The sequence below is a fragment of the Ochotona curzoniae genome, unplaced genomic scaffold, assembly GCF_017591425.1.
Source record: "Ochotona curzoniae isolate NIBS_2020 unplaced genomic scaffold, NIBS_Ocur_1.0 scaffold_2453, whole genome shotgun sequence".
Taxonomy (NCBI): domain Eukaryota; kingdom Metazoa; phylum Chordata; class Mammalia; order Lagomorpha; family Ochotonidae; genus Ochotona; species Ochotona curzoniae.
Window position 1 is genome coordinate 18,044,612 of NW_024467094.1, and position 278,615 is coordinate 18,323,226.

Here is a 278,615-nt window from a genome sequence, read left to right on the forward strand (position 1 = left end):
GCAGGTCCCAGGGCTTTGATCTGTTCTCTACTGCTTTTCCAGGCCATGAGCAGAGAGCTGGAACATACATGGAGCAGTTGGGGCACAAACTGGTTACCACGGGGATGCTGGCATTGGGAGGCAGAAGATTAGCCAGTTGAGTCTTCATGCCAGCTCAATTTTTTTTGAGATTTATTTATTTTCATTGGAAAGACATCTTTAAAGAGAGAAGAAGAGACAGACAAAGACATCTTTCTAAATTTGCTTTGGCTCATAAACCTGATCTGTCTAATCCTTGTAGTGGAAATATTTTACAGATGATAACAATCTTATTTTAGTCCACGATTTTGCAATAGTCTCATGTAACATGAAGACGTCTTATATTTGAATTAACTCCTCTAGCTGCAAGACTATGCTCATGGAATTGACTTCCTGCAGTACGGTTGCACGCACTGATTTGTTGAAGTACCTGGCCCACTTGCTAGTGCAGTCCTGACTACAAATCAACAGTGGCGTTTTCATTCATGCCCTAATCTTTTGTGATCTTGCTTAGCATAAAATCTTCCCCAAGAAACTGGTCTATATTTGGCCCAGAGAAGATACCAAGTTCTGGACTCATCATGTCCAGTTCCAAAGTGCCAGTCAGGATGCTGCCACTGAGACAACAAAGTAAGTAGCCTGAAGGACACCCTACGACCAGCCAAAGAGTGAGTCAATGAGGCATCCAGAAGCAGCAGGAAATGAGGAATGATAGCAGATGTGGTGAGGCACGGGACACCATCGGAAGCCTTGAACGTGGGTGCTGAAGCACTGTGGACTCACCGACAGTATATAAGCAGGAGATTTCAGAAAATCAGTTTTCTTGCAGGTAGGATGAAAGCCGTAGTGGGCTGGGCAGGAATTGGAAGCCAGGTCCAATGTCAGGTGTGTTGCACTGGTATACGGAGGAGATAAAGTACACAAGGAGAAAGGAGGCAGCCCCCACAAATAGAGTCAACCCCAAAGGATGTGTCTGCAGCTCCAGGCATTGTCCTATTAAAAAGCAGGAATTGGTCACTTGTTTGGGAGAAGGGGCTCTGCTCTTCCTGGCCTCCTGGATTACCTACATCAATTCTCTGAAAACTACCCTCTCTCGTAGAGCAGATAGAGGTGCTGAATGGCTCTTGAGGCAAGGCAGAGCTTGTGGAATCCCTCTGACCGGCGTGATTCTGGACTAAGCCCAAACACAATATTCCTGTGCAAGCCTGAAAACTGCTGAACACTGTCTAAAATGATGTTGTCCTGCATACCAGCAGCCCGGCTGAACACCATCTCTGTTGATCCATGGGTCCCAGGGAATTCCATCGCTCTTTGCAGTGCAAGCTCATAGCGTCCTCTGTCTTCATCCCTCGTGCACAGAACTGCTATGTCTTTGGGAAGATAGCCGCTCTGGAGCAAGCTATGGCATCTTTCTGCCACATACCTTGCCATTTGTTCCATGGTCAGGTCAGTCTCCATCTCACACACCCCAGGCAGTGCCTGAGCACACATGGCTTCAGCACAGGCAGCCTCCCTGAACAATGCCAGTGAGTGCAGGGATGTAGCAGAGCAAGAATTTATGATTTGGCTCATTTCATTTTTCATGAACTCTGCTATTTCCCGAGCACAGTGGATCTCGTTGGTGATTGTTTTTCGAGGAAACTGAGCCGATGGTGGGGGTAGGCCATTGACATCTAGATGACGGACTTGGAAAGGGTCCAGAAATAGCCAGAGAATACCATGCTGAAGGTCTTCTCTTGCAGCGCCCTTCACTCTGGGGTGGGTGATCTTCCAGGCCTTTGAGTACCAGTCTCCATATTGACTGCAGAAATTCTCAATCTCATCCATCACTATGTGCTTAACGTTTGGAAAGTCTACTTGCATGAAGGTTTTCCGGGTCACAACTTGGCAGGTGTTTTGGTGTCTGTCAAAATGAAAAAGAGAAGAGGATTGCAGGTGTAAGCACAAGAGGACACCAGCACTGTCTGCATGAGATTCAGGAGCGGATTCTCACAGCTAATTTATCAATTCAGTGGTTTTCGTGCCAAATGCATTGCCCTACTTCTAGGTGATCTTACAGGTGGAATGCATTTTACATCATATTCTTTGAGGTATGCTAGTTAAATTTGCACTTGACAATTTCTACATGAACCTCATAGGAGATTTTATTTTTTCTGTTACTAGTCCATTACAGCTGCTTGACAATCCTTGAAAACAAGGATTTATATATCTGCCATTATCTTTTTTTTTTTAATTTGTGTCCCTCTTATAACCAGAAAGCAATCACCTAGAGGCATATTGCAACTTTTACATCGGAAAGGTGAAAGTGCTAATTTCAAGACCCTCTAAGGCAAATTCTATTTTTCTACATCCTTTGGCAGAAATGAGAAACTTCTTTAGGTTTTGGTAAAGAGAACATCAAATGGTTACTGAATTCCATGACATGGCAAGTAGGGTGACAAATCTGTAGGGCTCTGCCTGTCTTAGTTCAATTTTGCACTATACTGCATGAACGTTCTTTCTCTCTCTCTTTCCTCACACACACCCACACACACACACATTTAAAAAAAAATAAATCTGGTTGTTGCTTGCCTTCTGTAATTTGGATCCAAGCACTGTCACTCATGCCCACAGATCCTCTGCTTTCCTATGCATTATTTCTGGGTCTTCAGTCTATGTCTTGAATTGTAACTATTTATGTTTTTCTCTTTGGGTAGTGTGTTTTCTTGGGGGAAAGCACTGATTCTATCCCTCTCACTCTGGTAGTTCAACAGTTACTTGAGAGTTAGCCTTTGACCCGTGATGCGTACTAAAAAGCACAGATCTGAGCCTGGCTCATAGGATCCTTCAGAACCTGGCACCTGCCTCCTTTTTGATATCACCAGCCCACTCTAGCTGTTCGTCCTCCTTTCTTTAGTCACATCTATAATTCTGATTCTCTCCTGGCTCTGTGCCTTTGAACTTGCTGTGTCCTTTGCCTAAAACAAACCTTCTTTGCATGATGCACTTCTCCTACTGATTTAAAAAGAAAACATTATCTATTGGTTTGGTAGGTAGAATTATAGGCAGAGCGGCAGAGAAATCTTCCATCTGTCGATTCACTCCCCAAATGGGCTGCAATGGCCAGAGCTGGGTTGGTCCAAAGCCAGGAGTCAGGTTCTTCTTCCAGGTTTCCAAATGGATGGCAGGGACACAAGGATTTGGATCATTCTGCTGTTTTCCCAGGTGCATTATCAGGGATCTGGATCAGAAGTGAAGCAGCTGGGACTCATAACAGCACCCATATTAGATGCCAACTCTGCAGACAGTAGCTCCACCTGCTATGCCACTACATTGGCTCCACTCTCCTAGTGACATCTTCAGAGTGTGCCCAACAGGCCCCTTCCCCAGAGAATATGAGCACCATCCAGCTTCATTTGAAATGAATGTGTCTCTGTTACTGTACTACTTACACAGCATTCATGCTTATTTTTAGGCAAGGCCTTCAATATGTTCTCCCCGATACCACACATAGCACAGTGTCTAGAAGATAAATGATGCTGGAAAAGATCTGAATAAGTAAACAGCTGAAACCAAAAGTCAAGATGCATTTGTCCTCATTTGCTGAATTAACAACCTATTAATCTTACTGAATTGACAACTAGAGATTTAAGCCAGAACTATCTTGACATGTTTTCTAAAATCATTGATGCAGAACAAGTTAAACAAATGAAAATACTTTATATATACAAAATTAAATTGTACTTAGATTTAAGTTCCTGCTGAGTACTGTTAAATGAACTGAAACAGCCTCCTACTTTAACACATTAAGTGTCCAGCAAAAAGTACATCTAAAGTACAGTATGTTCATTCATTCCTGATGTTCTTAAATGTAAGATTACAGATTGTGGGGAAAATGTTTCTTGTTTGACAAAGTTCAGGTTTTGTCCACTTGGTTAATTTTTTTTAAAGACTTTCTAATTTATTTTTATTGGAAAGTCAGATATGCGGAGAGGGGTAGAGACAGAGAGGAAGATCTTCTGTCCACTGATTCACTCCTCAAGCAGCCGCAACAGCCAGAGCTGAGCTGATCTGAAGCCAGGAGCCCGGAGCCTCTCCTGGGTCTCCCACACGGGTACAGGGTCCCAAGGCTTTGGGGCATCCTCAACTGCTTTCCCAGGCCACAAGCAGAGAGTTAGAAGGGAAGTGGGGCAGCTGGGATTAGAATCAGCACCCATACGGGATCCCAGCACATGCAAGGAGAGGACTTTGGCTGCTAGGCTACTGCATCAGGCCCTGCTTGGTTGATTTCTAACAAGATGTTTAAGCATGACCATTGTGGAAACCTATTTGGATCTCAATTCCATGATCATTTGGAAACACAGATATAGTTTCGGCTCTGGCATTTATGAAGCTAAAGCATCACAAAATCCTAAGGTGAAAAACACAAATGAGTCTTGCCATAACGAGGAACAAAGTGCATACATTTTGTGTGTGTATGTGTTTAACTGATAAAACTCTTACTTCACGAAGTCTCTGAGGGCGACACTTTCGCAAACATACAGGATTTCTTTTGGTTCACAACAGAACAGACTCTTAATTTCCTCCACGGTCTTTATGGCTAACGCTGTCTTCCTGATTCCCGGAGAGCAGTAGATGAACAATTCCCGGGTCTCCTGAAGGCTCTGGGAAAGCACCTTCCCCTGCTCGGCTATCAGCAGGTTGAAAAACTCAGAGCCCAGCTGGTCACCCAGGAGAGATCTGGAACACAGCGAGACCACCACAAGGGCCTGCAACAGGTCTTCCATGGCCTGCACATCAGCAAGCCTGTAGGCCTGGGGGTAGGGCACAACATCATCACCGGGCGCATCGCAATCACTGGCAGGGTGAATCAGCCTTGGAATGATGCCCACTTTCCCTTGGTAGCTGGCAACGCTTTGCAGTTTCTGCTTTAACTGAAGAGCCACGTTCCGGGCATATTCATGTCCTCCGTCCCAGCTGGGGTCTGCCAGGATTGTGTAGAGAACCAGGGGACTGTTAACTGCTATTAGCAAAGCATCGCACAGGACCTTCTCCTCTTTCCTCAAGCCAACATCACCAGCCCAACTCCTAGAAAACACCACCGTCCCTTGAGAACAAGGATGTATCTGTGTCTTCATTAGGTCTTCCAGCCCTTTGTGATCTGAGAAGAGCTTCTTACAGAAGGATTCTGGTTTAAACTGCAGTGTTTTCTGTGTCACTGGAAATTCAAGGAATACAGTTAAGTTATGGGAAATTCATGTGTAGGATGGAGATTCTTGCAGTACTTCAGGGAGAGCCGATTCCATCCCCCAATTACAGGACTGTGGTCAGAAGCTGCTACAAAGCAGGGAACCCTTGTCAGAGAGGGGCTTCACAGCCCCCTCATTTCACTCCAAAAGGGATTTTTGGTGAACCTGATGCTTCTGTGAAACTAAAAGATTTCCTTTAGACTCATGGTTCTTAACAGTTGTGTTCCCTTCACGTTGTTGGTTGACAATTTAAGAGGTGTCACTGGCATTGTGTGGGTAGAGGCCAGGAATGCTCTTAACTCACAGAGCTCCCTTATTGGAACACAGAGTTGTCTGCCCGAATGTCACCAACAACTAGGTTAAAGACCCCTGCAGGAGGTAACCCCATGGCTCCCACCGCAGTGAAAGCTAGTGTGGAAACCTAAGGAATTCTCAGCACTCTTTAAGAGCCCAAGAACTTTATGTGAGTGGAAGCCCCAAACACATGGAGTCAGGTGGGATTTGGTGATGAGGAAGCAAGAGACAGACATGTATCATTTCAGGGCCACCATGCCTGAGAGGTCCTTCATTTGACCTCTGATTGAAGGAGACAGACTTGGCCCAATTCTTTGCTATCAATTCCTCTCAGTTTAATATTAGAAAACGAAACAGCTTCTGTAGCTGCAATCAAGACGGAATACCTGGAAACACACTTTGCTGTAGAACCCCCTTAAATTGCAGGACTTTGGTAGGACACACTGGCCTTCTGAGTGCAGACAAAGCTGGCCACATCATCGGGTGAGTATTGTTGGAAGGAGCTACAAAATTACAGAGAAAGTAGTTAGAGACAAAGGAAAAGTAGAAAGAACTCTTTCCCTGCTCTTCCTACTGGTTATACGTGATGTAGATGGTGCCTGAGCTGCTGTCACACCTGTTGGAACACAGTTTGGCTGTGTTAAGAAATGGAGCAGAGGGAACTTGTGCAGAAGTCATGTGTATTCTGACTCACTGCATCCTTTCCCCTCCCAATGCAAGGGGGAGGCAGTGCACCCTAGGGTCCCTTCCATCTCAAATATAATCATTTTAGATCATCTCGAAGAAGAAAAGAGCTGAGGGATCAGAAAGATCAAGCACACTATTCTTTTTTTCTTTTTCAAAATACATTTGGGGACCCAACACGATATGGTTCAATTGGCTAAATTCTCACCTTGTAAATGCTAGGATCCCATATGGGTACCAGTTCATGTCCCGGCTCCTCCACTTTCCATTCGACACCCTACTTGTATCCTAGGAAAGCAGTAGAGCATGACCCAAAACCTTGGGACCCTGCAACCACATGGGAGACCTAGAAGAAGCTCTTGGCTCCCGGCTTTGGATTACCGTTGCAGCCACTTGGAAAGTGAACCAGCAAATGAAATATCTTTCTATCTTTCCTTCTCTCTGTAAATCATATCTGTCTTTTCCATAAAAATAAATAAATCTTTAAAAAAAACTTTAAGAAATGTATCTGGGAGGCAAATAAAATATATTTAGGAGTGAAAGGATAATATGATAAAATTCTATAGCTACTAAAGTCTTAATCCAGTCTTCTTGTATCCATTTGGAACATATTGGTCATGAAGGTCCTTTATGGATCGATCAGAAATCCACAAGCTGATTTTAAGCAAAGCTGGGAAGACGGTGAGAACACTAGCTATCCTCCCTTTCCTTGCCCTAGTAACTCTATTCATGTCATCCACCCAACGCCCTGTCACCACCTGGTGTTGTCCCACGCTGTCAGCTTCCTTCCTTTTTTTTTCTTTTTAAGATTTATTCATATTGGGCCTGGCATGGTAGCCTAGTGGTTAAAGTCCTCGCCTTGCAAGTTTCGGAATCCTATATGAGCACCAATTTTTTTTTTTTAAAATTAATTTACTTTTATTGGAAAGGCAGATATACAGAGGAGGAGAGACAGAGAGGAAGATCTTCCATCCAATGACTCTCTCCCAAGTGAGCGCAACAGCTGGAGCTGAGCCAGTCTGAAGCCAGGAGCCCCAAGTTCTTCTGGGTTTCCCATGTGGGTGCAGGGTCCCAGAGCCCTGGGCCGTCCTCAACTGCTTTCCCAGGCCACAAGCAGGGAGCTGGATGGGAAGTGGAGCTGCCGGGATTAGAACCGGTGCCCATATGGGATCCTGGTGTGTTCAAGGCAAGGACTTCAGCTGCTAGGCCACGTGTGCCCCTGGAGGGTTTTCTTAAACCAAGCTTCTTTGAGGTATTTTCTGTAGATAAAAGTATTCCTATGCAGACTGGAAGTATCAGCCTGCACAAGTTTTTGTTTTTTTTTTTTTTTAAAGAAGTTTTCACAATGCATAAAAGGATTTTTTAAAACTATTTCATGGCTAATGCCATGCTGTAACTTTCCAAAAACAGGTTGAAATCTAAGCATTTAGAAGGATTCCATAGTAAAACATAAGCAGAACCAGATTTTCATTTTTATCTAAAATATATGCACATTATTCTGAGAGACGGCAGATGGTGCTCAAGTGCTTGGACCCCTACGACCCACAGGGCTATCTGCATGGAGCTCCCGGCTCCAGGGTTCACCCTGGCCCAGCCTAGCTATTGAGGTCATCTGGGGAGTGAAGGAGATGAAGGAATCTCTCTCTCTCTCCTTTTCCCTCCCTCCCTGTCTTTCCCCAGTCTTCTGCTTTGACATAAAATGGAATTAAACAAACAGAACTTTCAACGATATGTGCAAATACTCACAAACAGCGGAAGGACAGAGAAGAGGTTTCTCCCTGTCCCCCCGGGCACTGGCTGGCTCCCGTGTTACCTGGTGGGATATCCAGCATCAGGAGCACCCAGTGTTCAGCTGTTAGCCTGGTGACTGAGTTGTCCTTCAAGACCCAGGAGTCCGGGGCCTCTGCAAACACTGCACAACAGAAAGGCTCCACGTGAACCACACACACATAGCCATAGAGCTCATCTTTCTCGTGCACATTCAGGATTTTGGTGGTGAAGTTCACCCTTGGCTTCTCATCACAGAAGTGGAAAGTAGGCAGTTTCTCTATGCAGGCTTCTATTTCTTTTTCTAACACCTTGGGGTTCACTTTTTCTTTCTTACACCCAAACACTTCTTTGCTTTTATTATCAACCCCAATAATGAGGTATCCTCCTTGAGTGTTGGCAAATGCAGAAACATAATGAGGCAGCATTTCTTTAATTCGAGGCACAACCTTTTTGGTGGTGAACCTTTTAAACTCAACATGTGTTGACTCAGTAAAGTGGAGCTTCTCCTTATACGTGAGCCTATCCTTTTCAAAAAATTCTGAAGCCAGTATCTTCATGTCTTCCTCTTCCTGGAGGTTCCTGTGGAGAGCCCTTTGACGCAGCCTCCATCTTTCTCTTTGTGCTCCACGCTGCTTCTCTCGCAGAAGTTCCAGGGCACTGCTGGCACTCAAGTTGATAGTACAAGTCACATCTCTCTGATACAAATTGGAGCGCAAACTGCAAATCCTTGGTTGGAGGAGGCTGGAAATCTCTGGGTTCCACGGCTTCACAAAAATCAAGAGCTTGTTCTCCTGCTGCATGTAGTCAAGGTACTTCTGTGATCCTGAAGGAAGGAGCTTTTGGAAAGAGGTTTCCAAGTCATGTCCCAGCCCGTCGCATCTGTAACTGTAGCTTGTGTCAGCAGTCTCGGCTTTGATCACACCCCCACCAGAGTTCAACAGGGCACAGGCAGCCTGGATGATATTCAGATTCTCAGTTCGTTTCAAATGGCCATTGGTCATCTTCTTCCTGTTCTCTTCTCCAAAAGTAACTCTTCCTACTTCCAGTATGTTCTCAGCATACAATGTTGTTTGCTGAGAATCATCAGCCATGGGACCCTCCATCTTAGCAGCCCCTCCTGTTGGTTCCTGTAAGCATCAGGACAGAAAGTGCTATTGGACTTCATAATGTTTTAGTCAAGATACTGGGGATCATAAATATATTTTAACATTGGAAATTGCCAAGGATGCTTCCCCTTTTCAGTAAGGACAGACAAAGATAAAAGTGAACACTGTTATGGAAAAGTGAGATTGCAGAAACTTTTGGCTATTTTCCATTTGAAATCAGAAAACACCGACAGCGAGCCTAGATGTGAAGGGAAGGGGGTGGCACGGTCTTAGTGAATATATAGAGTTAGAAACTGAAGTTGGAAGATGTTCCTGTTTGTAATTCAAGGTAAAGAAATAAAGGAAGGCAGCAGAGAACTGAGAAAGTGCAGTTTGGAGTGTATGTGCTATAAAATATTTTGCTATAGAAAAGAAAAAATGGTATTTTGTGTGCTATTTACTACATTTTGATAGATTGATTCTATTCATGAAGGAAAATCAGTTGGTATCAAATTTAGAAATCTTTATAGCTCTCCACATATTCTACAAAATTCCAAAAGTACATGTCTTCACATACAAGGATATTCCAAAAAGTTTGTGGAAAAACTGGTTTAAAGAATAAGTTAATTTGGGGGAAAACTTGCTTTTAAATGCACTGGTTGTGTTTCCAGAATATGCATTTCCCATGGCCTTTTGGAAGGTCCTGTCAGCATGAGTGTAATGTAGGAGGTTTCCCTGCTCCTGCCCTGGGCTGCAGGAACCTCTAAAACTTAGATGAGGACATGTGTTCTTGGGGCCCGACATGAAACTGTGCTCTATCTTCCTTTTGCTTGGTAGGCCACAGAATAGCCGCCTCACTGATATTAGCGGTCTGAAGCAAGTATTTCCATAAGAACTGGACTAACTGTAAAGCAAGCGAGTTACTCACTTCAACTGCAGTTCTCTGTGGAGAGAGCCCCTCTCCTCTGCAAGGTTGTGCAGCACAGGGCCCTGGGTGCGTTGTTCATATGGTGAGGGAGAGCAGAGGCATCCGGCAGGATGCAGGTTCTCTGCCCTTGGCTGCCTCTGTAGTACCTGCAGGCATGTCAGCATCGATCACAGGAATGGTGTCCCAGTTTGTAAGCCTCCCCGACAGCTACATGTAAATGTGATATTTTATGGTTCCTTAGATAAATGTTTAATTTTTTAAAGTATATACCTATGTATACACACACATATTTACTTGAAAGGTAAAGTTACAGAGAGAAAAGGAGAGACAGAGGAAGATCATTCATCTGCTGGTTCACTCCCCAAATGGCCAGAGCTTGGGCTGGTCTGAAGCTGGAAGTCAGGAGCTTCTTCTGGGGCTCTCACATAGGTACAGGTGACCAAGGACTTGGGTCATCCTTTACCGCCTTTCCAGGTGCATTAGCAAGGAGCTGGATTTAGAAGTGGAGCAATCAGAACTCCAATCGGTGCCCTTATGGGATGCCAACACCACAGGCAGAGGCTTAGCTTACTGTACCAAAGCACCAGCCCCAAGAAGTTTTTCATAACATTTTATTAGTATTATAGAATCACAGACATGTTAAAAGGGACTTAAAGGCTATCCAGTCCGGGACTGGCTTGATACCTGGCTGCTCTGCTTCTAATACAGCTCCCTGCTAATGTGCTTGGGAAAGCAGGGGAACATGGCATAAGTTCTTGCACTTTTGCATTCAGGCGGAAGATACAGAAGCTCCAGACTCCTGATCTCAGCCAGGTCCAGGTGGGCCATTGAAGCCATCTGGGGACCCAACCAGCAGATGGAAGTTTCTCTCTGTGTCTTTCTCTCTCTGTGTATCTTTTTAAAATAAATACATAATTAAAGAAATATTTACTTATTTTATTTGAAAGGCATATATAGAGGAGAGATGGAGAGAAAGGTCTTCCATCTGCTAGTTCACTCCCCAAAAGGCCACAACAGCCAGATCTGAGCCAATACAAAGCCAGGAGTCAGGAGCTTCTTTTGGATCTCTTAAGTGGGTGCAGGAATTGAAGGACTTGGGCCATCCTCTGCTATTTTCCCAGGCCATAAGCAGGCAGCTGGATTGGAAATGGAATAGCCAGGATTAGAACTGGCACCCATATGAGATGCTGGCACTGCAAGGCAGAAGACAGACTGTTCAGCCACCACCCTGGCCCTAATAAGTAAATTTCTTTTAAAAAGATCTTCCAGTCTAACACCTATCTGAATACTAAATTTCTTCCTTAATATTCTCTATTTCCAACACATTCAACAACAGTTTGAGCATCTCTAAATGACAAGACATTTTATCTCCCCTGGGTGCAGCCTCTTTTATTTTCCTCTGGCTCTGCTACAAATGACTTCCTTATTGACTCCCCATAACTTGCACGGAGGGAACCCATGGATCAAACATCACTGATTCGGCCCTAACACATCCTCCAGTCCCTTCCCTCCTGATGCTCCCTGGTGTTGCTAGGATGCCAATAGCTCTGATTTTTTTTTTTAAGTTTTCTTGCAAGTCTAGCTCCATATTACTTTTCCCACATTTTCTAAAACTTCTCACTTTCCTTAAAACATTTTTCTTAGCCCTTTGTGTTCTCAAACACAAGCTGCTCCTAAAATAAAATGAGATTTAAAAAAAATATGCTTTACCTGATGTTCTTGTGTTTCTTCTGGTGCTGCAGGTTGACTTTTGGCTTTGGTCTGAGTGTTTGCCTTCTCTAACAGCCCATGTGGACCTTTGATATCAGCCTGGAAGAAACAGGAACTCTGCCAGACTCCCCCAGTCTTCATAACATTGACCGCCTGGGGAAGGCTGATAAAGACTCAGAAGAGACTGTGGCAGGGCAGATTGGCAGGCCAGGGTCTAACCTCGGGGAGTGAATGAGGGCATTACCACTGGAAAATTCAGGACTTTTCAAGGGAGAAGCTGTAGAGAGAACGAGCATCAGGACAATTCTTGGCGAATTTTATTTGCAGAACTATACTTTCAATTTTTAAAAGAATGTTTTATTTTTATTGGAAAGACACCTACAGAGAGGGAGACAGAAAGATCTTCCATCTGTTGATTCACTCCCAAAATAATCGCAGTGGCTGGAGCTGAGTAAATCTGAAGCCAGGAGCCAGGAGCTTTTTGGGGGTCTCTCACGGGTACAGGATCCCAACGCTTTGGGCCATCCTCGACTGCTTTCCCAGGCCACAAGCAGGGAGCTGGATGAGAAATGGAGCAGCCAGGACATGAACCAGCAGCAGGTTTAGCCAATGAGCCATCATGCTGAGCCCCTCAATAAAATATTTTAAAAGAGTAATTAATAGTAAAAACAGATAAGAATTAGTTATAGCAGTGGCCTCTTTAAGCTGGCTCAAGTTTCTTGTCATGAACTAAACATGGGCTACCTGTTATCAGTATAGTAAACCTAGAAATGTTATTTGATATGGGAGAACAGCCTTTGCAGATGTGATTAAGCAAGGTCTTGAGACGGGGCGATGGAGAATAGCCTAGATTAGTTGGAGTGTCTTAAACACAACCACACGTATTCTACTAAAGGGCAATTACAAACACAGGTCCAGAGGAGCAGTGTGGTCCAGGAGGCAGAGCAGCAGCTGGAAGATAGCAGGAGTGCTGGTAGGGAGCGTGGTCCCACCAAGCCTGCGTTCAGTTTGGTGATACTCATGTTGATCATGTGGTTGTCAGAGAACTGTGAAGAATTAATTGATATTTTGAGTCACCAAGTCTGTGCTGATGTATTCCAGGCTCTCTTACATATCTACCCACCCCCCCAAAATCAAACCAGGCAACAGTTGTGTGCTTGTATTTCCATTTGTTCATGACTTTCATATCTAGATCTCAATGTCATTTCTCTCATTAATGTTTTACAAAGACTAATTTTTTTTTATTTGAAAGGCAGAGTCAGAGAGAGAGAGAGACAAAGATCTTCCATCTGCTGCTTCAGTCCCCAAATGGCTGCAAGGGCTAGAGCTGAGCTGATTTGAAGCCAGGAGTCCAGGAGCTTCTTCGGGTCTCCCATGTAGGTGCAGAGTCCCTAAAGTACAAAGGAGATCCTGAATGGTGGTTCACAAGAGGTTTTGCTTTCCTCCCTTCTTCCCTTGTATTTCTTCACATCCTTCTACTTCTCCCTAATGACACTCAGCACAATTCCCATTTGCCTTGCAGATGCCACCTCCCCATTTCCCCTGCCAGTCTAGTGTACAGGTGGACTTCCTAAGGTGCACCTGGGCCTGCCCAACAGTTTCTCTTGTTTCACTCTCTGAACATTGTTGCAGTTTTCTAAAGAGTGGCTCAGACCACAGAACTCATTCTTGGAAATCTTTCATTCTCCCCCTTTCTCCAGAGTGCCCTGAACCCCCAGCCAGCCAGCTATCATCCTCTGCTGGGTTCTAACTTGTCCTCCTAATCGACCACTCCCTTACTTCAATTACTAGTGGGGCATTCATTTGTATACACATGCCTGGCTCCAACCCTGGAACACCTCATTCAGCCCATCTGGGTTGGGGTCCCAGCCTCAGTGGGTCTTTGATGTTTGCTTTTTATGTCAGAAGATATTTCTCTTGTTAGATTCCTCTGGGTGTTTCCAAGACACAGATTAAAAAAAAAATTTTTTTTTTTAATGGAAAGGCAGATATACAGATAGGAGGAGATACAGAAACACCTTCCGTCCACTAGTTCACTCCTCAAATGGTTGAAATGGCCACAGCTGAGAGGAACGAAAGCCAGGAGCTTCTTTTGGGTCTCCCACGCAGGTGCAGGGTCCCATGGCTTTGGAATAGATTCTCTACTGTTTTCCCAGGTCACAGGCAGGCTGGAAGGAAAGTGGAGCAGCCGGGACACGAACCGGCCTCCATATGCGATGCCAGCCGAGCAAGGCGAAGTTTTAGTCAATTGAGCAACCGTGACGGCCCTGGAAATACTGTGGGACGACAGAAATTATCCATCCCTCGCCAGCACACTGCGATCCGCCCAGATGCCTTTCCCAAACCGTGAAACGACAAGGCACTGGCAAAAATCTTCCGCCTAGAACCGAAGCGGAAGTCCGAGAGAGCAGGCCGTAGTGCCTGGGGAACATGGCGTGGAGCGTGGACCCCGACACGCGAGGTTCAGTGTAGAGTGGGCATCGCCAGCAGGCGTCAGCGGCTGCGACCCCGTCCGCCCACCCTGACGCTAGCTCGGCCTCTGATTGGCTGGTCTGCCGGCCGGTCTGTATACGTCACTCCAAGGGATCCCCCTGCCGCCTTCGGATTGGCTCTCCGGCGAGCGCCGCGCTGGACGCTGGGACGCCGGTGATGCGCGTAGAGAACCGGAACGCGCAGGCGGGGAGCTGCTTATCCTGCACCCTCGCCTCTTGAGGAAGTCGGCCCCGTAGGGATTTTAGAAAGTTGAGGAGCGGGCGGTGGGGCTCTGCTTCCATGTTTAATTTGAGCCCTGGCTCAGTATTACTTTTGTTTCGCCGCTAGCACGCTTCCGTCTTGGAAGTCGGTAGGATCCGGGCTTATTCTTTTATTTAAGGGTCTGCTGCATCTAGGCATTGGTTGTCTTTCGCAGGGATCTGTGCGGAGCCCCGTGAGGTAGAGGTGGCGGGGGCGGTAGGTGAGGGCTTGGAGATGCCCGCGTGAGGCGTTGGAGGTAAGTCGCTGTTTTTGTAGGCTGTGTGGATCCTTCTGTAATGCGGGAGCCTGGGGCGTAGTACGGAGGGTCGCCCTTTACGAACCACTTGCATGTGGCCTGCCCCGTTTGTGTGCGGTGGCTGCCAAAGTTCTGGTGCTTTGGGCACTCCCTTGTGAGGAGGCGGTGGGAGATGGCAGAAGTGGGAACCCGGGAGTCACTGGCGCTTGCGGTGCTTGCAGCAATGGAAGAGGGTGCCCAAGGGGGCTGGTTGGGGACGGTGGGGTCACTGAACAGAGGAGGTGACTTGTGAGCTCAGGTTAAAACTGCAACTGGTCAATCTCGTCATTGGAAGAAGCAGGGGAAGGCGTTCCAGGACTAGTGCAGTGCATGGCTAGGGCCTGTGGCTAGGTTCCTCAGCGGCCGAAGATGAAGTCCCTAAGTACATAGAGGTTTAACTTTGTAAGATCTTAAAGAATTACCGTTAGAGTGTGTACTGTGCACCACAGAATTGATAAGATACATTTCCATCGTCAGGAAAGACAGGTGGTTGGATGGATGCAACAGGGCTTCAGAGCAGAAGGTCCCAGGCTGCAGAGGAGGATTGCAGTACAAGGAAGGGAGGAAGGATCTTCTAGCTGGAGGACTCAGGGTCAGATGGAACAGGGGAGCACTAAAGGTTTAGTCTGGTTTGGTTAGGGCCAGGGCTGGTAGGTCGGTTTTGAAACATTTCGAATGCTAAACAAATCGCTCTGTTTGTATTTTCTGGCCCATGGGAGCCATTGAATGCTGGTAGTGACCCGGCCACATTTCCAAATGGGTTAGTATGTGTATTATTCCAAGAGTCTTGGATTGGGGTGACCCATTGAGACAACGTTACTGTCTGATTGAAGGACTGGTGGGTTTGAACACCACACGTCCATTGGTCCAAGACTTTAGGTAGAGTCGCTCATGTTCACATTAGTCTCAGTGTATGTTTCCTCGATTCTAATGGTGCTTGCCTCACCTGAGGAGGAAGATGGTCAAACGTAGCCCTTAGCTAGCAGGCACTCCCTAAGTTTCCATCTCCTTAGAAAGCTCAGTTGCTGAGTGGTGGATGCAGCCCGGCAGTTGTCGGGGTTATCTGTCCCTTGATCTTCCTAAGAGGTATTCGCAGAGTTGTTATTTATGTATAGATATAGGGTCATGTGGTTGGGCTGCATGGGGTGACTTTGATCTTGGTGCTCATGTCATGACAGCAAACCACTAAAAGATGTCATTTGGAATAAGTCAGCTTTATTTGCCAGGTTCAGAATTTCCTGGGGTTTTCCTTGCTTGCTTTACCTAGCTCATGGCCTCTCTTCTTTCCATTAGTAAGGGTAGGAGTATGGAGAGTATGAATTCAAACCTTGTATTTAACTGGTAGAAAAATGTAAATGTGGTCATCAGACCTCAGTTTTTTTCTAGCTCTGCTGTTAGTTTGTGAAGGACCTGTGGCAAATCGTGGTCTCTCTGAGTCTTGTTATGGCTGTTTTTAATCTTTGATGGCAGCAGAATTAGAAGTTGAAATGTATGTGAAAGGAACTGTCACGGCGTGTGCACATGTTCAAAGGAACAGACCTACCTGGTGCAGGCCTGCAGAGAAATGCTTTGTTCAAAGCCCGGAGGGTCATTCAGGCTGGAATGAATGGCCCAGACAACACAGGGCTAGCTTTTTATGATCTCAAGTACTTGGAACAGCTGTTCCTGCATCCGTGCAGGGAGAGGCTGACAAGGGTTTATTATATGGCTCATTGTTTGTCAGGAATTTTCAGGATGATACACATCCTTAATATCTGCCCGATGTTCCATAGTTTTCTGGGAACTTATCCTGGCTAGTGTTTTTGCAAGCTCAGATGTAAGGCTTTCATGTCCAGACGTGCACTCCACGTCTCAAGAATTCGTCTCACTGGACTTTCGAGGATTTAGAAGAAAATCTCTTCTAAGTTGTTAACATTAGAATCATTACCTTCATAAACATTGCTGGGATTTTACATTGCATGGTGTTCGGGCTCCTAAAATTTTTGGACAATAAATGCTTCTTACTCTCTGGTGCTTCGAAAGTGAAAAACTAAAACTGGTTGAAGTTTGCATTTGTATAGAATGCAGTTGCTTAAAGCAAAGCATAGAAAATAAAATATTGAAAATTTATAATTAGAACTTAAATCAAAAAAAGAACTGCCCACACCCTGCCTTTTTTTTTCCCCTTTAAGTAAGCCTGAATTTTCTTGGATGTAAAAACAGGGAGTTGGGTTGCTGCTAGGTAACAGAGAAGTGAAACGCAATGATGCGATGATGAGTGAAGTATAGTCTGACCTGGTATTGCCAGTGTTCAAAGTTGGCTTTGACCAGGGTATGACCCCTTAATCTTCTCTCTGAGCTGATTCTGATTGTGTGGACACACAGCTGTGTTCCAACCTGTTTGGATACTGATTTTGTTACGCAGTAAGATTGTTTCTTTGACATTCCTTTGAATTACTGACACTGTCATGTTTTCTTCCTCAGGTTGTGGTGAAAAATCTGCCTCTAAAAAAATCTTCGTGGAGAAAACATCATTTCAGTCCTGAATCTGATTCAATTCTCCTGTTGACTTATGACTGTATTAAAAATGTATTGCTAAATTAATTGTGGTATTTGTTTTGGTAAAATCTTTGAGATTTGGGGCTGGTGTTGTAGTCTAGCAAGTTAAGCTGCCACCTGACACCAGCATCCCATGTAGCACTGGTTCCTGCCCCATGCCCCACTTCTGAGCCACAGCGTATCTCATTTCAAAATTTGGCTTTATTGATTTCTGCTATCAGAGAATGACTTCAGAATTGCAAAAATGAATTAGAAAAAAATATCATAGCAAAATCTCAAATTACTTTAATTGTCCTCTTAAGGCTTTCTTTTTTTTTTTTTTTTTTAAGATTACTTTTCTAATTGGAAAGGTAGATCGAAGGAAAAGGAAAGATAGATCTTATGTCCACTGGTTCATTTCCTAAATGACCACAACAGCTGGAGCTGAGCCAATCCAAAATCAGGAGCCTGGAGTTTCCTCTGGGTGTCCCACACAGGTGCAGGGTCCCAAGCCTTTGGGCTATCCTCTACTGCTTTCCCAGGCCACGAGCAGGGAGTTGGATGAGAAGTGGAACAGCCAGGCCATGGACTGGCGCCCATAGGGGATTGCATGCAAGGTGAGGGTTTAGCTAGTAGATTATCATTCCAGACTGTATTAAGGGTTTTCTTGTGTGTTTTTTAAAGATTTATTTGAAAGGCAGAGCTGGGGAGGAGAGACAGAGTAAGACAGAGATCCTTTATTTGCTGGTTTATTCCCAAATGGCCACAACAGCCAGTGCAGAGCCAGACCAAAGCCAAGAGCCAGGAGCCTCTTCTTGGTCTCCCATGTTGGTATAGGGGCCCAAACACCTGGGCCTCCATCTGCTGCTTTCCCAGGCCATTAACCAGAAGTTGGAATTGGAAATAGAGCAGCCAGGAGATGGACTGGGCATCCATATGCAATGTTAGAGCTATTGTGTCTATTATTTTTAACCCATGTTTCCAGCAAATTTTCTTACACAACCAACTTGTTTCTGATGTTATTTCAGACAAGGCTCAATTTTTACCATTGCCTTTTTTTATTTGAAAAACGAAGAGACACAGAATTCTTTGTCCAATGATTCTCACCAGATGTCCACAACAGCATGCACTGGGCCCAGGAGAAGCCAGAAGCCCCAAACTCAACACACAGGGGGCAGAGCCCCAGCTAATGGAGCCATCTTCTGCAGTTTCCTAGGGTGCACATTAGCAGGAAGCTGGGACTCAAACCAGGCACTCTGATGTAGGACCAAGCATCCTAAGTGACGTCTTAGCTGCTGCACACAGCGCTTACCTTCTAGCAGAGGATCCTTGTCTCAGTTATTGGTTTAGCAAAAAAACAAAATTGTGAATCAGTATACAGATACCCCCCAAAACCAAAGGTGGTCTGAGTGAAAATTTAAACATCTCAAGTAAATCTTAAGTTCCTGCATGATTATGCCAACATAAAATTTGTCAGAAACATTCTTAAAAATTGACTTTAAATGTTTCTTTAATAGTAGACAGAATATTCATGCCAGTTTAGCAAACTTAACAGCAAGCAGGAAAAGCTTATTAAAAGGGCCTTTATTTGTATATAGCTGGCTAAATATTCTACTTTTTTTGTTAGCTTTGCTCTCACATTGAGATCTTCCTGTACATTCAACCTCTGTTCTTTTTAACTGGTTTCCCAGAAAAGATATTTATGGCTCATAAAGTAATCTTAAAAAATTTGATAAACTACAGCACTTGTCATGGGTCACAGTGTATAGTAGGAACTGTTCTAAAGTGTTTTGTAAGTATTTCCATGAAGAGTACGTTCACATTTTCATATTTGGAAATTGATAAAGCCAGCACTTTGTTGAATACTTTATTTTCTCACCACCCACTTCATAAAGTCTAGCCTGGCTTTTTTTCCTGAGAACTTGTATAACTGTTCATTTAGAAATGAATGGATAAACCATCCACTACTTCTCTCCACCTCTGCTGCCCTTCAAATCCCCTGCTGATTTCGAGGCTCCACAGCACAGTTTGGTCAGTTGTAAGTAGCGAGTCTAGAGAGCCAATAAAAGGTTAGGATCAAATGGGTCTATAAGCACTTAGTTACTTATAGTTCCCAGAGGAGGCTGAGAGAATGCCACGTCACACTGAGCTCTAGGGTTCAGGACAGCAGGTGCTTACTGCTTTCAGTTCTCAGGGGAGTACAGCTTAATCAGGTGTTGTACTTCTGTGGGATAGCCTGTGATGGGACAAGCTTGGTGACTCCTCACATAGTTAAACACACAGCGGTAACAAAACACATAGCCAGATGTGGCAAGGACGGTATCGTTCACTCGGGTTTTACGACACAGTGGGCACGCAGTCTTCAGTTTGGGTAAGAGAGGAGAATCCGAGTTGTAGTCGAGATGGACAGGTGGTGGGGGGGTAGGCAGCGCAGTCAATGATTTGACGGTTTCTTGATTTTCAGATGAGTACCACCAGTCTAGGAACTGTAGGAAGAATACACCTACGGAAAGGCCGGTGGAGAGGGACAGGGCAACTCCCCCTACTGCTTTCTTCAGAGCTGAAATAATCTGCTCCCTGAAGCTGTTGGGAGAAAAACATGGAGGCAAAGAGACAAACCTTCAGTATAACCACAGAACGACTGACAAGTGCATTTCCTATACTGGCCATTTGTTAGCCTGGTACTAATCCTTAAGGATCTATTCTAAATTCCTTTCTGATTTGAAATGTTTTAGGAGTACAGGGGTTAAGCTTCATTTTAAATATTAGGGTTCTGAGAAAGAAGTGAAGTTTTAATGGAAGATAGTGCTTCTGGAAGAAGGAACTTACAACAAACTTAGCATTGAGCTAAGTATATTTATAAGCGCAGAAAGCAGGCGCTAGCTAGCTGAGGCACGGCAGCAGCAAGCATGGTCTAATCTGACCTCGGCTGAGTGGCTTTGACGAAGCACCCAGCCAGCTGGGCTGAGTTTCCCCGGCTGTCCTGGATTGTGATGAGGACTGAGCTCACTACAGTGTACCTTGAATGCTACAGAAGGTGACTCAGAGCCAACATAGCTTTCCTGGAAATCTCAACGTCTTACCTCCTGGCCGGTTGCGGCATCATGCCAGCTTTGTGCTCCAGAGCCTGAATGTCCTGAGCCGTCAGTCGACCCAGCCGAACCCCAGCCAGCTTCAGCAGGGGCGAGTGGTGCTGAGCTTTCCCTAAGATGTACTGAAGCTGCTGGACGAGAAACCAGCCTTCCCATGCCATGTTGACAAATGGGTAGGCTGCCAGGAAGGCTCTGTAAAAGCGTCTCCAGCGAGAAGAAGGAGGATGGATGGAGTACTCCTCCTCCTCCCGCAGGCTAGAGACCAACTTCTCCAGCTTCACCCTGAGGTAGGGAAGGAGGACCAGGAGCAGGATGGATTTCCAGAGCTGCTGCCGGGGCAGGCCGGCGCTGGCCAGCCGCTGGATGCCGTGTGTGTCACGCATGACGATCCTCTTCAAGCCGTAGAAGTTCTCTGAGAAGGAGGCGCTGGTTTTAGCCAGATAATGCTGCTGAAGCAGAAGGTCCAGCAGCGTGAAGATTTCGTCAAACCATCTCCACAGGAAGCCATAGGAGGCAGGATTGGATTCCGCAAGAACCTGAGTGAAAATAAAGTGAAAAATTGCATTCCACACCTACGAAGTATTTTACTATTATTTCCCCCCTCTAAATTCTACACACTTTCCACTTAAACAAGCATTTCTTGTGGGTTCTCCCCTAACCTTCCTGAAAGTGCTTAGGGGTCCTGTATGGGGGTTTGCCTAGAGCAGTGAGTCAATAACCTCTCAGATGTGGGGCTGGGGATTGCGTGCCGAGGGTTGTCTTTAGAAACCTTTCTGAGAACGCCTTACCTTGACCACATGCCGAAGTGCAGGTCTCACTGCTGTCATTAGACTGTCCTGCGCCACCACCTCAAAAATGGAAGGTTGGTCATCGGCCACTGATGCAGTTGTGATGTGCGCCCCATGCTCGGCCATGGTCTCCCCAGCGACTCTTGAGTTAGCATCAAATCTTTTTTAGGTACCAAAGAAATGCTCGATCTTAAAGGTAATCTTTCTGTGTAATACTCAACTCCAATTTTACAGACGATTAGATTTGAAGAGGTGGAGAGGGGGCAAGAAGGGAGGGGTCTCAAACTGAGGTTAGGAAGGCAATTAACTGGGGCTTGGTTTGTGGAAGGGGGGCATGTCGGGGAGAAGGCGACTTGTCAAATGCTGCACCCCGCAGGGTTGAGCATGAGTTTAGGGGTCAGGTGCTGCGGGGCGAAGGAGCTCTGTCTGCGAGTTGGGTCCTGCAGCCACGCACCAGGGAACCTCGATTGCGAAGGCTCCAAATCTAGCCGGGCTCCGAAGAGTTCGAAGAGACAGGGCAGACCGTGGACAAGACAGCCGGCTGCTGCTGCCGGCTGGGACGCACCCTCGCCCACTGCTGTCCTTGGGCACTGACCCCCGGCGAGGCACAGAGGACCCACGACGCCACGTTTGTACGAGGTCTCCGCTTTATGACAGAAGCCGCACCCGGAAATGGAAAGCTCCGGAGCCTGGCGGACGCCTGGCGGAAGAGGGGCACTCTAGTCCCGGAGGAGGCCTTGGCGCCGGAAGTGGAGCGCTCTATGACCCTCCCGCCTCCGCCGGGCTGACTCGAGAGGCGGGACCGGCAGGGTGTTTGGGGTCGGTAGCTTCTTCGCCGATTTGTTCCCTTTTCCGTTCAGGGTCAGCTTCATAGCTGCAGTGTAAAGCCGCGCCGGACCCCTCTTTGAGGTCCTCTTGCCGAGGTGTTTGGTTGCCCGCGCGGGTGGCGGGGCTCTGGCAGCCGAGGAGGGAAGGCCTCTCAAGGATTTGGGGTGACGCCATGGTCGATACCAACCATAAACGGGGAAGGGCTGGTCCTCCCGGCCCGGCTGCGTGGCTGTCCTCCGGGCGCCTGTTCCAGGCAGGCCCGGCTCTGGCCGCCCGAGCGGAGGCGCCTGACGGATCCTCATCCACCACAGATGCTTTTATTTTTCGCTGTTGTGCACCTCGGCTTGCAGCTTCTTCCCCACCATCCCTTAGTAATTACATACTAATGATGCATGATGTGCCATGAGGTGTTTAGATCTGATTACTTCCTGCAGAACGGAGTTTTAACATGTTCACACTTTTGGATTCTGGTGGGCAAATATATAGGGAAAAAAAATCCAGCCCTCACTCTTTCCCTCTCATCAACCTCAGGGAGTTCCCGTCTCGTTGACAGCCAATCTCACAGGCCCTGGTCTTCCAGTTCTAGGTCTTGGTACCGACAGAAGCTTCCTTTGTGTTATGCTGAGCACATTCCGTTCTTACTTCGTTTTAAGCGCTCCAAGACTATATAACACCAAGGTTATTACTTTCTTAGACACACCAGGCAGGGACTCGAACTCACTGCCATCTCCATCGCTTTTCCTTGTGCCACTGCCTTTGAGTTCTGTGCTGGATGGCTGTTGCCTTTTCTGAACCACCTGCCAGGGTAACTAGCCATTTTTCATTGTTTTTTAATGGAAGGGAACAGGCTATTTTAAAGTTTTTCAGAGAATTCCTTGCGAGGAAACAAATGCAGCGAATATCAGCTTGTTGAAGCCTCAAACTGTCGTTTGAGGCCCAGGGCCCGGCCCAAGGAAAACGGGGTGGGAGAGGAGCGGCTTTTCGTCTCCAAGGCAACGGGTAGCTGCCTTTCTGGTTCTCCCGCGCATCCGGACGACGTCACGCGGCGAGGTTCTCTGACGTCGGGACTTCCGGCCCACCATCTTTGTCGCTGGCAAAGTGGGTTTTGCGCAGTGGCTTAGATCTAGAGAAAGAATCGTGACGGGCAGGAAACCATTACAACACCACCGGGGCTGTGCTGTCCGGCTGCTCCCGCCACCCCCGCCCTTGCCTCTGGTGAGTTCGAGGCGGCGGACTTTGGGGTGTGGCCCTAATTAATGGGGTGGAGGGTAAAAGTGAGGAGAACCTCAGGCTGGGTAGAAGGCGAACGGAGCCGAGGAAATCCTACGAGCGCGACCGTTGAGGGTGGAGGCAGCGGTCGGGTGTGACCGTTGCGAGGAAAAGGTTTCGAGGAGAGGTGTCTGCCGCGGTGGCCGTGGTGGCCTGAGGGAATCCTCGAGTGTAGCAGCAGGTAGTTGGGGTCCTGGGGGACAGTGTGCTTCGAAGTCGGGGTTCAGGGAGGGCCAGCGGCCAGGGGTGTGGCCGGAGGCCGAGGGGCGAGAACCTTCCTTCTTCGCCCTGCTGGGCGACGTTCCGAGGGGAGCCTGGGACGTGTCCAGCAGCCAGAGGGAAAAGGGATTCCCTCCAAGCTGTGTCCGTTAACGGGCAAACCTCCGTACCTCGGGGTTGTGGGGTGCCTCTCCTGGGCACAGAAAACGGGGGCGGGCAAGAGGCTGCAGGGAGGAAGCGCTAAATTTTAGCTCGAGTTTGTGTATTTTTCCTGGGTTTGGTTGGAACAGGCTGGTTTGTGGGGAAGGCTTTAGATTTGAGGCAGAAGTTGAGAAACTGGAACTTCCTGTTATTTCCATACTCTCTGCATCCAGAGTTTAACCCTGCTGGTTGTGTTTAGAGAGGTCTCTTCGCAGGGACGAGGGAGGGTGGCCTTTTATTGCACTATTGCTGGGCTGCTTCATTGGGAAGTGTGAATAGTTCATGAAACTTAACTTTTCAAAAAAAAAAAAGCCACAGATTTTTTTTTTTTACCCGTCAAATGCAATTGCCACATAATATTGTGGTTTAAAAGCAAGAGTAAAGAAATCAGCTTCGAGAGAGACCAGATGACTAAGAAAGAAGGAACTAAGTAATGAGGACCAATTTGTTAGTGGCCTTGCTAGTGTAGTTCTAGTGCTTAGCCTCGGGGTATACCTACGAAGTAATAATAGAAAGTGGCAGCTGGCTGAGCTGCGTGCCAGGGGTGACTAAGCCTGGTGGTGAGGTGAGGAGCCTTTGCAGGTAGCTCGGGGTTGAAAGTCCCAGGGGAGCAGAGAGGCGCCCCTGGTCTGCACACTGCCTTTCCTGTGGTAACAAGCTAACCTGCCATCGGAGTGTCAGGAACCTGCAGCTCTTTGCTGCTTGTTTCATGGGTAAAAGGGCGGTGTTTTAGACGAGTCTGTTGGAGGGCTGCAACATGTTATTTAGCATGTTCTTCTGCTTTCCTTCTTCCGCAGGCTGCTGTTTTCCAGGGTTTATGATATTTTCAGTTATGGATCGGAGCTAGAACTATTTTTTTTTCATTTTATGATGCAGTTTCATAGGTTTTGGGATTTCCCTAAGCCCTCCTCCCATATTGAATTCCTCCATATGGTTACAGTGGTACAGTTCATAACCAGTTGTGATTCCTTCATTGTGGGCATGGATCATGCGGAGAGTCCAGCATCTTATTGCCCAGATAAATTCAAGAGTTTCATTGGGAGACCATCCTTGGTCTGAAAGTAAAGCAGAGCTAGAACTTTTTTAGAGCTTTGTTTCTGTGTATTGCTTGGTATCTTCAGTTTGTTGTATTTAACTAGAAGTCACAGATGATGAAGCTTTCAAGGCTCTGGTTACATCTTACAAACTAAGTGACAGTTTACTATTTTTTGTCTGTTCACTGTAATTGACTAATTAGAAATTGAATTAGCATCTCTTCCTTTTGTTTTTATTAAAAAAAAAAAGCTGGTTGACATGACTGTTGCACTTCATGGTTCTGTTAATTTTGGTCAGGTTTCCACTCTTAACTGTAGTGTAAGGTTTTCCACCTTAACTGTGGTGTAAATTTTCCACCTTAACTGTGTGAGTCTCAAATTTGTGTTTGTAAAGAAAAGGACTTAGTTCATCAATTCTGATTTGGCCACCATTTCCCAGAGAGCCTCTTAAAATTGAGATCCTATTAATTTTTTTCTGTCCTTATTCTACCCAAGGTATTAATCTTACGTCAGTGTTTCTCTTTTGGGGAACTGGAGGGAGGGAGGGTGGAACAGGAGAGGAACTTTGACAACCTATATCTGGCTGGCAGAAACTGGGTTGTGTGAGATGGAGATCTGTAGTGCTGCGCGGGAAGGCCTTCCGCCAGGCAGCGGCGTAATGCTGGGGGCTAGGACCACCCTGAGGAGTAGCAATGTCCCAGGCCATGCCGTCAGTCCTCACAGTGGCCAGGAACTCGCCTGGCTTTGCTCATTTCTGGGGCTCTGCTGAGAAATGAGTATGTCTTTTGTGGGAGGAATTTGAGTTTTAAGACACTTCGGCAAAGATTTTTTTTCTTTTCTTCTGGAACTCCATCTTGTGTACTTTTCTGTGACCTCAGTTTTCACAGTACTGTATTTTCAAGAATTTTGGCTGTGTCCACATCTGGCAAGCCATTAGGTATACCTCATCTAAAAAAATGTAAGTGAAATTTACATGTTATAAAATCAAGCATTTTCTAGTGAACAGTGACATTTTTGTTCTATTCATGGTGCTGTGCAGTCACCACCTCTTCCTGTTTGTTCTTGTTTAGATTTTTAAAAATTTTTCTTGGAGTTTGCTTTGCCTTAAGACAGGGACCATTTGGTACAGCTTATCTACCAGAATGGGTGAGAGAGTCTATCTCTAAGATTGTTTATGTGTCAGTTAAGAGAATGTTTCTCTCTTTAAAGCAGGGAGGGATTCTTAATTTAGGATTTGTGTTACAACCTTCTAAAGACTCTTGAACTTCCTTTCACTGGAATGTTGAGGGTAGATGCAGTGATCTGAAGCTTAGAAATGCTCACAGTGTACAGGAGAGACATACATGACCTCACCTGGAGATTTCTTTCTTTTTTTTTTAAGATTTATTTTATTTTTATTACAAAGTCAGATATGCAGAGAGGAGGTGAGATAGAGAGGAAGATCTTCTGTCCGATGGTTCACTCCCCAAGTGACCGCAACGGTCGGTGCCGTGCTGATCTGAAGCCAGGAGTCAGGAACTTTTTCTAGGTCTCCCACGTGGGTACAGGATCAAAAGGTTTTGGGCCGTCCTTGGCTGCTTTCCCAGGCCACAAGCAGGAAGCTGGATGGGAAGCAGGGCAGCTGGGATATGAACTGGCGATCATATGGGATCCCAGCACATTCAAGGCGAGGACTTTAGTCGCTAAGTTACCACGCCAGGCCCTGTTTTGTTTTTTATTTTTTTAAATTTGTATTATATTGAGAGACAGAAAAAGCGTGAGGATTTAGCTAGTAGGCCATCATGTTGGGCCGAGAAATAGATTAAGTTAATGTTTAGCAGAATGAGGTGAAAATCTCTGTTAAGAATTTAGTTATGTAGATATGTGAGAATTTTAGAAAACAGAACACTTTTGTGTATTTTTTTAAGAAACTGGTTGAAAATTTCCAAGCAAATTGTTTTTAATTCTTAAGCAAGTTTTATGTTTTGATAATCGTATCACTTTGAATAGCATCATAATATCCTAGACAGACCACGGGTGGCCTGCACTGTGAAGAGCCCTCTTGTTGGACTTCTGTGTTTTTCTCTCTATTGATTTCTCTGTCTGTGGATGTGAATTTGTAGATAACACCTTGGGAGGGGTATATTCAAGGGCTGAGGTGAAGGATGCCTTCCTTTGCTCACCTACATCTAGTGTGTGTTGTGAGAACATTAAGTATTCTTTGAATTTTTACTGGAAAGGGATTACAAAAACAAGTTAGGCGAGCCTGTGTAACAGTTTGATCTTTGGTTATTAAAATGAATTTCTGTATTGAGTAATGATATTTGATAGTTCCAGGGCACTAATTACTTTTTTAAAAATTATTTATTTTTATTGGAAAGGCAGATATACAGAGAGAGAGACACACACACATGCAGATCTTCCTTCTATTGATTCACTCTCTAAATGGCCACAGTGGCCGGAGCTGAACTGATCCGGAGCCCGGAGCCAGGAGCCAGGAGCCTCTTCCAGGTCTCCAACACCAGTGCAGAGTCCCAAAGCTTTGGGTAGCCCTCCCCTGCTTTCCCAGGCCACAAGCAGGGAGCAGCTGGGATACAAACTGGCACACATACAGGATTCCAGTGCATACAAGGTGAGGACATAGGCACTAGGGTACCGCCCTGGGCCCTAGGGCACTATTTTTAAACAAGGTAATTAATTCATTGAAATTCTAGTATGATGCCAGGAACTGTTGTCTTAGGATCAGGAGTAAAGACAGTAAGGAATTGGTTGGAAAGATAGCAGTTGAGTCTGATTTCGATGAACACATTTTAGGGATCAGAATTGGGTCAGACTTCTTTCCATTATTTCAGGTTTATTTGACTTTTCCCTCTTCCTTTTTTAAGTATATTGATTTACTTAGTGCTTAGGTCTTTTGTCCGAAATCGGCCCCAGTTTGCCAAATATGTTTTTGCTCATCTTTGTCAAATGCATCATCATGCACATTGTGTTGACTTCATAACAGATACTAGAATATCTTGTCTTGAAATTGATAGTAAGTTTTGTTAGTTTTAGCTGTGTGGAAGAAGATAGCCATTTTTGAGTGCAGAAGGAATATTACTTAACAAGAAACTTTATTAATATATCTAAATAACTCAAATATATTGGAAAAAGTTCTAGAATTTCTCAACTCAGAAAACATTCTCACTATTTTGGGAAAAATGTAAGTGATTTGTGCCATTTTTGTTTTATGAGAGTTCTTTAAAAACTTTGTCTAAAATATAATTTAAAATAAGTTTGTTTCAGTGCATGCAAATGTTGAAAAATTTGTATTAGGAAATTACTTTTTTTTTTCCCATTATTGCTGCAAAGTAAATTGTCCAACTGTTTTCCCACCCTTAGGGAACTGCATTCCTAGAAGTGGTGTCGTATATTGCTGGATTAACTCTCCAGGAATTGGGGCAGAAAAGTTAAGGCTGAGGCTGAAATCCATGCTCTTTGAAGGGTTAGCCCCAGTTCTGATTCCCTTTTATATTAAGTATGACTGAGCAAAGATCTCAGTCTTTTGCCTTATTTTTAAGCTTAAAAATCAATGTGTAGGGCGTGTTTGCCTCTCCTAGAAGTTTGTTGTGAAAAAAGTGTTATCCTGCTAAGTGGAATGTTTTTCGCCTGCAAGACATTCCTTCCTTGGAAAGGAAGTGAGGGCGGTAATGAGATTTCTGAGTGGACAGTAATGGTGAAAGCTTTTCCTTACTTTAAATGTTGGAAAGACTGATTGAAAATGTGTTTACAAAAATGGTCTCATTTTAGCTCTTGAAGGCTCTAAGGAGCTCTTGGTGGATGAAATGATAAGACTATCATAGTAGGTTATCAGTCCATGCCAGGGGGCTTTTAGATTGCCTCTAGTAGCAAGTTGAAGCAAATTCCATTCAGTTTAGTCTGTAGCCCTTGAATCAGCAGTGTTGGTTGGAGGGAAGAAGATGCTTGTTGAGTGTAGAAGCTCTTAAATGCTGAAGTTCTTACTATGTTAGATACGTATAACCTGGGTAAAGGAATATTTTTCTTTTGCAATAGGTGCACATTGAAGATCCAGAATCATGACTGACTCTAAGTACTTTACAACTAATAAAAAAGGTAAGTAGAGAATCTGATGAAATCTTTGACGTTTTCAAAAGTTGCAGCGTAAGACTGGCCGAAGTAGAATGTTCATGACCTCTTCAGGCATACATGTTGTGGACAGTCTCATTGAGAACTTACTTTTACAGATAAATATATGTAGGTAATTTATATTTTATTAAAAGTATGAGGGCTGGGTCCTCAAATACATCTTTAAAAAAATTATTTACTTCAAAGACAGAGATGCAAAATGAGAATCAAAGACAGATCTTCCATCTGCTGGTTCACTCTCCAGATAATCACACAAGCAGGCTGAAGTTAGGGGCCAGGAACTTCACCCAGGTCTCCTGTGTGTGTAGCCAGGGTCCAGACACTTCATTCATCTTCCACTGCCTTTCCCGGGCCATTAGCACATTGGAAGTGAAGCACCTGGGATGTGAACCAGTGTCCATGTGGCATGTGGGCATGGCACTCTGCAACTCGATAGTCTGTGCCACAACACTTGCCTTCAATTTCTTTTCCTTCCTTTTTTTCCTCCTAAGATTTGTCTGTTTTTATTGGAAAAGCAGATTCACAGAGAAACAAAGAGACAGAAAGAAAGATCTATTTGTAGGTTCACTCCCCAAGTGGCTGCAGTAGCTAGAGCTGAGCCAATCCAATGCCAGGATCCAGGAGTTTCTTCCAGGCTTCCTACATGGGTTCAGGGTCCCAAGGCCTTGCGGCATCCTCAACTGCTTTCCCAAGCCACAAGCAGGGAAGTGGAGCAGCTGGGACGTGACCTGGCCCCCATATAGGATCTCAGGTGTGCAAGGTGAGAATTTAGCCACTGAGCCATGGTGCAAGGTCCTCAAATAAATAATCTTTTAAAAAACGTTTTGCAGATAGAGATGTGATGCACATCACTTTGATTTGAAGGTTTTTTTTTTGTTTTTTTTTTAAGATTTATTTATTTTTATTGCAAAGTCAGAGATACAGAGAGGAGGAGAGACAGAGAAAATCTTCATCTGATGATTCACTCCCCAAGTGACTGCAACAGCTGGTGCTGTGCTGATCTTAAGCCAGGAGCCAGGAACTTCTTTCCTGGTCTCTCATGTGGGTGCAGGGTCCCAAATCTTTGGGCCATCCTCGACTGCTTTCCCAGGCCACAAGCAGAGAGCTGAAGGGAAGCTGGATGGGAAGCAGTGCTGTCAGGATTAGAACCGGCACCCATGTGGGATCCTGGCATGTTCAAGGCGAGAATTTTAGCCACTAGGCCACAGCGCCGGGCCTTGAAGGTTCTGTTTTAATGAAATAATTCTTTGTTTTGTAAAGAGTGTTTTCAGTGTTTTCAGCACTGATCCAGAAAACTGACATCTGAGGAGGGCAAAAGAGTCAGATACAAGTTTATTATTTTCATTTTTACTTAGAAATAAGTTATATAGCAGTACAGATAGATATAACTGACAGTTCTCCCTGTCCCTGTCCCTGCTCCTGAGGGGAGCGCATTTTGTATTCCCATTTTTTTCCATGTGTGTAAATGCATCTGCTTTGTTTGATATGTCTGAATTGTTTGATAAAAAAGATAATGTAAAACAGCAATAGAAATAATGCGAATGTTATTGCCCTCTTCTTGCACCTGTAATTTAGCACTGTTTTTACATCAGAGCGTGGGCCTTACACCAACTGCCATTGTTCCTTTCCTCTCTTCTCTGCCAGTTCTCTGGCTTTTTGAATGTGCCGTGTCTCCTCTTGTCTAGTGGCTGAAGTATGACAACCTCCCTGCTCCCAGATTTTTCTTTCTTGTTTCCCTTATAATATTTAGTGACCTAATTATCTTCAGATGAAACTGAATTGGGCCTTTCTACTTTTGTATTTGTGAGACAGAGCAACAGATTGGATGGAGTATTCCCCTGGTGAGATTCCCTCCCAGATGTTCACAGTGGCTGGGGATGAGTTGGTGTCGAAGGTGGCAGCCAGGCATGCAATGCAGGTCTTCCCCGTGGGTGGCAGGAGCTGGAGTTAGAAACTCTGGTTGAGAATTGAGCCCGGGTACTCTGATGTGAACGAACGGTAGACATGTTTACCACAATCCTGACCACCTGCTCTGTTGAGTTTGGTGTTGAAGAGCACTGCGCAGTCTTTGTAATAATTTATTTAGTAAGTATTTACTGATTGCTATGTGCAAGTCATTTTTTTCTGTATATGTTAATAATAGTGGTGGAGTTTCTAATTAAATATCCTCATTTCCTGCAAGTCAGAGTCAGTGCAAAGGATGCCTGTCAGCCAACTTTCAGCTTCTAGTTTTTACTAAAGATACCATAATGATTTGGAGTAACAGCTGATTTCAGGACAGGGTAAGGGAACATACAAAATGAACATGAATATCTTATGCCAGAAGGGAAGTGCTCAAAAAATGATGGGACATGTCAAGGAGTACCAAAGCTTCAAGGGACTTTGGCCAAATTTGGGATAATTTGAGTAACAAAAGTTAAGAATAATAGATTATGACTCATCGAAGAAAGTGTATGTGAATGTGTTTATATAGGCATAAATCATATGGCAAATGCATATTGTGAAAAAAACTGCATGCACTTAAAAAATGATTGCATTCGATTTTACCTTTTAATTCTGTTTTCTGAATGAGACAGAGATAGAGACGTTCTATCTGCTGGCTCACTTCACAAATGCTCACAGCCACTGGTGATGGGTCAGGCTGAAGCCAGGAACTCCATCTGGGCCTCACATGAGTGCCAGAGGCCCAAGTATTTGGGCCATCATTGACTTCACTCCCAGACACATTAGCAGGAAGCTAGATAGGAGTTTGAAGTTAAACCTGTGGTCCAGTATGAGATGTGGGCGATGTAGGCAGTGACAGTACCCATGTATTCAGGACTCAGTAAGTGATGTGTACAGCCTAGTGCTAAACGGCATAGGAAAAGAGGAACATGAGTGTGTAGAGAGAACGGTAAAGTGAATGTGGCAGATGGTGACAAGTTTAAGCTTGTAACTTTTAGTTTGAATTACTTTAAAAAACCAAACCAAAAACTTACGAGACTATACCGTAGTAATCTGAAGTAAACAAGGATGTACCACAATATTTTTTAGCATTTTTCATAAAGCAAAAAGCAGTCTACCTCACTGTGTTGTTTCGAGTTAGATTTTGGTAAATCAATTCTAGTAAAATCCAGAAAACTCCAGAGTGAGTTTCTTAATTGCATCAACTACTAGTCTTTGATTTTCGACCTTGGCTACATGTTGGGATTACCCAGGGAACTTTTTTTATTTTTTATTTTAATGTGTCTCATAGTTATGCCTTACTAAAACAAAGATAGTGTCAGTAAGAACTTTGTTTACCATCTTTAGAAGTTGACCACAGCTCAGATGTGTTACTTCTTAATCCTCAAGTAACTGCAGTCATTCTGTTATAACGGGAAATGGTATAGCAATGATCTAATGTTAGCCATTTCCTCAACTTAAATCTTGATATGTAACAGAATAAAATTTTAGGCATTGGGGTATAATCATACACATATAGGCATTTTACAATGCTCTAATCATACTCTTCAGACAGTTGAAGATGCCAACCATTCCTCTGAATAAATGAACCATTTATTCAACCATTGGCTGGATAAATGAAGTTGCAGGTTGTGGCAGGGACTTTGTTGCTGAACAGTGTGTGAGATGGGCATGAGTCCTTTTATTGATGACATTCTTGAAGTAAATGTCAGTGATACCCTAAAAAGGACTTTCCTTTTCAAACCTGAGATTGGGCTCCCCAGACACAAGGAGGGTACCACACTGTATGCACGTCTTGGTACACATTGGTTACAGGGCATTCACATCCCCAAAACATTTGCTTTCATCAGAAAGCAAATGCCAATCACCAGTCGTCAGTGCTTGAAGGTTGACTTTAACCAAGTGAGACTGCTGTGAACCTTCAGGAAAAAAGTCACAGCAGCAAGAAGGTGAGCTGAAGCTAACTTCAATAGAGTCTTCATGATACTAGATCCTGGATTACCCAGGGAACTTTTAAAAAATGTGTTGATGCCTGGGTCTCCAACCCCAGATAACCTGATTTTAATGGATATGATCTGGGTGTGGGTTTTAGAAGTTCCCCATGTGTGGACATTTGGCTCAGGATTAGGTCACTACTTGGGCTGTCGTACCCCATAGTACCCCATACCATAGTGTAAATCCCAGTTCTTTCACTGCTGATCCAGATTCCTGCTGAGCTTGAATTTCACTTTGCTGGCTTCAGCCTGGACCATTTATGGTAGTTTTGGGCATTTGGAAAATGAGCCAGTGAATGAAGAGCTCTCTTTGTCTCTTTTGCTTTCGCATAAAGTGGGAAAAAAAATCCAAAGACTTAAAAAAAAAAACCAGTAATCCAGCTTCCCAGATTATTAAATGTGTAGGCAAGATTGAAAACCATCACAAGGTGTTAGCAATGCCTGGTGAATTTGGCTTTGGGAAGAAGGAGATTAAAAAAGATAAGAATTTATTAGAAGTTGTAGTGAATAGTTGCATATGTGTAGCTCGGTTTGTTCTGGTATCCTTTTTTGACTTCACCAAACTTTTTGTTTTAATTGAAAGAGTTAAAAAGAGAGGGAGAGACAGAGATCTTGCATCCATTGCTTCACTCTCCAAATGACCTCAACAGCTAGGTTAAAGGGAGGAGCTTTTCTCAGGTCTTCTCTGTGGGTACAGGGTCCCAAACACTTGGGCCATCCTGTGCTCCGTGGTCAGGCTCATGAGCAGGGAGTTGTATTGGAAATGGAGCAGCCAGGACACCAACTGGCACTCACTTGGAATGCCAGTGCTACATATGACAGCTTAACGTGCTGTGCCACAACATGAACCACATCCACCCAGCATCTGCCTCCCTGCCTGTTATTTATGCCTTAGAAAGTCTTAGCCCCTTGTCATTCATTTTCAACTTTTTCTGATTCTCTTGTCTATTAGAAATACATTTATTTTTTTCTTTTGTAACAATCGATGCTTTTTTTTTTTAAAGATTTATTTATTTTTATCACAAAGTCAGATATGCATAGAGGAGGAGAGATAGAGAGGAAGATCTTCCATCCAATAATTCACTCCCCAAGTGACCGCAATGGTTGGTGCTACGCCGATCCAAAGCCAGGAGCCTGGAACCTCCTCCAGGTCTCCCACGCAGGTGCAGGGTCCCAAGGCTTTGGGCCGTCCTCGACTGCTTTCCCAGGCCACAAGCAGGAAGCTGGATGGGAAGCAGAGCTGCCAGAATTAGAACCGGCGCCCATATGAGATCCCGGCACATTCAAGGCGAGGACTTTAGTTGCTAGGCCACGCTGCCAGTTCCAGTTGGTGTGTTTTTATGACCAACAGCTTGTCTAATGACATAAAGGAATATAATTTTAAAACAGTTATTCAAATTTTTCCTTGTAAGGTAGCTTTTTTATTTGGTCACTTATGAAAGTTTGAGAATCAACCTGAGTCACTGTGGGATAAATGCCACATTTTAAAAATAAATGGATAGATTGTGTTCCTTTTGCTTCCTGCACCACCCACAACAGCTGCCTCTGGAGAACATAGCTTTAAATGTATGCTTTGGAAATTGGAAGAACTTGAGTTACATCCTGTTTTGATTCTGTACCTCCTGCTGCTGTTCACAATTCAGACTTTCTGAAACCCTGCTGTTCATGCTTTGCTGCACCAGAAGCGCTGATGAGAAGAACCCTAAGAGCTAGATTTGGCAGTATAGGCTCGTAGCAGAGAACCCCTTTTAAAGGGGTCAGCTTTTCTGGTTATGCTGGTTTTTTTGCAGCTGGAGCTTAAATAAAATAGTGATTTTGTAACAGTTTGTCTTGATCAAACAAAATATTTTTAGTGCCCAACTTCTGTGTCTTCTCAATTTGGTCTTTCTCATATAGGGACTTCAGGTGAATGGGGTATAAGCACTGTATCCACTATTTCCACTTTAGAGAACAAATGAGGTTTGTTTAAAAGGAAAGGTATGAACAGTTTTGAGGTCAGTATTGTGGTGTAATACCGTGATACCTGCATCCCTTTGGTACCAATTTGAGTCCTTGCTTCTCTATTTCTGATTCGGCTCCCTGCTAATGCACCTGGGAAAGCAGCCACAAGGGTGGCCCAAGAACTTGGGTCCCTGAACCACATGGGAGACCCAGCAGATGCTCCTGACTCCTGGCTTTGGGCTGGTTCAGCTCTGGTTGTTGCAACCATTTTTGGGAGTGAATGAGCAGATGGAAGTTGGTTTACTCTCTCTGAAACAGCCAGGACTTGAACCATGCCCATATGGGATGTAGGTGCTGTAGGTGGTGGCTTAACTTGCTGTGCCACAGTGGCAGCCCCATATATTCTTGAAGCTTTAGTGTTCTTGATGGATTAATTTAGCAGAATGAGCCTTAGACCTATTAGCTTATCAGAATTAAGAGTGGAGTAGTAACTTCAAATCCTGTTTGTACATTTAGATCACTTGAGGAAGCTTCTAAAAATATTCATGTGATCATGCTTGGCATTGCATGTATTTGGTCCAAAGTGCAGTTTGAGCATTGTTTTAATAATACCAGGAACATCTGCATTTAAGAGTCAGGTAGCTGACCTTGTCTCTATCTCATGTTGGCCTTTGAACCGCGTTTCTTTATCTGTAAAATTGCAAGTGGGTCTGTGAGATGATAAGTGAGGTTTTATTTCTTTTTTGAAATAACTGATTTTAAAAAATTTATTTATTTTTAAATTTGAAAGGCAGAGTTGTAGAGATAGGGAAAGAGAGGGAGAGACAGAAGAGAAATGTTCCATCTCCTGGTTCACTCCCCAGGTGGCTGCATTGGCCATCACTTAGCCAGGCTGAAGCCAGGAACTTCATCCAGGTCCCTTACGTGGCACAGGGGTGCAAACACTCTTGATCAACCTCTGCTGCTGTTCCTGTGCCATTAAGCGGAGAGCTAGATCAGAAGTGGAGCAGCCGGGTCACAAACTGATGGCCATGTGGGATATTGCAAATGGTGGTTTCACCAGTTACTCCACAATGCTATTTCCTGATATTACTAATTTCCTAGACTGTTCAAAACCTACATTTTTCTTCTCAGCACTTAAAATCCTGATTGGGGATTATCTCTCGTATGTTGTTCTGTACCCCTGAAGTTAGATATTGTGGGATTTGCCTTTCTATTTAGGGTTTGGATTGTACATTTCTCTCTACCATGATTTTAAAGGTTTTAAAATTGGGCCTGGTGCGATAGCTTAGTGGCTAAATCCTTGTCTTGTATCTATCAGAGTCCTTTATGGGTGCCAGTTCATATCCCAGGTATTCTATTTCCCATCCAGCTCCCTGCTTGTGGCCTGGGAAAACAGTGGAGGATGGCCCAAAGCCTTGGGAGCCTGTACCCAAATGGGAGACCTGGAGGAGTCTCCTGGTTCCTGGCTTCAGATCAGCAAAGCAGCTCTGGCCATTGCAGCCACTTGGGGAGTGAATCAGCAGATAATCTTTCTCTTTGTATATATATCTGCCTTTCCAATAAAAAAAAAAAGGTTTTAAAATGTACTGGTATTGTCATTATCAGTAAGTCAGTTGATATTCTGGGGCTTTGACTTTTCCGTATCCTATAAGTTTTAAGTGATTTGGTTTTAATTGCCGTCTTATTTTTCTGTGTTATTCAGTAGTGCAGTCTCCTGCTTTAGTTCTCTGGTTTGTAGACCATACTCATTTGTTCCTATTTTTGTAGGAGAAATCTTCGAATTAAAAGCTGAGCTCAACAATGAGAAGAAAGAAAAGAGGAAAGAGGCTGTGAAAAAAGTGATTGCTGCTATGACCGTGGGGAAGGATGTTAGGTAAGGGTCACTTCATGGCCGTCCCACTTTTTATGACCTTTACTGCTTCTTATGTCACAGAGCCTAAAAGAAATAATTTATTCCACTGAAAAGATACTCCAGAATTTTAAATTATTAAACATATGGAGAGATAATTTGCTTGCCTCTGCTCGTTCACTCTCCCAATGTCCCCAACGATTGGTGTTAGGCCAGAGTGAACCTGGGAGACAGGAACACAGTGCAGGTCTGTCACATGGAGGAAGGGACCCAGGTACTTAGCCAGCCATCACCACTACGTCCCAGGGTGCACGTCAGGAGGAGGCTGGAGTCAGAAGTGGAGCCGGGAATCAAACCGAGGCACTCTGATCTGAGGTGCAGGCAGCTGACTGGTAGATGGTGCATCTGTCCATGAATTGCTCTCTTACTATTTCTCTGACTTAAGTGTTGCTTCTTTGGTTTTTAGAGGAGTAAAACAAGTTTAGTTTTGTTGTATTCATGTTTAGGGCAAAACCTTCTGCAAGCTGGCCAGTTATCAATCTGCTGGTTGAGATAGTGTCAGAAGATGATACCGATGAACTGAGACACCAAAGCTCGCTCTGTAATTGACACAAGCCATTGCCCTGCAGTTTACAACCCTGCTTTCAGCTGCTGAATTCTTGATGGAAATCAATATTAAAATGCATTTGTTCCTGTTTTTTGTTACTTTAATGTAGCAAGACTACTTGAAAGGAGTGAGGGTTGACTTCAGGCTCCGGAGAATTGGCAGGACACTTTTGGAGGTCTGTTAGGTCAAAGCTGTTTTTGTAATGACATTAAGTTACTGTCTTTTTTTCACCGTTTTGATGTTGGCATTGGTGTTGCAAAGTGTAGTAGTAGGTAAAATTCCTGGGAGGTTAACATGAATCAGGGTAGCGAAGCTGGTCTGAACAGTGGAATTGTATTTTATACCCCTACATACAAGAAAAGGAGCATTTTACTTAGGCTATCCTTCGTGAAGAATTCATCTGGTTTTTTAAAAACTTAGACTTTGAGAACAGATCTTTTTGATGTTCTGTGTGCTAAAATAAGAATTGCACATAAAGCTCTTTTGCATTGCAAGATGTGATGGTTGATTTGAGAATCGCAAGCACTATTTTTATAAGAAAGTGATTGACAGACTATATTTAATCAGACTTTGGCATTTGGGGGACTTTGTATCAAAAAGGAACAAAGTGAACCTGCCATTACAAGAAGAAAAAAATTGATTGTAGGTAAAATTTGAGCTTTATAACTTGCCAGTATTTAAAGATTTGTTTTGAGATTGTTGATAAGATAAAATAGTGATCGTGGTTGCTTCTGTTAACGATGCCTAACTCAGCAATAATTTTCAAATGACCAATGCATGTATCACAAAATTACGCATGGGTAAAGTATATGAGACATGGACAAAAGCTTATTCATATGGTTTCAAATACCACATTTCAATTACTTTTGAAGAAACTGTTGTTTGTGGCAGGTGGATATTTCGTACAACAGTTAAGCTGCTACCTGGGTTACCTGCATTGCCTGTTGAAGTGTCTGTTTGAGTTCCTGACTCTGCATCTGTTTCCAGCTTCTTGTAGTGCATATCTTAGGGGCAGCAGATCGTGGCTCAAGTGGTTGGTTTCCTACCACTCCGGTGAGAGGCCTGGAGTGAGTTCTGGGCTCTAGGCTCTTGGCTTAGGCCTGGGCCAGCCCCCACTTTCACTGGCGTTTGGAGAGTGAACTAGCAGATAGATATCAGTCTGTTTCTCTGCCTCCAAATAAAATGAAAAAACAAAAAACAAAACAAGAAAAACCACAACCCTCCAAAAAAACCCACCACGTTTGAACTATTTTTAGTGCAGTATCAAAAAGGTAGTTTTGTTTTATATTTCATCTAAAACGTTTACAGTAGGTTGAATGTAGGAACATGTGAGAATCCACCTGTCTTTGTTTAAACTGGATATTAAGTCATTTGCATTAATTAAAAAAATTGTCTTCTCAGCAATTTAAAAATAGAATTTTTATCTTAAAATATGTTGTAAAATGGATTTATTATTTTAGACAAATCAAGATTTAAAAATTTTAAAGGAGATCTTAAGATCAAAAAAGTAAGAGCAGCTATCATAACTAGGCAAGGAGACCAAAGAGAAATGGCATCATGGAGGGGGGGTGGTGAGTTTTGGGCATAGCACTTTTTTTTAAAATTTTTTTAAAAGATTTATTTTTATTATTTTTTTAATTGGAAAGGCGGGTATACAGAGAGGAGAGACAGAGAGGAAGATACTTCATCCGATGATTCACTCCCCAAGTGACCACAGGGGCCGGTGCTATGACGATCCGAAGCCAGGAGACTCTTCCAGGTCTCCCACACGGGTGCAGGGTCCCAAAGCCCTGGGCCGTCCTCGTCTGCTTTCCTGGGCCACAGGCAGGGAGCTGGAAGGGAAGCGGGGCTGCCGGGATAGAACCGGTGTCCATATGGGATCCCGGGTGTGCAAGGCGAGGACCGCCACCGCACTGGGCCCACTTTTTTTTTTTTTTAAAAAGATAAGATGTGTTTATTTTTGTTGGAAAGGCAGATCAGATTTACAGAGAGAAGGAGAGACAGGGGAAAAGATCTTCCACCTGCTGGTTCACTCCCCAAATGGCTACAGTGGCCAGAGCTAAGTTGATCTGAAGCCATAGCCAGGAGCCTCTTCTGGGTCTCCCATGTGGGTCCAGGGTCCCAAGTCTTTGGACCATCTTCAACTTCCTTCCCATTCCAGGAGCAGGAAGCTGGATCAAAAGTGGAGCAGCTAGACCTGCTAACATGAATGTGGATGGGAGGATAGAGTTGGTTGGGATGAGTTAGGCTTCAAGGCCCAGTTATGTATATGAGTGCTGAATGGGAGGTGGAATAGACCAGACCAGTCCACTGCACATGCTGGCAGATACAGAAACCAGGGCTAGGGGCCAGCCCAGTGGGGGTTATGGGGATCACTCTGACTGCGCTGCAGCTCCCAATGGTGTACATGAGGGCCAACTGTGTGGAGGGCAGGGGAGGCTGGGCCACAGCACCTATTGGTTTGTGTAAAAAATGGGACTGGAGATAGATCTGATCCTAGCAGTTATAACCAATAGTGTGGAAGTAGGCTAATATGGGTGACAGAATGAACTGGACCCTGTCTAATTGGGTGTACTCACAAGGGATAGGTCTGAGATCACTTTGGACGAGGTTTCTTCGAGGGTCCCTCCAACTAAACCTCTGAATTCATAACTCCAACAATGGTGAGAATGGCAGGACCTGTGGTCTGATATTGGACTGCATCTGTTAAAACTGGACCTCCTCAGTGGCTTTGATGGAGCATTGGATGGCATGCCCAGAGGCACATATGTTGACCGTTGGAGCCTGCAGAGGATACCTGGTACCATCGCAGAGGAAGGAGGGCAGAACAAATTGATCAGCTACCCCAGTGAAGTGTGACAGCAAATATCTGAGCAGAGACTCAGAGGCAGAGTATGTCAACCAGTGGACCTCGGGAGGATATCCTCATCCTTGCATCTGCAAGATCAACAGCATTTCAACTATCAAAACCACTTGAGGCATACAACACATCAGGGACTTTAAGATGACATTAGGTGACCATTTCCCATCCCTGGTGCTGAGGTGAGGCAGTTGGGAGGCTGGGCTGGGTATGGCTTCTCCCCTTGTCTCTTCCTTTCACCCAGATACAGGAAAAAGGAAAAGAAAATGTGGACATGGGCCCGGCACGATAGCGTAGCAGTTTAAGTTCTTGCCTTGCACGTGCTGGGTTCCTATATGGGTGCTAGTTCTAATCCCGGCAGCCCTGCTTCCTCTTTGGGATCCTGCACTCACATGGGAGACCCGGAGGAGGCTCCAGGATCCTGGCTTTAGATAGCTCAATTCTGGCTATTGTGGCCGCTTGGGGAGTGAATCAATGGACAGAAGATCTTCCTTTCTGTCTGTCTTCCTCTCTGTATATCTGACTTTCCAATAAAAATAAAATTTAAAAAGTTTTTTTTTAAAGAAAGCTCTATTTGAGTAGAAGTAGTTAAGAATTCTTGGAGGAACTGAGATACAAAGATATTTCGAGGAAACAAGAAGTAAGAGGTTGGTTACTTGTAGATGATCAAGCTTCAGTCTACTTAGTAAGTAACCTCAAGTTCAGTGCTATTCAGTAAATCTACAAAACAAGCAACAGGAGTAATGTATTTTTTTCTCTTTTTTAAATTTTATTTTTGATGATTTTTACATAGTTGATTAAGGTACAAAGGGTCAAGGGCTAGAGGAACAGAGGGTGAGACCATTATTTCCACATTCTCTTTTCTTTCCTATATGTGGAGGAAGGGGGCAGATTAGGAGAGAAGCCACACCCAGCCTCCCAAATGCCACTGTACCCTGGGAGGGAGGACATCCACCTGATGCCATCCCAGGGTCTCCAATGTGGGGCATACTCCAAGGGTGTCCTGCTCGAATGGTTTTGATAGTTCAACAGTTCTGAATTGCTGTCGATCTTGCCACTCGAAGCACGATTAAATTTCTAGAATCCACTGGCTGACATAGTCTCCATTTGCCTGGATATTCACTGCTAGTGCTTGGCTGGGGTAGTTATCAATTTGTTCTGTCCTCCCGCCTCTGTTGTGATACCAGGTGTCCTCTGCAGGCTCCAATGTACTGCAAATCCTCCATGTGTATCTGGATATGCTGTCCACTGCTTCATCTAAGCCACTGAGAAGGCCCAGCTTCGACACATGCACTCCATGGTCAGACCATGGGACCTTTAATTCTCTCCATAGTTGGAGTTCTGACGCCATTGATTCAGTTTGGGGGAATCCCCAAGGAAACCTCATCTGAGGTGATCGCAGGCCTGATTCTTGTGTGTGCTTGCCAATACAGGGTGCAATACAGTCCATCACCCAAATCAGCCTATGCACATGCTAGTAATTGCAATTGCTGAGTCAGTTCTGTCTTTAACCCTGTCTTCTGCACAAACCAGTGGGTGCTGCAGCCCAGCATGATCCTGCCCACCACACACTTGGCCTTCATTTAAACCAGTGAGAGCTGCAGCCTAGTTTGAGTGACCTGAAATAAGCCTCACCTGGCCCACCCCTGCTCTGGTTCCCATGCTTGCCAGTATGTACAGCCAACTGGTCCAGTCTGTCCCATATCCCATTCTGCTCTCATACATGTCAATGGGCATTGAAGCCCCACTATCCACTCTACACTGATACTGGTGGGTGCCACTCTCTGTCTAGCCGTTTTTGCTCCTAGTCCTGAATCTCATGCTCACCAGTTTGCGTGGCAACCCAAAAGGAAGGTACCTACTGTTTCCCTAATGGGACTACTCCCACTACTGGATCTTGCATTCTCCAGGTGATTCTGCAGATTAGCTTGACAGAACCTGCCCCCAGTGCCTGCATCTGTCAGCTGATGCTGTGGCAAGGCCCAGCCAACCCACACCCACTCTGGTGTATGCATGCACCAGTAGATACAGTCAGCCCATCCTGGCTTTCCTCTGATCCAGCTCACATGCAGGCCAACAGATGTTGTAGCCCTGCCTGGCCTGATCTGCCCCAATACCAGCTCTCACGCTCACCAGTGAGTGACCTAGCAGAGGAGCCTCCCATAACCCCTCTGCCAGGTTTGCTTCCTTCTTGGCTGGGTCTCACGTGTATTGGTTGGGCGTTGTGGCCAGTCTGGCATGGCCTGCCTCACTTTGACATTTGCCAGTGGATGCTATAACCTGACCCAGCCTGGCCCACCCAGTTCCAGCTTACACTGTTGGGAGCTACAGCCTAACCCAGCCCAGCCAGCCTCCGTCCTGACCCTCATGTTAACTAGCTTATGTTGTGGCCCAACCCGGCATGATCCACACACCATTCTGGTACTTGGATCTGCCAGTAGGTGATATGAATTAGGTTTGGTTTGCCCCAAACCTGAGCCAAATGTGGAGGACCCAGAATACGAACCAGTACCCATATGGGATCCTGGCCATGCAAGGTGAGGATTTAGCCACTAGGCTGCCATACCGGGACCGAAATACCCCGAAATATTTTCCTAGTGGAAAATATTTTCAAAAACTCTTTAGGGGCACGGCAGCATGGCCTAGCAGCTAAAGTCCTCGCCTTGAACGCCCCGGGATCCTGTATGGGTGTCAGTTCTAATCCCAGCAGCTCCACTTCCCTGCTTGTGGCCTGGGAAAGCAGTCAAGGACGGCCCAAAGCTTTGGGACCCTGCACCCGTGTGGGATACCTGGAAGAAGTTCCTGGATCCTGGCTTAGGATCGTCATAGCACCGGCCCCTGTGGTCACTTGGGGAGTGAATCATCGGACGGGGTATCTTGCTCTCTGTCTTTCCTCATCTCTGTATATCTGACTTTCCAATAAATACATAAATCTTTAAAAAAAAAAACAACTCTTTAAAGAGCTTGGCAACTGTGCTTCAACTTTTGACTAATTCATTTCCATGGTAGTAATGACCAGAATGGGGATGTTTGTTATGGATCTAATAATTCTGTAATATAGAACCATGTCACTGTATTCTCTCCTACAGGTTGGTAGTCACATACACTTACTCTTCCTTTTTGCTTCCCTCTGTTCAGCTCTCTCTTTCCAGATGTAGTGAACTGTATGCAGACTGACAACTTGGAACTAAAGAAGCTTGTGTATCTGTATTTGATGAACTACGCCAAGAGTCAGCCAGACATGGCCATCATGGCTGTCAACAGCTTTGTGAAGGTAACTTCTCCCAGGAACTCAAGAGCATTCATTTGCATCTCTAATAATTTTTTTGAATGTGACTGTAGGTGTAGTTAGGTTCCATGTTGCAAATAAGCAACTGTTGTTCTGAAGGAAGATCTCTAGGGAAGTACTGGCAGTGACTAGAAATGTGCTTGTTTTAAGCAACCTATTTGCCAGAGTGTTGTGTCATTCTGGGAAATTTAAACCATGTGGTAAGCCTTCTCTTAGCGGGGCTTGGTGTATTCCTGCCAGATGGGTAGAGGAGAGCCAGGTGAAACTGCGGTGTTTTATTTTCCTGTGCTGACAAAGACTGGCCATACCACTGTATGTTATTGTAGTCCTAGTAACCTGGGGGTCTCCCTGTTGTGGCTTTGTAGAAATAATGCTTATGAATCGGATAGAGTGGGAGCCATAGGAGGCACTTTCTGTATGCTTTGTTTAATCTTAACAACATTTGAGTCTTTCTTTATATTATAGAAGACTTTAAACACATTCAAGTAGAGGGAATGGTAATAAATACCTAAACCCACCTATGTTGGAGTTTTCACAGTTAATAACACATGGCCACTGTTGTTGGATTTATACTCCCTGGGCTCTCCTGACTTCAATTTTCTGTCGAATTTGTAAAAAATTATTTGAAAGGTAGAGAGTAGGGAAAGAACAGACAGGCAAACAGAGACCTCCCAAAACTTGTTCACTTGCCAAATGTCCACCAGCAATTGAAAATCCAACCTGGGTCTGCCATATGGATGGCAGGTAGCCAATTTCTTGATCCATTACCTGCAGCTCTTGGAGGATGTGTTAGCCAGAAGCTGGAATCTGGAACAGAGCCAGGACTTGGGCTCAGCCTCTCCCAGGTAGGATATAGGCATCCCAAGTGGAGTCTTTACTACAATGCCAAACTCCTGACTCTTGACTCCTGGATAATTTTATTTTAAGTTTCTATATTTTTATTTGGAAGGACTCAATCTGGCACTCTGATATGGGGTGGCAGTATTATGAGTGATGGTTTAGCCCACTGTGCAAAACACTTAACTCCATAGTTCATATTTTTTCTTTCTTTCTTTCATTAAGGTTTACTTATTTTTTATTTGAAAGGCAGAGTTAAAAAGAGAGATCATCCATCCACTGGTTCACTCCCTAAATGGCTGCAGTGGCAGGAACTGGGAGCTTCTTACAGGTCTCCCACATGGGTGCAGGGGCTCAAGGACTTGGGCCATCTTTTACTGCCTTCCCAGGGACATTTGCAGGAAGCTGCGTCAGAAATGGAACAGTGTCCATAAATTGAACCAGTGTCCATAAGGGATGCTGGTACAGCAGGCATAGGCTTAATATACTACACCGCAGTGCTAGTTCCTATAGTATTTCTTATTACTAAGTTAGATGATCATAATCATGGGGTTGTTCCTTTTTTTCCTTCAATCAGCATTTGTTTTTCTTTTTTTTTTTTTTTTTTAAATAAGATTACTTCTTTGAAAGTCAGTCACAGAGAGAAACAAGGAGAGACATACAGGCAATGAGAGAGATCTTTTATCTCTGGGGTCACTCCACAAATGGCCGCAATTGCCAGGGCAGGGCCAACCTGAAAGCAGCAGCCAGGAGCTCCTTTGGAGTTTCCCATTTGGGTGGCATGGATTCAAGCACCTGAGCCATTCTCTGCTTCTTTCCTAGGCCACCAACAGGGAACTGGTAGTGGAATGGCCAGAATTCAAATAGATATCCATGTGGGATGCCAGTGTTACAGGCAGCAGCTTTACTGCTTTGCCAAATGCTGGTTCCCCAAATCAACCTTCTAAAATTAACTGATATTTAAATTGTCCTGGAAGATAACCAGTATGCTTTATTATGTCTTATGTCTTATGGATGTTTTCTTCTTTTCCTATCTCATTATATTGTTCAGAGAGAACAGTTCATTCTCCCTGACTGGTGATTCATAGATGCAATATATCATGTCACAGACTGCCCTGGAGAGCTGTCCTAGCCTGAATAGATGATGAAGTCTGAATAGATGATGAAGACTTATACTTATGGGAGATGAGGTTTTGATGTGGGATATAACTGGATGCTTGGATTAATGAATCCATGTTTTGTGATTCTTATAAGCTGGAATGTTACTTTTAGCCACCAGGTACACTTAGAATTCGTGACTGTTGTTTGTAGGACTGTGAAGATCCCAATCCTCTGATTCGGGCATTGGCAGTGAGAACCATGGGGTGCATCCGAGTAGACAAGATCACAGAGTATCTCTGTGAGCCTCTCCGCAAGTGCTTGAAGGATGAGGATCCCTACGTGCGAAAGACAGCAGCAGTCTGCGTGGCGAAACTCCATGACATCAATGCCCAGATGGTGGAAGATCAAGGATTTCTGGATTCCCTCCGGGATCTCATAGCAGATTCAAATCCAATGGTAAATAGACTTCTGTTTTTACAAAGAGAGCCATATTTATTTTATTATTGTTGTTATTTTTAATAAAAAATTCATTTTAGTTTTAATGATGTTTACATAGTTCAGAAGATGCCCCTGTGGACCACTGATTAGGGTAGGGAGGGTCAAGGAATGGGGGAAAATGGATGAAACAACTACCTCCAATCTCCTTTTTTTTCCTGTATCTGGTAAAAATGGGGAGAGGAGAGGAGAGGGCTACTCCCAGCAGTCCAACCTCATTAGTACCTGGAAATGGGGGATCGCCACATGATCTCATCCCAGGGTACCCGAGATGCTGTTGATATCATTGCTCCAAGATTGAGGAACTCCTTCCAAGGTTTGACTGACATAGTCCACCTTAAGTCTCTGTTTCCCCAAATACTCATTGTTACAGCTTTCCCTGGAGCGCTGTCCAGTTTGTTCTGCCTTGCATGGAACTAGACATCCTCCGCAGGCCTCAATGAACTGGTTGTCATGTCCCCCATTTGCATCTGGGCATGCCATCTGAGTGTGTGGTATTTAACATGGGCCCTTTTCAAGGCTTTTGGATGTTGGAACACAGGGTAGCTGTGGGAAACAGGACTTAATTGTGTCTTATAGATAGTATATCTCATACCTGAGGGGTTTTGAAGTGTCAATCAGGCATTCAAGGGTTTTAAAGGAAACTTTTGTATTGCACCTACTCTTGTATTTGCTCAGAAAAAAAATCTGTCTTTACAACATTTTCTTTAGATATTTACTTTAATTTTTACATGTGTATTTTTACTTTGATGTTTGTGGAAAAATACAATTAAAATGTACTTTTCTTTTAGTATCAAAAGGAAAATTAAATCCATGCATATATGAGCAGATTTTTTTTTTTTTAAGATTTCTTTATTTGCAAGGCAGAGTGACAAAAACGGGGAGCAAGACAGAGAAGGAGATCTCTCTAAATGGCTGCAACAGCCAGGCCAAAGCCAGGAGCCAGGAGCTCTGTCTCATTCTCCCACATGGGTGATGGGTTCCCAAGCACTTGAGTCATCTTCCACTGTCTTCCAAGAGCATTTGCAGGGAGGTGGATCTCAAGTGGAGTAGCCAGGGCTCAAACTGGCACTCCTCTGGGATGCTGGCAGGTGTCAGGATGATAAAGGAATTAGCTGGCCAGCCAGTGTAGCTGTAACCTGGGTGCCAGCATCCCTTAGTCTCTGGTGCTCCACTTTTGATTCAGCTCCTTGCTGATAGACCTGGGGATGCTACAGGAGATGATACAAGTGCTAGAGCCCATGCCACTCACAAGGGGAGGCATGAATGAAATTCCAGGCTCCTGGTTTAGGTCTGGCCCAGCCCCAACGGTTTTGGCTGCTTGAAGAGTGTATCAGCAGATGAAAGATTTTTTTCTCTCTCTTTCCCCCCCACCCCTTTCAAACCAGTAAAGAAATCTTTGAAAAAATTAATCAGTGGATAATCTGTATATATATTTTTGCTGAGATTTTTGAATAATTAACATTTGCCTAGAGCATCTTACTTGAAAGTTACCTGTTCAGATCTCTGCTTTGCCATCTCATTTGGTGCACTTGGTTCTATTTATTTATTTATAATTATTATTTATTTTATTTATTATCCTTCAAGATTAGTATTAAGGTGATAGAATGAAGCAAACCACTTTTTGAAAAAGATTTATTTATTTTTATTTCAAAGGCAAAGTTACAGAAAGAAGGAAAGGCAAATGGCCACAGTGGTCAAAGCTGAGCTGATATGAAGCCAGAAGCTTTACCTGTTACTCCAAAACGCCAGCCCCAAGTCCACTTTTTTTTTTTTAAATTTAAGAATTTTGAAATTCTTAAAGATTTATTTCTTTTTATTGGAAAGTCAAAATAACAGAGAAAGAGAGACAGAGAGAAAAATGTTCTATCCACTGGTTCACTCCCCAAGTGGCCACAGTGGCCAGAGCTGAGCCAATTCAAAGCCAGGAGCCTGGAGCTTCTTCTGGGTTCTCCCTTGTGGGTGCAGCGTTCCAAGTCTTTGGGCCACCCTCTACTGCTTTCCCTGGCTACAAATGGAACTGGACAGGAAGAGGAGCAGCCAGGATACGAACCAGCACCCATATGGGATCTCGGCACATTCTAGGCAAGGACTTAAGCCACTCGGCTGCTCTATTGGGCTCCCAAGTCCATCTTTTAAAGGTGCTTCGATGCTGACTACCATCAGCCGTCTTCCAGTCATCTCGCAGCCTTGGGTGCGGAAGTACTGAAATCATGATTCCTGACAGAAAGTTATCCCCAGTGTTAAAAGAGTTAGCCTTGCTTTTTCTCTGTCAAGCAACATGATGTGGCATGTTCAACAAAAAAAAACTTCATTGAGAAATAAGTTAATAAAGCAGAAGATGTACTTTATAGAATGGTTAACTAGTGCCAATTTAGGTTTCTGGCTTTACTTTTAAATTCTTGTTACTTGGAGCAGCTGTCTTTGAAATTCTCTACTTGAGGACAGTTGAGGAAATGACAAGTATTTGAGCTCCAAGCAGATAAGCAGAATATCATGTACCCTGTGGAAACTTATTAAAATTCAGACATTCCAAGGTTAGATGAAGGTGAGAATTTAATTCCTGTAGACAACTCAGATTTTGAGTTGGGGGAAAAGGTATTTTTTATAATGATATCACTTCTCCCATGTCTGGCCTAGGAAGTTAGATGGTTAGGAATAAAAACGTTCTGAGGTTTTGGTAGTAAAGATGTTTGTTTTTTTCCTGAGCAGCGCTGAGTTCTCAATCCTGCGGATGTGAGAAGAGATTGTGAGACCGGGCTGCAGGAGGAGGGCTGGTCTTCAGCCGTTTCATAGTACTAATCCAAGATATGCATGCATTTAGTTATTTACTCACTCACTTATGCTGTTTTACTGTGTGAATCTTCAAACATATTTGGAGCTGAAGAATGACTAAATAAGTGAGCTAATCTACCCTGATTGAATTCTTGTCAGTTCATACCAATCTTGTTTTATTTCTTTCCATGTCCTCTAACTTTCTGTAATTTAAATAGGTAACATGTGAATGGATTTCTGTTTTAATATATTCTAATGTATTAAGCTGTAACATGCTATTAATAATTCTTAACCCATTTGTTGCTAAAGCATAAGGTGTTTGGGGAGACTTTCAGAGAAAGTTCAAGATTACTTGGTTGGTCTGTGAGACACTGTTTTGCGATTGCCTTTTGTCTCTTCAATGCAGGTTTTCTTAGCACTGGCTGTCAGCGTTAGATCTCTAAAGATCTCTCTCCATTCTTGTTGGTTTCTCACTAGCAGAATGTTTCACTGATATTGTTTGATGAATTGTTGTTGAGCTACTCAGAATGTAAACTTAAGGAGGCCCCCAATTTTCCTGGCTAGGTCTGTGTCTGCACAAGCCTGAAAACAGGGTGTCTCCTTCAGTTTTGAGTCTGGGGTCCCTCTCTTGCCTCATTCTTGTTTTGATTTTGTTACACTTTCAACATAGAGGTCTTTTTTTTTTTTAATGTTCACATGCCCAATTAGAATTTTCATTTTCTCAATAGGTATAATTTCTTTTTAACATAACTGATTAATCCTAATCCTCTCCCTACAAGTGCTGCATCCCGTATGGATGCCAGTTTGTGTTCTGGTTGCCCTACTTCCCATCCAGCTCCCTGCTTGTGGCCTGGGAAAGCAGCAGAGGATGGCCCAAAGCCTTGGAACCCTGCACCTGTGTGGGAAACCCAAATAAGCACCTGGCACCTGGTTTTGGATCAGGTTGGCTCTGGCCATTGTGGCCATTTGGGGAGTGAACTATTGGATGGAAGATCTTTCTCTTTGTGTCTCCTTTGTATCTGCCTTTCCAATAAAAATAAAATAGTCTTAAAAAAAAAAGGAAACAAAGTGAAAACTTTGAGCACTTTTATGTGGAAATCTTTTCAGTCCTGTTTCTGTGCTAATGAATATGAGTTGTCACTGCTCTGGAGCAGTGATTTTGTTCTACTTTTTCAAAGGCTCTCCACACGGTGGCAGCACTACACCAGCAAATGTAGACTTTTATGAAGGATATGAATGTGTCCTGGGTGGTTGCTTGTAGACCAATGTCCTAGGTCCTTAAACACCAGAGTATCTGCAGAGATGTTTTGAAATCTAGTGAAGTAAAATGCTGGTCAGGTGCTGAAAACACTTGGTGTTAAGGTGAGGTACAGTCTGATTCCCAGTTGTAGCGTGCCTTGCATAAAATGGTACAGCTTCATTATATTTTCTTGTCTGTATATCACCCACACCTTATATTTTGTAGTAATTTTATCGTGTAAATTTATTTGTGGTTTATTTATTTATTTTTAAAGATTTATTTTATTTTTATCACAAGGTCAGATATACAGAGAGGAGGAGAGAAAGAGAGGAAGATCTTCTGTCCCATAATTCACTCCCCAAGTGAGCGTAACAGCCGGTGCTATGCCGATCCATAGCCAGGATCCAAGAACTTCCTCCCATGCGGGTGCAGGGTCCCAAAGCTTTGGGCCATCCTTGACTGCTTTCCAAGGCCACAAGCAGGGAGCTGGAAGGGAAGTGGAGCTGCCGGGATTAGAACCGGTGTCCATATGGGATCTTGGCTCATTCAGGGCAAGGACTTTAGCTGCTAGGCCATGCCGCCGGGCCCCATTTGTGGTTTATTAAAGTTGACTTTCCTGAAATACTTGAGAGAAGAGATGGATTTGAATTTATTTTCAAGTTTGTTTATTTTCATTTATTGTATGGTAGAAATATCAGAGTGAGGAACAGAGTGAGGCAAGATCTACTTTCCATCCATGGGATTCAGTTCCCAAATGCCTGCAATAACCAGGCTTGGACCAGCTGAAGCCAAGAGTTGGAACTCCATCTGATCTCCCACATGGGTTGCAGGGACTCAAGTACTTGAGCCATTATCTGCTGCCTTCTCAGGTGTATCAGCAGGAAGCTGTGTTGGAAACTGTGGAGCACTTGAGTCGTCAGCTCTGCTTTACCAGGCACACTAGTGAGGAGACGTATTGGAAATGGGGCCTCAAACTGGTGTCTGTACGGGATGCCAACACAGAGTGCCCCTCATCCACTGGTTGGTTCCACGAATGATCACAGTGAAGAGGATTGGCCAAGGCTGAACCCAGAAGCTTGGAACTCTGTTTAGGTCCCAGAGGAGAAGCAGGGGCCTAAGCATTTAGGCCATCTTCTGGTGCTTTTCCAGGGACATTAGGAGGGAGCCAGAGTGGAAGTGGAGCAACCAGGATTCAAACCAATGCTCATATAGGATTCTTACGTAGCAGGTGGCAGCTTAAACCAGCTGTGCCAGAACGCCAGTGCCAAACTTTATCTTGAAACACTTAAAATAGTGAACTCTGTAAATTGTATATCTTCTTTCCATGTAATCAAGCTTTCTTGGCAGAATGAGATCTGTTGTCTCAACTGGGTAGTTTTAGATGTCATTTCAGTGAGGAAGATGGGCGGCAGAGGGGAGGGGAGAAGCAGGGGATGGAATATTATAGGACGTAATGTGGCAAAATATTATCCAGTTGACACTTGAAGCAGTGTTTTGAATTCAGTTCTAAACTAAGTTTTACTTGTTTGAGAGGGAACAGAAATTTAGTTAGTACTGCATGCCATTCATGATCTCCTCGAGGAGGTGGTGATGACTGAAGTGCTTACAGCAAACACGTACACTCCTGTTCTTTACCTGTCTGTTGAGCTAGCCCAATATCGGAGATGGGAATATTATAGACTATTTGTGACTTTTAGAAGAGGATTAAAAATATGTAAGCTGCCTTCATTTTTCTTCAGAATTGAGTTTTTTGTTTTGTTTTTTATTTATTGTTTTATGACACTATTTTTTAGGCCCTAGAATTTCCCTGGCCCCTCTGCAGTCCCCCCCCCCGCCCCTTGTCTCCCCTCCAGTGTTACAATGGGTATTTTTCGTGAGTTTTTACAAATCCATCATGCTGCCTCTGAGAGATCTCCCAACAGTGTAGGAGATGATTAGCCATATCGCTGTGAGTCCATCCTTGTACTGCATGCATGAGGACACACTGATCTCTGTTTCCACCTATGAACATACTAATTTCTGCTACACTTCCATTATGCATCCCCTTAAGTACAGTCTGCCACAGGGAGAAAAAAGAAAAAAAGAAAAGAAAATTAGTGAGCCTTCATCCACATGAATTTGACAAACGTATAACCAAGGTATCAGTGTGACGCAAGGGTGATGAAAACGAGTCTTCAGCATCTTCTTGTAGGAATAAATGCTAGCTGTGCCTTGTGTGGCACTAATGAGAGTACAGTAAGGACTAGATCATCGTTACTTATGGGCCCGTAGCAGTAACAGTGATAAAAGGGACATTGACGGGCCCGGCCCGGTGGCCTTGCAGCTAAAGTCCTCGCCTTGAATGCGCTGGAATCCCATATGGGAGCCGGTTCTAATCCCCGCAGCCCCACTTCCCATCCAGCTCCCTGCTTGTGGCCTTGGAAAGCGGTTGAGGACTGCCCAAAGTCTTGGGACCCTGCACCCACGTGGGAGACGCAGAAAGAAGTTCCTGGCTCCTGGCTTCAGATCAGCTCAGCTCTGGCTGTTGAGGCCACTTGGGGAGTGAATCATCAAATGGAAGATCTTCTTCTCTGTCTCTCCTCCTCTGTATTTATCTGACTTTCCAATAAAAATAGAGTTTTTTTAAAAGAGGGGGGATATCGACAATCTCAGGTGATCACAAGCAATCTCTTATGGATGATTGATTAATGAATTATATTGCAGGGTCTTATTGAGAAAGGTACAAATAATTAGAAAGTACAACATGGTAGAATTCACAGGTAAAAATCCTTAGATTTGACATTTATATTATGAAGCAAGATTTTTATTTGTTTTGATTTGAAAGGCAGATTTTGCAGAGAAGGAGAGAGAGAGATTTTCATCCCCTTCCTTCTCCAGATGGCTTCAGTGGCCAGAGCTGAGTTGATCCAAAGCAGGAACTTTTTCTGAATCTCCCATGTTGTTGTTGTTCCTAAATACTTGAACCATGTTCTGCTGCCCTCTCAGGCTGTAAGCAGAGAACTGGATTGGAAGTGGAGTAGCCAGGATTCAAACTGGCACCCACATGGGATCCCAACCCCACAGGTTGGAAGATTAGTTTGCTGCACCATTGTGCCATCCCTCTTCATACCTGCTTGGTCTGTTATTCCACAATCTTTAATGTAATCACATCTTCAGGGTCAGGAGCCAAGAAAATTGCAAATTGAACAGAAAAACTGAAGCATAAATTTGCTCACTGTATACGACCTTGAAGGTCATTGCTGGAAATCAAAGGCCTCCAGATAGTAATTTAGTTAATAGGAGGAAGTCAGTGTGCTGGAAAGTGGTAAATTCCTTGGGTTCTGAGGCTGTGTGAGTGAGTAAAATTATAGAGTGCAGGGTGAGAAGCATTTCAAGGGTCAGGAAAATTTAGAGTCTCAGAGAGAAACGCTTCTCTGCGATAGTCCATTCTCGGCCCGTGTCTAGGTTTCCTTCTCGAGTCCTGTCTTATGGGATCGTTTTCATTGTGAACATACCCTACTCCTGCAATTTACTGCTTTTTAAAAGATGGGGTCAAATTCATGTCCTCAGAATTGCTACATACCGGGTAGATATAGCTTATAAATCAGATTTTATAGCTAGACAGTAAATCATAGCTGTAAAGTGCTGCCAGAATATGATTTTCTCTGAAATATATGAAATAGAAATTTGCATTTTCCCCTGTATTAATCTCTGTGTTGGCTCTGCCTGAAGGGAGCGTTGACGTATGTTTCTGTCCCCCGCTCTGCCCTTGCTCTCCCTTGCCCCTGGCTGACATTTTCAGGCCTGGCCAACTTCGCCTTCGGGTTAGCCCCTGTCTCCTTCTGCCCGTGCTATTGCTGAGCAGCCCTGCACTTCTCTAGGTCTGTTTCCTTACCTGGAATTTTAAAAAATACATTTTTTTTTGTAGGGCCTGGCACAATGGTTCAGTGGCTAAATCGTCACCTGGCAAGTGCCAGGATCCCATAGGGTGCCAGTTCTTTTACTGGCTGCTCCAAAGCAAGGAGCCTGGAGCTTCACATGAGTAGCAGGGGCCCAAACATTGGGCAACCCTCCACTGCTTTTTTTTGGGCCATTATTAGACAGGTTACTAGAAATGAAGCAGCCAAGACACAAATGGCACCCATATTGTGTGCCAGTGTTGCAAGTGACATTTTTACCTGCTGTACCACAGAAATGGCCCTTAAACATTCTTTTAAAATTTGTTTTTACTCATTTGAAAGCAGAGAGAGACATACATGATGATGTTCTGTTCTCTGGTCCATCCCCCCAAATATCTGCAACAGCCTAATTTGTGCCAGGCTCAAATCCAGGAAGCTAGAACTCCATTCACGTTTCTCATGTGCATGGCAGAGACCCAAGTCCTTGACTCATACCTGCTGCCTTCTGGAGTGTGCGTTATAAGAAACCTGAATGGGAAGCAGAGAGCCAAGTTGAACCTGACATGCCTATGTGGCAACTTAACTGGCATGCTAAATGCCTGCACCAAGATGCTGATGTTTAAGAGAAAATGTCAATTTTCCAAGGGGAGAAATGCAACACATAGTTGACTGAACAGTTCCAAATCACAATAATATTGCAAGTTGAAAATGCATGCCTTTGCTTAATACAAGAAAGTCAGTTGCTGCAATGGTTGCATTTTTTTTTTTTTTGATGTATTATTTGGGAAAGGCTGTCTTAGAATAAGTGAATTCTAAATTTCCATCTATTGACATTTGTTTTCAAAAGTAAACAGTATATGTAGGTAGTACAAAATCTCAAAGAAATACATTATTGGTAATGACAAGGGAATGATCATGTATACCTTAACAACCAAGTTGCTATCTTGAAGTTAGTCTTCATCTATTTTAAATTCTGTGTTTCTGGCTCATTTTCGTTTTCATTAAAAGAATAAGAGAAACAGGGCTTGCTGACCAGGAGAATTGGAGATACTCCCTAACGCGTCTGCCATTTCTGCAGGTGTAGTAGTCAGAATGTGAAAATTGGGAGATGAAAGTGAAGAGGTAAAATGGAAGGAATTTAGAAGGATTTCAGAGTTTTGATATTTGGAGTGGGAGAGCAACTCCTGGGCAGTGTAACGTGAGGCAGTGACATCTTCTCTGTGCAGGCTTGGCCAAACGTCTTCTGTGGATCTGATCTTTCTGCATGTCTTAATTAGACTTAATCCACTCTATTTCCTTTTCTGTTTTAATGTAATGGTAAGTGGAAATTGCCTATTTTAAAAACCAGAACTTATTAGCTACATTATGCACTTGGTTTAATTTCCAGTTGCTTATGAAGATAGCAGAAGAATTCTTGGAGCTCATCTGTTGAGCATTCTGTTCTCTCTGTCTTCTTCATCGTCCTGTTTAATTTTCCCATATCTCATTTTTTTTTTTTTTTGCATCCTGTTATCAGACCTTACTATAGCTTTTTTTATGTATTAAGAGTTTGACTGATAGAAGTGCAAAATTATGGTTGGAGATTACTGTGGACAACTGGTAACCAAGATTGGTCATGTGTTGGCAATAAATTAGCCAGACATTTGGGTCTTTCTTGTAATCTTGTATACTGTGATTTCATTGAAACATGTTACATGTAGGAAATCTGATTGCCTGCCTCTGATGTGTGTGGAAAGAACTTTTTTCTTCCCTGGGCCTTTGAATTAAATTCCTTGCTTGCTGATAGTAAGGAAACAGGAAGTTAAACATGAAAGATTCTTGTGAAATGTGCAGCATCCGGGTCCTGGCGTAGTGGCCTTGACGCAATGGCCTCATGGCTAAAGTCCTCACCTTGAACATGCCAAGATCCCATATGAACACTGGTCCTAATCCTGGCAGCCCCACTTCCTGTCCAGCTCCCTGCTTGTGGCCTGGGAAAGCAGTCAAGAACAGGCCAAAGCCTTGGGACCCTGCACCACTTGGGAGACTTCGGCGGAAGTTCCTAACTCCTGGCTTTGGATTGGCTCAACTCTGGCTGTTTTGGCCACTTAGGGAATGAATCATTGGATGGAAGATCTTCCTCTCTATATATCTGACTTTCCAATTAAACAAACAAAAACATAATTTTGAATTCATTTTTATGGGGCTGTACTGTAGTGTTTTTTTGTATTCTTCAGTTTTCAAATGAAAGTGTTATTGGTTGTAGATTCGTTATGTTAGAAGTAATCTAATTTGACAGGGTGTCGGCTTTTCCTCTTGCAACTACATGGATTCCTAGATCTGTGAAGCAGGGTACAAGTGTGCTTTATTGTCTGAAATAGTGGTTTTTCATTTATATACTCTCTGAGAAAAGGGTATTTTTAAAATAAATTATTTAGTTGAGTCTACAATGTCAATGATTATAAGATGTGTTATACTATTCTTTATACTGGGGAAAACGCTTCCTGTTAAACTTACAGACCATTTGATTGCAAAAGGCATAGCCAGTTTCAAAAGACGTTAATGTGAACCACTGTGCAACTTACATACTTAATGAATTATGGTAATATAACTTACCTGAAATTTTCATAAGACTTTTTAGAAAGCACTTACACACATGCCACCTCATTTTTTGCCTTCAAACTAAAACTAACCTGTGAGTGAATTGAATAAGCCCATTTCCAGATGAGGAAACTGAATTACATATTCTCTGATTATATGTGCTCTGGACACTGTAGACTAGTAAGCTCAGATCTCAAGCCTACATATTCTTGCTCTAAGACATATAATATAAATGATAGTGTCCAATGTTCCTCCAGCATCTACACACCTATAAAATTATTTAAGTCAGATTTTTTTCTCTGCTGATTAATATATGTCTTTCTTATTTAAACTTAACCATTTGTTAAAAGGTTTGTTTGTTTGTTTGTTTGTTTAGGAGACAGAGTTAAACAGAGAAAAAGAGAGGGAGAAACAAATTTTCAATCCAGTGGTTCACTCCCCAAATGGCTGCAACATTTGAGGCTTGGCTAGTCCAAAGCTAGGAACTTCTGGGTCTTCCATGTAGCTACAGGTGTCCAAGGGCTTAGGCCATCCTTCACTATTTTGTGCCTGGAATCACAAGTGGCGCAAGCCAGGACTCAAACTGTGGTCTTTAGAGGATGCAGGCACTACAGGTAGCAACTTTACCCACTATGGCATAGCATGGACCTACGAATTTAATCATATTTATAGTTTTTGTGTTGACTTGATATTGCTATCAAGTATTATTAAAATGATAATGCATATTTTAACACCAAATTGGCATGACTTTGTAAATATATTACTTGTTATAATTCTTAGTTGCCTGACTGCTAGGATACCGTATATGTCATCATTGAAGTTTTAAAACATGTTTTGAAAACAGTTTTGTTTCTGTTGGACTCAGTAAAATGTTCAGGAATGACTGAGTTGAGATCTGTGAAGTGACCTGCAGAAGGTTGATTCGGTGTTTGTAGTTGTACTGTCGTAGTAAATCCAGTTTTTATACATGTCTTTCCCAGGTGGTGGCTAATGCTGTAGCAGCTTTATCTGAAATCAGTGAGTCTCACCCAAACAGCAACTTACTGGATCTGAACCCTCAGAACATTAATAAACTCCTGACAGCCCTGAATGAGTGCACCGAATGGGGCCAGATCTTCATCTTGGACTGCCTGTCTAATTACAACCCCAAAGATGACCGGGAGGCTCAGAGGTCAGTCTGTTTCCTGTGCGGTGTCTTGTAGTCTTGCCTAATTCAATAATTTCTACTATTCTGCTGTTAAAGTCAGAGTCTGTTAGGTTGAAGAAGGTCAGTGTCTTGTAGGGTAGAAATTGCTATCTCCAGGGTATTTTCTCATTGGATTTAGGAACATTTTAGATGCTAGAGTATATCAGGCCAGAACAACGGTTCCTAAGAAGGATACTTTTAATTTACTATTTGAACAATGTAATTACCTCAGCTGATATATCCCTCATCATTGTCTCATGTCTCCCAGTGTCTGGGTGTGTGACAAACAAAGGCTATTCAATAGTTCTGTATATACAGAGCTTTCATTCTGTTAGATGCATAGTAAGTGACTTCATTCTGGTTGCTGAGTGGAATGCCACCTATAATTCAGTACTAAAAAAAGGTATGAAAAAATCAGAAAAATATTTGTTACCTTTCCCTGTGTGTAGAAATGATATCAATCTGAATTGGAGAAGATTTGGCAGACACATCTACCTTGTTCTGTTCTGCCCTCTACTACCTCAGCCATGCGAACTTTCACTATCAGAAATTGACACTAAATATCATCTACAGCTATACACACTTCAGTTGTAAAATTGGGATTCACCACCAGTTTTTTATTGGGCAAAGTAGTTTGTAAAAATGTTGGATCTTCATTAAAGTTGACATATTTTAATTATGGTAGATAAGAACCTTCCTTCCTGGCTGAAGCTGATTTCCAGGCTCCTGGAATGTAAGTGCTCTTCACTTGTCTGGGAAACGATTCCCTCTGGACTTAGCTAAAGCTCACCCTGAGAGTTTCTTTCCATTTATTCAAAGTGTAAATATACTCTGGAAAGAACTTTGTATAATTTTATTTTGGGTTGGTCATTGACATCACATTCATTCACTCAGCAAATGTTAATTAAGCCCATGCTGTGTGCCAGGCACTGTGTAGGCCCTGAGGGTACAGCAATGAGCAGATAAAAATCATGACCCTCCGGGAGCACGTACTGTGATGGAGGGTGAGGGTAGAAGTATGTGTATTATGTATATCTGATGCAGTATATGAAATGTCAGGTGGTGATCAATGCTAAGAAGAAAGATGAAATAGCAAAGCAATTGAAGCAATGCTAAGCATTTGAGAATGAGGTATTCCTTTTTTGAAAACTTGTATTTTCTTTTTTTTTTTTTTCTGAAATAGTTTCATTTATTTGAAAGGCAGAGTGATGGATCTTTTATCTGTTGATTCAATCCCCAAATGCCCACAGTAGCTACAGATAGGGCAGGCCAATGTTAGGAGCCTAGAAGTCCATCTGGGTTTCCTGTGTGGGTGGCTGGGACCCAAGTGCTTTACCGTTCATCTGCTGCCTCCCAGGATGCGCAGTAGTAGGAGGCCATGCTGGAAATGGAGTAGTCAGGACTCTAACTTGGCTCTGTGAATTGGGCTGCAGGAGTCTCACATGCCTGCTATTAATCTTCATTTTTTATTTGAATGACTGAAAGATCTTCCATCTCTTAGGTCACCCCCCAAATGCCCACATCCAGCCAAGGTTGGGAAAGGCTAAAGCCAGGAGCCTGGAACTCAGTCCAGGTGTCCCGTATGGGTGGCAGGGATCCAATTGAGCTGTTATATGTTCCCAGAGTGCACGTTAGCGGCAAGCTGGATCAAAAGTAGAGGAGCTAGGACTCTGACAAATGTATGGGCATCTCAAGTGGCATGTTAACTACTGTACCAAATGCCTGCCCCAGGGATTTTATTTTTACAGATGAATAATCGGGGAAGGCCTTGCTGAGAAGGTGATGTTTACATAAATATCTGAAGGAAACCAGAAATCAACTGAGTAGATACAGGAAAGGAAACACAGTTATGTTGCCAAAATGCTGTCAAAATGAGCTTAAGTTGTGAAGAACACTTGTAATAATTAACTATTCCAAGATGTTGTGAGGCATCTAAGCATAGGTGGCAGGGGTTAGGAGATTCAGAATAAGTGTGAGATCTTGCATTGGTGTTTAAAAACCAGCCCATTTCTGAGATTGCTATATTATCATGAAAGCAGGAGGTTGGGCAGTTTTCTTTGCCAGTCCACTTTCTTCTGTATCCTACTGTGAAGCCTTCTGTCACTAGTGGGTTGATAATCTCTCACTATGAAATAACTCTCAGAATGCCTACTTTGACTTCCTATAGGTTGAGTAGAAGTGGGCTATAAGGCAGGGAGCCCCAACATATAATGGGGAGACAAAGAGGACTGTAAAACAAGAAGGTAAATGGTGTGAGCTCAAGTGTTTTGGATAGTGCTGGTTTCTTTACAGCTTGAATATTCCTATTGCTGGTTCTCTGAGGTTCTTGCTCTGTCTGGATTTGTTGGGAATGAGGCATCTGCACTGTTAGATCCTAATTTTACCTAAGCATGGAACATTGACTTTTCTCACTAATTCTTTAATTTCTTGATACTTGGGTGATGGAACTCTGACACATTACCTTATGAGTGAATTGAGCAAAGAAATGATAATTAAAGGCACTAATTTTCCTTTTCTGCCTTCAGCATTTGTGAGCGGGTAACTCCTCGGCTGTCCCATGCCAACTCAGCTGTGGTGCTTTCAGCGGTAAAAGTCCTTATGAAATTTCTAGAGTTATTACCCAAGGACTCTGACTACTACAATATGCTGCTGAAGAAATTAGCTCCTCCACTTGTCACTTTACTGTCTGGAGAGCCAGAAGTGCAGTATGTCGCCTTGAGAAACATCAACCTCATTGTCCAGAAAAGGTTGGAAAATAGTAAAGTGCTGATGAGAATGTTTCTAACTTTGAACTAAACTTGGTACTAGTATCATGTGACTCAACCAGTGTTGAATCTCTTTTTAGTGCATGAAGATGCATGTGTCAGATAAACTTTCCTAGGATCTGTAGGTTAGCTGTTGATGTCATTGTGTTCCTACAGTAAATGGTTGCTTCATGTCTCACTCTTAGGCCCAGTTTGTTTTCTGAAGGAGCCAATATACCCCCTTATACGTCTCCTATTGCCTTCATTATACAGTTCAGGCTGCAGTTTATTTACTGGTTTATTTATTTTTAGTTTTAAAATTATTTACAGAGAGAAAGCTATCCTATTTGCTGGTTTACTCCCCAAGTGGCTACCACAGCCAGAATTGGACCAGTCTGAAGTCCTGCCAGGAACTTCTGGGTCTCCAATGTGGGTGCAGGGGCCAAGGACCTAGGCCATCTTGGTCTGCTTTCCTAGACACTTGACAATTTGTTTGTTTGTTTGTTTAATTGGAGAGGCAAATTTACAGAGTGAAGGAGAGACAGAGAGTAAGATCTTCCATCTACTGGTGTGCTCTGCAAGTGGCTCCAACAGCCAGAGCTAAGCTGATCTGAAGCCAGGAGTCAGGAACTTCCTCCGGGTCTCCCATGTGGGTGCAGGGTCCCAAGGCTTTGCTTTTTTTTTAATTTATTTTTTATTGATTACATTGCATTATGTGACACAGTTTTCTAGGCTCTGGGATTCCCCTCTTCCCTCCCCAAAACCCGCCCCCCCCCCCATGGTGGATTCTTGTTGCATTACTACAGTTCAGATTCACTTGAGATTCTTTCCTTGCAAGCATCTACAAAGCATAGAGTCCAGCATCATATTATCCAGATAAGTTCAACAGTTTCTTGGGGAGATTGTCTCTGGTCTGAAGGTAGAGTCGACAGAGTATCATCCCAATCAATTAAAAACTCTGACATTACATCAGTAACAATTTATAACGTAATGGAATAAGTTGACATGGTATTGTGTAACCAGCATTTTAAAAGAGAAAGAGAGAAAAAAAGAGTGCAAGTTCTGAACCACATCCTATGACTTCTACATTGACATATACAATTATATATTATTTATATACAACTGGGTTCTATACACCTTAAAATGGCTATAGATTACTATTCAGCTGTCTCATGTCTATTTTAATTTTAGTATTTAGCAGTTCATAGCATTGAAGCATGATTTTGCAGAACCTGGCTGTTTTTCAGGTAGTCTAATTCTATAACAAGACATATGTCAACAGTTTAGGTGAACAGTTTTAGGAGGGGTATGCAGAGAAATCTTCAATACCCCAGTGAGGAGTAACTAATCTTTGTGTCCCACCCAGTGAGTTATAAGTGCATCCTCACTGCCCGTTTCCTGTTTCTAAGCTTTCCTTGTTATTCTCTATTCTAGAGGTTTTTTTGTGTTTGTTTATTTGTTTATTCGTTAGTTTGTTTTGGGGGTTTCTGGAGCGATCCTGATGGTCATTACGAGAGAGGGTGGGGACCCAAAGTCGGAACCAGGCAAGAACCAGAGAAAGCTCCTCCCCCTAGTTCCGAAGGAAGTTTACTGCTTTGTTTCTGCGGACCACTCAGTGCTTCTGGTTGTCGATCCGATGTGCAGGGTCCCAAGGCTTTGGCCCATCCTCTACTGCTTACCCAGGCCACAAGCAAGGAGCTGAATCTGCAGTAGAGCAGTTGGGGTGTAAACTGGCATTCACATGGAATGCTGATGCTTCTGCAGCAACTTTACCTGCTATGCCACAGTATTGGCCGCATGCTCAAGTTTTAGAACTTGCCTGTGACACAGTCAGACAACGTATTTTCTGATGTCTAATAAGGGAAAAACTGATTTTAAGTAAAACTGATGAGAATTGAAGGATATAGTATTTTCTTCTGGAGTAGGGAGAGGACAGGGCAGCACCAATTAGATAATATAACTCAGAAGAATCTCACCATAAGCCTTCACCTTCCTTTCTGTTTCTGTATACCACAGGCCTGAAATCTTGAAGCAAGAAATCAAAGTCTTTTTTGTGAAATACAATGATCCCATCTATGTTAAACTAGAGAAGCTGGACATCATGATTCGTTTGGCATCCCAAGCCAATATTGCTCAGGTCAGACTTTTAAGTGCGCTTGGTTTTACCATGACTTAGATCTTAAGGTGTAATCTCCAGAAGAAGTGAGGCCACAAGGTTGTTGTCTGAGAATCCATAATGATTTTCTGTTTCCTGGATTTTGCCAGGTTCTGGCAGAACTGAAAGAGTATGCCACCGAGGTGGATGTTGACTTTGTCCGAAAAGCTGTGCGGGCCATCGGGCGGTGTGCCATCAAGGTGGAAGTGAGTGTTAAATAGCGGCTGGGAGCACTTCGTGGCTCTCTGGGTGCTTTCCTGATGCCTTTCTCTAATAAAGTTTCTCAATAATTTTTAGAAAGTTAAGATCTTAAAGAATTTTTAATGAAAAAAATGTTGTGCTTGATCGACTCTTCCCCACCTCTTTCCTTTCCCTTGGAGATATAATTTTCATTCTATTTTTGTGTTATTCTTTAGATTACTTCCATATTTCTTAAGTGATATTATTTATTATTTTACAAATTACAGGCTTTTTCTATTAACTTTGTTGTACAAAAAGGTTAGTTCATATACTATGCCATTCACATTTCTCTCTTGTGTCCCAGGGTAGTTTTATCATGAGATTTGCTGCTGTGTCAGCTATATTGGTATATATTACCTTTGTATAGTCCATATTGTCTTGCAAAGCTTACACATACTATGACTTTGTGGAAACATAGTACCAAGACTATATGAAGTGACTGTATTTTCATGTAGAGTCGTTTGAATGTTTTGGAGCTGCTATAATTGCTTCCTTCCCTTGGATTGTGAGTGTTGTTCTGGCTCTTGAAGTGTAACATTAAAACCTATAAGTCTTTTGCTTTAAATCCTTTTCTACTCTCTGTTTATTGCTGCAGTCTGAATGATTACCTTAGTGGGCTCTGCCCCTTGCCACACACCCCCACACCCCTCATTTCATACGGCCTCACCTGATTGCTACTTTTTGTTACTGGCACTTTTTTCATAACATTCCTTTTGAGGGGAAGTGGGTTGTACTGGCTTCTTTATTCTCTGAAGACACCAATTTGTAGTTTTTTGTTTTATTTCTGCAGTTTGAATTTGACTTTATGATTAGTGCATTCTGTATAAAATCTGTTTGTCAGGCAGAGTTTGAGGAAGAAAGGCATTCCACCCACTGGTTCACTCCCCAAATGGCCTCATCTTCATGGAATGGAGCAGGCTGAAACCTGGAGCCTAGAGCTTCTTCCAGGGTGCAGCAGCCCAAAGCCTTGGAACATACTCTGCTGCTTCCCGAGGCCATCAACAGCAGGCTGAATTGGAAGTGGAGCAGCCGGAACTAGATTAGGCTCCCATATGGGATGCTGGCGCTGCGCTGCAGGAGACATAGACTACTGTCCACAGCGCTGACACCAGTGCGTTTGATTTGTTACTGTATTCTCTCTTATTCTCAGTAATAAAAGATTAATAATTTATATGCCATTGTATGGGTTAGTTGTAAACCATGAAAATTTATAATTTAAAGCTGGAAAAAAATTTAATTTACATAGCTCAGAAGACGGTAAATTGTCTAGAAGTTCTTAGAGGTTTTTATGTTTAATTTTTTCGTTTGCAAGAAGAGAGAGGAAGAGATTTTTAAGGTCATGGATAGCTGTGGAAAACAAAATGAAAGCTCTGGGCCTTCTCCTTAGAAGATATTCCTATATGCTTGTACATGATTTGGCAATTTCATTTTGAGAGGTGTGAAGACATCCTCTGCTGTCTACTCACCCATGAACTCTGGTTAAAGATATCCTGCTTTGGCTTAATTTTGAATTCTTACTCTTTCTTCTTCATCTTGGCTTATTCTTTGTTGTCATTGTTGTTTGAATATCCCAGAAACTTTTTCCCCCAAGAGATTGAATTGATTCATCTCTTGTAATTTTGTAATGACCAAAATTTGAGGTATATTTAAAACTTACGTAGATTTATGCAAAATAACCCAGCATCAAATTAAGGTCCTCTGTTTTCTTTAACTAATGCATGTGTGTGTTTCAGAGGTTCTTTATGTTGAAGTAGTGCTACTGGATAGATTATCTGACTTATTTTTTATGTTCCTCTTCCAGCAATCAGCAGAGCGTTGTGTAAGCACATTGCTTGATTTAATCCAGACCAAGGTAAATTATGTGGTGCAAGAAGCGATTGTTGTCATCAGGGACATCTTCCGCAAATACCCCAACAAGTACGTCCAAATACCAACCCCTTTTCCTCAAACAGGAAGAGGTTAAGTGAAGTTTGCTTTGAAATTGACTAGTTAGGAAGTATCCTTTTGAGCCCAGCACAATAGCCTAGTGACTAAATCCTTGGCTTGCACACGCCAGGATTCCTACATTGGCACTGGTTTGTGTCCCAGCTGTTCCACTTCCCATCCAGCTTCTTGCTTGTGGCCTGGGGAAAGCATCGAGGATGGCCCAAAGCCTTGGTACTTGCACCTGCATGGGAGAACTTCAAGATGCTCCTGGCTTCTGATTGGTTCAGTTCCAGTCATTGTAGCCATTTGGGGAGTGAATCAGCGGGTGGCAAGATTTTTCTGTTTCTTCTCTATGTAGATCTGCCTTTCCAATAAAAATAAATAAGTCTTTTAAAAATATATATATCTTTTTTAGTGTAACTTGTCATAATAGGATATTATATCATAAATCAGGAATATAGTTGTTAGGACAAGAACTAAGACTTGAATTTTTGCTTAATTTTATTACTTCAGAAGAAATGACAGCCTGCCTGAATAGACATGGTTTATTGGCACATATTAAGGTTAACATAGCTAGATTATTTTTTTAACATATACTTTTATTGCATTTTTATTGTAAATTTAGTTGTAAAACCGAGAGAGATCCCAATACCAAGTTCCTAGAACATCTGAGGTTGGAGCAGGGCTGGATCTCAATCCGGGTCTCCCAAATGTGTGGCAGGGACTCAGGCACTGGAGCCATCACTTGCTGCTTCTCAGGTAGATGTGTATTGGCAAGTAGCTAGAATTCAGAACAGAACTGACAATTGGAACTCGCTCATGCCAACTACATCATATCCCTAGAACCTGCCTAACTTGCACTGTACCTCCTCTTTGATAGTGAAGTCCTTTTAATAGAATACCTAGGGGAGGCTGTTACAGCACAGCAGGGTAGTTGCAACTTGGGAAACCTGCATCTGGTGTTAACGTGCCTGAGGTCCAGTCTTGTCTCCCCTAATACTTCCAGCATTCTGCCAGTTTGTACCCTAATAGCTCATATATTTCCCTGTCATCCATAGGAGAGACTGGGTAATATTCCTGGCTCCTGGCTTTGACTTGGCCTAGTCTTGCTTGTTGTCGGCATTTAGAGAATGAATCAGCAGATGCTAGGTCTTTCTCTCTCTCTAGTTCTGCCTTTCAAATCAATAAAAATTAATTAATTAAAAATAGACCAAATCCAGGACCTGGGAATGTAAAACAGGTCTCCCGTGTGGATTTCATGAACTGAACTACTGAAGCCGTCACCTGTTGCCTTGCAGGGTGTGTTAGCAGGAAGCTGGTAGAACTGAATGAAGCTGGGACTCAAACTCAGGTACTCTGCTATGTCATAGTGTCTCAAGTGGCTGAGTCAGATGCCAACTTCTAAATTTGTTTGTGAAAGCAACCGTGAGTCTGCAGCAGTGTAATAAAAGCAGGCCTTAAAGTATCTTTAATGTTATTTTGCCTTATAATTATAGAGATAGCAAACTTTAAAAAAAATAATAAAACACAAAGAAACAATTATAGAGATAGATTTCCTGAAACTGATGATTAATCTTTACAGGTAATTTTTAAAGACTTTTTATTGGAAAGGCAGATTTACAGAGAGAAGGAGAGACAGAAAAGGATCATCCATTCACTAATTCACTCCCTAAATATCTGTAATGGCCAGAATTGAGCTGATCAGAAGCCAGGAAGCAGGAGCTTAATATTCTGACCTAATATTTATATATTCTTTTTGTAGCAAAGCTTTCCCAGTTTGGTTCTTTGGTTTAGGGTCCCCTGTCGGTGGTGTGCTTTTAACCATGTTAACTGTAGTCTGTTAACTTTTGCCCTCCTGCCGGGTCAGGTATGAAAGCATCATTGCCACCCTGTGTGAGAACTTGGACTCCCTGGATGAGCCAGATGCTCGAGCAGCCATGATTTGGATCGTAGGCGAGTATGCTGAAAGGATTGACAATGCAGATGAGTTGCTGGAGAGCTTCCTCGAGGGTTTTCACGATGAGAGCACTCAGGTAAGTTTCCAGCTGCCCCATGCCTTACCTCTTTGGTAAGAGCTCTGAGAAAGTAAAGATTCCTTTTCTTTTTTCTTTTCTTTCCTTATATTTATTTATTTATTTAATATTTATTTATTTTTGTTGGAAAGGCAAATTTACCAGAGAGAAAAAGAGGCAGAAATAGAAAGATCTTTCGTCTATTAGTTCACTCCACAAATGGCTTCAGTGGCCAGAGTTGAGCCAATACGAAGCTAGGAGCTTCTTCTCAGTCTCCCACACAGGTACAGATTCCCAAGGCTTTGGGCCATCTTACACTGCCTTCCCAGGCCATAAACAGAGGCTTGGATGGGAAGCTGAGCAGCCAGGACAAGAACTGGTGTCTTATAGGATCCTGGTGCTAGAAAGGGGAGGATTAGCCAGTTGTCATTGTATCAGCCCTGAAACTAAAGCTTTCTTGTCTGTTTATATTAATTTGTACACCCATGTTGAGTGTCCTTTGTCCCACATCCTTGAAATGATTCAGATTTTGAGTTTTTCAAATTTTGAAATAGTTCTTTGTATATGAGTAGATATTTGTCTTGAAGCTGAATCCCAAAGCTAAGCATGATTCTTATTTATATCTCACACATACCTTATGCGCATAGCTTATTTTATACAGTTTTTTAGTGTATATGCATTCTGACTGCAATCCATTATGTAAGATAGGTGTGGAATTTTCCATTGTCAGATCTTTAAAGGTTTTGGAATTAGAGCATTTCAGATTAGGTATGTTTGTCTGTAGCATGTTAATTTTTGTCCAAAAAGGATGATCCTTTTGAGTTGTATACTGATTTCTTTTTTATAAGGTTTATTTTTATTTCAGAGGCAGAATTAGAGAGAGAGAAATATCCTCCATCTGCTGATTTCACTCCCCAAATGTTTGTCATGGCCAGAGCTGAGCTGATCCAAAGCCAGTAGCCAAGAGCTTCCTTCTGGTCTCCCATGTGTGTACAGGGGCTCAGACTTGGTCTATTCACTGCTTCTTTCCCAAGTCATAAGTAGGTAGCTGGATCAGAGGTGGAGCAGCTAGGACTCCAATTAGCATCCATGTGGGACGCCAGCATCCCTGCCCTCCCACACACGCACGGTTAGAGGCTTAGTGTACTATGCCACAGCACTAGCCCCTGTATATTGATTTCTGATGTAACATTTACATCACTGGTTGTGAAACTTAACCCCCCCTACATGCTGGTTGGAGAGGCTAGTGCAGAGACCTCTGTCATCTACTCATGTGTGGACTCAAGACTGAGATGAGCCCAAGTGTCTACAATGAAAAGGTCTTGGTCAAGCATCACACTTTTAGAATCACTGGTTTATGGGCCTGACGCAGTAACCTAGCAGCCAAAGCTCTTGCCTTGAATGTGCTGGGATCCCATATGGGCACCAGTTCTAATCCCAGCAACCCTACTTTCCATCCAGTTCCCTGCTTGTGGCCTAGGAAAGCAGTTGAGAATGGTCCAAAGCCTTGGGCCCCTCACCTGTGTGGTAGACCCAGAAGAGGCTCCTGGCTCTTGGCTTTGGATCAGCGCAGCTCTGGCCATTTCGGCTGTTTGGGGAGTGAATTGATGGACAGAAGATCTTCCTCTCTCTGTATTTCTATAAATCCTTAAGAAAACAAAAACAAAAACAAACTCTACTCTGTATATCTGACTTTCCAATAAAAATAAAGCAAATCTTTAGGAAAAAAAAGAGTCACTGATTTACAACCTAAGTTACCACTTTTCTTATTTTCTGTCACCTAGAGATGATGTCACGTGTCTGTTAGTAGTGACTGGCTCAGAGCAGCAGGGATTTTTGCCTGGAACTGCAATGAGGTTTGACGAGATTCTCAGTGAGTGGTTAGACTTCTTCCCGCCTTCCATCGCTCACTCCTGCCACAGCAGCAGCCACGAGCCCGGGAGAGCAGACACATTAGTTAGCTGCTGGGCATTTATACTCACAGCAAATAGAAGCTCGTGTATATGATCCACTGTAGTAATTTTAAGAGACCTAAAACAAGAAGTACATATATAAACTAGTAATTTTGTGATTCAGTAGCTGTGATCTGGCATAATTGTGCTGTCTTAGCTGTTGCTCTAGTATGACAGATGATTCTGTAATTGCCTCAAAATTGTAGCTTTCATAAAGTAGCAAGTAAGAGTTAGCCAGGAGTCAGTTTTATGGCCATCAGTTTGTTAGCATGATTTTTGTTTGTTTGTTTTTGTTTTCTTAAGGATTTATTTATTTGTTTTAAAGGCAAAGTCAGAGGGGGTCTTCTGTTCATTGGTTCACTTCCTGAATGTCTGCCAACAGCTGGAGATGGGCAAAGCCAAAGCCAGGTGTCACATGTGGTTGACAGGGACTGAAGTGCTTAGTCATTATGTTTGTCCTCCCAGGCCTGCTAAATAGGGAGCTAGATCAGAAGTGAAATAGTCAGGATTTGAATTGGCTCTCAGAAAATTCTGGTATGAGGGCATCCCAACTGACTGGTTAATCTGCAGTGCCAACCCCCCAGTTAACGTGCTTCTTAGGAAATGCAAGTAATTATCTGGCTCAAAAGTAGACAAGCAGTTTTTGCTGCCCACAGTATGATTTGCAGAGGGGAGGCTAGTGAGTTTGCAGTTGAACGCCCTTGCATTTGAGATGAATATCGTTGACTACTGTTGTTGAATGGGCTGTTTCAACTTTTTGCTTCTTAACCAAAATTAGAAAGACTTCTTGGTGATTTATAGTAGGGAAAATTCTGCTTTGGAGATGATGTCAAGGACTAAAAGCATATTTTAATTTATCAAATTTTCTCTCTTTAGGTACAGCTCACTCTGCTTACTGCGATAGTGAAACTGTTTCTTAAGAAACCATCAGAAACACAAGAGCTGGTCCAGCAGGTTTTGAGTTTGGCAACACAGGTAAGAAATCTGGAAAAAGCATGAGTAAATACAGAATGTTTAAATTCTTGGGTTCATATGAGGAAGTTTATTTGAGAGATGGAGATAAACTTCCCATTCTGGTTTTTTTTTTCCAAATATCTGGGACCTAGAAGCTCAGTTCTGATCTCTCACATGGGTCGTGAAAACTCAACTACTTAAACAGTCAGTTGCAGCTTCCAAGGGTGCACATTAGCAGGAAACTGGATTTGGAATCTGTGCTGCAGTTCTACCTTAGGCACCCAGACATGGTATGCAGGCATCCCCAACCAGTATCTTAATTGCCACACTAAATATCCACCCCCACTTGGGGAAGTTATAATGGAAAGAAATGTAGGTTTTTGTTTGTTTGTTTGTTTGTTTAAGGTATAAGGCATATCAGACAGGAGCTGGATTGGAAGCAGAGCAACCAGGACTCAAAACAGTGCTCATCATATGGGATGCTGACATTGTAGTCAGCAGTTCAATCACAATGCCTGCCCCAAGATGTTTCCTTTAGTTCCTGTTAAAATTCTGAAAATGCTATCCCTTGGGGCAGGCATTGGCACTGCACTGAAGACACCATTTGATGTTGAGAATCTCTGCCTTTTATTTTGTGTGTATCTTGAAAGGGAGAGTTAAAGAGAGAAGACAGATTTTTCATCTGCTAGTTCACTCCCCTAATGGACACAATGGCTGGAGTTGGACTGGTTCCAAAGCCTGTATCCAGGAGGTTCTTCTGAGTCTTCCACATGGGTGCAAGGACCCAAGTGCTTTGTCCATCTTCCACTGCTTTCCCAGACCATAGGCAGGGAGCTGGATTGGAATGAAGCAGTGAGAAACTGACATCCATGTATAAAGTCCACGCCACAGGCAATGGCTTATTCAGTCCTGTGTATCTGCCTTTGAAGTAAAGAAACAAATATTTTTAAAATTGCCACAGATTTGTAGTTGGTTGTATGGCTTTCAAATGGATTGGCTGGTGGTTCAACCTGATTGCTATCTTGGCTCCTGAGTCCAACTTCCTACTGATGTATATCTTGGGAGGCAGTCTTGATGGCTCAAGTATTCAGGTTTCTTCCACTTACCTGGATTCCTCTTGAGGTCCTGACTCTGAGCTTTGGCCATGGGGGCATTTGGGGAAGCTCTGCATCCCAAACGAAATAAATAAGTGAAACTATTTGAATGGCTCCAGCTTTTATAATAATTCATGAAAACTGAACTTAGATTCTTTACAGTTTTTCAGGGATGTACTTATATGAAAATGACATTGAGTTTGATAGCACATTATCCTGGGTGACTTTGCTTTACCTTTCAAATGGAAGTATCCTGTGGAGATGGTAGATGCCTCAACAAGGTTTCAAATGGTGCTACCTTATGTAGTGGTTGCCTTTTTCTTGGGAGATCATTTTTAAAGCACTCAAGCTGCTCCCTGGAATTATTTGATATTTTTGGCCTTTCTTGGAACTACATGTTATTTTTAGTTAGAAGAAAAGAGGTTCAGATAGATTCTGATTTTAGGAATGTGACGCCTGGCCTTAAAGAGCAGGTCACTATTTTAGATCTACAAGAAAGCAAAATTCTTGTAGTGTAACTAGTGTAATGATTGTTGGTTCATCATGACTTAATAATATTCTTAATTAAATTCTGGAACATGCTGACTTTACCATACTCACAGAGTTAAGATGTGTATCTGCACATGAAATCTAGTTCAGATACTCATGTATCATTTATATTTTTTTCATCCCTTTATATGCTATCAAAATTCAAAACCTTATCACAGGACTGTGCCTAGTTCTGAATTTTCATATTTGCTATTATTGATTTTACATGTTTTTGTAAGAGTTCTTTGAGACTCTTACAAGGAAAGATGCCTGGTACTTAGCAATGTCCATAACTGGCAAGGCAGTTGTTATTTCATATTCTCTGCTGAATTTAGCAGACCCTCTATTAGCAACCCTTGGAGAATTTGTATCTCTTTGAAGATAAACTGAAAACAGTGCAAAATGCTTTTAAACTCTTACGTGATCATACAACATTCCAGCAGCTCATGTCCCGTCTACATTTCTGGTGAGGATTTTGGCTTTGTTTTCTCTCACTCACCTCTAAATACTCAAGCAAGTTTTTTGAACATGTCCTCTATTTCCACAAGTTGTCAACATTGTCTCCATCTCCATTGTTTATTATTTTTTCAATTTATTTTTAACTTATGAATATTCTTCATATTTATAGAAGTTAAAGAGAAACATTTTTATATCCCAAGGCCATCTTAGTTAACTTTTACTAGATTAAACTAACTCATCTCAATTTAAATTCTTTTGGGGTTGGTGTGATGGTTAATTCTCCACCTATGAGTGTCAGTATCCCTGTATGGATGCTCGCTCATGTCCCACCTACTGCACTTCTGATCCAGCTCCTTCTTTATGGCCTGGCAAAGCAACAGAGGATGGTCAACATCTTTGGAACGCTGTACCCATTTGGAGGCCTAGAAGAAGCTCCTGGTTCCTGGCTTTGGATCATCTCAGCTCCAGACATTTGAGGGGTGAAGCAGCAAATGGAAAATCTTTGTCTTTCTGTAAATCTGCCTTTCCAGTAAAAACAAGTCTCTTTAAAAAATTTAGATTCTTTGAAATGTTAGGGATTACAGGATAATAACTATTGAAACCATATTGAATCTAAATGAGATACCTTAGTATGCCAGTTTTCATAAATCACTACAGTATTGCCTTGATAATGAGTTTGGTAGTTTAAATTTCTGCATGGAGGGCCCGGCGCGGTGGCGCAAGTGGTTAAAGGTCCTCACCTTGCCGCCCGGGATCCCATATGGGCGCCGGTTCTAATCCCGGCAGCCCCGCTTCCCTTCCAGCTCCCTGCCTGTGGCCTGGGAAAGCAGCAGAGGACGGCCCAAAGCTTTGGGAACCTGCACCCGCGTGGGAGACCCGGAAGAGGCTCCTGGCTTCGGATCGGCATAGTATCGGCCCGTTGCGCTCACTTGGGGAGTGAATCATCGGACGGAAGATCTTCCTCTCTGTCTCTCCTCTCTGTATATCTGCCTTTCCAATGAAAAAATAATAAAAATAAATCTTTAAATTTCTGCATGGAGAACAGATCCATCCAAATCTTCTTGCTTTTGTCTTTTTGTTAGGATTCTGATAATCCTGACCTTCGAGACCGGGGCTATATTTATTGGCGTCTTCTTTCAACTGACCCTGTTACAGCCAAAGAAGTGGTCTTGTCTGAAAAACCATTGATCTCTGAGGAGACAGACCTTATTGAGCCAACTCTGCTGGATGAGCTAATCTGCCACATTGGTTCTTTGGCCTCTGTGTACCATAAGCCTCCCAATGCTTTTGTGGAAGGAAGTCATGGTATCCATCGTAAACACTTGCCAATTCACCATGGGAGGTAAGCAGGTGAACTGAGTTTAAATGAGAAATGACTGTTTACATAGAGTGGGTCTATTTTCTTATGTAGCCTTTGACAGAACTTGATACGCATTTTGTGGACCTGTTCCTTTACCTCCCCTGGGAGTGCCATGTGGACACTAGTGACCACCTGTTTGTCCTAATCTAAGAGTATGCAAATGTGAATTTAGAAGTTTGTGTGCTGATAAAGTCTGAAAGTTGTTTACATTTCTGGTAAAACAAAGCTAGAAATATTTCCAGAGTGGAAAACTTGAAGATTCTATATGGTTGTAGGTTTTCAATTACTGTTTGTGTGTGTGTGTGTGTGTGTGTGTGTGTGTGTGTTTTTAGTAAGTTAAACTGATGCTATCAGTGAATAGATTTTGTTATGAACATGCTTTCTAAAAATATGTGACCTAAATTTTTAGTTAGGGAGGAGACGTACTCTGATAACTGTTTATAATGGTACCTCAGAATCTTTTCAAAATTTTATTCCTTCAGCAGTCATAATAAACCTTAAGTCTCGATAAAGTTTGGTCCCAGAGTAGTTAGAATAGTTAGGTATCACCAAGAAGTTTCTCCTGTCGTTGTTTAATGTATATTGCTATTTAAATAGTTTCTGAGTGGCCAGAGCATAGTATTTATTGCTTTGTAAAATAGTGTAGGCAAGCATTTTGAGTATTTAAACTGTTAGGTAAGCTGAAAGAAAATTATTCTAAGAAAATCACTGTTAGCCTTTTATGACTTTTGGTTGAGTTGAATCTTTAGTTTTAGGATAGGAGGATAGGGTCTGGAGTCTAACCCAAAAGGAAATGTGTAGCTTTATAAGGATTAGGTCTTGAACTGAGTTGGGGTGTTTTCCTTACAGGCAAGCATTGTTAGCATTCTCCAGCAGATTATTTAACTTTTAAATCTGTGCTCCAAGTTTTGGTAGTTACAGTGTTTTGTTACTTGCCCACATAACCCTGTTTATATGTCATTTGATCTACCCTGCTCCTGATAGTCACATTGGAAGTGGAAAACCAAGCTCAGCCAACAGAAGCAATCCCTTTTGGAATGCAAGGAAAGAACTAGTATTTCAACTAAACAGAAACACAGCCTCCTACATAAACGCTTTATCTGACCAACAGTCTTTTCTGTTTCCGTCACAATACCTTATATGGTTTCTCCTTTTATAACCTTTTTGTTGGTTTCTGTGACTTTTATTTTTAAGTAACATACAGATACAGGAACAAAATATCTTTTAATATAAATAAGGATGATATACTGTTGCAAGTGATGTGTCTATAATAATAGTGAAATTACCTTTATTCTCTAGCTAAATGATACATTAAAGCCTTCTGGGGCTAGCATTGTGGCACAGCAGGTTAAACCACTTGAAACCTTGGCACCACATGTGAGTGTTTGTCTCTTGTAGCGATTAGAAAGTATTTTTTACTTATTATTTACTCTGCTGTCAGCTGTTGTATAAGGGTGAAGTGGTAGTTTATCTTTTAGAAAAACTTCACCTTTTAAAAATATACTTGGCAGTTACTTCAGTGACTTATGGGGTATTTGCCATAAGTTTATAATGGGAAACATTTTCAGATTAATTTTGAAGATAACATATACATTTAGAAAGGATATATTCTTTGAAGATTTATTTATATTTATTGGAAAAGCAAATGTACAGGGAGAAGGAGAGACAGAAAGATCTCCTGTCCACTGTTCACTCCCCAAGCAGCTGCAGCAGCTGGAGCTAAGCCTATCCAAAGCCAGGAGCTTCTTGCAGTTCTCCCATATGGGTGCAGGGTCCCAAGTTTTTTGGCCATCTTCTACTGCTTTCCCAGGCCACAAACAGGGCTGGGAAACAGAGCAGCTGGGACATGAGCCAGCACCCACATGGGATCCCAGTGCTTGGAGGTGCAGAAGTAACTGATTGAGCTATTGCATCAGCCCCAACAATGTATTCTTTAGAATCTACAGGATCACCTACTTTTCATGTGGCTCATTTTATTCTCTTGTGTTACTCTGAGCTTTACATTATGATAAAGAAAATTATATGCATTGATACCTATTCGAGCTTTCATTTAAGAATATTCATAAATCCATGTGTTCTCAAGTACTTCCTGGATGGCACAGATCGTGATAGAATTTCTTGGTGGAGAAATCTTTCAGATATATGTTTCTTGCTAAGTGTATATGAAATTACTTCTCCTTTTGATTTATTTCTTAGTATTTGGACCTTCTCATCTTTCTTGACATTTTTCTCCTAAGTAGATGGTTTTTGTCTCTAATTTTGCAGTTGCATATATACTTGTTTCCTCATTAGTCTTGGTTGTGTCAAGGGCTCAGGCTGAATCCTCTGTTTCTGTGTCTCTCGTTTATTTCCTTAGGACACTTCCTTTCTAACCTTTTCTTTCTTTTAAAGTTTACTAATTTATGGGAAAAGCAGAGTGCTGGGGAATGATGGGAGATGAGATAGGTGGGGGGCTGGAGGGAGAGGGAGAGGAAGAGAAAGAGAGAAGAATTTTCCATTTGTTGGTTGACTACCAAAATGGATGGAAAATGGCTGGGCCAAAACCAGCAGTCTGAAACTCCATCCAAATCTCCCGTGTAAACTCTGGGCCCCTAGTATTTGGCCATCTGCTGCTGTCCCAGGTACGTTAGCAGAGAGCTGTAGCAGAAGTGGAATAACTGGCAGCCATACTGGCACTGGTGTGGGATGCCAGTGTCACAGGAGGCAGCTTAACCTGTGGTGCTATAAAACTGGCTCCTGCTAGCCTTTTTTTCCACTGATACTATAATATTTAATCATTTGGCTTTGTTTTCATTTTGCTCTTTTTATAATAAGAGCCCAGTGCTTGAATGATATTTTAAGGAGATAGAACAGTTAACAGGCAGTTAGGAGGGAACCTGTGGAAATAAGAAACAAGGTGTTCCTTATATTGCTATCTGCAAAAGATATTACTCCAGAAAATGAAAAGATTGATAGGAAATACAGTAAGTCCAATGCCATAGGTAACTATATCATAAATTAGGCTGTAACACCATACTAAAATACCCACAAAGCAGCATCTCTTAAATGCATAGCAATTGGAGCCAACATGGTGGTATAGCAAGTTAAGTCTCTGCCTGTAGCCCCGGCATTCCGTATGGGCCCTGGTTTATGTCCTGGCTGCTCCACTTCTGGTTCTTATTCCTATTATGTTCTGGGAAAGCAATGTAGGATAGCTCAAGTCCTTGGACCCTGCACCGATGTGCTCAGAAGAAGCTCCTGGCTCATATCTTCAGACTGGCCCAGGTCTGACCATTGTGACCCTTTGGGGAGTGAACCAGCTGATGGACTTTCTTTCTCTGTTTTTCTCTAATAATTCTGACTTCCAAGTGAAAAATAAGTAAGTCCTTTTTTTTTCTCCCAACAGCAATCAGGGTTTATTGTTGGTCAGATTAAAGAGCACAGAACAGCACAGGTCTCATGAATGGAGGGCTTGACCCTTGTCCAAGGGACCTCGGTTAGGATGTATTTGACCCCACAGCCATCAGGGATGAACCGCTTCTCAGCCACCATGTCTTCAAATTCATCCACATTGAATTTAGTAAAACCCCACTTCTTTGATTTGTGGATCTTCTGGTGACCGGGGAAGTTGAATTTGGCGCTGTGTAGGGCCTCTGTCACTTGTTCCTTGTTCTGCAGCCTGGTGCAGTTGGACATGATGACTTGGCCAATGTGAGCCCTGGCAATTGTGCCTTGGGGCTTTCCAAAAGCACCCCGCATGCCTGTCTGCAGCCTAGTTGAGGAACAGCACAAGGTCAGAGGCAGGAATGGCCACTTTAAAGGACTATCTCCGAAGTTCCTGAGGGCAACCCATACAAGCAACAGGTTGCATACACTACCAGGGAGGCTGCTGTTTGCAGCCATTGCATACCAGGCACCCATGAAATAAGGGAGCTAGTCAGCTTAATTAGAGTAAATCCTTTAAAAAAATGAATAATCGCTTCTCGGCCTTTTGGCTAAGATCAAGTGTAAAAAAATGAATAGTAACTGATCAGTTAGGTGTTAACCTGCTTCACTTAGGTCAGCATGATTTCTCAACTGTCGTATTTCATATCTCCAAGTGGTGGACATGGTACTGTCTGTTAACCAGATAAGAGATACAGGAAAAACACAAGCAGAACCTGCAATCCCTGTGTCATAATTGTAAGAATTAAGCAGTTGATATGCACTCCCTGTACGAGCTGACCCTCCTTTGAGAATCCCTCTTGGCAAGCAGGAATTTGTGTTTCTCAATAAAATCTACTTTCGGGCCTGGCGCCGTGGCCTAGTGGCTAAGGTCGTCGCCTTGAATGTGCCGGGATCCCATATGGTCACCTCCACTTCTTCTCTATCTCTTCTCCTCTCTGTGTACCTGACTTTGTAATAAAAATAAAATCTGACAAAAAAATCTGCTTTCACTTGCTTTGCCCACTTGCCCCTGTTTTTTGTCCATGCTGTAATTCAGTTTATTACTATGAGATGAAGAACCGAAAGAACCTGCTCAACTCTTGTAGCAATGTGGCCATTTTATGAATGAGAAAACTTTGTCGTAGAGAAGTTGTCACTTGCTCATAATCATACTTGCAGTGATTAGTGGAGCCAGCACTTGATCCTAGGCTTCTGATTGTAGTTCCTCTGCCCAGCACATCTGTCCTTTCTCTTCCCTTGATGATGTCACCTGCTATATTTGAGTATATGAATTGCTTCCCAAGTTTATTTCTTTAGTTTTCCTTGCCAGTTCCTTTAATTGCCTGTTGAACATTCCTGTTTCTCTTATTTGAGACTTTAGAGAGGCATAAGGATCTTATTATTCTTGTCATCCCTCTCCATAGATTCCACAGTGATTGTTTTAAAAAAGATTTACATATATATTTTTTTAAATTTGGAAAGTCAGATATACAGAAAGAAGGAAATACAGAAAGATCTCTGTCTACTGGTTCACTCCCCAAGGGGCTGAAATGGCTGTAGTTGAGCTGAGCCGAAGCCAGGAGCTTCTTCCAGGTCCCCCATGTGGGTGCAGGGTCTCAGGGAGTTGGGCCATCTTCCACTGCTTTTCCAAGCCACAGGCAGGGAGCTAGATGGAAAGTGCAGCAGCTAGGATACAAACCAGTACACATATGGGATCCCGGTGCCTGCAAGGCAAGGACTCTAACCACTAGGCTACTACACCAGGCCCCCCAGTGATTTTTTTTCTTTATTTTAAGATTTGGTTATGTTTATTGTACAGTCAGATTTACAGAGAGGAGAGACAGAAAGAGGGATCTTCTGTCTGCTAGTTCACTCCCCAACTAGCTGCAGTGGCCATAACTGAGTTGATCCAAAGCCGGGAACCAGGAGTTTATTCTTAGTCTCCCACATGCTGCAGGGTCCCAAAGCTTTGGCCCTTCATCTACTGCTTTCCCAGGTCACAAGCAGGGAGCTGGATGGGAAGTAAAGCAGCTGGGATATGAATTGGTGCCCATATAGGATCCCGGCACATGTAAGGCAAGGAATTTCAGCCACTAAGCTAATGCGCCACTCTCTGCAGCGCCCCAATGATTTTTTTAAACAATTAATTGATTTATTTAAAAGGTAAAGTTACAGGGAGTGACTGACAGGAAAAGATCTTCCATCTGCTGGTTCCTGCCTGAAATAGTTCCCATGGCCAGGGCTGGACCAGGGCTGGGCCAAGTCAAAGTCTGGTGCTGGGAGCTCTGTCTGGATCTCCCAGGTGCGTTACCTGGAAGCTGGATCAGATGCTGAGCTGGGTCTTGAACTGGCTTGAAGGTGACATCAGCATCACCACAGGTGGCAGCTTACCCACTGCACCACAGCAACACCATGACAGTCCCTCCACCAGCAATTTTTGTAATCTAAATTTAATTTTTACTTAGAGAGAGATACACATACCAAGATAGACAGAAATCTTCCATTTGTTGGTTAATGCCTGCAGCTGCCAAGGCTGGACCAGCGTGAAGCTTGACCCTCAGTCCCGGTCTCCCACGTGGGTGGCAGAGATGCAGTTATTTGATCTAGCGCTTGCTGCCTCCCACAGTGCACATTAGCAGGAAGCTGGAATAAGAAGCAGAGCTGGGACTTGAACCCAGACACTCTACTGTGGAATGCCGGTGTCCCAAGCAGTTTCCTCTATATTCATGTCTTGTCAAACCTATGTAATTTTAAGAACACATTTGTTGTTAATTGAATTTTTATAGTATCTTATTGTTATATTTCTGATTTTTATCTGTTGTCATATTGGTGTGTCTTACGTGAAATTGGCTTTTTTTTTTCTCCTGTTTGTGTGTGACTGCAGCACTGATGCAGGTGACAGCCCTGTTGGCACCACCACTGCGACCAACCTGGAACAGCCTCAGGTTATCCCCTCCCAGGGTGACCTTCTGGGAGATCTTTTAAACCTTGACCTTGGTCCCCCGGTCAATGTGCCCCAAGTGTCCTCCATGCAGATGGGAGCTGTGGACCTCTTGGGAGGAGGACTAGATAGTCTGGTAAGCATCATTCTTCCCCATTTCTATTGGTTATTTTTAGTACTTCATATGCCAGAGAATTTTAAATTATTCAGCTTTTTAGAACTAGATCTTTCCTTGATGAGCAGTAATGTCCTTTGAGAAAGGACAGGATTCTTTGTCTTTAGAGAGTTGATATAATACTGATCATCATACAGGGTATGTCTGCAAGTATATCAGATTATTTTGTCGTCTTGCCTCTAAATAGAACTTTTGATATTTAACCAAGCTATTGTTCAGCAATGTTAATATTTAATATTCTTTCCAAATTTTATTATTGCTCCTGCTTAGCTCTGGATACCCCACTGTAAGTTGTCCTTTTGACCTAAACCGCATTAAAGTGACTTAATATATATCATCCCTATTTCAAGACTTTTCAATCTCTGCCTTTGTTATGTTTTATTGGTTTTATACCTAGTGTACTTCTAATAGGTTTTGAGGCAGGCATTTGAGCCATTTTGCATTTAAAAAGTACCATTATTGCAGTTGGAAAGGATTCTACCATCTCTACGCTGTTATACTTCCAATTTAATTAGCTTCCAGGATTCTAATACTAAAAGGCTCCAATGACCAGAAATATCTGTGATTATATGTTACCAGTGAGAACCAAAATTATTTTTGATTTCTGTATAGATAAATGAGAAATACTTTAATCTGTAGAGGGAAGGCCAGAAAAATGACAGATCTCCTCACATGGCTCTACACAGTTAATACTTAGCTCCGGTGGAATTAGAGAGCCTGTTTTAGCCAGACACTTCCAAATGAGCTGCTTGTCAACCTGATGATTGTAAAGATGCACAACAAATTGATTTTATTCCCAGCATCTTTGGGAGGCAGATAACCATTAAAACAAAGATATGTGTTCTCAGAGATTACATAAACAAAGCAGCCTCCGTCTCTGCTGCCTCCACTGGCATCTTTCCTTTTACTTTATGAGTAGTATTTGTCTGGGATTTATGGCAGACAGTACAGAGATGTTTGTTTTTCATCTGACAAAGAGTCTAAGGAAATAATAGCCTTACAGTCATAGCTCTGTAGGTTTTGCATTTTGCTGATGGAAAGTCACTGCTTCCAGAATCTCCTCACTGACCAGGCTGTGGACTTTTGCTTATATTGATATAAATGAGCACTCCTGTTGTCTTCCTTGAGAATATGACTGCTTGCTTTTTATATTCATATGTTTAATAGGCAGGATTGGTTGCTGACATAAGCCAGTGCTTTCCTAGTGTGATCATTCTATGTTGCTGTATAGCCTCCTCACAAAAAACAGGGAACTGACAAATGAAGATTTATTTTGAGAGGCGCCTGAGAATCTCTTATAAAAGTAAAATATAAAATAGCTCTTTGTGTTCTGTTGATACATCAGCCACAACTCAAGTATTGCTTCCCCATGATGTTTATACCTTTCGCCTCTGGGAGCTTTCCAGAGGGTAGACTCTGACAAATAGGTATTTGATGACAAAGAAGTTTGCAGGACAGGAGGATTTTGATGTTGCCAGACTTACTCTTTTTTTTTTTTTTGGACCCACTTTAACTTAGAAAGAGGTACATACTATTTCTGTTTGACTTTGTATTAGCCCTTGTGAACTCCCCAAACCAGTGAGTTTTCTAGCAGTTTACGTAGCTTTCTAATCATCTGTAGACATTCCCACAAGTATTGCTTCAGATAAAAAGAAGCTGTTAGACTTGCTTGGGTGTAGAGGTAGCCATTGTCACATAGGGATCTTTTTCTTTTTTGTCTTTTAGCCAAAAAAATATCCTTAAAGATTGTGCTATTTCTCGAATGCATCATTGTCTTAACAGCCATGCCTCTCAAAACATTCTTTAGGGGCTAAGCATTTTTTTGGAGAGATTGGGATATCTGCATCGCACCCAGGAATGCTCTCGTTGAGAAATGGCTCCACTTCCACATCCAGCTGATGTGAACTTTGAGAGGCAGTAGATAATGGCTCAAGTAGTTGAATCCAAGCCACTAATGTGTGAGACCTGGATTAAGTTCTTAGCATTCATCTCCACCTTGCCTGTTGTAAGCTGTTGCAGAGGCATTTGGGGGAAGATCCAGCAGATGGGAGCTCTGTTTTATCTGTTTATCTACATCTTAAGTAAATAATTAAAAACCACAAAAGCTATCTGTGCTTGAGTTCAAGAGAAATTTAAACTTGTGGGACCTAGACATTGCTGTTCTTCTTCTTTTTTAAAGATTATTTTTATTGGAAAGGCAGATTTACAGAGAGGAGAGACACAGGAAAATTTTCTGTTTGCTGGTTGACTCCCCACGTGACTGTAATAGCCAGAGCTAAGCCTGTCTGAAGCCAGGAACCTCTTCTAGGCTCCCCACATGAATGCAGGGTCCCAAGGCCGTGGGCCATCCTCTATCACTTTCCCAGATCATAAGCAGGGACTGGATGGGAAGTGCACATATTCTTATGATGAGAGAATTAGCCAGTTGAACCATTTTGCTAGGCCTAACATTGCTATTCTTAAGTTATCCAGATTATTTTAGTTTTGCAGCCAGAATTGTGAATATGAGTTGAAAAAAATAACAAATGGAAAGTTAGAAAAGTTCAAAGTTGATCTCTCTGAGCTGGTGTTGTGGTGTAGTGAATTAAGCTGCCACTTGCAATGCCAGTATCCCATATGGTGCCAGTTTGTGTATTGATGGCTGTTCTTTCAATCCAGCTCCCTGTTTGGGAAAGCAGCAAAGGATGACCCAAGTGGTTGGTCCCATGCCCCCAACATCAGAGACCAGGAAAACGGACTTGGCCCTGGCCCAGCCCAGATCTGGTCTGTGTAACCATTTGGGGAGTATCTCTCCCTCTCTCTGTAAACTCTGCCTTTCAAATCAATATTTTTGAAAAAAGAAAAGTTGATCTCTTAAGTGAAGACACTAACGTCCACAAAATGTTATATTATTGAGTTATTTTTCCATTCTTATTTCCTACTAGGGGAATCCAGGCTTTCAGAAATCAGTAGTAAGTTGAATTTAACCAGTTTCAATAGAGTTCCTCAGTTCCAGTGTCCTTTTACCCTTGTTTACTTGACATAATGGAGATAGAAAATTGAGAATTTTGTATTGTCTACCAATTTTTATTCTTCTGTCTTCACACTTTATATTCATTAGAAGATAATCTTTGTGTATTTAAGTGATCTTCCCATTACATCTTGTACTTCTCACCTTCTTTCATTGTCACACTTGTGACCTTTTCCCAGAACTGTCATAATAAGAAATACGACACTAAATAATCATCAATTAAATACTGCTTGACACAAGAAACCTGTATGCCTAGCCATCAATAACACTAAGAGACAACATCTGTGATTCTTAAACCAAAGGAGAGTAGAATGACATATGGCTGTAATGTAGACAAAACCCACTTTCCATGACTCCCAGATGGTTGGTTCTTGTATGCTGTTTTTAAAGGTGGCTATCACCTTCAAAAATCACTGCTTTAGACAGAGTCTTTTTGGAAAGCCTTTTCAGCTCATAACTTGAATCAAAATGGATTTCCTCCATGTTCTCATCACCTCCTTATTGGAACGTGCCCATCCTTATTTTGCACTTGCCCTTCAGCATGTTTTTCTTGTGCTCTACAGATAGCTTCTGCCCTTTCTCTTAGCATAAGCATAACTGCACCTGGATGTGGAGTGAACTTAAGTAGTGCAACTTAAGTGCTTTATCTGTCCTACACAAAAAGCATGATAATGTGGTAATACTTTTAAAAACTGTAGATATGGGTGGTTTCATTTTGTTTGTTCTGAGTGGCTATCCTATGTAATGTATTAAACAGCCAATACCGAGTGGTATGATATTTCTCACAGTTAAAATCCTGGTTTGCTCTGCTTTTGGAGGTTATGTAGCTTTAGCATTATGTCTTGAGTCTGGCATCTGTGAGGATCGCTGAAGTAATCGAGACTCAGTTATTTGTTGCCTTTACTTTCAATATTTATTTTCAGATTTAGCTCTAGCTAAATTTCATCCTTTTTCTACCTCAGCTGTTCTGCATTACTGTATTGAGATAAATGGTGCTGTTAGGCATCTGCAGTTGGAAAGAACCATGATACAGAGCATCCATTCCGTGCTTACAGAGGAGTTCATTCTAAGAAAATGTGCTTTCTGGGCCTAGTGCAGTGGTTCAATGGTTGAATATCCACCTTGCAAGCACCGGAACCGCATATGAGCAGCTGCTCCACTTCCCATCCAGCTCCCTGCTTGTGGCCTGGGAAAGCAGTCTAGGATGGGCCAAAGCCTTGAAACCCTGCACCCATGTGGGAGACCCGGAAGAAGCTCCTGGCTTTGGATCGGCTCAGCTCCAGCCATTGTGGCCGTCTGGGGAGTGAACCAGTTGGTGGAAGTTCTTTCTGTGTCCCTCCTTCACTCCATAAAATCTCATCTGCTTTTCCAATAAAAATAAATAAATCTTTCTAAAAAAAAGAGAGGAAGAAAGAGAAAGAAGAAATTAATGTGCTCTCTGTGTCCCCCACTGAAGTGGAGTGGAACAAAAGAAAGTCATTTCTTCACATTTCTCTCCCCACTCCCTTTATTACAGGTCTTTACCTTTCAGATTTTTGAGCTATTTTATTGTTTGAAATTGCTGAAGGAATCTATTACGCCTGGTAGTTTTGCATGCAGTGACATAACAGCTTGGTTTTTATGTTTGTGTTGTATGGAGAGATCTTTTAAGTTATTGCCAAAATTATCAGCAAATTTTCCTGTGTGGCTTCTATAACCTACCTTTTTTTCTTGTATATTGTTTAGTCAAGTTTGGCACTGAACACTTTACAGATCATTACCAACTACTGAAAGTTGGATGCCATGCTAGACAGATTTCTAACCCCAAGACGAACCCAACAAGGTACTTGATCATGGGAGCCATTTTACAGGAAACTGAGTATCACATAGTAAGTCTCAGAGTTAGGATTTGAACTCAAAATTTCTTCAGAGCTTCAACATTTATACTCATCCCACTCTCCTGTGATTTCTTCATTACATTTGTTATTGCCTCCTTCTAGAATAGAGTCCTGTTTCACCTCCCTTTGGTCCTTCTCAGACTGGGGTGAGTGCACAGCAGACTATAGGCTGCCTTGATGGTGAAGGGTAAACGTGGGTAATGTTACTGCTCTGTTTTTTTTTTTTTTTTCTTAAGATTTAATTGTTTTTATTGGAAAGGTGGATATACAGAGAGGAGGAGAGACAGAGAGGAAGATCTTCCATCCAATGGTTCACTCCCCAAGCGGCCGCAACGGCTGGAGCTGAGCCATTCCGAAGCCAGGAGCCAGGAGCTTCTTCCATTTCTCCCACACGGGTGCAGGGTCCCAACGCTTTGGGCCATCCTTGACTGCCTTTCCAGGCCACAAGCAGGGAGCTGAATGGGAAGCAGGGCCGCCTGGATAAGAACCTGTGCCCATATGGAATCCCAGGTCGTTCAAGGCGAGGGCTTTAAACCATAGCGCTATTGCTCTGGGCCTACTCTGTCAGTCTTACTTGATGGTAAGTAATCAGAATGAACATGAATGTGCTGCAGCTTAGAAGACTAAGATAAAATGTAAGACATACTTACCTTGTGATTTGTCATGTTTTATCTCACTGGGCATATTGTACTAGGATTAGTAAGTTATTAGGAGATATATGAAAGTTTGAGAAGGACTGTAGAAATATATTTCTTTGGGAAAGTAGAGAGATACCTTTCTCGAAGCAAAAGTAGGACAGTTTTTCATATTAACCTCTTTTAAGTAGAACCATGAAAATTCATCTTCCTGTTTGACAGTAAACTGTGGTAAAGTACTAGTGTTTCCAGTGCAGTTAAATGACATACATCCCTGTGCTAATGCCACACTTCCTCTTGAAACAGCTTTGGCCTGTGGAAGGTTCTTTTTTCCTGCCCCATTCATTCTTTTTGTATATTTTGGCAGTGTTAGTGCAGATCCTGTGCTCTAGATCAGTTGGTTAACAGTTCTTGCAGATTTCTTTCCTTTTTGTGATAGTTTTCTAAAGTCACTTCAAAATTGTCTCCCAAGAAATACTGCCAGTAGCCCTATTTAACTGGTTACTAAAACATTCATTGGTTTGCTAAGTAATTATTTAATTATTCAGTATACATCAAGCTCTGTTCCGTATACTAGAAATATGGTTGTTACCAAAATACATTCTGTTACATTCTGTTGAGCCAAGATAACTGGTATACATGTTTGTTTAGTGAGTAGTAAGTACCGTTAAGAGTGCCTGGAGTCACTCTAGGGAGATTCTGTCTCTTATCGGGAAGTTAACTGTTCTGTCTCCCTACTGTTCTGATGGAAGACTTTTTACTTATTTTTGTGTGATCCTAACTCTTGTATGCTTTCATATTGTTTCTACTTTAAGAGCTTTTACGGCTACAGGATCTTTTCAGCAATTCCTTTAGTTATTTTAATGATGCTTTTCTGAACAGCTCTTTGTAGATGAAATTTAAGTTTGCTCCCAGTAATTAAAAATCATGCCTTCATGTAATAGATGCCCTGTACCTTCTAAAATCCAAACCATGATTAACAAAAAACAAAGATACCTTCAGGAAAATTCTGTTCAATTTTCATCATTCAAAATACTTTTCCTGAAGTTTGCACTCTGCCACCTTCTTTTTTAAACCTTAATTGTACTGGCTTATTTAGATAGCCCTGGGAACAATAGTAAGTGGATAACTGTAAGAAATTTAAGACATAGTGTTTAGGGCCCAGCACAATAACCTAGTGGCTAAATTATTGCCTTGTATGCACCAGAATCTTATATGGATGCCAGTTCATGTCCTAGCTGCTCCACTTCCCTCCCTGCTTATGACCTGGGAAAGTAGTAGAAGATGGCCCCCAAAGCCTTGGGACCCTGAACCTACGTGGGAGACCCAGAAGAAGCTCTTGGCTCCTAACTTTGGATGAACTCCACTCCAGCCTTTGTGGCCACCTGGGCAGTAAACCAGTGGACAGAAGATCTTTCTCTCTTTCTCCATCTCTCTGTAAATCTGCCTTTCCAAGGAAAACAAATAAATCTTAAATAATAATAATAATAATTAGGCATCTAGGATTGAAATTAAACTTATGCCCTGCATAATTATTCCTTTTCATTACTGGCTCCTATTAGCTCACCAGATAACAAAAATTGCTCCGAATTTTACAAGTTTTGAAATGTTTGGTTGATTCTGTATTCTACCTGCTAAGTGTAGGCTTGGAATATTGCCAAACTGATGAAACAAACTTTAAATAATACCAGCATCTGAACTGTAATGGTCGAGGCTAGTTCAGCCTTATATACAACAACTTTCCCAGTTATTTGTTCAGTTTTCGTTTTGTTCTTACTTAATGAGTGCTTCATCCTGCTTATCATAATTGAGAGGCGAGGCCACTCAGTGGGAAGTTGACTTCCATCCTCAATGACCTCTGTTTATTGTCAGTCCCTCCCAACAGTGTGCTGTCACTATGCCACAAACTCAGAGAAAGTTCCCTTGGTAGCTTTACAGTGAAGAGAGAAGATACAGAATGGTCTGAATAAGTTATTGTCTTGCTAGTTCGAAAGCATTGAAATTGGTGCCACTGCTGTGGCATAGTAGGTTAAGCTACTGACTACAGTGCCAGAATCCCATATGGGCCCCAGTTCAAGTCCTGGCTGCTCCACATCCAATCCAGCATTCATACTAATGTACAAAGTGCTTTGGCCCCTGCATCCTTGTGGAAACCTGGAAGAAGTTCCTAACTTCGTACTGGCCCAACTCTGGCTATTTTGGTCGTTTGGGACGGAACCAGCAGATGGAAGACCTTTCCCTGTCTCTCTTTGCAACTCTACTTTTTGGATAAATAAAGTAAATTAAAAACAAAAAACACCAAGCATTGACTGCAAATATCTGGGCAAATGCAGACTCTTAAGGTGGACTATGTCAGCCAATGGATTTTGGAAAGATTTCCTTATCCTTAGAGTGACGAGATTGACAGCATTTCAGAACTATTGAAACTACTTGAGCAGAGTCTTAGAGCATGCTCTGTATCAGGGACCCTGGCATGACAGCGGGTGGCCGTTCCTGTCCCTAGATAGTAAGGCGGTTGGGAGGCTGGCTGCAGCTTCTCCTCTTATCTCCCTGTTTTGCCAGTGTACAGGAAGGAGGAAAAGAAAATTTGGAAAACCCACTTTTCCCTAATCCTTGACCCTTCCCACCCTAATCAACTATATATGCATCATCAAAGCAATTTTTTTTTAATCAGCACAATTAGATGAAGTTTTTATTGTGGGCTACATGAGTCTATTACACCTTATCTGTGTCAGACCAGAGTTCTTGATTCTAGCCGAGTTGTACCTGATACACTTAATGGAAAAGGGGATATCAGGATTACTTTTGAGTTTCTCTGTAGTTTTGAATAAATCAGTAAGCATCATAAAGGGAGACAGTAGGCAGTTCTTGTCCAACTAAGATAATAATCAAAATAAAAACAATGAAATGCCAAGAAGTGAAAGCAATAAAGGGGTTTTATTTCCTTTGGTTTAAACATCATCAGTGGATACCTTTATTCTGTGCTTTTTATTATTCTTAGACTGTTTTGTGAAACTATGATTTCCTTTCGTGGTTTGAGAGAGAGAGTGAGTAAGTATGTGTTTTGTCTTCCCATTGAGGGCTAACCAGTTCCATAAAGAATTTTGTCTGTCTCTTTCTCTTTTGGGAGGGGAGGGATATTTAATTATTTTATTTAGAAAAGCAAATTTAAAGAGAGAAGCATGAAGAGAGAGAGAGATCTCCCAAATGCTTGTGCACTACCCAAATGACTTCAATGGCTGGAGTTGAGCCTTTCTGAAGCTAGAAGCCAGGAACTTCTTCCAGGTTCCTATGTGGGTACAGGGTCCCAAGGACATAGGCCATCCTCCATTATTTTTGCAGGCCACAAGCAGGAAGCTGGATTGGAAGCGTAGCAGCTGAGCCTAGAACTGGCACCCATATGGGTGTCAGCATTTGTAGGTGGGGGATTTGCTTGCTGAGCCATTATGCTGGCACCAGAAACCTCAAAGGTTTTATGAAAGGGAAATTAAAGGCTGCCATATCACACTGCGTTTGCAAATTTCTTTGGCACAGCTTAAAACAGACACATATACCCACCCTTTGTTCCTTTCTTGACTGCTTTTTCCTGATCATGCATTTGTTGACATTTTCAGTCTGTTCAGACTGTGTGAAAAATGCCTCCCATTGTAACCCCACACTATTTCCCCCGGAAGCTTCTCTGTATTAACCCTCAACTGAAGGAGGTTCTTTGCTTCAGAATCTCATACCTTGTGAAATTTCACGTTATGTTGTGTTTCTCCTGCCAGGTTGCAAAAGTCTGGTTCTTGGTTATCTGTGTCATCCTCTCATTGCTTTTCTTTACCTCTTCCTAATACCTTTCATCCATTAAATGTCATATGAATGTTTGTTTGAATAAAAGGAATTTCATGCTTCTCCAATGTAACGCTGCAGATGTGCTGTTCTAGAATTAGAGAGGAAACAGTTGTGTGATATCTTTTCTGCTTTCTGTTTGCTTTCACACTTTTCCAGGTTTTCAGATTCTTGCTTAGGATGACCTTTTTATTTATTTTGAGCATATCAAACATTGGGTAATCTTCAGGAGCCATATTCTGGAATGTTGGTTTGCAGTGCTCTGTAGTTTAGTGCAGAGAATGCTTGCCAACACCAGTTACGAAACACCTGCCACCTGCTAGGATTATTTTTCTGTCATGTTTGAAATGAAAGTTTGTTGTAAGCTTCACTATTTTTGAATGTAGATTGAATTTCAGATTTTGCCAATGCTGTTTTACATACTACTGTCTATTCATAGAGACGATAGATAATCCTGTTCCCTAAATCCTGAAATGTAATACGGTTTTGTTATTTTGGCATAGCCACAGCACAGTGATTTCCAAATTCCCTCAGACAGTAAAGGAAAATATTTAAACTTTTTTCCCAACAAGTCCTTAAGTCATTTGATGATCCAGAGAGATGTTTTAAGATGCACGGTGAAAACTTGGGATGAAGCTAATGTGCAACTATAGGAAAAATAAGGCAGTTTGTGCTTTTTAACAGTGTCATTGGTTGTATATATGTGTGTTTTACATTTCTTGCATGCCATCTGTTTTCAGCTGTAGTTCTTTAATGTTTTTGTCATGGGAAACTGACTTCAGGGTAAAATATATTTATCAGAGTCCAAAGAAAATAGAGAGAAGACGACCATGGGGGATTATTTTCCTGGCAGCTAGCTAATTCTGTTAGTCTAGTTCTGTGTGATGCTTAGCATCCTTGAAAATTATTGACCCAAATAAATCCAAGCGCTTTTCCTTAGTAACATTGACTGTGGATGAAATTTGAAACATTGCATGCCTCTTCCCACCTTCCCCACCCCCAACCCCTGGTAGGATGTCTTCCTATCCCAGCTATTTTCTTTGCTAAGAACATTCTCAATTTTAAAACCATTTTTGCTCCACCTGTAATTTTTGAAGCTTGAAATACTGGATTGGTTACCACCTTCTCAGTGGGGCAGCAAGTTTTAGAGATCAAAGCACATTTTAGTTTTTCTTTGCTTTTCCTTTTTTCCCCTCCTTAAATTTCCTTTTAAAAATTTTTTCAAAACTTTGTTGCTTGGGGACAGAGCTTCTTGGAATATATAAACTCTTTAAATCCTGTTTGAGTTTGTGTCTATGTTACCCTGGTGGAAAGTTTGGATCTGAAACATCCCTGAGATGTCCCAGCTCCATCTCCTTTCCAAGTGTTCTCAGAACTCCCCCACACAATTGCTACCACCACTTAGTTCCCCAAAGACATTTTTCTTTATAGTCTGAAATTTCTTTAGGCTTGGGGAGACAAGTTGAGTGGCATGTATACCCAGCAACTTGGTAGAGCAATTTGTAGATTCTATATGGGCATCTAGTACTTAGCTAAATGAACTCTACCTTTCTCTCCTCTCTCTCCTTTCTCTCTTTCAGCTTGGCAGTGACCTTGGCGGGGGCATTGGAGGAAGTCCGGCAGTAAGTGCCATCTGTTTGTTTCACCATGGGAAGCACTGCCCCTTGTTTGATGCCTTTCCTATGCCCACATTATCAGACCAGCCATTGCTGCTCTCTAGCTCTGCACACCAGAACCTCTGGCAGGTTGTGAGGAGTAGCAAGCAGGGTAGGGCTACTTGGACTCTGCTGGGGTCAGGAACTGCACATGGTGTAGGAACATCGTAAGGGACTGGTGCTCTGCTACCTAAAGAGATCTTTCTTTCTGACATTAAGGATCTAAAGGCAAGGGAACCTTCCATCTTGAGCATGCTTTCACACCCTGGTATCTTCAAGGAAGAGCTTGAGTCAATTGATTCAAAGTGGAAGTCTCCTCGTTGTGAGTTAGTTTGGGGGTGTGTGGATATCATCTCCCCAAGAAAAGCCTCCCACTAAATATTTTTACCTAAATGGGAACTTGCCTGAAACCCCTTGGAAATGGAGCTGCTTAAGGTGGAAGCTTCTCCCTCCTAGAGAAACAAACTTCCCATTTGCCAAGGTATCTCTACGCCTTTTTGCACAGAATCATGGAAGCTAAAATTGGAAACAAATAGGCAAAGTCTTGATTCATTGTGTTCCTGTGTCCTCCTAAGTAGTCTCCTGAGAAGGCCTCTGAGGTGTATGTATATCTTATCATTGATGAAGAAATAATTATGCTGATTAAAAGAGAAGATTCTAATTCAGCTCCTCTGACTATTCTAATTATGGTGTTTTCATGTTGCCTTATTGCTAGTTAAACCGTATCACATGATTTTGAGGACTATTTAATCTATTCTTCCTGATGTTCCCCTCCCCTTTCTCCTGTAGGTGGGACAATCCTTCATCCCCTCCTCAGTGCCTGCAACCTTTGCTCCTTCACCCACTCCTGCCGTGGTCAGCAGTGGTCTGAATGACCTGTTTGAACTCTCCACAGGGATAGGCATGGCGCCTGGTGGATATGTGGCTCCCAAAGCTGTAAGTAGAGTAACGTGGCAAAACTGTGTTAGTGGATGCTGTGCAGATTTCTTCATTTCAAACATTTATGTGGGAAAAAAATGATTGTTTATTATTCCAGCGATAATAGGTCTAGGTTTTAGGCCCTTGTTCTGAAGGATTTAAGAGGAAGATGAAAACTGTGGCTCCAAACTCAGCAATAAGAAGCACTGTTAACATCCTTGTTAAATATTTTTACAATTAAACTTTAAGAAAACTAGGAGAATTTGACTTTCACTCTCACGTTTAGAAACATTGTTTAGATTGTCAACCTTGCAGTCGGTCTGGTGGGGCCTGCTGTCCGTCCTCCCTCGGGGAGACTGCAGGGCAGGTCAGGCTGCATCTTGAGTTTCTCCCTTCTGCTCCTCTTTGCCGTTACATCACATGTGCATTCTTGAGTGCCACTGCTACAGTTTGGTTTTCATGATTTTAGTGTATCTTTTCAGAGTTCTGATTTAGGTTTGTGTTGCTGGGATTCTTCCAGTCTCAACCTCGCTTAAAATACAAAAGGAGAACCTCACAGTTAGTGAATCTGACCTAAAACCTTGGGAATAGTGTCATGCCAGCTAGGCTGGGTTTCACTTCATATACTGTTGGCCTTTCTGAGGAGCACCTGAATTCTGTACCTATTCATCTGACTTCTTGTATGCAATTCCTGCTGTAAAGCAGTTGTACACTTTAAGAGTCATAACTTAATGTATAGGGTAATCAGAAATGTGATTCAAAACTAAGCCATGGAGTTTTGGTGCAACTCCGTAGTTTCGTCATAGGCTTTACTATGTTGGATATTATCCCTGCAGCCATTACATTATTAACTATCAGGTTATCTGATGTACTCATTTGCTAACATAAAACTAACACATACAGGTGGCCAATTTAAATATATAGAAATACAACATGGGAAATTAAATTGTCCCCGCTCCTTCTTCTCCATATATAGTCATTGTTAACTTTCTCATATGCTCTTTAAAAAGTATATTAAAAAAATTGTTTATGTGAAAGAAGAGGGAGATTTCAGTCTAGTGTCTCACTCCCCAATGGCAGCAATAGGCAAGGCTGGGCGAGCCTGGTGCTATGAGCTTCAAACAGGTTTCCCATGTGGGTGACCCAAGCACTCGGGCCATCTTTTGCCACTTTTGCTCCATGCATTAGCAGGAAGCTGGGCTGGAAGACAAATAGCCAGGACTCTCATTGGCACCATGGAGGATACTGGTACTGCAGGCAGTGCCTTTACACAACACTGGACCCAAAAAAGTATTTTGTGATTGTTTGATTTATTTTGTTTGTTTGCTTAGCGTGGCTGAGTATGATTACTCAACACCCACAAGTTTCTTTGGTATCTTCTGTTATATGGTGAGAATCATGCATAATTTTCCTGATTTTAAAAAACTATATTTTGGGCCCAGCGGCGTGGTCTGGCGGCTGAAGTCCTTACCTTGAATGTGCCGGGATCCCATATGAGCGCTGGTTCTGATCCCGGCAGCTCCAATTCCCAACCAGCTCCTTGCTTGTGGCCTGGGGAGGCAGTCGAGGATGGCCCAAAGCTTTGGGACCTTGCACCCGCATGGGAGACCTGGAAGAGGTTCCTGGCTCCTGGCTTCGGATCGGCACATCATCGGCTGTTGCACTCACTTGGGTAGTGAATCATCGGACGGAGGATCTTCCTCTCTGTCTCTCCTCCTCTCTGTATGTCTGACTTTCCAATAAATAAATCTTAAAAAAAAAAAACCAACTATATTTTGCAATTGTGTGAACTGGGACAGGCTAACATGGTCATGGATCTGATGTCAGGGGTAGGAAATGATTCAGTTACAGTGAATGTTAAGCAGCACCTAAATATTTACCAGGAATTGTAGCAAGAGTTAGAGACATGGGCCTTGCCCTAAAAGAAATTACTGATAATGGATTTAATTAAGATGAAAATCTTTAAAAACTATAAGAATACCATTTTTATTGTTTCTTCCCTGTAAAACTCCTTTGGAGAGAGGAGGCAGCTGGCATGATAGCTCAGTCCCCTGCAAGTGCAGGGATACCAAATGGACACCAGTTCATGTCCCAGCTGCTCCACTTCCCACTCAGCTCCCTGCTTGTGACTGGGAAGGCAGTAAAGGATGGACCAGAGCCTTGCGACCCAGCACCCTTGTGGGAGACCCAGAAGAGGCCTCTGGGTCCTAGCTTTGGATTGGCTCAGCTCTGGCCATTTTGGCTCCTTGGGGAGTGAACCAGTAGATCTTGCTCTGTAAATCTGCCTTTCCAATACGAATAAATAAATATTTTACAAAAAACATTGGAGAGTGGGGGATGGCACTATGGTTGTGACTAATCCTCTGCCTACAGCACCAGCGTCCCATAGGCGTCCAGTTCATGTCTTCATTGCTCCACTTCTGATCCAGTTCCCTGCTAATGTGCCTGGGAGGGCAGCAGAGGATGACTCAAATACTTGGGCTCTTGCACCCACATAAGAGACCCAGAAGAAGCTCCTGGCCCCCCAGCTTTGTACTGGCCCAGCTGTGACTGCTGTGGCTGTTGGGAGAATGAACTAGCAAGTGAAAGATTTGTCTTTTCCTCTCACTCTGTAACCCTTTCAAATAAAATTTATCTAAGAGAGTTACATGGTGGGGGGAATGTAGCAGATCTCTTTACTGGTTCATTCTCCAGGTATCCACAGTGGCTGGGGCTGGGCCAACCTGAAGCCATTAGCTTCTTCTGGGTCTCCCGCATGGGTGCAGGGGCATAAGTACTTGAGCCATATTTCATTGCTTTTCCAGGTATATTAGCAGGCAGCTGGATTGGAAGTGGAACAGCCAGAACTCTTAACAGCGCTCAAATGGGGTGGTGTGTATCTCAGTAAAAAGCTTTACTCACTGTATCATATTACTGCCCGGCCCCCAACAAACCTTCTGTAAAGCTAATAAAGACATTGTATTTACTGAGATTTATTTCCTTATATATATATTCTTGGTGGCAGTACTCAAAAGCAATAAAATGACAGAATTGAATCAAAGCCAGAGATTTTTTTCATAAATTATGTAAATAATTGAAAATGACCTCAAAATTTGTTAAAATGCAACTTTATCCTTAGCCTTGGCATAGAATTTATACATCTATAAAAATCACCATGGGACCCAGCACAGAGGCCTAGGGCTAAAGTTCTTGCCTTGCATGCACTAGGATCCCATATGGGCACCAATTTGTATCCTAGCTGCTCAATTTCCCTTCTAGCTCCCTGTTTGTGGCCTAGGAAAGCAGTAGAAGATAGCACAAAGACTTGAGATCCTGCAGCTACATGGGAGGCCCAGAAGAAGCTCTGGGCTTCTGACTTCAGATCAGCTTAGCTCTGGCCATTGCAGTAGATGGAAAATCTTTCTCTATGTCTCTGCTTTTCTCTGTAAACCTGACTTTCCAGTAAAAAAAAAAATTGAATGGGCCATTTGGTGAGTGAACCAGCAGATAGAAGATGTGTCTTTCACTCTCTGGCTCTCCTTCTCTCTGCCTTTCAACTAACAATAAAATAAATCTTTTTTTAAAAAATAGTTTTATTAGGAGAATCAAGATGGCGGAATAGGGTAAGGACACATTTAAACAGATGGAGCATCATAAGCCAGGGTAAAGCAGAGAGGACACATTCCAGGAGCTAGAAGACAGCTGAAGGCTGAGGGGCTCCTGGAATCTGAAGCATATGGGAAAGTAGCGGTGACAAAGGTGAAGTGTTGCAATGATCAGATACTCCAGCGGCAGTCAGCAAGAAATGATCTGAGCTCGACTGGTGGCTGGAGCCCCACCACCAGCCAGATGGGAAGGGGAGTTTACCAGGAGTTCAAGGAGGTTAGCTCGGGCAAATACTTGCCTGTCCTGGGCCCAGAGTGGTAGCCTAGCAGCTAAAATCCTCACCTTAACATGTGCCAGGATCCCATATTGGTGCTGGTTCTAACCCTGGCAGCCCTGCTTCCCATCCAGCTCCCTGCTTGTGGCTTAGGAAAGTAGATGAGGACAGCCCAAAGCCTTGGGACCCTGCACCGGCACAGGAGACCCTGAAGAGGTTCCTGGTTCCTTGCTTTGGATTGGTGCAGCTCTGGCTGCTTTGGCAGCAAAGCTTTCCTTAGTCTTTGAAAATGAAATAAAATTCTTCCACAGTAAAGAAAATCTCCAAGAATACTCCTCTTCCAAACCTGCCTTACAAATGATACTTTTTAAAGCACCCTTCAAAACCAAAGGCAGATGTAAGCAACATCCCAGTAAAATAACAACAGATGTCTAAAATGACATGACTAAATTAACACCTATTCATAATAACCCTGAGTATAAATGGCTTAAACCCATCGATCGAACATCATAAATTAATAGACTGAATCAAAAAACAAAACATATCAAACAAAGATCCATGGAAACTATATTGTGGATGTTGATGGTTTTGCTCTTTTCATTTCTTCAAAACATTTTTTTTCATATTAAATTGCTGACTGACTCATAGGTCATACAGTAACATCATTTGCTTCAAGAAGGTTCTTGACTTTCTTTTTCATTTCTTCAGCAACACATCAGTCATTCAGTAGCATGTTATTTAACTTAATGATGTTGTAAATTTCTGTTTTTCCTCCTTTTGCTGATTTTGTTTTGTAGCTTTTGATTTCAATACATAATAAGTATGTATTGAAGACCATCATATCCAGAGGTTAGGATGCAATGCATTCTGTATCTCTGCCTCGAGATCACAGATCGACTCCCAATGAAACTAAAAATTAAAAGCAAAAAGCCTAAGAGGAAAAAAACTTTTATTAAAATTTATTCTAAAAATAAGTAAATAAAATGTGTTTTATAAAATATAACTGGTAAAGAAGTAAGATATTAATTTTATCTTTAGGTCTTACTTGGTTTTACTGTCTTTCAGGTCTGGCTACCTGCAGTAAAGGCTAAAGGACTGGAAATTTCAGGAACATTCACTCACCGTCAAGGGCACATCTATATGGAAATGAACTTCACCAATAAAGCTCTACAGCATATGACAGACTTTGCAATCCAGTTTAACAAGAATAGGTAAGTAATCTGAGTCACTAGCTTGATACACAGAGCACAGCACACCTTGTGTCCATTAAAGAATGTTCAATTTAGTAGTGCACAAAAACTCAGATGTTGGGACATGCTGAGTATGTGGGGATCCCTGGTTCTTCCAAGTCTGCTCAGTTGTGCTCAACTCTGGAAGCCCTTGAGATTTGCGAGGAAGGGAACTTTTCCACATGGAAGGAGGCAAAACATTACTGTTGTCTTTTTTTTTTCTTTTTAAGATTCATTTATTTAATTAGCCACATTTACAGAGAGAAAAACTCACTATCCACTGCAGTAGCCAGAGCTGAGCTGATCTGAAGCTGGAAATCAGGAGCCTCCCCTGAGTCTTCCACATGGTACAGGGTCCCAAGACTTTGGGCTGTTTTCCACCACCTTCCCAGGCCACAAGCAGGTAGCTGGGTGAGAAATAGAGCAGCCAGGACACAAACTGGTACCCGTATGGCATCCTAGCACTTGTGAGGCGAGGATCAAGCCACTGAGCCATGATGCTAGGCCCTACTATTGTCTTCTTATAAATCTTGACTAGAATTCTACTTGAGAATCAAAGACAGAGTTGCTCCTGTGCACTGGCACCCCTATGGAGTGCCAGCTTATAGGCAGCACCTTACTCACACCACTGTTTCGGCCCCTCAAATAAATTATTTTATTTTTTTAAGAATTAATTTTTTTTTTATTGGAAAGGCAGGTTTACAGAAAGGAGAGACAGAGGGAAATATCTTCTCTCTACTGATTCAGTCCCAAATGGCTGCAGTGGCTGGAGCTGAGCCAATCTGAAGCCTAGAGCCAGGAGCTTCTTTCTTGTCCTTCATGCTGGTGCAGAGTCCCAAGGCTTTGGGCCGTCCTTGACTGCTTTCCCTGGCCACAAGCAGAAAGCTGGATGGGAAGAGGAACATTTGGAACATAAACCAGTACCCAGAGGGGATTCCGGCAGCTGCATGGCAAAGGCTTGGCCACTAGGCCATCATGCCAGACCCCTAAACTTTAAAAATAAAATACACTTAAGGGGCCAGCTCCGTGGCATTGTAGGCTAAATCTCTGCCTATTTTACCAGAAGCATCCCATATGCACACCAGTTCATGTCCCAGCTGCTACATTTCCAGTCTAGCTCCCTGCATATGGTCTGGGAAAGCAGTGGAGGACGGCCCAAAGCCTTGGGTCCCTGCACCCGCATGGGAGACCCAGGGGACACTCTGAGCTCCTGGCTTTGGATTAGCTTAGCTCAGGTCATTGTGGCTCACTTGGGGAGTGAATCATCGGATGGAAGATCTTCCTCTCTGTCTCTCTTCCTCTCTGTATATTGGACTTTCCAATAGAAATAAATAAATCTTTAAAAAATGAAAAACAGCCAATATTTATACATTAATTAAACAATCACATATAGGCTAGCATTCTGCTTTTAGCTGTGAATTTTCAGCCTTAACAAGAAAGAGAGCACTAAGTTGTAAACTGTTTATATCTTTTGTAAACATCAATGGTTTTTATTAAATTTTATTGGTCAGGAAACTGGCTGCTAGACTATTTAATGGAAGGTCCATTCATTTGTACATAGAAGATAGTTAGTCTTGCTTGTGACAAAGTAGTAATTGGACCTTTAAAGCAGATTCAATAAGATTGGTCAGTGACAGTTTGCATCAATCACTAATTTATTTTTAGTCATTTGGCAAAGCTTTTATACCCTGAATTTGAGTTTGGCACATTAGAAATCATTTAAATAATTAGAAAATCTATGTTTATTTTAATAACTAGTTATATTTCTAGCCATTTAGGGAGATCTAGCTCTATTAATGGCTAAAGCTGTTGAGAAAAAAGTACAAAAAAAAAATCCAGGGCCTGACGCAATAGCCTAGTGGCTGAAGTGCTTGCCTTACATCTGTCAGGATCTCATATGACAGCTCCACTTCCCATCCAGCTCCCTGCTTGTGGCCTGGGAAAGCAGTAGAAGCTGACCCAAAACCTCGGGACCCTGAACCCACGTGGGAGACCCAGAAGAGGTTCCTGGCTCCTGATTTCAAATTTCCTTAGCTCTTGCTTCTGTGACTACTTAAGGAGTGAACCAGTGGATAAAAGATCTTTCTCTCTGTGTATCTGCCTTTCCAGTTATAATAAATAAATCTTTAAAACAAAAAGGCCAAGTTATTAGGGAAAATTGTTGTAATAAAGGAAAGCTGCATAGTTACATTCATCTCTATCCGCCTTTGTTTTTTTTTCTAAGACAAGTTTATATATTCTTTCAATAATTGTATTACTTTTTTTATAAAATAAGATTAATCTTTGCTTTCTATCAATAGTCTATTGTTTGTGGGGTTTTTTTTTTTTTTTTAATATTTATATATTTGTTTGAAAGGCAGACTTACAGAGAAAAAGGGAGAGAGAGGTTTGCCATCTGTTGGGTCACTGTCCAAATGGTAGCAATGTACAGCCTGTGTCAAGCCAAAGCCGGAATCCAGGACTTCTTCCAGGGTCCCACATGGGTGGCAGAAGCCCAGGTAACTGGGCCACCTTCTGCTGTTTTCCCGGTAAATTAGCTGAGAGATGGATCAGAAATGGAGCAGCTGGGCCTCATACTGGTTTTCATATGGGATGGCACCACAGGGAATACCGCTCTAATATTCTGTAGTTTTCTACTCTAACTCACATCATCTTTCTCTCTGCCATTACGTAACTCAGTATTATAACTGTTCCTTGGGTTCTGTGTAGAAATGGTTCCAACATAGGTTATGGATAGCAATCCCTTGACTGTGCTGAAGACGCGTATGTAAAATAGCACGTATGAGCTGTGCACATCTTCTTAGATACATTACATCTTTTGTAGATTACTTAAAGTGCAGGAAGAAGATGTGAGGTGAGCAGTGTTCAAGCAGGAATGCTGTGGAGGGATGAGGGCTTTGGAAATCGTTGGAGGTGACAGAGTGTGCTTACACATATTACGTCAGTTATGTGGCTTCAGGGCTCTGTGTGATAAATTCAAATTTTTTAAAAATTATCAGTTATTAAACATCAAAAGTTTGCAGCAGTGGTTGCTGTATACAAAATACAGTTATCTATATAGTTTCCTGTTTTGAGCTTACAGTCTAAAAAGAAATGTAAGAATGCTCAAAGCCTGCCTCAAAATATCCTTAGCTTAGAAATTGCTATTTTGGAAAATAGGTGAGCCAAAATGACCTATTATTTTAGGTACAGTGTTAATAGGCTTTGAACATGATCCAAAGAATATTTTACCTGTCCCATTTTTTTTTCCCAGTTACATGAGGCTGACTAAGAAAAAGAGCACTTAGAAATTTAGAAATTTGATAAGAACAAGCTTGTCTTCTAATTCCACTTAAAGCTGAAAAACAGATTTTTTTTTAATTTATTTGAAAGACAGAAGGATGAGGCAGAGATTTCCTGTCCTGATTCACTACCCCAATGTCTACAGTAGCTAGATCTGAGCCAGGAGCCATGAACTCAGTCCAGGTCTTCCACTGGTGGCAGGTTCCCAGGTATATATTAGGAGGGGCCAGAGTCAGAAGTGGTGCCAGGACTTGATCCCCAGGAACTCCAGTGTGGGTCTGCTGTGTTACTGTCAGTACCCAAGCTGTCATCTCCCTCCTCTTGGTGCTCACCAGCAAAAAGCAGAATTGGGGGAGGTTGGACTCAAACCTGGACACTCAGATAAATGAGTTGCAGACATCCCAAGTGGTGATCTAATCCACTGCCCCACAGCGCTTGCCCCGTTAACTCGAAAAGGATACCAAAAATAACTGATTATGAATTACCTGAAGAGTGAGCATGGCGTGATGACTCAGTGACTAAATCCTTGCCTTGCAAGCACCGAGATTCCATGTGGGAGCCCATTTGTGTCCTGGCTGCTCCACTTCCCATCCAGCCCCATGGTTGTGGCCTGGGAAAGCAGTCGAGGATAGCCCAAAGCCGTGGGACTCTGTACCCATGTGGGAGACCCAAAAGAAGCTCCAGGCTCCTGGCTTCGGATCAGCTCAGCTCTGGCTGTTGGCAGCCACTTGGGGAGTGAACCAACAGATGTAAGGTATTTCCCTCTGTAGCTCCTTCTCTCTGTAAATCTGCCTTTCCAATAAAAATAAAATGAAATCCTTAAAACAAACATGAAATTATCTGAAAAATAAGAGTTGACTCCATAAAGTGTTGTACAAAATGTTCTGTTCTTTTTTTAAGATTTTTAATGTTATTGGAAAGTCAGATTTATACAGAGAAGGAGAGACATCTTTCTGCTCCAGCCATGTCTTTCTCTTGACCCTTTTCTTTCTATTTTTTGTAATTGTTCCATTTCTACATTTCATTTCACCTTTGCCTCATCTTGTTTTGTGTGGGATTTATACTAACTACCTGTCCTTGAATTAAGCTTTCGCTGTCATGTTTTTTTTTCCTGTTTTTAACAAGAAATATTCCCTTGAAAGATTTATTTGTTTTTATTTGAATGACAGATTTTACAGAGATCTCCCATCTACTGGTTCACTCTTCAAATGGTTGCAAAGGCCAGAGCTGAGCTGACCCGAAGCCAGAAGCCTGGAGCTTCTTTTGGGTCTCCCACATGGATGCAGGCTCCCAAGGCTTAGGCCATCCTACACTTCTTTCCCAAGCCATAAGCAGGGAACTGGATCCAAATAGAGCAACCAGGACAAGAGCCAACCCCCATATAGGATGTAGGCACCCACAGGGTTGAAGATTACTGCCACCGCACCAATTCTATTTATCATTTCTTTCTTAGGTGTCCTCTGACAGTCTCTTAAAAGGGACTCAGGTAAACAATATTCCTTGAGTCTTCTTACATTGTCAAAACTCTGACCTTTATATTTGAAAATTCACAAATTCTTGAAGTATTTTTTCCCAATGTCTTTTATCATTTGATATTACTTCGGAAAAGTCAGTTGTTAGCCCAATTTTCCCTCTTGTAAGTTTTTTGTCTGGCTGCCCACAGTTGTAACGTCCAGTAATTTTGCCAGGATATTCTTAGTGTTGGCCAGTTAAGATCAGCTTTTCCTTGAGTAAGATGCGTCCTTCAATATGTGCTTTGGAATCTTAACTAAAGAAAATTTTCAGGGGCCTGGTACAATAGCCTAGTAGTTGAAATCCTCACCTCGCATGCATCGTCGGGATCCCATATGGGTGCCAGTTTGTATCCCAGCTGCTCCACTTCCCATCCAGCTCCCTGCCTGTGGCCTGGGAAAGCAGTCGAGGATGGCCCAAGGACTTGGGACCCTGCTCCTGCATGAGAGACCTGGAAGAAGTTCCTGGCTCTTGGCTTTGAATCAGCTCAACTCCAACTGTTTCGGCCAAGTGGGGAGTGAACCAGTGGATAGAAGATCTTTCTGTCTCTCCTTCTCTCTATAAATCTGAATTTCCAATGAAAATAAATAAATCTAAAATATATATATGACAAGAAAAATTTCAAAGTTAAATGTATTTAAACTTACAATTTATTCTGTTGATTTTCTTTTTTGTTATTTCTGATTATGAATTTATCTGATTTTTATAAAAGCTACTTTTCTCTGTTTCTTTTTGGATATAGTCAGATTCTTTTCTAGCAGTAAATATCATCAGTTTTCAGATTTTTGCATAAGGTTTCTGTTCAGTATAGTTGGTTAAGTGTCTTAAGTGTATTTAACCTGTTAGTCTCTTTCCTTTCTCTCTTTTAAGGGAAATTGTGGATTTGTGAGGATTTTTTCCCCCTTTCTCTGTTTCCTATACATTATTTCTAAGAAAATCAGCAACAAGAGAGCAAGCTATGCTATTTCCATGGTTCTAACGCAACACTGACCTGTGATGGAGATTTGCTGACCATGAGAAAAAGATCAAAAGAGCAAAATGAGGTTTTGACCTATCAGTGGTACTCTGGAATGGGAGATATGAATTCTCAGAATCTTGCTACTCTAAGAAAGCTGGGTGGTTTTTTGTGGGTTTTTTTTTTTCTATTCTGATTCTTCAAAAAGAGATACTTTTTATTTAAACTCTTTATAAGAATCATAGTTCCATCTTCTATTTAGAACATACATTTTTAATGTTAATTTGTACCATGTATTTGTTTTTGCTCCTCAGCTCATTTTTCCTTATTTCTATTCTTTTTTCTTTTAAGATTTTCTTTATTATTTTTATTAGAAAGATATATTTACAGGGAGAAGGGGAGAGAGAGAAAGATCTTCCATCCACTGATTCATTCCCCAAATGGTCACAATGGCTGGAGCTGACCAAATCTGAAGCCAGAAGTTAGGAGCCTCCTCTGTGTCTCCCATGTGGGTGAAGGGTCCTGAGGGCCTGAGCCGTCCTCAGCTACCTTGCCAGATAACAAGCAAGGAGCTGGATTGGAAGTAGAGCAGCTGGGACTTGAACCGGTACCCATATGGGATGCCAGCACTGGAAAGTGGAGAATTACTTTGAGACACGATGATCCCCCAGTTTTACTGTAATTCTCAGATTGTTAACCCTCCCACATGCTTTTTATTTTTCTGTCGTTAACTTCAAACTCGGGCTGAGTTTCTCATTTTTCATCATTCTCATACAGTCTTTCATTGAGAAGTTAAACTGGTGCATATTCCCTGCCTGCCTTAGGTTTAGAAAGTGGCTATATTTGGGTCTGCAAATTACCCTAATCATTTGGAATGCATAAACCAATCAATTCTTGTTTGCCAGGACTAGCTTTTTTCTTTCCAGGGATTGTGACACATGTAAATGAACTGAACAGAAAGAAAACGGAAGTTATGAATTAATAATCCTCTGGATGGATTAGACAGGTTATCAAGTTAATGAAATAAATATCAGTTTATTGTACTTTTTTTGTGAAGTGAAACTTCCTAAGTCTTTTTTTTTCCAAGGATTATCTAAAGATTTATTTGTAAGATACTCAATAAACATGTTCCTCTAGTAACAAAATAAATAAATAAATAAAAGAAGCTTTCAGAATGATAGCATTAGCAAAAGCAGTCCGTGCTTAGGAATGTTTCCTGCCTCTTCAAATCCATTCAGTAGAAAACAGAGGTCATTGTATAACTTAGAGTTTATGACCTTTTCTTTTAAATACAAAGTCTGAGCTGTTCCAGTGTCCAGAGTCATCTTTCTCACTAATCATATAGCTTACATTATTGTTGGAATGGAACACCTTGATTGCTGATAATCTTTCAGGTTAACTGTGTTTATGCTTCGTATAAAGAAAGGGAAGAGCCTGTGGCTCAGTCCTGTCTCTGACTTCGGTGTTTCCTCCTCTGTCGCAGCTTTGGCGTCATCCCCAGCACTCCCCTGGCCATTCATACACCACTGATGCCAAACCAGAGCATTGATGTCTCCCTGCCTCTCAACACTTTGGGCCCTGTCATGAAGATGGAGCCGCTGAATAACCTGCAGGTCGGAGTTACATTTCAGTTGGGTGGTATTTGTTGATACTGGGCCAGTTTTTTATTTTCCATTGCTGTGACACAGTATTTGAGACATGTTCTTCAAGCTCATAGTTTTGGAAGTTCAGCAGCATTGTGATATGTTCCCCTGTACGGAGGGCTCTCTTGGCTGCATCACATGACAGGTAGTATTGTGGAAGGAGCATTTGTCAGAAGAGAGATCACATGGCAAGACAGAAAGAGTGAGGAGGGACCAGTCCTAAGCAATGAACAAAGGCTCATGCGACCTACCTTAATCTCTTATGAAGGTAATACCCTCAATCATCTAACTGCTGCCACACTAAGTATCAAGAATGAAACACATGAAACCTTGGGAGACAAATCACGTTCATATCATGGCCTCTATTCTCCTGCTGAACTTTACAGTTGGTCATGGGAAGGGGACCATGAGTATAGTGCCTTGCAGAGGAGCTAAGGACCACTTTGTCAGGTCTTCAAGAGCCTCTTGATCTTAAAAATACTGATTTTTTTTTTCTAATTTTGTATACTAATTGGGAATTTTGTTCAATTTTTATCTATTTTGAATTTCTTTTTGAATGTAAATTGTCTGGGGTTCAAGCAACGTGAAAGCAGACTGGAAAGCTCATAACCTGAACCTGTAGCAAACCCAATGGATTATTAGTTCAGATGGAGTCCTAGAGGATGTAGTTTAATGCTCACAAAGACAGAATTGACAGCCTTGGGCCAGCCGAAGATACGGAGATCTAACTGATCCCTGCAATTTCTTCAGTGATAAAGGAACTAGGGAACTATCCCTGCTATCCCAGAAAAGTGACAAGAAAGTTTCTTAATACTGTATGACCTCTCGTGGAAACCCAAGGCCCGATCTGTGCCTTGCCTGAAGATGTAGTCCCAGCTATCTCTACAGATGCAGTAACTGCAATCTCTTAACTCAGGAAATTGAGGACTGGTGAAGCCTAGGGTACCCCTGACCAACAAAGGCAGAGCAGCTCTTTAGCATCCACTGTAAACTTTAAGGACTCTATAAACAATAGAAACTCTTTAGTGAAAATGAGCCTACAATTTACCCAGACCTAAAAAAGAAGGAAAAATTGTACCACAAAGGGCCATCAGAAGACAGCAGAGAGGACAATGGTGCGCCTCGGTTCCCCACAAAACTTGGATGACAACCCGGTTCAGATGTGACTGTGAAAAAGGTGTAACATCACAACAGGAAAATAACAGTTTTCTGCTTTCCAGTCAAGACAGGTGGTATCCTATTATTCTTCTAGAAATATCAGTAAGGGGTACTAGTGCTGATGAGTGAAACATCAACAGTAAAGTAACTTAGAGATAAAAAAAAACTAAACAATTTTCAGTTCTTTAAATACCAAGCCTGTTTGCCAGTTTGCTTAACTGCCCTGTTGCCACGACATTTGACTACTTCTCTTCTCTTTTCAGCATAGGGAGTAAGGATTTAGAGTGTAAATGAGTGAGTCACAATGTAACTTGGCTCAGACTTAAAGAATAAAACAAGAATCACTATGCAGATGGAATTGGCTCTTACTATGATGAAAGTAATATACTAAGGGGCTTTTCCAGCACAGACTTCTAAACTAGCCAGATCTACATCTGTTTCCTTTTCATTGAAGTTTAACCTCCCATTGGTCCATTGAGCCTGAAGCCCAATATTTGAGGACAGTCAGCATGCATGAAGGAATGCTTGGCTGCAGAAGTAGCAAAAGGAATTTGGGTCACAGAAACCAGGACACATTTTCTGCTCTTAAAGAGAAACAGCAAGCAATTGAATGTCCATTTGTTTTCCTGTTCATACTGCCATTTTGCTAGATCCCAAATAGGAACTGTCATAAGCAAAGTTGTTCTGAGCTCATTCCTGTCTCTGAAAATTGTTGGTAGGATATTAGGACCAGCAAGTTTTAATTTTCACAAGCCCGATGTTAAAAATTTTACATCTGTAGTCGATTACTAGTTCTCCCAAGTTTTTCCCCATGTATTCTTGTCTTTCAGGTATGTCATAATTATGGCTATTTTCTCATTAAGTCCCAATGGAAAAGATAAGCAAAAACTTACAAAGAGAAAAGCTTTTTCCCTCTGAGCAGCACTATCTCATGTCTGCCTGTGGAAATTGAAATCAATGGCTAGTTTAAAATGGATGTGTGTGTGTGTTTTTTTTTCCTTTATGCATTTCTATGCTGAGGCCAGCTGCAGGTGGCAGGCCTGCAAATGGATAGGTTATTTTAGATCTTAGTTTTTGACTGCCTTTGTCTCCATATGAAAAAGAAGAAGAATCAAAAGTCCAGTAAACTTGGGCAGTGTAGATTCAGATAAATCTGGGCAAAGATTGATCTAGCATTTAAACGTTACCTTTGTAAGGGGCATATATTCAGCTTAGCTGTTGAGACACCACACAGGATGCCCACATTCCATATTTGAATCCCTGGGTCCTAGTCCCAGCTTCACTTCAGACTTCCGCTTCCTCCTCATACACACATTGGGGGCAGCAGGTGGTGACTCAGTATTTGGGTCCCTTACCGCCCATGTGAGGGACATGGATTGGGTTGTCAGTTCCTGACTTCAGCTGACCTGGTGCTGGCTATTGGAGGGAATACAGTATTTGAATAATGTTTAGGTTGAAGACCCTGAATATGAAAATTAGTGCTTTTCCAGTACTCTAGACTATAAAGCAGATTTTTACAAATTATTAGTAGAGAAAATGACATTGTAAATGTTCTGTGAGGTTTTTATTATATTGGCTAATTTGAAATCAGTGTGTAGAACAGATATATCAAGCCGAGCTGCCAAAATTATAAACTTACTTGAAAAAACTGTAAGATACTCACTTAAACTACTTACTGTCTTCTACTCTGTGTGAAGACTATAAAGGTTATATCTGTTTAGAAATTTTTAAGATACCATTCCATCTTAAAATGTAAAATCATGAAAATAAAAATAAAAAATGTGTGCATCAGAGAAACATATTAAATAGTTAGCAGAATTTTGAGCCTAAGGAAATTCTTCTGTTCTGATGTTGGTTGTAAAAGCTTTTGTGAATCCAGCTTGTAAATATTATATAAAGTTAAATTTGCCTCCATTGGGAACCTCCCCTGAGTTTACTTAAAGCATATAACTGTTTTCCTAAAAAAGAGATTTCCCCCAGAACAAAGTTTTTAGCAAATGTCTGTAAGTTTTTTTTTTTCTACATAAGTTTAAATGACTCTAATTAGTTGCTTAGAAACATTTTCCCAGGCCTAGCGCAGTAGCCTAGCACCTGAAGTCCTCTCCTTGCGTGTGCCAGGATCCCATATTGGCATCAGTTCGAATCCCGGCAGCCCCACTTCCCATTCAGCTCCTTGCCTGTGGCCTGGGAAAGCAGTCACGGACGGCCCAAAGCCTTGGGACCTTGCACTCGAGTTAGAGACCAGGAAGAGGCTCCAGGTTTTGGATTGGCTCAGCTCTGGCTGTTATGACTGCTTGGGGAGTGAACCTTTGGACAGAAGATCTTCCTCTCTGTCTCTCCTCCTCTCTGTATATCTGACTTCGCAATAAAAATAAAATAAATCTTAAAAAATATATTTTTTTCCTGATATACTTCCTCCAACTTGGCGTCTGGCAAGAGAGTGTTTCTTTCAGTCAGTGTCTGCAGTGGAGTTGGGACCTTGCGTGTGTTCATCTGGATGAACTAGATGAAGCTCCTAATATTTGCATTGGAGCTGTAGAATTTGCACAGCTGCTTTTTCACAGAGATGTATGTGCTTTAGGAAATCATATTATCTCAAAATAGATTCTCATATATTCATTCTTTCATGTTTTAATTTTTTTCAGGGTTATAAAGGCATGATTTAAAGAGTCACCTAGTGTTGCACTTTAGAAAACCCAGTCCCCAGCCTTTACACTCCCAACACAGAGGCTGACCCCAATTTCTTATTCCACAGAGGCAATCTCTTTTGCCTCATTTAGATCAGTGTTTTGATATGAACTTCCCTTAGCTCTAGGTTCTCTGAATTTTTAATACTATTTTATCCTCACTCTGCCATTCACCTGTGTGCATATAACCCATGCTCCCATTTTGTTGACACATAGCTGTCTTGAGATTTGCGTCAGTTGCTATCAGCATTTACAGTATAACTGTATGTTTTTCAAAGCTGAGCCATATAGTAATATGTGATTTTATTTTTTTGTTTTTTTTTTTTTTACAAAGATTTATATTTATTGGAAAGGCAAATATACAGAGAGAAGGAGATACAGAAAGATCTTCTGTCTACTGGTTCACTCCCCAGTTGGCTGCAAACAGCCAGAGCGGAGCCAATCCAAAGTCAAGAGCTAGGTTACGGGTCTCCCATGCGGGTGCAGAGTCCCAAAGCTTTGGGCCGTCCTTGACTGCTTTCCCAGGCCACAAGCAGGGAGCTGGATGGGAAGTGGAGCAGCTAGGGTATGAACTGGTGCCCATATGGGATCCTGACATATGCAAGGAAAGAATTTATCCATTATGCTAAATTTTTTTTCTTTTCTTCTTCTTCTTCTTTTTTTTTTTTTTTTTTTTTTTTGTAACTAATTGAGAGTTAATACAGGTTGGTCATCCCTAGTCTGGATGTCTAAAATACTCCAAAATCTGAAAATTCTTTGTTTTGTTTTGTTTTGGTTTGGTTTTTTTTTGAGAGACTGAGTGTGTGCATGTTTGTGCTCATTGGTTCATTCCTCATATACTTCCACATCCAAGGCCGGAACGAGGCTGAAACCAGGAGGTAGGGACACAATCTAGGTGTCGCAGGTGGGTTACAAGACTCCTCCAATTGAGTCATCATTACTGTCTCTTAAATTCTGGATTGGCAGGAAGCTGCACTCAGGAGCCAGATCTGAGGACTCCAACCCAAGCCCTCCTGTGTGGGACAATGGCTTCCCAGTTGCTAGACTAAGCACTTGCTCCTAACTTTGTTCCCGTTTAATGACACTGCAAGTTGGAAATCGCATCCGTGTGCTCATTGCCAGATCACAGTCAGAACATGAGTTTACTAAAATTATCGCATAGAATTACTTTCAGGCTCTGTGTTTAAGATACCTGTGAAAGAAATTAACTTTATATTTGGGCTTGAGTTCCATCTGTAAGATATTTCGTTATATATATCTAAATATTCCAATATCTGAAATCTGAAATTCTTCTGGTCTCAGGCATTTCATGTGAGGAGTATTTGGCCTGTATCTGTTTCTTTAATTTGTCCTTGTTTTTACCTATAACTCAATTTCAAAATCTGTTGTGAACAGGCGCTTCAAAGTATTGTCCAAGAGAGTCTTTGTGTTTGTAAGACTGAATTGTGTTTTTGAACATGCTGGTATTTTCCGCTCATCACCCTGCTAGGGATCCGTTCCCTGCATTTCACTGCTATGTTAAGTTTCTTTTTTTTTTTTTCCCCCTTACTTCTAAGGCATCTTTTTCTTTTAAAGATTCATTTTATTTTTATTGGAAAGTCAGATATACAGAGGCAAGGAAAGACAGAGAGGAAGATATTCTGTCTTCTGATTCACTTCCCAAGTGACCTCAACAGCTGAAGTTGAGTCAGTTTAAAACCAGCAGCCCAGAGCCTCTTCCGGGTCTCCCATGTCGGTGCAGGGTCCCAAGGCTTTGGGCCATCCTTGACTGCTTTCCCAGGCCACAAGCAGGGAGCTGGATGGGAAGTGGAGCAGCTGGGATTAGAACTGGCGCCCATATGGGATCCTGACGGGTACAAGGCAATGACTTTAGCCACTAGGCTACTGCACCGGGCCCCTCTCTTACGTTTCTTATTGTACTTTTCCTGGTTTACTCTCTCTCATTTTGATGTGACACATCCTCTAGTAGCTTCCTGAGCCTAGATATGTAGAAAGTAGTTTTTGAGGCTTCACCTGTTTTTAAGTATCTCCTTTATTTTGTCTCCACACTTGTTTGATGGTTTCTATAGGAAATTCTAAGTTGGAAACCATTTTTGTCCAATCTAAAGGCATTCTGGTTCTTTATCCGTTTCTGTATGCCCTGCCCTGTGTCAGTGAAAGCTTTTTACAGTCCGTACTTTATCCCCAGTGTCAGGCAGGTGCAGCGTTTTGTGCTTTGCCTTCAGTCTCCTTTCATCCATTGTACTAGATACAGACTCGGCTTTTTCAAATTGGGAGCTTGTGTCCTCTTATTCTGAGATTTTTTTAATACTTGACACTTCACTTTCTCTGTATCTCTTGTTGGAAGTCTGGTTATTATTTGAGTGTTGATTTTTCCAAAATAATTCCTTTTCGCTTTGATTTTTCCCTTTCTCCTCTTGTTACTTCCAAAAAACCTTTTGTGGAAAATTTTTAACTTAACACACCTAGCAAAAGATTATCCAGTGTACCGAATCACTCAGCTTCGATAGTTACTGATCCGCAGTTACTGTCATTTCATCGATGTCCCTACTCCACGTTATTCTGGAGTGAATCCTGGGCATAGCTTTTATCTATAAATATTATGTGTTTAAAACATAGAGTCTGTAAAACAGCAACTTACTCTGATAGTGAAAATTACCATGTATTCCTTAGCATCAGATATCCAGTCTGTCTTGATATTTCTCAGTTTCGAAGTCTCATGTTTTTTGTTTTATTATTACTATTTATTTGAGTCACTGAAGTTCATATGCCGTGAAGATTTATACCTTTTAAACGTCTTCAGCCACATTGTTTAATATGGTAGCTGTTCGCTCTGCTACTGTATAAATTGACATTATTTTAAATTAAATTAAGAATCTGTTCCCTCTGTTGCATTAGCTACATTTCACATGCCAGTGTATCTCTAATTGTTTCTAGTTTGGATGGTAAGAACGGTGAGAACGTAAAACATTGGCATTTTTGTGTCAGCTCTGTGATGCCAATCTTCATCAATTTCTTCTATCTTTGATTTTCAACAGTTTGACTATTATATACCTAGGCGCTTTTTTTTCTATCTACCTTGAATCTTATTTAGCTATTATGTGTAAGTTGTTTTTCAGATATTTAGGAAGTTTTACCATTCTTTAAATTGTTTTGTTTCGTGGTAGACCCTCTCTGCTCCTAGAATCTGAATCACATGTGTGTTAGGTCACACAATGCCATTCTTCATGTAAGGGAAGCTGTTTTGTTTTATTGTGGTTTGAGCCATTTTTCCTCTGCTCTTCCGGTTGGTGTTGTCCATTCTTCTAACTGCAGGTGCATTGACTCCTGCAGAGGCAACAATCCTCATGTTTGACCTGTGGTTTTTTTCAGGGGGTAGAGAATAAGGGAGCTGTCCAGCTGTGCAGAGCAGGGGATGGAACCACGAGTCTTGAGGGCATTTGGGGGTGACCCTCTTTATTTTAACATCACTTTTTCTCCTCTCCATTCAGTTCCAGGGTTGCTAATGGTCCTACACCTTTGAGAATTCAAAGTGGTGTTATTGCTAGTCCATCTTGTTTTCTAGCTACCAAGATTTTAAATGCTTTGTCTTTTTCCTTCCTGTCTTTTTGAATTTATGCCTTTTAAGTTTCTTATTTTCCTTTAATTGTGGCAGAATTTTTTTTCTAGAAGAAAGGTAATTTAAATAGTGATTTTCCATCTCTTTTCCTGGAAGTCTGATGACGCCATGTTAAACATTCCCTGGGGTGTGTATCACAGTAGTTATGTGATATTTGGAATACCTGCCTATCACAGTGCCTACTTTTAATCCAGTTTCTTAATATCCTAGCAGGCAACAAATGATGGCTCAAGTACCTGGATCTCTGCCGCCTATGTGGGAGACCCAGATTGGCCTAGCTGAACCCATGTAACGTGTGGAGTGAACCTTTGGATAGACAGTCTCCTCCCATGTCTCTCTGTTTCTTTCAAATAAAAATTAAAATTAAAAAATGTAAATCCTCTCCTTCTAAGGTACTTATTAATTAGCACCCTTAAAAGTAACTGGTGGATGAGAAGTTGGCCCTTTCCTAAATACAATTTTTGTTTATGTATTAATGATCTTTAAACCTCAGAAGCATTTTTAAACATGAGACTGAATATTATTCAAGGGAAAACAAATAGACATAATGTCACTACTTTTCCTTTGAGTTATCTCTTCTGAAATACAGCAGAGTTCATCAGTTCTGCTCATTTAGCCTTTGAATAATTAGGGCAGAAAGTACTAGAGACAATAACTTGAAAGGGCTCTAGCTTCCTGTTCTGTGTTTATTGATGGCATTAAGATCTTTGTCAGCCCAAAGGGGTTTTTGCTATTGTGCGGCCCTGAGGAAATTCTGCCCTTCATTCCTCCTACATTGCAGTCTCAGTCTGTGAGACGGTCTGTTGCAGATGGTGCCTGTTCCTGATTATTTCATGTCTTGCATATGTCCGTTCACACTTAGAAAGCCCACAGCTGTAGCAATTGTACCAGAAAAGCTGGTAAACACTTCCAACAGGAAGACCTTTTCACCAGCTTCCATCGAGTGAAGCAAACTCGCCTGGCATTTGCTGGCTTCTCTTGACTACTGTGCAAGCCAAGCAGGTTCAGTGTTAAAGCCTTCCTTTGGTCGGCCAGCATCCACACTTGAACACCGCAACATTCTGATTGCTTTTTGGAGACCATGATGTTACTTGTATATGTACTGAGTGAGTCCTTGAAGGCAGTGATTGTTGTGAGCTAAGCAGGGATTTCCAAGTCAAATAGAGACACAATGTTGCAAATTTATATATCTGTCTATCTATCTATAACATTAGGAAATAGAGCCATAATTATGAAAGATAAAAATATTTTTCTGCCAAATAAAAGGAAGTATGAAATTATTTTCTGTGATTGCTACTTTAGATTTAGTGTATTTCTTGTGTCCTGTCCAGCCTGCAAACATATCCTTTAACCTCTTGAGAAATTCAGTTTCTGCTGTATTGAATATTCCTTTTAGGAGATTATCCTTATCCTTTTTGTGAAGATAACCAAAGTTTTACCAACTTTTTTTATTTTTTGTTTGTTTGATTGATGAATTTAAGCTTTTTATATTCAGGGTTAATACAAATAAAACAGTAACAGGCACTTCTGTTAGGATGCTGAACAAAGGGTAATGAATTCACAGAGTAACTCCAGAGCATTACAGGCAGTAATTTGTGGGCTTTTTTTTTTTTTTAAAGATTTATTTTATTTTTATTGGAAAGGCGGATATACAGAGAGGAGAGACAGAGAGGAAGATCTTCCGTCTGATGATTCATTCCCCAAGTGAGCGTAACAGCCAGTGCTACGCCGATCCAAAGCCAGAAGACTCTTCCGGGTCTCCCACATGGATGCAGGGTCCCAAGGCTTTGGGCTGTCCTTGACTGCTTTCCCAGGACACAAGCAGGGATCTGGATGGGAAGCGGAGCTGCTGGGATTAGAACTGGCGCCCATATGGGATCCTGGCATGTTCAAGGCGAGGACTTTAGATGCTAGGCCACGGTGCTGGGCCCTGTGTAATCATTCTTAGAAGTGTGTAAATGAAGAATAGTCCTAGGCTTGTTTGCAAGTATTCATTTCCAAAAACCATTGAAAGATTTGTAAGACAAGTACTCAGTCTGAAAGCACAAAACCTCAATTCCCTTATGATGCTGTGCTCCTGACAACAATCTCTGTCCTTTTCTACATATGACCTGAATTCCTAATGCAACTACCCACGGTCAGCACCTGTGCTCAGTGACCTGCCCATCTGTCCAGGCATCTTGACAACTCCATGTCCTGCTTTTATCCATGTAAGATTGGCTATTACCCTGAACACGACAGACACAGCCATCTGATGTCCACCTTGCAGCTAACTAATCCTAGGCTGTATCTTCACACCCAGAACTCAGGGGAGGCTTTGTATCAGCTTTGCCTCAGGATTTAAGAATGAACAATATTGGGCCTGGCGCGATGGCGCAGTGGTTAAGGACCTAGCCTTGCACGCCCGGGATCCCATATGGGCTCCAATTCTAATCCCGGCAGCCCCGCTTCGCATCCAGCTCCCAGCCTGTGGCCCGGGAAAGCAGTCGAGGACGGCCCAAAGCTTTGGGACCCTTCACCCTCATGGGAGACCCGGAAGAGGCTCCTCGCTTCAGATTGGCATAGCATCGGCCGTTGCGCTAACTTGGGGAGTGAATCATCGGACGGAAGATCTTCCTCTCTGTCTCTCCTCTCTGTATATCCGCCTTTCCAATAAAAATAAAATAAATCTTTAAAAAAAAAAGAATAAACAATATTGAAGTAAATGGCTGGCATGTTGGTTTTACAACACCTGGGTTCCAGTCCCTCCTCCACTCTGGATTCCTGTTGACCCTGAAGGTGGCTGGAATGGCAAAAGTACCTGGGGTCCCTGCCATCCACATGGGAGACCACTGGCATGGCCCCAGCTGTTTCGGGTTTCTGCAAAGTGAACCAGCAGGTTTTTCTCTTGTGTCTGTCTCTCTGCCTTTCAGATAAATAATAACGGATAAATAGAATTTTTTAAAGAAGTAAATGCTCATTCATTCCTGTTAATATGCTCTGTTCTCCTAAGTTTCCATAGATCTTTAGCCTGCAACATATTAGACTGGAGTATAGAACATCTATAGTCACTTGAACTGATTAATATTTTCCTGGTCCTGCCTTCACTGTGTTGTGATTACATATAGTATGTATTAAGTGTGTTTTGTAAGTTTGATAATAAGCTGTACACAATAAACAACAGTTTGTGAGTTCTCCCTGGCCCACCCCAAAACACACATACTGTTAACATAAAGAGTGGCCTGAAGTGATAGAGCTGCAGTCAAAGGTCTTTCAGCCAGTCTCAGCAAGATATACATGGCTGTCATTAGGGAAGAGAGATTAGTACCTTTAGGTGCACAGTTTTGTTTTGCTGCTTTGTTTCCTGAGGTTTTGTTCTTCAGTTCTTAAATTCATCTTGCAGATTCTGTTATGGCAAGATGTTAGAATCTTGGAACTCATTAGGCAAGCTGAAAAGGCTTAATGCTGGATTTTTTTTCTGGCATCTGAAACTATGAAGAATAATTCTGTTGCATACTACCAAAGGAAGAGACTAGCTTGTAGTAAAGGTTTCTGGATAGTAACACGATTGGCCAGTATATAAACTGATATGTTGTATACTCAAACTAGCAGTAAGAGGTCAGATACACATTTGCTGTATATTGCTGATATATTTTGCTTAACATATAAAACTTCAAAGACTGAGAAGCAACCCGCAGCAAGACCAGGGACCACTTATCTTAGCATTGTTTACCTTAACCAGTGGTTCTTGTGAGCCACACAGCTGACAGTGACATAGGTGCGGTTATGACAAGTTTATTCTGTTGTTCTGTTATGTCCCTCACCCTTATGTCATTGCCTGGGTGCTCTGCTTCTTCCTTATGGTGCTATAGCCAGGCTGGCTGCCTCCACAAGGGCTTGGAACTGCCTGTTTTCATTTTCCATGTCTACATGGCTTCCTTACCTCTTTCCTTAGGTCTTTACTAAAGTAATACTTTTTTTTTTTTTTTTTAAGATTTATTTATTGGGAAGTCAGATATACAGAGAGGAGGAGAGACAGAGAGGAAGATCTTCCGTCCGATGATTCACTCCCCAAGTGAGCGCAATGGCCAGTGCTGGGCCGATCCAAAGCCAGGAGCCAGGAATTTCTTTCCGGGTCTCCCACGCGGGTGCAGAGTCCCAAGGCTTTGGGCCGTCCTTGACTGCTTTCGCAGGCCACAAGCAGGGAGCTGGATGGGAAGTGGAGCAGCCGGGATTAGAACCGGTGCCCATATGGGATCCCGGCGCATTCAAGGTGAGACCTTTAGCCACTAGGCCACGCCGCCGGGCCCTAAAGTAATACTTTTAAAATAGTGCCTTCTCACTCCATTCCTTAATTTCCCTTACCTTTGCTTTTTTCACATATCACTTTGATATTTTAAATCCTATTCAGGGGGTTACATTGTGGCATAATTGGTTAAGTTGCCACTTAGCACTGTCTAATAATGGGGTGCTGGTTGGAATCTCAGCTGCTTCACTTCTGTTGCAGAACTAACGGTCCTGCGGGGCAGCAGGTGGTGGCCCAGCAGTGGAGACCAGGATGAAGCTCCTGGCTTTTGCCTTTGGTTTGGCCCATCCCTAACATTGTAGTGATCTGGGGAGTAAGCCAGCTGGTTGAAGATCTCACTGTTTCTCACTATTTCTCTCTCTGTTGTTCTGGTTTTCAAATAAGTAATCTTTTTTGAAATAAAAATAACTATACATTTAATCACCTATCAGCCTCTGTTGTCTCCTCCAGCTAAAGGGCAAATTCTAAAAGGGCAGTGGGTTTTGTGTGTTTTTCCCCCTAATTACATGTCTCCAAATGCTTTGAACAATGCCAGGCAGACAACAATAGGATCTTTTTTTTTTTTTAAGATTATTATTTTTATTGCAAAGTCAGATATACAGAGAGGAGAGACAGAGAGGAAGATCTGTCCGATGATTCACTCCCCAAGTGACCACAGTGACCGGAGCCAAAAGCCAAGAACCTGGAGCTTTTTCTGGGTCTCCCACATGGGTGCAGGGTCCCAAGGCTTTCTGGAATCTTCCAGTGCTTTCTCAGGCCACAAGCAGAGAGCTGGATGGGAATTGAAGTAGCCAAGATACGAACCAGCTCCAATATTTGATCCTAGGCACACAAGGCAAGGACGTTAGCCAGTAGGCAACAGCCAGGCCCTCCCCTGAGTCATATCCATACTACATAGACGAATATGGTCCTAGTCCCAATTTCAATGTTAGGACTACAGTCACAAACACTTTCTCTCAAGTATGTTGAACAAACATTAGAAATCATTTCTATCTTTGCTCAGTTCAATATTAACAAAGATGAGCTCACAGTACTGTAATAGATGTTGTTTCCAAGAATGGTGGTAAGAAGGAAAATGGACTTCCTGCTTTTCTAACATTTCAGCAACTTTTTCTTTTGCTAACCTATACTGATGTTGATGGTGTTTGTTTTGTATTGCTTTGTTTTGCTTTAAATAAGAGCAAATGCCACCGCAAAACTATTAAGCTGCTATCCTAAACCCTATTTTGGATAATATTCTTAGAGTAAACTTGGAAGGTCTAAGTTCAATGTAAGAGTTCAAAGATATAAATGAGTGGGCCTGTTCTGTAGCCTAGTGATTGAAGTCCTCGCCTTACATGCATACAGATGCCAGTTTCTATCCCAGCTGCTCCACTTCCCATCCAGCTCCCTGCTTGTGGTCTGGGAAAGCAGTCGAGGATGGCCCAAAGCTTTGGGACCCTGTACCTGCGTGAGAGACCTGGAAGAGGTTCCTGGCTCTTGGCTTTGAATCAGTTCAATTCCAGCTCTTTCAGCCACTTGGGGAGTGAACCAGTGGGTGGAAGAGCTTTCTCTCAATCTCTCCTGTCTGTAAATCTGACTTTTCAATAAAAGTAAAAAAATCTTCCAAAAAAAAGTCATTTGCTGCCTTACAGGAAATGGAGCCGAGCAAGCTCTTTTTGCTTTGAGACTAGAAGAAGGCTTCTTGATCATAATCCTGATAGACACAGAGATGCAAGAGGATGAACTTTAAAAAGAAAAACCTAAGGAATGGCTTTTGCCAATAGATATTCATTGTATTTGTTTTATAGCTTAAATTTTTTGCTTTGGGAGAAGTTTTTAACTATTCGAATGTATCCCTTTAAAATGAAAAGAAAAATAATAATCAATTCTGTTTTTCTTTCCTTGCTATAAAAGAAAGGTCACTGCTGGAGAAATAAATGTGATTGCTTAGTAAGAGTCAAGGAATGAGAAAGTTGAGGGGCCGATACAGTGCAATAGCAGGCTGATCTGTGATTGTGGCATCAGCATCTCACATGGGAACTGGTTTGTGTCCAAGAGGCTTCTCCCATGCAGCTCCCTGCGTGTGGCCTGGGAAGTCAACAGAGAATGGCCCAAGTTCTTGAGCCCCTGTACCCTCATGGGAGGCCTGGAAAAACTCCTGGCTCTGGCTTCAGGTCATCTCCACTCTGGCTGTTGAGGCCATTTAGGGAGTGAGTGAGCAGAGAATGGAAGCTATCTCTGTGTCCCTTTCCTCTGCCTCTCCTTTTCTTCTATCTGTAATTGTTTCAAGTACAAAAATAAATTAAAAAAAACAAAAACCTTGAGACCACCCCCTAAGCTTGTGCGTGCCTTGGGACTGAGCTGTGGCCTAGCCGACTGTCGACACATTGGGGATGTTGCTGAGACTTTGAAGATGTGAGTTAACTTGACCATCACAGCTCAGATGGCTTCAGGGATGGCTGCTTGGACTTCCCACCATGGGGATAGTCTAAGATTTATTTATTTTTATTGGAAATTCAGAGTATAGAGAGCAGCAGAGACAGAAATCTTTTGTCTGTTGATTCACTGCCCATTTGGTCGCATGACCAGAGCTGAGCTGATCCGAAGCCAGGAGCCTCTTCCACGTCTCCCGTGTTGGTGCAGGGTCCCAATGCTTTTTGCCATCCTAGACTGCTTCCTTAGCCCATAAGCAGGGAGCTGGATGGGAGGCAGGGCCATCAGAATGAGAACTGGCACCCATATGGGATCCTGGTGCATACAAGGCAAGGATTTTAGCCACTAGGCTACTGTACCAGGCCCCAAAGTCAGGGTTTTGACTGTTTCATCCAAGAATCCATTAAACGAAGCTCTGTCCAAATCATTTACAATCTTACTATTATCTTTTTGTCTACCTGTATTCTAATTTATAGTTGACAATTATTGAGAATTTTTTTGAGAACAAGATTAAGTAGATGATACAACAGAGAATACAAGAAAAATTAGTGTATTTCAGTTTAATATCTCTTGGTTACTGTTCATCTCCTTTCAAGCAAGGCCTGCTAAAAGGGATTTGCTCTCAGGATGTCATTGCCTTTATAAAGCTCAGTAATTCTGGTGCTGGTGTGATGGCTGAACTGGCTAATCCTCCACCTGAAAGCGCCAACATCCCATGTGGGTGCCAGTTTGAGTCCCAGCTGCTTCACTTCCCACCCAGCTCCCTACATATGTGAAAGCAGAGGAGCATGACCCAAGGTCTTTGGCCCCTGCATCATGTGAGAGACCTGGAAAAAGCTCCTGGCTTTGGGTCAGCTCAGTTCCTGCCATTGTAGCCATTTAGGGAGTGAATCAATGGATGGAAGATCTTTCTGTGTTCTCCTCTCTGTAAATCTGCCTTTCCAATCAAAAGAAATACATCTTTTAAAAAAAGTTCAATAATTCTTTGTGTTAGAGGATTTACAGTTTTAGTGATCATCTAGGGGTCTGTTCAAAACTTGTTATTTCTTTTCTTTGAAAGGTGGAGAGAAAAACCCATCCTTCCATTCACCTGTCACATTTCAGCAATAGCAGGGCTGACCCAGGCTAAGACCAGGAACCTAGAATTCAATCCACGTCTCCCACACATATGCCAGGGACACACAGAGCCAGGTTTGAAACCAAGTACCCTGATATGAGACACAGATGTCTGAACTACACCAGATGCTTGCTCCTACACACTGATAACAGTGAATAATATCCTAACATCTAAGAATGAATACATATGATTTTTAGCTAGAATGAACAGCAGGTGGATCTTTTGGGGCCTCCTCAGCTCCTATGTAATCTGTCCGAACAGTAGGGGTATAGGAGTAAGGTTCTTAGCCTTGGGATGTAATAAAGATACACTGTTCAGATTAAGTTCTTTTCTTTCTTTTTTTTTTTTTTTTTTATTGGACAGTTAGATATGCAGAGAGGAAGATCTTCCGTCCAGTGATTACTCCCCAAGCAGCTACAGTGGCCAGAGTCGAGCCAGTCTGAAGCCAGGAGCCTGGAATCTGTTCCAGGTCTCCCACACGGGTGCAGGGTCCCAAGGTTTTGGACCATCCTCAACTGCTTTCCCAGGCCACAAGCAGGGAGCTGGATGGGAAGTGGGGCTGCCAGGATTAGAACCTGTGCCTGTATTAGATCCCTGTATGAGTAAGGTGAGGACTTTAACTGCTACACTAGGTTACCGTGCCAGACCCCAGGTTAAGATTTCATTGACAACGGGAAGAAAGTAAATGGACATTTTCAGTAGGAGGTTTTATGACTATTTCTGCTGTATTTTTCACTGTACTCAGATATTTTCAAATAACGCACATAAACTCCTCTGTTTTGTCAGGATACTACTAAGAATTCCCAGATAATGTGTTGGTCAGTGTAGTTTTGCATGGAAGGTAATATTTAAACTTAAAGTGGTAGATACTTTCTGATATTGACTGGGAAGGCAAAGCCACAGGATGATTTAACACCAGCCACTAGCAGAAAGGGCCACTTCTGCCTGAGTCTCGTATGCTATAAATCACGCAGTTGGAGTCAGTGCCATTAAAAACCTGTCACTCCAAGCTGGTCCCCTGGGATCTGCTGGCTAGATTGTGTGGTGCTTAAAAAACATGTCTGAATCATCATTCCTCAGAGAACTAGAGATGCTTGGCGTCACTGCCTGGTCCTAACTTGGACCAGCCTGCAAATAATCTTTCCAAAAGCTAAGTGGAGAGGAGAAATAAAAGAAAGAATTTTCTTCAGAGATTTAAAGGTCACCAGTGACGTCATGAAAGAGCAGACGATAGGGCTCAGAGGTGTACCCAGTACTACTCGGTTGGTTTTTCCTCTGGCCATACTTTCACTGGCTACCTGTGGTGAGAGGTGTGGTACGGAGCCTCATTTGCTAGAGTTCAGGCTGAGTTCATCTCGTACCTTTTTATAGTATTTTTGAGTACCCAGGAACAAGGTTAGAATATTAATTTAGCCTGCTCTCCAGCTGTGCTAGCAAACCAGAAGCTATAGCTGCAGCAGCAGGCTTCCTATACTATAGAAGGAAGCTAATTGCTGGTTACGAGCTCAGTCTGACAGGCTGTTCTTTCCCCGGCAGCCACTGCAAGGAGCTCTTAAAAATCATTATTATTATTAAGTATTTAGAGCCCACTTCAGTGTTTTAAAAGTGTGTTTTAATCATTTCTGTCTGTTTTTCCCGTGATGTCCCTGAGAGGTGAGTTGCTATTGTTAGGGCCTCATGTTGCACATGACATACTCCAGGCCAGAGATGCAGCCAGTCAGTCCTGGGTGCCATCTCTGATCAGCGTTGGGCCTCTTTAGAGCAGAAGCTAAGGTACTTGTCTTTCTCCTTTGCTCCTTTGCTCCTTTGCTCAGCACTACTTGCTTTAGGTTTGGTGTGTGTACATTGTGGCTTTTTGCTTTCTTGGCTGCCACTTACAGAAGGAAGCCTATTTTACATAGTGTGCACATACACCCAGTGCATACATAAAACTGAAACAGTTTCAGGAAACATTACTGACACTGCTTCCTATTCTCTATTATTTTATGCCAATTTCAACCCACTCAGTTATTTTTATGAACCACCAGTTAGTCATGACCACCATGCTAGGGGAATCTTACAGCTAGAGAATCCACAATGGAGCATCAGTTTTACTCAGAGGAGCAGAAAGAAACGCATTTTCACGATATAACATATATGGATGCACTATCGAATTTAACGTGGACCTGGGAAAGCATTTTGTTCTTAGGATAGGCTACTTCATATTAATCCCTAATCCAGGCCTTCCCTCTACCTGGTCCCCAGAGTGCATTCATCCTTTTCTGTTAATGGAAGTATGCTAGGAAGAATTGAGAAGTAGTATCTGGAACGTTTAAAATCAGTGTACATATTATCTCAACTCAAATAGTATGTAGTCTATTTTATTGTCATTACTCCTGTTAAGCAGTTAATCTGTGACAACCCTACTGTTCTAGAAACTGCGAATATTATTGCTAACAAAGGACAAAAAGTCCTTCCTTCATGCACTTCGCCTCTGACCAAAGGTGGAGTCTGTGGCGTGGTGATAGAAAATAAACCAACTACTAATGTCAGAACAAGAGTTTGACACAATATTAAGACGATACTTGATCATGCTTGTCCCATGTTAGTGTCTGGGTGTAAGTGCCTAGGTGTAAGTCCCAGCTCCACTTCAGTCCTGGCCTCCTGCTAATGTACCCTAGAAGGCAGCAGGTGGTGCTTTAAGTACTGCAGTTCCTGCCATCCACATAGGAGATCAGATTAAGTTCTGGACTCCCAGCTTCTCTGGCCTGGTCCAGCCCTTGTTGTTGCATGCATTTGGGAAGTAAAGCAGTAGGTAGATAATATAGGTCTGTCTCTGTTTATCTCAAATGAGTGAATAAATAAATAATAAAGTAATTTATTGGGTGACAGTAAGCGAAGTAGAAAAAGACAGAATTAAGTTATAGAGTCCTGGGGTTGGAGGCTCGGTAGTAGTGCAGTTTTATATACTGCTTATGGTAGACTTACCTAATTTAAAACAAAAACCTATTAAGAGGCAGAAAATGAGCTTTGTGAATTTCTGGAGGAAGAAATTTTCAGGTAGAAGAAAAAACATCACATGAACAAAAGCATGAAGTTTGTGTGCCACAAACTAGAGCAGCCTCCAGTGTATATAGAAGAGCTAGCAAGAAGAATAGTAGATATGACTTCAGAGAGGTGATAGGGGTCGGATTATGGATGATTATAACTTTGGATTTTATTCTGTATGAGATAAGTGTTTATTAGGTGAACTACATTTTAAAATCACTCTGGAAGATTATTATAAGATGACTCTGGTTGCTGTGTTGAGAACAGACTGGGCAAGATAGTTGTGGGAAGGAAGAGGCATGGGGTTTGAGTGGGAGCATAGAAGGGACACCTGGAAAAGGCTCCGTCATATTCTACTTACTGAGATTGGAAGGTTCTATTGTGGATAAGTAGTGGAGATGCAGAGTTTGGGTTTAGAAGCAGGTGTTGGGTACACCTTGGGACACCAGTGTCCCGTACCAGAGTACCTGGTTCAAGTCCTGACTCCACTTCAAATTCAAGCTTCTTGGTAAAGCATATGATGGAGGCAACAGCTGATGACTCATGTATGTAAGCTCCTGCTGCCCATGTAGGAGATCAGCTTGACTTTGGCCTGGCTCAGTCCTGGCTGTTAAACACATATGGCATGTAATTCACCAAGTGGAAGACATCTAAAGTCTCTCTGCAATTCAAATAACAATAAGTAAATAATTTTAAGAGTTTGGTTTTAAACAGGTTCATTTGTAATTAGGCAGCTAGATGGGTGATTACTGATTTCCCATAGACAAAATAGGCATGAGTTAAAGCTCTTGGAAATAGTTTTCACTTCTGGATAGTGTCTTCCTGTTCTGGCATTGATGTGATAGTAAATTTTAAAAAGAAGAAAAGAAGTTCCTTTCCTTTTTCCCCCTTCACCTTCCCTCCCAGAGCAATCAGTGTCATGTTCATTCAGGCTTACTCAGTTCTAAGAGTAGTCAGCAGAACTGGCATTACGCTCTTTCCCCACACCCTTGGTGATTTTTTGCCTGCAATTCTTTGGATTGCACTCCACCACCTGTGTTATTCTTCCTTATTGTACAGGTACTATTTTAGCTCCATGATTTTAAAATTCTTATTGGAGAGGTAGTTGTATAAACAGAAGGAAAAGACAGAGAAAGATCTTCTGACGACTGGTTCATTCCCTAATGGGCCGCAATGGCTGGAGCTGAGCTGATCTGAAGCCAGGAGCTCATGCGGGTGCAGGGTCCCAAGGCTTTAGGCTGTCCTCGACTGCTTTCTGAAGCCACAAGTAGGGAGCTGGAAGGAAAGGAGTGTCCATGTGGGAGCCCATCAATTGCAAGGCAAGGATTTAGTCATTAGGCTTACCATACTTTGCCGTTAGCTCCATGATTTGAAATAAACAAAATCTGCACATCATCCACCCATTCCTGCTTCAGTGAGAGTAAATTAGCCTGTTGAGAATGCCTGACAAGAGGCTGATGGGACTATGTGTGCTTTGAGGTGTTGTGAAGATGAAAAATCAAAAAAGGTATTTTGTTCTGTTTATTCAGCATCTGCCCCTTGGCTTCATGTCATGATATTCTTGAGACAATGAGCACCAGCTGATGTAGTCCAGGAACACATTGTGTGTGTTGGGAGCGAACCAAATAGTAATTTTATGCTGTAAGAGAAGTGTGTACAGTCAGTGTAGTGGGGAAAAATGGTTAGAGTTCTCAGTGGAGTTTCAACCTTGAACTGAATTATAAGATTAAATCCCTATTTGTGAGAAGTCAAGGCCTAAGGAGAAGAGTTTACTAAGAACAGCATGTAAAAAGGCACAAAGCTGTGAGTTTTAGTTTGGGGAACAAGAATCAATTTTGATGTGGTTGAAGTTAAGGAAGTCAACTGGAGAGACAAGTGCCAGACCCAAAAGAGTCCTATTTTTTTTTTTTATTAACTCAGTTATAAACAAAACAGAAAGTCTGAGAGCTGCAAAATACCCTTTTTTAAAGAAGGGGTTGTATTTTTTAAAGAGTGACAAAGAGGGAGAGGCACAGTGAGAAAGAGAGATCGAGAGATCAATCTTTGTTATTTAGCTAGTAGCCAGGAACTTGATCTGGATCTCCCATGAGTGGCAGGAGCCCAGGTACTTGGGGCAACTTCCCCTGCCTTCTCCCAGTACATTGTCAGGAAGCTGGACCAGAAGCAGAGTAGCCAGAATTTGAACCCACATGCCAGTATAGGATTCACCTTCTGTACCACAGGGCTGGCTCTCAAAATAGAGATTTTTGAAAGCTGAATTAAAGAAATATTTTAATAAGGTACAGTAGCAGTAAGAACCATTGAGATATAATATTTTGTTAATAAATCTCTTTTAAATTGTCTGCAGGTCTCTTTTTACCTTAATTATAGAAACTTTGGTAGAAAATTTCAAATAAACATAAAGTCATTATCTTTACTTATGAAAAACATTGAATGAAAAGGTTAGGCAGGAGCTGGTAAAAGCAGAGAGTTAGTAGCCTGTGGGCGCTGCTTTGTGTACCGGCAGCCCCGCTTCCCATCCAGCTCCCTGCCTGTGGCCTGGGAAAGCAGTCGAGGACAGCCCAAAGCCTTGGGACCCTGTACCCGTGTGGGAGACCTGGAAGAGGTTCAAGGCTCCTGACTTTGGATCGGCGCTCCTCCAGCTGTTGCAGCTGCTTGGGGAGTGAACCAGTGGAAGGTCTTCCTCTCTGTATATATGACTTTCCGATAAAAATAAACAAATCTGTATTTTAAAAAAAAAACGGGATGCACGTCCACTTTGCAATGGCAGGGTCCACAGCTTCCATCTGTCAGAATGTTCGTACCAGGCAGAATGGTTGAGCGGCACTGCCGTAGAAGGGTGTGTCATGTATATACTGGTAAAGGGCTACGGTAGGAACAGTGGTCTCCCCAGAAGACAAGATGTTTACAAGCTCGTTCAGATAACATTGCTCTGAATGAATTACCTATACCTCATTGATGTTCCCAAGTATTTTAAAGATTCCTACTTACACTAGGAGCCAGATTTATGGGCTACTCTTTACTATAGGGAGTAGCCCTGATATCTGTCTGGGAAACTTCTCCAGATGATTTTTGGTAAATGTCTTTGGTTAAAAACCACTGGCATTATTCCCTGGGGATAAGGATTTTTTGTATCTTATATCGCAAATGCTTTTATCAAATAGTTGATTCTATACCAAATAGTGGGATAGGACTAGTTTATTTAAAAGGTGATGGTATTGAATGATCATTTATATTTTGAGACTTTTATGTGACTCACCAGTAATGTACCCTCATCATTCCAGTTTTCACTTCTTTTTTGTTTGCTTTGGTTTTTCAGGTTCACTTACTGATTTGGAAGGTAGCATTATAGAGAGAAGGAGAGGTGAAGATACACAGGTGCTCTGTCACGCGCGCGCACGCACACACACACACACACACACACACACACACACACACACTATTTTGATGCCTTTGTTTGAAATCATAGTTCTTCATTTTTAAAATTTTTTTAAGGATTTTATTTATTTTTATTGGGAAGTCAGATTTGCAGAGAGGAAACTCTTTCATCCAGCTATTCATTCCCCAACGGCCGGAGCTGAACCGATCTGAAGCCAGGAGCCTGGAGCTTCTTCTGGATCTCCCACACAGGTGCAGGGTCGCAAGCCCTTGCACCATCCTCTATTGCCTTCCCAGGCCACAAGCAGGGAGCTGGGTGGGAAGTGGGACAGCCAGGACTGAACTGGTACCCACATAGGATCTGGCATGTGCAAGGCAAGGACTTCATCCACTAGGCTACCACCTCGGGCCCCAGAAGAGTTCTTTCTGATTTTCTGCTTCATGTCAAATGAATTCAGTAAATACCTTTTCCCCAGATGCCCATAGCTGGAATAAATCTTTAAGTAGTGTTTTTAATTAACATATATTAAAGAATGCCTTATGCCCCTTCTTGCTGGCATCAGTTGCTCCAATTGAATCAGCAGACTCAGTCTTTTCAAGAATCCTGCCTGCTCAGCATTTTGGATTTTGAGAACCCTGTTGGCTCAGAATTTTTCATGTCCTGCTTTGTGATGGGTTAGAGACTTAGGCTTGGGGGTTGGAGGTTAAAACACAGGATACAAGGAAAGTAACTGGGATAGCGTGAACAGACAAAGCAAGTGTAGAGGAGGAAATAAGAACGCAGTTTAAAATCAGTATGATGGGGCTGACACTGAGATTAACAGGTTAAGACTGCCTGCGATGCCAGCTCAAGTCCTGGCTGAACTACTTCTAATCCAGTTCCCTGCTTATGTACCTGGAAAAGAGTCAGAAGATGGCCTAGTCCATGGGCATCTACACCCACGAGGGAGATTGAGATGAAGCTCCTGGCTTCAGCTTGGCCCAGAGCTGGCTGTTGTGACCATTTGAGGAGTGTACCAAGGATATTTGGATCTCGTAGTTGAAGTTTTGAAGAACAAGTGGCTATATTTTTGATATGTAGGCGTTTGCAGTAAAGAGAGGGTGAGGGAGAGAATGGTGGTAGCAGACTATCACTGTTTTTCCTTTTTCTTTTCAGAGCAAAATGAGAGGGATACAGGCATGGTGACTGATCACAGAATTTGCCCAGAGAAATGTTCTCCTGCAGTGCCAAGAGCATAGATGGGAAAGGCACTAGTGACAGAAACCAGTGGGAGGTGGTGGTTTAGAGCAGTTCTCTTCCTACTCTGATTTCACTGTATATTAGTCTTATAATCTGCTGCAGTAGATTTTGCTTATTCCTGACTGTAGGCACCAGTGTTGCCCCAAATAAAGCATTTATTGTAGCTTCCCAAAAAACAGCATGCTCTGAGTTGAGCAGATCTGATAGAAAAATCACAGCCTACGAGTTTACAGTATGAGAAAACTCAGTTCTTGCTTCAGGGCTGTTCCTTCTCTAATGGTCAGGCTCACCAGGGTTTGACCCAATGAGCTTGTCACAGTCATAGGCCCCAGGAGAGAGTATCTGAAAAAGATAAAGAGGTGGTAGGTACTAGATATGGAGGAGGAAAGAATCAAGTTTAGAGGGAGGCATAGCTGAGCTTCAATACTGGTTCTTTTTGTACTAGTGATGTGGTGAGTGTTACCTGATCTTTCTGAGTGCCAGTTTCCTCATCTGTTATACAAGAAGAGACTGATGTCCATCGTGTTTGAGATGGCTCTAATGAGAATTAGGAATATTCTGAACTGGCACTTAGTGAGCAGTATCTGCTATTGTAAATAATCACAGAGGTGGGAAGTAACTGAACAGATTATTCTATGTGTAGAAGTTGTGCCATGAAGACAGCCCTGCTGGAGAGGCTGAGGCAGTGACAGTGGAGTAAGCAGGGCAGAGAGACTAGTGTGTCTTGATTTTGGGGGACCTGCTCTAACTGAGAGGAGCACAGCAGGGAGGTGTGTTGCTAGACACCTAACTGCTCTTCCTCCCACCTGGTTTCCTTTGTCGCCCTCATTTTTCCCTTGTTGCTTTCCTGGTAGGTGGCTGTGAAAAACAATATTGATGTTTTCTACTTCAGCTGCCTCATCCCACTCAATGTGCTTTTTGTAGAAGATGGCAAAATGGGTAAGTCTGTTCATACAACCCTCTGCCCTTCTTCTCGATGTCGGGCAGGGTGTAGCCCCAGAAGTACAAGCTATTTTGAAGTCTTAAGAAACAAACAAAGAAAAAAAGGTAAGGATAGTCTAAAGCTCTGATAATGGTCCAGTATTTATCCATCTGGCAGTTATTCCTTCTCTGCCACTGGTCTCTAAAAGCACAGTGCCCGTTATTCTGAATGGTCACCTGCTCTACATACAGGCTGCAGATTCTTAGGGTTTGGAGACAGATGAATGTGGGTTAGAATTTTAACCTTGCCATTTCTTGAAAATATTTGTTTATTTGAAAGGCCAAGTTACAGAGTTTGGGGGCATGGGGTTGCACAGTGAGGGAAGATAATGATAGAGACATGTTCCATCTGCCAGTTTACTTCCTAAAAGGGCCAAAACCAGGGGCCAGAAATTCCACCTGAGCATCTGACACGGGTGACGGGGCTCAAACACTCCAGTTAACTCCCACTGCTTTCGCAAGTGCATTAGTAGGAAACCAGATCAAAAGTGGAGCAACTGGGCCTTGAGCTAGTGGTTCTGTGGCTAGTCACAGGCAGCAGCTTAATGTGCTGTGCTGTAGCACCCAGACACATAATGGCGAGAACCCAACTGCTTAAGCTGTCATTTGCTTCCTCCTAGGGTCTGTTAGCACAAGATGGGAACTCAACTTTGGCACCCCAGCTTGGGACTTGAGTGTGTTAACTGCCAAGTTAAATGCCTGCCCTAGAATTCAGTAATTTGAATAAATCATTAGTACTCCCTGGGAGATTATTGACATTGCTCTCTTCGCTTTCTTGTGAAACCACCATCTGAGAAAACTAGCTTATATTGGTACATATTAAATTATATTAACACTTAATTGATTTGATTCTCACAGTGGCTGTTTGGATAGGCAGGACAGATACTCAGAGGCACCCAAATAGGAAAGCAGAAGAGCTACAGCCACGCTTTAGAATAAGCTCTTTTCTAACTTATCAGTGCTTTTGATGAATGATTAGTTGGCTGGGTGTATAGGACTTCTGTATCACTAAGAATAGCTGCAGGCCCAATTTGCAGCCAGCTGTATTACTAGAGCCAGCATGATGAAGAAGAAATGATAAGGGCATGAGAAACAAGAATACTAACACTCTATATACATCTGTTCTTCCCCTCTGCTTCCCCGTACAGAACGCCAGGTCTTCCTTGCAACATGGAAGGATATTCCCAATGAAAATGAACTTCAGTTTCAGATTAAGGAATGTCATTTAAATGCTGGTAAGTAATATCTCCAAATTCCACTTCATTTTAGCCAAAATAAATACTTGAAATGCAAGTTTTTAAAACCTCATCTTTCCACATCTCACCAGTGTGTTTTTAATGAGTATATGTGAATACTTGGAATATACTGATGTATATGATACTAGATTACTTATGAGCTAACACATTTAGGAAAAATAACTAGAATGCAACTGTCTGCCCAGTTCCTGAGTAGGTGAAAGATGTGTTGATCATATTATTGTTCATCCTAAACGTTAAGTAATTGAAGTGGCATTTGAAATATGCAGTTTTATAAGAGTTGAAAGGGCCTTCTCTTCTTCTCTGTCAGTCTTTGCTATTGGAGGAAAGGTGACCAAGTCTGTATATAGAATCTTATATTTATAATTAGACAGTGTGTCATGTTGATTAAAGCCTGATGTCTTGTGTCAATTTCCATATGATGATTCTAACTTTAAATCATTGTTTAAAAGTCCCAGATTGTTTTGTCATGATTTTATCACTGTGTTAGTAATACCAAAGGAGTAACTCCAAAGAACAGCTGCTCTCAGCCTCTGGAGCTTTGTAACCTGCAGCGTTCTGAGGAGTGCCAGGGGACCTAAGCTGTTCTGTCCTACTGACTGAGTTTCGTGTGTGTGTGTGTGTTCATCTGTCCATCCATCCATCCGTCCCCTAGGCAATTAGGACAGGGCTTTGGGAGTTGGGTGAAAGTGAGCTGTGGTGCTTGGGCAGTACCTCTTCTTTCCTTCTCCATCATTTCCTCCTCCCTGTAAGTACGTTAGTGGTTCTCAGCAGGATTTTCAGTACACTGCCATCCTCTCATTGCAGCTGGAGTCGGCCACTAGGGGAGGGCAGCAGTAAGGCAGTAGAGAAGGTAGAAGAAATCTACCTTATCTCGATTTTTCCATTTTAAATTGGGGGCGGGGAGGAGGGCCTCTGTGTTCTATCTGTCTTCTGTATCCAGGAGGATTTCTCCATATACAGCCTTTGATGAACCCCAGCTGGAAATAGTGATCAGACTCTTTGTAAGTGGGATGAATCCTGTAGAAGCTCTCAGACTTCCAGGAACCTGATGTGCTGCCTAAATCCCTCAGAAATCAGAGACAGATCAGCATCTTTGACTGTAGAAACTTCCAGCCAAAATTAGTTTCTGATAATGGTTAATATCTTTTGAGCCCTTAGTTGCTTCTATGATTTACCTAGAAACAAGTAATTTGTTGATTTTCTTCATGTTGTTCCACGCTTATAAGTGGAAGGCAGTGTCACTGGTTCCTATCTTTGAGGCTCACTACTCAGTTACCATGAACTCACATTTTTTTGAGTTCATGATGTTGGGCAACTTTCCACAGTAGCTGTTTTTCTTCAAGAAGCCCTTGGATGCAGAATCCACAGTGGCTAAAGGCGAGAACCAAAGTGAATCCTATTAAAGCAGCCTCTATACACAGCCTGGAAGAGACCACCCCCTGGGTATAGTTGCCCTCACTGTTGTGAGATGGCAGCATTTCAAATGATGCATTCCAGAGAATACTTGGCCTTCAAGAAAAAGGGTGTGGGGGCTCTGGTCTCTTGAAGTTGAAAAATGTACCTCTCTTGGAAGTTGTCTTTACAGGTTAACACACTAAAACTGTAAGAAACCTGTTTAGTTCAGTATTAATGGAATTTGATTTTAAAAACACAAAGCACTTATTTTTAAATTTTTGGGTATTAAAAAATATTTACTTATTTATTTATTTAAGAGAACCCTCATCTTCTGATTCATTCCCAAATGCCTGCAACTGTTTGGGCTAGGCCTTGGACCAGGAGCTGGAAGTTTAATCCAGATCTCCCACATGGATGACCAGAGCTCATTTACTTGAGTTATCACTGCTGCATTAACCAGAAGCAAAATTGGGAGCTGGAACCAGGAATTGAACCCAGATACTTAGATATGGACCAAAGGAGTTTTAATCAGCATCTTAAGGTGCTTGGCCAAACCACTATGTACTAGTTTATAACATCTTTTGGAGCACCAGCGTTCCTTGAACATCGTCTGGGAAACTGGCCAATAGAGAAAGGCCAGAGTTACTAGAAAGTAGGATTGGTTTCTCTGGTTTTGTATGAAAACTTTATGCTTTCCCGTAAAAGAAAATGGAAGTTTGAGTAACAGGTCTCTAGTCTGGCCTGCCAGAATAATACTAAGGAAAGATCCCTCTGCCAGGCTGAAGTTCTGAACCTTTGCTGTATCTTGGTGTATGTGTTTGTGATCTTGCCAAGGAAGAAATGCCTGGCCTTTATCCCAGTGGGGTGTGTTTGATCAGTGTAATCATGGCCTGGTGCCAGTCCCTTCTGCCCTAAGTATTCCAGATACCAACGAATCTATCTTCTACTGATACACTGCTCTGCAACAGTGTAGCACAGGAGCCCAAGGCCACCATCTTCCCGCGCTGAATCACTGCTAATCTTGCTAAGACCACTTCCTGTAATTAATCCTTTCTAGTTTTTCCTTTGACCCCAGTCCCAAGTCTGTAGTGGCCTGGCCTTTGCATTTCCTTCCAGCCTGAGGACTCTATTAACATGAGCATTTTCCGGTTTAGTGCCTTCTGATTCAACACCCTGGGTCTAGCTGAGAGCTAAAAATACCATCCTTTCCAGCTGATCTGCTCTAATCACAATAGCACCAGCACTTTAAATAGCTTTTCTGTGCTAGCATAGACATTCGACAGATGGAACGAATGCTCAGGGCTACAAGAAGTCACGGGCTTAAGGACTTAGCAACCACAGATAGAGCTTTTACTTCTGCTCTTTCATCTCTTTGTAGAGAAGAAAAAAAATCTTCCAAAGTCTTAATAATTGATTAGCTCTTAATAGAAAGGTGCATGTGTTGGGATGTTTGTGATCCCATTAGTTGTTTAACTGCTAGGAAATGCTGGGTCAGAAAGTACAAATCAATAGGACCTCCTGCTTCCTACCGTGGTTATTTCTGTCTATGTCAGAGGACCTATGTGAATTTGGTTTGCATCTGTCCGTTAAAGGTGCATGTGTGTTAGTTTGTATCTGGGATCACTACCTTAAGTACACAAGAAGTAGGTACATCTTTAGCCATGACCAGAAATAAATCTTTGTGACAAAAGCATTTGTACAAACCTGATGGACTTTCAAAACTTTTTATTTACTTGTTTAATTTAATTTGAATGGCTTAAAGAGATTTCCTATCCTCTGGTTCACTGTCCAAATGATCACAGTAGCTGGGACTGGTCCAACCTAAAGCTTGAAGCCAGGAACTCAATCCGGATCTCCCAGGTGGGTGGCAAGGACCCAACTACTGAGCATCACCTGCTGTCAGTCTCCCAGAGTGCACATTAGGAGGAACCTGATGAAGTCAGGAATAGAACAGGCATTCAAACCCAGACACTCTAATACGGGATGCAGGTGCCACAAGCAAAACCTTATTCACTAGGCCAGATGCCTGCCCACAAACCTGTTTTCAGTTATTATTTTGATGTTGGTTTTTACTCTAAAAAGCAGAGACGTCTTTACAAATAGGCACTCAAGTAAGATGTAGCTATGTCTTCTAGCATAGTGACTAGCTAAGAATGAGGTCTGTTTCTTTGCTTGTGGTTGCCCATCCTTTGGGCCATCCCAAAATGTAAAGGCTGGATCTGGCATGTGGTACGGGAAGTTAAGCCACCACCTGCAATACTGGCATCCTATGTGAGTGTCAACTGTAGTCCTGGCTGTTGTGCTTCTTATACAGCTTCCCTCTAATGCATCTAGAAAAGCAGTAGAAAATAGTCCAAATACTTGAGCCCCTGCCACCCGTGGAGGAACCTGGTTAAAACTCCTGGTTTCATCTTGGCCCAGCACTGGCCATTGTGATCTTTAAATAAAAGTAAACTCTTTGTTTTTCAACAGGAATAGTCATTTTGGACTTGCTAATACATACCACAGCAAAGCCCCCAAATACAGATTCCCCCCATTGCCAATCTGTAGTCCCAGTGCCCTCTTCCCCCTCAGTGCTGCTGGAAGAGGTATGGCCTAAGCTAAGGGAGAAAGATACAAGGAAGACCACATCCATAGCCCTTAAGAGTTCAGGCTCCAGATTGCAAGAACCAAATGGGCAGAAGGAGACAAATGAACCAGACAGAAGTCACATCTTGAAGCAAATGTAACCATATTTAGTCATCTTTTTTTGATCTGTGCTTTGTGGGAAGATCTCAGTGTCTTCTAACTCAGATGATATCATCAGCACACACTGAAACAATTAGCATCACATTCTCCTCTCAGAGTCTCATAACCAAGCTTCCATGGAGGGGAAAAACAGCCAAATGAAAAATGTGTTACCTTCTGAGTGAGTCCAGCCCAGTCTCTCTGGAATGACTTGTTACATCTGGCTCTCATGCCACTCTTTATCTCTTGTTTTGTTTTGTTTTGTTTTGTTTTAATCTGCTGCCTCCCCAGATCCCAGAAGCAACTCCCTAACTTGGCCCAAACTGAGAACTCAATCCAGGTCTCACACATGGGTGGTAGAGACCTCACTGCTTGAGCCATCACCTGTTGCCTTTCAGGAAGCTCTGCTCCCAGATGTGGGCATCCCAAATGAAGTCTTTTTTTTTTTTTTAAGATTTGTTTATTTTTATTACAAAGTCAGATATACAGAAGGGAGGAGGGACAGAGAGGAAGATCTTCCATCCACCGATTCACCCCACAAGCTGCCACAACAGCTGGAGCTGAGCCAGTCTGAAGCCAGAAGCCAGGAGCTCCTCCAGGTCTCCCACACAGGTGCAGAGTCCCAGAGCCCTGGGCCGTCCTTGACTGCTTTCCCAAGCCACAAGCAGGGAACTCGAAGAGGGGAAGCAGGGCTGCCGGGATTAGAACTGGCACGCATATGGGATCCCAGGCGTGCAAGACGAGGACCTCAACCACTGCACTATCACTCTGGGCCCCCAGATGAAGTCTTAACCATTATGCAAAATATCTGTCCCCACACCATTCCCAATCAGTACACTTAACAGAACCTGATTGTCCCATAGTCTCTAAATCCTCAAACTCAAACCTGCCTTGTAAAATGTATAGAAATTGGCTCATACTTGCACATGTTATAGAGTCTTTCCTCCAATTAGTCTTCTAGTAGAAATTATTTGACAGGAGCAGTTTCTGGTCAAAATGTTTCCAAATAAAATTGTAGCCATTTCATTTGTATGCTGCCTGGCTGGTTTTTGTTCTTGTTGTTTTGGTTTAATTAGATTTAGCTTTTGTTGCTGTTGTTGTTGTTTCTCTAATTCGTCGAGGACAGAGATAGTTCTTTTCTTAGTTTGTCTTCTCTTACAGAAGTGGTCATCCTCTGAGTGTTGGAATGTGGGCCTGTTTGTCTAGTCTACAATATGTTTGTGCTACAGGGTTGCTGTTCAACAGAGGCTCCTACTCCATGTGGGTGCTGTTGTGTGTAGTTGTAGGATATGGACAAGAGCCATGAAAGCTAGCAGTGACTTTTACAACCAAAAGCAAGCCCCTACATGATAAAGACGACGCTTTCAAAAGTCATCCAGCTCCAGCTGGTGACGTTACCTAGCAACCTAACAGCTGGAAGAGCCTTCCACTGTGGAAACCAGATAGGAACCAGAACCACCTGACCACCCCAGGCACATTGAGGCCCGTCCCTCCTGTAGTGCTGCATGTAATGACCTTAAGAAAGTGTCTTTGGTTCTTCAAATAAAGCCAATTCTCAAGCAGTAACTACTCTACATTTTGAGTTGGTGACTGTGATGACTTCATTACTGCCAGCAGCAACATTTGCCATTTCATAATAGTGATCACCTTTGCATAACTTCAGTCTTTTGTGGATACTGTTTACTAATTTGGAGTTGCAGTATTCCCTAAAGGATTAAGAAATCATTTCCTGGCTTTTGAAAACAAAAATCGTTGTTGCCTACAGATAGATGAATTTGGGCCAGCAGGATTTCTGTGCCTCTGTGCGGGTGCCTGACCCTGCTGGCTGAGGCTCAGGGGCTCAGGAGGTAGTGGGTGGCTCAGAGCTCATTAGACCCACCTGTTTCGGGGTCTCTCACGGTAACCCCTGCAACTGGCATGGTTGCACCTTTTTCTGTTTTCTACCTGGAAACCGATCAGGTACTTCATGAGCCTGTTCTTTACCTTTGCTGGTGTGTGGGAGAAGTACTTTGTGAAATATGTGAGTGTGCACATTCCTTAGAGCGACTCAAGCACACTTGACTGAATAGGATGTCAGCAGAGAGGTGGTGTGATTTCTTTGAAATGTTAACTGAAGGCATTGGGCTTTGACTCTGTCCTTCTAGACACTGTCTCCAGCAAGTTGCAGAACAACAATGTTTATACGATTGCCAAGAGGAATGTGGAAGGGCAGGACATGCTGTACCAATCCCTGAAGCTCACCAATGGCATTTGGATTTTGGCTGAACTCCGTATCCAACCAGGAAACCCCAATTACACGGTAAGGCCTTTCTTGGCATGAGTGACTGGATTAGAGCAGGGGAGGAAGAACTTTTTTTTTCTTTTCTTCTTAGCACCTTGGAAGAACTTCTAGAAGAGCTCAGTCCTGAAATGCCTGAAACAAGCCATCACTAGAGAAGCCCCACATTGCTCCAGCAGAAGATCTTTCTGCAGTGTCTGCCCCATCCAGCAGTCACCATGCCCCTGGCAGCAGAGCTCTTACTGCTCATGGTGTTTAAGAGTTGCCCATAAAAACTTGGCATCTTCGCCTTCAGTATCGTTAGTACTTAGCTGTGCATGTGATACTATAATCAACAACTAGAGAAAGTGTTCATGTAGCTAAGTACAAAACATCCCTGCTCTTGTAGCTGGTGACATAAGAATATCAGTCATGAAGAGGAGTCTTTTTGTGGCCTGAAATACTTGTCAGGAAAGCTGAGGCAGAATGAAACAAGCCTTTAGCTTCCTGGAAGAGGCCTTTGGTTTTGGTAACTTTCTTTAGTACTGCGCTGAACTGGAATAAAAAAGTCTGTCAGTACTCACAGGGCGGTGGCAGTTACTTTGTTATACAGCAGACTGATACTGCAAGCACTGTTTGTTTGCTGTTGTACAGTGTGGTCTTATAATAGGATGCTGCTTGGAATGTGCATTTTGAAAAGAAAAGGAAAACTCTTTGGCCTGGAGGAAAATAGGTTTGCTAAAAATTACCTAACTTGCAAAGTAGAGAGACAGACAGAGAGGAAGCTGTCAATCTTGCATCTGCTAGTTTACTCTCCCAACTGCCTGAACTGGTGAGGCTGGACCAGGCTGAAGCCAGGAGCCTGAAACTAAACCCAGGTCTCCATTGTGAATGTCGGACTCCAGTACTTACTGTCTCCCAGGGTACCTTGGCAGGAAGCTGGATTGCCCTAAATATTGTCCCAGACACCTTCCCTTAAGGGAGAAATGCCTGATTCCTCTGTTGTGTTTGAGACTTTTTTTGGAGCAGAGAGGAAAGTGACAAAGAAGTAAGTTTCAATATTGGAAAATTTTGTGTGCAGGCATTAAATTAAGGTGCAGGCATTTGGCAAGCAGTGAAGACACTGCTTGATACACCCATATCCTATATCAGTGTGCCTGGGTATGGGCCAGGCTTCACTTCCTTTTTTACGTATATACATTTTTTATTTTTATTTTTCATGCTATTCACATTGTTGATCAGGGTGGGAAGGATTGAGAGTTAGGGAAAAGTGGGTGTGATCTTTGCTTCCAAATTTTCTGTTTCTTCTTCATTTGTCTGGGAGAAGGGGTGAGATAAGAGAAGCCGTATCCAGCCTCCAAACTGCCCCAGTCCCCGGAGGTCCCGACGTGGTGCACCCTCCAAGAGTTCCACTCAGGTAGTTTCCGTAGTTCTGAAATGCTGTTGATCTCGCTGATTGAAGGATGAGGGAACTCTTCCAATGTCCATTGACTGACACAGTCAACCATAGAGTTTCCATTTGCCCCGATTTTTGCTGTCACTATTTGGCTGGGGTAATTGTCCACTTTACTCTCTTCTCCTTCCTCTGCTATGGTACCAGATGCCTTCTGCAGGTTCAAATAGACTGCCTTATCCTCCATGTGTATCCAGGCCCACCGTCCACTACTCCACCTTTTCCACTGGGGAGGACGAGTTTTGCAGGCAGGCCCAAGGACCTGGCCAGGCAACCCAGCCCCCCAAACTTAAAATTTAAGTTTGCTACTAACAGACACCCAAGGAAGAAGTAGTGATGTCTCAAGTACTAAAATCTATAATTACTTGGAAAACCTGAGCTGAATTCCATGCTTTAGCCAGGCCCAGCTCCAAACCCAGCTTATTGGGGACGTTGGGGGAGTGAACTAATGAATAGAAGATAAATATTATCTGTTGTAAATAGATAAATAGATGAATTGTTATTAAATTGAATTTATTTTTTAAAAGGGAGGAAGATGGATTTAAAAGATTTTTTTAGAAGATTTATTTATTTTTGGGCCCGGTGGCGTGGTCTAGCGGCTAAAGTCCTCACCTTGAATGCACTGGGATCCCATATGGGCACTGGATCTAATCCCAGCAGCTCCACTTCCCGTCCAGCTCCCTGCTTGTGGCCTGGGAAAGCAGTCGAGAAAGGCCCAAAACCTTGGGATCCTGTACCCCCATGGGAGACCTGGAAGAGGTTCCTGGTTCCCTGCTTCAGGTCAGCGCAGCACTGGTCATTGTACTCACTTGGGGAGAGAATCATCAGACAGAAGATCTTCCTCTCTGTCTCTCCTCCTCTCTGTATATCTGATTTTGCAAATAAAATAACTTTCCAATAAAATAAATAAAAAATTTTTAAGATTTTTTTTTAAAGACTTATTTATTTTTATTACAAAGTCAGATATACAGAGAGGACAGAGAGAGGAAGATCTTCTGTCCAATGATTCATTCCCCAAATGACCTCAATGGCCAGAGATGAGCCGATATGAAGCCAAGAGCCAGGAACTTCCTCCTGGTCTCCCACATGGGTGCAGGGTCCCAAGACTTTGAGCCATCCTCCACTGCTTTCCCAGACCACTAGCAGGAAGCTGGATGGGAAGTGGAGCTGCCGGATTAGAACCAGCGCCTATATGGGATCCCGGAGCGCACAAGGCGAGGACTTTAGCCACTAGGCCACGCCGCTGGGCCCACTTTAAAAGATTAACTCAATATGAGAAATTTTGAAGTTCATACACATGAGTAAGGTCTTCAAAAAAATTCATGAAGAGAGTCTCCCATATGGGTGTAGAGGCCCAAAAAATTGAGCCCTTTTCTGCTGTTTTCCCTGGCACAATACTAGGGAACTGAATGGAAAGTTGAGCAGCCAGGACTCAAATAAGTACCTATATGAGATGCCATTATTGCAGGTGTCAGCTTAGCCTGTTTTGTCACAATGCCAGCCTCTGGCCTAGGTCTTTAATTCTTTGCCTGTAACACCTACATCCCATATTAGAATGCCTGGTCTGAGCCCTGGCTACTCTGTGTCTGATCTATCGTCCCACTGACGTGTACTCTGGGAGGCAGACACTAGGTGATCGAGTCCCTGCCATGCATGCCAGAGACCAGGAATGAATTTCAAGCTGCTGGCGTTGGGCTGTGACAGGCACTTGGAAGATCTTTGTTTGACTTTGTTTCTTTTTTCTCTCTGCCTTAAAAAAATCAGAAACTGAGTATTATGAGGCATTGTGCAGCAGTGGGTTAACCTGTTGCTTATAATACAGAGCACCAGTTTGTGCTATTTCCAGTCAGGCTCCCTTCTAGTGCACCTGGGCAGGCAATGAAAGGTGGTCCACTGTACTTACAGCCCTTCTACTTGTCTGGGAGGCCAGCATGGAGTTCCTGGCTTTGGCCTGGCCCATACATGGTTGTTGTGGCCAGTGGAGGAATAAATCATTAAATGGAAGATGTCTTTATATCTCTGTCTTGTTGCTCTTTCAAATAAACAATCTTAAAAATAAATGAAGATTGTGGACAAAGCTATGCATTAGCCAAAATATTTATCTTTTAGTTCTGTTGTTTCACAGACTTTCTGAAGTAGTCTCATGTATCAAGGGACTAGTACCCAGGACTGAAGAGTTGTAGTGTTTTCTCCGGCAGCCCCCTGTTGTGAACTCAGCTGGCAGAGTGTGCGTGTGTGTGAGCTGCTGAATCCTGTCTCCTGAGAAATTCCCAAGTGCTTGTGAGGTGGGAAACTCTGGGCCTCTACCTTTATCTGCAGGTCCTTTATCTTGTTTGAAGACTCGTCTCCGTCATTGACCCAGAAGTCCCTGAGAACAGAAAGCTCTTCTTTGCTGTTTGCAGGGGACCGGGTCTATTGCTGCAAAATCAAGGCCTTGTGAAGTCTTTACATTGACCTTGACTTTTGTCTAAGTTATTCACTTTCTACCTTTTCTATGACAGAATGGTAGTCTGCCTCAGGCGTGCCATTTACTGAAGGACATTTCCTCCCTTGTTTGTTAAAAACATTAAAAAAATTTTTTTCAGATCATTGTAGATGCGCATGCAGTAGGATGAAATAATGCAGTGACTTGTTCCCTTCAGCATCCCAAGGTATTCTCCGAAAATGATCTCTATCCATGTGACTTAGGAAAGTATACAAAATCATGTAGGTCAAGAAGTTCTTACCTCTGCTTTAGGACACCTGCGGAGCTGCCTGGCTAGTCTTCAAGGAGTTGCCACCCGAAAGGCTGCCGTGCCCCTGCATTGTCACTCTACAGAAGCCTGGGTGCCAATCTGCATACCATGATGGAGTTGGGAGGTGTGCCAGGCAAAACAGAGAGCTGGAAATAGGGTTAGAGCCTAAAAAGAAGGCTGAATTTTTGATGTACCTAAAAATGCAGATAGTGATGCTGACCTTGGAGTTGAAATGCTGTCCTGGAGGACTTGCAGAGTTCATAGTCAGATGGGCCTTTCCACAAGCCGCCCTGCCATGCTGTGCAGGGAAGTGAGTGTACAGCAGGGCAGGAGAAAAAGCCTCCAGAGAGGAATGGAAGACTCTGTAACACGTCTTCCAGAGAAGGGAGTCAGACTTTGTTAAGGAAGCAGTGTTGTCTTAAGGGTCATGAACAACAAAAGGAATCTCCAAATGGTAGAACTTCAAGCATTGTTAAAAAAAGAAGTGACAACTGCAGAGCCATTTCAAAAGAGAGAAGCTCCTGAAGCGAGCAGAAGACTGAAGAGACTGCTCTGTCATCTGGAGTTAGTGCCCGTGACCTTGCCTTCCCCTCCCGCTTTGCTGAGCCCACATGTTCCCCAGTAGAATTTTCTACCACCTTGGCAAAGCAGAAGCTGAAGAGGAGGAAAATGAACAGGAGTTGCCTAAATAGGGAGGTTGAGAGTCCAGGAAATGCCCAAAGCTGCAACTTGGATCAAAGTAGAGAGCTATTTTCTATATATATATTTATATTCTTTCTTAAAAAGATTTTATTTCAAATGTAAAGAGATTGAAAAATCTTCCATTGCTAGTTCACTCCTCAAACACCTGTATTAGTGGGGGATGGGCCAACCAAAGCCAAGAACCAAGAATTCCTTCAAGGTTTCCCACATGGTGGCAGGGGCTCATTTTCTTCAAGTATCATCTGCTACCTCCCAACACAGTCTAGGGAGCTGGATTGCAGAGTCAGTACTGCATCCCAGAGCTCTGAGATTTTCCCAACACCCACTCCTGTATTTTCTTAAATTGAATGTTGTTTAATGTTGTTTGTGATATTTTTTGTTTATCCAAATTGTACCTCTGACAAGCAAATAAGTTTTGAAAATGGTTTGGAGATAATATTACAACTATAACTGAACAACATCTTAGGACTTTTTTGGGGGGGTTAACCACTGTCTTTCTGACTTTTCTTCCAAAGATATTGTCACTTTCTATAGTATTTAAAATTGTACAGAGTCTCTGTAGAGAGAATACAGAGGTAAAAATATTTTAAAATGTCATAGTGTAGCTGGCATTATAGCATATTATATTAAGCTGCTGCCTTTGATGCCAACATCCCACATGGGTGCTAGTTCACGTCCCAGTTGTTCCACTTCTGATTGCCTCCTCATGGCCTGGGAAAATGGCCCAATTGCTTGGACCACTACCACCAACATGGGGGCCTAGATGAAGCTCCTGGCTTTGTCCTGGCTCAAACATGGCTATTGGCAGGCACACGGGCAATGAGCCAAAGAATGGAAGATCTCTGTGACTGTCCCTCTCACTCTGTAACTCTGCCTTTTAAAATAAGAAAATTAAATGAGTTGAATGCAAATCATATATATATATATATGATTAAAGACAACTTTTGCTGATATCCACCAATACATTAGCAATGATTTCGGTAATAGGAAAAAAAAGTGATTAAGTTTCTGTTTCTAGAATATATTTTGTGTAACTCTCTGTTATATTTTATAATTTTAACCTAATATAATTAAGGGATCCAAATCTGGAAGTTAAATTTTGTCTTTATTGATATAAAAAGTGAAATTCTCAATATTGAACATTGAAATCTAATGTTGATGTTTAATTTGGCAGTCATTGAGACTGAAAGCTCAGTCTTGTCTTTTTTTATTTAAGATTAATTTATTTTATTGGAAAGGTAGATTTACAGAGGGAAAGAGCTGAGCCGATCCAAAACAGGAGTCAAGAGCTTCTTCTGGATCTCCTACATGGATGCAGGGTCCCAAAGCTTTGGGCCATCCTCGACTGCTTTCCCAGGCCACAAGCAGGGAGCTGGATGGGAAGTGGAATAGCTGAGACATGAACCTGCGCTCACATGGGATCTGAGTGCTTGGAGGTGGAAGATTAGCCAATTGAGCCATCGCACCTGGCCCTTGTTTTCTTAGAGTACTGTCCAGTACAGTATGGAATATAGTAAGCACGATGAGATGGCTTGCTCCTTGCCTCACACATGCGGGGATCCCATATGGGTACCAGGTCATGTCCCATCTGTTCTACTTCCCATTCAGCTCCCTGCCTGCTGTGGCCTGGGAAAACAGTTGAGTATGGCCCAAAGCCTTGAGACCCTACACCCATGTGGGAGACAGAAAGAAGCTCTTAACTCTTAGCTCCTAGCTTCAGATTGGCTCAGCTCTGGCCTTTGGCAGCCACTTGGGGAGTGACCAGCTGATGGAAGATCTTTATCTCTGTTAACTCCTCTCTGTATATCTGCATTTCAATAAAAATAAGTATATCTTAAATATGTTTATATTTTTATTGTATATACATATATATGATATATGAAGTGTGTATATATACATATATATATTACATATATATGTATATCAAGACTAGCGCTTTGGAAGTATGTAACTCATGCCTTTGGTTTGCTTTGCGCATCCTCCTGAAATTGGCATTGAGATGGCTGTCCTCTAGAGAAACAGACGGCTGACCCAGCCACCCATCACTTGAGGGTTTGGTCATCTTTTAGATAACTCTTTATATAGCATTAGAACAATTGTCTGCCTAACAGTAGACTTTAATGCTGTGAGTATAGATAGTTTTCTAATCTCATAGAACCACACAGAATGTAGAGGTACAGTCCCTGGAAACACCGTGTCTTCAGCCACTCTGCTGATTAAGGACTTTGTGGGTGAAGTTTTCTTGACCAGAGTGCTCGGATACCTTGGGAGTTAACCATCCTGTGTTTCTCCTCACAGCTGTCACTGAAGTGCAGAGCTCCTGAAGTTTCTCAGTACATCTATCAGGTCTACGACAGCATTTTGAAAAACTAATAAACTGGTCCAGCAACCACAGTCACCACCTCATCGGTACAAGCCAAGAACACGTAACTGGAAGAAATTTTGTTGCCGTGTAGAATCTGAACCCAGACACATTGAGGCCACCCACCAAGGTAGTGACTAGTCTGTGCTAACCTTAGGGCACAACCTGTTGGATAGTTTTAGCTTCCTGTGACCATTTGTAACCACTGCTTCTATCGCTTCCCTCCTCTGCCACCTGCTGCTGCTGTCTGTCCTGATGGGCTTCTCCATGTTGTAGCAATGGCTGGCTTTTTCTACACGCTCTTTTGAGTGTAGTTGGGTATTTTGTCATCAAGAGCTCATTTCAAAAGCAGAAAATGACAACAATCATTAAAGCAAGGAAAAGCGTCACTGAAAAATAAGCTGCACTTTATTGTTTTATATTTTTTTACATGTGAGGATTTGAGGGAGTTGTTTAAGGAGCAGAAAGTATTAAGCCAGCTGGCCGTCATTGACCACACAGCCCTGGACAGACAGTCCCCACCACATCCTGGGAGCATTTGTGCCAGTGGCAACCTTGTACTCTGCACTTTGATGTTTTTCTCCTTTCTTTTCTGTAGCCATACCTTCGTGCTTCCCCCTGGGTTGTCATCTCATTCAGCTGGTGCATGGCTGGTGAGGATGTTCTTCCTTGATTGCTGTTTGAGGGTGCAGGAAAATCGGGGCCTTGGCAGGCAGGCAGAAGAGAGGAAGTGGCAGTTCCCACCTTCCTTTCCCCTGAGCAGGCGCATTCAGGGTGCAGCTGAAGGAACACGAGATGGGAAGCCCGAGCCAGAAACCAGCCCTTTCCAGACCCCCAGGGTCTCTTGGGACCCATTCAGTTCCCAGTTTCATAGTTGAAGCAGGCTGTAGGTAATGACTTCCCCAACCCTGTTGTCTACACAGAGATTGAAGGCCAAGAGAGCCATCCATTCCTGCCAGGCCTGGGGGCTGATCAGGAGCTGCGTCCCGCCCCCTTGGGTTCTCCTGCCTCCAGCTGGTGTTCTTTTCCACCCGCTTTCTCCTGCCTTTGTGTGCTTGCTTTGTGGCTCTTCATCTGCTCCAAGCTGACTCTGGTGCCTCATCCATTGGCATCAGGTGGTGATGGAGTGTTTTGTCAGTTACTTGAAGGTAAACCCAGATGTCAGAGTGAAGGAGGCACTGATGCTGGAAGCTGGCAGGCTGCATTCTGCGATGAAGTGAGCTTAGAGAGGTCATAGGTTCTCTGTCCCTTCAGCCCCCTCTTCTTTTCTCACATTCCTCAGGCCCCACGGTGGCCTTGGGACCTCCCAGAAGTCAGGCAGTTCTCAGCATCTGTGGAAAGATGAAGAGGACACGAGATCCCCTTCTTCACACCTGGGTACAGCTTGTTCAGGAATTCGTTATTAGCATGGGCCCAGATGCTAGCCTGTCACATTACACACCCTTCTCTTTGTGGGTGTTTGCTGTGTGACCCTGCTGCAGCATTCAGTCCCCACAACAAAGATTGCTCTCAGCTGCCCCTGCTCGCGCCATGGTCCAGAGGCCATGATGTTCTTCGGGAAGAATTGTGGAAAGCAAGTGCAGGCAGCCCCACCGGGTCAGGCATAACCAGATATCATCAAGTAGTTGCAGAGGTTGGGGGAGTGGCTGCCTCAAAGCCACTTCCTAACCTTGAGAATTCTAAGAGCCCCTGTGGTGGGGGGGTGCGGCAGGAAATGTGTCCCTCATTCCCACCCATCATGCATGTGGGAGTAAGAAGCGGCACAGAGCTCTGTGAGGGAGGTGGGTAGGCTGGCAGTGTAGGGGATAGAAAGCAGGTTGGTGATTGAAACTCATTCCTGGAGGCGCTGGCCTCAAGTAGTGATGCAGATTCATACTCCAGATGCAGTGTTCTCAGCTCAGACCAGACATAGCACCAGACAAAAGCGCAAGCGCCAGGGCGAGCCGACGGAAGGCAGTTTTGTACCAGGACATGCCCTTAGCCCCAGAAATGAGGGTGTCCTGGCTCCCCACCCAAGCCCACCAGTGGTGAACTGACCTGAGCCAGTCCTTGAACTCATCACTCCTGGGGAGCGACCTCCAGCCCCACCGAGCAGAGCAAGGGAAGCTTCCCTTCGGGCCGCAGGGTTGGCCAGACTAGGGGAGCGAGATGGCAGGTGCCCTTTCCCTCTGCCTCAGTGTGTCTTTGTGATGTCAGCTAGTGTCGTGCAGAGGACACGGGAAGCACACACACACACCCAGAACTCTTGCTGGTCAGAGATTCCCTGAGTGTCCCCACCCAAGCGTGCCCGTGTACCTGTGTTGTGAAGCGTGGGACTCTGTGGAGAAATCGGGAAGGAGACAGGTATATATGGCCCTGAGAATGCCTGTCATCCTTGTTCTTGTTGGGGTCTGTTCTTGGGGAGGGTGGGAATGGGAGTGCTTGACCTTGTGTCTTCATCAATAAACTCTCATTTACACAAATTGAAGCTTGTGTTGTGGAGTCTGTTCCCAACTGGCCAGGCAAGGAAAGCAGCATTCATATCTACTTTGGCAGAGCTGTTTTTACTTCCCTGGCCCTCCCGGGGGCTCAGCCAGATGAAATTAAGATGGACTTGAAGAAGAACCCTGTGCCTCAGGGAGGCTCCTGCAGGCCAGGTCCCAAACCAACACTGCAGGCAGCGCATGCCCATGGAGCCTGTCCAGCTCCCCTGGCAGACATTCCCAGGGGCACTAGCCAGAGCAGTAGCAGCTTTGTGCTGACTTGTAGGCAGCCAGGCAGCAGGGCCCTGGGGCAGGAGTATGGCAGAGGCTCCCATCAGTTCCTGTTACCCTAGATGTCCCACACATCTTTTTCAACTTCGGAAAGCCTCCCTACCCAGACCCAGAAGTTACATGTTTCCAAGCAGAAGGAACTGAGGCTGCATTAAGCAGGCTTCTTGGGAAGTTTAAATCTACTTGCCTGGGTTTGTGTTGCTGGCCTTATTCGGTAACTGACTGCCGAGGGCAAGGGACCCAGCACCAAGATGCCTTTGCACAAGCCCTGCACCTTCCCAATAAAGTGCCTGACACAGTACCGGGCACTTAGTAGTTGCTTAGAAATGGTAGCTGCTTGTATTACCTAGGGTTCAGACACCACAGACAAACTGGAAGCTTGGGATTTCTGTTACTAGGGACAGCTCGACTGTCTGTCCTGCTGGGCTGTGCTTAGTCTAACTACCAGGAGTGTCAGCTGGGGAGCAGTGGGATCCTCGTCTTCATGGAGGATCCAGTGAGGGATCCAGAGAGACTGTTGCGGGATCTTGCTGGGCTCAGCAGTTGAGAATGCTGTTGGTGTGGGCCAGGGTCTCATGGAGAGGCCTTCACCTCCTGGGCACACAGTATTGCTGAAGCGCCTGCATGGCCTATTGCTGGTTCTTTTGAACCAGACAGGGCCAGGGTTTGGGGCAGGAACCTCCCTTAGGAGACTTTGAAAGGCACAGAGAGAATTCTCATCTACTGGTTCCCTCCCCAAACGTCCACACTCAGCCAGGCTGGACCCAGGGTCAGGGGTCTCCTACATGGGTGGCCACGGACCCAAGTTCTTGAGCCATCTGCCTCTGAGGGTACCCACAGCAGGAAGCTGGACAGGAAGCCATGACCTGAGCTGGACATTGTAATGTGAGATGTGGGTGTCCCAGAGCCTTCTCCACTAGACCTCATGCCCTCTGCAAATCTGCACATTTGCAGAGCTCCTCAGGGGTGTACACTGTACTCTAAGGGTGAAGGCTCCCTATGAGGAGAGAGAGGTTGTGGCACAGAGTAGAGAAGCACTTGAGACCTGCTCCTACCCTGAGGCTTTCAGCTCATGTTCGTCAGGTTAGAGGCGGCAGAACCACACATGGCTTGGGACCCTGTCGGCCTTGCCTGCCCACACCCTCCTCCCACCACCCTCAGCCACGCCAGGTCTTGCCAGGGTCTTGGGGTTTCATCCAGGTTGTCCTAGCCCTCTCTGCCCCTGCATGGGCACCTGGGAACTACTGTGAGCTCAAAGATGCTGTTCCCAAGCCCAGAGAACAGCTGAGAGGCCCCAGGTTGGAGCCTTTTCTACTCCCACTTGATGTATTAGTTCTTTTTCTAATTTCTCTTGGACCCAGATTTCTTTTCCGTGCCACCCCCAGCTCCAGGAGGCAGGAGCCTGTTTATTTTAATACCTGGTGTGGCACTTGGGAAGCATGGCACTCCCCCGTCACTCCCCACTTCTATCTTCTGAACACTAATCCTAGAATCTCCAGCAGCCTCCAGATATGTTATTAGCAACAAGGATGTTTCTTGAAAAGTCCGAATTGGCTCCAAACTTGCCATCTTTGGTTTCTTGTTTAGCTTTTGCCCTGCTGTTGCTGACACTGACTTGGGGGTGGTCAGACCCAGATTCTCGGCTTGGGGAAGTGGCTTGCAAAGGCTCCAGCAGCAGGTGCACTAGTCCAGGACACGCCTGCCATCTCCAGGGGTCACTCCTGTGGACAACTCCTGGCACAAGCTGAGAGAAGGTTACTTAACCCCATCTCTCCCACTGTGGAGGAGTTGGGGGAGGAGGCCAAGTCTAGTTTCTGGCTTGCCCTCTCTTGATTCATTCATTCTTTGTTTAGGATTAGAGGCCCTAGAATCTGGCCAAAGAGCCCCAGGAAGCCAGAGCAGGCGAGCGAGCGTTTGGGGTCTGGGTCCAGTCTGTCCTGCCTCCTGCACTGCAGGTGGGCCCAGGTGTCCACTCCCTGGGTGCCCAAGTATGAACTTCAGCCATCAGGCCCCCTCAGGTCAGGGCCTCTGGCAACCTTTCACCAAAGGAGTCCTAGAAAGCGGAAGTGAGCAGACCCCAAGGGGCTTGTGTATTAGCCGGAAGTGACTTCCCAACAAACCAGAATGACCTAACTGTGCCTTCAGGTCAGAGCAATTCAATGCAGTTTCCATTGAAATAAAACTGTAATAACCAGAAGCTATTAGGAGGCCTTGGGCCTAGTGCCCCTTAATAGAGCTGAGCCGACACAGATCCTATTGCCAGATGGAATGGAGGGATGCACAGTGCCCTAGGTGTGACCCCATTGTCATTCCATGAGATCAGCAAGATTGGATTTCTTCCCCCATAAAAGTAGCGTTCCAGGATGAAGGGGTCTAGCTGTGCCTGTCTCCAGCTGTGGCCTGTCCCCACCCCCACCCATGACCTGGTGCTCTAAATAGACGAAAAAAAAAATATTACAGACCCTTCCCCCTCCCCCTTAAGAGGGACGTGGTATTAGGGATCAGTACCTGCCTGGGACAGCCAGTCCCGGCTGCTGACTGAGGAAATGCCTTCAGGCACATCAGGGACAGTGGCAGGGCCAGGATTTAAAGGGGGAGTAGCAGAGCCCACAGGAGTAGACAATCCCCATGCAGGGCCCAGGACCCAGATAGAACTCGCCCCCTCCCTTCTCCTCCTCAGCCTGCAGGCTCTAATCAGGGGGCCCGCAGGGATGCCAGGGCTCCAAGTTCCGCCGCGCACCTGCCCTCCCGGAACCGGGACCCGTGCCAGGCCCCTCTGCGGTTCCCCCTGAGCCACTCACAATACTTGGAGGGCACATTTTGCATTAGGCAAGGGAAGTTATTCAGCCTCTGTCAGTTTCAGCTGTTTCATCAATACATATAGGGAAAACCATCTACCTTTTAGAATTGTCGGGATCAAATTGTAGGATACAGGCAGAGCCCGCGGACACTGTCCGGCAAGGGTACATGTGAGCTGCTGCTGATGTACTGATGATGACTGCTTCGGAATAAATGCATGAGCGATTTTGCCCACAACCCTCGCAAATGCTGGCGTCTTCCCAATGGGCACCAGAAGGGACCAGAAGTTTTTGGGGGGAGATCGGGATTGCTGGGGGATGCACGCCGGCCGGTTCTGCCTCTCCCGGCCCTCCTCTCCCTTCTCCAGAAGGGCAAAGGGGACCACCCTCCACTCCGTCCTCCGGGGCTGGTGAGGAACAGCCTCGTTGTTTCCCCGCACACTGCCACGCAGGGCGCACGGCGGACGGGAAAGCAAAGTGGCAAAGGCAGAACTGCGGCCGGGAGTGTATTGCGGAGCCGGAGTCGGGATGAGGCCAAAGGTTGCAGGCGCCTGCCCGTCCCACTCCCGGACTCCTCCACGCCGGAGCTCGGTTCTGCAAGGGGGAGTCTGCAGGGGGTGAAGGTCGAGGCTAGCAGGGGGTGGAGGGGGCGTGCTACGGAGGACGCAGTCCTGGCTGCCCAGCCAACCCGTCGGGCTCAGGGACCCAGCGGAAGGCGCGCCAGCCGCCCGCCCCCCTCCGCTGCCGCGGCTGCCGGCGCCGAGCGGGCGGCGCGCTCCGCAGGGCGAGCAGGGGCTGGCGCTGCGACCCCTGGGCGCGCCGCTCCTGCCCCGCTGCTCGGCCGGGGCGCCCCTTCTCTCCCCCTGGGCGGGGCAGCCCAGGGGGCAGCGCCGCCGGCCGGCCAGGGCAGGGGCCCCGCGAGGACGGCCCCGGTAAGCGGCGGGAGCAGGGCCGGGGTCTGCGGGGGTGGGCTTGGCGGGGGAGACCGGCCCGGTCGGGGCGAGCGGGGAGGAGGGGGCCGGCGGGGAAGTGGCGCGGGGCGGCCACGTGAGAGCTGGCGCTGGGGGCGGGGGTGCCTGCGCTGCGCTGGAGGCGGAGAGCGAGCTGGGCGCTTGCACTCCCCCCCACCACCCGACCCCAAACTCTCGCCGAGCGGGGAGCCCCCGCGTCGACCCCCCCAATGCGAGCGCGCAAGCTGGGAACCGCGGACGGACTCGTGACCCCGGGCAAAGCGCCGGCCCGCAGCGTGGGGCAGGGACCCAGGTGTCCGGGAGGAAGGGGGATGCGAGAGGAGCGGGCTCCGGCCCCTGTGCGGTTCCAGGTCTCAATCCGGGCCGGCTGCAGACTCACTGCAGAGCACAGGCTTTGGAGAGGGAGCACCCAGGGGCGTTCAGACCCAGAACCTGCATCTGGGAGGAAGGAGGGGGCATTGGCTGCTGGCCTCTGAGTTGGGAACCGGTGGCACGTGGGCCTAGTAAGTTCCGGGAAGGTGGCCCTGCCACCTCCCTCTTGCACACCCTTCCTGAAGCTGTGCCCTGCTTTCCATTTCCATTCCCCGCCCTCCTCCCCACCCCACCCCCGTCCCCTAGAAAAGGCTAGCTCCTGGCAGGAAAGTGCGGTGTCCAGGGGCGGTGTCCAGGAGTGGCCTTGTGCAGCCAGTGTCTCCCAGCAGTCCCTGAGCTGCCACACCCAGACGAAGGCCAGGACTCTGTCAGGGTCCTTGCCCCATCCCTCCCCACCTGTGGACCTGCTTATGTAATGAACCCAGCTGAGGCTCTCAGCCCAGCTGGCAGGGTCCAAGAATGCCCGGAGGAGGGTGAGTCCAGAGGCTGAGTAAGTGCAGAAGCGCCTGTGGGGGCAAGCCTCCTTAAAATGCAGGGAACACCCCCCATCACACACACACACACACACACACACACACTCTCCACATGTATGTGAGCCTACACAACAGTTCAACTGTGGCTAACGTCCCCTCCCAGGATCACTAGGGGATCCCGTTAAGATCATGGGAAAACGCCATTTCCAGAACGCCAGCTGTGTGCCAGTCCTGTGGCTTTCCATGTCACCTCTTCTTTAACACCCTGTGAGGTGTCCTGCCGGAGGTCACTCTGCAGGTGAATGGCAGAGCTAGGAGTCAAGGCCTGCTTCTTACTCCGCGTCCTGCCTTTTATTTCCTATGCTCTATGCACACGTAACCTGTGCCCTGTGTCTTCAGAACTGGGGCCAGCCTGAGGGATACTCTCCTGTGAGCTGTGTGTGTGTGTAGGGGGGACATGCAGCCACAGAGAGACCCAGCTCACTGGTCACCATGCCTAGCAGAAGGAGAAAATTGCTCTCCGCCTGGCTAAGATAATGGATTGGATTCTCCAGATGCCTGACTCTTTTGGCCTAAGTAGGGAGTGGGGCTGGAAAACCCCGGGTCCTACCCTGAGCAAGCCAGGAAGTTAACAGTCCCTGTCAAGGTTCCAGCTCCTCCCAGCATCCCTCTTTCTGGGCAACCTGCTGTGTGTCAGCATCTGAGCGCCAGGTGGTACCAGCAGGTTAGACCCAGCCCTTGGCGTGTAAACATTGACCGGTTAGAATCCCTGAACTTGAAAGTTGGACTGCTGTCACAGTTGTAAAATGGGAGCTGCCATTCCTAGCTGTGTAACTTTGGGCACCCAGCCTTCTCTCTAAGGTGGTAGTGACCATGCCTGGGCCTTACGGACAGGGTGTTGACCTTGGGTAACCGTGTGGGCTTGTGTAGTCAGTGTCACACAGCTTGGCCAGTGCTCTTGCCACTAGTTCCTGCAGCCTGCCTTGGCCGAGCTGGTGAGAGAGCTGGGAGACCTGGTGAGACGTGAGGTCATAGTTAAGTCTAGGAATATTGATTCCACCAGTGGGTCTGCAGGGAGAAATGGAAGAGGAGACTATTGGGGCTTTGCACAGGTGGACACAGGGGTTCTGGAAAAAGGAAGGCATGGCATGGGGTCAGGCCCAGGCTCCGCACACTAAGCCCACCTCTCGTCCCCACAGCCCATCCAGGTGACGGCCGCCGAGGGCCCAGGGCAAGCAGAGGCAGTGATGGTTGATTCTGACGGTGGCTGAGCCCCCAGCCCCTGGAATATGCAGCCCTGGGGAGCCCCAGGCAGCGGCAAGGACGCGGTGGCGGAGTGGGGCGGGAGGCATGGTCTCCACCTACCGGGTGGCTGTGCTGGGGGCGCGAGGCGTGGGCAAGAGTGCCATCGTGCGCCAGTTCCTATACAACGAGTTCAGCGAGGTCTGCGTGCCCACCACCGCCCGCCGCCTCTACCTGCCTGCTGTCGTCATGAACGGCCACGTGCACGACCTCCAGATCCTCGACTTCCCGCCCATCAGCGCCTTCCCTGTCAACACGCTGCAGGTAGCTGGTGGGGGTCCACAGGTGGCAGCGGGTGGGGGGCAGAGGTCTGCTCAGTGTCATGGGCTACTGGGCCCGTGCCTAGAGCCCGGCCAGCAGGAGTCTGTTTGTGTGCGCATTTATTCAACAAATATTTGCTGACCATTATATGTGGGCCAGGTCTTGCCATGGGCACCAGGGCAGAAGAGCAAGCAGGAATTCAGAGTGGGGAAACAAGCTGTCGGCGCTGCCACCTTGTCCCAGAGCTGTGACTGCAGGCTCAAGCTCCCACGAATGGGAGTGGGGTGGGGTCTAGCTGGGGTCGCAGGAGGCCATGGCTCCACCGAGGCAGTTTCAGGGAAGGAGGGGTAGGGGAGAGAAGGACCGGGGACGCTGGCTGCCTCTTTGTGTCCAGATTTGCCCACTTGGGCTATGGTGAGTTTTCAGGGCCTTAGGCCAGGCCCATGGGACACTCTGTCCCCTCCCCTCACCACCTGCCTGCTGGGCACCCTTCCTGCAGGGGCTAAATTTGAAGGTCCCAGTGCCTTTGTTCACAATGCTCCACACCCTGGCCTGCTGGCCCCAGACCCCGCGCCGTGTGGCTCCTCTCTGCCTGCACTGGTAGAGGGGGCAGAGGGCAGGGGGTCTGGGTAGGAGGCCTTAGGCTGAACGAGTTTGCAGGACAGGATGGGCTCTGTGGCAGAGACCAGGGAGGAGGGGGGTGATGCGGGGCTACTTGTCGCTGAACACAGATGGCCTTTCCCCTGCAGCTCCCCCAGCTGTGGCTGGGTACTCGGTGTTCACCAGCACCAGGCTGGGCGCTTGGGCCCAGCCACAAGCACCTGTATCCCCCTCCCAGGCACGTGGGGTTTTCACCAAAAACAAAGCCACATCTGAGCTTCTGTCCCAGGCATAATGAGGTTGGGTGGACCTAGCAGTGCATCTGGGGTTAGGGCCTGTAGCTTCTCCACAGACAGCGGCCTAAGTGGGTACACAGATCTGAGCCTGCATCCCAAGCTTTGTTTACCATGTACTTCATTATGTATTCATTTTTAGAACTTTTTAAATTTGAAAGGCTGAGTAACAAAGATAGATGGAGGAATTCAAAGAGAAAGATCTTCCATCTGCTGATTTACTGTCCTGATGGCCACAAGGTTGGAACTGGGGCATTTGGCCAAAGCCAGCAGTTTTTTCCCCATCTCTCATGTGAGTAGCAGGGACCATCCTCTGCTGTTTTCCCAGGCACATTAGCAGGGAGCTGGATCACAAGTGGGGCAACCAGGACTCTAATCTGCTCTCATATTGTAATCTGTGTTGTAGCTTAATCCACTGAGCCACAGCAGCAACCCTGATTTTTAATTTAATTTTAATTTTGACATAGGAAAGATGCAATTTAAAAGCTCAGAATTTGACCGAGAGAAGTCTCAGCCCACCCACTACCCCTCTGTAATAGCTTTCATTGTTTCTTTACTCAAGTAAGAAAAATGTTCTCATTGTGCCCCTTCTAACATAAACACCACCCTGCAGACTCCAGACTGTTCTGTCCTTGTCGGCACAGGAAGCAGAACAGTTTCCCATGCCAGCATCCACAGGACTTGTCACCGTGCCGCTCCTGGTAGCCCTGGACTCCACCGAAGCAGCGTACCCTCTTAATGGAGGTATCCCCTCACATCCCAGCGAGAGACTCGAGACACTTAGTGTATCTGTGGGCTGGCTCCTAGAAATGGCATTGCTGGCTCAAGGGGCAGCCTGGGTCTGCATCACGTCACCAGAGGCCCCCAGAAAAAAGCGGGGGACAGGGACTCCCTGGGTGATGCACCCAGAACTGTTTTCCCTGAAGCCTGGCCGGCATACCACTGTCCATTGACTGGATCAGGTTTCTGGCAGTCTGCTAAACGTGGTGTAGCGTTTGTAGTCTCTAGTATGCTGTTCCTTTGCATCTCTGATTCTGAGTGGGGTTGGCACCTTTTAGCAGGCGTTTGTGGGAACTTTCAAATTCTTTGCCCATGTTTCTTTCCATGAGGTTCTTGACCATTGTCTTCTTAATTGACCTGGATGGGGGACTCTGGGATAACCAAGATCTCACTCCTGGCACACAGGCAAGGGATGCTGGGTAGAACAATGCTGGTAAGAGGCCCTAGAGACCCCAAAATGCCCAAGCTCCCTGGTGCCACTTTCTGAAAATGAATTAGTGCCTTCTTCCCAGACTAAGGGGATTTGGCCTGGGAGAGCTGGACTCCCTGGGTCTGCGCGTCAGGACTCCCTTCCACAGCTGCCTGCTGCTATCAGAGAAAGAAGCCGCGGTTACAGGACACATGCAGTCTACCAGAGGAAGGGTCAGGCACCCCCCCATGGGGACCCCATGTCCCTGGAACTGGACTCGGTTTCTACTGCCACTCTGACTTGACATAGCTCCACGGCAGTCTTTTTGAGGCCTTAGCAGAAGCCTGCAGAAAGCAAGCTATAAGGAAAGCTGAATTTCCTTGCTTCTGCCTTGCTTCTTCCAAGGGGTGAAGGAAGAGACAGCCCAGTCATTGCTCTTGAGGGGCCCTGGGCTGGAGCAGTTTGGCACGGGGCAGCCTGGAGGTCCCCGCAAAGGGGCAGCAGCACGTTGTGGGGGAGGTACTCACCAGAGAGGTTGGGAACCCCTCCCACCCGTGCACTCTCCCCAACTCCCAATCTCCACTCCCAATCCCAATCGGGGGATGCGATTGGAGTGGGGAGCGGATGCTGCCAGGTGCAGGTGTATGTCCCCGAGGTCCCTGTGCAGTACACAGTGCCATCTTGCCATGCTTCCCCATGCTCTGAGATTTGTCTTGAGTGCTCTCCCTCTGCAGCGAAACTTAACCCCTCAGCACAGGGAAAGATACCACATCATCTTTCTGGAGAGTTCACTGCAGCATGTCCAGAGCCTCGCCAGCACCACTGCAACCCAGGTCTTGTCCCTTGCATTCTCTCTGGGAGCTGGATAATCTGCCATTTTCCTCCTTCAGCTCAGCTCAGCAGTGGGGACACCAGACATCCACCCGTTCTCCAAGGCTTTCATCTGGGTCCTACCAGGAAAAAGTCCTGGCCCACCTCAGGGACCCCCTTCTTCCCGCAGACTAGCTGCCTGTAAGTGCTCTTGCAATTCACATCTGTTGGCAGGTTAATTAGCTAATTAATCTCTGAGTGAAGCTGCTCTTTAGCACACTCAGCCTTGTTCTGCGGCCCCTCCCCGAGCATTTGCCATGAGTACGCAGGATGTTCCAGCTCTTTGGAGCTGCCCCGGAGTGCTGCTCCTGACACCTGTGCCTGCCTTCTGCACACATCCAGTCACCATCATTTTGTGCGGCATGGAGCATGCAGAAGCTGTGCATCAGGCAAGGGCAGCAACAGAGCAGGATCGGTGCCGACTGGGGCTGGGTGCCGTTCAGGACCATGGAGAGCTCGCAAGCCCAGCAGGGCAAGGCTGGGAGGAGGGGCTGGCTCTGGCCCTGTCAGGAACTCGGAGCAGAGACAGAATAGCTCTAACAAAGGTAGAATCAAAGGATAGTTAGAACATAGGAGAGGAGGAGAGGGAGGGTGGGCCATCAGGAAAGCTCCTGGGAGGAGGAGGCACTTCAGCAGATGGAGAGGATTTGGACAGGTTCAACAGCTGACTCCGGGCTGGGTTCTTGTAGGCACCTAACGTACATCCAAGGCCTGACTGCCTGGCTGGCTGGGGGGCACAATGGCACGAGACAGATCTAACTTCCAAGGGTTCACACACACTGTGAGCAGTGCCCTCCTGTCCTGGCTTGTGGGCGGGGAGGGTGTGCACCAAGCCGTCCGGGCCTGGCCTGCTGGGGGAGGGGCCATGGCAGGTGGCAGCTGGGGGGCTGCTCTGACCCGGGACCTGGCTGGGTTGTTGCAGGAGTGGGCGGACACCTGCTGCAGGGGCCTCCGGAGCGTGCACGCCTACATCCTGGTCTACGACATCTGCTGCTTTGACAGCTTTGAGTACGTCAAGACCATCCGCCAGCAGATCCTGGAGACGAGGTGAGGGGCTGCGATCCAGTCTGTCACTACCTATGGATGTGCCAGGGTTGGCCCAGTGAGGGGGGGGACATACAAGTGAAGTGTCTTCCCACATATACACACACCTGCATTTTGCTGTCCCACCCCTGTTAACTCATTTAGGAACCCTGACAGTGGTTGAGAGCCAGGAATGGGCCACATGGCGCTAGGCTAGTTAACAGCTTCCCCCCCACACACACACACCCCTGAAAATTGGGGACTGGAAATAGTAGTCAATTGTGCAGAGTGGAGACTTAAAGGGCATAGGGCTTTGCTGGGACCAGACCCAGGGAGTGGTGGAGATCCCATGGCTGTGAGCCTGGGCTGGATCTGAGATGCCCGGCCTCGCCCCACAGGGTAATCGGCACCTCGGAGACGCCCATCATCATCGTGGGCAACAAGCGGGACCTGCAGCGTGGACGCGTGATCCCACGCTGGAACGTGTCGCACCTGGTGCGCAAGACCTGGAAGTGCGGCTACGTGGAGTGCTCGGCCAAGTACAACTGGCACATCCTGCTGCTCTTTAGCGAGCTGCTCAAGAGTGTCGGCTGCGCCCGCTGCAAACACGTGCACGCCGCCCTGCGTTTCCAGGGCGCGCTGCGCCGCAACCGCTGCGCCATCATGTGAGGCTGGTGCGCGCCTGCCACTGCACCGGGCCGAGCAAGAGCAGCGCCCTGCGGGGCTGCACCTGCAGCCGTGCCACCTCCTGGGGAGAGGTCCCAACGCACACGCAGCCCTCTCCCGCCAGGCCCGCGGTCTTCCTGGGACAGCCGCCTCCCGTGCTGTAGTGGTCACAGTTCCCCTCCCAATCCCAAGGGGCTGCCTCAGCCGGGCACCACCCTTTTTCTCCGGAGTTTGTGTGTGTATATGTCAGGACCCCTTGTCGTCCCTTCCCGCGTCTGTCCGCTCGAGCGTCTGTTGGTCCTAGCCGGTCCCCGCCACCCCCAGCTCCGCTCTGTATAGGGCTTTCATTGCCTCCATCCCCGGGTTGCAGATCCTGGCAGCTGGGCCTTCGGGTACCAGCGCCACCGGCACAGGGCAGAGAGATGCAGCTGGGCCCAACCCAAGGAGTCAGGGGTAGAGCTCCAGGACCAGTTACGGGGAGAGGGCTGAGCCCTCCCCAGCCCAGCAGCCCCCAGAGACACAGCCACCTACCTCCCAGCCTTAACTCGATGGTCCGTCCCTGCTGGGTGCCCCTGAAACCAGAGGACCTCCTGGGTTAAAACTTATTAATTTTAATTTTTTTTGTTGTTAAATTTTTGGACACAGTGTGGGAAGGGACTCCCCAGAAAGATGGCTCCCTTTCTGTGATGCCAAGTTCAAGTCCTCCCTCCCCTCCTGCCCTGGGGGAGGTGGAGTTGGGTGGGGGGAAGGAGTGGCTGGCCATGGGGGTGGGAGGAGGCAGGATGTGTGGTGAAGATGGTCTCCCTAACCCACCAGCCAAGCTGCCCCCAGACCCTGCCTGCCTCCCCTCCTGGGGTTACCCTGGTTACTCGGAGGAGAGAGTTCTTGGGGCGCCTGGGCCTGGAGAGCTGCACCTGCATCCCCAGCCTTGAGTGGGGGCCCCCTGGTTCTAACCCACCTCCCCCACCCCTGGCCCTGTGCCCTCACACTCCACCCCATCTTCTCCGGCTGCCTGGCCGGGTTTCTACCTCTCGTCACCGGAGCTGATCACTGTCAGTTTTGTACCAATTTAGAAATAACAATGTGAGTGGGGTTTCTAGGAATGGCCTGAGGGGACTCTGGGGTGCGTGGAGGGAGGGAGAACTGGTGCCGGGTGCCTGCCCCTACCCCCTCGAGTCAAGTGGGGCAGATGGAACAACTCAGTCATGGTCAGCCTAGCTGAGGCTGCAGTGCAGGTTCATGGTCCCAGGGTGGGGACGGGGGGACAGGGGCACAGGTTTGGGGATTGTCATTGCAATCCAGGGTGGGACGGAATCTGCTTCCCCAACCCATCCCCACACCATCCACTCTGCAGTGACCACTCTGACCTCGGGCCGTGCGGCATGCAATGGGTTCTAGCCCGAGCTGTGCTGTGCTTTGCCACACTGGGCAAGTGGCCTGCCCTCTCTGAGCCTCCCTCTGCAACAGAGGTGGTGGCTCCGCTTCCCCACGCTCGGCGTGGCTGGGAGAGTGAGGAAGAGGGCCTGCTGCCCCCTCTTGGTGCCTGCACTCCCATCCCCCAGTTCACCAGGGGGACAAGCTGAGGGTGGCAGCATCTCACATGCCATGTGCCCCTCAACTCAGGCACCTGCGGGAGAGGTGGGGGTCCAGGCCTGTGGCTGCCCCCCCTTGTGGGAGCAGTCATAGTCTCCCCCTGATGCAGACTCCCCTAGCCCCTCCACTCTACCCCAGGTCCGACTTCAGGGCCCTGCTCCCCCATTTGAGTCTGTCCTCCCCTCTCCACCCCCCCAGGGTTTCCCACCACAGGGTCTGGAAGTGTGTGTGTATGTGTGTGACACCCATTGAGCTGTTACTGGAAGTCAGAATTAAAATTCAGGGAGTGTTTTCCCTCGTTTCTGTACCCAGGTACCTGCTGCATTCCTCGTGGAGGTAGGAGGGAGCAGGGGGAGTCTGTGGTGTGATCACCCTGTGGTCATGTCCTGGGTGCTGGCCCTGACCCACCTGCGAGGCCTTGGTACTCTGTGGCATGGCTGCGTGGGAGGGGTCACTTCTTGGTGCCTCTTCTCTCCTCCAGTGGGAAGACAGCTGGAGCTACACCTCCCTGCCCCTACATAACTACAGGGAAGACATTAAGAACCAGCTCGCCTGCCGGCAACATCTGGGAACTGTACCCACAGGCTGGTGTTTTGGAAGGGCAGGAAGATGCTGGTGGCCCTGCCGCCCAAGGTGGACCTAGTGAGGGGCCGCTCCTGAGCACTGCAGTTACCTGTGCCCCAGCCCTTCCCGGCCACAGACTGGTCACACCCAGGATTCTTCCTCCAGTGGGAGTGGGGTTGGCTGAGGCTGCAGAGGCCCCGGGCCCTTGGAAAGTTGGGGTCCACCCTGCTTCTCTTCCTCTCCCTTGTGTTCACCTGCCAAAGCTCCACCCACCAGGGACACCTGCTCTCCCTTATTGCCCGGAGCAGCCCTCAGCAACCTGTCCCTGTGTGGCAGCCTGGCTGGGCTGGAGGACAGGTGAGCCAGGGGCTTGGGGATTCGCGAGGGCCGCTTCCCAGGTCTGTGGTCTCTCCGGGGCCGGATCCTGGGCTTTAGCTTCAGCTTGTAGATGGACGGCACCCTCTGGGGTTTCCGGAGTGTTCTCCTGCCCTTGACCGGGTGTGCTTTGGTTGTGCCAGAACCCAAGTCCAAAGGTGAAGGCATCGTGGCTTCCGGACTGGCGGACACCATGGGGGCTGAACGGTCCTGTCCTCCGGCAGGTGGGCCCTTCCACATGCTTGTACTCTTGACACTGACACTTGTTGGTCCACTTTGTCTGGCTCCCAGCTTCTCTTCAGAACCTCCTGGGCCTGCGGGAACAGCTGGTTTGGGGGAGCTGGTAGGGGCTGCCTTCCAGGCCTCCAAGTCTACTTTCAGGAGTGCTGGGGGACCCTGAGCCAGCTCTTGAATGACTTTGTCATAAAGACCACCAGGCTCAGGCCATCGTGGACCCAGGCTGGGGACATAGACTCCACTGCGAGGGATGCCCTGAGGCCCTGCGCTCCCCACTGCTAGTAGCTTCATGTTGGCCACGATGTCTTGGTTGAGATCATGGTGGATGGTGAGCGGCTCCTCGGACCCGTCCTCCTGGGGGTCCCCAGCGTTTGCTGTGACATGGGTGTGTGGTTTCTGCTCCCCTATTGAGCAGTCCCCATGACTGGTTCCAGAAGGGTCTCCCACAGCGGCCCTTAATAGGAAAGGGCCTCTCCCTGGCTCTGTAGTGGGACCTCCACCTGCACTGCCTGTTGTCAGGGGGTGGGTTGCAGGCAGCTGGCCAGGGGTCTTGATGAGTTCTTTGACAGGAGATGGCTTCCTGGGGGGCAGGGAAGGACCCCTGGTCTTTCCCTCCAGGGGCGGCTTGAATCTCTCGAGGGACTGGGCTGAGCTTGAGGCACGAAGCAGGGGAGAAGGTCCTTTTGCTGACGTCCCCTTGGCAGTGGCCTGAGGGACACAGAGTGTCTGGGGCATGGGTGCCCTGGCATGAGCTCCCCCGCTGGATGTCTCCTCAGGAATCCAAGGGGTGGGAGCCCATCCTCTGGGGAGTGCGGGCGAGCGGTGCTCTGTCCTCCCGAGCAAGGTGTACGGGGGGGCAGAAGCCAGCTGGGTACTTGGGGGGCTATTCTCAACCTGCAGCAGCCTCCGGGACGGGATGTCTGCTGTCTCCTGGGACCTGCAAGAGAGAAGCGCAAGGCTGGATCAGCAGACAAGCCAGGCCCGCGGGAGCCCCTCTCTCTAAGGCAGGGCTGGCTGCAGGAAGGGGTGGCCGGTGGTCAGGGGGCTGGGCCTCCTGGGAATGAAATCCTGGCTCCTCTATGCCCCAGGGTCCTCCACTTCTACCCCCAATTCCCCATGCAGCGGATTCAAGGAGCCTGGTCCAGGCGTGGTACCTCAGACCCCTGCAAGATGCTGCCAGACCAGAGGTCTGTCCACCAGAGGGCGCAGTCTGTCCACCAGAGGGCACGGTCTACCCTGGAATGGCACAAGGCCCTTGGGTGAGTCTGTTCCCTTTCTGAGCCTCAGTCTCCTTGTCTGTGAAACAGGTGGGTTGATGGAGTCACCAGAAAATCCCAAGCTTTTTGGTTCGGCCCCTGCCCCTCCCCCATACCTCAGGAAGGGCACCATCTCTCTGAAGACCCCCACTACTGCTCCTTGTTCACGATGGGGCCTGGGGGAGGAGGATGCTGGGGGTCTCAGCTTCCGGCCTGCAGCTGTGTACGTCTTCCAGTCCACAGCGGGCAGTGGGCTCTGAGAGCGGCTGATGGTCATCGTGGGCTGGGGCTGTGAGGGGCCATCCAACACCTTCACCTCATGTTGAACCGGGGGCGTGGGGGGCTTCAAGGAGCTGCCCGGCTTGTGTGCTACCAGCACCGTCCACCGGAGAAAGAAGAAAAGGGAGGGCTCAGTCACTGCACGCCAGCCCCCTCTTCCCATACCCAGCTCCCTGCGTAGACGGGAACCCTACGGTGGCAGCACCAGTGTCCTCGTAGGAGATGGGGGACAATGTGTGTGCAGGCCCACAGCTGTCACTTAGATGCTGTGCTCATTTGGGGCTGACTTGAAGGGATCGTGGAGATCACGGGAATACCAAAAGACCTTCCAGGTTATACTTGGACCAGCTCGCAGACCCCAGGACCAGCACCGTGGGCACCAGACTGAACAAATGCTGATTCTGTGTGGCGTGTGCGCCCTCTGCTGGCTATCCTTAGCTCTGCACCATGACTGCTGGATCCTTCCCTCCCTCCCACCTACATTCTCCTTCCAGCCTCCCAGCCCAGCCGCACTCACAGAGGGAGGTACAACGGCAGGGGTCATGCTTGTCCAGGTAATGGCCGAGTGTGTCCCAGCCGCCCCCGACACGCACCATCACGTGGTCCCGCAGGATCTGAGGGTGCGAAGGTGAGGCTGAGAGCCAGCAGAGGGCAGCCCACGGCCCTCCAGTGCTCACCTGAAGATGCTGGTCCTACGCTCATGCCATAATGAACACCCTCTTAGATGCACACACCTCTTGGGTGTGCTTGGAGCGTGCATATTTGCTGTGTGGGTCTCCCCAGGCCCGTGTTGGGGAAGGGACAAGCTAGGACACAGGGAGTGACCCCCACAGCTGGATGAGTAATCCCCCCACATCCTGGTGCTAGCAGGCCCTGGGGTACCCCCTCCTCTCCCTTGGCTGGCCAGGTGCTAGCCCAGTACACACTCATCTGGCTGCCTTTGACTCTGCCCCTGAGGTGTGTGCACTGCAGTCCACAGCAGTCCCAACTGCACCTGTCTCTGCACTAGCCTTTTACCTCAGCTGAAAAATGGGGCCACCGTCCCCAGCCCTGCCCGCCTCTCAGCACTGCTGCCTTGGCAGGGTCTGTGTGAGGGCTCCCCCCAGGCTCGCTCCACTTTTCAGGTGGCTTGTGCTCACACCAAGGGCTCGGCTGAACTTCCAGAGCTGCTGGCCGCATCCCTGCATATAAGCCACCTGCAGCCAGGTACAGTGGGAGGCCCATCTCGGATCCCTACTCCTATGCACATGGCAGCAAGTGCTGACCTGGGTCCATTGGGCGTGGGCAACAGGGTCCGTGCACTAGTACAGACATGCTGCTCTCACTGCACCTGTGCGTGGGTGTGATAGGAAAGTGGGGCTTCCAGGAATGGATAAGGCTGTAACGCGGACAGGATCACCAGTGTTGCCACATGTCGCCTAGAATTCTCAGGGGGCCAGGAAAGCCCCCGAGACCTGGTAGCTTCTGTGCTTGCCTTCAGGCCCCATGGGAAGATAGCCTCGCAGCCCCTCTGCCCCCAGGGGGGACTTACACGGATGAAAATGACGGTGTTGGAGTCCCCCACTTGGTACTTGCCCTCCGACACCTTGACCATGGAGAACTGCACTGGGCATGTGCAGCGGCTCACGAGGCTCTGCACCTGTGGGCGGGGCAGTGCACTCAGCCTTCCCCTCTGCGCAGGCAAGTAAGGGCTCTGCCTGCCCCCACAACCACCCCCAAGTTTTCTACTGAGGTCAGGGCTGAGGGCTGTGGGGAAGCCCTCAGCCCTGAGGGCTTTCCAGAAAAGACTGGAATGATCCAGTGAGGACAAGACCTGGAGCAGTCACCTACAGCCCCAGGCTTCGGGGTCAGTGCACGAAGGTGCTGGACGAAGGAGGTGGCCCAGGACTTGGGACAGGCTCCTCACTTGGAAGCCTTGGGTTAAAAGACCTCCCTGAGCTCCAGGTTCCTCGCTGGTAGAAATGGGGTTTGTCACAGTTAGGATCCTTGGCAAGGAAAGCCCCCAGCATTTGGCATGCCCCGGTGTGGGCATTCTTCCAACCAGACCCAGGCTATCCCGAGCCCCTGCTTACAGAATCGTTCACCTTTACATCAAAACTCCTGGGAAAGCACCCTGAGGTGTAGACCTGGGGAGACCCGGATGCTCGGGTTTGTCTGAAGCCATAGCCACACGGCCCCTGGGGGCTGCACAGGCACCTCGGGTGCCAGGGACAGGACCCAGTGAGCAGTCCTCATGAGAAGCAGACGACAGGGGTCACGGGCACATTCCAACAGCTGCACTTGTGAGAAAGGAGCAGAGTAAGGAATGCAAGCATGGCAAGCACCAACGCCCACCAGATGCCCCTTCGTGCAGACCCTGTCCCAAGTCCCTGGCAGGGGCTGGCACCTGTGGCAGTCACAGAAAGGCAGTGCTGGGACCGGACGCCCAGCACAGTGGCTGCATCTGTGGCCGGAGAAGCAGTGAAACTCCAAGTTGAACCAAGGTGTCAGGGCTGTTTCAACAACCATCCCACAGAGGCTTGAGTGATGATTGGGGTAGCTGCAGGCACCAGTGGCTAACGTGACTGCAGGCCACGGCACAGCGCCTGGGTGCAAGGCCTAACTCCACTTCCCATTCCAACTTCTTGCTGATGAGCAGCGGGACTTGGGTCCCTGCAACCCACAAGGGAGACCCCAGGTGGAGCTCCTGGCTTCCTCCTGGCCCAGCCCTGGCTGTTGCTGGCATCTGAGGGGTGAACAGCCCATGGAGGGCTGGTTCCCTGTCTCCCTCTCCCACCGTTTTTCAGATAAAAGATACACATGCGAATCGGTGCCAGAGTGCGGGAACTGGAGCTAGCAGAGGGTGGCTAGGGGGTGGCTGCGGGCACTCGGGGCTGTGGGTGCTGCTCACCACGTGGTCCAGGTTGCGGAAGTGGCAGGGCCGGCGCGTGGGGGGCGCGGGCGGCGGGTGGGCCGTGGCCAGAGCTCGCTCTCGCCGCAGCTCCTCGTCGATCTCGGCCTCCAGTTGCACCAGGGCGGGCGCAGCCACGCCAAAGCGCCAGGCGCGGCGGCCCAGCTCCAGCAGGCACAGCACCACGCTCTTGACGTTCTTGCGCAGCACCAGGTCTTCGGTCTCAAACATCAGCACCTCTGGGTGGGCAGGGGAGAGAGGGCGTATGGGTGGCATGCATCTTCTGCAGACCCAGACCAGGCCGGCTCCAGCGTCCCTCCTCGGAGCAGTGCTGGCTGAATTCACCCGGGGTCTGGGCAGACTGCATTCATGGCAATGACTGGAAGCTTGGCCCCGCCCCGGGTCGGGAAGCAATTTGCTCCGAGCCCTGTGTCTTTAGTATCCACCAGGCCTTGCAACCCAGCTCTGTAGGGGCTAAAAAGGCTCAGCCCAGAGTCCTTGCTCTCTCCCACCCAGCTCTGTGACCCTGTGCTAGTCTGGACTAGACTCTGAGCCTCCTCTTGTCCATCTGAGACATGGGGTGACCATCAGTACTGGGGCGCCAATGGTTCTTCATCCTCCAGACCTGCTCCTCACTACCCTGCACGGGCCCTGCTTCACCCCTACCTACTTTGGCCAGAAAGGCTGAGTGACATTTGCCCCCTTCTCACCCATAGGCTGGGAACCAGTGGGATGGGGGTCCTGACATGCCAGGCTCTGGGCTCAGGGTGCAGCCCACCTATAGCTTTCCTGGGTTTCTTCCTGTGCTGGCTCTGTGCACCCCGCACCTCCGTGTGGGGAGCACTCTCCACATATAGCCCCCTTCTGAGGTTTCCTCACTTCCACTGCTAGTCTGGGACCACCTATCTGAGCTGCTGCTTCTGGCTCACAGGGTCACACGCCAGGTGCACGTGTACACACACACACACACCCTAACAGACACATGTACATACACACACACACACCCCCAACAGGTGCCCATGTACACACGCACACCCAACCACCTGGGGCTGTGACTTGTGTCCACCGCCAGAGGTCACCTTCCTTGGGCGCTGAGGTAACCTGTCTCAGACATGTCAATTTGCTGGGATTTCTCTGAGCTGGGGGGCTCTGAGGCATGAAAAGAGAGGTACTAGCTCAAGGCCGCTCTGGAAGGAAGATGCAGGCTCCTGACCCCCGCCTCCTTCCCCCTGCCCTCCCGGAGCTCCAGCCTAAACCTGAGAACAGGGCCAGATGCCCCCGAGGTTTGGGTGGGACCCGTGTAAGGTTACCTTGGATTCCCATCTCCTTGCGACACCACTGGATGAAGTTGGAGATGTTGTCCCTGGCCTGGAAGGTGCCTGGCTGGGCAGCCCCGTTACAGGCAACACCGGCCTGGGGTACAGAAAGTCTGTGGGCCTCGCCAGGAGCCCGAGCCACAAAGGCCAGCGCAGCCTCGGTGATGGCATTGGCGTGCTGGCATAGCACCAGGCCCGTCTCTAGCACTTGCAGGAAGTTGGCTGCGTCGATGTCCAGCCCATACAGATCCCGAAGCCACTCGGCCAAGTCTTCCTTCATGGCCTCCAGGTAGTGCTCGCTGGACTTGAAGGACCGGATGCTGCGCACAGGAGGCTGCAGGGTCCCAGGCCGCTTCCTGTGATCCTCGGGCTGGGACATGGCTGGAAGCCTCTCCTCTCCCGCCACCTGGTGTGTATTGGCCCAGGGTCTGCTCCCAAAAAGAACTGGGACTCCCAGCTCTGCTCCTTGCCGCTAGCTTCAGCCTCCAGGCCTGCCGGGCCCAACCTCCACCCCCCACATTCCTCAGGCCTAGCCAGAACTTTCCTTGCTTGAGGGCCCTGTGGAGACCTCACCCAGCTGGTGTCCAGGTAAGTCCCAGCGGGCTCCTCTGTCTCTGCCCCAGGCCTGGACAGGTTAAGTGGGCCACCTGCCTCCGTCTGCCAGCGCCAGAGCACAGCTAGCCGGCAGCCTCTTGGTCTGCTTCCCTCTCCTCTCCTTGGAGACTGCTACAAACACTCCTTCCCGCAGGCAGCCCTGCAGGGCGGCCTGCAGCCAGCCACCAGGGAGCAGGGGGGTGGGGTAAAGCAGGGCCTGGGGAAAGCAGTGGGAGAAACCCCAGAGGGAAGGCACAGATGGCAGAGGACCATGGAGCCCCTGAGTAGCCATCCTGCTGCCAGCCGCTCCAGGCCTGGGTCCTCCAGCTGCAGGATGGGAACAGCCATGCCCCTGTGTCTGGGTTGTGTGAGGGTTAATGCACCTGGCCGTGGGCACGTGCAGGCTCCTGCTCCCAGAGGTCCCCGCTCGGGCAGTCTCTGGGCCCTTCTCTCACCATGTGGATCTTCTGCAGCAGGCTGTCCGGCCCAGGCACTGCGGCACGGCGATGCCTTCACCCCTCTGGGTGGGCACTGTGCTGCAGTGGGTGAAGCTGCTGCCTGCGATGGCTGTATCCTGTACAGGTTCAAGTCCTGCCTCCCCGTGCTTCCTATCCAGCTCCTTGCCAATGTGCATGTGTGAGGGAGGGCAGCAGATGGTGGCCCAAAGTGCCCAGTCCCTGCCATCCACGTAGGAGACTAAGATGGAGTTCTAGGCTCCCGGCTCCAGCCTGGCCCAGCTGTTACTAGCATGTGGAAAATGTCTCTCTCGTATGTGTCTCTCTCTGTTACTCTGAAATAAAATAAATGCCTTTTTAATGCTTTTAAGCACTTATTTTTATTGGAAAGACAGTTATAGAGAGAGGAGACAGACATTTCACCCCCTGGTTCACTACCCAGAGGGCCACAATGGCTAGACCTGGAGCCAGAGCCAAGAGCTTCTTCCAGGTCTCCAACATGAGTGCAGGGGACCAAGGACTTGAGCCAGCCTCTGCTGCTTCCCAGGCCACCAGCAGGGAAATATATGTATATATGTAGTATTACTATAATATATATTATTATAATATTACATAATGTATATTATATTACATATAATATGTATCTAACATTTATTTTTATTGGGAAAGCAGATATACAGAGAGGAGACAAAGAGAGAAGGATCTTCCATTTGCTGGTTCACTCCCCAAATGGCTGCAATAGCTGGAACTGAGCTGAGTTGACCCAAAGCCAGGAGCCCTACCGTGTGAAGACCGAGAAAGGATCATTTTCTCTTAAAGCTCTGACTTTTCCTCCCTCCACATCCCACTGCTCTACGGGACTTGCCTCTTGCCCAGGCCCAGCTTTCCCCTGGACCTGGCGCCATCATTCCCTTCTGCTTCTTGGAATGAGACCAAGGAAGTGGCAAGGACCAAGTGGGGAGTATGGGATGAGGAAGGGATGATAGGACAGAAGCTGACACGATGCTCGGAGTGCGTGCTGCAGGCCAGGTGCAGCGCCCTGTGAGACAGAGGAAGTGAGCAAGGGTCCGAGAGAGAGTGCTGGCCGTCAGAAGGCCGCTCACGGACAGGGTGGAGCTGCAACAGCCCCAGGGGCCGCAGCTGCCCTGGTTCCCTTCAGCATCTTTTGGGGGTGAGGGTGGGGGGACAAAAGTAGATTCCTGGGTGCTATTGGAGACTTCCTGGGCAGAACCCTGGGGGCGGGTGACATTCTAGTCCCACCCACTGTGACCCGACAGGGGCTCTAGGGACTAGAACAAGCTCTTGGGGCCTTGATCAGAGGAAGTAGGCAGTGCAGCTGTGGGAAGAATGGAGAAGCACAGTGAGTGGGACCGGGGGCAGGGTGGGGCCAGGCCGGAAGCTTGGGGCTCTAGATCCCAGCCTGGAAGTGTCAGCCGGCTCATCACCCGAGTGAGCCCCCGGGGGAAGTCACACCCTTTCTGGTTACCCATCCATACTCTCTGGAAACCCTCTGCCTTCTCCCTTCTGGTGACTTCTGTCCACTCCTCTCAGCCCTGTACCTGTTCCTGTGCTGGCCCTTGGAGTCTCTGGTCTGGACCATCCTATAGACTCATAAGGGTTAAGACAGAAGAAAAAGCGATTTTCCAACAACTGGTTCAACCTCAAATGGTACAACAGATGGGACTGGGCCAGGCCACAGCTAGGAGCCTGGAGCAATATCTTGGTCTCCCACATATGTGCAGGGACCCAAGCACTTGGGCCATCTTTCACTGCTTTCCCAAGCACAGCAGCGGAGAGCTGGATGGGACTCTGAGCAGCCAGGGCCTGGAGTCAGGCAGCTCCTGCTCCAGTGCTACTATGCCAGTGCCAAGGGGTCCCTCTTCTAGCCACACTGCCAGGTGTTGGGTGTCAGTCATCTGGCCACAGGTGGTGCCCAGTCGCGTTCAAGCAGACCCACTTTGAGGAGGGAATTGTCTATATAGGAAACAAAAGGCCAACAATCACCTGTTAACTCAGAGCAATCTGTTTATTGGCAACTCACCCAGCCAGGGAGCAGCTCCCCTCTCCAGAGCCAGTTAGAAGACAGGTGGTGGACCTTGGGCAGTCATGCTCCTTGCTAGCATTTGTTTGGTCGTTTCTAACTCCCCAAGCCCGAGGCTGGATGTGGTGCAGACACTTTCTCATGTCAACCTCTGCCTTTTCGGGGGGTCAGGGAATGGGCAACAGAGACCCCTCTTCCCTGGGGACAGACAGCGGCCTGTCTGTCCGCAGGCGCCACGACCCCCTTGTGGAAGAAGGAGCTGGAAGAGCCCGGGGCCGCGGAGACGGAGCAGGAGGACGCGCAGGAAGGCTCGGAGGAAGAGGACGAGGAGAGGCGGCCAGAGGAGCCGGCCGAGGGCGAGAAGGAGCAGCGGGAGGCGCAGGAGGCCGAGGGTCCCGAGCGCGGCTCCGTGTCCTACTGTCCGCTGCGCCAGGAGCCCAGCACCCAGCAAGTGGCGCTGGTGCGACGCGCCGACAGCGGCTTTTGGAGCTGGTTCAGCCCCTTGGCGCTGCTGGGCGGCCTGGCAGCTCCAGCCGACAGGTGAGGACGCGCCTGGGGGGGCCGGGAAGGCGCCGGGCACCGCGGGGTGCTGAGCGCTCGGTCCCTGGCCCGCAGGAAGCGGAGTGTCCCGGAGGAACGGTGCGTGCTGGAGACGCGGCGGCGACCCCCGCGCCCCGGGTGCTGTGCGCACTGCGAGATCCTGTTTTGTAAGAAATGCGGGCTCCTGCACAGCTCCCCAGCCTACGTGGCGCACTGCGTCCTGGAACACGCGGAGCTGGGTAAAGGCGGGGGCCGCCAGGGAGGGGGGGATGCCCCCTTGGGTGGGAAGACCTACGGTTGACGCAGGGTCCCCTCATCTGCCATCCAGCGCCCGCCAGCACGGAGTCCGGCGTCACCTAGAGCGCGTGGAGGGACCCTCAGCCCCAGGCAGAGTTCACACGTACCTCACTCCGCACCATGTACTAACAGCCCCACGTGCAGGCCCGTCCCAGATGGGCAGAGGAAATCACCTCTGGGCTTCCCTCTCTCCTCTAGGGGGACAAACCCTGCCCCACTTTCTCCTGAATCATCCAATAAAGCCTCAATGGAAGTGTCAGCGCCTGGAGGCAGTGAAGTGAAACAGGCAGCGCGAGGCTTTGCCCTGAAGGGCAGTCCTGGCTGTCCTAACCCCCTGCCGAGAAGGAACGGAAGGCTGGAGGCTAGGACCCCCCCCCCCCCCCCCCCCCCACTGCCGGCACCCAGCCCCCAGCCGACGCCCTGCTCTGCTCCCAGGCCCTGACAGGTGTGGGATAGGCGGGGCACCTGAAGAAGCTGATATTGTCGTACATGGCAGCCGCTGCTGAGGCACAAGCTGGGAGCTGGTTGCTTCAGCAGGCATGCCCCTATTCTTGCCAGACAGCAGGTGCCTGGGGAATGGGGGTAGGGGGAGGGAGGTAATGGTGGTGCTGCTGCTGTTGCCTGGAGAATAGGGCCACTGTGAGCAGAGGTCTCCCCTAACCTGCAAGTGCCTGCAGCAGCGAGCTGGCCTGGAAGGTTGGAGGACAGTTTGTCCCTTAAGGCGAGGTGGGCCCTGTCCTCCATCACTATCGCACGCACAGCTGGCTTCCCTTCCCCCCCCCCCCTTGCCTGGCTGGGCTGGACAAGCAGGGGCGCCCCGCTTCCTGCAGCTGCACACACTGGCTGCACCTGCACGGGACTCAGAAGCTGTCCCTCGGGAGGCTGCTTCCCGCCTCCAGGCCCAGCAGCCAGGGGTATCTCTACATTCCAGCTGCCCAGGAAAGGACAAAACGCCAGGGGGTCACACCAGCCTCCCTCCTGCTGTGACCCCGTGCCCCAGAGGTCCGGTGAGGTAGAAGACCCTTGACTTTCACGTTCCCAGCTCCTTGGAGGGGAGGCCTCTGATGAGCCGAGCCAGGAGGATGTTTAGCTGTGTTATGCGGCCTCCCGGACTGGGCCCGGCGCTGCCATCTCGCAGGTGGACTGCACCATTAGCAGAAGCAGCAAAATCCCTGAGGCGTGGGGAGCAGCAAGGTCAGGGGACAGGAGTAGCCAATGGGACCTGGGGCCTCTGCTTGCTTCTCAGTGGAGTAGGCCCACCTGCTGATGCATGGTGGCAACAACGCAGACACATCACTGCCAGGCCTTGGCCGGGGAGGCTTGGGAAATGCCAAGCCAGGTCGTACTAGGGGACAGGAGAAATGACTGGGCCCTGAGGGGTCCAGGAGTTCCTGTGCCTTCAGAACAGGGTGCCCCCCGAGTTGGCATGCCAACACCCCATCCAGGGCAGCTCCGTGGCCCAGCGGCCTGAGGTGGTGACCCGCAGTCTGGCCTGGTCCAGGCTCCAGTAGCGATCGTCTCTGAAGAAGAGAATGGAACCATCGGGCCTCGGCAGGGCGCCGCTGATCTCCTTGGGGACACCGCCCCAGTCCCGCAAGCTTCGCGGGTAGTAGGGCTCCGCGCGCGGTTGCCCTGGGGCCAGCACGTAGTAGCGGGTACCCTTGAAGAGGACCAGGCGACGCAGAGGTGGGAAGAAGAGGGCAGCGTCGGGGTGGCGGGGCAGACCCCCTGCTCGGCACAGCTGCGGTGAACCCCACACTGGCTCAGGGCCCCGGAATCTCCAGCACCGACTGCCTTGGGGTAGCGGGAGAGAGAGAGGGTGAGCGCTCCACCGCACCTCTGCCAGTCAAAGGAGAGGTGGTAGGGGAGGTGCAGACTGTCATGCTTTACACTTCCAGCAGGCGTCAGCAGAGGGCAGGCAGCAGGGAGCAGAGCCTGTCCGGGGTGCTTGGGCGAGGGATGAAAAGCCGGCAGGGCCCGCTGTCTACACTACCGTTACCCCAGGTTCATCCTATCGGGCTCGGGACGGTTTTGTTCCCGGCTGTGTCCCCCCGAGAAGGCACAGGCACCGTATCAGTTGAATGTGCACTGTTTACTGAGGTATTACCATGCATCCGGCAACATGCTGCGTGCTCTAAGCTCAATCTTTTCAATCCTCTTTCCCCACGTGTGTTTTTCCCCATTGAAGAAATGCAAGCTCCAAAAGTTAGGGGAGATCTCCCAAGACCTCACAGCCAGGAGTCCAAGGAAGGTATGGTGCCTGGCTGCAATGCAGTCCCCTGCCTTCTTCTAGACTGCTCCGGAACACTCCGGGGGAAAGCTGCTCATCTGTTGCTTCCCAGGCACCTGTGGGCAGAGCCGCCTCACCTCCCTTCATGTGGGACTTACCACGGACCCCTCCCTGCTCTGTGTCCCCTTCTGTCCTCGGGCAGGACACCTCCCTTCTCTCTCTGCTGTTTCAGCCACCCCCGGGGGTTGGTACCTTTGAAGAAGTAGAAGTCTCCATCCTCCAGCGACACTGCGGCCGCCTCAATGTTGGGGGGCAGCCCAGTCCACCTGTCCTGAAGTGGACGCGGCTCTGAAACGTTTCCATCCGCTGTCACCTCCCAGAAGTAGCCCCCTTTAAAAACGTACAGCTGCTGCTGCCCGTCTGTCCAGAGACAAGAGAGCATGGAGGACCATCAGCCTCGGAGGGAAGGTGGCCCACCTCTGCAGGCAGGTAAGGATGTGGTGGACTCAGCGGGGGGCAGACGGGAACGTGTGCGCGAGAAAGCATGGCTCCCCAACCCCCAAACGTGGTGTGGCTTGGTGTGTCTGCGTTTGGTAACCCCCTCTCACTCCCCTCAGCCCAGGGTCTGGTGGGGAGGAGGCAGAAGGAAGCGAGGAGTGGGTAGGGCCTTCTTACCGACAGTGATGGCATCGAAGGGAGAGTGGCAGTACTTGGGACTCTGGGTTTCAGATCGCCTGTCCTGGGGGCCATGGGGGTCCCAGGCTTCAAAGTCTGTGAACAGTTTCCCGGGGAGCTGGGCGGCCACGGAGCGCCCCAGGGGCTTCCCTTTATGGGGGCGGGGAGAAGAGGGAGAGAACACGTGGGGGGGTGTGCTGAGAACTCAGGGCCGCCCGCCGCTTCAGGATGACCTAGGGGGCGGGGGCAGGGAGGAAAGTGGGAGCTGGGGCTTGAGTTGCCCCTCACCCCAGGCGTCTCCCCTTCTACCGGAGAGCCTGGGGCCAAGCAACGGTTAGGAACTAAGAAGGGAAGGGCGTCTTGGTGCCCCCAGCCCCCGGGCAGCACAGGCGGCACGAGGGCGGGGATGCGCACTCCCAGCACACACGCTCTGTGTGGTAACTGCAGCAATTACAGCAGTAGCCCCACGGCTATCCCTGGCTTGGGGGAGGATTGAGGCGCCAGCGGGGCAGGCCTGCTCCCGACTTCTCTCCCGCAGCTGCGTGTGAAGGTGCTGGGAGCAGAGGAAGTGCCTGGCCGGGACAGACGCTCGCGGACAGCAGGTGCTGATCCTGCCTGGGCTACAAAGCACGCTCACAGCCCCGCGAGGGAAGCCGGTTTTCAGCTGGTACCCTTTTCACAGCAGGTGAAGCTGAGCGCAACCGCTGACCCGAGGTGAGTGGGAGCAGGTGTGCGGTGGGGAGGGGGTACCGCTGCAGGTTGTCTGAAGTAGCTGGCGCTAGGGGCTGAGGAGATACTTGGGGGTCGGGGAAAGGACTTTGGGGGGAGATGAGGGGCGGGACGCTGGTGATGTTGGAGTCAGCGACTTGGGAGAGATCAGTTGAGTAGAGCCAGGGCTTTAGGGACGCGGGGCGGGGACCCTGTGGAAGGAGCCGGGGGTCAAGGCCGGGGCGGGACCGGGGCTCACCATAGAGCCGCTGCACGGCCAGCACGTCGTCCCAGCTGAGCAGCGCGTCACGGCCCAGCCTCTTGTAGTAAGGCGCCATGAGGGCGCGCGGCGCGGGCGAGTGGGTAAGGCCCAGCGTGTGGCCGATCTCGTGCGCCAGCACCACGAACAGGTTGCGCCCGCGGCGGCTCAGGGACCAGCGCTCGTCCTGGTCGAAGTGCGCCTCACCCCTGCGGGGCAGGAAGGCATGCGCCAGAGCTCCCCCTGCACGCGGTGGAGAGGGTTAGGGGGCAGCCTAGACCAGGTCATGCAGCCCCTCCCCAGTCCCCAAAGCAGATGGTGTCGTGGCGGGCTGTGGTCTGCAGATGATGTTGTGGCGTGGACTGTGGTCTGGGACAGATAAAGCATGGAGCCCAGTTGCCCTAGTTCCCACCCTACTTTTTGTCATTTGCCAGCAGTGTGACCTTAGGCAGCCGGTCTTACCTCTCTGCGTCCTAGCCCTCTGATTTGGGAATGGGCACAGTGATACTGAGCTTGCCTAATGATGGGGCCTAACGTCCTGCTTCTGGTTGTGGGTGCTGGATGCGCTGGGTGTGGAAGGCTCCTGCCTGTAAACTTAGGAGATGGTGTACTTTCCCCTGTGTGTGTGTGTGTAGGCCCATGCCCATGTTCTCCTGCCGTCCTTTCTGCCAGGGTTCCACTGGAGGGGAGCATAACCCTCTGCTTGTCACTGGAGTGAGCAGAGGGAGTTGGGCTGGACCTGTGATTCTCAGGGTGGAGCTTATTCCAAGGGCAGTGTCCAGCACCCCGCCCCTCACAGCAGGGACAGTGACCCTGGCACGGGAGGTGGGAGGCTGGCAGCCTGGAGGCTTGGCGAGGGTCCCCTGTGTGGGGACTGACAGAGGCCAGGAGGCTGGCATTCAAAAGATGCTTGAGGAAGGTGTCTGGCATGGGGCTGAGATGCCATGCCTGCATCCCATATCTGGGCACTGGGGTTCAAGGCCTGGGTCCCTTCCTGTTCACAAGCACCCTGAGCAGCAGCAGGTGGAAGTTTGGGTGTGTGGGTCCCTGCCACCCATGGGAGGCCAGGACTAAGTTCCTGAAACCAGGTTTCAGCCTGGCCAGTGCCACCTGCAGGCAGAGAATCTCGCGCGCTCTCTGCCTTTCAAATAAGAACAAGTACTTCATCTTTCAAAAAAAGAGGAAAGGCTCATGGGGCATGAAGAGTAGGCCACAGTGGGAGGGGTCCCAGTCCCAAATCGGGGGTCTGCTGGGGGAGTGCCCTGTGCTGACCCCAGCTCTTCTGGGTGCGGATGTCAGCATGCTGTGTGGGATGCTGAGAGCAGTGAGCTACACGAGTGTGCTCCTGGGAGATTCCTGCAAACCTAGCTTTCCCCCGTCCTAACCCAGGTCAGAGCACAGGCCTGGAAGCAGGATAGTGCCAGGGAGGTGGGGGCTCCAAGTCCCCTGTTTGAAGAGGTCTGATCAGGCTTCCCGTCTTCCTTTGGAAACAGGAGATGCCCAGGTCGCTCCTGGTTCACTTCTGAAGGTCAGAGATGGGCAAAGGGGCCGAAGGGGACAGTTAAACAGCAGCCAGAAGCCTGCAGGTCAGGGAAACAGAACTCTCTGTCTGTGGGTACACTTAGGTGTGTGAGCACTTCTGTGGCTGTGGGGGCTCTGTGGCAGGTGGCGAGCAGGGCCGTGAGGAGGGCTTAGAGATCTTTTAAGGCTCGGGTCTGGAGAACTCCACTCCTAGAGATCGAGAGGCCACGAGCTTAGCTGGGCCGGGGTTGGATGACGAGGTCTGGGGAGATTCTTCCCAGAGGAATTGAGACTCTCTGGAGTTTGCCAAGCACATCCCATGGAGCACCTCATATGATGTGTGGTACATACCAGGGCAGGAAACACTCTTCCTGCGTGCTTGGAACTTCCCAGGAAGGGGGTGTGGCTTGGTCAAAGCCACAGGGTGCATGACTATACCAGAGCCACCCAGGACTGGGTCCCCTTCTGCCACATGGAGAGAGGTTTTGTGCCAGCACCTGGGCCGTCGAAGGCATTGCCCAGCCCGTCGTTGTGGTCCCCTTGGAAGAAGGTAAGGCGGATGTCGGCAGGGACTGTGGCTGGAGCCTCCCAGAACTCCAGGGCTGAGACGTTGCTCCACAGCTGGAAGGCAGCATGCACAGCACCCCGCACTGCGGACTCGGGCAGGCGTTCAGGCCAGTTCACCAGGCGGTAGGAGAGGTGCTGCTTGTACCACCTATTGCCTGCCACCAGAAAGATGGTATCAGCCACATAGGTGCTCGGTCCCCAGGGATCCAGTATGGTAGGAGCAACACCATAACCCTTACCCTGGGCAGTCCCTGCTGACTAGGGGTACACTGTCCCCAGTGCAGGGGGTCTCCTGCAGTGTTCCCCGTCTAGTGGCTTAACCTATGGAGCTCCTCTTCTCACAAGGAGGTCCCCCCACAGCCTGGGATGAGCCTGAAACGAGCTCGGAGCCCCTTGCTCGGTGCAGTGCCTGCCCAGAGGGGCAGGGGGAAGGTGGGGCCCCACCCCCTCCAGGAGGCCCTCTTGGGGCCTTCCAGCGCCCCAGCCTGCAGCTGGCCTGCTACCAGGACATCATTTATGTGAGCCCTGCCCTGCCCCCTCACCCTCCCTATTCTGCGAGGACTCTGGTTGGCTCTGAGGTAAAAGACAAACAAGAACAAAGGCTGTGTTTTGTCACTCCCCCAGAGATATTTTTCCATCTCTGCTTTTCTCCCTTTGCCCCAAACAGCAACTCCTCCCTGAGGGCTAAGCTTCTGGCCTCTCGCCCCAGGCTGGGGTCAGCTGTGGCTGGGCCCTTTGTGCAGTTCACCATGCCCCTGGGGCCCGGAGTCAGGGGGCTGAAAGGACCTGCACCAGTTTGTCACCCCTGAGCCCTGTGATCTCAGAAGCTGAGCTGGAGGTGTCCAGCACATAACACACAGCTCGGAAGCTGCCCTTCTGAGCCCGTGGTGCTTGCCCGTTGGGGGAGGGGCCCGCCCGTCACAGGGCTCCTTTCACTGATCTGCAGTTGCTAACTGTGGTCCCTAACAGGGGTCCGAATGTCACTGCCTCAGGTCACGGCACAGCAGGGGTTCAAAACAGGGAGTAGAGGAGCTGGGCTCCCTGGCCTTCCCGCTAAGCAGTGGGGGAGGGGTGACCCTTCTCCCACCACGAGCCAGCCAGCCCAGCTCCAACAGAAGTAAGGCTGCAGCCCAAGCCTGTTTGGCCTGGCAGCCACCCAACCTCCTCCCAGCCAGTGACCAGCCCTGGGCTGGGGAAGAGAGCACACGAACATGGGAAGGCCTGGGGTCCAGAGGCACACCAGCTGGGCTTCCTTCTGCACAGGGGACCCTTCTACTGGTCACACCGTGAGCCCCGCCGTGCAGCACTGGCTGGTGCTGAGCCGGCGCACACCCCGCCGTGGGTGTCTAACTCCCACACTCTCTTCTCCTCCAAACCCTCCTCTTCAGCCAAGTGTAAGGCGGTTGCTTCTGCCTTTTTCAGTTGGAGGGTCCGCCTTCCAGGGGCGAACAGGAGGGCGGGCTATTCTCCATGACAGCCAGTCAAGTGCCAGGTTTCAGGGGAAAAGTCCTCCCCTCTGGGAACTGTAGATGTGGATATGCATGTGCATGCCTTGTGTGTGTGTGCACATATATGTGCACACACGTATGTGCATGTGTGTATATATGTACATATGCGGGGTGGGGGAGAAGAGGGAGATGAATAGGAACTGGAATTTAGACAAGATGACTGTTCTTGGGCAGAGGGTCACTTGAGTGCCTCTCCAAACTCCCATGGGGCCGAGTCCCAGGGGCACCTGGCGCAGCAGCCTGGCCCCACCCATCACCTTGCTCCAACATCCGAAGGGGAAGAGGGAAGGAGAAGGAGCTGGGAAAAGGTGGAGGCACAAGAGGCTTTGGGAGTCCTGAGTCCCAGTAAAAAAAAAAAAGGGGGGCCAGCATGCCAGTCCCTCCACCTGCAGACTGGCCTAACTGTGGAACCGCTCCAAACCTCTGTTTCCTTATGTGCAAGGTGGGGTCAGTGAGACTTGCACCCAAGTCAGGCATGAGGCTCAACCTCTCTGTATTGTGGAGCTGCCTAGTGTGTGGTGAGGGCTCAGTAACTATCCATAACCTTCTCCTGCTTCCCCACTCCAGATACAGCTGTGCCCCCTCCAGCTGTGCGAAGCACACTGGGGCTAAACATCAGACTGCCCGCACTGAGAGGAGTCTGGATGAGGGTGCTGGGGTAGCACATAAAACACCCAGCACGCAGGACAGCCGCATGGCACAGCAGGAGACATGCTGCATTTCCATTTTAGGCTTCCTGTTAATGTACAATGGGGAGGCAGGGGGTGATGGCTTGGGCTGTGTCCCTGCTCCTCACCCCATCTCCTTGGCTCCCAGCTTCTGCCTGGCTGGTGCAGGCATCTAGGGAAGTGAACCAGCAAGTGGGATACTTAAAAAATACCCACAATACCCGGTTACATGTGACCATTTGTCTGAAATCCAAATGGGACTGATTAGCCTATATTTTGTGTGGTAATTGGTTTGCCACTGTCTTCTGTCCAGAAGGGATGCTCCCAACTGGGACTCCATGAGTGTTTTCTCTGGGCCATGGGAACGTGAGATGAACCAGGTAGCCCTGAGTTCGGACCCCAGGGCAGCAGCTAACCAGTGCATTTTCCCAACAAGCTCTCTACTGGGTAGCCAGGGACCATTCCTCCTTTTTTAGTGGGAAAGGGCCTGAGTCTTGGATAAGGGGGAAAAACTGCAGGGATGCAGCCGAGGGGTGTGGCCACACCACTGAGACCTGAACCAGCCTCTCTGCTTGTTTTCTCTTCTTTATTTGAAAGGCAGAGAGCGAAGGGAGACCTCTTCCATCCTCTGGTTCACTCCCCAAATGGTAACAAAAGATGAGGTCGGGATCACAGAACATCACGTGCACTTCCTGCATGGGCAGCAGAGACCCAAGTACACGAGCTATTGCAATACCTGCTGCTTCACAGAGCATCAGTGGGAAGCTGGCAGTGAACACTGAGCAGGGACTCAAAGCCAGCCATCCTGATTGGAGGATGCAGGTGTCCCAAGGGGCATCTTGACTGATACGCCAAACTCCCCCCATGTTATCTCAATTCTGCCAGCACCTCCCGAGGTTGTGCCTCCCTATCTCCTACATCATCCTCCCCTCTGTGGCCAGAAGCTGGAAGACAGAATGTGCTGACTGCTCCACCAGGCCTGTAGTCAGCACGGGACCCCAGAATGGCTCAATGTATAGATGCCATGGAATGGACTGGCAGATGCCTGGAAAGTCACCCTCCCAACAGCAGAGGGAAACTGCCCATGGATCAGCTAAGAAATGGGAATACACGGTATGCCTTCTGTCCTGTCCAGAATAAATGCAGCTAAACTCCAAAAGTACTTAACACAGATTGCAACTGGCAATAGCCTAAAGTCCTCATTGTAAAATTAATTAAAAGTGAAAGCCTGATGAAAAAGTTAGAAATCCAAACTGAAAAACTGATAGGAAAAACTGATAGGAAAAAAATTATACTTAAAGCAATGCGGATGTTAAAATTACAATCAAACTTGTGTGCAAAACATGGGCCAGAAAAATCAGATTTTCTTCATAAATCTTAGATTGGTAATTTGACCCTGAAACATGGGATTTGGCAGAAGAGGGAAGTAGGGGAGGGAATAACGTGATGAAAGGCAGAATCGCGATGGCAGAAACCCTCGTGGGTCAGACATGCTGTGATGAAACGTTCAGAGCAGGCAAAACCGCAGACACAGAAAGGAGATTAGTGGTTGCTAGGAGGGCTGGGAAACGGGGTATGGAGTGATTGCAAATGGGCATGGGGTTTCCTTTCGGGGTGATGAAATGGCTTGGAATTAGATTGTGGTCATGATTGCACAATTTCACAAATATACCTGAAACCACTGAGTTGTACGCTATAGTGGGCAAACTGCACGGTACAAGAATTCTATCCCTTCAAAACTGTTTATCAAGATGCTATGACTGAAATCAAGTCAATTGAGGATTCCATTTTGGTCTGTCATGGAGAAGAATCAATTCTGACAGCAATAACCTCTGTAAGATATACATGGAAAATATTGGCCGCAGTTTAACTGCATTGCATAGCAAATGCATCCAGGAAATCAGTGGCCTGAGAAGGGTTTGACCCGGAAAACACTTGTACAATTCATACTTGAACAAATGTATCCATGAAGGTACAAATGTGATTTGAATGCCTTCATTCACAATTCTGGTCCTCGGGTCAAGAGCTGCTGTTTCCCCTCCATCCCCTTCCTAGGGAAGAGCGAGCACAGAACCAAGTCCGTTTTTGTAGCCATGGCATTTTCACAGTGCTCACCTTGCCTTGCAAAGCGTTTCTTACGTCTCATTTTGGCTGCACGTCCAGCAAACAGGGCACCGATCCTCTCAGCCCAGGAGGCCTGACTGTCAGTGTCTGCGACCCCACAGCGGGGACGCATCATCTGGTGCAGGGTGGCCCGGTCCAGCACACCACTGACCGGCAGCTGGGACAGCCACTGGAACTCTCTGTCAAGAGGAACTGAGATAAAGGACCACAAAGGGCAGGCAGGTGTAGGGATGAGGGCAGGGCTAGCGTGATGATGCTGGCCTCCCAGGAGGGAGGGGAGGGTTGGAGCCCTAGCACCCCCAAGCCCTCCACACCCCACCACCCTACCTGATGGCATTGCTGAATTGTGTAGAGGTGGGAGCTTTGGAGACTTGTCCATCTAGGTATCCATACTTCTCCAGGAAGGCCTAAGGGAGAGACAGACTGCTGTTTTTTCCTACCACGCTGCATTCTTGCCCCCTCCCGTGTTGCTGAGGGTCCATGGTGCATGCATCCTGCCCAATCTTCTCTCATGTTCCAACAGGGCATGTGAACCAAAGAAGAAAGAGTCCTGGGATTCAAATCAGACTGGACTCCATTGCCTGCCCAGCTAGAGGCTCTCAGGCAAGTACGCGACCAAACATTTCTGCATGCTAACTTTCTTCTCCTGACATTGTAGGAAATCTAGCAGGACAGTGCCAGACAACAGAGCTATGGGCTCAGGGGTCAGGCCTGCCTGGGTTGGAAATCAGCTGGCAGGTCACTTCTCGGCTACATGGGGGCTTGGTAATAGGATGCAGCACGGGACTTTGTCTGATGACCCATCACAATGGTGTTTATAACACTTAATACAGGGCCTGTCACATAGGAATAACCCCACACCAAGCAGCTTTTACAGTATGTACTAACTAAAAGACCCTGTTCGTGTGTATCTAATTTGCTCCTGGGCATCTAACTTCTCCAGAATCATCCCATATGGAACAGGAGCTGGTCAAGGGCTGGTTGTGCAATACCCAAAGTCATACTCTGGTTTTATCCTAAGCAATTCTCTTTCCTTAAAATGCAGATACAGCTAAGGCCCTATAAACAATAAATACACTTACCCTCATCTTTGCAAATGATATAAAAAGCTGACCTTTTAGAGATGTACTGTGTATTTGGGAGGTGGTGGATGGGGGACAGTACGCAAGTAATGCTATTCGGTGTTTCATTTCCCAAATGCCCAGAAGTTGGGAACTCAACCCAGGTCTCCCACATGGATGGCAGGGACCCACTATTGAAGCCGTTAATAAGAATGCACATTAATAAGAAGCTGGATTGGAAGTGAAGTCAGCACTCAGACTCAAACACTCTGATATGGAACATGGTTTTACATCTTAAGTATTGTACCAAATGCCTGCCCCTAGAAAGGTGTAGTTAGACACCTGGGCCCGGCACGATAGCCTAGCAGCTAAAGTCCTTGCACTGAATGTGCCAGGATCCCATATGGGCACGAGTTTTTGTCCTGGCAGCCCCACTTTCCATCCAGCTCTCTGCTTGTGGCCTGAGAAAGCAACTGAGGTTGACCCAAAGACTTGGGACCCTGCCTTTGTGTGGGAGACGTGGAAGAGGCTCTGGGGTCCTGGCTTTGGATTGGCTCAGCTCTGGCCATTGCAGTCAATTGGGGAGTGAACCATCAGACAGAAGACCCATCTCTCTTTGTCTTTCCTGCTCTGTATGTCTGCCTTTCCAATAAACAATAAATACATATTTTTAAAAATGATAAAAAGTAAAATTAGACACCTGCAACTTCCCTCTTTCATTATTTATTCTTTTTTTTTTTTGCCATGTACTGGGCAGTCTGCTACGTGCAGTGGTTGACAGACAGACATCCCTAAAGGAGCTTCTTTACCTGCACATGGACAGAGCACAGGGACAGTGAGGGAGGTGAGTGGGTGCTGTGAAGACAGATGGGATGCGATGATGGATGAGTAGGAAGGGGGAGCCAGGGAGGAACCCCCTAAGGGGCTGATATTTGGCCTGACTCCTAAAGACACAGGCGCAGCCAGCCCTGTGATGGACTTCAAGAGGGAAACAGAACTCGCTGAAGTGCCCAGCTAGAACGCTGTTGGCATGTGTAAAGAACAGAGGACCCACCAAGCCCAGCCGGCATGCAGAAGCAAAGGTCAGAGAGAGTGGGGCAGGGCTGCCAGCCAGCGCAAGAAGCACAGATTTATTTTAGTTTCACTGTTGGATTAACTGTGAGAGGTGGAAGAAAGCAAGGAGTCCGGATGGCTCTGGAGGTTTTGGTTTGGAAGGCAGCATTGTTTACTCTCTGGGGAAGCTGGGGGGGCAGCACGGGGGTGGGGGGCACGGAATAAGATTAATGCAGTGACGTCAAAGTAGCTCAGGCTGTGTGAGCCTAGGGTTCAGACAAGCAGCTGAAACCTTTAAGTTTGTAGACCATGCAAGATCACAGGCCTGGATGAGGCACACGGGGAAATAAGGAGCCTTTGGCACGCTGCCTGTCATATTCCTGGATGAGGCAAGCGGGGAGGGATGCCTGCTTCTCCAATGAGCAACGTTGCTTTTTTTTTAAGGATTTATTTTATTTATTCAGAAAGGCAGAATTAGAGAGGGAGAGAAAGACTTCCATATCTGATTCACACCATGAATGGCTGTAATAGTCAGGGCTGAGCTAGACCAAAGCCAGGAGCCTCCCACAGGTAGGCAAGTTCCCAAGCTTGGGCCATCTTCTGCTCTTTTCCCAGGCATGTAGCAGGGAGCTGGATCAGAAGTGGAGCAGTCAGGACTCGAAGTGTCACTCAGATAGGATGCCAGGCATCATAGACATCAGCTTCACCCACTGTGCCACAATGCTAACTCCCCCGGTGACCAAATTCTTTGAGGTCACTGAAGAGAGGGGCCTCCTTCATCCCGACTCCTACCCTTTGGAGAGACGATGCACTTGGCTCCTTGCTTGTCTACCTCACTGATAAAGCACTTGATGTCACCTTACATCAAAAATTGTCACTTCGCTCAATGCTAATTTTGAAAGATGGGAGGGAGAGAGAGAGATCTCCTGCCCATTGGTTCATTCGCCTGAACACCTGCAACAGCCAGGGCTGGCCCAGGTCCCAGCTAGGAGCCGTGAACTCTGTCTGGGTCCCTCTCGTGGGTGACAGGAATCCAAGGAGTTGAGCACTGCCTGCTGTCTCCTAGGGGTCCCAGGATGCACCTTTGCAGGAAGCTGGATTGGAAGCAGAGGAGCCAAGGCTCAAACCAGCCCCTCTGGTACGGAATGCAGGTGTCCCAGGAGGACTTCAGCACGCGGGAACTCTGCATGTCCCTGCTGCATCACTGCACAAGGGGCATCCCTTCATCTTTATCCCTCCTGGTCATATTGCTATAAAAAGTAATCTTCCCATCCTTAGTCTATCACCTCTGCTTCTCTTTTCTGTATTTCTTAAAGTACTTTTAATTGTTTCTGCTGCCTCAAGAAGAAGACCTAACTTGGGACTGAAGCTAAGTTGGTCCAGGAGCAGCAGGCCCCTAAATCTTCAGGGTTTCATCTGCCTTTAGTGATCGCCACATACTCTTCCTATCCCTCCCCTTCAGGAACCCTCACTCCAGTAAACAGAATGTTCTCAAGTCCGTTTTATTGTTTTTCAGCACTATTGTTTTCTTTTTCCCTTAAAAAAACAAAAAACCAAAAAAACCCACAACACTACATCACTGGGGCTGGTATGATGGCAAAGCAAGCTAATCTTCCACCTGAAGTGCCAGCATCTCATGTGGGAGTTGGTTTGTATACTGGCTGCTCCATTTTAGAGCCATTTCCTTGCTTGCATCCTGGGAAAGCAGTATAGGATGACCCAAAACCTTGGGACTCTGCACCTACATGGGAGAACCAGGAAAATCTCCTGGCTTCGGATTGGCTTAGCTCCAGCCATTGTGGAGTCATTTGGGGTGTAAACTAGCAGATGTAAGATCTTTCTGTCTCTCATTCTCTCTGTAAATACACCTTTTCAATATATATTTTTAAAACCCCTCTTTACAAAATCTACATTATTTTTGGTGTGGGCATTCAGGACTAGTGGCTAGCTGCAACTCGGGACTCCTGCATCCCATCTTGGAGTGCCTGGGTTCACGTCCTGGTCCTACCGCTATTTCAGCTTCCTGCTGGTGTGCACATCAGAAGGCAGCAGAAGGCAGCGCAAGCACTTGGGTCCCTGCCACCCACACGGGAAGCCTTGCTGGAGTTCCTGGCTCCCGGCTTTGGCCCGACTTGACTCTTGAAGACATCTGAAGAGTGAACCAACAGATAGAAGAGCTCTCTGTCTCTGCCTTTCAGATAAATGTAAATGTATTTTAAAAAGAGATTTACTTATTTTTATTGGAAAGGCAGATCAGATTTATGGAGAGAAGGAGAGACAGGGAGAAAGATCTTCTGTCTGCTGATTTACTCCCCAACCGGCTGCAATGGCCAGAGCTGATCTGATCTGAAGCCAGGAGCCCAGGAGCTTCTTCCAGGTCTCCCACACATGTGCAGGGTTCCAAAGCTCTGGGCCGTCCCAGGCCACAAGCAGGGAGCTGGATGGAAAGTGGGGCCACAAGGACACCAACCAGTACCCATATGGGATCCTGGCATGTGTAAGGTGAGGACTGGGCCCAAGAATGTTTTTCTAAAAAGTATACTTTTTACTCTGGCCATTGTGGCCTGAGCCAGTAAACTTCTCTCTGTAACTCTGCCTTTCCAATAAAAATCAATCTTTTTTTTAAAAAAAGTATACTTTTTAAAGTTTCACATGTATAATCAAGGGGTTCTAATGGCCTAAGAAAAGTTGTTTTGTTTTTTTTTTACAGGCTATATACCGAAAAAAAAAAAAAATTTAACTAAATTTATTTGAAAGAGAGAGATCTTCTATCCAGTGGTTCACTTTCCAATGCCTGCGACAGCCAGGGCTGGACCAGGGCAAAGCCTGGAACCCCCATTAAGGTCTTCCAAAGGGTGGTGGAGGCTCAAGTATTTGGGACATTCCAGCTACCTCCTGTGGTGGGCATCAGAAGCTTAGCTATCACTCCAACCTAAGAACTCTGATGTGAAAAGCAGGTGTCCCTAGCAGCATCTGAACTGCTGCACCAGTTCAAGGGCATCAGGTTAAAATGTACCAGTAAAAGGGCACCAGTGTGGCATCATGGAATAGCCACCAGGCTTGAGATAGAGGCTCTGCTGCCAACCCTGACTTTGCTGGGTGACTGTGGAACAGTCATTTACTCTCTGAGCATAAAGCAACTCCTGTCTAGCATAGCACCTGGTACAAAATAACTGCCCAGAGTCTGGCACAGTAGTCTAGCAGTTAAAGTCCTCACCTTGCATGTACCAGGATCCCATATGGGTACCAGTTTATGTCTTGGCTGTTCTACTTCCCATCCAGCTCCCTGCTTATGGCCTGAGAAAGCAGACGAGGATGGCCCAAAGCCTTGGGATCCTGCACTCATGTGGGATACCAGGAAGAAGCTCCTAGCTTTGGATCAGCTCAGCTCTGGCCATTGCAGCCAGTTGGGGAGTGAATCAGCAGATGGAAGGTTTTTCTCTGTGTCTCTCTTTCTCTCCATAAATCTGATCTATCTTTCCAATAAAATAAACAATTTTTAAAAAGCAACTCCAAAAATCAGTGCCCACTCAGTTGTTAACCTAGTTGGTTAACCTTAGAGGGAACATTTGTAGCTGACTTTGGGCCCCAAACCCTGCACAGGATGAGAACTGCTTTGGACGAGGCAGTTGCACCTCATCCAGGGGCTTCCTTCTGGGACATGCCTCACTCCAGCCAGGTGCTATCTCCCTGGCCCCTGAGGAAGCTGCGACTTCCTGCCTCCTCAGAGGTGCCTTTGCTGGGTGAGTGCCTGGCAGAGACCTGGTCACAGGTCGTCCTGGTTGGCACTCCCTTGTGCCTCGCCCCACACCTGCCTAGCCCTTATAAGGGAGTTGGCTCTGCTTCTGGAACTCTGAAGCCTTGGAGGGGGTGCTGGGGGGAAGGGAGAGGAAACGGGCCAGCGGCGTCTCCGGTTTCCTGGCTGGGCAGCCAAGCCTTGGACTCTGGCGGGCAAGGTTGGGGGAGGCCCTTTTCTGGGGCTGATCAGAAGTGAAGTTCTAGGCCTTTCTCCCTGACTTGACTTGGGGCCCTGTAGTTTACCAGGGAGGGTTCAGTTCCCAGCCAGCATGTGCTCAGGGCACCAGTCAAGCAGGGCACCCAAAGGAGAAGAAAACGGAATTTCTGTTCCCAAAGAGCACTGAAGTTACTACAACGGGGATTATCAGCATGTATGGACTCCCTCATACCCAGTTTATACCTAGTAGGTATAATATATTTTGAGTTTTCAAATTCCCACCAGGAAGAGGTCCCTGACTGAAATCCTGGGGTGGAGGCAACTTCAGTTCCCCGAGAGAGGGGCTCCTTCTGAGGCTGTCCCTCATCCTCTGCTCCTGGTGAGTCCCTTAGCCCTGCCTCAGTTTCCCTAGAGAGCAGAGAAATGCCCCACACTCTATGGAAGACAAGGAGCAAGACTGTGGGGGTGGGGAGGGGAGGCTGCGGGCAGATCCTCAGAGAAGATTCTAGATGGGAAGGTAGAACTCCAGTTCTCATCCCTGCTCGCCCACTAGTCCCCTGAGCGAGGCATCTTGAGTCTGGGTCCCCAATGCTTAGTGGTTTGTCTTGTGTTCTCTTCAGAACCTCTGAGTGTGACCTGGGGTCCCCTCTGCTCCCACTCCACAGAGGCAGTGCCTGGTCCAGCCTTCGAGTTCAAGCACCCAGCTTTCTCTCTTCCCTGTTCTCCTGTGGTCCTCTCTCCTGGGGAACCCATGACTCAGGCAAAAGGTAGGGGAAGCTGGTGGACTGTGCCCCCCTGAGGGAACCCCTCCTCCTGCTCTGGCTTAACCACCATGCTGACTTGATTCAGTTGCTCTGCTAAGGTGGGGATCACTTTCCTGAGGGAGTCACCTCTTAAGTTCTGGGCTGTCACTGTGGTAAAATGCACATGGTCCTCCCAGGAGCCATCTGGTTGGGTGGAAGGCCAGCTCTGGGTGCTAGTCCTGCACCTGCCCTGACTTGTCCAGAGGGTGTGTAGGACCCAGCCCATTTAGCGCCGCAGGGAAAGGGAACTTCTGGTCATGACTGGTTGGGGAAAGATTAGTAAAGTGGTACAGCAAGATGAATCCTAGGCCAGAATAAAAAACCCTGTGTCCCTGGAGTAGCAGGGCAAGGACAAGCTGCCCCAAGTCCTGAATTTTATTCCCAGTAGTGCTGGCAAGGCTGTGTCTTCTTAGACAAGTCCTGTGTCTCTCTGGGTCTCAATTTTCTCTTCTGTAAAATGTGGGTCTGGATTAGAACCCTGAGATACATTCCACTTCTACTATTTATTCTTAAGGTTTATTTATTTGAAAAGCAGAGACAGAGATCTTCCATCTGCTGGTTCACTTTCCAAATCATAGCAATAACTAGGTGTGTACCAGGTGGAAATCACAAGCCAGGAGCTCCATCCTGGTCTCCCCTGTGTGTAGCAGGGGCCCAAATAGCTAGGCCATCACAGCTGCCTTCTGATGTGCATCAGCAAGGAGCTGCGTGGGCAATGAAGCAGCAGGATCCCAACTGGTGCTCTGAAATGGGATGCGGTGTTAGTAACACAACAGATGAACCGGAGCAACAACACTGCCCAGTTCTGTTACTGCGTCTTTGCTTCTGCAGCTGACTGTGTGAACTTTGCCAAAATTACTTAGCTTCTCTGGGTCCCCAAGGATAAGATGAGGGGAAGACACTGCCCTGCTACTTTCATGGGAGCATCCTAAGAATCCACTGTGAAGCTGCCTTGGGAAAGCTTTCTGGGCCATCTTCAGAGGGTCATTTTGACTCCTAGGGCTTTACTGCTGGAAGAATAAAGGACTTTTGATAGATGAGGCTGCCTTCCCAGATGGCCTCCACAGCAAAGAATTTCAGCTGCAGGAATGAGACCAAGAGTTGAGGGGTGGGCATTTAATGCAGCAGTCAAGCCCCTGCTGGGGGCACCCATGTTCCACACCAGAAGCCTAGGTTTGGGTTCTGGCTCCCCTTGTAATTTTGGCTTCCTGCTGATGTACACCCTAAGGGCACCAGGTAAAGGCTCAAGGCCCTGCCAGCCACATGGGAGACCTGGATGGAGTTCCTGGCTTCTGGCTTCTGCCTAGCCCGGTCCCAGCTGATGCAGGGCCTTGGGGAGTGTGCCATAGGATGGAAGATTTGCCCTCCTTCTGTCTCTCTCTCGACTGCTACTGCTCTGCCTTTAAAATAAATAAACTTATTTAAAAGCTAAATAAAATCTAAAAATTGCTTTGCCTATGATACAGACTGGCTCATATTTCATCTTGATTTTAGCTCTTCCATGGTGGCTGTGACATTGTGCTTGTCATTCAAGGATATCGTTAGCATTATTAGTCAAGATGTGAAGGATGACAGCTGGCATTCTGCCTTGCCCTATTTTTACCTAAAAATCTTTCCTGGAAACCAGGAGCACAATAAGCCCCTCACATTTGCAGGAGGTTTTTACAGGTCTGATACCAGGAACTTTATCCAGAAGAATGGCAGAGTTCCAAGCATTTGGGCCATCTTCCGCCTCTGTCCCAGATATGTTAGAGGACCTGTATTAGAAATGGAGCAACTAGAAATGGTTGAATGGAATGCTGGCACCACAGGTTGAAGCTTAGGCTACTATGCTATAATGATGCCTCCCCTTTTTAAATTCCCCCCGCCAAAGGTTTATTTATCTTGAAGAGAGAGGGGTAGAAGAGGGGTTAGTGAAAAAGACAGAAAGAGATCTGTCTATCTGCTGATTCACTCTCCAAATGGCAGCAACAGCCAGGGCTGGCCCAGACCAAAGCCAGGAGCCTGCAGGTTGTTAAGGGTCTTCCACATGGGTGCAGAAGCCCAAGGACTTGCGCCATCCTCTGCTGCCTTACCAGGCCATTAAAGGCAGCTGGCTTGGAAATGAAGCAGTTAGGACTCAAACTGGCATCCAAACAGGATGCTGCGCTGCAGGTGGAGGCTTAGCCTGCTATGTCACAGTGCTGGTCCCTTGAGTGAACTCGTGATTCCAATAAAGCTTGTGGGGGCTGAGTGAAGGACACAGAACACTGCCCTAACCAAAGCTTGGGTTGAGGCCAGCTGTCTCCCTGCTTGTTCTTGCTTTTGCTACCCATTGAGGCTTCTTCAATTTCAAACTGGCTTGACAAAAGCCTTTCCAGCGCTTGTGTTCCTCTGGGACCCTTCTGAGTCTCTTCTGCACTTCTCTTCACCAAGGAGCCTTGAGTCACAAAGCTGAGTTCTTGGGAGTGGCTCCCACACCTGGCTTCTGTGTTTCTGACTCACAACAGTCAGTCAAATTGAATGGGTCTGGGACATGAGAAACAGACATTGCATCTAGGGGTGGATACTGCACGGAAGTCCGAGTGTCTGCCTGGAGAAGCAATTGCCCAGCCGTTGGTTACACCGGCACGCTGGGAGCAGCTGTGCAGGAAGGGATGGGAAGTAGGCCTGTTCTGGCTCTGAGCAGCTCTATTTTCCCTAAGTAGGCAACAATGAACTTGTTCATAATACAGCTCTGTAAGCAGTATGTCTCCTCCCAGGCAAAGGTTACACTGAAAAGCTTTTGACTTTTTTTACTTGGTGTGCACACAGGGGACATGCAAGCCATGTCCACAGGGGACAGGGACACACATACACATCCAGTTGCACAAAGACACACAAGTCTATGATATGCATATATACCAAGCCCTTTTGCCCTACCCCCAACCACATAAAGGCACAGGTGTACAAATGTACTACAGTCAAATTATGTTACAGTTAGGGAGAATCTCATAAGTCATTTAAGAAATTTAGGGGCTGGCATTGTGGCATAGCAGATAAAGCTATTGCCTACAATGTCAGTATCTTACATGGATATGGGTTTGTGTTCCAGTTGCTGCACTGATTAAGCTCCCTGCTGATGGCCTGGGAGAAGCAGCAGAAGACAGCCCAGGTACTTGGGCCCCTGCCGTCCTCATGGGAGACCCACATGAGGCTCCTGGCTTCTGGCTTCAGTCTGACCCTGCCCTGGTTGTTGTAGTTATCTGGGGAGTAAACTAGCGAGTGCAAGATTTCTCTCCCTCTTCCTCCTCTCCTTCCTGTAATTCTTTCAAGTAAACAAATCAAAATAAAGTTAGCTGGCCTTATTTTACAGAGGAAAAATTGCAGCTCAGAGAAGTGAATGGCCCAGCTACAATCCCCCTGATTTTTTTTTTTTTTAAAAAAAACTATTTCTGTCTCTCCATGCCCTCTGGGTGTTATCTGTTATCTGTTCATTTCTAGCCTCTTACAGTGGAATCTTAGATCACTGCTCTAAAACATTTCTTCTTTTTCACCATAGGCACTTAAAGCTAAAATAGTGCTTACACTAAGCACTGCTTTAGCTGCACCCCACCAGCGTTGACATGGAAGTGTAATGTTTTTACTATGATTCAATTTAAAATATTTTCTATTTTCACTCATGTTTTAGTTTAATCATGGTTAATTCAGAAATGTCTAATTTAATACTAAAATATTTGGGGTTTGATACATAACTTATTGTCACTGAGCTCTAAGTTCTGTTTTGATCGGAAAACAGAATCGCTAAGACCTTAGTTTTGAAATTTTCATTGAGATTTATTTTATGATCCAGAATATAGTCTATTTTGACAAACATTTTATAAGCACTTAGAAAAAAATGCACATTTGGGGTTCTCCAATGTTGTTGTCTACCAGTCGGAATCAGGCAAAGCTGGTTAGAGTGTCCCTGCGGTCCTCTCTGCCCTCGCTGATTCCTCCTCTTCCCTGAAGGAAGTGATGACAGTGAGAGCCATAGATCAGGTTTCCACACTTCCAAGCTTTATTATAGGAGACACCTCTGTCCTGGTCTTCACTGCCAAATCAGGGCGTCACTGCTGGTTCACATGGGTGCCTGGGGTGGTAGACTCCAACATCTGGAGTCTTTCTCTGATCTCGGCCACATAACAGCTGCTCTCTCACTGTGTCAACCTACAATTGCTTGCATAGTCCTCAGGCAGGACGTTGTAGGAATCCCCGTCAATGTGGCTTCCTCCTCTGGGATGCCCCACTCCCCGGGACCCTGCTGCCCCACCAGCCTTGCAGGAGCCCTGAACTCTAGTCTTGACCCTCAGCTGAACAAGCGCGCTGTGCTCTACTGGATGCTGACGGGGCTCGTGCCTGGCTCTCCTGTCTCCGTCTCTCTGTCTACAGTGACCTCCCCAGTGTCCATGCTCTTCTTACAAGGTGACTCCAACCTTCTTCCCACTCTGAGCCCCCATTCCCTCCCCTGGAACCTGGGTAGGGCTTGTGACTACTCTAGCCCACGGAGTACTGAGCCAAGACAATACGACACAACTTCCAAGTCTAAGTGATAGAAAGGCACAACTTTGTTTCCTTTCATCCTCAGGACCTAGCTACCACGCTGTGAGGGGCACATACCATCCTGCAGAGAGAGATTTATGGGCAGGACTAGAACCGAGGACCCCAGCTGACGCCAGCACCAAATGCCAGGCATGTGAATAAACGGCCTTCTGATGATGCCTGTCCCCATCACTGTCATGCCACACACAAGCGACCCTACTGTGCCCTGTGTGGGATTCTGACCCACAGTCTCTGTGGCCTTAGAAAATAGTTACTTTACTTGACTAAATTTTCAGGCAATTTGTAACGTAGTCATAGTAACTGCAACACCGTCTACTGGGAATTGCAGTTTTGTGCTGTTTGCTGTCCAATGCTGAAAATAGTTGCCTTACATACTTTGTCCTGTGTTATTGTTTTGGGAGAGCTGGTCTCTGAGCCAAGACTTTAGTCTGTAGCTCTGTTCTCTAAAGTAACAGTAAAGAGAATCCTAACGCCTGGTGCTGAGCACTTAGCCTAGCAGTTAGGATGCCTGCATACCAGTTTGGGGTGCCTGGGCTCAAGTCCCCCTCTACCCCTGATTCCAGCTTCCTGGTAAAACTCATCCTGGGAGACAGCAGTACTGGAGAGGCCTGAGCTGAGTCCCTCCCTGACTGTGGCCTCAGCTCAGCCCTCCATTGTCATGGACATTTGGGAGGGACCAGTGGATCGGTCCCTCGGGCTTTCTACCTGTTACTATCTCTGTCTCAAATAAAATCACCAAGTAAAAAAAATCTTTAAAAATCAATAACTTCAACAACAACATTGAAATCAATTTCCATTTGCAATCTGCTTTCAATGTGCCAAGTATGCATTTTATCTCCATGAGACCTCACAAAAATGTGAAACAGACGTTATTAACCACCCCCCCACACACACACTGCACAGAGAAAAAAGTGAGACTCATAGAGGGTGAATGATTTACCTGCGGCTTTGCAAGCAGGTGTGGCACCTGCCTGATTGCCACATAGCTGTGTGCCTACACATATAGATGTGTTTGCACAGACTCGCAGAAACCACATTCATTACCAATTTCGAGTTTGTATGTATGGTTTAAAAGCACTTCTTGTTTTGACAGCTAAAAATTCCCTCCCCTAGCTTCTGTTCCAGAAACCAAAAGAGCCTCAATCTGCTAGATATCAAATTTCCCCAGCACACCCCACATTGAATTTCTCTCCATCCGGGGCCACTGCAGGCAGGGGCAGCAGAGATAACTGTCTCTGTTCCCTTTCCAAGGCTCGCCCTGGACCTGAACTTGAGAGGAGGCGAGGTGGGACTCTTAGCAAGACTTGGCCTGGTACACACAGCCTTCCCCTGGGGTCTGGAGTACTCAGAGCTTGATTTTGTAAGAGTCTAAGAGATTCCCTGAATAGACGCAAGCAGGCAGCACAGAACCCTTGAAGTGGAGCTGGAGAAAGGATTCCCTGGTGAGCCAGGGTCACTGCCAAATCCTCCACCCGGCAGAGGGCAGGAGGCGCCATTCAGAAGGGGAGGGTGCCGCATTCTGCAGGTTTCCCGAACTCAGCTGGACAAAGCAAGGAGGGAAATACTGGCACTTGTCACACCCTCAGAGGGACCTGGCAGAGTGCTGCGCAGGTAACTGATTCATGTCCCCTGGCAAAATAGTGAAGGCGGTCCTAACTAAGGAAACGGCGCCCTAGGCGATGGCTGCAGCTTTGAGGGAAACCGAAACGCTGGGGCCGGGTTAGGGCAGTCCACATTCCCTAGAAAACAATTCCCCCACGTGGAACGCACACCCCTTCTGCGCAGCTGAATCCAAAGTTGGAGAAAAAAACGTGAGCACTTTGATTCACCTCTACTTCTCTATCCCCTTGTCTCAGCCCCGTTTAAATGAGAGTATAGCACTCAACTTGTTTTCTAGATGACAAAATGGGTTCTTAGCAGTTTACAAGGCTTGCAGGCAGCCCCAGGTGGAGCGGGGAGGTGGGTGCTGCCTGAGCACCCCCGCCAGCAGCGCCCGCCCGCTATCCCAGGAGTGAAGGGTAAGTCATTGGTGCCTGGCAGCTAGGCAGGGGGACCCAGTGCCACCAAGGGTGGAGTTTTCTCTCAGCTCTGCGAGTTGGTCCAGTCTGGCTGCCCCCTTCACCGGACCCCTTGCCCCTGGCTGTCTTTTCGCACCTCCCGCTGGTGTGGTTCCATCCCTGGCTTAGGGCCCATGCTGCCCCGGTTAGGTGCCATGTAGGGAAGGTAGCCTGAATGGTCACCTCCGACGGCACGGCCATGGGGCCAACTGCAAAATGCCGGGGTGGCTCCAGCCCCAGGCTCCTGCCCGCAAGCCCCAACCCCAGTCCCAGCCCCAGCCCTGTACCTCCGCCTCCTGGCGCAGCTCCCGGCCGGCGCGCCCCACGGGCTCGGCAGCCAGGCCACCCCACAGCAGCAGTGGCAGGGCGTGCAGCAGGAGGAGATTCATGCGTGTCTGCATCTCGCGCAGGATCCCCGGCATGCCCCCGGGATGCGACAGGTCCGGGCCGCCTGGGCGCGCGCAAAGAGAGGTGGGCGCGCGCAAAGAGGTGGTCCAGCAGCTCGTTGCCGGCAGCCGGAGTTACGTCGTCCAGTCCCTGCACTGGCCGCCCACAGGCCTGAGGACCCGAGAGGGAGGGAGGGAGGCGGGGAGCGACGGAGGAGGGGCCGGGAGCCGGGCACTGCGCCCCACCCCGCGCCTGGAGCTGCTTCCGCAGCCTCGCCCTGCGCCCGCCCGCCGCGCCCCATTCTCTGGGCTTTTGTTGATCCTAATCTCTCCAGGGAGGTCCAGGAGGAAATATCTTCTCGCACTTGCAGTTGCCTAAGACTTTGAAGAAGAGGGGTCTTGACCTTCCTGAGGGCCTTCAGTTGTTTCTGTCAGGCGGGGAGGCAGCCTCTGGGGTTGTGAGAGAAGGAGCCCTAGGCTGGGGTCAGAGGAACTTTTGAGTTCAGGATCTGCATCTGATAGTGAATCGGTCCATCCTCAACCACCTGCTGGCTGTGTGGTTCTGAGTCAATCTGATCTTTTCTCTGTGTCTCATTTATTCGAAAGGCAGAGTTAAACTCTTCCATCCGTTGGTTCGTTGCCTCACTGCCCAAATGACTACAAGGCCGAGCTTGAGCCAAAGCCAGGAGCTTTCTCCCGGTCTCCGTGGTGGATGACAGGAGTCCGGGCACTTGGCCCATCTTCCCCGGCTTTCCCAGGAACTTGAATAGCAAACTGAATTGGAAGTGACGCGCCCCTATGGGATGCCGGTGGCATTGCAAGCAGCCACTACGCTTTAAACCGCCTCGGCACCCCTCTGACCAACCTGATGAGCAACATGTTGGGAGATTTTCTGCGAAAGGATGGCACCTTGCCTGGCGTGGAGCCATAGGGGCTTCCCAACAGGGTTGCAGTGGAGTGCAAGGAGTGTCCAAGGAAAGGACAGATGTTGCGAGCAGACTGACAATGACGACGGTGACAGCACAGGAGTGTGGAGGGCCTGGGATCAGGGGTCTTGGCTGGAGACCTGCTTGGAGTAGGTTTCCTGCAGGTACTTCTTAAAAGCTGTGGGGTTCTTCCAGAGCTCAGCGGCGTGTGTGTTCAGAGGGCTTTCGATGTTGGGCTCTCCTAGCAGGCTCTGGATGGACAGCAGAATGGTTCTGACGTCATAGAGCGCAGACCACTTGTCCTTCAGGATGTCCAGGCAGATGTTGCCCTGGGTGTCCACGTTGGGGTGGTAGCAGGGTGTGAGAAACTTGACCGTGGGGGCGTTGTAAGGGTAGCCACTGGGGAACTCCAGGGAGAGCTTATATCTGAGGTCTTCGTACACTGTGCCAGCTGCCCCGTGGATGGTCCCGATCCATTTGAAGAGGTTGTCTGACTCAGGGAAGGCAGAAATACCCTTGTCACCGGACATCTGTGGGAGACAGCACTGGCTGGGTTGCACAGTTCCCCTCTGGGCAGGGCAAAGCCCCTCCCTGATCTCATCACACTGGGGCTAAGGGAGAGGCTGGCTAGAGGGCACACGGCAGGCTGAGGGAGCGCTGGTGCCCGTTAGGAATTCAGGTATCCAGTGTGGGCTTGGACGGGCTCGCTGGAGTGCTAGTGTCTTCATCGATTCCCAGGATTGAAAAGAGAAAATGAGTGTCCAGCGTCTTATCTGTCCCTTAAAGTCATTATAAGAATAGAAAGCAGAGATGTAGGTGGAAGCCTTAGCCAAATGCAGATGCTTTCATGGCTGACGTTGGGCTGTCACCCCATACCCTCATTTGCAAAGTGCAAGAGGAACATAGATAAGAAGCTGCTGGGGTCCTTGTGGGATCCCTGGCTACATTAAAGTGTGTAAAAATAATTGGCAAATCTATAAATAGTGCTGAACAAAGAAACAAAGAGGCAGTGTTGGGACCCTGAGGCCACAGAGAGCAGTGTTTTGTTCTGTTTAGAGAAAGACCCCCCTTGGGTGGGGACATTGGAGAACTCAGTCTTTGAATAGACATTTTAGAATAGGCATTCTTTTGGTGAAACTAATTGGAAACAGGCCCTCTCTTCTCCTTTCAACTCACCAACGAAAAAGGGGCACATATTCTGGGGGACCAATTAGGAACAGGCACGCTGGTGGGCAGACCAATGAAGACCAAGTCACCCTTCCACCCGCAAATACCCCGTTAGGGATTCACTGGAGACACCCCGCAAGCCCAGATTGTTTTTGACCATCCGTGCCCCCTTCCCTGAGGGTCCCCTTGTGCAACTTGGTAAGGGGCATCCCTGCCTGGCCCTCACAGAGCTTCCAATCCTCCAGATCAGCTACAGTGCAGGTTCTTGGTTAAGGAAAGACCAGGCAGAGACAAAGCTGTTTGTTCAAGCAATACCCTGCCATGAGCTTGGGGCAGGGAGATTCTGAAGTAGAGTGGGAGAGAGTTACCACATTTAGCAAATAAAAAATACAGGACCTTCTTTTAGACTTGTATATCAGGTCAATGTGTGCAATACATGGAGAATTCAGATACTAAAAATATATATATCATTGTTAACCTGAAATTCAAGTTGAGCTGTGCACCTCTATTTTATCTGTCAACTGTGCAGTTTGAATGTATGTATGTATGTATTCTGTGTGTGTGTGGTATTTGTGTGAAGGTTGTAGATATGACAAGGCATACTGTGGCCTTGACCGGTAGGTGGACAGTCTGCTTTGGGGGCGGGAGCTCTGAGGGATGTCAAGCATTAGGGACACTGTGGGCCAAGGAGGAGTCAAAGCTAGGCTTGCCAATTCCTTCCCTATAGACAGAGCATCTCCACCCCTGTCTCCCAGCACATTCTACAAAGTCTCCCTTCCAGCTACTGTGAAGATGGAAGGCAGGGCTCTTTGGAGAGCTGAGTGGCTGGCAGGAGATGGGTTTGGCCACTGGAAAACTGATCCTGTATCTTGTGCATCTCAGCTAGTACCCCTGTATGTTTGAAAATTGACTGTCTCTGCCTTCCTATTGTGTCCTGGGTTGATTTCTGATATCCAGTGCTTGCCACCCTCTATCCCATGTTTGCCTGCAACCATCTCTAGGCATCATGTAGACTTGGAAGTCCTTACAAAACAGGGCGGCCTGCACCCACACAGTGCCATTGGCTTCAATGGAGCCTTAGCATAGCATGGCCCCATTTCCTGGGGAAGAGAGCCTATTTCTGTGGTTAGAACTTAGGTAGCAAGAGCCTCTGGCTCGCTTCTATTCTGAAGATTGTTCTTTCATCCCAGAGTACAAATTCTGTGATCTTCAAAATCCAGGTGACTACAAAGCCTCACTATGCAGTGTGCTTTCACTTTGCGGGACACACTGAACCAGAATGCTTTAGATGGTCGTGGGGCGGGTGGGTAGCAGCAGGGCGACAAGGACTGCTTGCCCTGTGTGCACTGGGAGGTTCGGAGAGAGATCTAAGGAGGAAAGGAAGATGAGAAAGGCAGGGCAGTTCATTAGAAAGAGGCTCAGCCCACAGTGAGGAATCAGGAGAGGTATCCCACACAGGGGCAGAGTCCCAAGGGCTTGGGCTGTCCACCATTGCCTTTCTAGTCCATAACCAGGTAGTTGGATGGGAAATGGAGCAGCGGAGACTAGAACCAGCACCCATTTGGGATGCTGACGCCCCTGTTGGAGGATTAGTTTGCTATGCCATCACACTGCCCCCTAAATAAATCTTAAAAAAAAAAAAAGAAAGAAAAGAAAAAGAGAAGAAATGCAGAAAATCCATTTTTAAAAATCGGATTCCCATGCTGTACTCCAGACTGCCTAAGGCATTAACTCATCAATACCAGCGTGCAAGAGGGTGGCTCTGGGTTTTCCCTCTGTCTCACGGTCTTCCCTCCCTCTGCTGGGCAGTTTCTGACCCATTTAGGCTAATGTTTCTTTCTAGTCCTCTTCAAAAAGAGCTGCTTCCTGTTCCTAGCTCTGTCTGCACCGGTGCTTGGCTCAGGTCATCAGTGCCTCCAGCCTTCCCAGAGCAGACAGGACCCAGGCCCAATGTCAAGGCCTGGACATGATGCCTGCCCAGGGGCAGTCCAGGCACTGCCTGTCCTGGACCCATCCTCTTTCTCTAAGAAAAAGTAACAGCAAGAGCCTTAAATCAGGCAGGATGTGTGAGTCTGAATAAGGGTCGCCTGGGCCTCAGTTTCTCTCTCATTATGAGGAACAATCCCCTTTGTCTCTGCCCCTTCTTCCTCCCCAGGAAATGTGCAAAGCACAAAGTAGATTTTTATCAAGGAATTCTGAGCTGTGTAGAAAAGAATCCATGCTCACAAGACAATTAACGACAACAACAAAAAATATTTAAATGACTAAGTAAAGTCACAGCAGAAGAATTAATGAGGATGTGAGCTTAGTTAAAGAGGAGATTTTCCCCAGAGCTGTGAGGACTTGAGCATCATCGTTTCCATCTGTTACTGACAGTAGCCTCTGCATCTTTAGCTATGATTCAAGTCTAGAAATCCTGACTTTCCAGCAATCATCCCTGCCTCTTCAAGTGAAACTTTCTTCAGCAAACACAGGTATGTCTCCTCAGCCTGGGCCACACTCATTGCTACACATCCCATCCTCCTCTCTCTGTGTACCCACGTACACACTGACCTGGAGTCAGATGGGAGTCAAATCTTGCCTTTTTAACACTGTATGGCCTTTGCAAGCTAACTTAGCCTGAGTTTGGCCAACTTAAAATGGGAGAGAGTGCCTTTTATTTTTTTTAAGATTTATTTATTTGCATTTGAAAGACGGATTTTAAGAAAAGATTGATTTGGTTTTGTTGGAAAGTCAGATTTACAGAGAGAGGGAAGACAAAGATCTTTCTTGTGCTGGTTTACTCCCCAAGTAGTCACAATGGCTGGAACTCAGCTGATCCAAAGCCGACCTGAAGCCAGGAGCTTCTTCCAGTCTCCCTTATGGGTAGAGGGTCCCAAGGCTTTGGGCCATCCTCAACTGCTTTCCCAGGCTACAAGCAGGGAACTGGATAGGAAGTGGGGAGCCGGAATATGAACAGGCACTCATATGGTATCCCAGATGTACAAAGTGAGGACTTTAGCCACTAGACTACTACATTGGGTCCTAAAGGCAGATTTTTTAAAAAGATTTATTTTTATTGGAAAGGCAGATATACAGAGAGAAAGAGAGACAGAGAGAAATATCTTCTATCCACTGGTTCACTCAAAATGGCTGCAATGACTGGAACTGAGCTGATCCAAAAACAGAAGCCAGGCGCTTCTACTGAATCTCCCATGTGGGTGCGGGGTCCAAGGCTTTAAGCCATCCTCTACTGCTTTCCCAGGCCACATGCAAGGAGCTGGATGGGAAGTGGAGCAGCCGCAACACAAACATGTGCCCATATGGGATCCCAGTATGTGCAAGGCAAGGATTTAGCCACTGAGCCATCATTCTGGGCCCTGAAAGGCAAATTTTACAGAGAGCAGACAGAGAGAGTCTTCCATCTGCTGGTCACTCTTACATGGCCACAATGGAGCTGAGCCGATCCAAAGCTAGGAACCGGGGGAGGCGGGGAGCTTCTTCCGTGTCCCCCATAGGGATGCAGGGGTCCAAGGAGCTGAGCCTTCCTCTGCTGCTTTCCCGGCCATAAGCAGAGAGTTGGATTGGAAGTGGAGCAGCTGGGACTAGAACTGACACCCATTTGGGATGCTGGTGCTAGCAGATAGATAATTAGTCCTTTGAGCCACTGCACCAGCCCTTCTTGCTTTTTCTATTACTCTGTGTGCTACGGGGAGAGAGCTAGAACATTTATGTCTTGAACCCTGTGAGGTGCTGGACATCAGACACATGTGCTAGCTTCCACTCACATTCTCTGTACAGGTTCGTAATGAGTATGCTCACACGCAGACAACACCTCCAAGCCTGCCCCAGGACAGCTGCACCTCCACCTCCTCACCAGGTAATGTTCTCAGGCTCAGCTTCCATCCCGCTCAGCATTCATCACAGTTTAGAAAAGCACCAACCTCTTTTAGTTTGTTTTCTACTCACACCAGGGCCCAGGGGACTTGCAAGGAGCACAATAAAAGCCTGGCTAGTCTGGCACTGTGCCTCACTTCCCTTGTACATAAAGGCTGTCTAATTACCGGGCATCTGGCCTACAAGGCTGGGCCAAGACCTGTTCTGCAGCTGCTGCTTTGCTTAAAAGACCTGCTCACAGGAAAGTGTCTGCTTCCTTTCCACCCCAAACAGGAAGCGCCTGACACTGTCTGGAGAACAGGGATAGCCTGGTTATTTGCAGGGAGCCCTCCGCTGTGGCGCTGCAGCCTTGGAATGATCGTCCTGGGAAGGCTGCTCTCTAGGAAGGCCGCGGGAACAGGGTGCCAGAGACACCTCCCTTGGGGAGGGGATGGAGCGGTGACACGGCTACAACTGCCTGTGGCACTTGGCACAAAGCGGCTGTCATTGCAGCTGTCATTCTTTCAACAAACACTCACCAAACACTCTGTGCCTCCAGGGAGACACAGGAAAGTCCTAGATAAAGTCTTTGAGCTTAGGAAGTTTACAGGCAAGCCAGAAAGACTGCACCAAACTTCTCATTTATTTATTCACATGTAAAATCATGACATACAATTTTTTTTCCTTTGGTTTTTGTTTTTGTTTTAGATGCGTGTGTTTGGGACACTAAGTTAGGCACTGGCGTTTCAGAGAGGAATTCTGCAACCCATTCAGAGAACCATTCAGCAAGGTATACAAGCCTGAAACTATTTGGTATAACACTGAGTTCCATGGGATTTCAAGGGGCTGGTGTTGTCGTGTGCAGGTCAAGCTGCTGCTTTGTGGTGCTGGCGTCCCAAATCAGAGTATCCATCTGAGTCCCTGCTCATCACTTCTGATCCAGCTCGCTAATCCACCTGGGAAGGCAGCGGCAGGTGCTTGACATCCACATGGGAGACCATGATGGAATTCCTGGATCCTGGCTTCAGCTGTCCCACCAAGTCTTGGCTCTTGTGGGCAACTGGGGAGCAAACAGCAAATGAAAAATTCATTTCTCTTTCTCTCCCCACTTCTCCCTTACTCTGTTTTTCAAATGAATAAATAAATGAATCTTAAAAAAAAAAAAGACGTGGACCTGGAGCAGTGGCCTAATGGCTAAAGTTTTCGCCTTGCACGCGCCAGGATCCCATATGGGTGCCGGTTCATGTCCTAGCACCCTGCTTCCCATCCAGCTCCCTGCTAGTGGCCTGGGAAAGCAGTTGAGGATGGCCCAAAGTCTTGGGACCCTGCACCCGTGTGTGAGACCTGGAATAGGCTCCTGGCTCCTGGCTTTGAATTGGCTCAGCACTGGTCATTGCAATCGTTTAGGGAGTGAATCAGTGGACAGATCTTCCTCTCTGTGTCTCTTCCTCTCTGTATATGTGCTTTTCCAATAAAAATAAATAAATCTTAAAAAAAAAAAAGCTACTATCAGCCAGATTTTATTCTGATCTGAGTGCTAATTTCTCCCAGTACCCTACTGCATCCTGTGAGCCACTGTATTCACAAAGCAGCCACCTGAGTTGTCCTAGCAGAACCGGTCAGGTCCTGTTAAGCCTGTCTGCTCAGATGGCTCCCTCTATTGGCTTCCCTTCTCACTGGAAGTGTGTTCACACCCTACACCATTGGCAGAGGAATACTGCTGAACTCTCCCTTTCTTTCTCTCTTTCTTCTCCTACCAGATCTCCCATGGGCCCATTGTAGCTGGAAGTTACCACTTGAAGTGGAAACAGCGGCAAGAGTCAGTGCCCTTTGACCAGGGGAATGGGTCAAGGGCACACAGGCCTAACACCAAGGCCTTCGCATGTGCTGTAACTCATGGGTCAGTTGCAGACTGCGCAGACTGTGGCCAGGATGGTGGACACCACAGGGAGGGAGGATCTCAACAGTCTGAAGAACCATCAGGTGAAGATTTAAGTTTGTAAAATCTCTAGGCAAAAGCCTGGTAGACAGGAGAGCACAGATGATGTGTGATAGACATGGCCCCAGGCAAAGAGGCCAGAGAGTGTGAGCTGCAGACCTGGGGAGAGTTCTCTGTTGCAAGTGGGAGACCAGGGCCACTGTGAACGAACGGTGCGTTTGGTCTAAGAGGTCTGTGTTCTGGTTGTGTGTCTAATTGGCTGTGTGAACCTGGTGAACAATTTCACCTTCCTGAGCTTCCATGTCCCCATCTGACAGGAGAGACACCATCGCATAGGCCTGCCGGAATGCTTCACAGTCCCCCGCTGCTTTCATTTCATGTCCAGACCCCACACAGGCTCACGGAGGCTCCTCAGGATGTGGCTTCTGCCTTCTTTCACTACACTTCTCACTGTTACCCCTGCAACTGCACAGGCCAACTGGACTGAACCACCTTTGATTCCTAAAACTGTGTTCTCTCTCAGTCTTAGCAAAGACAGTGGACGTGCTAGTTCCGGGATGCCCCCACAGGTAACTGCTGTCCTCATTTCAGAGTTCAGTTTAAGAGGCACGACCTGCAGAAAACCCTCCTTCTTCCTCGGTGTTTCCTTTTTTTTTTTTTTTTTTTTTTTTTAAGATTTATTTATTTTTATTGCAAAGTCAGATATACAGAGAGGAGAGACAGAGAGGAAGATCTACCATCCGATGATTCACTCCCCAAGTGACTGCAACGGCCAGTGCTGCACCGATCCGAAGCCAGGAGCCAGGAGCCAGGAGCCAGGAACCTCTTCCAGGTCTCCCACACGGGTGCAGGGTCTCAAGGCTTTAGGCCATCCTTCACTGCCTTCCTAGGCCACAAGCAGGGAACAGGATGGGAAATGGAGCTGTCAGGATTAGAATTGGCGCCCTGTGGAATCTCAGCACGTTCAAGGTGAGGACTTTAGCCACTAGGCCACAGCGCTGGGCCCTGTTTTGGGTATTTACAGAGTGGATCAGCAGTTGGAAGATCTCTCCCTCTGAGTGTGTGTGTGTATGTGTGTGTGTGTGTGTGTGTGTGTGTGTGTGTGTGTGTGTGTATGTCTGTCTGCTTTTCAAATAAATAAATCCTAAGGAGAGGGGCATGGAAGAAGAGCCTATAAGATCCCCTTACCCCGCTCTAGCCCAAATCTGTCCTGCCATTGCCATGCGCCTCGTCTCCCCCAGGCTGCCTTCCCCAGTAAATACATGCTTGATGGATAAATGCTTTTTAGTCATGGTAAACTTTTATTCCTTTGTTCTTGCTTGTTTGAACTTGTCTAGAGGTGTCTATGACCCTCTCCGACTAGAATTGAGCACACAGTTAATGAGGTAATGAGGAAAAAGGACTTCATGTCTTTTTTTCTGACCTGAAGGCGTTAATTCTGAGCTTACCCCTCTACGCATGTCTGAGTCGGCTCCTCCTTGTTTCCTGTGAATAACATCACCTTTTGGCCATTTGGACAAGCAAAGAACACAGCAGCAGGCTCCTTCCCTGTGCTGGTCACTCCCATCAAATTAATCACCAGCTCTTGTCCCACCTGCTCCCAAGGTGGCTCTGGGATCCCTTCATTCACCTTCATCTGCACAGCTATCCAAACCCAGGGCACTGTGATCGCTCAGCAGAATTCTTTGCACTGGTCACCTCATTGGTCTCCCTGCTTTTAGGCATCCCTTGTCTCTTAAGTACTCTTTATCCTGCAGCTGAAAAATACAAATGTGACCTTCTTCTTCTTGTTTCTTTTACATTATTTATTTGAAAGGCAGAGCAATAAAGAGGTGGGGAGAGAGAAAGAAGGAAGTCTTCCATTTGCTGGTTCAGTCCCCAAATGGCTACAGCAGCTTACCGTGGGCCAGGCTAAAGCCAGGAGCTGGGAAACCCCATTCAGGTTTCCCATGTGGGTGGCAGGAACACAAACACTAGAACCAGCATCTGTGGCTTCCTACGCACATTAGCAGAAAGCTGGATTGGAAATGGAGGAATCAGGATTTCAGTTGGCACTCAGAAGGAACTATGGACATCCCAAGCCAATCTGCTATACCTCCTCTGCCCTTAAACCCCTCTGCTTAAAAAGTTTCTTGGGCCCAGTGCAGTGGCCTAGTGACTAATGTCCTCCCCTTGCATGTGTTAGTATCCCATATGGGTGCCAGTCTTGTCCCAGCTGCTCCACTTCCCATACAGCTCCCTGCTTGTGGCCTGGGAAAGCAGTCAAGGACGGCCCAAAGCCTTGGGACCCTGCACACATGGGAGACCTGGAAGAGGCTCCTGGCTTCAGGCCGGCTCAGCTCTGGCCCCTGTGGCACTTTGGGGAATGAATCAGTGAATGGAAGATCATTCTCTCTGTATATCTGACCTTCCAACAAAAACAAAAACAAAAGCCGGAATGAGTGGGAAATTGGGTGGGGCTTCTCCCTCAATATCCCACTTTACCTCAGATACATGAAGGAAACAATGTGGAAATAATAGTTTTACCCACTTTCCTATAGCTCTTGAACCTTTTTACCCTAATTAACTATGTAAAGATTGTAAAAAATATAAACAAAAACAAAAGCCAGTACCAAGGGGCTGGTGCTGTGGTTTAACAGGCTAATCCTTCACTCGCCTGTGCAGGTATCCCATGAGGGCTTCTCCACTTTTGATCTAGCTCCTTGTTTATGGATGGGAAAGCCATGGAGGATGGCTCAAGTGTTTGGGCTCCTGCATCCATGTGGGAGTCCTGGAAGAAGCTCCTGGCTCCCAGCTTTGCATCAGTTTGTCTCCAGCCCAGCTCTGGCCATTGTGGCCATTTGGGTAGTTAACTAGCAGATGGAAGATCTCTCTCTGTAAATCTGTCTTTCAAATAAAAAAAAAATCTTAAAAAAAAAGTGGTGAGTACTTCCCACTGTTTTCATGATAAATCCTAAATTCAACATTCTTTGCAAGCTTTCAAGGATTTTTCTCATGCTTTTCTGGCATCATGCCCTGTTACTCTTCCTTTGAGGGTGTAGATATTGACATTGAATTACTTGTTCTATAACCAGTGTGGAAAGCTCACCTTTAAGAAAAAAAAAAGATTTGTTTATTTTTATTGGCAAAGTAGTTTTATAGAGAGAAAGAGAGACAAAGAGAAGGATCTTCCATCCACTGGTCCACTCCAAGTGGCTGCAATGGCTAGAGCTGGACTGATCCGAAGCCAGAAGCCAAGAGCTTCTTCCAGGTCTCCTATGTGGGTGCGGGTTCCCAAGGCTTTGGGTCATCCTATACTACTTTCCCAGGAAGCTCTGATGGGAAGCGGAGCAGCTAGGATATGAACTGGCACCCATATGGGATCCAGGTGCATGCAAGGTGAGGATTTAGCCACAGAAGCATTGTGCCAAGGAAGCCTACTTGTTTTTTTTTCTGTTTTTTTTCTTTTTTCTTTTTTTTTTTTTTTTAAGATAGACATTTATTTGAAAAGCAATGATGGTGGCAGAGTGGGGGTCTCTAGCCACAGGTTCATTCCCCAACAGCTACAATGTTTGCCAGTCACTTTTTAAAAAAATATTTATTTATCTTTTTATTGCAAAGTTAGATATACAGAGAGAAGGAGAGATAGAGAGAAGGATCTTCCATCCGATGATCTTCCATCCCCAAGTGAGCGCATGGCCGATGCTATGCCGATCCGAAGCCAGGAACTTCTTCCGGGTCTCCCACGCGGGTGCAGGGTCCCAAGGCTTTGGGGCCGTCCTTGACTGCTTTCCCAGGTCACAAGCTGGGAGCTGGATGGGAAGTGGAGCAGCCAGGATTAGAACCAGCGCCCATGTGGGATCCCGGGGCATTCAAGGCGAGTACTTTAGCCGCTAGGCCATGCCGCTGGGCCCTGTCACTCGCTTTTTAAAATTTTATTGCTGATGATGTTTACATAGGGTTGAGGATTAGGGGAAAGTGGGTAAGACCATTGTTTGCACACCTTCTTTTTTCTTCTTCTTGTATCTGGAGGAAGTGGGGGGGGGGAGATAAGGGGAGAAGCTTCACCTAGCCTCCCAGCAACCTTAGTCCCTGGGGATGGGGAATGGTCACCTGCTGTCATCCCAGGGTCCCTGATATGGAGCATGTTCTGAGGATTCTGCTCAAGTGGTTTTGATACTTCTGAAAAGTTATGGATCTTGTCACTCCAAGGATGAGGAAATCCTTCTAAGGTCCATTGGCTGACATAATCCATCTTAGAGTCTCAATTCAGCCAGATATTTACTGTAAATGCTTGGCTGGGGTAGTTGATGAATTTGTTCTGCCCTCCTTCCTCTGCTATGGTACTAGATGTCCTATGCATGTTCCAGTAGACTGCCATATACTCCTGTGTATCTGGGAATGCCAACCACTGCTCCATCTAAGCCACTGAGAAGGCCCAGCTCTGATACACACACTCCATGGTCAGACCACAGATCCTGCGATGCTCCCCATGGTTGGAGTTCTGAGTCCAGCGATTCAGTTGGGGAGATCCCTAAAGAAACCTCCTTTGAAGTGATCCCAGACCTGATTCTTGTGTGCGCTTCCCAGAATAAGGATAGACTGTCACCCACATCAGCCTATGCACAAACTAATGGTTGTAATTTCTGGGTCAGTTTTGTGTCCAGCCCCATCTCTCATTTTAAACCAATGGATGCTGTGGCTCAGCATGACCTTGCTTACCACACACTTGGCCCTCACATTCAACAGTGGAATACGCAGCCTAGTTGGAGTGATCCTCACTAACTCCCCGCCCACCACCACCGAGGCCGGCCCCCATTCCCTGTTCCTGTGCTTGCAAGCATGTACAGCAGATTGGTCCAGTCTGTCTCACATCCCATTCAGCTCTCAAACACGTCAATGTGCATTGAAGCCCAGCTCAACCCAACTGACTCTACTATCCAGCCCACATTCATGCTGGTGGGTGCCACTCTGTCTAGCCAGGCCTTCCCCAAGCCCTGGTTCTCATATTCACCAGTGAAAGCTGCAATCCATCAGAGAGGTGCCCACAGTTTTCCTACTGAGTCTGCTCCCAGTCCCGGATCTTGCACTCTGCAGGTGTTTCTGCATGTCTAGCTTGACAGAATTTGCCTGCAGTCCCAGCACTTGCCAGCCAATGCTGTGGTAAAGCCCAATCAGCCCATACCCATTCTGCACCAGTGGGTACAGTCAGTTAGCTCAGCTTGGCAAGCCTACACCCCCAGCCCCCCAGCTGCCACCAGCCTGCTGTCCGCATTCCCGCAATGGGGCCAGGGCTCACCTCGGGAATCTCTGCTCATTTCTTCACTTGGTGATTTTTGTTCTCTAGGGCTAGGCTAGAATGTATTGCCCTCTGGGAAAATGTTCTTACCAGTCAACTGAGATTTCCCTTGGCTTTCTCCTGTAATAGAGCTAAGGCCCCTTCAGGCCACGCTACATTATGGCTGAACCTACATAAAATAGTGTTGATTTACTAGGGTTCAAATTCCATCCCGACCGTTAGCAAGCTCCAGGACCCTCAAGCAAGTGAATTTGGCCTTCTTCTTGGCAATGTGAGGAAAATATTTCATCAGTCTGGTTTAAGAATTAAATGAGATGATGTAAGGTGCCTTACAATTACGGTTAGCCCCTATGATAGTAATGGAAATCAGAGTGCGATTCCCCCACTCCATCCCTTGCTCAGGGTCAGGTTTGTGTGTGATTTCGTTTTCGTGCACATCTCTGCTTCTGGTGCCGCTTTGTTTTCTACTCCGCAAGGTAGTAATAATAAACCATGAGGTGATCAGGTACCAGCGCTCGTCACGACTTTCTGTCCCAGAGCTCCAGCTCGTCCACTCCGAACGCCCCCAGGTGGCCTGAGCTCTCCGCAGCAGAACCGGAGAGAACCAGGGCAAACCATTCGACATTTTAGACGAAGAGAGGCTTTTTCTAACCAAACGGTCTGAGTTTATGGGGCAGTTCCTCTTCTGCCTCATAACTTCGAATTCTGTCATAACAAGCAAGATGAGGAATCCCACGGCGACTAGGACGGCGTGAGTACGTTCAGCCTCCTCCCCCGTACTGTCGGTGGCATTTGGTACTTTCTCTTCTCAGTTCCCTCTCAATAATGGTACAGCCCACGGAGGGGGGATCAGAGAGGAGGTTAGGGCTCTGAGTCCGGCTGTGGTGCACGATCACCCCTCCGCCCTCGGAGGATGGTGCGGCCCGTCGCCCGCTGATTGGCTGCCGAGGCCCCGCAGTCGGCCTCAGCGCGCCGCGCCGCCCTCAGAACAGCTCCGGCCGCCGCGCCGCCTGGCTGTGGTAGTCCTTGTTCTCGGCGGGCTGTGGGGGCTCCGCGCCGCGGCCGTTAGTCATGTCGGGTAGGTGACTCCGTCAGCGAGCAGCGGCAGCGACGAGAAGGGGCCGGCGGGGTTGGCTCGCCTTCCCGCCCATCGGAGGGCCCGGGGGGAGAACCTTCGGCCCTGAGGGAGGCTTGGGGTGGGGGGGCGGGCGCGCCGCCGCCATGTTGGGCTGGAAGCACTCACGCTCCCAACGCTCTCTGGTTGCAAATCACGGCGGGAGCGGCACGGGTCCCCTGTCTTTTTGGCCGTGTCCTTGGAACCGGAGGAGACTTGTCGCTCCCGGGGAGGGTGTGTGTTGTGTGTGAGTTTGGGGGGCGGAGGCCTTGTACGCCATCCTAGGGGGCGGGAGGGGAGCCGAGATGAGAGCATTCGACTGAGAGGATCGGCGCTTCAGGTCCTCACGTCTTTCAGCGAGGCCTCGGGCCGCTCATCTCGTGCCTCAGTTTCCCCATCCGTGAAGTGGAGCTGGGCCTTCCTACCTCACCCGCCTGTCCGTCAGGTGGGGGGCCTGGACGCCCTGGGAAACCTTGCAGAGGACGTTGTCTCGCACGCCGCCTTCCTCGCCGCGAGGCCACCGGGGGTCTTGGCCTATCAGACCGCTTCCTTCTCGACGTGCTCCAGTTGTTTGCCCCCCGAAAGAGCTCGAAGGGAGCCCTGTGTCCTAGTGACAAGGTGCCTGGTGGTGCCCCGTCAAGCATGCAGGCCACATGCGTCCCCCGTTGTGTGGAGGAAGGAAGCCTTAGTGGTTCAGGACGGCCAGTTTGGATCCTGCTAAAGCAGAATTAAAAAGCCAAGAACGTGCAGGTCCTCTGGGTTTAGCCAACCAAGCCGGTGACACCAAGGGCTCCTCTTACTGGGAACCTGTTCCTTTTTTGTGGTTCAAAAGCAGCACATTGTCCCAAAACCATATGGTTGGGGTGCAGTATGCCTTCTGGCAAAGGCTGTGACCTTTTGGTTTAGGGTCAACCTATTGGTATCGAAGAAACAAACACAAAACCCTAGTGCTTCAGTCTTGTCGAAGATGAAGAGGTGTGACCGAAGTGAAGATTATGGTCTGAGAGGAATCTGAGTTAGCAAGACAGATTGGACAGGAAAGTAGTGTTTTTCTTAGGTTAATGTTGATATTTATTTATTTTATTTTTTTAAAGATTTATTTATTCATTGGAAAGTCAGATATACAAAGAGGAGGAGAGACAGAGATCTTCCGTCAGATGATTCTCTCCCCAAGTGACCACAATGGCCGATGCTATGCCAATCCAGAGCCGGGAACCAGGAACTTCTTCCGGGTCTCCCACACGGGTGCAGGGTCCCAAGGCTTTGGGCCGTCCTTGACTGCTTTCCCAGGCCACAAGCAGGGAGCTGGATGGGAAGTGGAGCAGCCGGGATTAGAACCGGCGCCCATGTGGGATCCTGGTGCGTTCAAGGCGAGGTCTTAAGCCCCTAGGCCACGCCGCTGGGCCCTAATGTTGATATTTAAAGGCTATAAACCACTTGCTTTTAATCTCTGTTTATTCCTCAGCAATGAGGAACTTCCTAAGTAGTCACCGATATCCCTTTCATCAGCTGCATAATTTGGGAGGAAGGCTGATAGAGCTCTCCAGGAACCCCAGGAGGATATAGAACCTTCCAGTAGTTTAAGAAGATGGACAGTTCTGCCCTCTTGAAGAAGTTGAAAGTGGATGTGTTGTTTGTTAACAACCTTAGCCTGTTCTGATTTTTTAGCACAAATAGTAGAAACAGTGGCTTGTTTTGCAGTACTAGGTGGTTTTAGGAGTTTGCCATTTATGAGATTCAGGCTCTGCATGTATTATAGAACGGATTCACTCATTTACCAATCTTTGACCTATGCCAGGTTTTTAATTGCTGCTTTGTAATTTGAGTTTTTTTGAAACAGGACATTGAACTTAATTTTCATGTATGAAATGAAGTATTTAGTGGATAATTGTTTCTAAACATTCAGTTAAAACTAGAATCTTAAGTAATGTGTTTATATAAAAATACCTTGACTTGCTCTTTGATGAATGCTTAATAAATTAACAGATTAAACCACCCCTAAACAATTAATGCCATCAATAAGTTACATCTTTTAAACATTCCAGGTTACATTTATACATTTATCAGTTTGACTCAACCATTCTGAATGTGTGTCAGGGAAGACTTATAAACCTAGTCAAATATAAGCATTTAAATTGTTGACAAATCAAAACCATAAATCTTACAAATCAGTCTGGCATTCAAATACAGTCTACAAAAGTGAATTATCTGATACCATATTACAATCACTGTAATAATGTGAATTTTAGATACTAAAAATTATAAAGTGAAGATTATTCTCATTTTGATCTGTTCACAAACTCCCAGGCACCTCCGTTCTTCCAATAACACCCTCCCCCCACCTCAAAAAAGGGCAAGCCCCTCCTGGCAACAAAGAAGTAGAAGTGTGCATAGTAGGCATGGCACTGAGCTTGTGGCTGTGCTGGAGAGGAGAGAGTCTCACCATGCAGAGGCTTGGATGTTCTGTCCATGTAACCATGGAAGGATGGAAGAGTCCTTGGCATTGAACCCTGGAGAGCCAAGGGATGGGAATGGAGAGACCCTAATAGCAACCCTGCACTTGAGAATTTGCAGTTTGTAGGACTGCTATCTCCGGGAAGGAATGAACTAGGAAAACGTCCTTGGAAGCCTGGAGGCGGAATGAAAGGAAAACTTAGCTGAGAATTTGTAACTTGGACAAGTGCTTCACGCAGTTCTGGTATTCATTTAGCCTCCAGGAAGCCTTAGGGCACATTGACATAAAAATTGTCTGTGCTATCCGGGTTCTTGGTAAAAAATAACCTTTTCTGGAGGGAATTTTACAGCCTAGACCACAAGTAGTATTAGAAAAAAGAAGCCTGATAAAAGCACTCACAGTGGAAAAAAACGCAGGACTTTGGGGAGCATTTCTCCTAAGTAAGTGTTAATGATAAACAGGATTAAGATCCTGGATGTGAGTTACATGTTTCCAGTGATTAGAAGTATGAAAGGTGGAAGCAACTGCAAGACCAAGATGTTACAAATAAGGACCACAAAGATTTTAGAACCAAGCGTAACTGTCAGAATTGGAAAAGGTGGCTAAGTTGAACAGCAATCCTAGCAGAGGAAATAATTATGGATAGGGTAGATGTGGACATGGTGTGTCTTCTAGAATCCAGTTAAATGGATAAACAGGTGAAAGTGAAAGCTTAAGAAGCATGGGCAATAGAGTGAGAAAGCCTAGCGCATCTAGTAGGTTGAGGAGAAAGTTGGGAATAATCAGTGGTTAATTCTCCAAAATGAACCTTTTGAATTAAGCACTTAGGTGCAAACATGAGGCTGACATGAAACTTCAGATTATGGAATACCAATAACCTAACAAAAAATAGGGAGCAATTTAAGATTGGTAGCAGTTCTGGAAAATGGAAAGCAATGAAATGATCCTCAGAATTTAGAAGAGTAGTTAACCTTGAATTTTCCACAAAGGTTGTCAGTTGGCAATGTGTCTTAAAAATACTGTGAATATCACTTGTAGGCCTTTGTTGAAAGAATAAAGGAAATTAGATCCAGTAGAGAAAAATGGTATGCAAAAAATTAGTTAGGAGACATGGTAAATGAAAAGCAAAGACTATAATATTGTAATAATTAGAGATTAAGAAATGAAATAAGATTATGGGTGAAGCTATTATTGGAATTGAAGTATTAAAGCTTTTAAATTCCAGTCGAGGGTAAAGATTTATTAAACTTTTAAAAATCTTATGTATGTATTTGAAGGGAAAAGACAGAAAAATCTTCCATCTGCAGATTTACTCTCCAAATATTCTCAAATGTCCAGAACTGTTAGGAGCCAAACCAGGAGCTTGAATTTCATTCCCGATTACCACATGGTTTCAGGACCCAAGCATTTGTGCTGCTTCCCAGGCAAGTTAGCAGGAAGTTGGATTGAAAGTGGAACAGTGAGGGATATGGGGTTCAGACATTGCAGTTTGCAGTGTAACTTCCTGTGCTACAGTGCTGGCAGCCGAAGATAATTTTTAACTTTTTGACCAAGACATGTTAAAAACTGAATATACTCAGGAAGAAAATTGAGTGTATGATAATTTAATAGAATAAACATTTTTGACTAAATTTTTTTTCAAAAATATTTACTTTTTAAAAAAATTACTTAAAAGAATTAGGGAGAGAGAGATCTTCTGTTCACTGGTTCAGTCCCCAAAATGGCTGCAACATCCCTAGGTGGGCTTGCTCCATTCCATTATGGGATACCAGTGTGCTGGGTGGGGAATTAGCTTGCTGTGGCATGGTACCAGCCCCAACTATAATTTCTTTTTTTTCTATAATTTAGAGTTTATTTATTTTTAAAGACTTTATTACAAAGTCAGATATACAGAGAGGAAAGAGAGACAGGAAGATCTTCCGTCTGATAATTCACTCCCCAAGTGACTGCAACGGCTGGTGCTGCACCGATCCAGAGCTGGGAGCCAGGAATCTCCTCCGGGTCTCCCACACGGGTGCAGGGTCCCAAGACTTTGAGCCATCCTCCACTGCTTTCCCAGGTCACTAGCAGGGAGCTGGATGGGAAGTGGAGCTGCTGGGATTAGAACCGGCACCCATATGGGGTCCTGGCGCGTGCAAGGCGAGGACTTTAGCCATTAGGCCACAGCGCCGGGCCCCCCAACTATAATTTCTAAAACGGGAGAAAAATGGAAAGAGACTAATAGAAAATTAAAAGGAAAATCATAGTAAAGATAGTAAAGAGTTTAAAAGTAAGAGGTTAGAGATAAATAAAATTCAATGGTAGCATTATAAAATACTGACTAAAAAATAGATTTTCACTTTGGGAAAATTGATCTAGATATATAGCTGTTCAAAAATAATACATCAGTCATAAGAACAAGAAATGTTGAAAGATGGAAAAATTACACACCAATGTTCCGATAATTATATAGTTACATTACCAACCAAAATAAACCTTGAACATTTTTAGTGTTTATGTGATGTTGAAGAGAAGTCATGAAGCTCTGTCTACTTCTATGTGCCTAAGAATGTAGCTGTAAAGTACAGAAGACAAAGCAATTTGTTTTAAACATTTGAGCCATTGTACCAGTCTTGAAAACGGCAGTTTAAGAAACTGCCAAATCTATAATCAAATGGGAAACTTAGAAACATACATTTGTAATTAGTAGATCAAACAACTAGTATAGATCTGAACAAACATTAGGAAGAATAGACTGTGCAGCCCAAGCTGTAAGGTTGTAGGCTGAACTTGAACCTGTGACACTGGCATCTCATCTGGCACCAGTTCAAGTCTGGCACTCTGCTTCTCATGCAGCTCCTTGCTTAGGATGTGGGTAAGCAGTGGAGAATGGCTTAAGTCCTTTGGCCCCTGCACCCACTGGCTTCAGTTTGCCCGGCTCTGGCTGTTGAGGCCATTTGGGGAGTGAACCAGCAGATGGAAGATCCTATATAATTCTGGCTTTCAAATTAAAATAACAAACAAGCCAGATAGACTGATGGTTAACAGTCCTACAATGAATGAGCATAATGTTAGGGAATTTGCTCAAAATTTAGAAAATATGTAATTCTTTTCAAGCAAATGGTGTATAGTACTAGGGAGAAAAACAAAACAAATCCTAACTGAGAGTGATAATAGAAAATACTTTTCTTGGCTTCAGTGGATTGTTGTTAGGACAAATTAAAAACCCAAAGTATATATACTTGGAATTTTGAAAAGCACTTTTGAGTAATCTGTGGGTCCAGGCACAAGGTTCACATATCCAACTGATTATCGAAACAGTTTGAAATATCTTAACATCTACAAGCTGGTTTTCTCTCATTACAAAATATTTGTGCATGTGCTAGTTTTCTAGGGACCAGATTTGCTAGTTCATATGCTTACTGGTGCTTTGGAGTTGGAAAGCCAGCAAAGGAAATCAAGTTTACAATTTCAAAAGGCTGAACTGACTGGTTGAAAGTTAGAAATTTTAGTATTTTTATATTCGAGATTCAGTGGCATAATCTATGGTGTTACCTAGATAACATCCAAAGTTTTGCTTATGGATAAAAGGAAGGAAACTGGGATAGGCTTCACTGTCACTGGAGAGCATGTGTTTGTTCCTGGGGATATGCATTATGAGATGTTTTATACTTAGCATCCCCCTAATCTTTTTCAGTTTCTTATTTGCTGTTTGATAGATGTATCTAGTTAGAGTCTATATCCTCTCCCCATTTTTTTATTTGGTTGTTAATTACAATGCTGTTCCTTTTATTATCATAGGCATGGCAATGATGTATAATTCCTTTTCCATTTTCAAGTTGTTGCATGCCCATCGTATTCATAGGAGTAGGTTGTGTCTCGTTTAATATATATTTTATATATTTTTAAAGACTTAATTATTTTTATCGGAAAGGCAGATTTACAGAGACAAGAGACAGAATCATCTTCCGTCTACTGTTTCACTCTCCAGGTGGCCAGAGCTGAGCTGATCAGAAGTCAGGAGTCTGGAGCTTCCTTTGGGTCTTCCACAAGGGTGCAGGGTCCCAAGGCTTTGTGCTGTTCTCTGCTGCTTTCCCAGGCCGCAGACAGGGAGCTGTAAGGAAAGTAGAGCAGCCAGGACATGAGCTGGCGCCCATATGGGATCCTGATGTGTGCTAGGTGAGAATTTAGCCACCGAGCCATAACACTGGACCCTCTTTTTTTTTTTTTTAAGATTTATTTTTATTACACAGTCAGATATACAGAGGGGAAGAGAGACAGAGAAGATCTTGTGTCCAATGATTCACTCCCCAAGTGAGCACAACGGCTGGTGCTGCGCCGATCCAAAGCTGGGAACCAGGAATCTCTTCCGGGTCTCCCATGAGGGTGCAGGGTCCCAAGGCCTTGGGCCATCCTCAACTACTTTCCCAGGCTACAAGCAGGGAGCTGGATGGGAAGTGGAGCAGCCAGGATTAGAACCGGCGCCCATAAGGGATCCCGGCGTGTTCAAAGTGAGGACTTTAGCTGCTAGGCCACCGCACCAGGCCCTGGGTTCTCTTTTAATACATTTAAAGTCAGGGATTTTTTTTTCTTTAAAATACTTATTTTTATATGAAAAGCAGATTTAAAGAGAGAAGGAAAGGTCTTCCATCCTCTGGTTCACTCCCCAAATGGTCACAACAGCTGGAGCTGAGCCAATCCGAAGCCAGAGCTTCTTCCTGGTCTCCCACATGGGTGCCAGGGCCCAGAAGTACTTGGGTCATCCTCCACTGCTTTCCCAGGATGCAAACCAGTGCCAGTATGGGATGCTGGTGCTTGTAGGTGATTAGCCAGTTGAGTTATCACTCTGGTCCCCTTAAAGAAAAAAAATGTGTCCAATCTGATTAGACATCATTACTGTAGGAAAGTGGTGTTTTTGATGTTACCCATTTATACAACCAGTGGTAATGTTTTCATACTGTAGATTTGTATAGATTGAGAAAGTTACCGATTTCATTTGATTTTTGGTGAGTGAGAAATGTTAGCAGCCAGCAGTGATTTTATTTCATATTGGGTGAAGTTGGGCCTAATGGTCAGCAATTTGAGACTTGGCTATATTTTATAATTTCATATGAAGTTGCTTTTATCACAGGCAAACTTAGGTCATAGGCTTGACTCGAGTAGAAGCTCAAGAGAGCCGCCTCAGATTTTTCTGAAGTGACTGATGTTTTGAAATACTGAAGGAAACTCATAGTTGAAATTTTTTTTTCATGTTTTAATTCGTGTTTTCACTGGTTTTTATTGCTAAGATAAAAGATCGAAGCAGGTACAATTGCTGCTGTAGCAGTTGGCCGAGTCTCTGAAAGCTTGGTAAAGTCAGAGTTGAACAACTAACTGCACTGCCTTTAGGAAGACTTAAAACTTAGTGTTGATGCTGACACCTGTAGCATAAAAATATAGAGGAGTAGTAATAAGGGGTCTTCAAAAAGTTAAAGAAAATGTGTTTGGTGGAAATGAAGCATGGATTTGAATTTTTTTTAAACATCAGAATAAACTTACATTTTAAATCCATCTTGCCATGAATTTTAAAATAGATTTGTAGAAAATGGGTTTGGCATGATATATAACCAAACATAGTCATGGGAATTTTTCTTGCCGTTTTTCCTGCTTTTTTCACTTGCTTTTTTTTTTTTGGAGATATTTTTATTGTAAAGGTTGTTTTATATTTATAGTAAGAAAGGCAGAAAGATTTTCCATCAACAGGTTCACCCACCAAGTGTCTGCAACAACTGGAGCTGAGCTGATTGAAGCCACGAGCTTCTTCCTGGACTTCCACAGGGGGTTGCAGTGTTCAGGGCTTTGAGCCGTCCTCGACTGCTTTCCCCGGCCACAACCAAGGAGCTGATGGAAGTGTAGCAGCTGGGATATCAACCAGTGCTCATGTGATCACGGTGGTTGCAAAGTGAGGATTTCGGCACTAGGCTATTGCACCAGGACCTAGTTTTGTTTGTTTTGTTTTTGTTTATTTGTTTTTTAAAGATTTATTTATTTTTATTGGAAAGGTGGATATAGAGAGAGGAGGAAAGATAAGAGAGGAAGATGTTCCTTCTAATGGTTCATTCCCGAAGTGACTGCAATGGCTAGAGCTGAGCCAGTCTGAAGCCAGGAGTTTCTTCCAGGCCTGCCACGCAGGTGCCGGGTCCCAAAGCTTTGGGCTGTCCTCCACTGCATTTTCAGGCCACAAGCAGGGAGCTGGAAGGGAAGCGGGGCTGCTGGGATTAGAACCAGTGCCCATATGGGATCCCGGTGCGTTCAAGGCGAGAACTTTAGCCTCTGTGCTATCGTGCTGGGTCCTGTTTTTGTTTTTTACAGATTCATTTTTATTGGAAAGACAGATCATATTTATGGAGAGGACAGACAGGAAAAAAGATCTTTCATTTGCTGGTTCACTCCCCCATTTGCCACAGTGACCAGAACTGAGCCTATCTGAAGCCAGGAACCAGGAGGTTTTTATGTCTCTTAGGCAGCTGCAGGGTCCCAAGGTTTTGGGCCATTCTTGCCTGCATTCCCATGCCGCAGGCAGGGAGCTGGAGGGGAAGTGAAGCAGTTGGGACAGGAACAGGCACACATGGGATCCTGGCCGATGCAAGGTGAGGATGGAGCCACTAGGCTAGACTATCGTGCTAGTGCCATTAGCACACATTTGTAAGTAGTTTTCAAAGATGTAGTTTTTGTAAAAAGCAAATACAATTTGTACAGACTTCTCCTTGCATAGTGTTTATCTTCCAGTTTTTCTGACTGCAGTTAGTTTTTGAGATTTCTTGTTGCATTTTATCTATAAAACCTGAAGTCAATCTTTAAAGCAAGTATAATTTTAAATAAGATTTAAAATTCTTTTTATGTGTTTTAGATTCTGGAAGTTACGGTCAGTCTGGGGGTGAGCAGCAAAGGTAAAGTATACATTTTAATAACATGGGAAGATGACAAAAGTAACGAGAAAAAGATGAATTTAGTCAGGGTTATCTCTTGAGACTTGGGGTTAGGTGCCATAAAATCATTACATACTGGCTTCTCACAGGGTGAAGAGAGTCAGCCTGTGTAAATGTGTGTTTAAAACATTTTCTTGTTTAAAAGTCAGTCTGCCATTAAATACAAAATCTTAGAGATGGAAATAAATCTACATATTGTAAATATTTCTTTAGGCAGTTTCTTAATAAATTTAAAGATAATTAAATGATTACAGGTTCTATCAGAAAAAAAACTTTCTGCTGGTATACCTTATGTTAATATTTTTTCATGGCAGATTTTCCTTTTTTTTTTTTAAGGAGAGTGTGTATTTTTTAAAGATTTATTTATTTATTGGAAAGTCAGATATACAGAGAGGAGGAGTGACAGAGAGGAAGGTCTTCCGTCTGATGATTCATTCCCCAAGTGAGCACAATGGCCGATGCTATGCCGATCTGAAGCCAGGAGCCAGGAACTTCTTCCAAGTCTCCCACACAGGTGCAGGGTCCCAAGGCTTTGGGCCGTCCTTGACTGCTTTCCCAGGCCACAAGCAGAGAGCTGGATGGGAAGTGGAGCAGCTGGGATTAGAAATGGCGCCCATGTGGGATCCTGGTGCGTTCAAGGCGAGGACTTTAGCCACTAGGCCACGCCGCTGGGCCCGGCAGATTTTCTTGAAACACCATAATAGAAATGTTTAAAATTTTTTCTTTTTTTTTTTGTGTGTGTGTGTTTAACATTTTTTAGAGGTTTTTTTCCATGCTCACAACAGAAAGTTTATTATTGTGAGTGCATGCATGCAGGAGATGTCTTTACTGGAATTAGAACCTTCATATCATAAATGTTTGTGACTCAGATTAGCATCTCAAGTACCTTGTCATCAAATTTAGGCTCCTGAAAATAAAAAGATTGTAATATACTAGTTTATATCTTGTATTGTTTTTTCCAGTGGAATTTTTTTTTTAAGGTAAGAGGTTAGCACTTGACAGCTCTGAAGAAATAAAAAAATTTTGTGAATTTTTTTAAGATATTGGAAATACATATAGTCAGTGTTTTGTTAGTGTTTACATGCTATAAAATCAAGCTCAAGCAATAGGAAGGTGATAAAAGTGTTTACTTAGAAAGTCAATTTACTTTTATTTTTATTTTTATTTTTATTTTCATTTTATTGGAAATTAGATATACAGAGAGGAGGAGGGATAGAGAGGAAGCTCTTCCATCCGCTGATTCACTCCCCAAGTGGCTGCAATGGCCAGAGATGAACCAATGCAAAGCCAGGAGCCAGGAGCCTTCTCTGGGTTTCCCACGTGGGCATAGGGTCCCAAGGCTTTGGGCCATCCTCGCCTGAGAAAGTCAATTTTTATAAAAGGTTTATTTATTTTTATTTGAAAGTCAGGTTTACAGAGAAGAAGAGACAGAAAGATTTTGCATTTGCTCGCTTATTCCCCAAATGGCCGCAAAGGTCAGAGTTGAGCCAATCTGAAGCCAGGACCTTCTTCTCCGTCTCCTTTGTAGGTGTAGGGTCCCAAGGCTTTGACCATCCTTGACTGTTTTCTCCGGCCACAAGCTTGGAGCTAGAAGGAAAGTGGAGCAGCTGGGGACCAGCACATGCAAGGCAAGGACTTAAGCCATGCTGCTGTGCTGGCCCAGGGTATTGTTGAGATTTGCTGCTTGTAAAGCCCTAATTGGCTGTGAAGGAATGTACTTGATGTAAATGTTGAAAAATTGGATCTTGGCTTTATACTTGATTAAATAAATAGTTGTGGAATAAAACTAGTATGTTCTTTTAAATAAAAAAGATTTATTTAAAAAGGGAGAGAGGCAGAAAGAGGTATCTTTTGTCTGGTGGTTTATTTCTCAAATGTGCACTGGTCTGGGGTGGTCCTGGTGGTACTAGTAACAGTGGTCAAAGCCTGGAGCTTTATCTAGATCTCCTAAGTGGGCATGGGGGCCCAATACTTGGGCATCCTGTGCTGCTCCCAGGAATATCTGCAGGGATCTGGAGAGAGGTTAATCTGGGATTTGAACCAGCAGCCGTAATGGGATGCTGATGCTTCAGGCCACAACTTTTAATCCATTGCGCCACAGTGCCAGCCGTGGTATCTTTTTAAATTCCCATTTTATTATTCTAAAGTATAACTTTGTTGGATTTTTTTTCTAATTTTTTTTTAAGGTTTATTTATTTGAAAAGCAGAGTTTACAGGAAGGTGGGCAGGGGATGTTGACAAGGGCAGGCTGCTATTTTACCTGCGATGCCAGCATCCTAAGTGAGTTTAGTTTTAGTTCCAGCTGCTCCACTTCCTGCCCATCTTCATGCTGATTTACTTGGGAAAGCAGCCAATGATGATTCAACTGCTTGGGCTCTTGCACCCACATGGGAGAATCAGAAGAAGCTCCTGGCTCCCAGCTCAGGACTGGCTCTACTCTGGCCATAGTAGCCATTTGGGGAGTCAACCAACAGGTGAAATATTTTTTTCTCCTTCTTTCTCTCTGTAACTCTTTCAAGTAAAATAAACAATAAAGTAACTTTTTGAGAGAGAAAAGAGAGCATGAGCTGTTGTGCAGTGGCCAGTGGCCAGAGCTGGCTGACCCACATCAGGGAATCAGGAGCGGCCAGAGCTGGGCTGACCCACAGCAGAGAATCGAGAGCTTCTTCTGGGTCTCCCACAGGTCTCCCACATGAGTGCAGGGATGCAAGAAGCTGGGCCATCACCTGCTGCTTTCCCAGGCATGTATCAGGGAGCTGGATCAGGTGTAGAGCGCCTGACACCTGAGCTGCTGCTATGGGATGCTGGTATCACAGAAGGAGCTTTACCCACTATGCCACAATGCTTGCCCTATTTTGGATGTTTTGGGTTTTCTAACTGTTGCAGTTTTGTTGGTGGGAGACAGTCAACGCCAACCAGGTGGTTATTTGTTTGACATTCAAGGTATCTGAGAGTAACTTAGTCTTTTTTTTTTTTTTGAATGTTTATTTGAAAGGCAGAGTTACAGCGAAGGGAGACAGACGTGGGGAGAGAGAAATGGAGAGAAATTGAGATTAAGAACTAAGTAGCTACAATGACTAGTTCAGGCAAAACCAGGAGCCTGGAATTCCATCTGGGTCTCCTATGTGGGTTTAAAGACCCAAGTACTTGGGCCATCTTCCACTGCTTTCCCAGCAAATTAACAGAGAGCTGGGCTGAAAGTGTAATAGCTGGCATTTGAATTTGCTCACATGGGATGGATGCCAGCATCACAGGTGGTGGCGTGATTCTCTCTGCCATGATGCTGATCCCTATTTATGTCTTTAACAATTTTGGTTATCATCTTTCAGTTTAAACTCTTAAGAGAGAGGCAGGCTGACAGTTGCTCAGAAAAGAAGCTTATATTTGAGATTAAAAAGTTGAAAATAAAGACTATTTTTCATATAAGCTTTTAAGTTCTAGCACATCTCTTTCAAGTGTTATGTTTTTCTTTTACAGTTATTCTTCCTATGGAAATCAAAGCAACCAGGGCTATGGACAAACACCACAAGTAGGTTGAAATGTAAATTGTCTGTTCTTCATAGTTATTTTTATCTTAAATAAATGATGAAGCATGAATATTTATGTAATTTTCAGAGCTATTCTGGCTATGGTCAAACAACTGACTCCTCATATGGACAAAGCTATGGCGGTTACTCCAGTTACGGACAAAGCCAATCAGGTTGGATCGGTTTGTTAAATTTGCTATTTTAAAAATTTAAAAGTCAGAGCATTCACTAAATGGTTTACTCATCCAATCTTTAGGTTATTCACAGTCCTACGGTGGTTATGAGAATCAAAAGCAGAGCTCATATGGCCAACAGTCATATAATAATCAGGGACAACAAAACACGGAATCATCAGGAGGGTAAGGAAATAGTAAAGGTAATGAGATTTTTGTGGGCAGTGGAAGTGACACTGCAAATTAAGCAGATTTGTTACCCAAACCTTAGACCTAAACATCTGTTTAGGAAAATTTTAATAGAGGCTAGATTTCACAATTTTGTGTTGTAGAGAATGTGGAAATAGTATTAGCATTTAGTTCTTAGAGTGTTATCCATTAAAAATGTTGTTTAGCTATACTCTGTATGAGTTAATCTAAGAAAAACTTGGACCTCTGCTTTATCTCTTAGGTGAAATAAAACTGACCTATGCAGTGAGATTGCTTGATGTTATTTTTTTTCTAAATATGTATAAGTATATATATTTATTTATTTTAAAGAATGCTGTCAAGTGTTTTCAACTATTCTAGAATCACTCAAGTCAACTGTGGGGTTTTTCTTTTTTTTTTTTTTTTTTTGAATGATTTTACTGTTTATTTATATTGGAAAGGCTGATTTACAGAGAGGAGAAAGATATTTTTTCCATTGGTTCACTTCCCAAATGGCCACAATGGCCTGAGCTGAGCCGATCCAAAGCCAGAAGCCTCTTCCAGGTCTCCCCCATAGGTGCAGGATCCCAAGGCTTTGGGCTGTCCTCCATTGGTTTCCCAGGCCACAAGCAGGGAGCTGGGTGGAGAGTGGAGCGGTTGAGAAATGAAATGGTGCCCATGTGGGATGCTGTTGCTTGAAGGTGGAGGGTTAGCTTGTTGAGCCAAGGTGCCACCGTCTATCTTTTTATTTATATCTACATTTTTAGAATTTTAATTTGCATTTTTAAAATGCTTTTGCATTCCTTAATTGAGAATCAGCCAGCATGAGAATGTATTAGTGATTATCCCTGTTTTATAGTGGTAAAGAAAAGGCTCAGATTATGTAGCCTGTGAAGTTACACAGTTAAAAAATTGAGGCAGAACCTGAGGTCTCTAGTAGTCCGCCTTTGAGGTGAAGTAAGTTATTCTGAATGAAGTTCATTTAAAAGAATTGGAAATATTTGAGGTCAAATTATCGATTTAACAGTTTGAATATGCTTTGAAAAGTGGAATTTAATGTAAGGAATAACAACTAGAAGTAATGTTACATTAGAGGAATAACCTTTCAACACCTCTTGTTGGTTTTAGATTTGATGAGAATCCTTTAATGCTAGTTTTGGGATCATGAGATTTTAATATAGTCCAAAGAGAAAAGTTAGGTTTCTTTTGATAATCCATTTTATTTTTGTGTGTGTACATTTTCAGGACAGTAACAGATGGACAGGCAGATCAACCTTCCATTCTCTGGTTCAGGAGGGATAGGTCTGGCCAAAGCTGAGAACCTGTGATTCCCACCCTGGTCTCCAGTGAGCTTGGCAAGAACTCATGTACTTGGGCCTTCATGTGCCACCTTCCCAGGCACATTAACAGGACGCTGGATCAGAAGTAGAGTAGCAGGGACTTGAACCAGGACTCTGATATGAATGCTCGTATCCTAACCAGATTTTTTTTTTTAAGATTTATTTATTTTTATTCAAAACACATACTTACATGGAGGAGAAAGACAGAAGGAAAGATCTTCCATTCCCTGGTGAACTCTCCAATTGGCTGTAACAAAGCTGAACTGAACTAATCTGAGGCTAGGAGCCTGGAGATTCTTCCAGGTCTCATGCAGGTGCAGGGTCCCAAGACCTTTGGTCATCCTTGACTTTTTTAATTTGAAAGATAGATTTTTACAGAGAAGGAGAAACAGAGGTCTTTGATCAACTGATTCACTCCCTAAATGGCTGCAGTAACCAGGACTGAGCTGATCTGATCCGAAGCCGTGAGCCAGGAGTTTCTTCCCAGTCTCCGATGTGGGTGTAGGGACCTAAGGATTTGAGCCATCTGTTGTTTTCTCAAGCCATAAGCAGGTAGCTTTATGCCTGGAATTGAAGCAGCCAGGCATGAACCAGTGCCCATATGGGATGCTGGTTCTTGTACACAGAGCATTAACAGGCTATGCCAGTGTGCTGGCCCCATAATACTTTTTAAGAATGATCCTGCTTTCAAAAGTAAGTAATACAGAGCTTTTCAGTGTTAACTGTCAAAAGACTTCATCACTCCTGGCATGTTTGTTAAAGAATCAATTTCTGTACTATGTGACTTGTTTTTTTTTTTAAGATTTTATTTCTTTTTATTTTTTATTGGAAAGGCAGATATGCAGAGAGAAGGAAATACAGAGAGAAAGATTTTCGTCCACTGGTTCACTCCCCCAAGTGGCTGCAGTGGCCAGAACTGAGCTGATCAGGAGCCAGGAGCTTCTTCTGGGTTTCTCATGCAGGTGCAGTGTCCCAAGGCCTTGGGTCATCCTTGAGTCTTTCTCCAGGCCACAAGCAGGGAGCTGGATTGGAAGTGGAGCAGCTGGAACATGAATGAATCCTGGCAGATGTAGGGCGAGGATTTAGCTACTAGGTTATCACACCAGGCCCACTATATTACCTTTTTAAGTAGATGTTAAAGATCATAGTTCTTTAGTAGTTTATTTTTCAATTTTAATCTGAAATTTTTAAAGATTTATTTAATTTTATTTGGAAAGACAGATTTACAGAGAGGAAAGACAGAGTGACAGATCATTTGCTGGGTCACTCCCCAAATGGCTGCAACAGCCAAAGCTGTGCCAGTTTGGCTTAAGGAGTTTCTCCCACGTCTCCCATGTGGGTGCAGGGTCCCCAGTTTTGGGTCAACCTTCATTGCTTTCCTAGACCATGAGCAGGGAGCTGGATGGGAACTGATTCCCATATGGGATCCTGCCTGAGTTTTGTTGTTTTAAAAATAAATTATTACTGTGAGAAAAGTGTGAAACGTGACAGGTTTGACTGATGAGTCCTCTTACCATTTCTTGTCAATTTTCTACAATATTCATAATCCTCCTGTCCAGTTTCTGAAGTTTTTGATTTCCATTTAGCCAAGGTGGAAGAGCGCCTTCATATGACCAGTCAGACTATGGTCAGCAAGATTCCTATGACCAGCAGTCAGGCTATGATCAGCACCAAGGCTCGTATGACGAGCAGTCAAATTATGATCAACAGCATGATTCCTATAATCAAAACCAGCAATCCTATCATTCACAAAGGGAAAATTACGGCCATCACACACAAGGTAAGATGCATTGATCTCTATTGTTTTTCTTTTTTCTCTCTCACAGAATTATTTACATATTGAGTTGGATTAGAAGACCCACAGGTTTTAAAAACTTGGGATGACCTTGAACAAATGTTCTGATGACTGTCAAACTGGTTTATTAGATTTCTCTCTCAGCTTCTTTTGGAGACTCCAGAATAGTCAACATGGTCTTTGGTAACACCTGCATGAGTTTCTTTTATTGTTTAAGTTAACTCTGATGATTTGACAGTGTTGTGCTACAAGTTCTTTTGGTGATTATGGTGCAATTAATTGGAGGAAATTGCCCTATAAACCGTCTCTGACTACTTCTAAGGATCACCAATCATCATTTCCTTTTGTTTCTATTAGCATGGTGTATATATCGTTGATGCTTAGGAATCTGTTTGTGCCTTGCTATTGAATGAATATTTTAAGGGTAAGGATCTTGTCTTTCTTTTGTACTTCTAGTTCTTAATAGGGCTTGTTTCTCGGTATAAGTGTGCAATAGACTAAGAGAACAAGTGAAAGTTCACTCACTAACATATGTTCCCTCAATTTTGAATCCCATTTTTGTCTGTATGATTCACCTTTAAGAGTTTGTAGGGTGAAGAAAACAACTTTTATGATTAGGATTGTGTTTTTCATCTAAGTTATTAAGGGTTCTTGCACTTACTATATTTGAACTCCACCTATGCCTCATCACCATTTTGGTGTTTGATTTTATAAAAGAATGGAATTTGGCATGCACACAAGTCTTAAACTCCACAGGGTTTTAAGATGGCTTGCTCTGGAAGCCTGTTCATACATGCTGTTTCCAGAGGGCATCAAGTGTGATCTGAAGTGTTTAAGATTATGTGAAGCCTTTGTCAAGTTACAGTAGTTATTTATTTATGTATATGATATTTTTGTTTTTGTAGATGACCGTCGTGATGTGAGTAGGTATGGAGAAGATAATAGAGGATATGGCGGGTCACAGGGAGGAGGTAGAGGGCGTGGGGGATATGACAAGGATGGAAGAGGTCCTATGACGGGATCAAGGTAAGTGTTTGGATGCAGATGCCGACATTCCTTTCTCTCTGTATTTTATTTATTTATTTGGATTCTTGTTATGCTATGATCTGATTCCAGTACCTTAGTAGGGAGCTTATGTTGCATAAAAGAGGCGCAAAATAAAAAATTGATTTTGAATCATAAGATTTAATGTAATGTTATCTTGTAGTAGGCCATATTGCCAGTCAGTTTATGTGGTTTATGTTAAATGCCAGTAAAGAAGATTCCCTTCCTCTGGTTATGGTTAAACCACTTGACTTTTTTCCTGCAAGAGCTAGAATCTAAACTGTAAAAGATGACTCTAGAAAATTCAAGTGTTGCCTAAGAAAATTGAAGGTAAGATAATCCTAGATTGGAGGGCACAAAGGTTATGCCTCAATTTTGAATTTGTTTTGGAAGAGAAAATGTTAGGAAGCAATAACAAAAGAAAGGCAAGATTGGCATAGGAAAAAGATATTTACAGTAACTAAATTTAAGAAAATAATTCTTGAAAAATTTAGATGAACGTCATAAACTTTTAAAGCTGTGTAACGGAATAGCTTTCTAAGTTAGCTTTTTCTCACTGTTGATATTATTATTGGGTTTGGTACTTAAACTGTAATGCTTGTTATAAAAGCTGGTATTAAAATTGTTTTGAAATAGCTCTTAATTTAGCACTTGGTTCTGAGAATGAAAAGATTAGTGATACCTGTTTTCAAATGAAATTAATAGGTTGCAAATTTGTTTGGATTAAAAACAATTTAGGATGAAAAACAAAATCAAATTAAAGATAGCTTATGTTTCTTGGGAATTGTCCCGATGTTTCTGAAACTTAATGTGTCAGTACTTGTTGACTCTTAATTCTTAGGACTGACTGTCGCCTCAGGTGACCTGAGAGACAAAAACCAGTACACACCTTAGTGAGCTAGGTTTATTTCATTGACTTATTTGTCTATTTTAGTGTGTGGTGCTTTAATGATAAGGAAAGCCAAAGTTAAACATACTTTAAGAAAATTTTATAAGAGTTGGGCATTAAATTTTCTTTGCATTGGCCAGAGTAAGTTTACGTAGAACAATGTATACCTCTTCACTGTCAAAACGAGTGGCCTGCCATCTGTGTGTATGTAAATGAAAAATACAAAGTGAGATGGTACTTAACTTTACCTAATAGCCTTGCCTAACCTTTCTACCTAAAATAAAATCTCTAAGAAGTTAATCAGTAGGTATATTTAATTTTTACTTATTTAGTTATTTGACTGCCTTGGGATGCTGTAGATATTATGGTCCCTCACAGTTTTAAGTTTCTTCATAAGTGTATTCTCATAGATTATTAAGCTGTGACAGTGTGAGACTGAAAATGGTGCAATTGTCCTTTAGATGAAGAAGAGGGTAGGGAATGGCAAGGGAAATCCTTATATTGTCATCTGTGAGTGATGACTCATCTTCAAATGATCCTTCTGATAAAGGAGGGAAGGAATAGAATACTTTAACTCATCTAATTTTAAAGCAACGTAGCCTTCTTGGTAGTACATCTCAGTTTAATTTGTTACCCAAAACTGATTCATGAACAAAATTTTTGATCATTAAACCTTTGTTTATCCTTCGAAATCTTATACAAAATGTCATGCAGAAGTATACTATGTATTTGTCACAGTGATGATGATCTTGTTCAAGTAGGGGTAAAACTGGGTGAGGGAGGCATTTATAGTCTTTCCTCTGGAAATCCAAATGGTTGGGATGTTCACAGAGGCCTTTTCTAGAAACCCCAATGGATGATGATGACTGTGAGGCGGGCACACTTAATTTGAAAGGCCAGGTAGGAAATGTTCCAGGCTTTGCAGACCACATGATGTATGTTGTAGCTCTTCAGCCCTGCCCTTGGCACCTTAAGCAGCCATAAACACATAAATGAATGAATGTGGTTATGCTCCAAGATTTCATTTGTGGATACAGAAATTGGGAATTAATATTGTTTTCATGTGTGACAGCATCTTGTTTTAAGATATGTATATTATTTATTGGAAATTGATTGTAAATGTCTGAACTCAAAAATTTTTTTGCATGCTTAGTTTGCATTTCAGTACACAAAGCACCAAACTGTTTTTATTAGTTTTCATCAACATTCCCGTTTGTGTTTCTAATAATTTTAAAAATAGGTAGTTGAAAATACCTTTTGAGGGCTTTGAAGACTATTTTTCATTTGTTGAGTTTATGTTGGAAGAATTAAAGATGCAGTTTTGGGGGTGAGGGTTGAATGTGTAGTAAAGGATGGGATATTCTTAGACTTATAAACTGTAATTGTTTGGCTGGAGGAAGATTCAGCTGTCAGATTTATAGCTACAGAAGACAGACATTAAGATATTTGGGAATATAGAAAACATTTTTTTTTGAAAAATTGTTTCTTATTATCAACCATAATTGACATCTTAGTGGACTAGATGCAAAGACCATGGGTTTTCCCAGTGTTTTTAATTTTAACATCATGATTAATGTCTTTCCGAATTACCAGACCTTCATAGATAATTGTTGCCAACTACTCAGTCCTAAGATTAGCCAGAATTCTTTCTCTCAAAGATTTACTGTATTTCTTTGAAAGCCAGCGTTATAAGGAGAGAGGGGCAGAACAGAGATCTTCTATTCACTGCTTTGCTACTTAGATGGCTGCAAACACTGGGACTTGGGCAGGGTCTCCCATGTGGGTGCAGAGGCCAGGGCACTTGGGCTGTCTGCCGCTGCATTCCCAGGCACACTAGCAGGTAGCTACATCAGAAGTGAAACAGCTGGGACTTGAACCAGCACCCATGTAGAATGCCAGCACTGCAGGTGCCAATTTTTTTTTTAAAAGATTTATTTTTATTGGAAAGGCGGATACACAGGAGAGGAGAGACAGAGAGGAAGATCTTCTGTCCGATGATTCACTCCCTACGTGACCGCAACAACTGGAGCTGAGCCAATCCGAAGCCAGGAGCCTCTTCCAGGTCTCCCTTGGGTTCAGGGTCCCAAGGCTTTGGGCCGTCCTCCACTGCTTTCCCAGGCCACAGGCAGGGAGCTGGATGGGAAGCGGGGCTGCCAGGATTAGAACCGGCACCCATGTGGGATCCCGGGCGTGCAAGGCGAGGACCTTAACCACTGCGCCATCGCACTGGGCCCTGCAGGTGCCAATTTAACCTGTTATGTCAAGCATCACCCTAAAGTTCTCATACTGAAACTTTACTTTTATAGACATTTGTTTTATATTTTACATTTTGAGCACATCTCAGTTTAGCCACAGCTAGTGGATACTGTCTCTATTGGCTAGTACAGCTCTGGCATGATAGATTCTTGTTCTTTTGAAATGTAGATAAATAATGAATTTAGAAAGCCACTTGGATAAGATATGGGAGAAATTAAAATGTAAATATAGCTGTATTTAATACAGTGAGTCATTTATACTTGGAAGTGATAATGGCTTTCCCCATCATTTTTTTTTTTAAGATTTATTTATTTTTATTGGAATGGAGGATACACAGAGAGAAGGAGAGACAGAAAGGAAGATCTTCTGTCTGATGGTTCACTCCCCAAGTGGCCACAATGGCCGGAGCTGAACCTATCTGGAGCCAGGAGCTCTTCCACATCTCCCAAGCAGGTGCAGGGTCCCAAGGCCTTGGGCTGTCCTCGACTGCTTTCCCAGGCCAAGGGCAGGAAGCTGAATGGGAAGCAGGGACTAGAACCAGCGCTCATATGGGATCCCGGCACATGCAAGGCGAGGACTTTAACCACTACACTGTCGTGCTGGGCCTTCCCCATCATTCTTAAATAAAATTGTATTCGGGATTTGCTGCTGGTGTGAAAACCTCGAGCACAGTTATGAGTTTTTAAACTAATTTTCCCAGTTTTTAGCTGTTCTTTTTTTTGGGGGGGGGGTGGGGTTTGGGGGAGGTGGATATTGAATTTTTTAGGAATAATTCTTTACTTCTTGACAGTTTAAGTCTTTGAGTAAATAGAGTTTTGTTTTTAAAGATTGAAAAGGGATTTGTCAAACAGCTTCCTTTTTTGGTAACACTTGAAATTGTCTTCTCAAACACATGATTCTGTCACAGTGACAAAACCCTCAGAATCTACCCTAGGGTAGATTGCTCTTTGTGGTTTTAAATTTGGGAAAACCAAATCATGTAAGTCAAGAATCACAGCTGGGGAACTCAGCAGGTAAAATTGAGTATGTCTCTTTTAAATTCTGTTGCATTTGAAGTGTCCTAACTCGGAAATTTTATTTTTTCTTCTTTTAAGATTTATTTTGTTTAACTGGAAAGAGAGAGAGAGAGACAGAGCAAAGGGTCTTCCATCTGCTGGTTCCCTACCTTAATGGCTGGAGTTGTCCCAGTCCTAAGCCAGAAACTAGGAGCTTCTTCAGGGTTTCCCATGTGGGTGCAGGGACCCACATACTTGGGCCATCCTCTGCTGCTTTCGCAGGTGCATTAGCAGGGAGCTGGATTGGGAATGGAGCTTCTGGGACTTGAACCATAATACCCATATGTGATGCTGGCACTGCAGGTGTCTGATTTACACTCTATGCCACAGTGCCAGCCCAAGTAATTTGTTTTGAAAGATATTACAGAACTAGAGATCTTCCGTCTGCTGGCTCAGTCTCCGAATGGCTGTAATGGCTTGAGTTTAGCCAACCTGTAGCCAGGCACCAGCATCCACATGGAATGCCAGTGCTAGCATGTAGTAGGTTAGCACACTATACCACCGCACTGGCCCCAAAAGTCTTAATATGTGTAAGAATTTCACTTGTGGAAGTGAAGAATTTGTTTTAAGGAACTGTTTATCCTAATTTGCTAATGAGACCTTATTAATATGTGGGAATAAGTAAATGTAGGTTTGGTGAAAGATTCTTAACCACAGACACATTCTCTGTTACTGTTTAATAGTATTACATTTGAACTTGAAAGAAAGCATCTTATAGGGCCAGCGCAGTAGCCTGGTGGCTAAATCCTCGCCTTGCAATCGCCAGGATACCAAATGGACGCTGGTTTGTGTCCTGGCTGCTCCACTTCCTTTCCAGCTCCCTACTTGTGGCCTGGGAAAGCAGTAGAGGGCAGGCCAAGGTCTTGGGAACCTGCACCTGTGTGGGAGATCCAGAAGCGGCTCCAGGCTTCAGCTCAGCTTCAGCTGTTGCTGCCACTAGGGCAGTGAACCGGCAGATGGAATATTTTTTTTTTCCTCTCATTTTGTTAATAGTCTTCAGATGGAAGATCTTGCTGTCTCTCTCTCTCTCTCTCTCTCTCTCTCTCTCTCTCTCTCTCTGTATATCTGATTTTGCAATAAAATGAAAAAGAAAGCATAAAATTGTAACTCATCTAGACTAGTGCTTCTCAGAACCTAATTGATGTATGAGTTACTCTGGGATGTTAGTAAAATAAAGATTCGTATTCAGTAGATCTGGATAATGCCTGAAATCTTGCTTTTCTTAGAAGCTTTCAGGCTCTGGATTTGTTGATGCTTACATTTCTATTAAAAAAAAAGTTTTCATTCGTGGAAAGGACATTATGTTGAAAACAATAAAATGTTTCCCTTCTGTGTCAAAAAAAAAAAAGTTTATTTTATTTGAGAAGCGTAAAGATGAAGATACACAATTGAAGAGCTGCTTTCCCCTGGTTCACTCTTCAGATGCCCTCAACAGCTGTGACTAGGCCAGGCAATAGCTGGGAGCTGGGAACTGAATCCAGGTCTATCACTTGAGTGCAGGGAGCAAAATACACGAGCCGTCGCTGCTCCAAGGGTGCACTGTGGCAGGGAGCTGAAGTGGGGGGCCAAGTGGAAACTCCGACTCAGGCTAACACTAGGTCAGATGCCTACCCTATTACCATTTGAGTTGTAGAAACATAGATTGTAAAGGAGAGAACTGAAGTAACTTAAAGAATTTTTTATGAAGCAATGGTGTATCATAAATCTTTCAAATGAGATTTGTTTTTATAAAGGCATTTTTTAAATTCTTCAAAATTATGTTGATAGCTAGAGTGGAAATTTTAGGAGCTCACTGCAATATGAATTTTTCTATATTCATTTTGATCAAATAAACTTTGTGTTTATTTATATTCTTTTTAAAATATATTTTTATTTTGACTTTTGAATTATGTGGTGCAATTTTATATAGGAAGTATTAAGAGATAGCACTTCCAGCATTTACTTGTGATCACAGTGATTTCAATTTCCTGTTTTTAAAGTCTGTTTTATTCTGGGGACTTGAACATCCTAAGATGTTCACATTAGAATGTGAACACAGGTTTTTGTCTCATTGCTTTTTGGAGTTCTAAACATCATTGAAGGAACCATGATTTCCAGCAGTTTGATAGAACTCTGTTGATTTCTCTTCCTTAAAGGGTTGAGCTGTAATATCTTACTTAGGAGTGACAAGAAGGTTTGAGCACCCTTGTAGAATAAAGGTCTTTGGAAAATGACAAACCGCGTGTGTCTGAAGGACTTGAGTTTCAGATTGTCTACCTAACCTTTAAATAGGCTTATTCTCCTGCTTCAAATGGCTTCCTGAAAATTCTATGAAATTTATGAGCAACTTAAAAATACATATGGCTGTAGTTAGGTTGATTGCAATGGGAAGTACGTCCAAATTAAGGTGATATATTTATCATAAATGGAGAATGCCTTCTTGTTTAGTGATTTTTCTCATGGTGATTCTAAAAAGCCTTTTAAAACTTAGGGTAATCACTAAAGCAGATTTTTTTTTTTCTAAGTAGGAAGGTGGACATTATTGTATTCGATTGGTTTACCTTTTTGAGTTATTGAGTAAGATTGATATATGTAAACTTAGTATATCCGTATTGGCATGATACTTTTAGAGTAGAATATAATTCATTCAAGAGAAATAAGCTTTTATTGCATGAATACTTAATGGTTTTCTTGATGAGAGCTTAGACTTTTTTTTATGTAAAGCTGTGCACACAAGGAACATGAACTTGGAAAATTGCCAAATATAGTTGTTGCGTGAACAACTGCAGTACTGGAGTGTGTTGTGTTCTTTGTGCTGCTGACTGAAGTATAGAGCATTTGGCTGCATGAACCTCAGTAGCTCTGATGTGAAAAATACTAGTTGGTATGAAAAAGGGGAATTTTAAGTTATGGTGTTTTTTTTTTCCCCCCATTTTATCAGATTCTGAATGATTTGAGTTTTTGACTATTTTCATTTAGACTCACTTGCGTATATTTGTACCTTGGTTTTTTAAAATTCATCTCATAAAACCAACTGTGGTTTCTCAACAGAACCTTAATTTCCAAGTTTTTACCTCTGCTGTTATAAACATCTTAACCTTGTATATTTTTGTAGCCTATTTTTTTTTGTGCATATTTTAAAATATCTTTTTGGGAAGTATGCTTGTTCTAGTTTAGCATTCTTCTTGCTGTGTCTCCAGCTTTACTTTAACAGTGTGAATAATACCCTTTGATTTGGGGTTGGGAACATTTAAAAATAAGCGTATATTTGATATGTTAGCAATAAGCTTGAAAAGGCACCTTGTGGAAATAGATCCCTGGGAAATCACCTAGGTGGAAACAACATATTGAGGTCTGTCAGATAAAATTTACTGGAAAGTTAGTGGTACAACTGTTTTCCTAGGTGCTCTACTTGTGACAGTTAAGTGTAGATTGAGCCCAGGGCTCAGCACATTAGAGACTTAAGGAAGAAATCATTTCTTCAATTTTTCCTCTGCAGTGGTGGTGACCGCGGTGGCTTCAAAAATTTTGGTGGTAAGTGCTGAGTATCCCAAAATGTTTCAGTGGAAATGCTATATAAATCTAAAAGCCACCAATATCCCGCAGACGCAATCTAAGCCCTTTCTTACTCTGTTGAGGCTGGTGTGTGTTGTGTGTTTTAAAAAATAATTATGTATGTATACACATATATACCTCAAAGTAAACATTAAAAAGCCAAAGCTCATCTCAGACAGTCCCATGGGTTTCTTCTACACAGTGAATTTGCATGAGAGTCTGTGGTGACCAATGAATGAGACCTTCACTGGATTTTGACAATATGTTTTTTTTATGAAGGTAGTTGATGTGATATTTTTAAATTATTAGGGTCTTTCAATCAGCCTTCACAACCAGAGCTTAATAAAAGTGATAATAGCATAATGCCAAGTGGCAGGTGCCATGTAGGACAAGTTTAAGGAAATGTTGACATTCATATTGATTTCTTAAACTTCTAGTAAAACTTAATAGATAGTAGTTACTTTGTAAATCTTTGATGGTTGACTTTCAAGGATTTGGAAGTATTGACTTTTCATGCCTTCTTTATTTATTGCTAGTATTTTTTTAATGATTTGAGACGATTTGCCTTGAATAGCTTTGCTTTCTTTTCTTTTCCCTTAGGTCACAGGGATTATGGGCCCAGACCAGATGCTGGTAAGATTTTTGGTAGTTTATAATTTTTCAATGATAAACTGTTAGTTTTCAGTTTTTTTGATGAGAAAACTGTATATTTGGAGAGGCTGGTACAGAAGAAGCTTGAATGTGATAATGCAGCCAGAACTGGAGGAGTTCCATTTTCTTTGTAAAAGATATTTACTTGGAAGAGTTACAGAGAGGGAGAGACAGAACTCTTCCATCTTGGGTTCATTCCCCACATGGTTGCAGTGGTTAGAGCTGAGCTGATCTGAAGCCAGGAGCCAGAAGTTTCTTCCAGGTTTCCCACATGGGTGCAAGGTCCCAAGGATTTGGGCTTCCCTCCATTGCTTTCCCAGGCCATAAGATGAGCAGGGAGCTGGATGGGAAGTGGAGCAGCCAGGACATGAGCCTATATAGAATGTTAATACTACAGGCAAAGGACTAGCTTGAGATGCCTCTGTGCTGGCCCTAAGAACATTTCTAAAGACACGCTTTAAGGAAAAATCCAAAAGGATTGCTGTGAAAGTTTCCTGGGGGAAAATTCTGTTTGTGTTTTTTTTTTTTTCATGTTGTACTTTTTTGGCTTTGAAGAAATACTAAAACTTTTACTGCTAATGGGCATCAGTAGTTTAATTTTTTTTAAAGCCAAATTTAATGAAAGAATTTATAAAATGTGGGGAAATCAAAGAAGCTCTACTTGAAAATTATACATTGGAGTGATTGCTTGCTTAATGGATCTAAGAAACCTGAGTTCTTACATGGGAGAACTGTCTTATTCCAGGAAAAGGTCACTAGTTTTATATCCTTTGTTTATTTTTAAATGAAATTCAAGGCTGCTGATTATTCCTGGAGCCTTTTGAAAGTTTTTAGCTTAAATCCATCAGAGCCAAGACATTTTAAAATCTATTGAAATGAGAACTTTTGTTATTATTAAAAGATGCCAAAATATTCTATTCGGATGGCAGTTCCTGAATTATCCCTAGTTGGACTAAATTTTAGTACATCTTACTTTGTTGTACTTACCCAAAAGTGTATGTGTATGGTAAGGTGTATGTACCAAGTGCCCCTATTACTCTCTGGTATATAGAAAGCTTATTGCAGTGAATTGGAAGCCAGCAGTCCTGCTTGGCTTGACTAGAAGTTCGAAGTGACACTGAAGTTCGAAGTGACATTGATTGGTCAAAAGGAATTAGAATTTTCTAGGGAAAGGAAAGATGGTTTAAATGAACTCTCCAGTTCTTTATGTGGCAGTATTTGAAGAATGAGATTTTTGGGAAGATTTCCCCTAATTGGTCCATATGGCCTTGATGCACTTTATCTCAAGTTGTTCTAAGAATTGTTTTGCTACTAAATAAATATTGTGAACACTTGGGTGTTTATGTAAGATTCTTGTATACGTCCTTTTCCTTTTCATCATAGAACAGTGGAATATTGGACAAAAAATTATTGCTCTTAGTTACTGAGCAGGATGTCGTAACCTAAAGAATGAATAAAAATAACTAACTTTTTTCTCCTTTAGATTCAGAATCTGACAACTCAGATAACAATACCATCTTTGTGCAAGGACTCGGGGAGGGTGTATCTACAGATCAAGTGGGGGAGTTCTTTAAGCAAATAGGAATTATCAAGGTAAGTAAAGCTTATGTTGAAAGTATCATATAATTATTAATACATCCTAGTTTATCTACATAGATTACAAAAGAATCCAGCAATACCCATGCAAGTTATTTTAAAAATAATTTGGTGTATGTGCTTACCTGTGTCTGTAAGCCTTTGCTATGAATGCTAAGTATTAGGTAAATTTTCCTCTGTGCCTCCTGTGTTTACCTTTTTTGCAGGGTAAGGGTACCTGTGCTTATCTTCAACCCTAGGGCTCTAAAAGTAGTGTCTGCCTAACTCCAAAAATTGTCAGAACATTTTATGGGTTGTGAAATAGCAATAATACACATATTCAAGTTGCTACTAAATTTTTTTTTTTTTTTTTGGGTATTTAATGTCTGTACTATATATAGTAGCCCAATATAAAACATGTTGCTTTGTAATTGTTTATTTGTCTTTTGCACTTTTTGTTTTATGCATATAGTTTTTTTTCATGTGGAAAGCAGCCTTTAGAATGATCTTGAATAGATAATAGCACTTTCTTGAAATCAGTTTGCATTGTTTTTGTGTCTGTGAACTGTTTGCTTTTTTCCTTGTTGGAGAATTAAAATTTTTTAAGAAATTAATTACACATGAAATAGGTTTTTTAAAAAAAATCACAGCTTTGATAAACATTATCCATTGCCTTTTATCCCTATCCCAGCCAAATTCCAGCATACTTCTTAGAGGCAATCGATTGATTTATTTAATGAACATGACCAATGGCTTTTAAGTGTTTTGCAGGGTATATATATTTTTAAGAAGCAGTGTCTATGTTTTTTGGATTTCGATAAATTATACATAAATAAAACAGTCATGTTTACAGCTTGGTTCTCACTTACTGTAGCCAGGGAAGTTTTCCTGATTCAAACCTTTATTATTTTTTAAAGATATGTTTTCTTTATTTGAAAGAGCAACAGGGAGAGACAGAGAACAAGATCTTCCATTTGCTATGATTAAACTCCCGGAATGGATTCAACGACCAGGACTGGGCCTGGTGAAAATCTAGATCTGCCTTATGAGGAAGGCCTTAAGTACTTGGACTACTTTTCTGTTGCTTTCCCAAGAACATTAGCAGGGGTCTGAGTTAATTGTAGTAAACGGCTCCTGTATGAATTTCACAAGTGATAGCTTAACCCATTGTACCACAATGCTGGCTACTTCATTTTTCTGTTGAAACATAGTATTTTGTAAACTAGATGTGTGAATTTCTTTAAAAAAAGAGTGCTTAATAAGGGGTGGGCATGTGGTATAATGAGTTACCTGCTGCTTAGACTACTCACAGCCAATAACAGAGTGCTGGTTTCTAGCTGCTCTGTTTTCACTTCAGCTCTGCTTACACGCCTGGGAGGCAGCACATGATGGCTCAAGTGACTGAGTCCCTGCCACTTACATGGAGGGTCCGGATGGTGGTCTTGGCTCCTTTCCCAGCCATTTGGGGAGTGGCCTGGTAGATGGAAGATTCTCTCTCTCATGCTGTGTCACTCTGTCATTTAAATAAATAAATCAACAAATCTTTAGCAATTAAAAAAAAAGTATGTGGTCACTCTTAAAACGCTAACGCCAAATTTTTCTTCAGACAAATAAGAAGACTGGGAAACCAATGATAAATCTTTACACAGACAAGGATACCGGCAAGCCAAAAGGGGAGGCGACGGTGTCGTTTGATGACCCTCCTTCTGCTAAGGCAGCTATTGACTGGTTTGATGGTATGCTCATTCATAAAATTTTTCTACATGAATTTTGGGTAGATGTTTCGTAGTGCATAAGTCAAAACGTAGCATAAGAGACAGTGGTCTATTTATATTTTACTTTTGAAGAAATCATTAACATGTGTACCTTTATAAATGAGGTGAGCTCCATCGTTGTTTGTCTAGAATATTTTCTTATATTATGCCTTTTCTCATGAGCCCACCCTTATCGGTATAGTGTTAGTCTGTTTGACTGTATTTTAATATTTTGTTTAACTTTTTCACTCCCAATATAAAGTTAATACAAGAGAGAGGGACATTTTCTTCCCACTAAAAATAGGAAAATATGGATAAACTGAAGAACTTAGTAAAATTTTTTTAAAATTTATTTTTATTTATTTATTTTTAAAATAATTATTACAAAGATAAGTGGATTATAGACCCACATGAACCTTTCATTTCAGTTAGAATGGAGTTGGAGAAGGTGGGGTGAGGTAAATGTTTCAGTTTCCCCTCCTGTGTCCCAGGTAGGAGGCAGGGAGAGGAAGACAGCAGAGTGTTCCACTCCTTGCTGTCACATTACATCAGTGCCTAGGTAGGAGATGATTGAGACTGTAATGTGGGGAAAAGTGTTAAATCAGAGGTGGAGAAATTCTTTCTAAGGCCTGTTGGGTGTCCTCCTTCACCTCCGTGTGCCCACAGACCTGGATGCTTGTAGGGCCTGGCCTGGAGTGTTTGTTCAGACTGTCCTTTTTTTTTTTTTTTTTTTAAATAATCTTAGTTTATTAGGGTACAAAGGGTCAAGGGCTACAGGGTGAAAGTGGGCAATATCATTGTTTCCACACTAATGTAATCATTTTGCCCTGTAGACTGTCCTTTTTGAAGTCTTCTTTGGCTTAGAGGATTTGGCTATCTTGTCTTTCATGCTCATCAGGGTATGCTCTCTGGGAAGCCCCCTAAGAAACTTTACCGGCTGTTGCTCTTATGCATACCAGTTGTTGACCTTGTTTCATGGCTTCTCTATTATGGAAATGTATGGTGATGGAGTACTGGGGTCTACCATATCCAGATGTTGGGGTATAATGCAACATGCATCTCTGCTTCCAGACGAAAGATGAATTCCCAAGGAAACTGTTGGATATGTATAGACAAGGGATATTGGACTGTCTGACATTGTCTGTACCAACAATGTTTGGGTACACTTAAATAAGAGACTGATAGAATTATGATTCCTTATGAATGACTACACCTTTGTAAAATGGGGAAAATCTGTTGGGGGTGGGGGAGTTGGTGGGAATCCCAGTCTCTATGAAATTGCACCACATAATTCAAAAAGTCAAAATTAAAAAGTATATATATAAAAGTATATATATATATATACTTTTAAAAAGTGTGTGTGTGTGTATATATATATATAAACACCTTACCTGGGAAGTCTTGAGACCTTGGTCTTATGTGATGCAGGGTCAGGCTCAATCTGTTCCCTGTACCAACCAACATGTACATCAATGAGTGCTGCTGCCTGGTCAGTCCCATTCCAGTCCTGGCTGTCACACAAACTGGTGGGTGCTGCAGTCTAGCCCAGTCTAGCTTGCGTGCGCTGGTAGGTGCTGTGGCCTAGTTGGAACCCCAAGCTGGCCTGCCTCCAGCTTTGGTTTTCACATGTGCCGGTGGGTACTGTGGCCTAGGCGAACCCATTCTGCTCCCAGCTCCAGTTCTCACACACATCAGTAGGTGCTGAGGCGTAGCCCGGCCCAACCTGTCCCCAGCCCCAGTTTTGTGCACACCAGCAGGTGCTACTTCTTAATTGAGGTGACCCTTATAAGCTCCTATTATGCCCACCCTCAGCCTTGGTTCTCATACATGTCGGCGTGCTGTGACCCAGCCCAGCCTGCTCTGATCCCAGCTTTCATATGCACTGGTGGGTGCTGTGACCTAGTGGGATGTTCCCAAAGATTCCGTACCAGGCCCACCCCAGCTCTAGTTCTCATATATTCCAGCAGATGCTGTGGTCCAGTCTAGAGTAGCCTGCCTTCAGCCCTAGCACTCTTTAATCAATGGGGTAGCCTAGTGGGGGTGACCCAAAAAACCTCTACCAGACCAACCCCCAAACATGACTCTAGCGAGTGCCAACGAATGCTGTGACCTAGCCTGGTCTGGTCCACTCCCATCCCAGCTCTTGTATGGATGGTTGGGTGCTTTGGCCTGACCCAGAGAGGACCTATGAATCCCTTCTTGTGATCTAACCCATCTCAGCTCCCTTAATTACCTGCAGGGGCAATGGCCTGGTCTGTGGAAGCCCCCAGAAATCATTTTATATGTGTCAAACAAGCCCTCAGTGGCTGCCGTCTGACCCATCTCCAGTACCCCAGCCCCTAATGATACATGACCCCACCATGCACTTGGGGTGGCAGTGATGACAGTGGGGTGGCTCTGGCTGGCAGGTGCCTCTGGTGGCATGAGTTGTGCTCCACCCGCTACCTTAAGATCTTAAAATAAAAGAGTTAGGCAACTGTGCTGGTACACTGGTACAGTTAACAGAGTTGGCATTAACTAGGCTCACAGTGCCCACCAGATATTTCTCTCAGCAGTGTTAACACTTTCTTGGTATAAGGCAACCTTATAGCTAGGGAGGAAAGTTTCTACAGTTAGTTCTGGACTCAGGAATAACCACTGATAATCTTTCAGTTCTATTTTTAGTAGACTGAATATGATATATGCTTGTGCATACACATACATTCCCTTTAAAAAATGGTTTGGTATACTTGTTGCTTATAATTGCTTATAGTTTTCTCGTCATGTAAAAATGTTATTTGTTTTAATATTTAGTAAGGAGTTACTCTTTCAGTTACAGACCAACTCTTTCATAGATTGTGTTGTGTTTCTTAACTGTGGAACAGTAGCATGTTTGAATTTCTGCAGGGATGTGTCAGTTACTCTTCTGAAACTAAAAATTTCTAAGATATTTTTATGTGTGGAGTGCCATTTCTTCAAAACAATTTTCTTTTTATTAGGAAAAGAATTCCATGGCAACATCATTAAAGTGTCCTTTGCCACCAGAAGACCTGAATTTATGAGAGGCGGTGGAAGTGGGGGTGGGCGGCGAGGTAAGACACTGGCTGTGAAGGCCTACATGGTGTACAGAGGTGCGACTTGGAGCCCAGGTTCTGCTCCTACTTTGGTGAACTTGTGCCTGCCCCTTTCCTTCTATCTGAAAAGGGGACTGAGAAGGGGCTGCATTTAGCCTGCTAGATGTGTATGTGCCACATCAGAGAACCTGAATTTGATACTCAGTTATGGTTCTTACTCTGGCTACCTGCTAATGTAAACTCTGGTGGTTAATATGATGATGGCTGCTGTTGCTACCTGCATGGGAGACCTAGTTTGAGTTTCTTGCTTTCAGCTTTGGCCTGGCTCAATATCATTGTTAACGGCACTTGAGGAGTGAACAGTGGATGGGAGCCCTCTGTCTCTCTGCCCCTAAAATAAATAAATAAGTAACAAAGAAATACGTTTAGTCTTTTGATCCACTCCCCAAACAGCAACAACGGCCAGAGCTGAGCAGATCTGAAGCCAGGATTTCGGAGCCTCTTCGGGGTTTCCCATGCAGTGCAGGCTCCCAAGGCTTTGGGTAGTCCTCGACTGCTTTCCCAGGCCACAAGCAGGGAGCTGGATGGGAAGCGGAGCAGCGGGATTAGAACTGATGCCCATATGGGATCTCGGTGCGTGCAAGATGAGGACTTTGGCTGCTAGGCTAATGTGCTAGGCCCACCAATTATGTTTTAAAAATTAGGATGGGTACTAAACAACTAAGAAGGTTGTGGGGAGAAGTCTGTAGAAATCTCTTATCAAAGCTATGTAGGAGTTTATTGTTTTGGAAAATCAGGAGGCAGGTGTTGACATGATATCTAATTAGATAGCCAGTCTGGGTTCTTAAGCACTCTCCTAGCTATTGTCATATTCTTTTTCTTTGAGTCCATTTCTTTAAATTTGTTTATCTTCTCACTTCAGATTATTACTGAGATTATCTTGAACTAAATAGGGTGTTATGGAAAGTTAACTGAACTTTTTTAGTGTATTATTAGCTGCCTATGACCTTTTCTATCTTCCGTTAAGTAAAGCCTCCACTTGAAGTATGAAGTCATGCTCTAAGGGGTTAATGGTTATGGTGTGCTGCCTAGGTACTGATGATTTAAGAGACACTTGTTCTTATTTTGTTTGTTACTTTTAACTTCTGTTCACTTTTCTTCCCCACTCTCCCATTATCCCCCAGGTCGTGGAGGATATAGAGGCAGAGGAGGCTTTCAAGGGCGAGGTGGAGATCCCAAAAGTGGAGATTGGGTTTGTCCGAATCCGTAAGTATCTCATTTGGTTAAAGTAGAGTTTAGGATTAGAGTTGGAGGATGGAGAAGTAGTTCTGAATCTACTGGAAATTATTCAGACACATTTCTTTTTGTCCTATTTCAGGTCATGTGGAAATATGAATTTTGCACGAAGAAATTCTTGTAATCAGTGCAATGAGCCAAGACCAGAGGACTCTCGTCCCTCAGGAGGGGGTAAGTCAGCCCTTTGGGTCAGTGCTTTAATGGCTTCTGTGTAATGCTTATCTTCTGACTATCGTTAGACACCTTTACATTATTTTGCTGGCCTCACTGATATTTATTTCTGTCTTGCAGATTTCCGGGGGAGAGGCTACGGCGGAGAGAGGGGCTACAGAGGTCGTGGGGGCAGAGGTGGAGACCGAGGCGGCTATGGTGGAGACAGAAGTGGGGGCGGCTATGGTGGAGACCGGAGTGGAGGTGGCTATGGTGGAGATAGAAGTGGGGGTGGCTATGGTGGGGACAGAAGTGGGGGTGGTTATGGCGGGGACAGAGGAGGTGGCTATGGTGGTGACAGAGGAGGCGGCTATGGTGGAGACCGAGGAAGCAGCTATGGTGGAGACCGAGGAGGTGGCTATGGCGGAGACCGAGGAGGTGGCTATGGAGGAGAACGAGGAGGTGGCTATGGCGGAGACCGAGGTGGCTATGGAGGAGACCGAGGAGGTGGCTATGGAGGAGACCGAGGAGGTTATGGAGGAGACCGAGGGAGCTATGGAGGAGACCGTGGAGGGTATGGAGGAGACCGAAGTAGGGGGGGCTATGGAGGAGACCGTGGTGGTGGCAGTGGTGGCTATGGCGGAGACAGGAGTGGAGGATATGGCGGAGACAGGAGTGGCGGCGGCTATGGAGGAGACCGAAGCGGGGGCTATGGAGGAGATCGAGGTGGCTATGGAGGCAAAATGGGAGGAAGGTGAGTATTAGAATTTACTTGTTAAAGGTTCACCCCATTGACCCTAGATTTTAGGATTTGAACCCTTTTTATCACAGCTTATTTAACTTTATGAACTTGAATTCCCTTGGATACTTACTCCAGATCTATTTAGTTCCTTACTTATCTTGCTTTGAAATTTCTCATTCATAATCTATAGTCAGGTGTGTGTGTGTATTATTTTTACTCATAGCTAAAGGCAGTTGAGTTTGAGAAATAATAACTTGAAGCTGTTTGAATCAAGAGTTCTTAATCTAATTGAGGAAGAGCATGTCTTGGAGGTAGTTTTTTCAAATCTTGTGCTACCCTGTAACTCTTTATTTGAAGATTCTGATTTCCTTTTCCAGACGAATGTGTTGTACACATAGGTAGTATGGAAGCAGAAAAATTTGAAGATCTATAGTATAAAATAATTGAAGTTATTACAATAAGGATCTTTATTCCAGAGGCAGTATTAGGGCAGTGAGAATTAATATAGCATTTAATTAACGAACATGAAGTTGGAAGACAGTATGGGTTTGCATTCTGGCTCTACTGCATGTCTGTGTGATGTTGGGTAACTGACTTAATACTTTATTAGTGTCAGTACTCTCATCTGTAGAGAGCATAGAGGGCTGCTAATAGCATTTTAGAGCTTTTTTTTTAAAAAGATTATTTGAAAGGCAGACTGACAGGAAGCAGCAGAGAGAGCTCTTTTGTCTGATACAGCCTTTGGTGTTCTGTAGTGAACATTATGTAATTGTTGGTTGTTAGTAATTAAAAAGCATAATTGCCATGTATTAAACACTTTTTCTGTGTGGCAAACACTAAAATTCTGTTTCAGTTCTAGTTCTTCCGTTAACTAACATTTTGCAGGTTAGAAACATATAATGACTTCCAAGTCACGTTGAAAGTGAAAGATCCAGAATTCATATGTGAAAGTGCTTGCTTGTTCCACTGTGTCACTCTTCTGTTTAGAATGTTGGAATTGACATAATTTATAACTTCATGAAATTTTAAATGTTTTGATCATTGTAGATGGAAAAATTTTAACTATGATAGTAAAACTTATACTAGGAACTTTGAGACTTCATGCTGATAAATTAGAAAGTTATGTCATCCTTACACAAATTGTCTAGCTGATGCGACATCAGTAGCACCCTAAAGAAGCGTTTGATGCTGCCTTGGTAGAAAATTAGAATTTAGTCTGGGTCTTTATTTTTTATTTCTAGAAATGACTACAGAAACGATCAGCGCAACCGACCATACTGATGACTCTTTTGAATGTTCCTTTGTCTCTGACACGATCCATGGTGAATTTGCCAGAGTCGTGCCTGCTGCTTTCCTCGTGGCCTCTTCTTGGGTAGTGAAATTAAGTGACGTTTGGATTTTTATTTGGGTGGGAGGGCAGGGACAATTTTTCTTTTAGCAATGTCCGTTGAAATTTCCCCTTTTAGTTTCCAACCTTCTCTTCCTCAACCCTTGAAGCTAAATGCGTTGTAAAATATTGCCAAAATGAGAAGTGTTTTGTAATACTGCAATAAAAGCTGCTTGTTTTTGTGGACTTTGTATAATTAGTACATTGTTCTGACATGCTCAAGACTGAACCCCCTAGCAGATTCTAACCCTAAGGAATTAGGAACTAAATTCCAGTTGAGTTAAGCTGATACTTCCAATAATATTCATTGAACCTTAAATTTTCCAATAGAATGCCAAATATGTTGCTGATAAAATGAATAGTAGAGTGTAATAAGTGCTACAATAAGGATAAAATTTTTTTTTAAAAAAAGTTCATTTCTATTTGAAAAGCAGAGAGAGAACATTCCAATCCTCTGTTTCACTCGCTAAGTGCTCAAAAACAGCTGTGCTTGGTCCAGTTCAAACCCAGGAGTCTAGAATTCAATTCAGGTCTCTCACCTGAGTGATGGAGATGAAGATCCTTGAGTCCGCATCTGCTGCCTCTCAGGGAGGTGCACATTAGTGGGAAGCTGGATTGGAAGCAGAGTAACTGAAACCTGAACCAGGAACCTGATAAGGGTATCTGGGTGTTCCAAGCACCTTTGACACTGTACCTGTACCTACCCCCAGTGTAAGGTACTTTTGAGTACTAAAGACACTCTGGAATTGGTGTGTGATATAGTGGGTTAAGCTACTATCTCTGGTACTGGCATTCCAAATGATCTCTGGCTTGAGTCTTTACTCTCCCAATCCAGTTACCTCCAGTGGAAGATAGCTCAGGTATTTGGACCCCGGTATCCATAAGAGAGACCCTGATGGAGTTCTGGGTTTCCCTGGACTAACAACCCTGGCCATTGAATCTGTCTGGGAAGTGAACCAGTCATTCTCCCTTTAAAATAAATAAATATTTTTTGAAAGGGGCACTTTAGCCAGCTATGTGAAAGCACTGAAGAATTGGTGAGTATGGAGAGGAGCACAGGAATTGACCAAGTGCAGAGGTTGGGATGAGGGTATAATTGTGGCAGGAAGCTATAATGGCATAACCAAGTCAAGATGTAGGAGACAGTCTGTTTTAAAATTGTATGTGGTTCTGTGTGAGTGGAGGGGGGGAAGAGTTCCAGAGTGGGCATACAAAAGTAAAGACTGGGGAGGTAAACAAACTGTAATTAGGTACTTGAGTTTTCATTTTTCAGCTAGGGATTCATTAAAAGATTATAAACAGGAGTGGCATCCTCTGATTCAAGTGACATCAACTGAAAGATGATTGTGGCTGCTTTACAGAAAAGCTGGAGTGGAGACAGAATGGTAAGTCAAATGGTCTGAGCTCGGCGATTGGCCAGGTAAGGAGATAACGGATTTAAGAGGCTGGAAATTAGGATTTGAGTATCAATAGTAGTTCAAAAGCCAGAGTCAGGTTTCTGGCCTGGCCTGTTGGTAGATGCGCTTTTCACTGAAATAGGAAACGTTAAGAAAGGAGCAGTTTTGTAGGCAGGCTGGCCATGAATTCTTTTGAGATCTGTTGAGTTACAGATCCTCATAAAACTTCCCAATAGAGGTATCCAGTGGGCCAGCTGAATGTGCACATTGGCATGGATGCTCCCTGGATGCCTGCACGGAGCTGGGAAGCCAATCCAAGTTTCCCATATGAGTGACAGGAATCCAGTTACTGAGGCTGTCACTTCTGCCATCTAAGGTCTGCATTGGCAGGAAACTGAAATCAGTAGCTAGAACAAGTTCCTAAAGCCAGGCACTCAGCATGGCGTGTAACTAGTTTCAGTGCTAAGTGAGATGGATGCCTGCCTTGGATCTCTGCCACTTCCATTTCTTCTTTGTTTTACTAATATCAGTTAAGTGTCTTCGGATCAGATCAAATAAAAAACTTAGAACTTGTCCTTGATTTCTGTTTTTTGTTTGTCTTATACCAACTTATTTAAATTTTTAACTTTAAAATATATCCTGTGGGCTAACGTGACTGTCTGATGGATGAAGCCAGCATGTACATGCCAGTTCAAGTCTTGGGTTCCCCACTTGTGATCCAGCTACCTGCTAACATGCCTGGGAAAGCAATGACCAAAGTGCTTAGACCTCTGCACCCACATGGAAAACTTGGAGGAAGCTCCTTGATCCTGGCTTCTCACTAGTCCAGCTCCAGGAGTTACATATCTGGATATTTGAATAGCTGACTCATCGAAGTGTCTACAGTCTTATCCTCTAAGTTGTATTTTTTTATTTAGCAGTCAAATCATAGGGTCAAGCATATTTTAAATCTTTGCAGTGACTATATTTTGGTTATAAATTCTTTCATCTGGCTAAAAAACCTTGTAAGATCTGGCCTTTGTCTACCTCTTCCATCTCATTTTTGTTACACTTCTATGCTAACAATGCTGTAACTGCAGAGTCATAGCCCCAGATACAATTCTGCTTTAGTTTCCTTTCTTTTGTTTTTCTCTTCTCTTCTAGATTTATTTATTGAAAGGCAGAGTTGCAGAGAGAAAGAAAGATCTATTTGCTGGTTCACTCCCCACATAATTGTAGCTGCTGGAGCTGGGCTGGTCAGGAGCAAAGATGAGGGTGCAGGGGCCCAAGAACTTGAGCCATCCTCTGCTGCTTTCACAGGTAGGGATCTGGATCAGAGCAGAAGTGGAGCAGCTGCGACTTGACCCGGTGCTCATGTGGGATACCAGTACTGCAGGCTGGGGCTTAGGTTGCTATGCTACAGTTCTGGTCCCTTTTTTCACTTCTGGTGATCACAGGCTAAAGGGGAGTGATGAATTCATGTTTGAGTGTTTACTGTGTAATTATGTAATAGTACGCACTGTTGGGCTTTGTGTTAATCGCACCGGAACTCTTAACTGGCATCATCTCTTCATTTTGTACGGGAGGAAACGGAATCAGGCTGAGTAACCTGTCTAAAGTAACAAACCACATAAATGATGAACTTTGGGATTAGATTTCATGTTCATCTGATCCCCCAGTTTGGATTTTTTTTTTTTAGTAATAAAAAGTATATTATGTTTTATAGATGGGATAAGCGTATTTTAAAATGTTGCTGTCTTAAATTTCTGGGTATTGTATGCAGGTTGTATTTTTTTTAACTAATTATCACTTTGATAATCTTTACATAGTTGATTAGGGCACAAAGGGTCGAGGGCTACAGGAAAGTGGGTAAGGCCATTGTTTCCACATTTTTTTTCTGTATCTGGGGTAAGGGGGAAGATAGACAGGATGGGGATTGTAGGCTGTTGAGATTGGTGTGGGAGGTCCTACTGGTAAAGGAAACAGTGCTCTGTAGAGGTAAGAAAGGAAGCTCATTTTGTTTTTTTGTTTTTTTTTTTTAAAGATTTAGTTTTATTATTTTTTTATTGGAAAGGCGGATATACAGAGAGGAGAGACAGAGAGGAAGATCTTCCGTCCAATGATTCACTCCCCAAGTGAGCGCAATGGGTCGATACTATGCCGATCCGAAGACAGGAGCCTCTTCCGGGTCTCCCACGCGGGTGCAGGGTCCCAAAGCCTTGGGCAGTCCTCAACTGCCTTCCCGGGCCACAGGCAGGGAGCTGGAAGGGAAGCGGGGCTGCCGGGATTAGAACCGGCGCCCATATGGGATCCCGGGTGTGCAAGGCGAGGACCTTTAACCACTTGCGCCACCGCGCCGGGCCCAAGGAAGCTCATTTTATAGAGTAATGATCTCGAAGGGAATGGCCCTGAGGGAGGTAGAGAGCCAGCAGCTGGGAGAAACATTGGTCAGCCTGAAGCTTAGCTGTCCCCTGGCCGCTGAAGGAAAGGTGAGGATGTGGGGACAGTAAGGGAGAATGGCCCAAGCCTCCCAGCAGTTTCTGCTGATTGTCTAAGCAGCCTCTAGGCAGAGTCTCAGCTCTATAGCTATGCCATTAAATACTAGATACAGAGGAACGTTAGTTATGGCAGTTGGCTGGCCATCCAGAGGTTCTGGTACTTTGCTGCTGTCCCCCTGTCATTTCTCTGAATGAAAAGTCGGTGTGAGGAGACCTGTCACTCAGGGATACCTTGGGAAGGAAACAGCACTGTAGCAATGATCCAGACAGATCTGTGGGATAGTGACACCTGTTTATTCAGAGATCATTATGGGTTGTTTTCTCAGGAAAGCTTGAGAAGTATCCTCAGGGAGAGGGGGTATGCCCAGAGGGCTGACATTTGAAAGTACCAGAAAGACTGCAGGTCTTGTTTCTAATCTTTGATTGCCAGTTTCCCAAAGGCTGCATCTGGGGTTCCTGATGGAAACAGGACAGGAAGACAGGCATCCTTTTCTTTTTGTCCCTTTTGGTGCAGGACCTTGTGATGAACAAGGGATTTAGCTGAACAAGGTGGAAGTCTTGGATATTTAACTTTTCTGGGGTCTCAGGCTTCTCACGGAATCTTATCGGTGCTTCCTCCACACTGATCTTAGGTGCCTCATATACAAAGAATATCTTGTCCTTCAGCTTGCTTTGGATCCAAGGATCAGTTGAGGACCAAAGGATGAGGGTTTCTTGTAGCTGCATAGAAACAAAGGCCCTAGAGCTGGCTCACATCTAGCTCAGGCTGGGAGGGGCAGGGGTATCCAAGGGAAAGAATGTTCTTGCCAGAGGCCATCAAGACTAGGGACAATGTCCAAGGAACAAGTGGTGAAATTTTCAGAGGACATGGAAGGTGGGGTAAAGAAAAGGAAGAGGTGACTGGAATGCCTTACACTTTTCTTCACAGCCTGGTTCTCTTCTACGTCTAGCATGTCCAGGAGCAGGTGGAATACTTGCGTGCTGCGGACCCCTAGAACACCCTAGCAGAAGTAAACAGAGATTGCTGGAGGAGTTAGCCTGAGAAGATGCACTGTACTCTTTTTTTTTTTTTTTCTGTTTTGCCCTTTTGTGATGACTTGGGAAACAGGATTTTTGTAGCTAAGGTATCCCCTTCTGACATATTGAGGCTACTGCACATGGTTCCAGGGACCATAATTGAGGAGGAAGAGTCTGGATGATTTCATGTATCTATGCAGTGCCTTTCACACCTGTCTGTGTCCCTTATCCCCCCGACCCCAATCCTGAAGAAAAGGCAACTGTGGGCTCAAGTGGGATGGAATTCTAAAATAAACAACTTCTCTAAACTTGACAGCCCTGTCTTTCCCTCAGTGATCCTGGCATTTACACATGTCAGGAATCAGGTCAGAGAAGCATAGCCCACCTTACCAAAGAGGTGATGGCTTCCTGGCGTGCAGTTGCATTAGGGCTCATCAGTTGCCTGTGTAGAAAGGAATGAGGATATTGTCCAGTTAAAGGGGAGGGAGAGAGGGACTGCTTGCTTTTCCAGCCCACCACAGTGGGTTGGACATAATGCTGAGAAGTGACGAATTCATTGCTTTTTTTTTTTTTTTTTTCCTTCGGTTAGGAAAGGGGCTGGGAGAGAGGGAAGCAGTTATTAGTCAGGGGGCACTAAATGTTTACCACTCCACAACTTTGCCTTTCATTCCTTCATGACATTGAGGTTTACAGCAACCCTCAGTGATGGGTGTTGCTAGCTTCTTTTTGCAGTACACACACACACACACACACACACACACACGGTTCTTTGCTGACCCTCTGCTGCCTTTCCATGGCCTAGGATTTGGCTCTGGAAGCTCCCAGCCAACCCTCAGTGATGGGTGTTGCTAGCTTCTTTTTGCAGTACACACACACACACACACACACACACACACACACACACACACACACACACAGTGATGGGTGTTGCTAGCTTCTTTTTGCAGTACACACACACACACACACACACACACACACACACACACACACACACACACACACACACACACACACACGGTTCTTTGCTGACCCTCTGCTGCCTTTCCATGGCCTAGGATTTGGCTCTGGAAGCTCCCAGCCCAGACCACTCACTCTTCCACTACTTCCATCATCATAGGCTTCATCCTGAGCTCCTCCACAATTCTCACCACAGCCTGCCTCATAGCCTGTAGAGGGATCAGTGGGAAAACAGAATGCTGGAGTGTGCATCCAAGTGCTTCAAAACATTTACCAAACATGTTGTGCTGCAGAGCCTGGAAGAGTTCATGAAAGTAAAAAAACAATTCCGGTGCTGATTGGAGCATACATAAGATGCTCTCCTGAGTTCTTGTGTACGGGGTAGATTCCATGGAGTTGGCAATGCCTCAGGTGAAGTTTGAGGTGTGAGTGGAAATTAACCAGGTAGAGAAAACCATGGACCAAAACTTGGAGGGGAAGTACAAAAAGAATGGGTAGCTGGAGGGAGCTTAATTTAGTGAGCTGACAAGGTGGGGCTCCTCAGAGAGGTGGAGAAGTAAAGAGATAAAGGTAAGAGGATGATCCAGGCCTGATATGGTCAAGCAATATTTGCTCTCCTGAGGGCATTGGGAACCTCTGAAAATGTTTATACTGAGGTGAGGCTTCCAATTTACATTATAGGAAAGTGTGGGAGCACTGTGGCTGGTTTTGTGAGGAACTCCATCTGCATCTTTCACATGGGGGGCCATGAGCTCATTTTCTTGGACTGTCATCTGATGCCTCCAAGGCACATTAGCAGGAAGCTGAGTCAAACAGAATCCAAGACAAACCAGCACTAGGTTATGGGACAGAGGCATCCCAAGAAGTGGCTTAACAACCTGCTGTGCCGCAACACTGGTCCCTGAAGAAAAGGGAAAATAAAAAGGCAAAACAGATTCTGATTGCTGCTCTGGGAAAACTTCCTGGGGGAGTTATTATTATTTGGGCTTGAAGGGTCAATAGTATTTCAATAGGAGGTTCCTTATCACTCAGTGAATAAGAGGCAAGTTTTACCTTCTAGATTGGGGAAGGATGACTTAGGTATTTTTAGTTGAGAAAATAGCCTGAGCAGAGGCATAGTGGCTTGACATCAGGCTGCACTAAGGGAACAAGGAGTAGAGAGGAGGAGGTGGTGTTTTGATAAGTGTTGTTGAAAACCAAGCCAGGGAGCATTGCCAGAGAAGAGAATGACTGGCTGTGTGGGCTTTGGAATATTTGTCTCACAAGAAAGGGTTCGTTATGTGTCTTCTTCCTGAGAAGGTCAAAGGTGAGCTCCTCTAGACCCTGTGCCTGGATCTGTTCCAGCCCAATGGTCCGGAGCATCTGGATGGCTTCATAGCGGTCCTGTGGGCAGAGGTAAGGAAGGCATGAGACAGACTCCCGTTCTCATCCCCCAGCCTTGTCCTAGAGCTATGGAGCAAAGGTGCGAGATGTCCCGGCGCTTACATCAAGGACATGGGAAGAGCACAGTTGGTCTAGAATGGACCTGATGACTGCAGCTGAATGAACATGCATCTTCTTGACCAGCATCCTAAGTGCCTGTGAAGGACAAGGTGAAGCAGGTATACAGGTATATGCCTAGAGATGGGGGCTTGAGGGTTGGTCTTAGAACGCTCGGGGGCCAGATCAGGTTCTTTTTCTTGCCTCATGGCCTTCTCAAGGGAGAACGCAAGTGCATTTGAGTACGTGTGTGTACATATATAAATGCACATCCCATATCCACACAGATACCTGCATATCTGTATGACCCTCTTTTGCATATACCTGCTTAACACACAGGGGGTTCCTGCTGCGCTCTGAACAAGATCCCGGCCCCACTGGCCTGTTTTCCCCAGTGCTTCCGCAGATCCCAGCCTCCTGCCCTTCACACCTTCATCTGCTGTGTCTTGGGCCCTTGGCACAGGCACTTCAGCAAGAACTCTTGTGCCAGGTTGCTGCAGGGTCTCAGGAAACCCAAGCACAAGGCTGCCTCCAGGGCTGCTTCATTTAACAACTTCTTTATCAGTGTCTGCAGCACAAGCACCAGTTTTTCTTCATCTCCAACTTTGGTCCTCTAAGAGGAAGACAGGAAGCAAAAGGGAAGGTCTGCAGCTAGGCTTCATGCTTTGTAAGAGGGTGATTATTTACTGCTTCCAGACTGTCCTGTCTCCTAGAATGAGTGCCATATCGTCAGATGACTTCATATACTTCACCCTACTTTTGCTATCACTCCCAGGTTCTATTTTCATCTTTCTATTACTTTAAAAAAATTGTTTTTATTGGAAAGACAGATTTACAGATTGGATAGACATCTTCCATCTAGTGGTTCACTCCCCAAACAACTGCACTGGCCGGAGCTCAGCTGATCCAAAGCCAGGAGCTAGGAACTTCTTCTGGGTCTCCCATTCGGGTAGACTCCCAAGGCCTTGGGCATCTTTTTACTACTTTTCCAGGCCAAAGCAGGGGGCTGGATGGAAGTAGAGCAACCAGGACGTGAATTGGTGCCCATAGAGGATCCCAGTGCTTGGCAATGGAGGATTAGTCAATTGAGTCATCACACCAGTGCTGACCTATTTTTAAGAAAAAATTTTAATAGGCCAGTTCCTGTTATCCATTCTTTTTTCAAGTTTTTGTTAAAAGATTTATTTTTATTGAAAAGGTGTATTTGCAAATAGAAGGAGAGACAGATCTGTCTGCGGGTTCTCTCCCTAAGTGGCTTGCAGTGGCTGGAACTGAACTGATTGAAAGCCAGGAGCCCTTTCTGGGTCTCCCACATAGGTACAGGGTCCCAAGGTTTTGAGCCATTCCCCACTGCTTTCCCAGGCAGTGGGAAGGAAGGAGCTGGATGGGAAGTAGAGCAGCTGGGACAAGAACTGGCTAATCTTGCAGCTGGAGAATTAGCTAGTTCAGCCATGGTGCTAGCCCCTATTCAGTTTCATTTCAGTTTATTTGAAAGATAGAGAAAGGAGAGATCTTCCATCTCCTGGTTCACTCCCTGAATATCCGCAGTTCTCAGGAATGGGCCAGGCCAAGGTCAGAAGCTTGAAACTTGATCTAAATCTGCCACATGGCTGTCTAGGACCAAGTACTGGAATCATCACCTGCTGCCTTCCAAAGGAAGCAAAGCCAGGATTCAAACCAGGCGTTCTATAGGCATCCCAAGCAATGTCTTTTTAAAAATTATTTCATTTTTGATGATGTTTACATAGTCGAGATGGATGTATGCCCATGTGGACAATTGCTTAGGGTGGGAAGGTCGGGAAATGGGGAAGAGTGGATGAGACAACTGCTTCCAATTTTTTTTTTCTTCCTGCATTGGGGCAAGGGAGGAGAGAAGGGGAGAGGGCTGCTCCCAGAAGCCTAAAAACATCAGTACCAGGGGATGTAGGGTTGGCATTCCATGTCATCCTGGACCCCTTGATGTGGAGCATGTTCTGAGGGTACTGCCAAGTGTCGTCTTAACGTCTGCACCAGACATCTGTGATTCTTGTGGCTAGATCACTGTACTCTGTTGCTTCTACTGTCTTAAATTCTGGAACTTAGAAAAAGATTTCCTTCCAAACCTCTTCTAATAACCTCACCACAAATCCCACAGAAAGACATAATCATGACTCATAACTTCATAATATCTACTTTACATATCTCAAGCTGACCATTCCTTCCTCATTTGCAGCTCACTTGCCAGGGTCAACAGCATTTGGCTATGAAAGATTAATAACTCAGTAACCAGTCTGCCACTTTGTTGCTATTTTTCATACTTGACCCAGCTTAAATTCCATGTCCTGCTATAATCCGCGATGTCACTCCAGCTCCTTTATGCCCACTATATTGTACTTCCTTGACAGAACTATAACTTTGGTTTAGTCCAACTCACCTGGAGAAAAAGTTAACGATGATTGATCTTGCACTCGAACCACGCAGACACTTAATGCTGCCTAATAATCATAGCTGTTTTTTCTAGGCCACTCTTGTCTTTTAAAGCCTGTCTTTTCCCCTGGATCCTTTGATGTTTCTTGATTCTCAGTTGATGACCCTGCTTTCTACTTCACTGAGAAAATAAAGCAGCTAGATAAAAAGTCCCAAAGGCACATCCTACCTCCTCTGTCCCACTTCAACACCTGTCCCTGGACCCAGAGCGGTAGCCTAGCAGCTAAAGTCCTCATCTTGGCACGTGCTGGGATCCCATGTGGGCACTGATTCTTTTTTTCATTTTTTAAATTATATTTTTGACAATCTTTACATAGTTAATTAGGGTAAAGAGGTTCAAGGGCTGCAGGAAAATGGGTAAGACTATTAGTTTCATATATAAAGGGGAATTTTAAGTGTTTTAAGGGAGAAGACCCACCCAGTCTCCCACCCACCCCAGGTCCCTGATGGGGGGCATGCTCTTGAGGGTCTTGCTCAAGTGGTTTTGATAGTTCAACAGCTATGAATTGCTGCCAGTCTCGCCACTCCAAGCACAATGAGGTCATTGAAGAATCCAATGATTGACCTAGTCCATCATAGTCTCCGTTTGATGGGCACTGATTCTAATCCCGGCAGCCCTGCTTCCCATCCAGCTCCCTGCTTGTGCCCTGGGAAAGCAGTCAGCCCAGGGCTTTGGGACCCTGTGCCCATTATTGTCCTGGAAGAGACTCTGGGCTCCTGGCTTTGGATCGACTGAGCTCCCGCCATTGCGGCCACTTGGGGAGTGAATTAAATGGACAGAAGATCTTTCTGTCTCTTCTCCTCTCTGTATATCTGACTTTGCAATAAAAAAAAAAAAAACCTGTTAAACAAAAAACAAAAAAGACACCTTTCCCCAACCACATATTCTTCCTTTCCATCTGTTGTTATGGGCTGTAAGCGTCACTGGCTTACGCTAGTGTGTTAAAGCCCATTCCCTGATACCCAGTTGTGGACACTGATATTGCAACTGTAACCACTCTTTAAAAAACATCACTTTTGGGTCCGGAGGCATGTCCTAGCGGCTAAAGTCCTTGCCTTGAATGTACTGGGATCCCATATGGGCGCCGGTTCTAATCCCAGCAGCTTCACTTCCCCTCCAGCTCCCTGCTTGTGGCCTGGGAAAGCAGTTGAGGACGGCCCAAAGCTTTGGGACCCTGCACCTGTGTGGGAGACCCGGAAGAAGTTGCTGGATCCTGGCTTCGGATCGGCATAGCATCGGCCGTTGCGCTCACTTGGGGAGTGAATCATCGGACGGAAGATCTTCCTCTCTGTCTCTCCTCTCTGTATGTCTTGACTTTCCAATAAATAAATCTTTAACAAAAAGAAAAAACATCACTTTTGAGACCAGTATTGTGGAACAGTGGATTAAGCCACCACTTTTATGGTTGTTTTTGATAACTTTTTCCTTTTTTTTTTCTAACCTTTAGTTCTGGTGCCAATATTTGCCCTTCCTAGCAAAATTTAAAGGTCGTCCATGCTTCCCTGTTTCTATTGTCTTCTCCCAGCCTTTTTTTTTTTTTTTTTTACCCATTCCCATGAGTTCCTTCCACACAAACCTAACAAGATGACAGTTAAGATAGCAATGACTCCCACATCTTTAAATCCATGTATCAGTTCACTGCATATTGCTTCATATAGTTGGTTTCTCTTCCCTCTGATATAGTGTACTTCAAAAATTGAAAATGCATTATGTAAAAAGTAATTTGGAAAGGGTTTTTCCGTTTTTGCATTAAAATAACCTTTTATTTTTAAGTTCCATTTCTCACAACCTTTTTTTTTTTTTAAAGATTTATTTTTATTGGAAAGGCAGATATACAGAGAGGAAGATCTTCCATCTGATGATTCACTCCCCAAGTGACCAAAACACCTGGGACTGAGCCAATCCAAAACCAGGAGCCTCTTCCGGGTTTCCCACGTGGGTGCAGGGCCCCAAGTATTTGGGCCGTCCTGTCTTCCCAGGCCACAAGCAGGGTGCTGGATGGAAAGCAGGGCCTCTGGGATTAGAACTGGCTCCCATATGGGATCCTGGGGCTTGCAAGGTGAGGACCTTGACCACTATGCTATCGCGCCGGGCTTTCTCACAAGCTTTTTAAAAATACATTTGCATGTTTCTCACTAGATTTTTAGTTTGTGTTGCCTTTCTACCTCATTAGCTGACTGCTTAGGGAATACTGGTTTCTTTTATGATTTCTTAACACTGGGGGGCCCCAAAGTACAATTTTTAGCTTTTAGTGATCTCATCCAGTTTCTTAACTGTGGTTTGTTGATAACTTCTGAATTTCTTTTTCTAGTTCATACCTCTCGAACTCCAGATTGTGTTATTCAATCATTGACTTGCCATTTCCCTTGTAGTTCCAGTGGACATTTTAAACATGTTCAAAACCATGCTTCTGATGTTACCTCTCGCCTCAAAACCTGTTCCATCTGGAACTCTCTTGATTCAAATTAATAATAGCTTCATCCTTTGTATTGCCAGACTAAGACATTGGTTTTGTCCCTGTTTCCTCACTGTCTTATAGCTCCCATTCCACTAGTTAGTTTTGCTTTGTAACTCTGTGACCACCACAGTCCAAAGCCACAACTAGTTCTCATCAGGATTGTTTTAGTAGCCTTTAATTGGCATCCCTATTTCCAAAATAGTAGTCAGAGCAAACCTTTGGAAATGTAGGCCAGATCATGCTCTGTTCTAAAACCTCTAATGGAAAGCAGGTGCTGCATAGCAGGATAACTGATGCTTCCCCCATCCTGTATCGGTTCAAGTCCCTGCAACTGCTTCTGATCTGGCTCCTACTAATACCTGAGAAAGCTGAAGATTGCACAAGTACTTGAGTTCCTGCCACCCAGATGGGAGACTTGGATCGAGTCCCAGGCTCCTGGCTTTGGCTTGGCCCAACTTTGGCTGTTATGGGCATTGGAGAGTGAACGAACCAATAGGTGGGAGATCTCTGTATTTCAAATAGGTAATTAAGTAAACAAGCAAACAAGTCATTAAAAAAACAAGACCAATCAAGCCTCCAGTGGTTCTTTATTTTTTATTTACACTGAGAGTAAAGGCCTAATTAGAACAGCGTAGAAGACCACATACAATTTAATCTCTTGTTTGTCTTTGACCAGACCTTCCTTTCCTTTGACTGTGTTTATACTTATCCCATTTGAGCCATACTGGCCTTCCTGTGGTCCTTGACTATATCGGGCATGCTCCTGCCTTTGCATTGACCAATTCTGTATCTGCAAGGCTCACTGCCTCCATCCTCGTCATGTTTTGTTGAAATGTACCTTCTAAACAAGGCCTTTCCTCTCTACCCTGTTTAAGATTGCAGCTCATACCTATTCTCACCTGGCACTCCTGATTACCTTCACCCTGCCTACATAATTTCCCTCATTGTATTTTAATGTATTATGTAATTTTTTGATTAAATGTGTTGGATTTTGTATTCTCCCCACTGTAATATAAGCTCCACCACTGCAGGCATCTTTGCCTGTTCAGCTCACTGATGAGTCTTTAAAGGCCCACAGCAGTGTCAGCATGTGGTAGCTGTTTATTGTGTGCTTTCTGGGTAATTAGGTGGATGATTGATTCTCTTTCACAAGGGGGTAGTGATGGGGTCAAAGTAAGATCACCTTGAAGGGGAGAAAGCTGAGAGTAGTGTCAGAGGACCTTTCTTGGTCCACACATGCTCTTGCTGAAAGTCCTACTTTAGTAGGATGTTTTAGGGATGATAATAAAAGGGATGCTTATCACTCAAGGAGCACAGACATTGTGCTGTGAAACAATTACTCTCAGAGATGAGTAGACTGCATGTATCTCAGCTGGCTTACAAAGGTTGTCTGGGTATTAAGTGGTTAAGCATACACTATTGTTCAACTCCAGGCACTGTCTCCCCCAGTCAGAGCTGAGAGCTGGAATGCCTTTGTGTTGACCTAACCTCTTAACCAAGCCCTTCAACAGCTTTGTCTTGTTTTGCCCCAGTTACAGGCTGCCCTCCTAATCACCTTGTCTTCAGGAACAGCAGCCCAGGAGTTCAGAGCCACTCGCAGCCCAGTAAGAGTCTCCATCCTTCTACCCTTATCTTGCCCCTTAAGGTGTTTAATGAGGGCACAGATTACGTGCTTATTCAGGCAACCTGGAAAGGGAGGTTCCTCTGGTCAGAGCAGAGCCTTGGGACCATTCTTCTCTGCAAGGACCCAATGAACCTTCACAATAGTTCCAGGTACTGGGAACCAAGGACCCCAGAGCAGCTGGCTGAACATGGACACAGTGCCAGGAGCCCTTCTTTTCACCCCCCACTTCTCTCTACCCAACAGTACTTGGGTACAGGGTGGTTCCAGACCCTGCCAGAGGCTGGGCTGGCATGGGTATGAACTCTGCTCCCTTCCGTCCTTGTCCACAGGAGGAAGTGGCTGCACTTTCGCATCTCCTATACCTCCCCCACCAAGGAAAGGGTGTACTCACCCAAGATGGCCAGGGTTCGGTAGGCCTCATACTTCACTTTCTCCGAACCAGTTTGGGCCTGAATTAAGAGTCAAGTGGTGGAAATACACCAAAAGGTAATGGGATATCAGAGCTCGAGGGATTGTTGCAGGAGCCTCCTTCACTTTACAGAAAAAGGAACCGGAAGCCTAGAGAGTAACTTCCCTTTAATCCATCACTGCACGATATAACTAGAGTGCAGTGGAAGTAACACTGAACTTGTGAATTACACTTTGTACTAAATTTCTAGTAGTCCCTGGGCCTTGGGCAAGCACTTGTCTTCACAGATCTAATGTTTTGACATTAGAAAAACATTGAGAGTAATAGATCTTTCTGGTGTTGATAATTGAAATGCAATTATGGATAATGTGTGCTCTGGCTTGTAACCTGTCATACAGGCAGGGAGCACTGCTTCAGCTAAAGTAGAGGAGAAACGCAGTCCCCATTCTTTCCTCCCCTTTTAGTCGAGCGAAGGGAGATCTTCAGATTCTTCCTTGCTCGACCCTGTTTCCCTCAGGTTGCTCTTGAAAGAGGCCAAGGGCATGCTACTCACTGGTGGTTCCCTGCTTACTGCCTCTGACCCATCTTCTGGCACCCTGGGGGCACCTTACCTGTCACACGTCCAAATTCTCCAAACCCCAAACCCCGTTTGCTCAGGTGAGCTCAATGCAGCTGCAAACTCACCACCTGCCACAGTGCGTCCATGATGAACTTGTCACTGTTGCCCAGGTACCCTAGAGCCTGTAGGAAGAGTAGGTGGACACTGTCTCCAGGAATTCCCATCCTCTGGACACAGTCTGAAGCTTGTACTTGGAACACAAGCCCTGCCCTGCCACCCACCTCAAGCAGCCTTTGACTTTCAAGCCCAGCTGCTATAGCCATCCTCCTTGGCCCTTGCTGCTTCTCACCTGTGCTGCATACACCTGCTCATCCTCCTGGGGAGATTTCAGGCTTTTTGAGAGTTCCTGCTCATCCCAGGCCGCCATTGGAAAGGAAGAAAGGAAAACAGTTGCAGAGCTTCTGACTGAAAGCAGCTCGTCCAATCCTAGCCCCTTTCCTCCACCTCCACTTGACAGGCAGAGGCTGGAGGTGGAAGCATGCTATGAGCTCAAGGTAAGGACACCAATAGGGTGGGTGGAGGAGGTAGGGCTGAGGGAGGCTTCCTGTATCCTCCCTGGCTAGCATTCGAACCTTTAGTCTTTGCCACTTCAGAGAGTTGCTGGCAGGCTCTAAAAGCCTGGGTGCCATCCGAGGTTTTGCAGTCAGCTTGCTCATGGGGAGATAGAAGTCTTGGATGTGAGTGTCCTTTTGGGGGTACCTAGGTAAGAAATCACACTGCCCTCCTGGGTCTCCTGCTCAGGTTGCAACCTCTGTCTGGGGACATCAGCCCAGCTCAGAGAAGAGACCTGAGAGAGGCAAGTGGGGACTCTGATAACCCACCTGAGGGTTTTCCCTGGGACCTGCAGGCTGACTTGCCCCACTCCTTGGCCCACCCCTTGTCTTTCCTCCCTTGCCTGGAATCTGTGGGAGGTGTGGTGAGTACTGACATGGGCAGAACACAGACACTCTTTCGCCGCTCTTTCATTTTCCGTAGCATCCTTTGGGTCTCCCCTTTCTCTTTCTCGTCATGCAGCATGTTCCAGAACATGGCAGTCTCTGGTGTCTCAGAGTAGCAGTAAGGGAGCACATTCAAGGTCTTGCAGTACTGTCTCCAGCACTCTGGACTTGGGGGATACACTTCCTTTGACACCTGGGGTGGGGATGCAAGTAGTAGAGCAGTCAGAGTGTCTCACAGGCTCTTGTGAGCATTTGGGGGGAGGAGGGAGGAGGAAAGGAGGGCAGAGTTGCTGAGGAGAGAGATGCTCTTAAGCCTACCATCTGGCCTGGAGTCACAGCTCCTACCCAACCCACTGTGTGACTTGGGCAAGCCACCAAGGCCCAAGACTGACAATGCTAATAATCCTTGCTCTGTTTTCCCAAAGTGGTTGCAAACATGAAGATATTCAGATTGTGAAGCCGTTGGCAGTCTGTACATGGAGCTGAGAACCAATTTACTTACTTGGACATCTCCCAACACTTTGGAAAATTGATTTGTTCAGGAAGACGTGGAGTCAAATTAGGGAGAGGACAAACTGGTACACAATGAGATGCTCACAAGGCCCCTGCTGTGTGCTGGGGACACATTGATTTCTCCTGTCTTCAGGAACCTCACAGTATAGCTGGGGAAAGACATTCTTCGAACAATCTAACAACTGTATGGTTGTACCTCTGACTGTAAGAGATGGTTAGGGTGGGTCAGAGCCTTCTCATAGGCTTTGGCTGGGACACCTGTCTCTTCTCACTGACCCCCAACTCCCACTACTTCACAACTGATCTCTGGGAAGAAGGAAGAGGGGCTGGAGATGCCTGATTTGGTGGCTGGAAAACTCAAAATAAGGGTTTTTCAAGTGATTGTCATGATTTCAGAAAATGGGTCTGAATCACAGCAGGTTGGTTTCCAGATTTAGCACAAAAAGTGCAAACAGCCAAGCAGACTGTCAAGCCAAATCTGGATTTCAGGTAGTGAACAAAATTGTTCTGAGACATGCTTATGCTAAAAAGCCATTCCTTTATCTGACACCCAAACATAGTTGGACATCCTGTATGTAACCTGCAACCATTACTGTGAGGATGCCCATGACACTGATCAAAGCAACTCCTTAGCACTCCCTGCCTAGCTCTAGCCTCATCTAATCTGTCTCATTGCAGCTCTGTGGGGCAGGCAGGCAGGGTTGGAGCAGGAGCAGTGACTCGTCCAAGATGACCCAGTAAGCCGCAGCCTGGGGAGAAGAGCAGACTTCCGTGTGCTGGCCCCAGAAGAGACTGTTTGCTGCCCCTCCCATTTGGACACAGCTCTTGCAGTAGCAAAGGTGAGAGGTCTTACTTACCTGGTGGCAGGACAAGGGCAGGTGGACAGGAGCCACGGCTTTTCGGAATTCTGACAAGAGGGGTAAGAGTACAGTTTGGTACAAATGAGATCACGAGGACTAAGGTGGCTGCAGGAGTCATTCATTTGGCATTTTGTGAGTTCTTGCACGAGGTATCTCACCATGACTCAGGGCAGTGAGTAAGGCATGAGGAGCCCACAGTCTCCTGGTACATTGCTATTTAGGACATGGCTTGGGAGCATCTCAAAAAGGCAAAAACTCAGGCCCTTCTCCAGGCCTATGGAGTTTAGAGCTTTAACCTAATGAGATGCCCCAGGTGTCTGACAAACACTGGCCAAGCAGGCTGTTGTCAACCTTTGCTGCTTATTGCAATTGTTTGGGCATTAGGAGGGGGATTCGAGCATGCCTAGCCTCTACCTCATACTAATTGAATCCTACCTAAGGATGGGGTAAGGCATTTTAGAGCACAAAGCCTCAGAAGATTCTGAAGTGCAGCTGAGGCTGAAACCCACTGGTCTCCTTTAGTTTCTCATTAGAATCACCTGGGATTCATCCCCATAAAGGTCTGATTGCTGGAATCTGGGGTGAGGTCTGAGAATTTGCACTGCAAAAAACATACTGATGCTGCTGCTCATGGGACTGAGTTTTGAGAACTGCTGGTCTGGTGGTAAGATGAAAATGGTTCTTTGTCACCAATGGGTGTGTGTGTAAGGGGGGGTGGGAGCGATGTGAAGGCATGCAGGCACAGGTAGTCCAACTGGAAGTGATAGAACTGATGGTTTCCAGAGGAGGTTACACACAAGTTGAGTCTTCAGGCTTACCCAGACAGGTAAAAAGGGAGAAGCATAGGGAAAGTCTTATGCGTAAACCTTGGATTGTGAAGCTGGGATAGAGAACAGGTTGCAGGTAGGAAGGAAACTGGGGACACTCGAGTTTAGGGGGTGCATCTTAGAGGGTGCAGTGGACCCTGTAAGGGCTAGCAATTTACCTTTAGATCCTTGGGAGCCATTGAAGTTTCTACATCCTGACCTTTTTTTCTGGGGGGTTGCCAGTCTCTTTGCCTGGGATTGCAAGCTACATAGCTTTTCAGGGACACTGCTTTTGGCCCCTTCCTATGCATTCTGGCCTCACCTTTGGTCCTGTTCCGATAGTCCAGCCATGGGTACTTGAGTGTTAACCTGGAGACGTCAAAGATATCGGTTAACCTTTCGTGGGGCATCCTCTTCTAGTGGGGACAAAGGGCACTTAAGCAGGGGCAGTTCAGGACTGTTGAAGGAGTAGGGACACAGCTGGAGACCCGTTCTCCATGGGAACAAGGTGGACCAATGAAGTATTCTGACTTCTGGAGGAAGAAGCTTCCAAGTGCTGAGCAACCAGATTGCCTTGGTAAACAGAACACTCAGGTTCCGTGCTTGAGCTGGCCTCTCCTGGCTTGTGGACTTGAGCTGGTCATGGCACCTCTGTGTTCCGGGCCCTCATCTAATAAAGTGGGAAAATTATGCCTGTCTGGCCAAGAGGAGCTGTGGTAAAACATAAATTAAAAAAAAAAATCATAGGGTTGGGTGAATATTAAGTTCACTTAGCACATGCTGGGCCAGGCTTTTTCGTTGTTAATTAATTAAACATTTTTGTTTTAAAGTGTATTACAAAAGTGAGGGGGTTGCAGACCCATGTGACCTCTGATTAGGATGGAGAGGGTAGGGTTAGGGGAGAAAGTGGGTGAGATAATTGTTTTCTCTGCTATCTCCATGGGTTGAGAGGCAAAGGAAGGGGGGAGAAAATGTGCCCCTTCCTACTGTCACACATCAGCATCCTCGGATAGAGACAGTCGTATGATGCTGCCTTTGAGGCCCAGGTGTGGGGAAGAATGTTCTGAGGGTGTGAGTGATCTTGATTGTTTTGAGAGGTTGTTGGCTCTATTACTCCAGAGCTGAGAAATTCTAAGGCTGTTGGCTGTCCTTGCCCGCACCAGTGGGCCCATAGACCTAGATGCTTCTTGTAGAACATGGCCTGAAATGTAATTCAATCTGTCTTTATTTCCATCTTTTGATAAGGTACTTTGAGTCTTTTGTTGGCTTGGATGAGCTGATTGACTTGTCTCTTTTGCTTTTTGGGTATGTTCTCCATTTTTGCATGAGGGTCAGGCAATGAGGTGGCCCAGTCCTGCAACACATACTCCAGGGTCGGACCACATATCTGTATGGTTTTCCCTGAGCTTAAGGATCAAGTGCAGTGGTCTAGCTGGGAGCCCCTTAAGAAAACTCACCCAGGAGGTCCTCAGATTTGATCTCATGTATATTAGCTGCTAATAGGGTGAAGCTCCCCACAGGTGCGTGCTGTGGCCTAGGTAGGGTGATTGTTTTTAACTTGTGCTAGGCCTTTCCCCAGCCTCGTTCTCACATGTGCTGACAAGTACTGTGCCTAGCCAGGCCGAGCTTATTCTTAGACACAGCTGGACACGTGATTGATTATCAGCAAACGGCAGGGTTGGCCCAGCTCTTTTGATATACACACATCTCCCTCTTTGGCGAGCTGCCTTTCATACATCCCACTTTTGCATCTGCTGTTTCCTCTTCATGTCAGGGCTTTCCTGTCTTTGCTTCTTACATCATTGCTCAAATTTTTTAGACACCATTCCAGTGTTATCTGATCTCTGAAATCTCTTCTTTCCCTACCTCACTCACTGATGTCACCTTATTCTACCCCACTGCAATGTGCCCGCAGCCTTTTATGTAAGTGTTTATTGTGTACTTTATCTGTCTCCCTTCCTGAATTGTGAGCTGCCTGCAGGTAAAGACTGTGACTTGGTCACCTCTCCATTCTGCTCTGCCTCAGTGCCTGGCAGAGTACCTGGCATGTACCGGGAACCGTGCTGTGGCAGTGAACTGACATCACACGATTTGATGGATGGGATGCTAGGGGAAGTGTTGACAATACTAATATGGTAAATTCACCAAAAATACCAAATCCCAATCTAAAGATGAAGCAGTAGTCAAGGCAACTCCAAATGTAAAACCATTCTACAAAAATTTGAACTTCTAAAAAAAATGAGAATATCCTTAAAGACAAGAATCATGTCTAAGGATGCTAAAAGGACAGGGTAGCTAAGTTCAGTGTGTGTACCTAATAGGATCCTGAATTTTAAAGGATATTTTTGGGACAGTGAGGGGACTTTGTGGATTATATGTCAGAAAATAATATTGTGAAGTTTTCCTTGTAGCTGTGTAAATATCTTTGTTCCCATTAGACACATTGAAATTTTTAGGGGATTAAGTGATATCACGTCTGCAACTTTCAAATGGTTCAGCAAAAACTGTATTTACTCACCTATACATTGGTAAAGCAAATGTGGGTACTCGCTTCAGCAGAGTATATACTAAAATTGGAATGATAAAGCAAATGTGGGAAAATGCTAGCATTTGAATGTGAAGTGGATATAGTTGTTTTACTGCTTATTTCAGTAGGGTTGAAATTTCTCAAAGTGTTGGTGATGGGGATAAAAAGCTTGAGCTTTGATATTGGATTTGGTGGGTTGAAATCTTAATTTTGAATGTCCTCCCTGATTGTTACTACTGTTTTTTTTTTGTTTGTTTGTTTTTGCCAAGAGTTTCCTGAATTGTCAACAGTGTCAATAATAGTACCTACTCCATAGGGTTATCAGGATGAAAAGGTGATTGCCGGGGCTGTACCAATACCTAGCACATAGTGGGTGCTCAATCAATATTAACTGTGATTTGGACTGTGAGTTGTCAACATATGTTTACATGAAGGGATGCATGAGTGGGAAGGTGGGAGTGCTACAACTGTAAAAGCACCAGTGTAGTTGTAGAAAGCTCTAAAAGGCCCAGGGACCTTTGGGATTTCTATAAATGCTGTTCTGAAGGCAAATGTGGGGTTAAGCCCACTGGGGCTAAAGTTTAGGATAGGCAAGAGTGCAAGGACTCACCAGGGCCTCAGGGAACAAGGCAGCACCATGTCAGGGGGTGAGATAAATTCTGGGTGGCTTGGGTGTGATCATGCAGTGGCTGTGGAAGTCTCCAGCCCAAAGCATGTAAGCCACCAGTTTACCTGGTCTTCTTGCCCATGCCCTCACCTTTATATTCCAGTCCTACTGGAATCCAAATCCAGGGCCAACAGCAAATATGCATAAGCCTTGACTCCTGTGAGTTTAATGCTCTCGGAGTGTAAAGAGGCCCCAGGAGAAAAGGAAATGAGAAGCCAACTTCTTAGTTGTGCAGAGAATTTTAATGGAAAGCTGATTTTTCTGTTTGCCAGAGGGGCTGAGATGGGGGCTCTAGCCTTGGGATATCCTGTAGGAACCCAGTCTTCTCTTTGCCTCTGGAGGCATGCTGACTTCTTGGTTGCAGAGCTGTGACCTGAAACTTAGCACCTAGAGGTTTCTTGTTGCCAAGGCAGAGTCTCAGTAGCTCTCTGAGGCTTTAGCTGAAGGCTTTTATACCTGCTGCTGTGTGGTAGCACCTGTGCCCTCCAAGGAAGAGATGGGAGAAAACCTCCCAAGCTGGCTGGGACAAGAGCAAACAGCACTGGGAGAGTTTGCTGAAGTTCATGTTCAAGATGCCCTCCATCCTAGCTCATCTCCAGAGAGTTGATGTACTCCTTAACCCATTTCTTTTCTGGATTGGCACACACCTGGCGGTTTTTTCTGGTGACAAAGCTGTGAGAGAGAAGAGAAGAGCTTGTGAGTCCTGGGGCATCCAGTTTTAGGGATGAGGTGGATTGAGTCCTAAAGGAAAATGACTGGGAAAGAGCGTTTTGGGAGCTCTGTATTATTTTATTCATAGTAAAGTTTGGAGAGACATTTCTTTTTTTCCTGGGCCAAAAGGTTGCAAGCCTGAATCAAATCTGGGTGCATCTTGACCCTCCCCACGAGCATACACATAGACTGGAATGCTAAGAGGATATGGAGTCCCCAGAAGTCTTTACTCAGCATTTGCTGTGTTCCAGGCCCTGTGCCCGGCGGTCAAAATGCAGAGAGAAAATGAGAGTGCCTAGAGCTGAGCAGTGCTGAAAAGAAGCATGTCGTTTGCCTGTAGACAGCACGGTGCCTGGCTCAGAGGTGAACACAGGAGTACATCTGTGCATACATGGATCAGTGAAGGAGGGACATGCACCTAAGTGTTGGTTTCATCTCTTGCTTGTTGGATTACCATAGACAAATCACTGAGGGCCTCTAACATGCTGAGAGAGATAATTCTTACTTTTCATAATTGTTGTGAAGCTCATATGAGATAGCGTGTCTGAAGGAGTTTTGGGAAGTACCATAGGTTGTTGGTGGTGTTATTAGGATGCTGTGGGCCTTTGCTTTAGGGTAGTTCAGAGCAATGTGAAATCCTGGTTATGGACACTGTTAATGAGGTTATGGGTCCCAAAATACTGATAGTGCCCATGTATTTCCACCATCGAACCAGGCAGCATGTGGGGACCATGAGAATCACAGTCCTAATCTCTACAGGTGCTGATGGAAGTGTACTGGAAATGTGCAAGTTGAGGTCTCAAGGGTCAGTCAGGCTGCCTGCCTTCCCTGTCTGTTGTGAGACTGACTCTGTCATGAGGGGAACTGCTGCCAATCAACAAGTTCCTTCTGGATCACCCTGGCCTGCTTGACACATTCTTATTTTGGCTTCACCTTCGGGATGTTTTCCTGGACATTATTGCTGCTTTTAAAAAATATGATTATGGATTTTCACTTAGAATAACAAACCATTTTAGAAATTCTCACAGAAAGTAAATTAACCTTCTTGTCCTGAGGTCTTTTTTCTTTTTTTCTCTAAGTCTTACTTAGCCACACACTATGCCATATTACTCTACAGCAAAACAAAGGAGAAGGAATTCTATATGTCCTAAAAAGCACCACAAATTCATGATTCTGCTATTGATTTTATAATTACTGTTATATTTTGAAAGTGTAAGTGCATTCCCTTTGCTGAAATGTTATGCTCACTTATGTTCTAATGTCCTACGCATCTGCCACTTTTTGGCTTAATATTTTTATAAAAAGATTATTTATTCAAAAGGCAGAGTAACAGAGAGATTCTTCTCTCCGCTGATTCACTTCTCAAATGGCCACAGCATCGGTTGGGGGGTGGGGTGGGGTGGGGCGGGGCAAGGTTGGAGTCAGGAGCCAGGAACTCCATCTGTTTCCTACATGAGTGGCAGGGACTCAAGTACTTGGGCCATCTTTTACTGATTTCCCAGGTGCATCAGTAGGGAGCTGTATTGGAAACAGAGCAGCTGAGACTCACACTGGAGATTTGATATGGGATGCTATTGTCATGAATGGCAACATGACTCACAACACCATAGCACTAGTCCCAGTATTTTATTGAAGATGTTATGTTTGACCAAGTCACTAGGCTTGTCCTGGTTTCTGCATCTACCAGCATGTTTCATGTCTTGGATGGTGTACTCTGTTAGCTTTCTGCTAATGTACATCCTGGGAGATGGAAGATTGTGGCCCAAATACTTGGGCCTGTGCCACCCATGTGAAGTTCTGGATTTGTAGGCTTTGGGGAGTGAACCAGTAGATGGAAGATCTATCTTTGTCCCTGTGTGTCTCTCCTTCTGTGTTCCTAACTTTCAGGTAGATGAAAAATAAACATTTAAAATTTAAAAAATACTGTGGTATAATACATGTAAGGGATTCTCAAAGTTTGTGGAAAATGCACATTATGAAAAGACTACACATGAATTTCAATAAATTTTACATCAAAATAAAAAACTTCTAAGTTCATTTTCTACAAAGTTTTTGAATTCCCCTTGTATACGTATTTTTTTAAAGATTTGTTTTTATTACAAAGTCAAATATATAGAGAGGAGGAGAGACAGAGAGGAAGATCTTCCGTCTGATAATTCACTCCCCAAGTGAGTGCAATGGCTGGTGCTGTGCCGATCTGGAGCCAGGAGCCAGAAATAAAGTTAGTGGGGCAGGCATTTGGCACACTGGGTGAGTCACTGAGACTCCTGTACCCTGCTTTGGAGTGCCTGCGTTTGAGTCTCTACTCCTGATCCTGGCTTTCTCTGGAAGGCAGCTGGTGCTGGCCCCAATGATTGGGTGCCTGTCACCTGGTTCCTGGCTTTAGCCTGGCCCAGTCCCAAATGTTGTACTACTTGAGGCATGAACTAGTAGTTGGAAAATCTTTCTCTCTTTCTCTGCCTTACCAAGAAACAAATAACAAATGTTTTAAAGAAATAAAGTTGGGCCCAGCACGATAGCGTAGTGGTTAAGGTCCTTGCCTTGCAAGCGCTGGGATCCCATATGGTTGCCGGTTCTAATCCCAGCAGCCCCGCTTCCCATCCAGCTCCCTGCTTGTGGCTGGGAAAGCAGTCAAGGACGGCCCAAAGGCTTGGGACCCTGCACCTGCAAGGTTGACATGATAGAGCTCCTGGCTCCTGGCTTTGGATTGGCGCATAACCGGCCGTTGCAGTCACTTGGGGAATGAATCATCAGACGGAAGATCTTCCTCTCTGTCTCTCCTCCTCTCTGCATATCCACCTTTCCAATAAAAATAATAAAAACATCTTAAAAAAAAAAGAAAGTTAACTGTGTGAAATATTGCCACTGTAGTTTGAAAAATTCATCAGAACTAAATTCTGTCTTTGAATACTCATACTTTTGCCAGTGTCATGAGAGTTTGGATTAAAAAAACTTTACTCTCATGTAGAAAGTTTCATCTTGCTACTTTTAATTTACTTAAGTCTCTGTCATCTTATGTGTCTTAAACAACTTAAGAGCTTGCTATACTAAAAACAGGAGGCTCCAGAGACAGGCTCCCTCCCTTTTTCTCTCCTTGTGCAGACTTGGTAAACAGACAAAAACTCCCCCAATAGGATTACAAACCCCTGTCAGGGATGGTGTGTGAGATGTAGAGGTAATGTAATAGCACATTTGAAACCTAGTGTGGGGGTTCGTCTTGTCCTCCTGCCACTATGGCAGAGGACTAGGGTCTTTTTTACTTTTCCTTCTGCTACTATGGTAGGCGGTAAGGGTCCATTCTATCTCAGAGCCCCCTCCTGTCACTAGGAGGGGAGCCTCTCTTCTCAACTTTTCTAATAAATTTTACTTTAAAACTAAAAAAAAAAAAAAAACCCCTAGTGTGTACTTCCTTTGTGGTAGGGATATTATATTTAAAGGTAAGGCTCATTTCATGATTTCTTCTCTAGTGGATAATAGTAATTATTATTTTTGTTCATTTTTCACTTGGTTGTAATTAGATCCTTAACGTCTGACCTCTGCTGTCTAATTCCTCTATGGTTTATTTAGGTGGGTTTGGTTTGTTGTAGTGTGGGAAGTGGAGTGATGGAGCATTCTCAGCTGGAAAGCCTCTGCACACAGGGGCGTTACAGAACCTGTCAGATAAGAGCCAAATCTTAAGACTGCATTCCTGGAACCTGGCCCATTGTGGAGGGGAAGGGGTAGAGCCTTCCAGAGCACCTGTTTAGGCCTTTTACACTGTGTGGAGACTGAGGGGCTGGCCACCCTCACCCCCCGCCCCAGAGGTCTCCACAGGGCTGAGACTCACACAACTGCCGGGTTGGAGCACTTGCCACTGGTGTAGAAATACTCCTTGATATGGGCTCGGGGCAGTGAGCGGGCAATGTAGGCAAAGCAGCAGGGCGTGGTGTCAGAGGCATCTGGAAGAAGAAAGAAGGAAGACCCTTGTGTTCACTCCCAGTGCACACTGGGGCTTGTGCTGGGTACCACATATGCTTTATCCTGAAAAGGACTGACCACCTCGGCAGAAACCGAGATGTGGAAAGGACAAATCAGCTGACCATAGACACACAACAATGAAGTGAGGATTCCGACAAGAACTGAAACAATCTCCCCAGCATTTCACCTAATCCCCTTGCCTTCGGACTGTAGCCCTTACCTTTGGGTATTCCTTGGATTTCTAAATTTCTTCCTGGTCTGTCTTGGGCCCTCTGGTATATTCTTTCTCCCTAGGATCCCAGCAGAAGGTCTGTTTTGTTTGAGACCTAGTTGTGTGTGGTTCAGGCCTCTTGGCTCACACAGGATCCCAAAGCAACCCTTGAGATGCATGGGGGCATCCTGCAGCCCCTGGCAGAGCTGCAGTGAGAGACATTCTGACCCACAAACCTCTGGCTGGTCAGTTCAGGAAAATACTGGGAAGCATGTTGTAGCCATTTCCTAGAAGATCAGTAATGAGTCTCTTCCCAGAGGGAAGGAAACCAGCCTAGCTTCAGGAACAGATTCAGAGTTGGGAAGATCCTCTGAGTCCTTCCTGGAATCCCCCCCACCACTGTGTGTCCATAGTCCCGTGACTTCCGTCTCTGCACCTCAGATAGCATGGGGTTTGAATATCACTTCCCTACTTCCTAGCTGTGTGCCCTTAGTAGCTGTGAGTATTCAGTAAGTGTAATGCCTGTAGAGTATTAAGTAAGATAATGCCAGTAGATATTTAGCTAGTTTTTATTAAACTTGACGTATTTAGTTATTTTAGAGACAGTTCGACCTGTGTCAGGCCAAAAGCAGGAGTTGGGAACTTAATGCAGATCTTTCACATCAGTGACAGGGATCCAGTCACTTGAGCCATTACTTCCTGTCTCTCAAGGTGTGCATGGTTAGGAAGCCAGAATAGGGAGCTGAGCCAAGTCTTGGCCCAGGCTCTCCTATGCGGGAGTGAGTGTCCTAAGTGTCTTAACCATCTCTGATCCTATTTTCCTTTTAAAGGCTCTGTTTTGTTTTTCCATCTATGAAATAAGACAATTTGATTGAATTGGGGTATTGGTTAAGTGCTAGAAATTTGTTAGAGATGCCGCTGGCAGCAGGCATGAGTCAGTCATGTCTCAAGGTCAGCTAGACCATATGTCAAGGTTTACTAATATCACCAACAATAGTCCATACTCTTGTGAGCACCTACTGGCCTCATGAAGCAGCTCAAAGATCCATCAAAATAACAGAACAGCTGGGCAAAACAACAAGCAGGCAAATAACAGATTCAGACTGTACGTAAATTCCAGTTGCGAGGAGAACCAGCTCTAGGACAGTGTATGAGGTGGCTAGGGCATTCAAGGCAGAGGGTCTGACTCTGGTCCCTGGCAGTCAGTTGGAACCTGGACTTACATGGGGAGGCAGATGCAGGAGCACAGAGAGCAGCAGTGGTGAGGAGGACCACGAGGGTGGCTGCGGGGACCTTCATGGTGGCAGCAGGCAGAGCTGTGGAGATGCACGAGCTGTGTCTCAGGAGTGTCTGCAGGGATCCTCAGAAACTCAGGTTCCTCCTTTTATAGAGGCCAGGGCTGACAGAAGGGGTGTTCCCACAAGGGAAATTTGCAAAGCAGCAGCCAAGCATTGGCTGATATCATAAGTAACACTATACAAAACACAAAAGGAAACTGAAATAGCCTCCAGAATTTTTTCTTAAAGATTTATTTTATTTTTATTGGAAAGGCAGACATACAGAGAGGAGAGACAGAGAGGAAGATCTTCCGTCCGATGATTCACTCCCCAGGCGGCTGCAACGGCTGGAGCTGAGCCAATCCGAAGCCAGGAGCCTCTTGCGGGTCTCCCACACGGGTGCAGGGTCCCAAAGCTCTGGCGTGCAGTGCGAGGCGAGTACCTTAACCACTGCGCCATCGCGCTGGGCCCACCTCCAGAAATTTTTGAGTCAGTCTGTCTCACCCTCTTTCCTTCCCTCCCTTCTGACCTGCCTTTCTTCCTCCCTTTTCTTCCCCTCCCTCTCTCTCCTGTCCCCCTATCCCACCCTAAGCTAGAATAAGCTCATCAGTTCCTCCTTTGCCCTAGTACAGGTAGAGGAAGCCTCTTCCTCTGTTGGCATCCATGGCTTCACTCTCCAGGGCAGTGTTCTCCCCTGGGGGCAGGAAGTCCCTGTTCTGGGGGCAAAGAGGGACAGGATCAGTAGCCACTGGGTCTTGATTTGGTTGCTTTCAGAATTCTTGCTCATGTAGCTTTTAAAAAATTTTTTTTTTGTTAAGAAATTTTAATTTTGCTGATGTTTATGTAGCTGAGAGGGATGTATGCCCATGTGGACCTCTGATCAGGGTGAGAGCTCATGTAATTTTGTCTTCTCTTTGAAAAGGGTTCTCTTCACATGTGAATATAGTCCCCAAAGAATGTGGCAGCACCCACATTCTGAGTGTTGGGGACCTTCATACAAGATATGAGTTGGGGGTTATTTATCTTGAATTTCTTGCTTTTCTTGTGGCCACAGATTCACCCCAATTTCCTTACTTTGCTGCATGGTCTTTGGGGAAATTGCTTACCATCTTGGAGCTCTATGATTTTGCTTACAAAGTGGGATGACTGATTATGGGCTTGTATACACTGCTCTGGTTCGTGTCTGTTTGCTAAGGTCTGCACTGTACCAGGTAATGGTCTGTGTGCTTAGCCTGCGTCGGCTCCTTCACAACCATCAGCTCCATTGCACAGATGAGAAATTCCTGTAAATGCTGGGATCCCATCTCCCCAAAGCCTGCTTCAGCACACAAGTTACAGACTACAGCAGATGCAAAGGCCTTTACGGATGATTTTTTTGCCCTCTGCTCTTCAGTTGTAGAGGAGGAAAGCAAGACTTACGCAGTAAGAGTGACTTGCTGGGAACACACAACAGATGCATGCCAGGGTTGGGATCAGAAACCAGTGGCTGTGGTTTCTCCTTGAGTGCTTAGTCAGGAGTACTGCTCATTATTCAAAGGCTCCTGGCTGGTGCTGTCCTCAAAACCGAGTCCCTGCAGAAGTCCTTACTGCTTCATCAATTACTGTTTGGATAGTTCAGAATCAGTGGCAGTGTGGTCTGGGCTGGATTGAAATTGGCTTCTGAGTTATCTAAGAGAAGAGTGTTTAATGACAGTGACAAAATCAATCATACTAAAAACAAATGTAACCACATAATGGGGTCATTTTCTGTTAGCTGCTGTACATATGCAACTTGGTGGTTGAGGTGCTAAGTCGCCCAGAATAGGAATAGAATGGCCTGGTAACGTATCTGCCTCACAGTGCCTTAGGCAGAGATGGTGGTTAGAGTCATTTAGCGGAAGAGGAAACTGAGCCGCAGAGGATTCTTTCTTTTTTTTTGGTAAAAATTTATTTCATTTATTTTTTATTGGAAAGGCAGACATACAGAGAAGAGGAGAGACAGAGAGGAAGATCTTCTGTCCATTGGTTCCCTCCCCAAGCAGCCACAACAACCAGAGCTCAGCCAACCCGAACCCAGGAGCTTCATGTAGGTGTCCCATGTGGGTGTAGGGGGCCTATGGACTTAAACATCCTTCACTGTTTCCCAGGCCATAGGCAGGGAGCTGAATCAAAAGTGGAGCAGTTGGGACTGGAACCAGTGCCCATGTGGGATGCTGGCAATACAGGGGATTAGCTTGCTAAGCTACCTTGCTGACTCCCTACCCTGCCAAAAAATCTTTTTATTTATAGGAAAAGTCCTTTTTAAACAGATGGGTCAGCTGAGGCTTAATGACTCGAGGCCATCTCCTACACTGGGAGAACTCAACCTCGAACCTGTGTCTATCTGGTTTGTGGGTTTCCCCCTATGCTTCATGTTTATGCAGAAATCCTGAAACTCTTTCCAAGGCTTAGTTTTCCACCATGAACTCTATTTCCTGTATCTGGTCTCAGTTTCACTCTTTAAGAAAGAAAAGGTGCCGGTGTTGTGATGTATCACACATGAACGCCAGTTTAAATCCTCCCTCTCTGCTTCTGGTCCAGTTCCCTGTTAATTCACCTGGGAAAGCAGTGGAAGAGGACCCCACTGCTTTTACCCCTGTACCCAAGTGGGAAGCCCTGATGGAGTTCCAGGATCCTGGCTTCAGACTGGCCTAGCCCAGGCTGTTGAAGCCCTTGGGGATAGATCTGCTCTGTCTCTTTTTGTAACTCTTAAAAATAAGTAAATATATTTTTAAAAAGAAACAAAATAAGGAGAATATATTCCTGGATACCAGGTGGGAATGTTCTGAGTTGGGACCCCTGCTGAGGTCAGAGGTGAGAACACCCACACATGTGGCTAGTATGCTTTGCATATGTAAATCTTGGGGACCCTTTCAGTGGTGTGCAGCTGTGTTGGGATGTTTGTGCATAAGTGCTGTCAGGGTTTGGGGGTGGGTGGGATAGTGGGGTTGCTGAGAAAGAACAGGTCAGTGAGAGCACCAGGAATATAGTCTTCCTTTCTGATCATCACAGTGGGCTGTAGGTAGCAGAGGGGAGAGAAGAATCTACAGATTTATTCATTTTCATTGGAAAGGAAGATTTACAGAGAAAGAGACAGAAAGATTTTCTGTTGATTGGTTCACTTCCCAAATGACCACAACAGCTGTAGCTGAGCTGGGCTGAAGCCAGGAGCCTGGAACTTCCTCTGGGTCTCCTATGCGGGTGCAGGGTCCCAAGGCTTTGGGCCGTCCTTGACTGCTTTCCCAGGCCACAAGCAGGAAGGTGGAAGGGAAGTAGAGAAGCCAGGACATGAACTGGCATCCATATGGGATCCTGGGTGTGCAAGGTAAAGAGGTAGCCACTGAGCTGTCATACTGGGTCAAAATCTACAGTTTTTAAGAAGTTACTTATTGGGTCTGGCATGATGGCCTAGCGGCTAAAGTGTCACTGGTTCTAGTCCTGTCAGCCCCAATTCTCATCCAGCTCCCTACTTGGGGCCTTGGGACTCTGCACCCCTATGGGAGACCTGGAGGAGGCTCCTGGCTCTTGGCTTCAGATTGGCTCAGTTATAGCTGCTGCAGCCACCTGGGGAGTGAATCAATGGATGAAAGATCTTCCTCTCTGTCTCTCCTCTCTGTATATCTGACTTTGCAATAAAATTAAAATAAATCTTTTTAAAAAGTTACCTATTGCCTTTTTATTTGAAAGGCACAGAGACAGATGGAGATCTTCTATTTGCCTATTCACGCCCCCAGATGCCTATGACAGCTAGTACTAGGCCAGGCCAAAATCAGCAGCCTAGAACTCAGTTCAGGTTTCTGACGTGAACTATCACTTGCAGCCTCCTATGGTGTGCAGGAGCAGGAAGCTGACATTGTCAGTGGAGTCAGAAGTTGAACCAAGCACTCTGATGTCATATTGGAATATCGCCAGCCACATCTTAACCACTGCAGCAAACCTCTCTAGCACAGTGTTTCGAACATTATTAATTGGCATCCTCAGGTTGTATTGTACATCGAACCTCTAGACTTACTCATGCTAGCTTTGTAGCATTTGACCAATATCTCCCTCCACCTTCTGACCCCTGACGCTGGTCACTGCAGATCTCTTTGCTTCCACATTTTAAAAAAATTTTTCGGATTCTACATACAAATGACAGCATGCCATATTTGTCTGTTTATGTGTCTGGGTCGCTATTCCCTGTTAGTAAGGACCTTAAGCAAGTTGCTCAGTTCTTGGCCTCAGTTTAAAGTGTGGCAGTGGGTCCAAGCACTAGGCAATCTGATGAAAGCTGTGACCAGCTTCCACCAACACATGGAGATCTACAAAGAAGCACACACATGTCATTTGGCATAGAAGGGGTTCTGAGGTTGGCCCTTCTAGGCTGGAAGGCAATGCTCATCAGCTTTTGTACCTCCAGCACCTCATTTCTTACTGAAGCCAGGCACACATCCTTCCCTCTTTTCTGGCTTGGTTGTGATGTTCCCTGTGTCACTCACTCCTTGCCTAAGCTCACATGGCTGCTGGCAAAGTCTCACTGTGTGATGTAGGAAAACCAATACAGACATGGAAAGTGAAACTCAGTTCCCTCTGATTCCAAAGCTTTCATTAGATGTGGAAATTCCCACATATCTGTGGAGAGCAGCTTTGACTATTCTGGCTGCTGTGTCAAAAACAAAACAAAACAAAAGCCGACGAAACCAAACCAAAAACCCCAGGCCCCCAAACAGCCTGACCTTCAGCCAGCAAAGTGCAGCTTGTCCCTGGGAACAACAGTCCCAGAGAAGCCTGAGGCAGAGTCGTTTCTCCATCTGCAAGTTGGAGAGTTTTTTCCTGGTTGCTCTCTTCCTTTTCTGCCTTGGTTGGTTTACCACACTTAGTAATTCATTCCCCAGCTGTGAGCTGCACATTTCGGCAGGGCCCTGCTCATAGTAGCTGCTCTGCTGCTGCCTGGCAGCTCTGCAGGAGGCAGCAGGGCAGAGGCATAAGCTGAGGCCTCCCTCCCTGCAGGCTCAGGGGTCTTGCCTAGGTGGAGGCAGGATTCAAACCCTAAATAAGACCCCTTCTTGTACGTCCCGTCTTTCCATTTGGTCCAGCTCTGGTTTGATCTCCATGTTTTTCTATTCTGTCCCCTGCCTTTCTTCCCTCCTTAATACCTTATGTGTGTCACTCTGCTAGGGACAATAACTGACAGTGGCTTTCAGAGCTGCGACCACACGCAGGCGGGAGGCTACAGTGTGGCATCGTCCTCTCTTCTCACCTTCACCACATGGGACAGGGGTTGTGCACACCTCCTTGTTTCTGCAGCAGAGGCCACATATGGCTGGCTGCTGAGAGGAGCAACCAGCTTGGCTTCCTGGAGGAGCCCGTCACAAGGCACCTTGGGGGCAGGGTAACTGTGGGAGTGGGGCATGGAGAAAGCACTAGTTTTTCCTAAATTGTTGAGGGGACAGATGATTTCAGGCCTATTGCCCATGATCCTTTGCTAGTCTCTTTTTTCCTGTACACCCCTTCATGGCAGCCCTTAGTCCTTCTCTTCAGCAGAGCTCTTGGCACCAGAGCCCTGCCCCATGCCCTATCATACTGATCCCAACCTCTGGGAAAAAGCCTGGTGAAGCAGGATGGACTTGAACTTGAAATCAGATATCACTGGCTCTGTCCTCATCTCTGAACAGATGTCTGCTACTCAATGTCTAGTTTGCTTTTTGGAAATAGGGGCTAAGACTGCCTTGTTCCTGGGGCACTGCAGAGAGGTCAGTGATGCCGACAGCAAAGTTCCTGTCATCTTTCTGCACAAAGTACATGCTCAGAAAGCCCAGCAGCACTCCTTCCCATCTTGTAAATGTCCAGGCTCTGGCATTGCTTCTCGATAAAGATTTTGGCTTCAGCTGGCTGAGGAGGCCTAGGGTGGCCATGGGGGAGTTGATGGTGGTTTCCCACTTGCTGTCAGAACCATACAGGCTGCTGCAGGTCTGGGGAGAAACCCAGAGGTCCCAGTGGTGACTCAGACATGCTCCAGCAACCCTAACCCAATGGGCAGCAGATCCCATTCACTCTGTTCTTCCTTATGTCTGTCTGTCTCTGGGCCTGACCATGTAATGCCTTGCCACTTCTTCCTTCCTGGCCATCCCCACAGGCCAGTACACAACCTCTTTCTCGATGAGTGTCACAGATAGGTTTCTGGGCAGTGACAAAAGTCTCGGAATAGTACAGGTTGTGGTGTGAATTCTGTCCTTTTCTGAGCTGGCCCCGGGAGCCCCCTGGCTTCTTGCCCACTGTTTCCATTCCCTTGTCTTTGGCTTCTCTTGCCCTCTTAGACCTGCAGAGTGTCTAGGCAACAGTTAGGGACCCTGGAACCTTCCTATGCTTTTCCAAGGATCTCCAGCTGGGTGAGGAAATGGGATTCCCTGGGGGAATTTTCTTATGTTGGGATTTGGACATTTTGCACCTTAGTCAGCCACTCCTTGCACAGCCAGCTTTGAGCAGGGACTAGAGCAAGGGAGTCGAAAGATTCAGCTCCAAGCCTGGTTGTAAGACTTTGGCCAACGTCTTGCCCCCAGTTTCTTCATCTGGGAAATGAAAATCTGTCAGTATTATTTTGGAGATCCTGTCCTTCTTAGTGAAATGGCATAGAATAAAAGATTTCTAGTAGAATTGGGTTAGGTGTCCTGCCACCTCATGTATCAGTTCCTGTTTCTCAGGTGGCTGAGGGCTGCCATTGTGTCTGAGGTCTGAGACATCACTCACCACTTAGCTCTTGACCCGCTTCTGTGGGCAGTACTGCACCCTTTCATTGACGCATGCAGTGCCCTCCGTCCCGCCACTCACTCCCTCCAGTTCTCCACCTGCCCATGTTGTGTCTACTGATTTTTTCCTGCACTTTACATCAGTTAAAATTATTTATTCACAAGCTGAGAAAAGAATGTTAGCTGACTGAATGCAGAGAGTCATGTCTTGGGTGTGATGTTGGGTAGTATTGGCAGACACCAGGATCCATTCACTGGGGTGTTGCCGAATAATCAATCTCATGCAGGAGTTGCTCAAAGGAAAGCTTTATTTACTTGTAACAAGTGAAGGAGATAGTGGGAAAGTCACGTTTCCACACAAACTGCCTCCCTAAGAAGGAGTAGGGTTAGGGAAAATCCAGGATGTAGAAAGAGGGAGCAAGAGGGCCTTTCCCATTAAAACAGTGCACATCTTCATACCCTGAGTGCTAAAACTCGATTCAGACTGACTTCTTGCAGTCTTGGTTGGTTGACTGATGGTTCTAAGTTTCAGGTTTGCAAGATCTGCCTTGCTAGGACATCCTTTGAAGGATAGGCTCTGGGGAATGAACTGTGTCTGATTCTGTCTCTGTCCTGTGCCCCCCTATTGCCTAAACCTTGTGTTCTTGCTTATGGTACTTTATAGGATAGATGGGCAACTGAGAGACTTGGTTTGTCAGAAAGAGTGAGTGTTTGGGCAACAGGGACTACTTGATAACAAGGCCAGATTTCACGCCCTCCTCTCTCCTGAGAGGTGGTGGGATCTCCTGAGCTGGCTCATTTGCTTACTTCTTTGTTGGGAGAAGGCAGAGCACTTGATTCAGTAACACTGAGACTGTGGGTCCTGGGTGGGAGGAGTCATTCTTCAAAAGGACTTAAAGGTGGGATTTGGAATGGAACATGGTGGGCATGTACAAAACCAAAACCAACCAGTTACCAAACCAAGCATCTCAAGTATCTCAAGCATCTTTTGAAGTATCAAGAGATCACTCAGTATGTAACAGGACAGAATTTCACCAGGATTTACCACCAGAAGACTTGGGCCTACCTCTGGTTTCTGTTCTTCTCTAGCAATGGGCCAGACTTACCTTCTTTTCTTTTTTATTTTTTAAAGATTTATTTATTTATTTTTAAAAGATTTATTTTTATTGGAAAGGCGGATATACAGAGAGGAGAGACAGAGAGGAAGATCTTCCGTCTGATGACTCACTCCCCAAGTGAGCGCAACGGGCCGATGCTATGCCGGTCCGAAGCCAGGAGCCTCTTTTGGGTCTCCCGTGTGGGTGCAGGGTCCCAAAGCTTTGGGCCGTCCCCAACTGCTTTCCCGGGGCAACAGGCAGGGAGCTGGATGGGAAGCAGGGCCGCCGGGATTAGAACCTGTACCCATATGGGATCCCGGGCGTGCAAGGTGAGGACCTTAACCACTTGCGCCACCGCGCCGGGCCCAGATTTGTTTATTTTTATTACAAGGTCAGATATACAGAGAGGAAGATCTTCTGTCCTATGATTCACTCCCCAAGTGACCGCAACAGCTGGTGCTATGCCGAACTGAAGCCAGGAGCCAGGAACTTCCTTCAGGTCTCCCACGTGGGTGCAAGGTCCCAAGGCTCTGGGCCGTCCTCGACTGCTTTCCCAGGTCACAGGCAGGGAGCTGGAAAGGAAGTGGAGCAGCCAGGATTAGAACCGGCGCCCATATGGGATCCT

The 278,615-nt window shown here is 45.5% G+C and overlaps 11 protein-coding genes, 1 long non-coding RNA gene and 2 other non-coding genes across 33 annotated transcripts; 6 read left to right on the plus strand and 8 right to left on the minus strand.

Annotated features, from left to right (window-relative positions):
• Window positions 1–213: 213 nt before the first annotated feature.
• On the minus strand, window positions 214–11,818 carry LOC121170506 (protein SLFN14-like). 10 transcript variants are annotated; one of them, XM_041001798.1, is made up of 6 exons: window positions 10,008–10,204; window positions 8,038–9,121; window positions 5,927–6,043; window positions 4,501–5,215; window positions 3,450–3,519; window positions 1,808–1,921 (listed from the first exon to the last, which is right to left on the minus strand). In XM_041001798.1, exons 2-6 carry the CDS (start codon window positions 9,095–9,097, stop codon window positions 1,856–1,858), a joined length of 2,028 nt encoding a protein of 675 aa, XP_040857732.1. In that variant the 5' UTR covers window positions 9,098–9,121; window positions 10,008–10,204; the 3' UTR covers window positions 1,808–1,855. The 10 variants fall into 10 exon arrangements, with proteins under 10 accessions (XP_040857730.1, XP_040857731.1, XP_040857729.1 ...); XM_041001799.1 differs by having other exon boundaries at window positions 3,450–3,536; window positions 10,008–10,203; XM_041001796.1 differs by lacking the exons at window positions 3,450–3,519; window positions 10,008–10,204 and adding an exon at window positions 11,718–11,818 and having other exon boundaries at window positions 214–1,921.
• A 2,531-nt stretch (window positions 11,819–14,349) lies between these two features.
• LOC121169805 lies at window positions 14,350–17,324 on the plus strand. Its single transcript, XR_005885917.1, has 2 exons — window positions 14,350–14,706; window positions 17,209–17,324. It is a non-coding gene; the product is annotated as an uncharacterized LOC121169805 (long non-coding RNA).
• Window positions 16,991–17,086, plus strand: LOC121170569. The gene has a single exon (XR_005885996.1). It is a non-coding gene; the product is annotated as a Z30 small nucleolar RNA (small nucleolar RNA).
• Window positions 17,325–18,301: 977 nt separating the features above from the next.
• Window positions 18,302–21,671, minus strand: PEX12 (peroxisomal biogenesis factor 12). The gene is made up of 3 exons (XM_041001368.1): window positions 21,143–21,671; window positions 20,346–20,890; window positions 18,302–19,845 (listed from the first exon to the last, which is right to left on the minus strand). Exons 1-3 carry the CDS (start codon window positions 21,266–21,268, stop codon window positions 19,446–19,448), a joined length of 1,071 nt encoding a protein of 356 aa, XP_040857302.1. The 5' UTR covers window positions 21,269–21,671; the 3' UTR covers window positions 18,302–19,445.
• A 1,354-nt stretch (window positions 21,672–23,025) lies between these two features.
• On the plus strand, window positions 23,026–145,007 carry AP2B1 (adaptor related protein complex 2 subunit beta 1). Of its 7 annotated transcripts, XM_041000562.1 has the most exons (23): window positions 23,250–23,420; window positions 28,726–28,785; window positions 36,468–36,573; window positions 43,155–43,290; window positions 45,454–45,699; window positions 57,192–57,382; window positions 59,923–60,144; window positions 62,158–62,278; window positions 62,407–62,502; window positions 64,338–64,453; window positions 66,330–66,495; window positions 69,303–69,401; window positions 72,544–72,803; window positions 79,111–79,303; window positions 90,276–90,317; window positions 91,140–91,286; window positions 96,193–96,338; window positions 103,589–103,718; window positions 127,529–127,613; window positions 128,804–128,890; window positions 135,181–135,335; window positions 142,349–142,357; window positions 142,482–145,007. In XM_041000562.1, the coding sequence occupies exons 2-23, from the start codon at window positions 28,749–28,751 to the stop codon at window positions 142,554–142,556; spliced, it is 2,865 nt and encodes a 954-aa protein (XP_040856496.1). In that variant the 5' UTR covers window positions 23,250–23,420; window positions 28,726–28,748; the 3' UTR covers window positions 142,557–145,007. The 7 variants fall into 7 exon arrangements, with proteins under 7 accessions (XP_040856493.1, XP_040856498.1, XP_040856496.1 ...); XM_041000559.1 differs by lacking the exons at window positions 23,250–23,420; window positions 142,349–142,357 and adding an exon at window positions 23,026–23,185; XM_041000558.1 differs by lacking the exon at window positions 142,349–142,357 and having other exon boundaries at window positions 23,253–23,420.
• Window positions 76,622–76,755, minus strand: LOC121170563. Its single transcript, XR_005885990.1, has one exon. It is a non-coding gene; the product is annotated as a small nucleolar RNA SNORA70 (small nucleolar RNA).
• Window positions 145,008–151,135: 6,128 nt separating the features above from the next.
• Window positions 151,136–156,856, plus strand: RASL10B (RAS like family 10 member B). Its single transcript, XM_041001076.1, has 3 exons — window positions 151,136–151,478; window positions 155,350–155,474; window positions 155,849–156,856. The coding sequence occupies exons 1-3, from the start codon at window positions 151,263–151,265 to the stop codon at window positions 156,117–156,119; spliced, it is 612 nt and encodes a 203-aa protein (XP_040857010.1). The 5' UTR covers window positions 151,136–151,262; the 3' UTR covers window positions 156,120–156,856.
• Window positions 156,857–158,414: 1,558 nt separating this feature from the next.
• Window positions 158,415–165,005, minus strand: GAS2L2 (growth arrest specific 2 like 2). The gene is made up of 6 exons (XM_041000906.1): window positions 164,621–165,005; window positions 163,311–163,549; window positions 161,952–162,059; window positions 160,938–161,034; window positions 160,258–160,510; window positions 158,415–159,822 (listed from the first exon to the last, which is right to left on the minus strand). The coding sequence occupies exons 1-6, from the start codon at window positions 165,003–165,005 to the stop codon at window positions 158,415–158,417; spliced, it is 2,490 nt and encodes an 829-aa protein (XP_040856840.1).
• A 721-nt stretch (window positions 165,006–165,726) lies between these two features.
• Window positions 165,727–168,557, plus strand: CUNH17orf50 (chromosome unknown C17orf50 homolog). The gene is made up of 3 exons (XM_041000909.1): window positions 165,727–165,796; window positions 167,947–168,256; window positions 168,332–168,557. The coding sequence occupies exons 1-3, from the start codon at window positions 165,727–165,729 to the stop codon at window positions 168,555–168,557; spliced, it is 606 nt and encodes a 201-aa protein (XP_040856843.1).
• A 1,351-nt stretch (window positions 168,558–169,908) lies between these two features.
• Window positions 169,909–192,705, minus strand: MMP28 (matrix metallopeptidase 28). The gene is made up of 8 exons (XM_041001004.1): window positions 192,590–192,705; window positions 179,141–179,220; window positions 178,805–178,992; window positions 174,444–174,668; window positions 172,426–172,668; window positions 171,459–171,608; window positions 171,036–171,203; window positions 169,909–170,347 (listed from the first exon to the last, which is right to left on the minus strand). Exons 1-8 carry the CDS (start codon window positions 192,701–192,703, stop codon window positions 169,953–169,955), a joined length of 1,563 nt encoding a protein of 520 aa, XP_040856938.1. The 5' UTR covers window positions 192,704–192,705; the 3' UTR covers window positions 169,909–169,952.
• Window positions 192,706–193,664: 959 nt separating this feature from the next.
• On the minus strand, window positions 193,665–194,288 carry LOC121169922 (ubiquitin-conjugating enzyme E2 C-like). Its single transcript, XM_041000767.1, has one exon. It carries the CDS (start codon window positions 194,142–194,144, stop codon window positions 193,734–193,736), a length of 411 nt encoding a protein of 136 aa, XP_040856701.1. The 5' UTR covers window positions 194,145–194,288; the 3' UTR covers window positions 193,665–193,733.
• A 12,546-nt stretch (window positions 194,289–206,834) lies between these two features.
• On the plus strand, window positions 206,835–242,965 carry TAF15 (TATA-box binding protein associated factor 15). 5 transcript variants are annotated; one of them, XM_041001869.1, is made up of 18 exons: window positions 206,835–206,931; window positions 216,291–216,330; window positions 219,847–219,898; window positions 219,985–220,069; window positions 220,153–220,255; window positions 223,185–223,378; window positions 224,299–224,419; window positions 232,116–232,150; window positions 232,772–232,804; window positions 234,306–234,415; window positions 236,004–236,133; window positions 239,130–239,222; window positions 240,389–240,470; window positions 240,583–240,671; window positions 240,792–240,935; window positions 241,062–241,241; window positions 241,377–241,404; window positions 242,634–242,965. In XM_041001869.1, the coding sequence occupies exons 1-18, from the start codon at window positions 206,925–206,927 to the stop codon at window positions 242,671–242,673; spliced, it is 1,566 nt and encodes a 521-aa protein (XP_040857803.1). In that variant the 5' UTR covers window positions 206,835–206,924; the 3' UTR covers window positions 242,674–242,965. The 5 variants fall into 5 exon arrangements, with proteins under 5 accessions (XP_040857803.1, XP_040857802.1, XP_040857799.1 ...); XM_041001868.1 differs by having other exon boundaries at window positions 241,062–241,404; XM_041001865.1 differs by having other exon boundaries at window positions 240,792–241,404.
• A 4,033-nt stretch (window positions 242,966–246,998) lies between these two features.
• On the minus strand, window positions 246,999–261,210 carry HEATR9 (HEAT repeat containing 9). The gene is made up of 15 exons (XM_041000910.1): window positions 261,123–261,210; window positions 259,992–260,041; window positions 258,629–258,814; window positions 258,256–258,399; window positions 257,973–258,029; window positions 257,749–257,805; window positions 257,047–257,104; window positions 256,587–256,717; window positions 250,537–250,719; window positions 250,113–250,205; window positions 249,891–250,010; window positions 248,763–248,836; window positions 248,061–248,112; window positions 247,568–247,654; window positions 246,999–247,373 (listed from the first exon to the last, which is right to left on the minus strand). Exons 1-15 carry the CDS (start codon window positions 261,208–261,210, stop codon window positions 246,999–247,001), a joined length of 1,755 nt encoding a protein of 584 aa, XP_040856844.1.
• Window positions 261,211–264,221: 3,011 nt separating this feature from the next.
• Window positions 264,222–270,254, minus strand: CCL5 (C-C motif chemokine ligand 5). The gene is made up of 3 exons (XM_041001625.1): window positions 270,097–270,254; window positions 268,532–268,643; window positions 264,222–264,666 (listed from the first exon to the last, which is right to left on the minus strand). The coding sequence occupies exons 1-3, from the start codon at window positions 270,170–270,172 to the stop codon at window positions 264,579–264,581; spliced, it is 276 nt and encodes a 91-aa protein (XP_040857559.1). The 5' UTR covers window positions 270,173–270,254; the 3' UTR covers window positions 264,222–264,578.
• Between the last annotated feature and the right edge of the window lie 8,361 nt (window positions 270,255–278,615).

Excerpts from the sequence above, each read along its gene's own strand:
- MMP28 (XM_041001004.1), bottom strand. The coding sequence starts at position 192,703 with ATGCAGACACGCATGAATCTCCTCCTGCTGCACGCCCTGCCACTGCTG. Across the intron at positions 171,204-171,458 it reads CTTCGATGCCATCACTGTCG|ACGGGCAGCAGCAGCTGTAC; the intron begins GTAAGAAGGCCC and ends GTCTCTGGACAG. Across the intron at positions 170,348-171,035 it reads AGACTTCTACTTCTTCAAAG|GCAGTCGGTGCTGGAGATTC; the intron begins GTACCAACCCCC and ends CGCTACCCCAAG.
- HEATR9 (XM_041000910.1), bottom strand. The coding sequence starts at position 261,210 with ATGCCCCACGAAAGGTTAACCGATATCTTTGACGTCTCCAGGTTAACA. Across the intron at positions 257,806-257,972 it reads AGCAGGTGTATGCAGCACAG|GCTCTAGGGTACCTGGGCAA; the intron begins GTGAGAAGCAGC and ends CTCTTCCTACAG. Across the intron at positions 256,718-257,046 it reads CCGAACCCTGGCCATCTTGG|GTTGCCTGAATAAGCACGTA; the intron begins GTGAGTACACCC and ends CTCCCTTTCCAG.
- AP2B1 (XM_041000562.1), top strand. The coding sequence starts at position 28,749 with ATGACTGACTCTAAGTACTTTACAACTAATAAAAAAG. Across the intron at positions 90,318-91,139 it reads GCATTGGAGGAAGTCCGGCA|GTGGGACAATCCTTCATCCC; the intron begins GTAAGTGCCATC and ends TTTCTCCTGTAG. Across the intron at positions 96,339-103,588 it reads ATCCAGTTTAACAAGAATAG|CTTTGGCGTCATCCCCAGCA; the intron begins GTAAGTAATCTG and ends CCTCTGTCGCAG.
- LOC121170506 (XM_041001796.1), bottom strand. The coding sequence starts at position 9,097 with ATGGAGGGTCCCATGGCTGATGATTCTCAGCAAACAACATTGTATGCT. Across the intron at positions 6,044-8,037 it reads GATGCTGGATATCCCACCAG|CTCCTTCCAACAATACTCAC; the intron begins GTAACACGGGAG and ends GTAATTTTGTAG. Across the intron at positions 1,922-4,500 it reads GCCCTCAGAGACTTCGTGAA|ACACCAAAACACCTGCCAAG; the intron begins GTAAGAGTTTTA and ends TCATTTTGACAG.
- RASL10B (XM_041001076.1), top strand. The coding sequence starts at position 151,263 with ATGGTCTCCACCTACCGGGTGGCTGTGCTGGGGGCGCGAGGCGTGGGC. Across the intron at positions 151,479-155,349 it reads TCCCTGTCAACACGCTGCAG|GAGTGGGCGGACACCTGCTG; the intron begins GTAGCTGGTGGG and ends GGGTTGTTGCAG. Across the intron at positions 155,475-155,848 it reads CAGCAGATCCTGGAGACGAG|GGTAATCGGCACCTCGGAGA; the intron begins GTGAGGGGCTGC and ends CTCGCCCCACAG.
- PEX12 (XM_041001368.1), bottom strand. The coding sequence starts at position 21,268 with ATGGCCGAGCATGGGGCGCACATCACAACTGCATCAGTGGCCGATGAC. Across the intron at positions 20,891-21,142 it reads CACTTCGGCATGTGGTCAAG|GTTCTTGCGGAATCCAATCC; the intron begins GTAAGGCGTTCT and ends ATTTTCACTCAG. Across the intron at positions 19,846-20,345 it reads ATGCCGCAACCGGCCAGGAG|CTTCAGGGAGCAGATTATTT; the intron begins GTAAGACGTTGA and ends TTCTCCCAACAG.
- TAF15 (XM_041001865.1), top strand. Across the intron at positions 216,331-219,846 it reads TCTGGGGGTGAGCAGCAAAG|TTATTCTTCCTATGGAAATC; the intron begins GTAAAGTATACA and ends TTTCTTTTACAG. Across the intron at positions 220,070-220,152 it reads TTACGGACAAAGCCAATCAG|GTTATTCACAGTCCTACGGT; the intron begins GTTGGATCGGTT and ends TCCAATCTTTAG.
- LOC121169922 (XM_041000767.1), bottom strand. The coding sequence starts at position 194,144 with ATGTCCGGTGACAAGGGTATTTCTGCCTTCCCTGAGTCAGACAACCTC.
- CCL5 (XM_041001625.1), bottom strand. The coding sequence starts at position 270,172 with ATGAAGGTCCCCGCAGCCACCCTCGTGGTCCTCCTCACCACTGCTGCT. Across the intron at positions 268,644-270,096 it reads TCCTGCATCTGCCTCCCCAT|ATGCCTCTGACACCACGCCC; the intron begins GTAAGTCCAGGT and ends TTCTTCTTCCAG. Across the intron at positions 264,667-268,531 it reads TGCTCCAACCCGGCAGTTGT|CTTTGTCACCAGAAAAAACC; the intron begins GTGAGTCTCAGC and ends TCTCTCTCACAG.
- GAS2L2 (XM_041000906.1), bottom strand. The coding sequence starts at position 165,005 with ATGTCCCAGCCCGAGGATCACAGGAAGCGGCCTGGGACCCTGCAGCCT. Across the intron at positions 163,550-164,620 it reads CAAGGAGATGGGAATCCAAG|AGGTGCTGATGTTTGAGACC; the intron begins GTAACCTTACAC and ends CTGCCCACCCAG. Across the intron at positions 161,035-161,951 it reads ACACCGTCATTTTCATCCGT|ATCCTGCGGGACCACGTGAT; the intron begins GTAAGTCCCCCC and ends TCGCACCCTCAG.
- CUNH17orf50 (XM_041000909.1), top strand. The coding sequence starts at position 165,727 with ATGCCTTCACCCCTCTGGGTGGGCACTGTGCTGCAGTGGGTGAAGCTG. Across the intron at positions 165,797-167,946 it reads GCCTGCGATGGCTGTATCCT|GCGCCACGACCCCCTTGTGG; the intron begins GTACAGGTTCAA and ends GTCTGTCCGCAG. Across the intron at positions 168,257-168,331 it reads CTGGCAGCTCCAGCCGACAG|GAAGCGGAGTGTCCCGGAGG; the intron begins GTGAGGACGCGC and ends CCTGGCCCGCAG.